This window comes from Prinia subflava, chromosome 9, assembly GCF_021018805.1.
Source record: "Prinia subflava isolate CZ2003 ecotype Zambia chromosome 9, Cam_Psub_1.2, whole genome shotgun sequence".
Lineage (NCBI taxonomy): Eukaryota > Metazoa > Chordata > Aves > Passeriformes > Cisticolidae > Prinia > Prinia subflava.
Genome location: NC_086255.1, coordinates 17629187 through 17917544, shown reverse-complemented (window position 1 = coordinate 17917544; position 288358 = coordinate 17629187). Strand labels below are relative to the sequence as shown.

At 40.2% G+C, this 288358-nt stretch overlaps 3 protein-coding genes and 1 long non-coding RNA gene across 14 annotated transcripts; 2 read left to right on the top strand and 2 right to left on the bottom strand.

The window, feature by feature from the left end:
- The first annotated feature begins 24242 nt into the window (after positions 1-24242).
- LOC134555065 (uncharacterized) lies at positions 24243-30730 on the top strand. The gene is made up of 3 exons (XR_010081368.1): positions 24243-24651; positions 30018-30188; positions 30612-30730. It is a non-coding gene; the product is annotated as an uncharacterized LOC134555065 (long non-coding RNA).
- A 5663-nt stretch (positions 30731-36393) lies between these two features.
- FRMPD2 (FERM and PDZ domain containing 2) lies at positions 36394-102867 on the bottom strand. Of its 8 annotated transcripts, none has more exons than XM_063405707.1 (48): positions 101840-102867; positions 93753-93848; positions 92275-92403; positions 90761-90918; positions 89344-89409; positions 87959-88144; positions 86956-87082; positions 85097-85228; positions 82660-82744; positions 79620-79770; positions 77932-78003; positions 77081-77255; positions 76219-76369; positions 75984-76122; positions 74951-75103; positions 73429-73614; positions 72373-72529; positions 71007-71217; positions 70057-70160; positions 68976-69074; positions 67747-67854; positions 67514-67630; positions 66811-67046; positions 66035-66139; positions 65020-65113; positions 64476-64561; positions 64137-64284; positions 63527-63741; positions 62580-62678; positions 61066-61430; positions 58360-58660; positions 57310-57468; positions 56490-56664; positions 55210-55420; positions 53975-54012; positions 51405-51491; positions 50929-50993; positions 49344-49505; positions 48320-48470; positions 46988-47064; positions 46430-46515; positions 45775-45890; positions 43742-43890; positions 41895-41985; positions 41037-41371; positions 39358-39573; positions 39027-39089; positions 36394-38489 (listed from the first exon to the last, which is right to left on the bottom strand). In XM_063405707.1, exons 2-48 carry the CDS (start codon positions 93814-93816, stop codon positions 38418-38420), a joined length of 6672 nt encoding a protein of 2223 aa, XP_063261777.1. In that variant the 5' UTR covers positions 93817-93848; positions 101840-102867; the 3' UTR covers positions 36394-38417. The 8 variants fall into 8 exon arrangements, with proteins under 8 accessions (XP_063261777.1, XP_063261781.1, XP_063261782.1 ...); XM_063405711.1 differs by having other exon boundaries at positions 58360-58561; XM_063405712.1 differs by lacking the exon at positions 53975-54012 and having other exon boundaries at positions 55382-55420.
- Positions 102868-109594: 6727 nt separating this feature from the next.
- On the top strand, positions 109595-153056 carry MAPK8 (mitogen-activated protein kinase 8). 2 transcript variants are annotated; one of them, XM_063405705.1, is made up of 12 exons: positions 109595-109712; positions 129336-129502; positions 132018-132147; positions 133380-133438; positions 133564-133702; positions 138328-138493; positions 142979-143050; positions 144852-145034; positions 145821-145945; positions 146894-146957; positions 147603-147680; positions 148112-153056. In XM_063405705.1, the coding sequence occupies exons 2-12, from the start codon at positions 129381-129383 to the stop codon at positions 148255-148257; spliced, it is 1284 nt and encodes a 427-aa protein (XP_063261775.1). In that variant the 5' UTR covers positions 109595-109712; positions 129336-129380; the 3' UTR covers positions 148258-153056. The 2 variants fall into 2 exon arrangements, with proteins under 2 accessions (XP_063261775.1, XP_063261776.1); XM_063405706.1 differs by having other exon boundaries at positions 148107-148261.
- A 3544-nt stretch (positions 153057-156600) lies between these two features.
- ARHGAP22 (Rho GTPase activating protein 22) lies at positions 156601-263281 on the bottom strand. Of its 3 annotated transcripts, XM_063405702.1 has the most exons (9): positions 261334-263281; positions 257301-257388; positions 191678-191806; positions 173891-174098; positions 170365-170497; positions 165387-165460; positions 164309-164430; positions 161189-162089; positions 156601-157320 (listed from the first exon to the last, which is right to left on the bottom strand). In XM_063405702.1, the coding sequence occupies exons 1-9, from the start codon at positions 261511-261513 to the stop codon at positions 157092-157094; spliced, it is 2064 nt and encodes a 687-aa protein (XP_063261772.1). In that variant the 5' UTR covers positions 261514-263281; the 3' UTR covers positions 156601-157091. The 3 variants fall into 3 exon arrangements, with proteins under 3 accessions (XP_063261772.1, XP_063261773.1, XP_063261774.1); XM_063405703.1 differs by lacking the exons at positions 257301-257388; positions 261334-263281 and adding an exon at positions 209553-210559 and having other exon boundaries at positions 191630-191806; XM_063405704.1 differs by lacking the exons at positions 191678-191806; positions 257301-257388; positions 261334-263281 and adding an exon at positions 179559-179848.
- Between the last annotated feature and the right edge of the window lie 25077 nt (positions 263282-288358).

Sequence of the window (288358 nt, the reverse complement as noted above, 5' to 3'; positions counted from 1 at the left end):
CAGTTCATTCACTTCTCAAAAGGATTCAACAGGAAATGTGAGAAATACTTGCAACTTTTGAATAATCTGCATGTAATGCTTTCTACCCTTTGATAAATCTATGCTTCCAGTGTAACATAGGAATATGTTTTTACTTTGCCAACTTTTTCATCCAGAGATCTCAAATTGCTGTAGCTCAGATGTTGACTAATGTGAAGGAAAAGATTACAAATAGACACAAATGAGCAGACAACGCTCAGTCACAAGGTTAAATATATCTGAGTTTAATTCCATTCCTTCAGTGACAATGGATGATTCACTTGGTTTTCCTGTGCCTGGATGCAAAATGAAGTGGATACAGGTTTCCTCTGTGCATCTTGTGTACTTGTACTGCAGGAACTTGGAAGCAGAAACAACCACTTGCTATGTCTTCAGAAGAGAAGTTGGTAGAACTGGGTGCATTTTCTGATTTTTATTTGTTATGGAAGATATAGTGATGATTCAGAATTAAGTGAATGCCACTCTGTAAGTCTAACTCACAATCTTACTCTTTATATAAGGGCAACATTTGCTTTCTTCTATAAATCCAGTTTTTACTGGCATCTCTACTAAAGGACTTTCCGTTCTTACTCTGCTAAGTTTCAAATGTGACATGGGTGGGCTGAAGGCAGTTGAGAATTTTACTGAATTTGAAGTTATTTGAATAAGCTGTTTAAAAGTTGCAATACTTGGTGAGGGAAAGAAAAGGGTATTTTATGATGTTTCTTCAGTGCTTCCCTCCCCACCCCCCCCCCCCCAGCCCCCAAATTTGCCCTGGCCTACCAATCAGTCAGACTGAGCTAAGATGTTAGAGTTCTATGTAAAATCTGGTAAACTCCCCTACATGTCCTCTAAAAGGCTATTGAACCAAATAGAGTCCTCAGGCTGTTGGAAAACATGTTTGAAAAGTGATTTAGCTATCACTATTTAGCTAAATTTTGGAAAAGCATTCCAGTCTCCAGCATATTCCTGGGGGAAGCAACCTATTCTGATGTTTTGTTGCAGTTCAGTAAGCAGCTGGCTCAGACATAGAGGTTACAGGGAGCAGTCGGGTGGAGCAGAGAGTACACTGTGGCAGGAATGGTGAGGATGTCATCTCTAAGGCACACAAAGGTTTAGTGAGCAAAAGGGATCTTTACTTGAATTTCCTTTCCATTCCTTACTGGGAGAATACATATAGTGTTGTCAAATCCTCAAATTAGAAATCAAACTCCACAAAATCATGAAATCGGCTTTTCACGATAGTGGGAAGAACCACAGTGCTTTTGAACATAAGTTTGGCATTTATTTTCTTTGCATCTTGGTCTTCTGAAAATAATGGGTTTTCATCCTGCAAGTCACGAAAGCCACTCAGATTTGTAAGTCCTGTGTTAGATATACTTTTGCTGTTCTTGTTTTATGGCCCATTATGAAATGCAGCAATTGATGGCATTCACCTGAAATTACAGTCTGCTTTTGAAGGCACCTTATCTTATTCTCACTGCCACGTTGAAATAAAAAGGCTTTTAGGGGTTGCTTGTGATTGTAGGCAGATACAGAACAGAGGAAGCCATTGCCCAGATTTCTCTTTCTGAAACTGGGAGAGGTGAGATGTGCATTGTGTAAGAGCTTAGCTCCAGGGTGGTTTGTGTGTCTTTTATAAGGTAAGGAAGAGAGATGAGGATGGAATTTTAGATCCAAACAATTCTGTGCCTAAAGGTGGTATGAATGAAAATCCTTAAAAGGTGCTGTTTGCTTTGCTCTGCAGTGGCTCGTATTAAAAGAATGGTAAAATGCATCTTTTCCTATCTCAGAGTAATCAGTGCCTTAAATCACATTTTTCCTGTATATCTGAATCAAAAGCAATTCAATATATGGGAAATAATTTTAGTATCAGCAACTATTCAGTAGTTTGCTATTGAATACTTTTTCCAACTTCATAAAGACATTAAGTTTTAGGGGGTGAGATATCCTAATTAAGTGTCTGGTTTTGAAATTTACCCATCAAATGTGGAATCAATGAGCTGGTACTTCATTGAGCTGCATTAATCTTAACTATAAGCTTAACAAAAGCCCATTTAATAAAGAGTGTGTGAGAACAGAAGCAGGGTGCCTCCATCTCCAGACAACCGTGTACAAAGCCTCTGCACAGCTCTGGGTATACTGAGCTGCTTGGCACTGCTGCAGGTTTACCCTGGCCATCACACTCCCTGGCCTCTATTCTGCACCTCCTGCCCATAAGCCATTTCATAAGCCTCATGAAAAGGGCTTAAGTTTTCCTGTCAGCCTAGGGGTGAGTGAGCCATTGTGGGAATGATCAGATTCTTCTCCTCTCTTTCTGGGGGAGATGTGAGCCCAGTGATTTAGTGCAGGGTGACCTAGACAAAAACAGTGCATTTGATTTTTGGAAAGAAACATAGAAAGGACATTTTTCTTGGGAAAATCTTTAACTGGAAAGAGTTGTTTTAAACTTTCTGTTTGAATCTCTGCTTGCTGCCCAAATATAGTCACAGAAATGGCAAGCAGGATAAGGGAAGCTTATTGCTTCTGTTCTTCTTTATTACTACCTAATGAAATATTCACCAAAACACCTGGGGCTGATTGGCAAATAAGAATTCCGTTTTTTAAAATAGATATTTCAAATTCTTTTTTTGGCTATGCAAATGAAACATTACAAAATAGTCTATCAAAAAACCTTTACCAAGGGCTTGGGACACCCAAGTTCACATCACTGGTATGGTTTTCCTAGTGCAGAAACTTCAGTGTCATTTTCCTTTATGCATTGACTGCTCCATTACAGACTGCTCCCTGTGCTAAAGACTGCTTTTGCAATTTGATCAGAAATTCCATCCTGGACCTGAACTTCCTGCTTGGTTGAACCTCAACCACTGCGCTGTGTGAGGGTGAATCAGTAACACCCAACACAACATTTTTAGCTGGAAAAGAAAGTAAATGTATTGATGAGCTCAAAGTGTGCCTAGTTCTTGTGCTGATTTGTTCAATACTGTTGTGTCTCTTTTTCCACTCCTTTACAGTTTGAAAAGAATGATTGAAAATCTTAAGCATCTGCCTTAGATCAAAAGGCTTTAAGAAGCTGAAAATATTAATCTTATTGAAGTTAAAACAAAACACCTACAGAGGGAGAGATTTCTGTTTAATCTGTTGATAAAAAATATTTTAACAGTTTTTAGAACAGAATATAATTCCCTAATGCAATAATTTGCCAAAAGTATGCTGGATTCTCTGTCACTGACAACTATTTGAAAAGACACCCATCATCACTTTAAAGTAACACTACAGATTAACCGTGTACTGTAAGGTTATTGCAGGAATAACTGTGTTGTCTTGTATAAATTATTATGGGGGCCCCATACGACTTTAAAGTTTTCGTATCTTTGAACCAAAATATGCTTCACATAATGCTAGATTATATATCCTTCAGGACTCTTTCTCCATATTTACCACACATCTTGGAACTTCCCTTAGAATTCATATTCATGAGATGAATTATTTGAGATCATTCCTGCTGACATTTTTTTCCTGGCAGTTATACATACACTGTGGCTGTCATGTGGAAGTGCATAATGTGCCTTGTTACAGCTCTGGGTGCAGGCAATCCCAGATCTGCTGCTCTTTTGTCATTGGCCTTCAATCACTCAAGGAACAGAAAGCTTAAAGATAGAATTTCTCTCACTGTTAATATAACAGGACACTTGATAAACATAGAGCCCCAGGCAGAATTTGCATTTAATGGCTCCAAAATTCAGGTGTGCTATCAAGAGGGTTTGGTATTAATTTCCTCCGGGGTCTTGCCTCTCTTTCTTTATTGTATTTTTATGTGCTCACTGGAATCTCTGATGTTTGAGTGAGGTGGGTTTACTGAGCACCTGGAAACTGGTTTATGATTTCTGATGCCTTGTATCCTTGTTTATTGACAGTCCATGGCCTTCAGCCCTTCTGGTACCGTGTAGTTCTGCCAAGCCACATCAGCTCAGCCTCACATCTCCTGGCCCGTGCCTCCCCTGGGGCACAGAGCGACCTGTTCAGCTCCCAGCACTGACAGATGAAGGTAAACATTTTGGGATAAGCAAATCTAATACTCTATTTGCACACCTAGGAAAAAAATCAAAGTCAGCCATTCATCTCTCCTGTTTGATAAACACAGAAGCTGACCAGGCTGCATTGCATGTGGTTCCCCTGGGGATTGTTTTCATAAGACTTCGTGTGAGGAATTTTGTTGCTGTTTTTGAAAACATTTTGAGGTTGAATTGCAAATGTGATGTCCTCATTTACAGCCTTTCCTGAACCATAAATCAAGGCATATGTAATTAAATGAAACAGATAGTCAAAACCTTGACTAAGCTGTTTATTGAGCCTGGAAGGGAAAGAGATGCTGTGGTTTTATGAAAATAAAATATAAAGATCCACTTATGAAATGTAGTTGTCAGGGTTCAGGTACGGTGGCAGTGATGCATGATAGCAGGTAGCCTTGTATAGTGTCTACTGAAGAAACTCATTTACTAAGGCAAAAAACTGGACTGGAGGACACTTTGCGGTAAGAAATGAGAACTGTTCAACTAGACTTGTTTAGGCCTGTGCATTTTTTTTTGGGGGGGGGGGACAGTGTTTTCTATGACAAAAAGCCAAAATATATCTTGCCTCCCCCCACCTCCAGCATTTTTTCTACTATTAATTATTAAAAAGTGGAGATTTTTTTTGAATCAAATGATGTCTTGTCTCCAAGCTTCTTTAAACTTGACTTTTATGAAATAAAGTTACCTTTCAAGAAGATTGTTGTTTCTAGTTGAAAAAAGTTTGCATGGGAGGAGAACGAACATTTCAATCTTCTTGCTGTAAAAAAACTTGAAATAGATGTTTGTGAAATGTTTTCACCATACATTCATGTGAATACATAGATATATGCGTACATGTTTGTTATATTTATTATACAACCATTGATGCAAGTAAATTTGGCTTCCTGAGCTCGTTTCTTCTTTGCAGTATGTTTTAACTTTAACCAGTCCAGCTTCATCTAGTCCATATTGTGTTCTTTGCAGGTTCTTGCAGTCCTATTTTGCAAATATACCATGAACAAATATCTTAAAATCATGGCAGTGCTTCCCAGGATGGGCATCTCTCCCTTTCCTTGATCTGCTTCTATGCTTGGACCATGCACACCTCATTACTGTTTGTTGGAATCTGCATCTAAGCATTAGCACTAAGTCCTTTTCTTCACTACTGCCTTCTACTTGCTGCTTTTTACCTGGCAAATGAAAAAGGACCATTCATGGCAGCTGATCCATTCTGGATTGCTCCTGCTGTGGACATTTCCCCATGTCTTGGCCATCTGTGCTTGTCAGCTGCAAACGTTTGAAAAGTCAAGGTAACCCTGGTGCCTGGTGCTGTGCTCTCTTCTAAGGAAAGAGCATCTAAGGAAATCCATACCTTTGTAGCTACTGGTGCCACTAAGCCCCTCTTTTCTAAAGCTGATCAAGCCTCTCTGTAGCTATGGATCTTAGGATTTCTTTAAGGTTGTGAAGAAGTTTTGAGCAACTGCAACTTTTAGTAGGGTGACCAATCCAAAATCCTATGTGGATTTGGGGTTGTTTAAGGGTTAGTTGGTTCAGTTGCAAGAATTTCCAAATGCAGGATAGACTCTGAAGTGGTACCACCTCTCAAGGTAATGGAGCTAATGTCTCCAGACTAGCTTTTCCAGAAACCACTGCAGGGATGTAATTGGTGCTGGGGGTAGAAAGATGGGAAGTGCACACACAGCAATTCCTCTTTCAAAGAGATGGCAGCAATGAAAGCCAACTCTGACTCTGTGTCTCTGGGAGTGCCAGCAGTCAGCAGTTGCTACTATCAGTGAACTCAAGGTATGTTTGGAGAGGTTATATTTTATCATCAGTTCCTTCCACAACAGTGATGTGTAGCTGGAGGCTGATGAATGGAAGTTGTCATGGTAAAGATTGTATGGGAGGGTGTGGGACAACTGGGGACTTAGCTTGGAAGTGGCAAGTGAGTTGGAATGACCAACTGTATAGGAAATTTTCCACTGGTGTTTATATTACATCTGATTATAATCTGGTTTTTACATTTGCAATGGATTATAAAATGTATCTTTAAAAAGAGACAGTGCTTAAACCCTCTTCTTAATAATCAATAGAATTTTATAAAATTTATCTGGTTACTAATGTTACCAGTTCTCTTTTTTCAGAATTCTTGCCTGAAATGCATGTAAGAATCATAAAGTTAAAATTTTGCACACAAAATTTGTCTAGTTGGTAGCAAGCAGAATTACACACAAGTTAAAACTTGGGGCAGAGGTGTTTTCTAAGTACTGGTTAAAGATGAGATACTGTCAGATTTTTTTTTTCTTAAACTGAGTGCAGCAAAAAGTTTGTTCTAAGATGGAAATTTTGCAGTGATTCTATCCTACTTATCTGTTGCTCTGTGATTAACCAGTAGGCTACATGCTGCCTGACAGAATACACTACTTATCTTTGGATACAAGCAGAATTCTAGGCCAGATAATAACTGATATTTAAAATACAGATATTATTTGGTTTGATTAAAGGTTTTTTATTAAGTTTAATTTCTTAGAGATTCAGGCTCAAGTATGAGATACTTAGATTAGCAGAACCTATGGGTCTTTATGGGAATCATACAAGCAGATTATTCCTTAGAAATGAAGGAAGTTAAATTTCATTCTCCCAGTGATGCAATTTTATAAGGAAGGAAATTGCATATACATTTTTTTTTCACATACAAGTGACAAAGGCTAGTATCAAATCTGAGTACTACACAGAAGACTGGCTTGAGGCTTTTTCTTCCAGTTCCAGAAAAGTATATTAAAGTATATTTTGTGTTCACCTTTCTAAAGAGAAAAGTATGGTTGTGAATCAGGAGCACCACTTGCTCAAAGGCTCAAGGCTTTGCTAGGACAAAATACCATCTCAAGCTGTGAGGGGGGAGTTAAAACACCAGGAAGCCCCCAAGCCCTGCACTTCATGAGGTAGCAGATATCAGACTGTGCACGTCACAGATCTCTGTGTACATGTCTGGCTAGGGGTGAGTTGTTTCTCTTTACGTGTTTACAGTGTGTGCGTAGCACCCTGAAGTGCCAGGGGCTTTAATGTCCTTCCTGTGATGACAGGTAGGCAAAAGGGCAGCATTCACTGAGGCCATGCCTCAGGGCAGCTGAAAATCCAGCCAAGACTAAAATACTTAGAACTAAGCATATGTTGATATGTTTTGCTGAACAAAGATTGATTTAAATAATGCTTATTAATGTTTTGTGAAACTTGAGCCTCTGTTCCAAGCTGAAAATGATCAAAATAGCAATAATTTTTTAAAAATAGAAGATATCTTTAAAGAGTTGTGAATAGAACTGGCTAGTGATTTTTTACCTATGAACAGCATCCTAACAATAGAGGTAACTGCTAAGAAACAGCGTGCAGTCTACCCAGCTTTTCTGTTTTAGCTCCCAGGAGAGGAGGTGTCAGGCTGCCCACAGCCAAAAGTGCATCACTATACCTCACCAGCTGTTTATGTGTAGCGTCCCTGAAGCAGGTGCCTGGACTCCACTGGACTCCTTCCATATCTACACTGATCTAGGAATCAGGCTGTACAGCCCAGTAATTAGTCATTTCAGCTTGGGTCTGTCCTTTTTGTTTCATAATTCTGCTCTAACAACTAAGCCAAAATGCTATTAGAAAAATATGTAATCTATTAAATTTGTTTCTTATTATTTTTGTGTATGTGAGGGTTTCTATAATTTATCATTTTGTCGGTGGCAATTAGCAGGAAGCATGTGGAATTCTGGCACCATGATCACATCCAGGAAGGGAAATGCCATAGGTGGAGGGAGGAGGTCAGGAAGGGTGGAGAGACAACCAAACCACATTCTGAACATCCACTGCTCAGAGGCCATACAGTAAACTGGTCCAAATGATATTTGTTTGTTTGAAATACCTTAATTTTGCTGCAAGAATGGAACCCTTGAGGTAATTTTGAAAAGTAACACTTTCAAAAGTGAAAAATAAGATTTTTCTTTTCAGTTAAATCTAAAGTATTTGAAATGTCTTTTTCCCTGTTTATATCTCTTTCAGACTAAACGTACTGCTGAATTTAATTTGAATTGCCAGTTTTGTTCTTGTGAACAGAAGTCTCTTCAGATATCAATTCTTAGTAGTTAGTAGGATACCCGACATAAAATTTTCATGTGATTCCAGTTCATCACAGATCAGAGCATAACATCTTTGGACCCTCCTGACCTCTAAAAGAAAGCCATTCGATAAACTCTACATTGGTGGCTTACCTCTATTTTCCCCTGCAGAGCCTGAACATTTTCGCTGATAGCTGTCATCCTTAGCTGGCAATAAGTAGCTTACTTACTGACCCCTTGAAGATTAATGGCAGGACCTTTAAGTGGGTCCATGTTGTACCAGTATATAACAAGAAGCCCCAGTGCAATGTGTTCTCATCTCTTTTTCCTTACTCTGAAAGAGGTAACTTGCTGTGCGTTGTTGATTCAGCTGGAGCTCCTGGGTGGCCCATGTGCAGTTGGTCACAGGTAGATGTATTGCAGCAGTGCAGACAAAATCCTGGATTATTGTGGTATGGCTGGTTCCAGGAAAAAAGGTATATCCTACCAGCCAGCACATGATATATAGAGAGTACTCTTGGCCATTGGTACTACTTTGATGCCCAGAAATGGGAGAGGACATGGCAAGGATGCAATGTGGCAATATTTCAACAAAGAGGAATGTCTCTCCAGCTATTTTCCAAGGCTTTTTCTGTTTCATTTCTATCCTGGATGATCCCTCTGCATTTTATCCTAGAACAGATTTTTATCAGTTTATGACGTGACAGTTTAATAGTATCAAATGTGCTGCATACAAGCACAGTATCAGAATAGAACTATTACTATTCTTAATACACTGCTTCCAACAAAATCCACTGACCTCTGACTTCGTGAATACAGTACACCCAAATGGTGGATTAAAATCGCCACCTATCAAGGCACATTATACACTTTACTTTTCTTGTACCTTGTCTGCTCTGTCTTACCCCATCACTGTTGGACTTTCTTCACAGTACTACGTATACACCTGCAGAATCTGTCCCATTGTTTGGCAGTCTCATTGTGAAGATGTTCCATCCTTTTGAAGTGATGAGCAGCTCTAGGTTGATACTTGAAAGCTACTATCTAGCATATCAGGCCCTTGGATGTTATGGGATTCATGTGTAGGGTAGAGCACTCTAGATAAAAACCTCATTATTTCTTACTCTGTTATCTTATTGTACATATTTGTACTGCTGAAAGAGTAGAGAATTAATACTCAACAGAAACCAGTGCTTAATTACAGCCTTTGGATACTACTAATTCAAATAGTCTAGAACAATAGAATAATGCAGCTGTCAAAGGAAATAACTGATGTACTTCAGTCTGAAAATTCTCCTTAGTACCTAGCAAGAGAGGAATCCCAACCTGCTCTCTCTGCCTTAGCCGGTAAAACAGCTCCCTCTACTGCAGCCACGTCAGAAGTCCTGTCTGTAACAGCCTGTGGTTCTTTGCCATCAGTACATATATGAGCTATTTTCAAGGAGCAAAATAGATGTATTCATTCCAGCTGAGATATTGAACCATCCAGCTGAACAGATTTTGTTTTACACTTGTACCTTATACCATTTTTTTGACAGGAATCATTCTTTTATACAAGAAAATCTCTGTATCTCAATGCTTTGATGACAGTAGTTGCCAAAAAGCAGACAAATGTTTTCATCAACACATTGGAGATGTATCTAAACTTTGTTTATAATATGGGTAAAATTATGTGAGATAAGGAGTTTGAAATATGAAACGTGTTCAAAACAGAAAGGAAATAATTATGAATGAAATCTGGCCTTGCAGTCTAGACAACAGAAATTCAATTTATGACCATTGGCTGATTGCTTCATGTCTTATGCATTCAGCATTCCCTTGGAAAACAGGGGTAGTTTGAGAATAATTCCTAGTGATTGTAGAAGGCTCAGAAGCATTAGAGAATGTGATTTTGAAAAACAGCAGGCCCACAACAACCTGATCTTGTGCCTTAGTGGTAAAATGTTGATGACAATTACTGATCGGTCCATTATAAAAAGCTCAAAACCTATTGTTGCTTTAATACAATTGGACTTTCAAGAGCATTCCCTGAAAAATATGCACACAAGAATTTTCACTTTACCTAATGAACATGCTAATTCTCTGCAATGTAAAAACAGACATTAGTTTTCAAACTGTCTTTAACCTATAATGTGAATCTCCTTGGTCAAATTGGTTTTTCTCTTCTTGATCTTACCTGAAATACTTCATTGAAATGGCACAGGGAATGGGATTTGGAACACAGAGATACACATAACCCTATTGTGGCAGATAAATGCTTTGAAATGTTTTGAGACATTTCCACAAAATGAGCTAGTCTGTACTTTTTGCAGAACAAATTCAGAAAGATAATTTTAAAGATTTTTCCAAAATACTCTTATGGAGAAGACCTTGCCTTAAGCTTCCTGGCTGTGTCTCAGGCAAGCAGAGAAGGCAGATCATTCTCTTCCTTCTCCCCCACCACAGCTGTGACCAGATGAGTTCTGATGCCAGAGTTGTGATAGGCTTAGACTTGAGCAGACTGGCAGCTGACCCAGGGGAACCTTCATCTGCTGTGGATGTGCTGGAAGGTGTTGAGAGAGCAGAGCCTTTGAAAAGAAGGGATGGAAAGCATTAGATGAAATTCTGATACTTCAATTGTTTGTGGGGTGGGAGAGGTTCATGACAGAGACTGATAAAAGAGAACTAAACAGAAACCATGTGGCTGTTTTGCTATGTCCCTTTCAGTCAGCAGAGATTCTGTGAGGATGCAGAACTAAGCATGATGCAAGCTCCTTGTCAGTTCTGGAAGGAGCTGGGAACAGATGTGTGTCTATGAGTGGGCACACCTTATATTTCTTCACTTTTTAGTCTGTCTAAGAGAAAAGTCTTGCATTCTGGGCCTCATTTACAAATAGTTCCAAATGAATTTTTCAGGAAATGGCCCCTCAAATGCAGAGTGTAGAGGCAGAAGGGGTGTAAGAAGGGAACCTATAAATGTTCCTCTTCCATCCTGGCAACTGGTTATTAGCTATCTCTTTTCATACACAAATTCTGAGGAAGAAATTGGATGCAGCAGCATCACTCTTCATTGCTCAAGCAGGATCACTGGGCCAAAGAAGAAAAGACCCAAGATGAGGAGAAAAATACAGAGATTTCACCAAGGATTCTTAGAGCTAGACACGTACAGTGTTATGTGACTGTGTGTGGGGGGAAATGGAAAAGGTGGTTGCAATCCCAGGAACTGGAAAGACCAGATATAGCTGTCAGTGCTGAGCAGGGATGGGGTGACAAGAAAAAGGCTGCTGCTGAATAAGTTTGGGATATAAAACAGACAATGAGAGTAGAAAGTCTTTAAGTGGGAGGAAGGAAACAGAGACAAGAAATAAAAGATTCTGCATGGGAAGGGAGTGAATGGGGAGTCTGAAAGGTTGGGAGAGATTAAAAAGGGGATTCCATGCAAAAAGAGCTGTGCAATCCACTGATTTTTTTTTCTCCAGAGCAACTGAGTTTCCATACCAATTTCAACTAGCTGACTAAATGCAAATTACGTGCAGATAGCACACAAGATCCCCTCCAGGACCTGCCTTATCAATCAAGGACCCTCAGTTAGGCCTGTTAGCTTAAACTGGTAACTCCACAATATTGCTGCACAGACACAAGTCCAGTGTGGAGCAGCTGTGAATAAAAGTCTGAGTTAAGTGTACAGTGAAGATTTAATAAGTGCATTTACAGACCATCTGTTGCAATGTGACAATGCTCTCAATTGGAGCTATGGGCTACTAATGTATTACAGATAATATTTAAGTGAGAAAAAATGAGGTTAGATTGGTATTGTAGAGGGAGGAGGAATGAAGTGATATTTTTGTGGTCCTTACAGTAAATAAATGGGAAATAAGCCTTGCACATCTTGTGCTACTGGCTTTGATATGAAGAGTGGCGAGTGAGGCCTCATTTTCTGCTTCAATGCAAGGAACAGATTTGCTGTTGGACTTGCAGAGGGTCATACGGTGATGTTCGTGATTCATAGTAGCAGGACAGTGGTCTCCTGAGAGCAGCCATGAAATCTGAATTTGCTAACTGGAAATAATGATATTGTGGTGGAAGGCTCTCATCTGTTGCCAAAGACTCTTAGTGGAAGCTTGTTCCAAACCATGTTTACCACAGTTGTCTCTTTTCCTTTTGCTCACCATGGTCCTTTCCTGGCACATAAAGATGAGAAGGATCATGCAATTTGCCCCTTTTCTTGTCCAAACAACAAAAATTTTGGAAATTCTGACTTTACCCAGAAGAGGCTTTGGAAGAAACAAATTAGCTTTGTTCACCTCAGTAGTGATTAAATGTCAGTAAAACTTTTATTTATGTGAAATAAAACTTACTGACAGACCCTTGTGCTCCTCTGCTGGTGCACATGAGAATTGGACTGGGGCTCCCTGTTCCTGCAGAGGCTGGGAGGTTGTGGAGACATTGTTTGTGATAGGCCCGTGGAGACAGAACACAATTAGGGACTTGGAGGGTATTGTAGCACAGGCTTCTCTTCTATACAGCTTTTACAAGATGTTTTACCATTTTATGAGATTTACTTAAGTAGAATCAAATTCGGGGTGCAAAACCTTCAAATGTTTTGAAATGGGAGCTGTTCACAATGTCCCATTTAGTTTGTTTTGATCATTGTTGAAACCTAGCAAGTTGTTACTGCCTCTGAAGTTCAATGTGATTCAGAACAGATAAATATACTCGATACTCGATAAATATTTGAAATGTTAAAAACAACCTCCTTTTGTTTCTCTGGTGCTTAATAATGCTTGCCATGGAAATGCCTGCAAGCCTCACTCTGACATCTTTATGACAGTCCAGTTCTTATAAAAAAATCCCTTACTACTTCTTATCTCCTTTAGCAGTTATATGGACTTTGAGAGATTTATTTCTGTTGTGGTTTGGGTTTTGGGGCACTGATATTTTTTGTGTTTGATTATTTGGGTTTTCTGATTTCTTTTTCCCATGAAAAATGAGAGAATAAAAAAAGCTGAGAATTTTATTTACTGGAATGAAAAAGTGAAATCTAGAAAGTTGCTAATCAAAATTAAAAAAAATAGATTGAATTTCTTGAAATGTTTTTTCAGTAGTTTAAAAACATTGCTTCACTTTGATCTTTTAAAATGCCTGCACTTTGTACACAGAAATTAAATTTTCAAAACAAAATTTCACATTGAGAAGAAAAACAAAATTAGAAAAGCTTAGTCACACTTGCACATATTTTGAGGTTTTCCCCCTCCACAAGCTGTTGTGTGCCTGCAAAGTTAACTTCATTAGAAAAGTAAGAACAACCTTTAGAACAAGATGCCTGTTTTGTCCTCACGATTGGAAGAGAGTGCCAAGGCTCATCACAATGTATTCTCCTCCTTCTTTGTACTTTAGTCTCCTTTTCAACTATAGTCTTGGAAAATCAGACTGAAGTCTGCCTAAGGTACCCAGCAGAAGGCTGTGTGCTGTAGAGGGTGTGTTAGTCTGCAGGGTTCAGAAATAATCAGCTCATGTCCTGAAGTATGAAATTTGTTAGCTGTGCCTCCTGCAGTAGTGAATCTGCTACCGTGCTGTCCTCTGACTGTGCATTGCATACAATAATCTCTCTGCAGATTTATGGCACAAGAGAGTTTATCAGTTAAATTTCAACTGGACCAATGCACCACTGGCATAATGGGCAGTCAGTATCCATCTTTTTCCCTGCTCTGATATTCCATCACACAGGTTGGAGAATGCCTAAGCTGTGAATCCTACAGCTGTGTCAGATTGTACAACAGTACCATACAACATTCACTTCAGTGACACAAAAGCTGTATCATGCTGTTTGAAAAACTTGTTCAAATTTTAATTCATACTTTCCATGTTATTTTACCATTTCCCTTTTTTTATTAGTGTTTTAAAATTTTATTTTAAAAAAACTGTGAAATTCTCAAACGTCACCTAGACAGACTGTGGAGTTTCCTTGCCTGGAGATACTCAAAAGCCATCTAGACACAATTGTGAGTAAAGTGCTCTGGGAGACCATGCTTAAGCAAGGAGGTTGGACTAGATAAGCTCCAGTGATCCTTCCCAACCTTACCCATTTTGTGAATCTGTGAAATATAGCTACAGGTATTTGTTTTTTAATTTTAGTCTTTCAAAGGTAGAAAAGGCTTCAAAAGCTCTTTTAGTACAATATACATGTATAGATTGACATAATTCAGGAGAGTAATTAAAATATTTTACTGAGCTGTAAAAGTGTCCATGATACAGGAATAGATCCGGTCAGGACTTTGACTGGCAGACTGATATATAGTCTGTACCACCTTTCTGCATTGAACAAAGATTAAGAGAAAGATCAGGTTTGGATTTCTCAAGGGATACACGTTAATACTCTTTAGCAGCATGGAAAAGAATCACTTTTGCTCTTACTGCAGTGGAAGTTAAACATAAATGGATTCAGAAAAGACAGACATCGTGTATCACTTCAGCACTGGTTCTGATCGATTGACTTGGACAACTTGCTCATGGCCTGCTTTTATCCAATGCTCAGATTTCTGAAAACAACACAAAAGAAGAGGAAGAGTATTATTTTTAAATGGATCAGCCCTCCTTGAGTTTTTAAACCATTTTAGGTGTTGATTACAATGTAATGTTAAAGTATATATGGAGGTATGGGGCAAGTTAGTAAATACTATAGTGATAATAACTCTTTTTAAAATTTATCTAAAGATCCACAGCAGGTGGGTCCTGTCACTGCCCCCACAGATATGTAAAAGGAGTTGTGTGTGTTCTGAAGCAAATAAAAAAGATGTCAGAAAAAAAGGATCCTGAAAGAGGAGTCAGTTCCTGTTGGAATTCTGAGTTTGTTCTTATAAAATCAAAAGTAAAGCAAAGAGCTGTGGAGGTATAAACTGGGTTATGTAAAGGATGTGTGCTGTAGTGGAGCAGCATTGGCAAACTGTTCTCTCATGCTTTGCTCTCTTATGACCTGTCATGAGACATGAACTGTATCACATGTAACTATATTACTTGGGAAGAAAAAGTCTCTTCACACTTCTGTTTCACCAGCACAAGATTCTGGATTAGGTGCTGTGTGTGGGACTGTAAAATCAGGCTTCAGCAGTAGCATGTGTGTGTCTTATGACAAAGAACAAACTTGGCTATGATGTTGTTCATCATGATCAGTGAACAAGAAATTTCTTGTTGAGAAATTGCTTACCAGAATCAAAGCAGCACTGTAAATTTCAAGGCAATCTTTTGCCACATCAGCTTGACTTTTTCTAGGCTTTATGGGGTTAGGCTGCAAGCATGGAAACTCATGCACTGAGTATGCAATGGGAGAACTTTCTTATTGTTCCTGGAACACAGCAGAAAAGCATGCTGAGAACTGGAAGAACAACTTAGCAATAAAAAGGTGAATATGAGAAGCAGCTCCCAGGGTATGAGCTTTCAGACAAGGCTAATGAATTCCTCACCCCATCTGATCTGCAAGTAATGGGTGAACCTCTAAATAACCAGAGTTTGGTTAAGACTTCAACAGCTGGAATCTCCCAGCCATTAGAATCATATGTCTATGTTTTATTTCCAAAATGCCTATCCTCAAAAAACTTGAGAAGCAGAGGTTCTATTCCTTAGAATATTGTATTAGATTAATTCCTGAAACTAGAAATACAGCAATGAAAAAAAAAAAAAAAGGCACCATCTGCTGCAGTCTTCAGGTTGTTTTGAACATTTCCTGTAGCATGCTGAACAAGGTCATGATGATCTTTGCTCCTGAGGTTCAGTTGGACTTCATTCCAGCATGGAAGGCTGTCTTGGCACAGGTATGATGTTTAGACTTGAACCTGGAGTTACATCTCAGAATACACCACTGGCAGAAATTATTGGCTGCAGAAGGCAGAACATCCTGGTATAAGCAGATCCTAAGCAAAAAGATCCTGGTATAAGCAAGTGAAAAATCAGTATTACTGCTAGAATTACATTTATGAGTTAGTAGGCTACAAAAGCCTGACATTTCTCTGGGTATGTCTAAGTGGCATGTTTGCTGTAGATAACCTAAGTTGCCACTGATTTGGCCAGAAAATGCCAACTAGTGTTTTCCTTGTATAAGCTGTTCCTGAGCTTTCCCCTCAAAGTATTGGACATGCTTTCCATCAGTTTACGTTGACATGACTTCTTTTTCCATCTCCTTGGAGGAGGGGGGCAGGATGGAGTCAATATTTTAGTTTCTAAAAATAAGCATCCTAGTTCTGCTGCCAAAATGTTGGAAACTGTCACTTGACAATAGTATTGAATGTTTCCATTTGCTTTGGCTTTCTCCTCTAGATGCCAGTGTTGTGGAAGGATATTACCTATGTGAACAGTACAGGTTTATGTGAATGAAAGCTTTTCATGCCACTCCATCCAGCCAGCAGAGTGTGACACCCTGAGGAGAACAAGGTGCAGGAGTTTAAAGAACAGAGTGGGATAGGAGGGGATACTCTTCTTAAGGCATTGACAATTCAAGGTCAAAAATTCAAAGAGAAGCAGTTTCCCTGTAGATCATCACAGATGCCTGCTCATTGCTTGTGCTTGCTTTTTTCAAAGGCTGCTGCTCTGGCAAGTGCATGGATTTGGATGATTGTGGCATAATGACAATTGTAGTTGTGAGGACTATCATCTGCCACCAACTGAATAGTAATTAATAAGGTCTGCCCTGAACAATTCCACTGGCTTGTTGTATGCTGACATGTGCAACGAATTCTAAAGGGAAGAGACACTCGGTCTGGGGTCCCACCCATCCATTCCCTCTCTTCTCCTTTATCTTCTCACCCTACTTGGAAGCATTTTTTTTCTTTTCTTTGTCTTTTTTTTTTTTTTTTCCTTCCCCAGAAAGGTTACAGTGTATAAAGAAGACTGCAAAATATTATTCTCTTTGGTCTATGTTTCCAACAATGTTATGGACTTCTTTGGTGTGGTATAGAGCTCCATTAGGAATTAGGAATTCCCAGCAAATGGGATTTATTTGTTTATGTTGATGCTTTGCAGCTATAAGAGTTCTGTGTGTTGCTGAAAATCACTGGTTGCTTTGCTTTGTAAGTGCAGCTCTCTTTTCTTAATAATCACCTTCTTGTATTTTGTTACTTAGTTTTCAAGTCTCATTTTACTACAGATCAAAAGATGATGTACCATAAATAAAGGAAAATATTTATTTACTTTAATCTGAGGGATTCCTTGTACTGCTTCTGGGTCAAAACATTCAGAGACACATATTTTTTGTTTAAGTAGTGATCCATTAAATTGCCACATTTTCAAGGTAATTTCAAGGTATGACAGTGCCAGATCTATATGCAGTATAATTAATGCTCATCACACAGAGGGCTAAATCAGATGGAGAACCCTGGAGCTTGGTGTGGTTATCATTTTCAGAGAGCCTTAACTGATGTTCTCTACAATTAAACATGATACTCAAATTCTGAATTCTGCTATAGTATGTATATCTAGATTAATTAAGCAACCAATTATCATTTAATGTCCCAAGTAGACAATTTTATATCTCTACAGATGTGAAACTCAGAACAGTGTTATGCATATTTCTCTCACACCCTTCTGTGTTGCTTTTCTATGCCCAAAGCTAGCAACATTTGAGCCAGCTTCAGGAAGCAATAAACCCATGGAAAAGTGGCACTTAGTTAAAATAATTAAAAGTGAGTGTGAATGGAATTAAATTTACAACTGTTCTTAATCATGCTGCAGTCATTGTTTTGCATTGATTTTATCAGATTTATCAGGTGTAATTTTATCAGATGAGTCCCATGAAATAGCAGATAATGGATTATTCTATGGCTACTTTGGAGCATTTGGAAACAGGTGTTATTGACCCACTTCTGTGGAATACAAAACTGAATGAGAAGGAAGAGACTAACCCCTTCTCCCATCAGAAAATTTAGGCAGGAATTAACAGTCCTGAATTTGGCTACTTTGAGTAGAAGTAAGAAAGTACACAGTATCAGTGAGAACGTGCAGAATATGTTTTATATGCATGCACACATACACGTATATGAGTGCGCATTTTCTTTTTTAGCAGTAGTGACTCATGACAACTGGAAACTTGGCACCTTCCCTTATTCCAGGTCTGGCATTGTGCCCACTCTGTACATAGAAGGACTGAAAAGCTTTTCAATTTCTTCAATCCAATCTGTAATGCAGCAGTTGCACAAGTTGCCACATGTGTGCTATTAGGAAGTCTCAGTGCAAATGGAAATAGACCTTGTCACGAAATACAGACATTCATCATTGGTGATGCTGAGCTTCCCTACTTGGAGAATGGTTAGCTGTCTTGAAGTTCATTTACAAACTGATCAAAGCTTCAAAATGGGGCTGACTGGCTAATCCTGTTTATTCCCTCATGCCATTTGAAATTAATTGGAGGAAGATCAAAGGATGAAGATTGTTGATTACTATAGGTGATAAAAAGGCCTCCTGGTCTGGTATTTGTAAATCCCCTTTTCAATAGAATAAATGAAAACTTTATACAATTATTTTGGATTCTCATGGTGTATGGATTCAGCATAAAAAAACCCCCCACCAAAACCTGAGGTTAAATAATATATGATCAGGCACTACTCAGAACAGCCACTGACTGTATAAAATGTGGAAAACCCTTAGAAGTCCATTATTTCTCAGGAGATGTAGCATAGTGCAAATTGCTGGACTGGCTTTTTGTTTCTCTTTCGGATCTGGACAGTGCTGGACACTTGGAACTTCACCTGAGTCCCCTGAAGTGCTGATGAAATATAAGCAGGGTTGTAATCTCTGGTTTGAACTTAAGAGGTTTGAGGCTTAGAATAATTCACCTTTTAAGATTGCCATGAGAATAGGAAATGGTGAAATTGAAACCTCCACAAAAAATACCTGGTTCCAATGTCACTTAGACTGCTAGCTGCAAATTCTTCTTTTAGCAACAGAAAGGGTTATGCTGAATGAAGACATCTCATCTCATATGAATTAAATGTTACTGGGTTTTTTGCTACATCTCTTTTGGTTTTGGTCATTCTTAGAGTCAAAGAAAGTGGAAGATAATTTTATTATAAACTAAATAAATGTTTGGAGCAGGGGTTTTAGTATTGGATATATCTCCAGACCAAACATACATAAGATATCCTGTTTTACAGATTAATTTTAGAAGGCAAGGACTCCACAGCACCCATTACAATGAAGTTTCAATGCTGGTGAAGATAATTTTCACAGTGAAATCAAGCACTTGTTTTGTGATAGCAGGCAGAATAATACATACAACGGAGATTCCAGAAATCTAGTCATATTAAGAAGATGTGCCTTATTCTATATTGCCATGAGATAGCAATATTCCACCTGCCTTCATTGTACCCAAATGGATGCAGCCTCGTCTTTCCAGTTCTGTTCTGCTTGAAACACTGACTGCTCAAATGGCTTCTGTGGCTCGTCTTGGCAGCTTGGAAAAGCTTGGTTCAAGGGCTCCCCTTTTTGTTAAGAGTGATTCTTTTCATGGATGTCTCTATGGTCCCTAGTTCCAGCTGGAGTCTGAACCAGAAGTTGCTATGTTCCACAGTATAGGCTGGGGGCTTCCAGCCCAGCCAGATGCTGGAAGTTTTGGAGATCTTGCTGAAGAGCCTTCACCTATCTGGCAGCTCAGTTGTTGCTTGGTTGTCTACAGCTGTGGAGAACTGGCTTTGATGGCCTGGATGCCCCCTGCTAGGCCTCTGTTCACAGTTAGATTCAGATGATTTACTGAGGATCTAGAAAGAAAGACATAACTTTTTGAGATACTTCCCCAATTTTTACTCTGCCCTCTCCACTTAAGATTAGTACTGTGGCAGGTTGCAGTTTGTCATGAGAGTGGAATAGCACAAAGCTGTAAAGGCCAAGGCTGAAAACGGATTGTCACTTGAGTGGGAAACACTGTGCTTCTTCTCTTTTAACCTACAATTTTATTTAACTTTAGCAACCCTTTTTCTCTGGATAGCTTTTTCTTGTGCCAGATACTTTATGCTGGTCAATGCACTGAGAAAACAGAACTCATTTTTTCCATGCCTGGCCTTTTACTCTTATTAGGAGAGGGCTAATGATTACTGCATTCAGAGTTTAAGAAACTTTAATTACTTAATTTTTCTCCACTGCTCCAAACAATTGCATAGATAGTACACTGGATTGTGATATTAGCTTGTTACAGAACATGCTGCTCTTATTTCTTCATTCCAACATTTCTTGCATCTTCTATCCAGCAGTATGCCTAGTGTTAGGCTGCTGCTGCCTGTAAGGTTAGGAGTGTAAGTGCTGATTTCTCGTATAACACCAGGGATAAGTGAGTATGCACTAACAGCCACCGATATCAGTAGAACTAAATTCTGTGACATGTCAGGTGTACATCTTAGAGGAAAAAATAAATAAAGAAAGCAAACATCTTTCCATAACCCAAGTCTAGATGGGAATAGGGAAAAATTGTTTGTGCCAACCTTTCTTCTCTCTCCCCACTTTCATCCCACAGTTTTAGTACCAAACATAACTGAAAGCTTTGGAGTGTCTAAACTATTGGAATAAGATGTTCTTTTATGTTTGGTTTCCATCTGGGTCTGGAGGCAGAAATGCCAGAATACCACAAGACAAGCCTCTTGCATGCTATTTCTGATCATGGACAGGAATCTGGCCTGCCCCCCAGAAGGGCCTAGATGTGTTACAGCATTAGCAGGCATCCCCCAGAGCTCTGGGAAGTAAAGCAGTGTCAGACCATCACCTCCCTAGACTGTATTTTCTTGGTTACTGGGTACATGCAGACTTTCCCATGTAAATGTAGGCAGCACTTGAGGACTTTCAAACACAGCACTTGTGCTAACTTCTGTAAGCAGATCATTAAAAGTATTGCCCAAAGTGCCCAACAAAGGTGTGTAGATCTCAGCTGTTCTCAATTGTCATTCAGTTTATAGGTCTCCTTCTATGCTGTTGTTAAGGCAAATAAATATATGAATAAATGGAAGAGGATCCTTCCATGAAAATAAAAACAGCATTTCTGAAAACATGTGCAAATGAGTACAAGTTTCATGGACTATGAAGATAGTAAGTAAAAACGTGTTGTGATGTTGATTATGTTTGTTTGCTTAAGAGCATTCTTTGGGCTTCTGTGTACAGCAGCAAAATGCCTCAGTCTATCTTCCCTTACCCAAACAAAGTACCCTCATTAAGAGATTAAAGATGTTATTCCAATACTATTCATAATGTATACACTTTTCAGCCCCTCACATCTGTTTTCTGCACTATTTATCCAATCATCGAGACCTTATTCATATTTGCCTTGAAGATAACAGGACAGGATACCAAAGGATTCCTGAGCTGAGAGGAAATGGCAGAGGGCTGGTGTAATGGACTAATTAAAGACTTCAAACTCAGACTAGAGAAATCCAGAATGCTGTGGTGTGGAGAGAATCACAGGATACACAGAACTACCCCATTTTTAATGACACAGGCGTGATCAAAACCTCCGGAACATTACATTCCTCATGCCTCTGCCAGATCAACCAGCTTCTGATAAGTGGCTGATGTTCTCAGCCACACATTAAGAGAGATGACAGGTTTTACTCGCATGTGAGGAGTGATGAGGAATCCAGGCTGCTTATGAGAGCAGAGAGCTTTGTCTCAGTAAGGCACTGACAGGCCACATGTGAGTCCATCACACTTTGCTCTCTTCCTGACCTCTCAGTTGTTTGACTGTCTTGGTTCAAAGAGCTCTGATGGCAAGGTAAAATACAGTATGAAGGTGAAGTCTGTTCTTTTCAGTGTGTACTTTTAGATAAAATGCCTTCTCATATCACTTCTACTGCTAGTAAATGGAACTGCAGAATACTCATATGCATGATTTATTATAGAAGTGAGCTCAACAGCCTGGATCCCTAGGTGTTACTTAGGTTTCATTTCAAAAATTCCAAGAGAAAGAGAATTATACAAAATTTCACTGCAGAACAATAAGCATACTTTATAAGACAACTCTTGTAAATTATTTCACATATCTGTTCACCTAGAGATGTGTATGTGTCGTATAAGATGGATGAACTTAAAACAAATTTTCAAGTCCAAACCTAATTAATTTAAACGTTGGAATTATGAAATAAGGTTTTCTGGGTACTTTTCAGGTGTTACTTTGATGAGGTCAGTAGATAACAATGAAACTTCCACAGGAAATGCTGCAAATATCACTTATGAAGCGTGAGTTAAGTGAAACACCAGGAAAGATGTACAAGGCAAGAGGTAAAGAATAAGGATATGTGTGGTGAAAGGAGTTACAAAGTGCTGGCTATTTCTGTGGCCAATGTCACAGGGAATTTGATCATAAAAATTAAAAGCTTCTGAGCTGCTAGGCTTAATGAATTAGAGCCATACTCAGAATGGATGGCTGTAGCAAACTCAGACTCTTTGTGGCCTGACAGTTGGGTACTTAAAACAAGTGTGAGGACATTTCAATGGTCTAAACATTACCCAGTGTTTGGTACAGATCTTTATGGAAGAGAGTTTTAAAGAGACATTTGAAGAATGTTAGGGTCACATGCTCTGCTTCTTTGTCTGGCTATGGTAACTAGTAAATCAGTTCTAAACAAATGACTGTTTAAGTGTGTATTTGAAGAAATGAGAAGGCTTGCCAAAACAAGAAATTCAAAGTTTAGAAAGAAGATGAAGCTTCAATCTGCAAGAATAGTTTACCAGCCTCCAGGCTAATGAAACTTCTCCCTGGCCACTTTTCAGCTGTGCAGACAGTCTAAATTGTTTTGGCAACCAAGTGCTTTCTCCTACAACAGACTAAAAGACTATTTTACAGAAGGGCATACCATGGGTGCCCTTGGCTCTCACACCGTGTGGCAGATTATGGCCTAATGTGAGCCTGGGTGTGCTTTCTGCATGATCTGAGCTCTTGCACGGCCTGCAGTGCTGCTGGCTCTGCTCCTCTGGGGAGAATTGGCCTCTGCTCACTCCATGGTCATGGCTGCAGTGGCCTGACAGCCCTTGCCACCATAACATCATAAGGCCATGGAGCCTTTCTGCTTGGGAAGTTCCTGTTTCTGCTTTAAAGTACTCAGAGTACAAATCCATTTTCTGTCACTGTATCAAAAGCTCAGTTTGGTTGTGAATTTAGGGAGTACTGTGACCCCAGGGTTCTCTGACCTGGACATACACTAGAAGCAACTGGAACTGGCTATACCCTGAAGCATCAGTGGAAAATGCCTTTTGAGTTTGCTCTTAAATTCTGCTTTCTTTCATCTTCTTCCCACACTGTGTCTCTTTCATTTGTAGAGGACTGACTCAAATGTTCCTATTTGAATACTGCTGAACAGAAGTTTGATAGCACAGATGAGAACAGATCTTTAGGCACATTCCTTTTTTCTGACCTGGACACTGTGAAGTGCTTGTCTGACGCAGTTTTCTCATGGGAAGTGAACCCCAGCATAGCGACCTGATGATAATTACCCAAAGGCCAGGGAATGGAGAAAGCTCAGTTTAGCCAAAATTCACTATTGTAGCAAACTATAAGCTCTAAATTTCTGGGGGGTGCACAAAAGAGACTCAGGGCTGAACCCAGGAACTGGCTACCAAACACTCTCACTGCAGTAGGAATTGCAGCTATTTAGCTACTTCTAGGTCTTCTGCAAGATTCCTGTCAACTGTGCACAGGACCTCTGGAGAAGATTTACTTATGGTGTCATTGTGGAAGAACAGTGATTCTAGTTTGATTTTGATTGTCACAAAAGAACAGTGTGTTAAGATTTGTACAGTTTTCAATGTGCCAAATGGCATAGTTAGTTGTTTAATAACATGAATTCTGTGCCTGCGTTTTTTTTCCTGGCTTCTCAGGTGATCGATCATGAGAAAGTTTTGAATTTCCATTTTTTCCCTTTCCTCACAACTGAAGTTAGACCTCCTTTGTAACATACTCGAAACTCCGTGGATGAGAAGCATAAGACACTGCTTTGAATGTGTACTATTATAGTCATATTAATATCAAAGGTGTTGACGTTTGTGTAGTCTTCTGCATCTAGACTGAAGATTAGGACCTGATCAAAGATGTGATTAGTTGGGTTTACACAGTCTGGCTAGGGCTTTGTCCATCAGTCTCTGATGGACCTTAGGCATCACTGAAGGGCAGGAGGCCCTCCTTATGTGCTTTTATCACTTGGTGATCTCAGGAGAGACTGGCCAGCATGAATGGCCGTGATGAGCAGCACACCCTGCTGCCTGTCACAGTCACAGGTTAATCAGGGTATGGGAATTTGTGAGAACATTAATAAATACAGATCACTCTCTAGAGGGCTGCAATACATTATTTTAGCTCTCAACAATAACAGACCTTATTATCTTTCAGGGAGAAGCTCCTGTCAGGGCAATCAAGGATGGACACTTTTAATGAAGACAAATGATCTCCTTCAAAGGAGCGGTGAGCCTTGATTTGGCTTAATGGCTCACTAGTACGAAGCATGGATTTAATCAGCGCTCCAGCTTCTGTCACGCATGGGCCTTGAAGTCAGGTAATTGGAGGCAGGTGCTAAGTACAATTTAAATGAAATATCTAGTTAATAAGGACAGTTTGAAACATGCCATTTATACCCCTCCCCTAAGCCCTACTCCTCTCAGGGACATGAAGACAGCCAGCTGTGCTTGGGAACCAAATGACTTAATTTCTCAGCATTGCCTTTCACACTCAAAATACTGTGCTGCTAAGTTTAGCTTGCCAGATGCCCCAGCTGGAGTGACCTTCTTTCAGACAAGATGGGCAACTGAGGGACTGTTAGAGCTCATTATGCTTTGTTTTGTGCTGGAAGAGGCAGCACAAAACCAAAATGTGGACAGAGATAAGGTCCAAAAGATTCTGGCCCTTAAATATCTCAGAGTCCAATGAGGGAATGAGAGGGATCAGAGTAGTTTCCCTAAATGTGCATTGCCCCTAACTGTGGATCTCAACGTGACTTTCCAGGCTGTGCTGTGCATTTTAGAAGGTCACAACTGCTTTGTTGATATTAGAGTTTGTATGACACCCAGTGCCACTTATACTGGAAACTGAGGAACTTTCTGGAGAACACCAAGGCTCTTTTCCGGCATGCCAGCCTGATATGTTTTCTTCCAGGAACACAATCACAGTTTGTGTTTATATGCATATCTTTTTCCTTTTTGGTGCTAATGGGGCATGAAGGAAAGCATATGCTCTGAACTTTTGAGTGCCAGCAAGAAACTTCTTACTACTTGTGGCCTATGTGCAGTTTCATTTGGAAGCATGTAGGAATTGTCAGCATCACTAAGTCCTTTGCTTTAAAGAGAAGTATTTTGCCTTCTTTTTCCTTTTTTCCCATTGAAGAACTTGGTCATGGAGTCATCTACTTATGAAGTAAAAAGTGCTTGTGGCTGAGGAAGAAAATCTGACCATAAAACTGTGAACAATTGGAACACTACTGAACAAAAAAATGAATGCTTATGTTTTTAATGTATTTCCAATCTTTGAAGAATGGCCTCTCTTATTTTCAGGCATTTGATGTCAGCAATGCTGAGCCTTATAGGGTGTAAAGGGAATTATAGAAAGTTCAGTGAATATCACTAATATATTTTTCATGCTCTAGGTTTGCAGACATGAATCAACACAAATCTGGCTTTTAAATCCTAATTATCAGTTATTTAAAAGTAGGGTTTGGAAGGCAAAAGCATAAGAGCAATACTGTAGGTACTACAGGATCTCCTTTGGCCCTTTGAGGCCTTTCTGCTATCCCTTGAAACTAACAGTTAAGAATAGTGAATTCATAACAAACCCAAGATTTTACTTCTGTGGGAGAAAATAATTAGCCACTGGGTGTGGAAGTATTTTCCATTAGCCATTTTTTAAACCCAGACTGGAATTCAACTAAGCCTGAAGGGACTACATGACTGGGAGAAACCACAAATCTTCACTACAAGGAGATTTCTATGATCAACTGCTGTGAGGCTCATTTCTTTGTCAAGGAAGTGCACACAGGCAAACAAGGACCATCGATGCAACTAAGGAGTCAGATATTTCTGTGTGCTCTCTTGGGATGTCATGTGCTGTTCTGCTTTGCAGTAGGGCAAGGCAACAGGTAGGGCTGCCTCTCTACAGCAGGACTAAAGCAACCTGAGCCACGGTAGGTAGGTGCACTTATTTCTGTCAGCATGATATGACAGTGATGTTGGCAATTGACTTCTCTCTATTAATACTTCATTACAGCAGGAACATTCAAGGAATCTTTTTTTAACAAAGAATTAAAGTAATCTCTGGCTCAAATTGCTTATTGAAAGTCCTTGGAAACAGGAATTGTTCCTGGGGGCCTCTACAGTCTAGATTGTCTAGATTTCAGGAAACCAAATAAGTTTTGGCTTTTCAGATACATTTTGAAATTCATTGTTGCTCTTTTTTTTTTCATTCTTTTCCCTTCATCTGTTTTTTTTTTTTTTTTCAATTGGGAAAATGATGAGCTATAATTAAGAGATGAGAAATAGAACAATATTGAGAAGGCAAATGGGTCAAGAAAAGAGTCAGAAGTAAAATACAGGCCTTTTAGATTGAAAGTTAGTATTCAGCTGACCAGAGTCCTGCTACCTTTCTGCTTTATGGCTTGAATTCCTTACAATAGCCTCAAAGGAGAAACATTTCCCATCAGTGACAAAACAAATAAGAAGCAAAATATGCAGATGGCCTTGCAAGTTCATAACAACATTGTGACCATGGATGCAAAAAAAGCTGCAAAAAGCTGCCAGCTATTAGAATTACTGTGTAGCTGCACTGGGTACCAAAAATCAATGGACAATGAATAGCATAGGCTGCACCACAAACTAAACAAGGCTGGCTGCTGTGTGAGCAAAGGCATTGTGTCAGTTGTGATCATGTCTGCATGTAGTGAAGGAGAAAAGCAATGTTCTGTAAACGGCAGTGGTTTGTGCTTCTAATCCCAGAGTCACATCTGTGTAAGTAGAATTTGTCATGACAATGAATGCTGATGGGAGGGAGAAAAGAAGGGTAATTTGATTCTGGATTGTGTACTAGATAACAATGTGTTACAATGTCTACCTTGCCTTTTAAATGTTGATTGTATCTGTGTATTCGTCAAAGTGAGATGTTTATGGCAGAAAGAGAAATTAGTATTCCGTCAGAAAAGAAAGCATTGGAAATACAATGATATTGGTTTTAGTCATTGTCCCAAAAGAGGAAAAAGTTCCCAGAAGAAGAGGTGTTTGTGATAACTAAGTAGATCACTTTAGTTGATGTAGGAAAAAAAGGTGGAGAGAAAGACTAGACTGGAATTGTATTTCCCCTCTCCTCAAGAATAAGAATTGGGTCCACATGTAATCATGAAGTGATGAGTAATCATGAGTTGTGGTGTGTTCCATCTGCAGTCATGAACTTCTCAAAAGATATACACAGCTCCTAGAGACAACTCACACCTTAATACGAGGATATTCCAGTTTAGATTGGAAGCTATTTGGATAGGCCAGGGAGAGAACATAACACTGATAGCTGCAGTGGGCAGGACACAAGATTAACTAGGCTTAGCTGCTGACTCACAGGAATAACTCGTGAGACTATCTCCTGAGCTGAATCACCCTGAGACTCTTGTTAGTTTGTCAGGGCACCAACAAGTGTGCCCAAACTGTGTGTGTTCTTCTGCATGGCCTTGGTTGCTGTGTACCCTGTAAGGAGAAATGTGCAATCTATTCCCAGCTACAAACGACAGACAGGCTCTGCTGTTCTTATGGACAGTGACTGCTTCAGCACAATGTCATCTGTGAGAGCTGGTGCAAAAAAACCCCAACTTCCAAGTTTGCCTATGTGCAAGATTGCAGAAATAAGGCAATAGGGCAGAGGTTCATTGATCCTGATCAGGATTCACTTTCCCAGAGCTGCCTATGGGAGCTGTTCACTGTAAGGCCAAGTCATTTTGTCTCAATGTGTACTTTAATGTTTGTAAAAAGCCCATAAATAATGCTCTCAGAAGTGAAATGATTTGAAGCCCTCCATGAAAAGTTCTATCCAAGCCCAAGCTGCCATAATCAAGCCAGCCCCAACAATACCTCGTGGAATATGTTCCTTTCATGTTTGTTCTGGGGCCATGGGGAACAATGTCCTTTCAGGACAATAGATGTCTGCAATTCGTGGTGAATTTCCTTTCCTTCTCTCATTAAAGTCCATTCATTTTGAACTCAGCCTCATCATTCTCAAAAATACATCTTGGATATTTGTCAACTTCTATTCATCTTACTTAGTCTTTGCATCTAATCTCTTTGAGTCTGAATATTTCCTTTGATGGCAGAGCCTTGAGAGTGCTGTTCTGCCAATTGGGATGCATTGAGGAGAGCCTCTTGGCAAGCTTGCTCATTCTTGGGAAATAGACATATTTGAGTAGTGAGACCTCAGGCATTTATACTGTGCAGGACACCACAATGCTCAGCACTCAGGAAAATTCAGAAGAGAGCCACTGCCTAGAAAAGCAAAATGCTTACTGGCAGATGTTTTTCAAAATGGAAAGCTGGCTTTAAGTTCAGTACTCCCTGTGAAGTCTCAGGCAGGCCACTTCATCTGAGTATGTAGCCTGGAAGGCAGTAACACAAGCTCACTTCTTGTACATGTCATTGTATCTTTTTCCTACTCTGACTTGTTTCAGGTAGAGGAGAGCAGAACTGTGATGGTGTTATTCCCTGGTAGTAAGTGAAAAGAGATTGACTCCTTTCAGATAAAACTGTTCAACAGCAGTGAAATCATAACAGCTTTGGCCTGCTGATGATTCAGCAGCATTTCATACACTAACAAGCAAAGACTGTCCTCAGCTCCTTACCCTGTTCTCTTTAAAAGGGAAAGGCACTGTACGTGATTGGCACTCAAGAAAGAGGCTTCTACTGCCCTAACTCCAGAGATCCTTGAGAGCTTGGTGACATCTGGTGGGAACTGGAAGGATCACAGGCCTTTTGTAATGACTGCAAAATAATTTATAAAAAATAAATTTTAAAAATAGTCCCCCTGAAACAAGCAGCAAACATTTATAGATTATATGCTCTGAATCACAAGAGTAAAAAATCTAAACATGATGTTATAATGATACGTGCTGAAAGCTGTATAGTTCAGAGATCAAAGGGCTTGAAATGCTGATGGGACATAACAGAGCTGAAATAGAAGGAATTTGTCATTGGATTTTTGCAGGAATGTAAATGCCATCTTTTTATCAGTCTGGTCAGAATATAAGTATAAAACCCAAATTATGCAGGTTGCAACTGCTCATCATGCAGCTCTAGGCCCCTAACATATGATCAGTCTCCATCATGTTGAAATATGCAAAAAGCACATATAGTAATATGGAATTTTATGGCCTGGAATGTACCCTTGTGGATTTGTTCAGTGACCCACTAGTGAGCAGTTAGGTATGCGTGTCCAGAGCTAGGATGAGGTGTGGGTCTTCCAATAGGCACTAAACTTCAGTGAAGGGAAAGATAGTGAAGTTAAAGTTCTATTCAGGACTATTCTGGTAAGGAAAGAGGAAAGGTGTTGCATGAAGTTCAAATTAACTATCTTTTTGATCTGCATGAATATGTGTGTGAATAGGTTTTCCCTTTTTTTTTTCTGGATCTTTTAAATCCCATAAACATAAGCACTATTGCCATGCCTTTCATTTTTGCAACTGCTTGTTTTGAATCTGGCTGTGTACAGCATTTCTGCACCTTCCTTCACAAGATGGAGCAAGTAATACCAGCAAGATTTTCTCCCAGTGCATTTTAGATATTGGAACAGTATGTTCCAAAGAGAATATTCCTTGCATTTGCCAGAGGTTTTGTGAGGTCTTTGATAAAGGCAGAAAAGTCTGAAATATTATTAATCAATCTCCTTTTTTTCTTCCTCCTTTTTTAGGATTTCGAATGGGAAAGAATGAATTTAGGAGCAAATCAGTAAAATGATGGTCAAACTTTTCAGGAGCAATTAATAAAGCTACACCATAGATCTGGCTACAACTGAGAGTCCAGAATGTGGATACATATTGAAGGATGCTGAAAAGGGACCTTTCAGACTTTGCAGCCACTGGTAAGTTTAAACAATTGCAGCCTGTTGCTGCAGCTTATTTTTCATCATCTGGTAAGAAAGAGTTAGGTTAGAGGACAAAGCAGGGTGGATTTTCAGCCTATCAAGTCGAAAGCAGATGCCCTCTTAGCTACTTAAGAGAGAATTTTTATTCTATTCACACAACTATTCTGGTTGTGTGCCTTGAGCTGAGCAGACCTCTGCCTCCCTTCACATGCCAGTTCATCTCTGCAGTGATGTCATGATGTGCAGTGTCACTGCTGATAACCTTTTTAGCAGAGGCAATTGTCTGCAGACCTTCATATATGAGGCTGCTTGCCGTTGTATGAGCTTTGTCCCTATTGTTTCTGACAGCATGAGGTGACCTAATTCACTCCAGTGGGTCCATCACACATGTTCTCACTGGGTGATTTCCCCCTCTGACAGGCCATTGTCAGCACCCATCGTGCTAGGACTCTGCAAGCCCTTGCCTCATGTTCATGCAAGCACAGAACTACGCACAGAAGGGCCCTTGCTGAGAGCTGGTCTGGTGAGTGGGTGTTTGCATGGGCATAGTGAGCACAGGGCATGATCCTAAAGCTAGCTGGTTAGACCTTAGGCCTTTAACATGGCAGACTATATGAAATCTTTGGAGATTAGAGTTTGGTTAGACCATTATTTCAGCTTCCCTGACAGCGCTGGAGCTGGATGCAGTTCTGCTGACAATGAGGAGTTTGTTTATGGAGCTATCATGACACATTGGTAAGCTGTTAAGTCCATGCACAGAAAGTCTTGTTCAATGCTCTGCTATACACATGACATCTTTTGGATCAGAAAGATTCTCCTGCCCAGACAGGAATGAAGGTAAAATCCACACTTACTAGGTCTCTACTAGCTGTAAAAGGTTGAGTATTAAATTAATACTCATTAATAATTAATATTATTGTAAACCTGGTTGAATTTTTTTGATTCTGTTCTGTAGAAAGAAATGTCACATACAGGCACTCACAGGCAAACACACACATTACTGTGTCTTGAGGATTGAACTGATGTCTGATTTTAGTGTAGATTATTCTGTGATTTAGCAGAAGGTGAGAACAAAGCAAAAAAGAACAGTTCTACAAAAAGTTAAAGAAAGGTGGAAATCCTCCCAGCTAGCCCCATTTCCTGCATAATTTGTTGGCAATCTGTTTCCATTATCAGCCTGCTCCCATGGCAGGTAAATGCATCCACACTAATGCAGATGCCCTTCCTAATCTTGCCAGCTTCCTCACATACCAGTACACATCATATGTGTTTGTGACATGAGATGAATTTGGAAAGAGTATAGTCTGCTTCCAGAGTATATTCTAATTCCAGAAGTTAAGGCAATAGCAATATGCAGGCTTGGTGCCCTCAGCGTTATAGGAGTGACAGAGTTAAAAGCAGATCATTCACATCCCAATCCCAAAGAACAGCCAGACAGGAAGAGAAGTGCTGGCATTTTGGATGGCAACTGTGAATGGAATTGAACATCTGTAAAGTCTCTAGCTGAAGGCTATGGAGAGGACATAGCTCCTCTATGGGGATATAAACATGGGAGTAATGGGCACATTACCCCCATCTGTGCCATGTAATGATTTTGAGGCAAGATGGACTGAAGCTACAGAGAGCAGCACCTTTGGTAAGAATTCTTCTTTTCTGCCCAAGGTTGTAATCACTTCAGCAGCTACAGGCTATTGATCAGTGAAGCCTTGACCACCTGGAGGTAGCCTAGCTGCACTTTGAATTCCTCAAGGACTTCACAAAATACTGGGAGCCAAGGTGCTGGGAGCCAGAAGTGAGATGTGTAAACCTTTTGCCCTATTAATGAAACTACTGAGAGGGGAGGAATAGGTGGAGAAATCTCTAGGTCATTGAAAATCTCAGCAGGAGCTGGCATGGAGTGCTCTGGAAGAAGATGCTCTTGCCTGGAGCAATGTTGCTCTGAAGGAGCTGGGTATTTGTATTGAGCTGAGAGGTGTGGTCATCCCAGTGCTGATGGCATTCCAGGCTTTGTCTGGATTCTGTCTACGGGAACAGTTTTAGGTCTTTTGATCTAAAATTGCAGTCAAGCAAAAGGAAGGATGCTGAGACCATGCTAAGTGACTCAAGTTAGGTGATACTAGCAGAATTTCTAGCTATGAAATACCACTTTGTTCCTATTCAGTTTTCAAATAAGACCTTAGCAGAATCCTACTCTTTCCCTTGGTTAATTTTTTTCCCTTAATGATTCAGTGCTAATTTCCTAATAGTAGACATACATATATGCTCCATGAGTCCTAACTCACACACAGAGGTGAAGGGGAATGTGTGGTAACTGGAAAGTGCAAGCATGAAGAATATTTCATGTATTATCTTTTACTTGGGTACTCACTCGGCACTTCCTAAGCATTACCTGTGACTCATGCATCTTCTTTAACATAGCAGTAGACAAAGAAAATGAGGCATGATACTGTTAAGGAACTTGTCTTAAAATGAATTATAGATATGATGAAGAGAGGAACCCCATGAGTTCTGGAGGAATATGTGTAATGCTATTCCAAGTTAAATAAACTAACTTTTTATTTCTTATATCAAGTGAAAGTCAAAATTCCCTGAGGGTTATTCAATTGTTTCAATTTAGGATTAAAAAAAAAGTCAGAAAGTGTTGTCTGTGTTCCTTTGAGTACTCAGCTACAAGTTTTGTCTGCTTCAAGTGGATAAAAAAAGGATGGAATCAGCATAGGTTAATGAGAGACCAAGGTTCAGTTCCTGCTTCTGGAACAGTGTCAGCCTCCTGATCAGCATGAGAATGTCATCAGGATGGTTCCTTCGATGACATGGTGCTAAATCTGCAATAAAATAAAGAGCTGGGGGAAGTTTGGGATTTTCTTACAAAGACTCAGATTTGGATTTGTTGTTTCATCCAACATTTCAGAAAGTGTGTGAGCTAAGTTTCTGTCTGCTACAGGGGTGCTTTTGCATGTGTTACCATTTGTGGCAAGACTGCAGGCCAGGCATGCTTTCTCCTGAAGTTGTATCCCGAGCTCCTGCTTTATCAGCACTTTTATGAATACAATAACAGCAGTTTCCTTGTGCTCATGGTGGGGATTTGCTTTGTGAATACTTGTGTTGCTATAGCTACCTTTCCCTAATGTTCATTATTTCTCATAGTGTCCTTGTCACTTATCCAAAGGTGCTGGCATTAAGCAAGCTCACAGCATGTTGTTTCTGCCTTGGGAACTATTGGTAGGTGTACTGAATGAGCCAAGAGGTACTACAGCTGGTGCTTTGCCTGGAATAAATCTGCTTCAGCCATGAAGGAAGTGGTAATGGAAGTAGTTAGAGGCTTTTTACAGCAGTGCAATGGGAAAGGAAAGCCTACAGTCATTGGCATGTCTTTCCAAGAGTGCTGAACGGGAAGGAGAAGAAGGGATTGTCATCTCTCAAGAGAACAAATGCAGGGAGGGGAGGGAGCACAGGCAACCTCAGTTAATTGCTAGGTTGTGTAATGAGCTGGGGTGCTGGACAGCTACTGTATAGTCCCCATTGTGTCTGTCGCCTGGTTGGGGGTGTACTGCTCTCAGGCATTTTAACTGCTTTTTGGGGTTTTGTTTTTGAATGGTTTAATGAGAAAGCTAAATAGCTGTATAATTCAGAACAGGATTGCAAAAAGTTCACTGTCCCTCAGGCGTGAATGTGTAACTGGTGCTGTGCAGAAAAGGCAGTGAATTCTGAATAGCCACCTACTTCATAGGAGAGGACACTGAACAGTTAAGGCTATGTAAAAAAGTAGAGATGATCGCTGGCAGATATTTCAGACTGACATCCAGGATATGCTCTATACTCTTCATCTTTTCTTAGTCTCCCATATTGTTTTCTCAGGCCCTGATCAGTCCTTAAGTGGTATTAAAACAACAACTATCATTTGTTAATAGGCACCACAAACTCTACCTCCTAATGTCAGTAGGCTGTTGGATGTAGCTGTTGCATGGAGTCTTAAAACCAGTACTTGCATATTAAGGCCGCTGTGATGATTAAGAAATTGGAATTAAGAAATGTCTGTTGTGTAAGGAGAAGCTGACAGAGTTTGGGCTGTTTAGAAAGGAGAAGAGAATGCTCAGGGGGATCTTATCAGTATGTACAAATCCTGAATGGGAGGGAATAAAGAGGTAAGGAAGCAGAAACAGATTCCTCTTAGTGGTATTCAAAGACAGGACAAGACACTATGGACACAAACTACAATCCAGGAAATTTCATTTAAGCATCAGAAAAAACCGTTTTTACTCTCAGGATGGTCAAATAGCAGAATTGCCTTGCAATGTCAAGGAGTGTCCATCGTGGATATACCCAAACCCCATGTGAATGGAGTCCTGAGCTCAAACTGACACTGCTGGGCATTGGAGGATTTAGACTGGATGGTTCCCACACCTTCCTTCCAATCTCAGCTATTCTGAGCTGTGGTTCTGGGATCCAGTTTTAGTTGTTTCATGATGTTGAGCCTGGAGAAGCATGACTGAAGTATGAGGTTCTGTTATTCCTGGTGTGCACAAAGTCAGTAACCAAGACAAAACAATTATATCAGTCTGGCAATACAGAGTACTTTTCTAGTTTCACAACCTTATTTCCAACCCTACAAATCTACACCAGTGCAAGATTATGTGCAAGCCACACTTCAGTGTTACGCATATCTTTATAAGTGCTGTGTCCTTCCATCACACACATTGCTGGACATTTAAAAGCTTCATCTAGTAGTGGAGTCTAACTCTCAATCTGCTTAGCCTGCAAGGATGAGCTCTCCTTTCTGTGTAAGGAGCTCAACCAACTTGTATTTTTTTGTTGTATTACACTAATATTTAGTCAGCTTTGCAAGCACTAGGCAGGTAATCATACTGAGCCCAGCTTTGTGATTTAATAGCTCGAGAAATACCATTGTCCTTCACTAGTAACTGAGTGTTTTGCAGCTGAAGTTGCTGTTCCTATGTAATTCCAATAAGTACGGCACTCAGATTATACAAAGTATCATTTAAATTACTATTTATAACTGCTAAAACTGTAAAGGGATGGAGAATAGTATAGATAAATGTTGGGAACCCTGACTTGTGCAGCAGCAAACAAGCATCCAGTTTGGGTGCAACACACCCTGCAGACCCTCTCTGTGGAACGGGTGCCCCATTTTGGTCATTTGAATGATTGTATTATTTTTTCACAAGAAGACAATTCCATTTGGTATTTCTATTACCCAATAGAAAGAATGTTCCTGTGAGAGCTCCTTGCTGCACTTGTAGGTATTGGCAAAAACTCACAGTGGCATAATATCAGTCAGCAAGTGGAGTGTGCCCACCAGCCCTGTGTTACGTTTGTCTGGCTGTGTTTATTCTACAGCTGGGACACGGAGTGCGCCCGTGCCACGGGCAGGAGCGGCCGCTTGCGATTCGCGCTGTCGCAGTCGCGATTTGCCCCTAGATGGCAGCGATTGCTGCTCTTTGGCACGACTGTGCTGTGGCTGGATGGGTTTCGTCACAGAAGGGGCTGTTCTGCGAGGTCATAAACTTCAGCTGGAAAGACAGGAAAAAATATTGACTCATCTAAGAAAATTAGACTAATTTTCTGGCTTTCTAAGAAAATTTAAAAGAAACATGATTATATTAGGATAAGTTTCTACTTTTTAGAGTCAATTATTTTAACCTGACAATGCTCTTGTAGACAGTAGCAGAGCAGTATGATTCTCTTTTCTAACTGAGGAAAGATAATTTTGTCTGTAGGCAAAGAATCAGAGATTTTATCATCTGTGTTTAGTTCCCAAGTTTTCCAAAACTCTGTGGACCTTGGACAGATCACCATCCACTGCCTCACTTCCCTGTGAATGAAATGGGACAATAGATTTTCCTTTCTTTTCAGTTTATCCTGACTTGTCAAGTAGTGTGAGCTCTTTAAAGAGGGGCTTATCTTTTGTTCCATTTGAATGCATATCAGTGAGCCTCGATCTCCAGGGAGTTTTGCATGAATAAACACAGAAGCGTGACACTCAGTTGTGCTGTGTGTGGAGGGAAATGCTTATCAGCTGCTGGATGTGGCCAGATTCCACTATACATCATCACAAAATCTGCCTTTAGAGGAAGTTTAAAGATAAACCCCTATCAATAAAGTATTTTCCCTAGAGCTCATATTGGTAAATAGTTAAGTATTGCAGCTTCTTTTTTATAAAAATAAGTTGAAATTAAGCAGATTGTTTTCAGAAATCTTTTTAATATCTCTATAAAACAGGAAAAATTGATGTCAAACAGCAAATACATCTGTCAAACAGCTGCACAGATGATGTACAAATAATGACCTATGATTTTCTTCTAAGCCCAGAATACTTGTTCTAAGCCACAGAAAAAACCACCTTTGCATAAGATACAGGAATATTGTCACAAAGAAGCTTATTAAATTATTGTAGTACAAAAGATGACTGTGCATTCATTACAGTGTAATGCATTGATTGCCTAATAGTACATGTGCATTAATTAAAGTCCAAGTGAAAGGCCAAATACCAAATGAAGGTAACAAAGTTATGGAGAAAATTGGCTGGTGATATTTGACAAAATTGTGCGAACAATCCTTTGTATGCAATGTAAAGATAATAAATGCAGAATATATGGAGACTAATGCGTCAAGGAAGGACCAAATACAATGAATTTAAGACAAAACATTGAATTCTGTAAATGTTTATATCAATGTAAATCCAGGGTTACTCCTGGATTTATTTAGCATTGCTCTGTAACTTTATTAATATGTTTGAAATTAGCATCTGACTTACATAATTTATTGCATTTCTGTATTTTCCTGCCTCCAGACTATTGGAGAGCGGAAAGTAAAAATGGGCTATGGCCTTGATTATAATTGCATTACAGAGGCTTTTTCTAAAAGCCATACTTTAAATTATTATTTAATACCCCATTCTTTCTGAATTATAAACCTCTAATTTGTAATAGGTAATAAAATAAATAGGTATTTTATTTTCTTGCTTCAACTGCAGTTTTATACTCAATGCCTCTTAATATTTTCTCTTTTGCAGAAACCAAATAAGTTTTAAAAACATGTACAATTTAGTTAGATTGTTTCAGTTTCCTATGTTTACAAGTTACTCTTCTAATGCACATCCAATCCTTCCATTTGTCACCTTCTAGGTAAGGACTTAGAAGTACTACTATGGAGACAAATACATTTTTACACCTTGAACAGCATATTTATGCTCAAATCCACTCATGCAAAGAGAAACACTTTTTACAAGAAAAATAAAATGTACAGAGAGTTCTTTAATTTGGGGGCTGATTCAGGCCCTACTGAAACCAGCAGGACATCCCATATTTCAGATCCTAGGTAAGAATGAGAAGATATATAATGTAAAGGATTAGGGAAAGATGAAATGTATGTGTGTACCACAATGCACACACAGTTGTTTCACCTGGCTTAGTATTACATTCATTTTTCTATGGATGTAGAATGAGAATACTGATGCTATCTACATCTGTTCATATTGCTATGATTAGCAAATTGACAAATTTAATTTAAAAATTAATTAAATTAATAATTTAATATAAAATTAATATTCCATCCAATTACTAGAATGCTCTTCCTTTGAAGAGAAGCAGGGTTTAAAGGCATCCTATTTTTTCTGCCATTTTTTATTGGTTTAAGTTTTCTAGTGATAGTGGTATAAACTCATGGGCTGGAGTAATGACTGGAAATGGTTCTGCATTGTTCAAGCAGCCAAAGGTCACCAAATGGAGCCCTCCCATGCAAAAGCATAACTGCTGGAGTAAACACTTGATTTGCAGTCCAGAAGCCAATAGTGCACAACAACTGAGGGACATCTAACCTTCCACCAACATCAACACCAACAGAATCTTAGATCTTTATAGCTGCCCTCTGGATAGAAAGCTAAATCCAAAGGCCTTGCTACAGTCCCAACATATATTCTTAACAATTAATATGCTATTACACAGAATGGAAAAAGTGTCCATAGCAATTTAACACAGCAGTGTTGCAGTGCTGGGTGGCTGTTTCTTCATACTTTGAGCCAAGAAATAAGTGATTTACACAGGACATGTTAACCAGGCTTTGAAATTACTTTGAAATCAGGTTATCTAAAAAAGCTCATAATAGAACACTTGTCTGTGCTGGCTTGACACTTTAAAGTTGTTGCTGAGCAGTCCCTGGACTCCAAGTGGAATAGCAACAGGAAGAGTCATATTGCAGAAATCATATTCAGTAGGAATCCATTGCTCGGAGGATCTGAAGGACTTCCAGCACAACTTCATAGCAGAATAAATATTCATCCTGTGTGTGGAGACACCAGTGTGAAACACCTGGTTACATTCTACATAAATTTTAGACAAAGGATGGACTAGCTGAAGTTATATGTTTATACAAAGCATCTTTGTCATATGGGTACAAAACTTACATATTTAAGATTATCCTTGTTCTTTTTGTTCCATCACTGGTAAAAGTACAGGAATTCTGTAGTTTAAGCATGTGCTCAGCTCTCATTTACAACAGTGAAGGTTACATATTTGCCTAATTTTAGTCACATGCTCAATATTTCTGTGATACTTGCTTTTCTTCTTGCTTTAGAAAAAGAAAGTGATGTGTGGTATCTGTCCTATATTGCTGCTTTGCTGTTATTTCACTTATTTAGTAAGGGACAGACTTTCATATTTAAAACTAGATACCACTTACCTAGAAGGCTGTTACTTTCCTCAAATGAGAGCACTAAAATTATATTTTAAGCCAAAGATTTATCAAAGCATGGAGAGGTGTACAACTGATTGAGGCTTTAAAAAATAATAATATGCTAGTTGCATGTTTAGAACTTACCTTAGTTTGGATCATGCCAAAACGCTGGTCTCGCAAATCTCTCACGATCTGCTTGATGTTGAACTATCAGAAGAGAACAGTTTTTGTTGTGTTGACATGCAAATTATAAAGAAAGATTTAAGTATATTCAGATGGGGAAGCTGTGACCATTCTTTTAGAAATAGTATATTTGTAGTTACTATCTTTGTTGTTTAAAAACAATAAAAGCTGGGTTTATTCCATTTTGTTAGGGTGAATTCTTGCAGGATTTATTCTGTTCTAAGATGCTCCCACCATCTTGTTGACATCCATACCAGTTTGTAATATTAACAATGACCTGTTTGATACTTACACATAAATCTTTCTCTATATGGCTGAGAAGAATTTCCACACATAGCAAAACTCCACTTCTTCCAATGCCAGTGCTGCAGTGAGCAATAATAGGTCCTGTCCTGTGAGCTTTTCTCATGTGACAAATAAATTTTACGAGCTGCTCAGCCAGTTTGGAAGTATTGTGGCCTGGCCAAGTGGTAAATTGCAAATGACTTATAATGCGCTTTTCTTCTGTCTGGAAGAGACCAGAAAGGTTAAAAATCATCAGTCCCAAAACCAATTTTCAAGGAATTCCACTATTTTTTTTCCCTTCAGCTTTATTCTTAAAATTGTTAGTTTCATCTACAATTCTTTAGCTTTTCATACTTGAATCCATTCAAACTTCTCTAGGTTTCAAGAAATGCACTCAGAAACACAGGCCTAGGAAATTTGCTTCATATGACTTTGATGAGACACTGAAGTTACTCTATGGCCCTGAAAGAATGTAGTTATGTCATTTGTTGGTTAGAAAGGAAAAGAAAAGCATTTTTAAAATTAGAACATTGCAGTACCATTTAGCTTAAGCTGTTTCTCTAGCTGAACTAAGCTTTACTAATAGAAGAGTAGTAACATGAAAGCCACAATAGTAAAATTGTAAGTATCTGATGGCTATCAGGTATAAAAAATAACTTGTGATTAGATACTCTATATGCAAACCAACTAAAAATGCTTACAAGAATAAATAAAATGTAGATTAAAAAAGAGTACTATTAACTGAATTTTCCTAGGTCAGTACTGTAGCCAGTTCACAAAGCCACATTAAAATCTGAATGCTAACTACCTGGATTTTTAATATCAGAAGAATTTGAATGTAAGTATGGGTTTCTGCTGAAGTAGACCTGTGGCTTTCTGTAGTAGTTTGCTACTAGTTCAGTACAAATATAGCAATCTTAACACATTTGTTGAAACAATCAGATATGGTGTTCCATCTTGCCATTTTAATAGTCCTTTGGAAAGACTTATATCAAATGTTTTACAGTGCTTCACACTCAGTGACATAAGGTGAATTTCGTCAAATACACAAATTGTTATCTTGATGGAAAAGGCACCACAAGTCTGGCAGAGTTTTTTTATTATGTCACTAAATAATATGTCCTGCAGAAATTTTTGCAAAGCTTTACTCAATATTGAGAGAAGACTGGTGGACTTATACCTGCCCTGTTTTCCATGTTCTTCTACCTGGATTCTCTATTTGTTAAGTTTCTAAAAAATTGCTGCTAGATTTGTAGTTTTATCTGTGTTTGTGCCTTTTCTTGAACAAAACAGTATCATTTGTCCTAAATTCTAGGATAAAAGCCACCTTCTTCCCTTCTTTCCATCCAACCACATTACAGAATATAAATCCACTCTGGAGTGGATGTGATTTGATAAGAACCATTAGCAATTCTGCGAAACACTGAACATACCAGTTCTATGACTATTAGAGATCTCATTTTTGGAAGTTCTTCTCGAAACATATATAATATTAGATTCATTGCTTATACAATGAGAAAAAAGAAGCACCTCATTAACCCCAATTTCATGACTGTTATTCAGATCTTTACATCCATAAAAAATATTGACCACATCTTATGGAAGAAGCAAACAATACTACTTGTATCCACTCACGTAAACGACATAATCAATTTCATCATATATGAAAGTATTGAGTCAACTTACCTGCTTGTTGATAATTTCTATTTTTCTAATTATGAAGTATTCCAGAATCTGGTAATTGTGCAGCCTGAGATAGAAATCAGCCAGGTCTTTGGAGCTATAGGGAGATTCAGGCCAGTATCGATGACATTTGACTTGCCCTAGCTCCACTTCTTTTGTCATCATGGCAATCACATCTGATTCACTCTCCCAGACCATTTGCCAGAAATCGGCCATAGTGGATGGCAGAGGCCCTTGGGTTATGATATAAAAGTGTTCCTCTTCTCCAACATTCATTCTAATGTAACTTGCATTAATGTAGCCATTCTTTTCTCCCAGAGGAACTCGTGTCTTATCATCTGTACAGAAACAGAAACGTGCTATTTCAGCTGTGGATCTGAAACAGTTCTACCATCTCCAGCACTCAGGATGTAGGAAACCTCAGTCTCTCCAGAAAAGTATGACTCTGGATCTTAGAATACATTTGACTAGTAGCACTAATATTAATCATTGCAAGTAGGAATTCCCACAGATAAATTGTATGGTTCATTGCAGCTTTACTTCTCTTAAGGTACTTGTGTAACACTGTGAAAAGCCTTCTAATTACTACAGAATTGTTTGCCAGTGTTCCAAAATAGTGTATCCAGTGCTGCTTTTCATGTATTGCATAGGAATGTTGTCACTGGATATTGGTGTTATAAACCAGGAAAACATCTAAGAATATATCTACTGCATCACTGATATGTAGAGATGCTACAACTTTTTGCATGTGTTGTCCTATTGCTGCAGTTTAGAAGGATATTAAGGGTCAAGAAAGTTTTCTTGTGTTTCTCTGATGACTTTGTTCACCAAATGTATGTTCTCACTTATGTGCATACTTACATGGAAGGATATCTTGGTATCTGTTTTTGTCCTGGTTTTCTGGTGCTTTGCCAGTTCTGCAGTCATCTATTGGTTTCACATGTTCTAAAGCCTAGATCAAAAAGAAATAGTCAGTCCATGTTGTTGACTCATCAACAACATCCATGTTGTTGACTCATCAACATCCATCCTCAACACACACCTTTTACAGTGTCAGTGTGAACAAACTTTCCTGCTGTATATAACCCAAGACTGGGCAAATAGACTTCTTACAGAAAAGAATCAGTACATCATTCTCTAAACTTCCAGGCAAGGAATTCAATTTGCTTTGTATTTTCTTTGCCTTGCACAATATTTCATTTTCAAGTAATATTTCCAACCCTCATCATTGCAAGTCCGTGTTGTATATTGCTGAATTATAGATGTTTGAAATACTGTCTTGGCCAAATGTCAGCATTTGTGATTGATAACACAATGACTAAAGCACTATCTATTCCAATATTAACAGTGCAATAACGACAGGGAATATTTTTCAGTGATGGAGAAAATGATGAATATGGGGCACAGCACCAATGATATTAAGTGCAAATCATACAGTCATTAAGAACTTCACAGCAAATTTAGGGGAATTGAATGCAGAAGCAGGAATGTGCAAGTTTATTTCATTTACATTTTTGTGTTACCTCGATTTTTTTTTATTCTTCTACCTATTTGCTATGCATTGCACAATGCTCAGCCATCACACTCTGCCACTATACATTTATATGAACTGAAGTACATGTGGCAGTTCTTGAACTTAATTCAAATTTCTGTGACAGAAACTTGAATTTCATCAGTTACTATGGCTTTTACTCAGATAAAATATCCACTGGCTTTGGTAACCAGCACTTTACTTATTAGATTTTTATGTATTCTGTGCAGATATGTGACTCAAAGTAAGCTATACCTACATCAGTACTGGAAAACAATGAATTGAAATTAATACGTGCCCTTGAGCCTTTAGGGAATGTCAGCAAATCCTATACACTTGAGCCTGTGGGATTTTGTACCCAGAAAGTCAGATATATAAAGGCAAGTGAAAGAAACTGATAACATTGCAATTACTATGGAAAAGTGGCAGCAACCCATTTCATTGGTAATGAGCATGTCCTTTAAAGAAAAATACAGTACTATGTTGAAGAAAAATTAAATAACTTGTTCTTTGGGAATTTGATGATAACTGCATACTGTGTTTATGTTCTGAAACAAGACATTTTACAAGCCTTGCTTATTTTACTTTTTTTTTTCATGATTTATATGCAATCAGATGTAATTATGTGTTTTATTATCTGTGGAGGTACATTGATTTTTCTTTGTAATTTCACTAAGTCCCTGACCATAACAGCATCTTATGACAATGAGTTCCATGGATAACTGAAGTGTCCATTGTGTGGAACATTTTCTTTTCAACTGTTTCTACACCAGTGAATCCTTAGCAGTATGGATTTCTTGCTTAGGTCCAGCCCCCAGGGTAGTTCTTAGGCAGATGTTCGGCAGAGCTGAGGGGGTAATAGGAAGAAGTCAGTCTAGGAAAAGGTGATTCCCAATCTACATTATGAATGTTACGTTATTTGTTTTCATTCTACATGGGCAGTATCTTTGAACAGGCAATGGTATAAGGTTGATGTGTGGAAAGAGAGAGATGCAAATGCTGTTCTGTCACCCAAACAACAGAGCAGAAACCCCATTCTGGCAGGAATAATTGTCAGAAAAAAAGGATTCAGTAAAGATATACAAGCTGAACTCCCATACAGTATGCAGAAGGCTTTTAAAAGTCACTTTCATAGCTGTGCTGAACTGTTAGTTCTTAAAAAGTAATCACAGTTTACCATAAACTCCTTTAGCACCTCTTGATTCTCAATCCGCAGCTGAAGGCCTTGAATAAGACCTGTTATGCCAGTCCTTGGATCTACTCCACTCTGTGATGGTTTCAAGTTAATTAACTGAGTCAGTTCATCTCCAGAAGCAAAGGTTCTGTCTATGTATCAACAACAACAAGAAAAAGCAAACACAAAACCAAAACGTAACAACAAAAAAACAACTTTTTAATTATTATTGTTCACAGTGCAGAATCTTGGCTTTAAAAACTAGGGAGCTGCAGTATGTATATATATTTTGCTGCTTATATTTTGGAAGTGAAGTGTGAGAAAATGGAAGAAAATATTTTCAACTTACTTATCGTCATAGCAGAAAGAAGAAAAAGTCAACATCGTGGATACAACTAGCACCACATTTCATGTTATTTGGAAGCAGATCCAACTATTGCAAGTTATTTCCTCCCAGAGTTTCTAAATACAGTCTGTTCTAAATAAACTGTTCTTGCAGAATTGGAAACTTTAATGCTAGTTTATACTGGTATAAGAGACTCTGGCCACATCTTCACAGAGAATCATCTTCATGTTTCCAACACTTCCATGACAATTAGTATTGCCACACTCCACTGCTAGGAATAAACATGGCAAATTCTTCCTTCCTAAAGTAAGCAAATATATTTTTCTTCTCATCTTAACTCACATTGCCCTTCAAGAACAAGATATGAACTATCTTCGATGCACCAAAGTCAGGATTCAGTTTTACTGTTTAGCTCATCCTGAAATATATATTCTGATCAATACTTGACAAATTGAGAAAATGGATAAACCTTTCATCTCCAGAAATATCACTACTCTACCAGAGTGATAGAAAAACTTTTGTTCCCATGTTGAGTAAAACCAGTAGCTAGTTATTTAAAAAATAATTGTTTGAGGCAGAGGAATTATGGAATTTGGGTTTTTTAGTCATAGGCTACTGTTTGCAAGGATAACATACCAATTGTCTCAAAGAAAAGCTGATAATATGTTCCAGGGGTTTGTTGCAGGTGAGAAGACAAGAAGAAATGCTCTGCTTTCCTCTTGAAATGTATCATTGCTACTCTAATTTCTGTTACAATAGAGTTGTGCTTGCTGTGTTTTTGTCTGGGCTACAACTTGCTCCTGCCTTCCCTGAGCTTCTATGGCACTTTCTGTTTGCATCCTATTCTTCAACCCTCAAGGGGGCTCCTATTATCTAGTTGAGAGTGTCAGTGAAGACAGGTCCCCACTCCAGACAGAGCACACTATTTCCCAGACACCTCTCCTTCCAGACCAAGGGGAGTTAAAATACCCAAACTCTGAGCAGGTAGTAGATGGTAGATTGGTATAATTTTCTGTTTGCTGGCCAGCAAGGCTTGGTTGTGTGAGGGAGTTACCTGTGTTTTACTTCTAATAAGATCATCAGCAACTCATTGCTTCCACCAGGTGAGAAGAAGCAAGGAGAGGGAGCAATCTGTATTTCACAGAATTTGTGAGACACTGCAGCATCCTCAGTAGGATTCCTTTTGCAAATTACTCTCATTTGGAGCAGAAGTAGCTTAATTTTCATAAAGGAACTATTAGGCAGATTGTTTCTGTAAACTCTTCTGGTGTCAGAGAGGCTTTGGTATCTGAGCTGTGAAAGTGCTTCAGTACATGCTTAAGCACAGTTCTAGAGTTTTAAATTACAGTATCATTGAGGGTGAAATTCAGTGATTCTGGGAAAAAAGTATTGAGAGAAAATTTGACCCTTCATTCTGCATTTTTAAGTGTTTAATTTACATTTTTTGTGAAGTTGCATGGGTAAGGGAGAGGGGAGAGACCTCATGACACGTCTACTTCTAGAGTTACAAAAGTTTGGTTGGCCTATATATACATCAGTGCTAAAAATTGTGTATTGAGTGCCCTGGTCTTGTAGACTGAAAGAGCAAATCCTTAGACTGTATACAAGGGACTGTGTTGTTCTCAATGTACAGATATGGAGGTGCTGGGCTATGCTGTTGAAGATACAAGAGAAGTTTTTGCATGATTACTTCTAGGTAGAACAGGAATCCTGTGGGGCATAGCATCATCATCTTTGTTCCAGCAGCCTGGCTCAGACTGTTGATTTTCTCTTCTGCAGCTTTCACATTCTGCACATTTCTGTGACCTGTAAAACAACGTCAGTTGAAGTGACAGAAGCTTTGATAACCTGAACCATGCAAAGATTTTTTTGCTTAATCTATTTGTGCTCCCTGTTAACTTTCTTGAGTAACTATTTTTAAGAATAAGTCAGAACTCTGAAGGTCATAAGGAGTTGTAGTAGCATTTTGTCTGGAGAATTGTTTGCAAATATAGCTACTGAAGAATACTATTATTGGTATGATTGCTGTTGGTTTTATTCAGAGGTAAGAACATACTCTGAATAAAAAGCTGCTCAACAATGACTGGAAGCAAGGTTTCTCACAGCTAGAGATGATTTCATGTATGACATTTTTCAGCTGTTATCCCTTACACGTGGAAGCTTCAATTCTCTTGTCGTGATAGTTGTGTGGAACCTGTTTAGCAGCTCTTCCTGCAGGTGGAGCTGCATTCCAATAGACCCGTGCTTCTGTCATTTTCATACCTTATTAGGACTGAGCTGGAAATATAAGAATAATTTATCCATACCATTTATTTTAATAGTTTGACTTCATTTGAAAGACTTACCTGTCTGAACTATTACTAATGATATCTTGATAGTCTTGCCCAGCCAGCTGACCTTGCAGAGGAGGTTTGACTGTCCTTTCTGCATCCTGTAGATTTCAAATAAGACAAAAGGTGTGAAAAATCAGTACACAGAAACATCAAGAATATAGTTACTTTCATCAACACTCTTTCTTATTTCTGACAGAAACATGACCTTTGCTCAATAAGGAAAGGGAAAATATAATAGTTTCCACTTTCAGAAGAAAGTGAGTATTGCAGTAACTAGTCGGAGTAAAAAGCCTTATCAGCTGCATTTGGAAGTTGTACAAGACTTGCATATGCAACCTTTCTTCCCTCCACCCTTTTAGCATATATATTATACCTATCATATGCTCTTATCTCAGTGGAATTCTGACTCACTCAAATGTCAGCAGCTCCGGTCATGGCAGCACACTTCCCTCACATTAAACTTTTTTCATTAAGAAGGTGTGGTTCTTGCCCACATTGCAGTAAACCCATGTTGTAAACAAACAGATGAGTACATTGCCTGATAACTTCTGAAAACTTCCCCAATATTACCTTGTTACACATTTGGTTGGAGCCTTCTTCCTTGAAACTGGAAACAGGCTGAGCTTGCAGGCTTTCCCCACCACTTGCTGAATACCAGAAAACAAAACCAAAATCAAATGCATGAAAATATAAGTCCATTTTTTCTCTGCTGCTTAGACCAAAGGACTTCGACCTCAAATGGGGCACTGAGATATGGTGTCTTAAACTGGCATCTCCCTCTTGTGACTGCCTGGGAGGGTTAATAGAGCACAAATGCCATATGTCACCACCGCAGAAGCCAGCATAATTCAGACTGCCAGAAGAAAAGCTCTGTATCAACAGCAGCAATAAAAAAACCTGGAACATTATAAATCTGCCCTCCCTAACCCAGCTCATTCCTTCACAGTGCTAAGGGGAAAATACCATAGATCAACTTTGTGGCCAGTACTTCTATAACACCATTGTGTTTTGCAGGAAAACAGTTTAAACTTCCCAAAACCTATGTAATTCACCAGTCATGTAAGAAGAAAATGGCAATGGCAGTGTCTTCTTCACTAAGAATACTTGAAACGAGGCCTTCAATTTGTAACCAGCAGGCCAGAAGGAGGAATTCTATATCCTTCCCACTTAAGTTTCTCCACATTATAGAAAATGTTTCAGTATTCAAAGAAATAGAAAGTTGAAGACTATAACTGTGTAATCTGTTGTTGATTTTATATCCTTGCTTCCACTTCCAGCTTTAATTACTATTTAATTTTTGAGTATTCAGTAGAACAGAGCATAGATCACAAAAGTCTTCCAGAGAGTGTCATGCCTCTAAGTACTGTCCTATCAAAGATGTATGTGCTCTCAAATGAGTAACAATAGACCTGGGAGCAGAGGCTTCTGCATCTGAGCATGAACAAGCACAGAAGAGAGAGGATCTGTCTGCCAGACAGAACAGGAGGTGTGGTGCTTCCAGGAGATAAGTAGGAGTGATGGGATGAGAAGTTTGTGAGAGAAGTATTTTAGCAACTGAGCCAAAACCAGGCTGTGATTCCATCAGTGAGTTGCATAAAATGGGGTTAAATCAGACCAACATTCATGACTTAAAAACTTAACATCTTTGAGGGTCTTACAGCTTTGTTCCCAGAGTTAAAAATCACACTTGGGTGCTCCTTCCCTGTGGTCCTATGTCCCTATGGTCCCTATGTCTTGAGCAGCTTAGCCAGAGCTGCAAATCAGGGTGAAGAATGTAGTTCGTACCTACAGCAATGAAACAAGACTAGCTGTAAATTTGACTTGTTTTGCTAATACCAAAGTTGAATTCAGGCAACACATAATCCCACTTGTGTCATATGGTGAGTGGATGTAGCTGCTTACCAGGCTCTGCTTTTGTGTTGCTCTGGTTGGCTGAATAAGCCCAGTGCAAAGCCACGCTTCGGCAGACAGTGAGCTGAACAGTGCCTTGGGCCTTGCGCAGCAAATCCGTAACTGTTTGGCGTGGCAAACCAGACACAAACGTCTCATTCACCTGAAAAATACAATGACGTGTATTTCCAGATTCCTGTAACACAAAGCCTTTTTAAAATCACATATCCTAGCACTGGGCTAACTGTCCTAGCAGTTCGTATAACTTCTTTGAACTTCATGTGTCACAATTTTCTCCCATTTGTGGGAGAGAATTCTCATTCTCTCCTAACCTGCTTGATCCTTCATCTCTATGTCTTTATATCATGACTGCCAGCAGGACACTACAAAATTATAGTCTGAGATATGGCTTTCCCCAATTATTCAGTGAGAATATGAAGGAGAGATGGAAGTAAATGAAAACCAGAAAATCACACAATTTTGAAACTCATGGAGGGGGAAGAAAAAATAATTTGGGGTAACAAAAAGGATGATTTATATTAAAAGGTAGCAGGGTGGCTAGGATAGCAAGATTTTAAACAAAGACTCAAAAGCCCTAATTCCTGTGCTTTTTGTTTGACTTGATAATACCTAACTGGCACCATGACAGGGTCTTCCCTGCAGCCTCCTGGTTAGCTGTGACCTGCATGCTTGGCCAGTTAACTCTGGTTTCCTTCAGCTTTCTCTGGAATCCTCGCTGGGCACAATTACAGTCCTGAGTAGGTGCAGTGGGCTGCTTGCTCTGTTATTCTGGGTCTGCCTCTGGAGTGTCCAGTACCACCTCTGGGGAGGCCCAGTCCCACAGGAGGCTGAACTCCAGAGAAAACACAGGACCCCAGGACAGCCCTCTGACCAGCAGAAGCCAAGGGACACCGCCTTCTACATGTTACTGTGCAAAGCAGCACCAGATTCCCAATCTGCACCACCTTTATATGGAACAGATGCTCATTGCAAAGTATAGAAAATGTAAGGCAAAGCAATGAAGAGCAAACATTACCTTAAGTAAGATGTCACCAACTTGAAGCCTCCCGTCTAGATCTGCACTGCTGTCCGGGCTGATGGCTTTTATTAGGATAGCCCTGCCATTTTTTCCACCTACCAGCGCAAATCCTAGGCTTCCATTTTCTGCTTTTTCCAGCTCAATCTTAATAATGAAGTCCTGCAATAGACAAGGATCCAGTCTAAAGTGGAGTTTATTCAGGGTTGTATTTTCTTTGCATTTTTATTACCAAAGATTCCCATTATTCCCACAGTTCTCACTGTCTGATGTGGATTATGGGATACATCCTACTCTTGAATAGATCTATAGAGCTTCCAGAGATCAAGATAACAGCTGCATGTGTGTATCAGAATGAAAATAATACATACTTATTTTCATACTCTTTTTAAAAATTGCTGCTGGGGAAAATAACCCCTTAAGAGCAAAGAAATGTGTACTTCTGTAATCCTTTTGTAATATATTAAATAAATCACCTCAACTGACAAATAAGACATTCTTATTTCCAGCATGACAGTAATGCAGTACATAGTTTATTCTCTTATTTTTCTATAATTTAGATCTTAATCTTGTAATCCCAACAGTCCCATCTCTTTTACTTTAGCACTTCATTTGCTTTTAAAATCAGCTGCTTTTTTAGGGTCAAGTACTATGTCAGAAATAGCAGCATGCTAGAAATGTTTATCACTTGCAGCATGACTAGTTCCAATGCCACATATATCAGCCTTGGAAGTTATTTTTGCAAGTTGAACAGATAAACCATCATGGATTAAATCATGCAGAAGAAGCAGTAACAGTGATGACATAATCAAAAGCGAGTAAATTGTTCCAATTTTTTTTTTGCCAGGTTGGAGGTCTATTTTTAACAAGAGACAACTTTTTTTTTTTTTCCAAACCACAGTCAAGAGAAAACTAGTTATCTATTTACATGAAATATCAGTCCCAATTTGGATAATTTCAATTAACATTACTTTCCATGTGTCTGCACCAACAGAAATCGTGTTTGCACTTGAAAGACTTTTCAAACATTGTATACTGAACATGGAAATAACTTTTTTCCCCAAAAAACAACATTCCTGTGTATTCAGGAATTCATAATAAATAATAAATAACTTAAAAAATGCATTATTCTTGCCAAATTCAATCCGTATTGGTCTATATCAGTGCTGCATAATACTGCAAAGATTTGGGCTAATTTTACTGTCTTTTCAAATGTCCATCTGAAAATTGCAGAATGAAACATACTAATCTCAGTTTTCAAAGATTGTTGTGGAAAATGTTTCACAATTGCACATATCTTCCCCAGAATCCCATGCTGTGACATTCTGAGTCTTTTTCCTGTGCTACTTTCCTTCTAAGCATTGAAAAACAGCAACAGAAGAGTCTGTCCCCAGGAAGTGTCCAGTGCTTTCTACTCTGTGAATGCTGAATACAATTCAACACTTACAGGACACTCTTCAAGTGCATTATAGTCACATTTTCAAAGAGAGGAGGAAAATACAATGAATACCACTATTGAAAAAGCCTAGCTCCATATAGCTCACTTCACTTGATGAACCACCTCACACCTCAGAGTGTCACTTACTTTACATTCTGGAGAATCGGGAGTGTTCTGCTGAGCATCACAGCTTGTTTCCTCCAAATGTTTCTCTGTGAAAAAGCAACAACAATTTTTAAATAGTTGTCCTGGTAAAATATTCTGCATTTAACACTCAAAATCTCATTCAGAGACATAATAAAACATTTTATATTTTATATGTGAAATACAAAATAAATCCTATGGATTTATATGCCCTGAAACTCCTGAAATGTGAACCCCACTGTGACTTTTTACCTCCCTGTGAGCAGGTCCAAACCAAGCTTTCAGAACTGCATGCTACAGAGACACCAGATGGACAACACTAATGTATAAATGTTCTCTGAAAGTCTGAGAGAGGCAGGCTTTTGTATGAAGAGTTCATCTTTCCCAGGCAATGCCATTATCACCTATAGACTTATTTTCTTTCAAAGCAAAGACACACAATTTTACAAATCCTATTTGAAAAATGTGAAGTTCCTTACCATGTTGATGCAGCAGATGCTGTTCCTGGGAGTTCAGGTTTTCATTTGACAAAGAAATATTGGCTTTTTCTGTTTCTGCCGGTGGCCCTAAAAATATACAGGTATGTTTGTTCTGACAGGCCTCCTGCTAAACTTCGTGTACACATGGAATGTAAACTCTGTTCTTAGGTTATTAAACAAAGCATCAATATCCAGTATTGATAAAATATGAAGCAGTATGAGACCACTGCATGATTAACTTTGCCAGTTTGCACAGAGAAATAAACATTTCAGTCATGAATTGCAGAGATACTGCATTTTAGCCATTGCTATTTTAAAAATTGTAAGAACAATCAGAGACCAGACTGAGTCACTCCAGACATGTGGCAAAGATCAGGCAGATGAAAGAGCACTCCCACCTCTACCCCCCCCTCCCCCCTCCTCCCAGTTTTGTGGGTTTGCTTTATCATATTTTGGTGATATCTTAGCTGTCTTCCACAAAGTACTCTTAATGTGTGAATTATGGAAAATAATGAATCTCCTGTAGTTTAAGAAAAAAGCTACCTGTTGCAATTGCAATTTTAATATGTATTCTTGTAGCTAAGCCTGTAAAAATGAAGGCTTGCTTTCTTAACAACAAAGTATTACAGATATATCTATAAATCTATCAGTGATGATAGCAAATGGAAGACCAAATACAAAATTACTATTTTTCAAAGTACCTATAAAAGGGAAGAATCACAGAATCATAGAGCAATTTGGGTTGGAAAGGACCAACTAGTTCCCACCCTCTGCCATCAGCAGGGACACCTTTCACTAGACCAGGTTTCTCAAAGCCCCATCCAGCCTGGATCTGAAGATTTTCAAGAACGAGGTGTCCACAACTTCTGGCCAACCTGTTCCAGTGTTGCACCACCCTCACAGTAAAGAATTTCTCCCTACTATCTAATCTAAACCTGCCCTCTCTCATTTTGATGCCATTCCCCCTTGTCCTGTCACTACATGCCTTTGTCAAAAGTCCCTCTCCAGTACCCCTTTAGGAACTGGAAGATGCTGTAAGGTCTCCTCAGAGTCTTCTCTTGTCCAGGTTAAACAACTTGAACTGTCCCAGCCTGTTTTCATAGGAGAGGTGCTTCAGCCTCTGACCATCTTTATGGCCTCCTCTTTAAATTGCTCCAACAAGTCCATGTGCTTCTTATGCTGGGACCACAGAGCTGCGTGCAGCACTCCAGGTGGGGTCTCACAGAGTAGTGGGGCACAATCCCCTGCCTCAGCCTGATGGCCACACTGCTTTTGGTACAGCCAAGGATGTGATTTCTGGGCTGTAATTGCACATTGCTCAGTCATGTTTAGCTTCTCATCAACCCACACTCTCAAATCCTTCTCAGGGCTGCTCTCAACCCATTCTCTGCCCAGCCTGTGTTTCTCCTTGGGACTGCTCAGACCCATGTGCAGGACCTTACACATCTTGTTTTATAGGAGAGGTAACTGTATATAACTCTGTCAGGGGTGGATCAGGCCTGGTTACCTATCTGAAGGTGTCTTGAGAAATCTTGGAATCTGCAAGGCTCACACAAGGCTGTGTAAGCAAGGTCCTACCAGGATATACATTTGCCATGCTTTAGTTCTATCATTTTAACTGAGAGTACACATAACTTTATCCATATCTGGTAGAAAGTTGCTTCAGTTTATAGAAACAAACACATAGCTACGTGTGGTAAAGTAGGAAATCTGTAACTAACGTGACTTGGAATAAGTTCTTCAAGTAACCATATGCCAGCATTCAGATGAGTGTAGGCATGTGAACAGTTGTGGTCCAGGGTTACTTTTTAAGGTCATCTTTGCATGAGTTTAAAAAAACCCAAAACATTGAGGTATCCAGTCAGGTAAATGAAACTGGGCTTAGGCCTGAATTAATGCTGCAGCCAAGTGTGCATTGGGAAGTACTACTTGCATAACTAACACCCTTTGTATGTGCTGGCCTAGATGTGATAACTCTCCTTCCACCCGAGGGTGCAGCTGCAGCCTGTGCTTGCTGGGACTCCTCCTGCTGCTCGAGCAATACTGGTCAAGTCTTTGTAGTGCAGATGATTACTGAAGTTTTGTATCAGTTAGAGTACCAAATATCTCCCCTGACAGGAGTGCTTTTATATTAACTAACAGATATTAGTGCTGCCTACTGATTTTATATAGTTTATTAATAATAGTTTTAAAAGGTGGTCTAGATGATGAAATAGTAGCTCATATTAAATAGTGGCTCAAGAAGTGCTGTAAAACTCCTTAGAGAGTAGTTTCAGTCAAAACAGATGTTGAAATATGACCACATAAAATTCCTATTTAGTAAGACATTTAAGAAATAGAAACTGACTGTGTAACAAATTACTTTTTTTACAGAGAACTGTACATTTTATTTCTGTTTTAAACTGCTACCAAATTTTCTTCAGACCCTTAACATGGCCATAACAGAAATACTGAATGCTAAGTTGCAATTTGTTAATAACTTTTAAATGCAATGGATCAATACCTTATGCTTATTTTCAAAATCAGAAGCAAGCTTTGAACTAAAATCCAAAAACGTTAGCCTTACTTACTATTTTCCTGCTCTATAGGAATCACTGGGTTGCCATTTCTGGGGGCAGAAAAAGTGAAATATGTGAGCCATTAAGCGCTGCATGCTTTGTAAAGCACATGTGAAAATTATTTTTACAAATTCAATTGTCTAAATAGTAGTTGTCCTTCTATGATTTTGTTAGTGGTTCTTTTCTAAAGAGAATTGATATCAGTATATGAAAATATTTGACTATAGTGAAAATTTTATTGAATTGTGTTGGGGAAAAAAATAAGCATGTTAAATCACCTGGCCCAATGCAGAATTGCTTTCTGGTCCATTTTGAATTGAGCTTTGGTTACACCCTCTATAAAGTGGGAATGCTCTTTTGTAAGTTCCTTTACCTTTTCTCTGTTTACCTCCTTAGTTTGTAAATTCTGACAATCAGGAGGTGCTGCTTGCTAACTTGTTGTACAGTAAGATGTATAATGAAGTAGAAGTTTCTTCTGTTAGAGAAGCACAAGTTAATAAAACAGATGAAAGTTTGAACTATGTTGAGACAGCTGTGACAGCCATTCTGTCACATGCTCTGGTTATGTAACTCAGTTCTCACATGCTTTGGGTTAATATTTTACCATTCCTCTGAGATCTTCGGAAGCTATTTCTGCATCAGTCCAGAACCTGAGCTGGTGGGATATCAGACTGTGGAACACAATGAATCTAAAGTGCAGCCATGAACCGATGAGCAGAATCCTTTACAGCCAATTATTTTTCAGGCCTGGAAAGACTTCCTGGTCATGCTGCAGGTTAAAAGTACCTACTGCATTTTTAGTACCTTTCTAAAAAGGTACTAAACTAAACTAACAAAATGTTTGGCTGTTGGAATTATCTCAGAATTTCTGATCAGGGGTAGTTTCTTGCTTGTAGTTTTGAATCTGAGATTGTAAGGGGAAAGTTGACACTAGTGATGGAAATACAAAAGATTTTTCCTAGGGAAGAAGACATATGAAAATGGTGCTCAGCCTCACAGTTACCGGCTTCACATTTGGTTTTGGATGATGAAATTTGAAGAGTTCTCATTTGTGTTGTATGAGTCTACTTTTACTTGCTGTGTTAGTTGTAATTACAAGGAGGTAAGATATCTTATGAATGATATTTATCAGGTTGCATCATTCAGAGCTTTGAGATAAAGCATTTTTCTGTATTGTGTTGTCTGACTTGTTGATGTAAAATTTAGAAACTTGTTTCAGCATTAGGATCAAGTATGCTCAGATTTACCTTGTAGCTTTGATTTGAACATTCTGGGTGGCAGCTTCACACACTCTCACTGCATCATCCAGGCTAATGCCCTCAGTGCACAGTCCACAGATGTAAACAATCTGATCTTGTGGCTGCAAACTGCCTTCCACACTGGCAGGAGAGCCAGGCACTATCTCTAGCACATAAATACCTTGTAAGTTGCTTCCAGCTCCTCCTGTCAGCTTCAAGCCTAGAATAATGCAGAGAAAGCATCTTTTGTGGCAGAGTTTTGAATTTCACTGTCAGTGACTTAAAGTGGAATAAATGTGAGTCATGGAAAGATAGGCTGAAGAAATCACTGACAGTATAAATAACAGTCTTACCCCAATAAGATGGGGTGTATAAGCTTGACTGAAAGAGTGAAATGCCATTAGATATTAAAAAAAGTACGGAAAAACTTAAATGATGGTGTCCATCTCTGTTTCAGTGCTGCCATAGTGCTTTATTTCACCTGAAGTTCAATAGTCGTTTCAGTAGGACTGAGCTGCATAGCAGCAGCTCCCTCATTACCAGCACATTTAAATAACCCTGCAGTCTTCAGGGTGCCACTGGGAAGGGAGGCCTATGACAGCTGAGGAGGTGCCTACACAGTGCAACCGACATTCAAGGAATCTCTAAACAAACTAGTTCCTACCTGGAGACAGGTTGTACATGAGCAAATATAACCATACTGTTTCCTGAGTCTGCAGTTTTATCTGTGTGCAGTACTCATAACATGCTGCAGAAATATCAAGATATATTGTGGGGATTTCTTTTATCCTTTTTATTGCACAAAAAATAAAGCCTTGTGTCTGTGGTGAATCAAGGACTCAAGAGGAGACTTTTTGAATAGCAAACTGTAGTCTCAACCTGTGGCTCATCCTTCTTAATTTTACCTTTAATTTAATTTTTTTCTTCCCCTCCAAATAAATCTTTATGTGTCTCTGCAGGTAGTAGATATTATTATCCAACTACCCAAAACTTATGTATATCAGTAACATAAAATATGAGACTGGACATCTCCCAGAAACTTCAGTTAATAGGGTGATAATGCAAAGATCATTTTTCCAGCTATCTTCACCAGTCTAATAAGAGACATTAGTCTTCCCTCTTAGATGTTGCCCAAAATAAAACTCTCATTCTTTGGTCACGGGTGATCATGAAGAGTATAAAGGTGTCAAGGTCAGTTTGGATCATACTGATTCGAGGTCACATTTGTTTATGATTATCTTATGCTGTCATTCCTGTCCAAAGTAGCAAATGCAGCATTTACTACACACCTAGCTGTCCATCGGCACCCTTTGTGAGAGTAATGTCAGGAATCTCATCTGGCCTAATTGAGGGACGTGGCTCACTGTCAGCACGGCCAACCACAAGGTGCAGATCTGGAGGAGAGCTTTGCAGTAAAGTCAGGACTTCATTGCATGGTAGAGATGTGACATCAATTCCGTTCACCTAAATGACAAACCAGTAAAATCATGTCATAGATCTCATTGATCATCATTTCCTTCTCTCTCTACTCTGAATTTTGCATATAAACTTAACTTAGTTTTTACATCCTTGTTAATGCTTTGCCCTGGTATTTAGTGTCAATAAATTAAACAGTTAAGATTGCAGTAATATTTATTTTCTGAACTTTTATTTTTCTGAATGCAGAGTTTTAATAAAATTAGCTTTTTTCCCCATTGAAACTCAAGATCTTCTTGCAAAAAACAAGGAAGAGAGTCTTATGCAAAAAAATGAACATGAACCAGGCTGAAAAAAAGGCTTTATTCTTACATTACAAAGACCATAATTCCTGCATTCTTTGTGTGTCACCTATCACCTTATTACATTAATTCAGTTTATGTCGTTTAATTGGAAGGGCATTTAATGTCTCACTGGTCTTGAATTGCTCCTAGATTCATGTTATTTGCCTGGTCCTACAATCTATTCAGTCTGAAATTCATCTAACTGTGGTCAGCAGAATTAGATTTATTATATTATCTATTTACAAACCTAAATACATGATAAATTGGTGATTCCAAATGAAGAATGCCAAAGCTAAATGACATTGATCTGCAAATATTTTCTCTGCATAAACTCAAAGAATTACTGTACCATAATGATTCTGTCTCCCCTTCTCAATCTTCCATCAGAAAGGGCAGGATCATTCAAGATTTCATCCACGTACAGGCAGGTGTCAATTTTGTTAAGAACTACAGAGAATCCATAACCACTGTTCTCTGACTTTGTCAAAGTCACAAAGATCTCCATTTCCTATTAAAACAAGCACAGGGTATGTTTGATGTGGGCTTTTCTGTTGCTCCAGTAACATCTTCCATAGTTTTCATATGCAAGTAGGAATCAGATCCTCAGATGGTACAAGAGTATGCAAAGGGTGTTGTGCCATATCCCAGAATTGTGGAGGTTGATGTTGATTGATTTATAGGGCCTAATAAAGCAGAGAATGCCACCAGGATGTGGGATTAGGCATCTGGAATGTGTAAAGAAAGGCTTGGAGTCCTCTGAGCTGACAAGCATTGCGATAGCAGGGTGCAAAGATTACTGTTGTTACTGCTATTGCTGTCCCACTGAAGGAAATGCCTGGAGCTAAATTTTGTCCACAGTGCTCTCAAATTAGTAGGAATTCAGAGCTCATTAGTGTTGTAGGAATGCAAGATGTTCAGCATTTGGCAGGACTGAGCCTTACAATTTGAATAGTAATTAGCACAAGGATCATACTTTCTTATCAGGGCATTACAGCAGTATCACTGTAACAAAGTGATTTTCTGCATGGCCTTGAAACATGGCAGAAAAAACCCAAGCAGCTGACTCCAATTAATTTTAGAAGATACCGGAGAGCTTTTAGGCCTTCGTATGCTGAGAATAATAATGCAGAATTTTGGAAGATTGGAGAAATAGTAAGATGTCGAGAAAAAAGAAATAGCCTTAAGGCAAATTGTTAAGAATTCTGGAGAGCCAGCATAGTGGAAGGTCTGCTTTATTTGAAGACTGTGGATATTCAGGAAAGTAAGAGAGAAAAAAGAAAAATCACATGGAAATGGCATAGAAAATGAGTTAAAATTAATGTTTAAGGCTGTAACATTCTTAAAATTGTTTATTTTCCCTTGTATTCTACCTGTCGATAATTTGGTGCCCATCACATACCTGAGTGCAGTCTTCATTTTCTTCCCTCTCTTCCTCTGGTTCCTCCAGGTCTTCCCATTCGTTGTCACTGTCATGTGTCTCTCTAGCAGGCAGGGATGATGATGATGATGATGGACCACAGACGTGTGGCTGTGGGGTTGCATTGGTTGCAGAGACTGCCTCGAAGCTTCCTCCTCGTGGAAGTGAGGTCACAGGCATTGAGCTGACAGTGAGATACTCTTCATCAATAGGGGTTAGAGAGAGAGTTTCAGGCATACAATTTGTGTTCAATAGGGCATCACGACTCTTATTAAATACGCGGCTGGAAAATAAAAAGATTGCAGTGCTGGGGTTTTCCTCCAAATTTATTTGGCTTTATTAGATGGCCACTGAAAAGTCTACTGCTTATGCATTACCTTATTTTCATTTTAATGAGAATTACTGAATTACTAGTTATGGTATTGAATTGCTGTCTGAATCCTCCAATGGTAGTATAAAAACAAGGAAGCAATCAATATTTTGCAAAGCTACTTGAAAGATTAAAAAGCTTTCATTATTTACCTTGGCAAAGTCTTGCACTCTTTTAATTTTTTTAAGGTATTAATTAGTTTTTTGGTTGCTTCTCGAAAAGAAGAATTGGACAAAGCCCAGACCATTAATTATTTCATCTTCCATAAACAAATTAATTAAATTCTCTGGTAAGCAGTATGGACATTAAAATACTACTACAATTTTTATATTAGCATTTTTCTGGAAAAAGGAATGTCAGCCACATTTCTGTCTTCTAAAGGTTTTTCCTTGGTAACTGGGCACAGACCAAAACATGAAATATAAAGTGCTTCCTGTTTCTTCATGCAAAGTAGAGGCCCTTACTCCTCTTCGTAAGCCTGCCTTTATTCTTATGCTTGCCTTGAAGCATATGAGTTGTCCAAAAAACTTCAATGGACTTACTAAATTAATTGAATTAAAATTATAATTGATTCTATTCCACTATATTGCAGACAAAGTATTCAGCATTTTTGATGTTCAAGCCCAAACTGTAATGATACATGCTGTGTTTAATAGTTTTGACTGTTGTCCTTCATGAACCCCAGTAACAACTGTGGCATTGTCTCCCAGAAATTTACCAATAAAACTCATAAAAATGGTGGAAACACATTTCTTTTAAAGTATGTTTTCTTCATATCAATCCTTATTGAAATATTGCTAAACCTCATTCATCTTTAAAAACACCTAAAATGGCATATTCATATATGACCAGCCAGGATCTTTTGCTCTTTGATAGAAGTGAACTGTCTGTCATCTCCCAAACAAACATAGACAACTAAAATGAAAAAAAATTGCACGTCCTATATGAAATCACAGAAGATCTTGATAAAATTCATATCAGAAAATTTATACATTTGTATTCAATGTTTTGAGCAGTCTGGTGAAATTTCTTCATTAATCAAAAGGAAGTCCTTTATGAATACCTATTTCCTTCTGGGGATTTTGTGTGGGCTTAGCTGGAAGGATTTAAATTGAAATTATGTTTAAAATGCATGGCATCTTAAACTTCTCTGGCTGCCTTTTAAAAATGCAAAAGTTGATACTAAATGATACTGAAAACGTATCAAACAAAAACATTTATTTCAGAGCTTCCTTCTTGGGAAGAATCCAAAACTTTTCTTGGAATTGATATTTTCCAACAATAAACTTAGTTTTGTTGGATCTATATTATCTCTTGCCAAATATGTTTGCTGCAGACATATTTCTGCTGGTTTTGCTCTCAGACTTAGAGAAGCAGATAATTAAGCACAAGCTTCATTCATTAATTGAGTGAAACTTCTCTCAACAAAAAGCAACTATGATCCCACTTGACTTGCAGCGTCAGGTAGTGCTGTCACTCCCCAGAGACTGTCTGGAGCTGTGCTTGATGAATGTTAAAAGAAACAAAATAATTTCAAGTGACTCTGTGGAGAAATAGTAATTTTATTAGTTTCTCAATAAAATTACTAAAGCTGTAAGTTAAAGGCCTCTGGAAGCCTTTCAATTTGTCTTTGCATCAATCCTTTCTGCTCTGATAATTTATACTTTTTTGCACTGGGAAAGATGATGAAAATGGAATAGATTGTCTTCTGTATGACAGTGTCTGATATATCCAAAGGAATATAAAAGGACACTGAGTCCATTTGCACAGTATTTTATTGCATAATCCCTCTGGCTCAGGGGTTCTCTTGGCTTCTGAAGACCAGAAAACAGAAAATAACTTTTTTTTTTCCTTGATCACAGTTTGTCTTCTGAGGTGTTTTTATTTCCTATGAAAAAATTTGAAATTAAGAGATCACACAATAAGAAAAGATTTTTGGTTCCTATTCAAGTCAACTCTGAAAAAAAATGGAAGTAAAAAATCATATAATCAATAAAAAAGTGTTTCCTATTTAGGTGAACAGGAGTTTTTCCACTGATTTCAAATGGCAACCACCTTCAGCTGAACACCATAAGTGGTGTATGACATTCAGTGGTGCAGAAGCCTTACAAGTATCTTGCAATGCAGACTTATGCAAAATTCTGATAAGAGGAGAGTAATCGGGAAAGCAGATTAGGCAAGTCAGAATAAGATGATAAAATCTTGGGTAATCAGGAGTGGTTAGAAGCAGAGGGCCCTGTACTTGAACCATAGCAATTAACTTTCAAATTTCTAAGAGTCGAAGGAAGGGCTGCAGAACAGATTTCAGTATTTCCTACCTTTTGGCCTGTCCAAATTCACATGGTGAGTAGCAGTTCTGCTTCACTTCCTCCTCTAGAGAGTGGAAGACTTTAGAACTGGGAGCTTCTTGATGAATCTTCCAAAGATGCTTATAGAAACTCTCTCTGGAAGTTGGGAGTTTCTGTATGGGCTTCTCTTGAAACTCAGCTTCCTGCTCTTCATAAGCTGAGCTGTCATCCTCAGGAGGCTCACTGAAATCTTCTCCCACTGGAGAATCGAGGCAGTCTTCGAGGTCTGGAGAGGTGCTACCTCCATCACTAGTGGACTGATCCATACTGTTTCCTGCCTCTGTGCTGCCTGGCATTTCTGCCACAAAATCCTTAATTGGAGATGGTGCTGGAGTCTATCAAAGAAACAGAAAGGTTAGTGTAACTCCTTTTTAAACTCCCATCTTCTTTTTCTTCAAGAGCAAAATATTTTGAAAAGGCAATATTAACAAGCTTCTAAATGGGAAAATACAAAATGATAGCAGGAAGGAAGGAGAAAAAATAGAAGGAAGTACTCCCTCACCAAATATCTCTTTTGTCTTAATGCTTATTTTTCATGTTCAACAAGAATTCCAATCAAAACTACTACACCAGATTACTTTTCCCAATGAATTATTTGCTAGAGATTCCTTTTTTAATATTTCTGTTCATATCATGTCTCAATGTTGTGTCTATATTCTCTTCATTCCATGGAAGTAGCTGTCAGACTTGACTCTGGACTGTAGAAATCGACTGCAGCAGAGCAGCAGGAGTCAGTCTGTTATCTGGAGATGGTTCTAACTCTCATTTCTGTCTGCCCATGGGAGGCTATAAATCCTAGTGGGTTGGGAACTGTGAGTGGGCCATTCTGAATGGAGCAAGAGTAGTGCAAATGAGTATTCCTTACAAGAGTATTTACTATGTGTCCATGAGTCGTGTTCAAGAAGCAGGAATAATAATGCTAGCACATCTAATGGTTTTAGTCTCTGCAGTGTCTATGGTTTGGGAGTATTTTCTGTTTGTTTGTGTTTTGTTTTTCCCCCTGCAGATTCTGATTCAGATCGATAAGAACCCTAATGGCTTGAAACCATTATTTCATTTATTTAACTTCATTAAGAGATGGTCTGTATAGAAAAAGTTCTTTATTTTCTTGTCACTTTGGGGAGTTAAAATAGCTTCATTTGAGAATATCTGCGGTTTCTGGCTGAGGATCTGGTAGAGTATTTTTAGAAGCATCACTAGAAGACCTGCTTGGATACGTGCTGTTTCACTCCATTGATAGTACAGCAACACAAAAGTTGTTGGACTGGGAGAAATATATTTCATATTTGCCAGATTTGTATTATTTTGGTTGCTAAGAAAATATCAGTTGAACTCTGCAGGTTGAGTTGAAATCAGGAAGGGAAAGAAATGGAATAGAGGGCCTTGGAGAAAAGGGGAAGTTGCCTTGTTAAAGACTGGATAGAAATGTAGTAGTGTCTTTCCAGGTTTACAGAAGCAAGTTTCTGTCAGAAGCTTTGCCTTACCAGAGCAATCTGCTCTATTTCTGGAAGAACACCTTTTGGTGGTCTGCAAAGTAGCAGTGTAACTTCTCGAGGAGCTCCTCTTAACAAATGCAGGACATCCTAAAAAAAAAGAAGGAATGTTATATTTCCTATGGAACACAGTATATTGTACATGTCATTTTACCAGCTGAGATGGAGAAAGTTTTTATTGTGAATGTTACATTTCAGCAGTGTCTGAGGGCCAGTATTCATCACTGAAGGACTGTCATACAAATGGACCATAGTTTATATGTGAACGTGTATCTAAAGTCAAGTCAGTTCTGTTTACAAACTTCTGTTTCACCATCAGGCACATAGGTTTAGGTTAATTAATTTTCTTTTAGAGAACAGAATTTTCAGGCAAATTTTTTCAAACCACATGTGGCAGTAACACACCTTTGGTCAGTTATTTCAGCATAGCTCCCCAAACTGCCATATTCCAATGAAAAAAATAAATCCACATGTAGGCCGTTACCAGGCCATTACCATTTAATTTCTTCATTGAGTATAGAATTTCTCATTCCAGGTTAAAAACTTACACAGGACTTACCACTCTTGGTAGAAATTTGAATCTGGGGCATTATATTTAGCATGACATTACAAAGCACAAATGACCACAGGGGTAAAATTATTCCAATCATGCATAACAAAGCAACAAAGATTCCAACTAATTAACAGCTGGTGTGCATCTAACAATAGCATTCATAGATTAGTGGTAGAAACTTAGGAATTAAATAGCAGAAGAAATTCGCTGTCAGAATTCATTTAGAAAGGAAATTCTACATAGGAGTTCTAGAGAGGTATCCTACATAAAAATCAGATTATTTATATGCAAATTCTGCCTCCCTCTGGTGATAATTAAGTTTAAATACATGGTCTTTATTAACCTGTTACCCAGATGGAGCCCCAGTAATAATACTTTCTGCTACCTGGTACAGGAGCCCTTTCAGAGGTTTCCCATTCACAGCTAAAATGACGTCTCCAACTTCAATTTCTCCATTCTCTTCAGCTGGCTGCCCTGGAAAGAGCCTTTTGATCCTGACGATAGCTCCTCCGAGGTGTTTGCAAGCATCTCCTTCCATCTGCAGAACACTAAATCCAAGGCCTCCCGAATTCTTGGTTAATTTCACTTCAAATGTGTTATCTGCTCAAATCAGAGATTGGAAAAGAAGTGGGAACCATGGGATGTGTACCCCGTGAGGAGCCAGTAGAACTCCTCATACTCTCAGAAGACATTTTCCTTGTGTGCTGCTTGTACAGACAGGAGTGTCTCCTTGCTAGCCCAGTCTCACAAAGGCTGAGAGCTACAGTATTTATGCCTAGGAAAAATTCAGCTACATCTAGCCACTATGACTCTATGAACATCAGAAATATTTTGTCCAGAATTGATTTTTGATAATGTCACTAATATTGAATATTATCATTATATTCAGTATACAGTTTTCCTTCCAACCCACAGAAATTTCATAGATTTATTTTCATTCATTCCTTTCCTGTACACTGTAGGAAGTCACCCTGAGTTCCTTCTTTATCACTTACCATCTGTCAAAAAGCAGCAGTCCTTGGTACCATCTGTGGGGGATGTTGCCACAGAAACAACTGCACATTGGTCCTCCTTTCTGTCATTAGCACTCGGACATGGCTCTGCCAGTTGGTAGTTTCCTCTTTCTAGGACCAGTTTGGCAATCTGAAACAGTGATGAACAGGTTCCAGTTACACAGGACACAGTGAGCCCTAAGTATTTTTACTTTTCTGTTCAGAGGAATGGGGTTGGAGCAGAGCGGGGGTGGTTTGTTCGGCCGAGCTTGGCTGCTGTGCTTCACACTAAGTCCAGTTTAGTCTGCTGGGTATCTTGTTGATCTCTGCTGTAGTACAAACCTGGCCAGATTTCTTAAGGTGTTCCACAGCCTGTTTGTGGGTGATGCCACAGAGGCTGATGCCATCTACTTCCAGCAGACGATCACCTGAGGTAAAAAAAATGAAACAACATCAAGTTGCTTTGATGTTCAGGTTCAGGGGGTGTAAAACTTGAGGCTGCCCATGTTTCAATAAATCTTCATGTTTACATGTATCAAATTATTATTAATTCATAGGAAGGAAATATTGCTTGCTGTGCAGCATTCTATAACTAGCAGCTAAAATATTGCAGGGTATTCTGTAAGTGCAGTGATAGCGTCTGGTTATCACAGTAACAATGATGTCAGAGTCACTACAGATAGCAGCTACAGAGGGTAACTCTACCCTGTTGCTGTGAGGTTCTGTTTTTTCAGTGGGATCCCTACATGTAGTACAGGGACAGGCTGAGGAATGATGGACCATATATTACATTCTGCAGTTGAAACACCTCCAATCCCAAATGTGTTTCATTGTCCACACTAACAGTGAGTTCTGCAGCCCAGGGTTTTATTGCCAGACATGTTACCTATCTTTATTTGTCCGTCCTTATCTGCTGGTCCCCTGGGAATGATTGACTTCACATATATCCCACCATGACGCACACTGGTGTTAATTCCACCCTGCAAAACAGCCACAGTTTAGAGCCTTCACATATTCTTTGTGTGGTAAAAATCAAGGCAATTTACACATGTATTGCAAAGTAACTGCTTCAGGAATTAATTTCTTCTTTAAATATTGGAAAAAAGGGAAAGAGGATATTACTCCATCAAGTTGTAATATACTTCCATAGGCAGTAATCTTGTTTTATTTTCTCAGGAAAATGCAATGTATTTCTATGTGACTATATAAAAATATTTACTAAATGTTCATAAAGTTTTCCCTATGCTCACATAAAATGGTCTTGCATCCTTCAGTTATTCTCTAGCCCAGCTTCTAAGCTATGCACTATTCATTCTTCAATTATTCGTCTTTCAGACAATATATCAAGCATGGACCTGAACCTGGGCACTCAGAGAAATTCCAGATTAACCTAAGAGTCATGTTCTGTCCATCTACCTGGCCAAGTTCAGATAAAAAAAAAGACCTTTAATTTCCTCTGCAGGCAATGAAATGGGTGTTGCTTCACATTCCATTTCAGCAAAGACTGTAAGGACATCTCAGCCTGGAGGGATAAATTCAACTTAAATAGCTAGGACAAGGACTTGTTATCCAAATATGGCAGACAATTTTCACTGTTGCCTTCTCTAGTCCTCCCTGACCAAACTCTGCTTTCAGTGGTAGATTTTGTTCTCAAATTGAGTGAGGACAAAAAGGATTTGTACTGCCACATGCTTCATGCCAGGACACTCCTTTCACACATGGTGTAGGTAAGAACCACAGAATTAGCAGAGACAGTATTTCATGCATTCTGTGTCAGACAGTTGGACACTTAGGTTTAAAATGTGCCATGCTAGCAGTTTCTGTTATCAGCCTATCTTCTGTCTTTGTTCTCAGTCAGGTAACAATGTGACAGACAATTAAAGATTAACAGTAACACTTGCAGTCACACTGATTCCAAAAGTCCCATCTTCTTTAACAAGCTCCAGCGTGTAGATTTCCTTGGAGTTGGTTTCTGATGGAGATGGTAAGTGGGAAGCATCAGCTGCCTGTCTCAAAAATAAAACCTTCAATGAGATTACAGCATCTTGGTTTAAAAAGAAAGGGGGGGAAAGAAATTAAAAATAAAATAAAATAAAATAAAATAAAATAAAATAAAATAAAATAAAATAAAATAAAATAAAATAAAATAAAATAAAATAAAATAAAATAAAATAAAATAAAATAAAATAAAATAAAAAGCAAGAGTGTATATCCAGAAGATATAAAAGGTTTGGTCCTGCTGTCACTGTAAACCTGGAGCGATACCATTTATATCCCTGATGTTACTGGAAGCTTATGCTAATGCAGCTCAAAATACAATCTGTCTAAATGCACATAACCTGAGTATATATATGGAGGATGTCTAAAAGTAGGAAATTAGACATGGCATGTTCTGTGACTGGTTTGAAAACTTAAATCATTGTCAGAAAATAATCAAAATTTTGTCCCTCCACTGGAAAAGGAAAGAGAATTTTTAAAACATTTTGTAGAACAGTTTCCCCATTTATTCACATATTCCAGACAAGTCTATCATTTTGATATTTCCAGTGTAATTTATTTCAAGGTTTTCTGTCTCCTTTCCTTCACAATTACTTTCTCTTCTACACATATCTGATATGTTATTATATGTTGTGTACTGGGTGTAAACATTACTGAGCAGCATCAAAATCTCAATTACCTCTCTTTCCAGGCTATCAGCTGAAGGGACTGGAGTCCTAGAGCCCAATTTTGATGCTAAATTCCAAGAGAGAGTCTTCTCAAGTTCATCTATATTTGTGTCCTGTTCCTTGGGGAGAGCTGTATGACAATCCTGAATCTTTTTTCTCCCACTGTCTGCACAAGAGATCTCAGATCCACTAGTGCTGTTTCCTCTTGATAGATTCTTTTCTTCATTTAATCCTTCTTCATATATGTCTGTAAAGCCACACCAAAATAAGACATTGTTGAATGCAAATAGCAAGTAAATGTAAAGAAAAATATTGTTATAACCTAGCACAAGAGGACAAAGTAACTTCCTATTTCATCTGATTGTGAAATCAGATCTACAGAATGAGTTAGTCCATGTAAAATGGAGCACTGCTATTGTAAGTGTTCAGAAATGTGTGTGCTTCCTCACTGCAGAGGACTACCACTCTCTGGCAGAGAAAGAAATGCCAAAATTCCTTTAGTGTTCAGCAAGGCAGCCCATAAGAGATTTTTTCACACTGATGTAGCAGAGACATCACATGGTACCTCCTAGAAGTCGACTGTTTTAGTGAATGTTTGTTCTAACTGGCAGTCAGTAGCAGGAACATAGTACTACATCCCAGTGCCTAATAAATATGACTGTCCTGTGTTAACTGTTAGCATCCCAGAGCCAGCAGAAGCATTTGCCTTTATACCTTTGGGTTGAGAGATGATGAGCTCCACTTCTTCAGGACAGTTCTGTATGATTTTAACTGCAGTGTTAAATGAAACACCCTCAAGACTGATATTATTCACAGAGATGAGTCGTCCTCCTTAAAAAAAAAATACAAGCAAGAGAAAGTATGTCTCAATAAGGAAATAAATCCAGAGTAGCTAATTTTAAACTATGCAAATATTTTAACTCTAATTAAAAACTACAGAAAATGACCTGGTTTGATATTTCCAGCTCTGTCTGCAGGTCCCCCAGGGATAATTGAAGCGATAAAGATACCAAGGTCTAATTTTCCTACATTTTCTCCTCCAATAATCACAAAACCTGCAAAAACGAGATAGCATGAGAATGCAAACACTGGCAGTATTAAAAAAGATTAATCTTAGGAGCACAAAAGGCTCTTACTCCAATGGTATAAGTTTTGTACATGATCTGAAGGATGGAGAGCTTTGATTTACAGGGCATCAAGGTCTTGACTTGGGAGAGCTTCAAACTTACATTATAATTGAAGTGTGTTGGTGACTTTGGTCAGTATTTAGATATAATGTATACAATAAAAACAATGTTTTCCTGGCTTGGTACTTTTGAAGACTCTACTTTCTTGCATGAGTCATGAATTTGGTGGACCTGCAGCATTTAACATCTGCAGGAGGCAAATTACATAAAAGCTCATTAGATAAATTTGAACGTCAGTCTACATCATGCAACCAGGAAACCTGAGGTGGGACAAGTGAACTTCTAATGTAAGAGATTACATTACATGTAAGAGATGTAAGAGATACATCTTCTAATGTAAGAGATAAGAAAATTAAATCTATTGTTAAGTAGTTCAGTTTCACTATTCCTACTCTTGACTATTGAAATATATTCTTCTCACTGCTATAATAGTTAGGTTTGGGATTAGGATATTACACACAGACCTTCATCATCTATAAATTTGATTTTTAATTGTATTAATGGTAATTTGTGCAACCTGATGATCTGGACTCGTCCACAAGAACTGGAAACAGTGTGATTAAGGTATTAGATAACAAAAATATTATCCAAATAACAATCCAGAAGTTAAGAAATGTTCATGTTAAGTTTGTGTAAACATTTTGCACCCCCACAGACACCACCTCTAAGGTCTAAGATAAATAAAATCAGTACATATGTATTTCAGATACAAAACTAAACCTATATTTCTTTCATTCTGCTCTTAGCACTTGGTTCCTTTGGTCTCCGTGGCCTTAGTTAAAATATAATGGTCTTGATTTATGTACTTAGTCCTTTTCAGTCCTGGAAATTATGAGTCCATCACAAAGATTCATACTCTTACTCTATAAGAAGAATAAATGGACTAAAGGAGTTTACAGTCTTGCCCAGCCTGAGTCAGCAAGCATCAGTGTTAGCACCAGGATCTGATAGTCCCAGTAAAGAACATAACATTTCTGTTCCCTACTTACCAAATCCATTCTTAGGGTCACGTTTTAGGCTGACACAAATAATTTCTCTTTCTAGACCACTTAGCAAAACTTCCTTTTGGGTGGCTGGTGATCCAGGTGCTGTAGAAACAGAACAGCTAGAATAAATGTAGATTAATGCAGGGAGACAGTATATTTGTGAATTAGGTGAAAGTGGAGCTTCAAAAATTAATATGTATTTTATCCTTGATTTCAACATTACTGTTACTTTTGAATCAATATAATTCTGGAAGGAAGCTCAAACAAGTCTTCAGAAGTTTTCATTCTTTCAAAAAACCTCTGTACAGAGCTATGCAAGGTCTTCCTACAGTGTTCTTTTCTCAGAGACTATATATTTTTCTGCAACGTTTTTATTAAGATTAGAATATTTAAAGAGTCAGGCATGTAGTGCCCATTGAACCTGAGGGTGATTTGGACACAAAATCTTCTGTGGGCTCCAGCCTTAGGCCCTGTGGGCCCTTTTGGCTCTGAAAGTGCAATCCATCCAACACCAATTCCAATGGTGACTACTTAACATTGAGCAATTGCCACAATGTGTTTAATGTACTGTTCTAATTTGTAAATAGACTAACCAGATAAGCATAGCTTCATATTCCATGGATTGGCTCCCCATGTGCATGCAGTCTGGCTTCTGATAGAAACTTAGATGTCTGGTCCTTATTCTAGGAAGTATCATGCAAGTGCAAGAGGAGAGGAAAAACCTGGAGCCTATGCTGCCTCATGCAATATTTATTGAGTTGTAGATCTGTTTCAAACCAAACAATAACCTCTGAGCACAGGGATTTTGCCCCATGAGTCTCTGGGTGTACTGAACTACATCTCTGCAGAGCATTAGGCACCATTATAGAACCATTTTATCACAAAGTCCCTTACCACTGAACCTGATGCAAAGTGGCAGTTAGGGGGAAGAAAACAGCTTGTCTTGCTAAAATGTGGATTAGTTTCCAGCACTAGAAGTAAAAAAGGAGAGTCTTTAATCTGTCAGTAAACTATATGTTGGTCTCCTTCTATTGAAACAATAAAACAATAAACATGGAAGGATACTCTCTCTCTTTATACTCACCACTGATTGTGTTCTGAGTTGAGTGGATAGAGAGGAAGTCATAACTCCTTTGCTTTCCATTCAAATTGATGTGCATTTCCGACTGGGATAGCCCTGATAAAGATCTGCATGGCAGGAAGGGAAGACTGTTGCAATAAAAAATCAGCAATGGTATTTAGCACTCTTCATTGTCATTAGTCTGTCAGAGCCAAGTTGGGAATGCACAGGTTTATAGCCTTTCAATGAGTATTCTTATTTCTGGGACATATTTCATTTTAGAGGAGAAGTAATAACAGCTGCCATTAGACCACTCTTGTCATGACTGATTCCTCCTGTGTTTTGGTCTAAGCTGACTGCAGGTATCAGGAACACAGCAAGCTTCACCATCATTCATTTAGCCCTGCTGCCCATTTAGACAGAACCATGTCTGAAAGTTTTTCTGGTAATTCATGTTCTCCTTGACTCTATTCTAACTCTTAGTATTCTAAAAGACACTAGAATTCATCAAAGGCCTTGAGGCTGTGCAGCTATAGTAACCACCTACACGGGTGAATGTACCAAAACAAAGAGGGAGTTCTTGCACTGTTCTCTAAGATTTACACATTTGGACGTGGAGAAATCAACTAAGTAATGATCTCTGCATTCCTGATCTAAACCAGCTTCTGATGGTTTAGTTCACATACTGTAATTTCCAGTGAAGATACATAGACATGAAAGATTTGCATTTATCCTCTCTCATTTTTATACTTCCCCATAACCCTATTAGTAGTTTCTTCTTGAGTCTGGTACAAATTTAAATGTCATTCTTTTTCAAGTTCTTCTCTGTTGGTCTATTAACTTCCTGCCTGCATTTGCATTACTGCCAGCACCGTGGAGCCCCACACCTTTTGGTGTGAGCACAAAAACTTAAAAAAAAAATTGTTTATGTCTGAGTCTTCTTACACATGTTCAGAGAGATAAAGCAAGCCTACCTGCCAAGATTGCTTTTGTCTCTAGTCCTGTTGTTGGTTTCCACACTGAGGTTATCACAAGATTTGCTCATCATCCCAGCAGAAAGGTTTTCCAGGTTTGCTCCATAGAGCACATTCTCTGAGCGAGATAGTCTCTGAATAAGGGCAAGGTGCTCACGCTGAGCCGCATAAGCAGAATTTGATTTGTCTATTTCCACAAATTTACTGTCCTCTGAATGAGAAGCAAGAGAAGGGAAGAAGCAAAGACAAATCCCCTGATATTATCACATCTTTTTAAGCTCAAAGGAACTTTAAATAAAATCTTTTAAATGTGCCAGAAAAAATATTGACATATACAGATATAATTGTTCTTTTATCCTTGAGAATACCTAGGCCTTGGGGTGAGTAGGAGTTTTCTTTCATAAAATGTATATGCTGCATTTAGGTTTAATTTCTGTGAATTATATTTCAAATTCACTTTCCAAAAAGACAGGTGAAATGTACAACCCTTTATAATTTAGACCTGAATATATCTATAAAGTGTGTTTTGTAAATGATTAATGTACAAGAAACATCTATCTTATGAATTATATGGTTGGGAGTTTCTCATCCTTCACAGGCCTTCCACTCCAGCATATTTATATCTCAGGAACTCTAGGAACACATGCTCTCCAAAGTTCAGAGAGACACCAAGGAACTGAGTCATTTGCACAGGTGAAGTCAAATGGGGACCATCTTGGTGGCAACACGTCCTGTCCAGTTGTCTACTTTTCTGTGAGATCTACTGCTTGCTTAATGACACCTGGGCTCTGCTCTATACAAATCTGTCCTCTCAAAAGATTTCATTTTTCTGAAACAAGGTGGTGCTGAAGGAGACATTAATTTATTTAGGTTCTCAATGGGTGGGCTTGAGAGGTGACTTGGAGGACAGAGAGAGAGCAGGCAATTGGAGACACATTGGAAAGCAAAACAAAAGCTCAACTTGAAACAGGCTAGCATAAACATAAGCTTAAATACTGCTTGTACATGACAGCTAAACTCCCGTGTGTTTTCCTAAAAAATGGTAGCCTGAATACAGCTTTCTAGAACACTACTCTGCAGCATTAAATCTAGGTTCCCTCTTTCCTCAGTGGCTTTGATCAGAGGCATTTCTCAAGGCATCAGAAGGCTTAACTGCCCAGAGTATATGTGCAGCCTGGGTGTTGCCACGGCGATTCTGAAGTAGTGGTTTGCTTCAACTTTTGAAGTGATGGTGACTTATACACCTGAACAGTGCATCAGAAGCAGAAGCATGCAGAAAGAGCCTCATAGTCTCTTACAGCCTCACTGTGGTGGCAAAGGCCATGTCCTATGGTCCCAGTAACAAAAAAGAGCATTTATACCTCACCTGGTGAAGTTTGCCGAAGTTGCCTAGAATTCATCTGTGCATTGAATTTGTGCTGGGCAGAGCAGAGGTCCAGTAGGTATTTACACGTCTTCGTTGTATCAGTAATGAAGGTGTGTTTCTTGCCACTGAAGCTGCTTTCAATCATGAATTTTTTTCTCTGAGGGGGAAAAAACCCTACAGGTTGCTTCATATATCAGTCATTACACTGAGGCACTGACAGTTCATTTATATAATCCTGTTGGTTTGTTCAGTTGTATTTATGCCTGACTGCATCCCTTTTGGAGGCTGTCAATGTCTGTTGTAAATTCAGCACTTGTAAGCCAGGTGTCTGTCATTGGGATCATAATTCTTCTATGTCGGAATTCAAGAGCCTTAGGACATTGAATGCATTGATAGCATGTTGCTAAAACTGCAAAATTTGGCCCTACAGATGCTAAAATTATTAAACAAATTTAATATGAAAAGGAACATATCTTCAAGGGGGAGAAGGACCATTTTTGGAGAACAAACAAGCCAGGAAATGTGTGATTCAGTTTGACACCTAAACTGTACAATAGTACATTAATATACCTCTAATGTTAAAATCCCATTTAGGAATGGGTCACAGTCTTTTCACCAATACTGGTTTGTTAGCAGACATCAATATACTAATAGATGAGGATGGGGATAATGAGATCTGGGAGGTGGAAGATATGATCCCATGACCTGATGTAGGCAGAAAAACTGAAGAAAAGAGCAGTAAAGACAAAAGAGGAATGAATATGGGATATGCTGTAGAGAAATTTGTTAAAGTCTCTGTAACAGTGAGCACCAGATTGTTGAGTTTTACAGTAATTTGTTTTTGGCCTCAGATAAATACTGCAGAACTATACCTTGGTAAAAAACCTCAGTATCTTTGTATCCACATCCAGATCCAGCTTTGATTTTAAACTCTTTTCAGAAAGGACTTGCCCATATAGTGTGACTCTAATTCTCTCTCTGAATGCAATAAATTTATCAAAGCAACAGGCAGTCAAGTAGTAGAGTAGTAAAGAGATTCAGTTAATTCAAACTCACATGAGCAGAAATTCTCTCTGTTTCACGCCACTGGAATCTTAAACTGGCAATTCTTGTGTGATTTTTGTTCTCATAGACAATGATGCCTTTGGCACAGATTCCCAGGATGATGTCCCCTTCTGTTCCTTTCTTCTCTTGGGATACACGATAGAATAACACTCCATATTCAGGAAGTTGCTGTGTCACCTTGTAGAGAAAAAGTGCTTTTACCATGCCTTACTTAAAACTTTCATGGGAATAAAAGTTAGGTAGATGAAGGAGAAAATGCTTTTGAGCGTCTGAGGAGCCAGTGTCTGCCCCTGCCATCTAACCATGCAGGGAATATTCTGAGGAGCTCACCCAGGGGTTCTGGGGGTTCATCCTTGTCTTTCTACCTCCTGTACTTGGCCACAAAAGTGTTAAAATGTGACTCAGACACTTCACAGGACTATGGAATATGATCAGGATTAACTGTCTGGTCTGCAGACCAATATGAGTTTATCCTAAAACCTTTTATTTTCTTTCTGGAAAGCTACTGTAGAATCCTCAAATGACTTTTCAATTGTGATCAGAGATTTTCAGTGACCAAAATAAAACACTTTAAGAAGATCTGTTTTTTCAAAAAGTAACCATAGTACAAATGTTCAGGTCCTGAAAACTGGGGCATCTATAATCACTAGCTGAATCTGGGTTTTAATTTTTAATCCCTTTTATATTTGGAATTTACATGTTCTTGCCATGGGGTCTATCTTTCTCACTTTGTATGAAGTGTTGTCTCCTTCTACAGACTTATTCATTGAAACAGATACTAACAAAGCTGCTTTTCTTCATTGGATTTGCCATGCATGATGGGACTGTCATTAAGGCTAAGCTTCAATCTATTTCTTCAATTGCACTGACAGTGTTAGATGAGGAACTAATATAATTAAATAGCAACTGAACTAAAATGATGCTATAAATAACAGCATGTGGCACTGAAGCAAAATGACTACTGGTATTTATCCATTATCTAATCCCTGATATTTTTCATTTGATGTAAAGCAGAGAGGTTTGGGCAGAAAGAGATATTAGCAGGGAAAAGTTAAATCCCATATCATCATGACACTTTAGAGCACTAGAGAAACAGTCAAGTAAGAAAATACTTCAGATAATTCCTTCCTCACTTCCAAGGTTCACAGATACTTTTAAGCAAACAATCACTACATGTTTAGAAAGTGGGTGAACAGCTGCTGTAATTTCAGAAGTCAAAAAAGTGCTTATTCTCATATTTTATAAACTTCTGGAGCTCAGACATGTTGGCAATGTGCCAAAATTTTACATCAAACCTCAGAATGCTTGCTGTAAATACACCAAAATGTGTTATAAAAACTCTCAGTGATGAGTGACAGTATCTACAGCAGAATGAAATTCTGAGGTTTTGTTGACTATTCAAATTTTTTCACCATATCTAAAATCCACTGTATCAGGCAAGAAAAAAGACAATGGTAGAGACTGGCTTTCTACCTCAAAATTAATGAATAGTGTTAGGAGTATGGCAAATTACCTTTAAAAATTCTAGCTCAGCTTCATCCTCAAACAGGGAGCGATTCATGCGGTGTAATTTAGCAAGCTCTCGCTGTACATATGCCAGGGTCATTTTCTCTATTCGACTTACTGGAACGTAGTCTTCAACACGAAAATAGCTCTTTCCATGCATCTGTGGGGGGGAAAATTGAAAAAACAAAGGGACAGGAGCCTTTTGTTCTTTCTTGACTTTTCTTCTCCAATTCATTTCATTTTCAGGGTAACCCATCTGCAGAAGTCACCCTGCTGCTGTTTTCCAAAGGAAAGTGGGAACAGCACCTAGTGCCCTGACAGCCAAATTGCCTCTTTTCCCCTGTGCTCAAAGCACACACACTTCTTTGGGCAGAGAGGAGAAAGGAGCTGGGCCTACAGGAATGTCCTGCACTTGGAGCTGACAGCTACAGCTGCATCTGTACAACCCACAGTGGGGGATCCATTGCCATGATAGATCTGACCACATGGATCAGACCACTCAAGAGGTCAATTAACAGAGCTACACTGATTTACATAGCTGAAGGTATGAAAGACAACATAAATGGGTGTTTTCTATACACTTGAAAACTAGGACAGCCTGTTCAGATATACAGAGACTTCCCTGCCTTTGCAGCTTGTGGATCTGAGCCTACACATGAAATAGCTGTGAAGTCTGAAGTGTTCATTTGCTTTTCTCTTCCCTATTTACTAACCTCTTTAAACCCCTCTGCATGTCCAAGCTGGGCCAGTGTTGGAAACTTTCTACAGATTTTCTGGGGTTTTAGGATATATTATCAATTATGAAGGACCTAGACTCTCTCATCATTCTGCCATATTTCCTGGCAAATTCATCTGGCTTATTACTACTCCATAATCAGGAAAGTTTGTAATTTTAAAAATGAAGTCTGAAGGATTTATCTGCAGGACTTAACTGAAGTTCTCTGCCATTCATATTTCTTCTTTATATGCTATGTGACAAAAAAAAGCTGCAAAAGTTGTAGAGAGAGACCTCTGAGAAATACTGTATTATTTCTCCACACCTCAGAAGCATAATTGCCAAGCTCTGCCTGTAGAGCCAAAGCACCGAGTTTCAGGGCAGTCTCATCACTGCAATATAATCGCTCCTCCAAAATATCTTTACGAAGCTGCAGGTAAAACTGATGCCTTGTCAAGCCGTGCCTGGAATAGAAAGGGGTTTAGAAAGTCAGGAGGAGCTTTGAATGGTATCCCTAAATGCTACTGCTTTTCCTTCAGTCAGCAGAATTGTGCACTTACTGAATAACATTGAAGTGGTTGACAAAGAATTTTATCCTTAGAAAGAGTGTGAAATTAATGATGGACATTTTCTTCTTGGGTTGGTCATTCCAGCCATCTGGGGCCACTTTGTAGAGTTTGGTCTCCTCATCCAAAAAGAAGAATTCTTTACCTGAAATGAGAATTTTGGGCGATGTGATAAACCTGGATATACTTAAGCAGCTTAAAGTTCTGCTGTCTTCATAGAGTGCATCACTAGCAATAAAAAATAAAATGGATTGGGGATGTCAGCTGAGATTTACATCTCTGTGTCATGATTTAACTTATTGCTCCTTTGATGGAGAAGTTAGGACAGTATGTAATTTTGGATTACAAATGTTAGATGCTGGATTAGTATGGTGTCTGTGAAGTCACTTGAGGATTCATGGGGCTTGCATTACACACAAGGTGTGTACTCTTTTCCAGTGCCTCAGCTGTGCCTGCCATCAGAAGGGGACTAGGGAGATGTGGGTCTGGTAGATGACATAGCTGAACCTGAACTCCCACTTATATCGAGGAATAAACACAGGCAGCCTTTCCCAGTGCAGTGCTTCTTGGAATTTCTACTGGAGCAGCATGGCTCAATACTATTTGAGTGCAAGGCTGAGACACAGCCTTTTCTGCCTGAGAATATCAGCCAGTAAATCTTGTATGGCTGTGCTGATGCACAGTCCTAGGGCAGACATCAGTGCAGTGCAGTTTAAATCAACATACCTTACTTTTTCACAAGCTTTGTACTTGCTTCCACCTAAGGATCTTAAAGGATCTTACTGGAACTCATTGATAAAGTGACTACAGAGGCACTGAGGGACAGAGCTGTCACTGTACTTAGCTGTCTCATTACCTTTCAGGTAAGCCAAGCCAAAGTAGAAATGTTCCACCAAGTTTGCATACGCCACCACGGTGTTGAAAACATCTCTTGCCTTAGTCTTGATGTCACATTGCACCTCAAGGCACTGGCCATTTAGTAGAATTACATTGAGATCCCTTTGGGACAAATAGGATTTCCCTTTTTTAGTCTAAGGACATACAAGAAAGAATGAAGAATGAGTGACATGTACAAGCAATGCAAGTTCCACAGCATTTTATTACTGAGGCCCACTGGTAGCCTGTCTCTATACAACCTGATGGAATTGGTCACCACACCAAGCTACTCTCTACCTCCCTTCTCATAAATTAATATCACAAACATTTCTATTTTTAAAAAAACCTAGAGAATCACAACAAAACAGCTGGGCTTACTCAAATTCTCCAGTCACCAGTGTTAGTCTAGATTTGGGGCTAATTCCAAATTCACTTTGCCCTTATTTTTAACGCTGTCTGCTGTCAACTTTCTACCTTATCTTAATGAAACATAAAGTATGTTCTTGCAAGCTGGATAAGTCCCATACATTGGAACTAGACATCATATTGCAGACTTGCTGTACAGTTTTTGTCTCAAAAGTCTAGGGCTAAAGTGAGCACTCTTAGCTGAGAAGGATAAATTAAGCTTTTTTTTTGTACCAACAGAAATAACTAAATAGCACTAAGAATTAAAGCACATCCTTTCAAGTCTCAATACCTCTGCAGGAACCCTAACTTGTTTTGAGAGAGGAACATGGAAAGAATACTGGATTGAGACTCAGGTGCAAATTACAAAGAGCCCTGACTAAAATGTCACTGGATTATTTCTAAATTTGTAATGTTCATACTTACTACAATTGATCCAGGCAGCTGTAAGGTCACTGGTGGCTCACTAGACAAAATAATAAATTCTGGACCTGAAAACTGCAAGGAGGCAATTTAGAAGTTTAGTAAGTCTTAATGGACTGTAGATCCCAAACATAAGTGTCAATGAAACCCATTTCTATTGATCTCTATGCTGGACCTAATTGACCTCAGTGTCTAATAAGGTGCAAATGCTGACTGATGATTTCTCTCTGCTTGGGGTCTCTCCTTTGTTGAGCCTCCAGGGTCTAAGTAGGGGTGAGCTCATGATGAAGCCTTTTCTTCTGTAAAGGCACTTAATCAAGATCTGTTTCATTTGCAGGGCACCTATTTTCATGACACTTATAGAAACTTAATTTATTCTGAGACCTTTTCTCATTTGATTCCCAAATTACTCTGAGGACAATCACGGATTCGTAAACACATACATACACACTCGCTGTGATTGAATAAACCCAGCTTCCCCAGGAACTAGCCTGAAATGCAGAGCTTTCTTCCCCATAATAAAGGCTGACTGATGGTTCTTAGTAGTAGACATTGTATTCTTTTGTTTTAACTTCAAATACCTTCAACATTTTTTTACTATCTTTTTTTCTTGCTCAGCATGCATCTCACCTAATTTTATATACTGGGTTTTCATCAGATACATCTATGCTTTTAGATCCATTAAACAGGCAGAAATAATTAAATGTCTTCAAGTAATAAGATGTGAATCCTTCCAGCCATTCACCATGGCTTAGTAACTTGACCCATTTAGATACTTTAAAAAAAATAGTATTTGTTCAATAATAATAGTATGGTCCTATCCACAGACAATGCACTCTTGTATCACATTAAAAAGGGACTAGCACTGTGTTGTAACAGTTGCTGAACTCCTTCTGTGAAAGGCTGTTATCATTCTCACAAAAATCATAATAATAAAATTTAAAACAAAATTTATATGAGAAAAGGTAATTTTCCAAAGTGTCTAATTGAAACTCTTGACCAAACATTTGTCATTGGTCCCCGTTGATCATCTGAACTGGGAAGAGGTGAAACCATCAGCCTACAACCTGTCCCTTCTTGTTCCTCAACAGAAAAACTCCATATGAAGGGTCATGGTGGAGATTTCTGTGATTCAGTTATTTCTGAATTTTTGCAATCCAACTTGTAAAGAAACATTATCCTTTGCATTTAACAGAGTCCTACCACAACTTAGGAACTAGAAATAGTCAATTAGGAGAACGACTATCCAGGCACATTTACTGCCAGCCTATGCTTTCTGTCCAGACATGCACTGTAAAAAAAAAATTTAGGTCCTTTGAGTACCATTGGCTGGCAAATGTTTGGGTTAAGTGTCTGTAAATTTTTTTGCTCTTCTGAAGCTGCTGTCAAAGTGGTTGGTGAAAACAGTCCATATGGTGTTTGATGCTTGCAGAAATCACATATGTAGGTCAGAGAGGGTTCAATTATCAGCTTTTGTATAGTCTTTATGGACAATTGCTTTTACTGCTTTCAGTTCTGACAGCACAACTGGATCATACCTAATTTGGAGTGTGTCAATTTAGAATACTCATCTAATAAGATGACTCGATAGCTAATATGCATATCACTGTCAAAAAAAAAAAATAGATGAGAGGTTTCTCTTTAGTGATATTCACATTTTAAAATCAGCTTATATGTTTTTCATCATTCACCTTTTCCTTCCTCTGGAACAAACATTTCTGTGGTGCAGCAGCTGCTGAGTAGTCCTTTGTAGACACAGAGAAGGTGGAGCCCAGGCTTAGCAGGTTCTGTCGGCCGTTCTTCTGAGTTCCATTCGGGATCTCTTCTACAGCGCTCACCGACCTTTAAAGGAAATGTCATAGTGAGAAAAATATATAACAATCAACACAACACCAGCTTGGGGACAGAGAGCATAAATATTGTGAAGTCCAGGGCAATGTCTGTTATAAGCTCTTAATTGTTTCTTTACAAAAAAAAAAAAAAAAAAAAAAAAAAAAAAAAAAAAAAGAATTTAACATGAGTAATATTACTGGGCCCTTTGTAAATAAATCTAAACTCTGCTTTGATTCAATAGAGTCAAGTTTGTTTCTTTTTTTTCATTTGGTGAGCCAGATCAAGCTGGTTTAAGTTTAGTGAAGCCAACAGGCAAAGAGTGTAGCCGCATTCCCTTCTGGAATTCTACAGGATGAAGCAAATTACTCATTTATTATTTTCTCAAGAAAAAAATTTCAGAAAGCCTTAACATTTGTTGTTACGTTATTCAGAATTTTCCAGGAATGGGAATTAAATTATTTGAATACTAATGCATTAGGATAAATTAATGTTCTAGGGAACTGAGGGAATTAATTTTCAATTTAATTAAGAAAAACGTGTGTGAAATCTCAGATCAGAAAGCTGTCCTTGTATTATAGTTTTAATGCAGAAAGTAATGATGTTGTCCATGTGAGCAGATGTGTTTCCTTAGAATAAACTTCAAATATACTATGTACTCAATGAACAAATAATGATTAGGTAGTTCAGAAGGTGGGGTTTCATTGAGGTGGATTTTTGTTAATTACATTTTTTCAACAAATGCCGAAGACACATGGAAGCTTTTCCATTATGCCAAAGTTTCATCCTTTTCTTTTGCACATTGCAGACTTACTTCAGGAAACTATTCAAGGAATTTCTAAAAATTTTTAACAAATTAACTGGAGTAGTTTCTCATCTCTTCTACATAGTATCCAATAATGGTGAATGTGGGAGTAGTTCAAAGCTACAGTAGGTGGGGTTCAGAGATTCTTTGTTAAGAAGACTTTCTTTTCCTGTGGAAAACACATCCTGTTAGGTGAGAGATGCCAGATTTGACAGTTACGTCTTCTTTAGATATAGACCAGAGCCTTGCTTGCAAGATTCCCTTTGTGAGATGTAAATTATGTTAATTGGGCTGCCTACAGAATAAGCAGGATGATTACTAAGTGTTATAGATAGTAAACCCATCACTAATTTTTGTGTTGGTTGTACTCCTACATGGGAAACTGGTGAATTCCAAAGTAATTTCAACTCCACTGCTGTCATGGTACTTGTAATAGGATGATGACTGTGGTAGAAATTCAGTTGCAGGTGCTTACAACCAGGAGTGGGGTTTACAGTCCTTGAAGTTCTATGGGAAACAGCTTGCTGGGAGTTTGGAGAACAGAGTTTGTCTTTGAGCAGAAGAGGGGAACTTATTCTTGGCAGCATGATTTTAGATCAAGCATATTAAGATCATACCCAGGTTGTTAGTCAGAGGCATTGCAATTGCTCTGAAGTACTCGGTAAATAAATCCTCTGTTACTCATATAACTGCTAGATATATGATGCATATATAAATGTCTGTGAACACACATATAAATGTGTGTATGTGTAGTTAGACAAGTAGACAGAGACCTCTTTCTTGACAAAAGCAGCCACTATCCTTCAATCTGCTTGTACATCTCTCTGGTTGCAATTTTACAGGTGTACTGGGATATCACATATTGCCCAGATTATCATGAAGTTCAAACTGTTTACTCAGGACACATTTAATTGGGAGTTGATCTAAATTGAGCATTTCCTGTGGGCCTCAATTATTTGTGTCATGGTTAAAAGAAGAAACTCCTGTTTAACTGGGTCAAGAACCCAATTTAAATGGGATGTCTGTAGGGATTACATGGTGCTTAACTATGGGATTCTGGTCTTTGTGGTGCCTTGAGACTGACAGTACTTACATCTCTTTTTCGTTTGGATGATTATAGCTGCACTGTGTAAACACCCAGTCTAGAAAACTCTTATTTGGCAGCAGTGGTGTTTTCCTGGCTTTTGAAAAGGAGTCAGTATCACTGGTACAATTCTCAATTTTCTTTGTCAATGTCTGCAGGGGCTGCTGTGCATGCCATGGCTGAAACGAGGCTAATCCTCATGGCAGAGCAGAGGTCTTTATGCTCGTGTCCCTGGGTTACTTGTAACTCTCCAGTAAAGTGGCAATGCAGGGCTGGATATGACTGACACAAGTGAGAAAAATCAGTCTAAGGACTGAGGTGGAAATGCAAATGAAAACTATGCATGATGTACATGGTCTGACATAACCACTCCAGAACACATAAGGTGTGACAGCACTTTAATGTGACAGCAAGGCAAAATCTGAATGTGGAGAAATAAGGACTCTGACAGAATGCCTTGATGGGGAAAATGATGACTAGTCATACCTTTTCAACAGAATTTTTTCCTTCATGAAATTACATAATTATTAAGGTTAGAAAAAGACCTCTAAGATCATCAAGTCCATCCTTTCACAGTCTCTGTGGAGCAGCTTCTCAGTTGTTTCAGTCACAGAGGGCTAGTGCTGTGTCCCTGCCTGGTGGAGACACAGCTGGGGACAGCTGTTCTGGGAGGCCTGTGGCATCTGGCAGGACACAGGGGTACAGAGTCAAGGTGGAAATCCTGAATTTGCTTGTTTTGCATGGATTGTTCAGGGCCCAAGTTCCATTTCACTAGAACTTTTGGACTATTCCACTTGGAACCAAACCAAATCTAGATGAACATTATTTATTTATAGTACATAATAGAATATTATGTGTTTATTAAGTTATTTATTATATAGAAATATCTATTATCAAAACAGGCTCAGATGGCAATTCAGGCATTTTCTGATACTGACATTGCCACACTAGTTGCTAGCTTCACTTGGTTATAAAACAGCTTCCATCTTGTAAAAATCTGAATTGAGTTTACCTGTTTATGAAGAGCTTGTAGCTACTTTGTGTCCTTGACCCACTAAGTGTGGTGTCACATGACCTGTGTGTCTCTGGAACTCTCCCTGAAATAAATAAAAGAAACTTCAAAATTCAAGTGATAGTAGCAGCACTCAGCATCAGATGTTGGGACAATTACAACAGGGAAGAAATCTAGACTGGCAACTTCCTCTCTTGTGTCCTCACTTGGACATGATAAATGGCTATTTAATAAGGTTAATGAATACTACACCAGCAGTATTCCCAGTTCCATAGTTATTGTTACTTCCTCTCCATAACCCTTTATGTGAATGTAATTTGGAAAACAGCTATGTAAGTACAATGGCTGCCATTTCCATCTGTATGGGGGTAATTTGTGAAATAGCTTTTTCTCTTCAGAAATTATGCCGAATTTTTGTTCTTCTATTTTCAGACATAAAATGGGCGGAAAAGACCATGAAACTTTTCTGACTTAATAAGAGTAGACTATAAAATCAATTAAATGAAAATTATTATATCTATTCTATGGGTTACTTGCTATGTTAAATATATTGCAAATGTTTTTTACATTGTAAAAACATGGTGGGAGTAGTGGATGGTTTGTGGGTCCTTAGCAAATATAGATTGCATTGTTTTTCACCTTCAATCATCTTTGTTGCTACAGAATGGACAGATTTTGCTTTTTCCAAATACCTGAAGGTTGAAATTTAGAGGCAGAACCAGAGAGGGTTATGCAAGTTCTATGAATATTTCTTGTATCAGCAGAGATGTTTCAAATCTTTAGAGAATCTTTAGGGAAGAGTGAGAAGGTTAAATTTTCCTTCACTCCACTGATCTTTCTTCATTTCACTGATCTTATATGAAGAATTGCATATTACACTATTACATAAGCAGGATGATAGAGGTGGTAAGACAAGCTGTGTGGAAGCAATCATTTAGATCAAATATTCATGCACTACACCCTAAGATTTCAGTCTGAATTCCAATATGAAAACGTGACACTGAATTCTGGTGTACCAACCAACCGCAATTTTAAAACCTAGAAAATCTACAGTCGCATTGCTAAAATAAGCATAAACATGTGGGGTTTTGTCAAGCTGCAGATGGTAGTGACAAAATGTGAGATTTGAGATAAGCTAGTTAGCAAAGTTAAGATTCAATCCTGTGTTCTCAAACTACATGCTTTTTAATGAGAAAACCTTACAAAATTCTCTGCTTGCCCTGTGTTTTTCACATAATTGGATACATATATTTTGACAAGCACAAAAAATTCCCCTTAGTCTTTCTATTTCAGCTGTTACAGCAGTGGGACAACTTGGCTACTTTCAGTGGCCATACTGCCATGCTTTGATCACAAATCCAGCCCACACCTGGCATTAAATTAACATGAATCTTCAAAGAAGTTGATCTGTAGATTTACCATATGTTAAATGAGCTTCTAAAGTACAGGCTTGATAGAGATATTGATCTCCTTTGATAATGGTGCTATACTAGATGGTAGCATTTCTTTCCAGAGAAGAATGTGGCTTTTTTAAATATTTTATGAAAGAATGTTTGTAACAAACAAGCTCTCACATTCTGTGTTTACTCATGTATTTTTAGAATCTTGTCTTACAAAATCCTGTGTATGAACAGCTATCAGTGTTTCAGTGGAGACTGAGACATGCACAAAGTCACTGGAATGAGCCTTTGTCAAGTTTATGACCAAAATATTTTTAAGTGCTTATAAAACGGCTTCTGTTCCGAGTTTACCTTCACTATGTGTGACTGCATATGTGACTGACATGTATTTGTCAGTCAGGGAGCAGCTACCGTCTCAGGTTTTATTGCTGCTGGTTTTGATTGAAATTCTGGAGCTTCAAAAAAGTACCTTGCAGGAGGAGAGCAGTAACATGAGTAACCTCACTTTCCTCATCCTTGGCCTGAGGGCTTGGAGTGAGAGGCTATGACATGATGGGTTTTTTCCCAGGGTGTGCCCAATTTCTCTCTGAGTTATGTCCTCACAGAAAATTGACTCTTAGATATTATTTATAGATTCAACTGATTTCAAAGCTGACAGATTGACATTGCCCACCATATACATTTATGGGGTGGCCCCACCTTTTCTGTGTCATGACCCCATGTGCCAAAAAGATAATGTCAGGCTTTGTGATCTGCTGAACAGCTTTACCTGGCAAAGGGGACATGAAACAAGAAAGAGGTGATGCAGCTACATGGTAACCAGGGAATATATAGCTTTACAGTAGGACACAAGTGAAAAAGAATCTAATACAAAAGTATCTTTCTTTTCTACATCTTAGCACAAATACACTTCCTAAGTCACATAACCATAAATTGCACGGGAGTATCTATCACCTGGTACATGGTCAGTCCCACACTTTGAAGACAGAAGAGATGAACACATAATTCAAAACCATAATCTTTTATAAAAATCTTACCTCTCCTGTGTCCTCGGTTAGACAGTATCAAAGATGTACTTTCAGAAATACTATTAGAGTCACTGTAATCCACAGAAAGTTGTCTGTAATCTTCTGTTGACTGACTATAGTTCATTAATCTAGACCCTTTGTCTGGAAACAGAAAGGAAACGTGGTAAATCATATACTTTGATTTTAAATCATTGTATTTGCATGTTAATGTAAATAACATCTGGACGGGCTAATTTTTATATAGTCCACATCCTTCTGTCTTCTAATCCTGACTCAGATTCCTTAAAGGCTGAGGAAAGCTTGGTAACTTCTTTCTATTTCTTGCATAATCTTATTCTGATCAAAACTGGTTTTCATAGTTCTCAGCTGTTCCATATAAAACAAATCTAACATTAATTCTGTTCTACATGGTTAACCGAAAGGTTTCAAAGTGCAGATAATCTGCAGAATTCTTATTCCTTGTACTGAGGTACAAAACCTTGAGCTATAACTTTTTCTTTCTGTGTGCAGGGTGGACAATTCCCAGACAGAATCCAGAATCCAGCTTTCAGAATCAGATGCAGAAAATCCATTAAGGGGTCATCCTGATTCACTAGGATGTACATATTTTTCTTGCACACTGACTTTACTTGGTTTGCATTCTCTCTGGTCCTTTTACAGACTCTCTGAAGCATAATTTTTAATTAAGAACAAAGGAAGAAATGGAATGCTGTCTTGCAAAGTGCACCTCACTCATTTTCAGTGTAACTGACGCCCTAACTCGCTGAAGTCCTTTGGCAAGTGTAATGAACTAAATTACTGGCAAACACAGAGATCACACCAGATAAATAATCCCTAGAACCAGTGTAAGGAAACTGGCAGGAGTTTGTGGCTAATACGGGGTTAAAGATGGGGCCATCCCTTTTGGCAGCAGCAAGTGGGAATCTACAAGCTCAGTTCCTGAGTAAGTGAACTGATATGGCTTGAGGGGTAGTTTGTCTGTATGTTTACAAAAGGATCCCCTTTTCTGATAACCAGTAATACCTAATAGAAGTGTTCCAGATGTATTTACATCTGTGTTTGATTCTAGCTGATTTCATGGATCATATGTGTGATTAGCTGAATAGGAATTGTATTGCTCATATGCCTAATGCTGAGCATATCAAAAAAGAATCCTGTGTAGCTTGGGCCAGCTTTTCCCTTGCCCCAAAATCGGAGATCTCTGTGAAAGTGAACAGTACAGTGTAGATACTAGAAAAAGGTACAGTTAGAGAATTACACTGAGGCATAATAAATCTTGATCTTAGTAAAATGAAGTAAAAAAATTGGTATATACTGGCTTATTTATATAGTGAACAGTATTTGGTCTTGTCTTGAAATCACTCCAGCAATTCATTTATAAAACATCTTTTGAATAGGAAATTAAACTAAAATCAAAAAAGAAACCACAAATCTTTGCTTGAGCAATCAAATAGGAAAGATGGATATATATTCCTTAATGGCAGGAGGATAACCTCAGAGAATCCCACCTTCAAAAATACACTGGAGTATACAAAGTACAAAAGTAGTTCTGAAAGTAGAGGAGTTTTATATGCACAGGTTTTATGCAAAGTGCTTTAAGAGTCAAATCTGTGCAAGCTGATTTGTTATCATTGCTTCACAGCCCTGAGACAATTGTGCTTTGTGGAAATAAGGAAAAGAAACCTCACTGACTTGCCTCAGAGTCTTTCCATTGTGAAGTAATTTATATGTAAAGCAATAACTGTCCTATCCAACACTACATGTAATCACTACAGCTTGAAATTAAACTATCCATCTGCCTTGGGAAAGACACAGAAAAGGCTGTCTGTATCCTTATTAGAGAGTTCAGATTATAAATCTTTCTTTACCTTGGTGAAAATTCATCTGGGATGACAGTGTTGAGGTGTCCAATATTTTTTCATGCAGTCTTTTCCTTATCACATGACTTCTATTCAGCTGAGAGGCTGTGCTGTCTTCTGTGACCACCTGCTCTGTCTAGAGTGCAGTAATATTGAAAGTCAATGTCATGTGAATATGTGAACTTCAGACTCTCATAATGAAGTGATCCTTGCCCTCTGGCTGTCAGAGGCTGCTTATTTGCTTTGTATAAGCAGCTTATTTTTCTCAGATGAACACAAAGCGGGGCTGAGTATGTTGGCTCCATGCTCTCATGCTAGCTAAGTTTAAGAGGGGACACCCTCTGTTACAATAGCAAAGAGAGTAAGAAGGAGTGCAAGGGAAAAGTTATTCTCAGAATCTTAATGAATACTGATTGAGAACAAAAAAAATCTGGTATATTTTCTTCCATTGTCATTCAGCTTATCAACAAAAATGGGGTTTGATATTTTAAATTTTGAAAAAACTTATGTTCTTGATTATTAAGACCTCATGTGGCCAGGCTTGATTGCACAGCAGACATTCATTTCCACTCTAGGACAATGAATTAATTTCCTAACATGATGTAAATGAGATTTCTTTGAATTTCATGAAGAAAGTCTGAAACTAGAGTGCCAATGGAGAAATCTTTACTGTTGTGTAAAGTCCTTTACTTTGACTAATATGGGGTCTCTTTACAATCTTGTAAACCAATCATAAGATTGCTTCAGTACTAACCAAAGAAATTAAGATACTGTAAGTACAAAAGCTCAGTCACTTCCCATGAGTGTAGAAATGGTGTGTGAGAGAGCTTCATTGCTTTATTTGCTTATACACGTGCTCACAGAGTTCCCTGCCTACAAGTTTAGAATCAAGTCTCACTTCCTTAATCCACACAAGCATTAATTTCAACAATCACTCACCCGTGCCCCGTGTTGCTGTGTACCTGTCTCACCACAGAAGAGGAGATGACTGGAGTATGAGACTAATACCCACCTCACTGACACTTCCCACTGCAAACTGAACCATTTTCTTTATGTAGAATTTTGCTGGTAAGGAAGCAGATTCCTTCTGATGTGCTTCGTATGCTTCCAGAATGGATTCAGGAGGAAGTCTTCTGTGTGGCAGATCTTCACACAGTGTCAGGAGGAGGGTATGTAGCTGGTCACTCAGCTGGAGGGACTGAGTCAAAACAGAGGTACTGTTAAATGACATCTCCCAGGGGACTGAAATCCTGTGTAAACTGGGACCAGGAATTTCTGTAAGCCTTTCACTCTGGGTGAGAAACATGCACTGAATTCCTTTAGACTTTGGGAGAATTCCAGACAAGCAGCATAACAGCACTGAATGAACCTTTAGTGGGATCCAGGATAGCCTTGGAGGGGATTGACATCTCCAAGAATGATCGTTGGCCCAAGCAGGGGCTTCTTGTTGACAGACAGTTCAGTTTGCTCCAGAGCTTTGTTAATTAGACTGTGAATCAAAGATTCATGGAAGTAACATATGTGGTAGCATTAGCTTCAAAAAGGTGAAGAGTTATACCAACCCAAATTATTGTCATGGAGACCAGATACTTATATTTTAAGGCCATTTAGTGTATAAAGCTTTTTCTCTTAGAATGTGAAAAGGAGGTTAAATCTACTAGAAGCCTGGGCTCTCCAAATTGAGAACAAACAACCAAAAGCATTAGTATAGAAATGAAACAAAATGTATGTTACAAGTCTTTGAAAGGATTCTGGGTAAGCAAGAAATTTACCATTTCAGCTAGCAGAGATACTGATGGAATTTGCTCAGAAATAAGGGGAGTTATTTAGTTTTATTCTTCCATCCCATTTTTGAAAAAGCACATAAATGTGCACAGCACCACAGTCATGCCAAAATTATCTTTGTTTAAGTCCTGTCTATCTTAGAATAATAGAATCAGAGAATAATTTAGGTTGAAAAAGACCTTTAACATTATTGAGTGCAATCATAAACCTAACACCGGCAAGTCCATCACTAAATGATGACCCGAAGTGCCACAACTATAAATCTTTTAAATATCTCCAGGGATGAGATTCACCCACTTCCCTGGGTAGCTTGTTCCTAATTGTCTTGGAATAAATAATCTTCATCATTAAAAACAAGGTACAATTCATCTTAAGAAGAGAAATTCTGGTTTTTGAAGAAATAGAAGGAAAAAAAGGGAAAGGAAAGATGAGCTTCAACTAAATTCCCTGATTTGCATGAACTGGTGTTTTTAGTGAACCTTAGACCTTAACACAAGCTCTTCAATTTGTTTCTAGATCCAAAACACTAAGCCCCTCTTAGTGATACTTCAGACTATGCCTGTCATTCTTTGAACCTACCAGAATAAAAGAAAACAAAAATGTGTTACTGGCCTGGTTTGGAGGAACCTGGTAATCTGCTGACCAATAGAGGGTCATTCCTAAGGAATACACCAGCATCTATCAAAACAGAAAAGGAAACCCTGTAAGAAATCAATTCTTAGTACAGAAAAACCTCATACTAGACACACCATCTTTTTGTGTCTTTGGTCACAAAATGGCAGAAATGACACAGATGATTTTTTAAAAAACTAGATTAAATCTAGTTTTTTAAATCTAGTATCTAAAAGCAAAATATTGACTCTTAGCTTATGGACTAGGTTACATGCAATTAGTGATGCCTTTTTCTGGTCTTAAAAAATTGAGAGCTAGACACAGTTAAAGGATAAGGGTTTTTTACCTCAGTGTTTTAATAAGGATCCTTATGGTGCACTGTTTTGCCAAAGTGGGATGCGCTGCAGTGCGCCCACACAACAGATCGCATCTACAATTTATAAACCTTACAAATTAGCATATCTAACAAGGATGCCCCAGTGGGAGGCCTGGATGAATGGTGTGATATCCCCCCATGCAAGGAATTCCCCCCTGGATGGGCCAAATCTCTAGTTTACAGGGTATGTTCTAGACAAGACCTTGGTTTCCCAAGATAGTAAAAAATCATCTAAGATGACAGAAAAAATCATCTTGGCATCATTACCACTGTACAGCTTGAGGGGCTGAGCCAGGCTGCCCTCTGTTCAATGATGCCAGGAGTAGGGAAAGAAATTTGAACTCCTTTCTGAATTTTGAAGCTCTCCCATTGCTGATTAAAACTCTCCCCTCCCTGTGGGACTGACTAGCTGTTATATGCAGGAAAATAATTACTGGAATAAGGCTGCCTATTCCACAGCTTCCTTTTTCTGCCTAGTGTCTAAGTGGTCAATTATGTGGGAATCTGAAAATACTGTGTTCTGCCTGAAGGGAGCATGTGGTCTGAGTGGCGTTTAAAACTTTTAGGTGCCTGAATGTTGTATCTTACTGTCTTACCAGAGAGACTCATTTGTCAAAGAGAAGAAAAATAAATTGTTAACAAAGCTGAACATATTTCTGACTTCCTGGGACTGCTTCCACCCTCTGATTGTACAGATACTGCAGTCCTGCTGCTTCTGGGATTACAATTACCATATCTTCTTGAACACCATTTTATAGAAATATTCTTCCTTTCTGTGGGCCTTTGCAAATAACACATTTCTGCAGGCCTGTGGGACTGATGTTCAGAACTGATTTTCATGTTGACATGCATCCAATCCAATGGCAAGCTGCAAGATACATGTAAATCTTTCTAACTACAGCCTAATTTGATTAAAATGGGGTCTAAAAAAAAGTTTTATTAGAAATGGGGTGTGACAGTAGGTGCGTGGTATGTTGCATTAAAACCCACAAGCTTGTCTTCATGAGGTGCTGTGAAGATGCACTTTGCAATATGCCTCACCTTTGTTAGTCCAAAGTGCTGGTTTTTATTTGGGCGATGGAGCAATTCTGGTGGACTGAAAGGGGCAGCTTCTATCTGGGATGCATTGTTTTGGAAGAACAAATTTCCTTCAGCAGACAGAAGTACTGACCATGGGCAAATCACACAGATGGCAGGGTCTGAAAAATGTTGTAGTAGATAATGGAGATCTTAGTGTTGAATTCACTGCACTCAGAAAATCATATTTCTGGCATCTCCCCTGTATAACCAGACTCATCACTGGAGTTGTACCCACAATGACTTGCCTGACCTTCCTTACTCAACTGGCATGATGCTATTCAGAGGCAGGTAACCTTCCCTGTGCTCCAGGAAACTGGATTCAGCTTCAGAATGACTCCAGCTTGGCATCACTTCTGGACCTGAGCTCTCTAAATACAAGTTTTAGCAGCCTTACACCTGGCCTATAGTCCAGCTTGGTCAGACCTACTTATTCTTGGTTTAGTTTTCATGTTCAGATACTCTAAATTGATCTGGCACAGCATAGGGAACATAGGCTGATTATCTTCTTTTTTTTTTCTTTTTTTTTCCCCCCCCGTTAAATTTTATTTTGTTTAGTCAGCAATCAAAAGAGCACAGTGTCAGCTTAGTGTCTGGCACAGTGTCAGTAGATGGACCTGTGCTGAACCTATCCAGGTGGGTATCTGTGTGCTTCCCTTCTTTGCACATTTCTGGTGCTTGTGTTTCCTGGGCTGCTATATCCCCTTGGTACACCAGTTAATAGAGAACGGATGCTATAGTCAACCTGCTGTAGTGTTCCAGCCCATTAAAAACTAGTTGGTAGTTAATTTGCACTCCTCCAGCTATAGTAGAAGTTACACATCACTTATTTTTGTCTTTTGTATTTTGATTCTACATGCTTATGTGGTAAGAACTCGTCCATTCTCCCCTCAAAAGGAATACTCATTCACATAAACAGTTCTCAAAATGTGACAGGTTGCTCAGCTGTGCTCTCTTGCTCAGTTGTGCTCTGTGCTCTCTCAAGCTGGCCTGCTTGGCAAGCAATCATCATAATGATAAGTCACATTATTATCATCAAGGATAAAAGTCTCTTACCAGCTGAATGGAGAGCCATGTGGACTTGCCTGTCCTTCTCTATCCATCCATGAAGGACATGAGCCTAGCTGGCACTGCACTTTCTCTGGGTGCAAGTTATTCAGACTTTAGGAAGGACTCCTCTGTCTGCATATAATTGCACTTAGATTAATTACTACCTGATGTTTAATTTGAAGAAAAAAAAACCCAACCAAAACCCAAACTGTGTGAAGACCTTCTATGTCAGTACAGCAATCTGCACATAATCCCAGCAGCACTGAAAGATTTCTCACTTTTGTTAGCAATATGCTGTTTGTACCATTAGGTTATTTCTCTCAACCAACCTCCACAAACAAACAAACAAACAAACTCAAAAGAATTAAAATAACTCAAGAATTAATTTCCAAGGGTAAGAACCCTAGAAAGGATACCTGTCACCTCACCTTTGTGAAGATCCTCCAGAAGTTGCATTGTGGACAGGTACAGGAGTGCCCATATTTCCTCTTCCTCCAGAGGGCTTCCTTTTGCCCACAGGACCTCGGCCAATGTCACACAGGAACTGCTCATGCCTGCTGCAGTAGATACTGGGTTTTGGACACACTAAAGTGGACTCAATTGCTCAAGAGAAACCCTACGGATTATAGCTGCACCATTCTCTCACAGTAAGAAATACTTTGTGAACCACTCTGCTTTTTTTTTTTTTGTTCAGAATAGGTAGGTATTGTTTATCCCTTTGTTAATCTGCATAAACAAAGGGGACTGAATTAAGTGACTTCCTGCAATTTTTGAGCCCTTTTACTCATCATTTGAAATCACTCATAAGATTCTGTGGAGCAAATAGTTTTTACTCAGGTCCTTCATGAATATGTACTGTTCAGATTTTGTGAGTGGTTATTTGAATGACAGGTGATTGATTTTGCTGCTTAATTGGACGTTCCTGTCTACAAAAACATGAAACAGTTTATTTAAGAAAAAAGATGACAATGCAAAAGATATGCCCTGTAACATAAAAGGTTTATAAACAATGCTGCAGAGCAATTAAATTTCATTCATTGCTCAGCAGATTGATCAGTAAAAGCTGGTAAATTCTCTTACTAAATTCATTGATGAGAGATTTTCTTGCTCACATATCTTAGACTCAGTGCTTGTAGTTTATCCCTTCCAATATACGTATAAACTTGCTTTGTTTCACTAAACCAAATTAAAAGATGACTCTTTTTGAACTGCTGAATTTAGTGGCTCCCAGCACACTGTCCTATCTGACAAATACATAACACCTGGTCCATTACAGAAGGATATGGGTCCACACACTCACCCTGTTTTTTCTCAGTTGCGACACAGCATCAGATCATTTAGACAAAGGCACTCTATAATGTATCCTAATTTCATGCCCTACCTACAGGAAAAGTATTTTCGTAATCCCAGCCAACCAGAAACTGACTTGTGACTTGAAGCATCATGGCTGCTTTTCCTTCAAATGTTTTGTCATGCTAAATATTTTCAAAGAAGGCTTTGCTCTTCATAAATGCATCTGATCTTTCCATCTAATGAGTTTTACATTTCTGTAATTTACTAATCTAGTCAGAGCTGCTCTAGGTCTACCCATCAGTAAGGAAAACTGAATCCAAACTTCAAATTTCCTAAAAATTTTTGAGCAGCTTTTTCTGTTACTCTCTTATAACAGCCCCACAGGTTCATTTGATGCTGTCTAAATAGGGAAATAATGAGAAAAGTTAGAAGTGATCCATTTACTGATTTGAAGTTTTAACGTTGTCTGTAGACCAGCAAGTGAGGAAACTATAGCCTGGAATGCTATTGTCTTGTATAGGATTGTAAACACCACCATAAAATGAATTCACTCACAGCCTGAGGACAGATCTTTCCCCCCAAAACTTCTTCACTCTGTACACAGCCCACTTACTGCCATGGTTTGTTCTCTGCCTGCAACAGAGCTCCCGGTGTCTTACAGCAGATTGCTTTGCCATTTCCCGTTCATTATGGAGTCTTCAGGAGGTCACTGGAAGAGCATTACAGTGTCCTGTAGGACCAACTTGTTGCTGATTAATAGACTGCTCAGACTTTGCTTCATGGGGTCTTGTCCTGGCTCACTAGCTTGCAAACAAGGAATCACAACACAGGAAGAATGATCCCTTGTTGCAACCACTACAGGATTATAGACCAACCTAGTGACATTTTAAACGAACCAGAGTCCTAATTTTAGTCTCTGTAGCTTCAAAGGGCCGTAAAGCTTCTTACAAACCTAACCTTAATTAGAAGAGACAGACAAATCTTCTTAATCTAAGCCATCACCATTTCTCTTAATAATAAATTACTGTGATAGCATTTCACTTAACCCTGTGGTACTGGGACTAAGCAATCAATTCACGTCCCCAGAGCCAGAATCTGGGTGACTTCTCCATACAGGTAATCCTTCAGACTGCACTTAGTGCTGTTTTATTTGAGACTGTGCTGGGGGAAGGAGCACTGCATCCTCTGTTTTAGAGACAAGTGCTTATACCAAGTGATCTCAGTGCTGATATTTCTAACTATCTTAAGCTACTCAGTAAGCAACTATCCAAAGTGCAGGTGTTACAGCTTTATAGAACCAAAGTGAAATCAGCAGTTATACCAGAGATACTCAGGTTTTGTAGTGAATGTTTTTTTATAAGTAAAAGTAATGTCTTGGATCAATACTAAGTATGAATTAAATGAATTATGCTTTCAATTATGTGCAAACTTCTTGAAAAAATATTAGATTGTATGGCCATGGAAATCATCATTTCTTTAAAAAAATTATTGCTTTAAATCAGTGTGGAGTTAAGCAATATGCTATTTTACAAGCCAATTGGCAACTGGTTTTTAGACACACTCAGAATGCCCTGTATCTTTACACTGTATTTTTGACTTCTGGTTTTCAAGACCAACATGATGGTCTTTTTTCCACAAGCACTGATGCAGTTAGATTTTAACAAAAATCTAACTGCATCAGTACTTGTGGAAAAAATTACAGCCAGGCTATACTATGTGTATTATAAGAGAGTAAAAGTAATGGAGATATACTGTTACCATTGTAGCACTGGCCATATTCATTGTCCCTCAGTTTAGTAAAATCTGTGATCCAGAACCAAACAATTCTGGCCTTCAAACAGCCTACAACTCCTAAAACAAGGAAGACTAATGAGGAGGCAGGAAGGAAAAACTGACAGCAACTTTGCAAAAAGGGAATTTTTTCAGTAACACTGCATATCAGGAAATTATGCTGGTTGAGCCTGCAGGGGAAAATTAGAGCAGCAGAATGTAATCACCCACTTTGGAGTCTGGCCAGGATATAGAGGTTAATGTTTTTGTGACTGGAAAAAGTAGCAAAGAGCTTCCAGTGCCAATTTGTGTTGTGAGGTCAAAGGCTGATTTTGCTGATGTCTATGGAAGAAGATAGTACCATCCAAATTAGCCTAAAATATCCCACCTGTTATAATCTTCACAACACATTTATTCATTATGTGGGCTCTCTCAAGTCAACAGATTTTTCCCTATTCTTCTTGCATAGATATGAAAGGTTGCATTGGGATGAGGCTAAGCCATTATTTTGCCAGCAACATCCACCTATTTAATCACATTTTTTTTCTAAAAATACAATTTTGATACATTTTGTTTTATCATATGTGCAAGTTTTCGCCCATTGAAAGCTGGAGTCAATGAAAGAAATTAAATTTATCATGAAAGTAAATTTACATCTGAATTTGACACTTAGCAACAATTGTGCATTAGTAATTTCATATGCCAAGGTCACTTTATTGTATTTGGCAGTCGTATTTAGTAAAATGTAAAGGAGCAACGTGGCTTTGGTCAATCTTCATCGTTACTTTTGATATTTTGCTTACCGTGTAAAGAAAGCAAAAGAGCTAAGAACTATTACTTTTGTAGGAAAACTGACCTTCCCTTATCAAACACAGTCAGGTGCATTAAATATCCTCAAGAGGAATTGGTCAGCTGGATTTCCAACTACATGACAGCCCTTTTCATTCCCACTTATCAGAGGGAATTTACTGGGGAGTTGATTCAGCTGTACAATAAGTTTTATGGCATGAAAGTCAATCCATTATCTGGATGGTGGTGAAAAAAGATGAAAGGAGATCATAGGACACACCAGTGAAGAAGATGATGAAGAAGGAGAAGTCACATTTAGTCTTTGAGTAAAATATGGAGTCAAATTTGTTTCTGGTCTACTTGTAAAGGCATAAAGCAAGAACAGATTTGTCCCATCTGGACATCCTGAAGAACAACTGGAAATGAGAACTTTGGCAAAATAGTTTGCGTATAAACACAACAACAGCAATTAAAACAACAACAAAGGAATAATCTTGGTAGGAATCAAGCATTCTGTGAACTGGAAAGGCTTCTGTCAAATCAGAAAGGCCTTTCAATTTTTACTGGAAGCTGTTCATGCAGAGGTCTCGTCTTTTTGTGCGACTGAACTTCCAGTTCTGCTTCATTGGTCTGTGTGTATATATTGCAAAATATCTATCTGGAAAGTTAACCAACTCTTAATTTGCTGGAAGATGTAAACAAATCTTAATTTTGTAAACAATTATTTCTGGAAAGGCCTATTTATGGTTTGAACATATATGCCCATAACAGCCCCTCTGTTAGAGGTGACTAATTTATTTTGACGAGAGAGAGCCACTTAAGTAGGTGCTCTGAAAGACCTGAGAGATTGCTGACTTTGGCCACTAACCTCATTAAAAGAGTGTAGATGTGTACTTAAAGAAAAGTGAGAGGGACTTGGAGTGTGACTTCTTCCATTTGCACCATGAAAAGTTCTCTGCTTATAACAGTCTGTGGAAGCTGGCAAAACCCCCACTACACTTGAACGTGTGTGCAGTTGGTTAATATTGATTTTGCTTAATTTACCTGCAGTGCCTGAGTATCCATCAGTCATTTTCAAGGGCAGCTTTAGAGACATGGAATTGCTTCCTGTAGTGTGTCATTAAAGGACACACTGATAAACCTACACACAAGTCTATAAAGAGATGGTCTTTAGGCATCTTTCTCTAGACACAGCATTTTCCTTAGCCTTCCATCCCTTTTATCTGTTGTCCTCCAATTTCTTAGCTATGTTAGCAGTCCATTTTAGGACTCAGGTGCTACCTGCTAGTCTAAAAGCACCTTCTGTAAACAAATGACCAAACCAAAGGGAGCTCAGTCCTCAGGATAACCAAAGGCAGAACTTGTATTAGTGGCAGCAAGATGCAGTGGGGGAAAAGAAAACTTTCTGAAAGAAGGGAATTAGCCACAGGACCTCAGGTCGGCAAGACTTCAAGGAATCTGCTTTAAAGACCAGGAAATATGGGAGCTTGAAGTGACACTTTGCTAGGATGTTGGAGGGTTAATAGACTGATTTTAAGTACTGAAAATGGGTCCATAGAGACAGATTAAGAAGACAGACTTACTAATTCTGAAAGATCTTTTAAAATGAAATGTTATAAGGAAAATGTGTTTTTAGTTGGCATCCTTTTACTTGACCTGAGTGCTGGACAGTGGGTTAATTACATATCAAGTAATGTAATTTCTGACCATACTCAGATGAAGAGCTCCACCAAGATGAAATCAGATTGGCTACCCTATCTCTTGTTTTTTCTCTATGATTCTCCTCATCAAAGATTAATAACTGACAGTGACACATTGTTTTGAAGTGCCTTATATTTAAGAGCAGGGATAAATTTATATCTTTACATCTTTACGACACAAAGGTTCAGAAACTTCATCAAAAGGGGCTGAAAATTCATGGAGGAATAGATGTAAATTAAAACACAATATCTCACTAAAGAAGAAAAAACATTGTTTAATATCAAATATTCCAAACACAGAAAGAAAAGTTCTTGCAGCTTATCTCAAGACTGGCTGCATAATAAATCAAATTTGGAATAAAAATTTAGGGGAACTAAAAATAGGAAAAAAAGGGATTGATCTATATTTTTGAAATAATCTGTGTTAATTTCAAAGTAAATTTACAGAATTTGTTAACAACTCGTCTTGAATCTTTTCTGTAGTCACCAATAGAGAAGGAATGATGCATCAATCTCACTGCCTCTGACTCCTCTGAGTCATGGTGGGAGCAACAACATTTGGCATGAATGTGCATTCAGTAGGAGACATCTCCAGGAAAAAACTTAACTGATTTTCTTTGTGCCCTTAAAAATCACATAGTTATAAAAATGAATGAAGAGACAAATTTTAAATTTAAAATTATCCTAGTGTGCATACAGATTAAATGTTTGATATAGATAATAATTTCTGAATTAAAATGGGAAGATATGACTTGCTTTTTATAAAGGCACTAGATTATTCCATAGCACATATGTATTAATCTGATTCTGGGTTTCCACAGACAGTTTGGGATCAGTGAAATAATTTTGCCGCACTCCAGTGTCTGCACTGAAATATTCTTAAGTGAACAGTTCTCACATGAAGATCACAATTCTTTGTTGCTCAAAGCTTTGTGTTTTGCTTCTTAAAAAAACTCCAAACACCAAAAAAATCAACCCAAATCCTGTAAATTTGAATACTGTATTGAGATTTTGAGAGATATTGGTCTCCAAAATGTTTAGGACTAGGCAGTTGGAAGATCCTGATGAATCAACGAAAGCTGTGACAAGACGGTAAGGGACAACTCTAAATCTTTTTTTGTTTTTCATCTAATTCTTAACAACCACAAAACTGTAACAAGAAAGAGGAAAGAAGATGATCACATCAGCCTGTAACAGTGAGCTTTGAATAGGATCTGATAACATCTATTGTGTTGATGATTGTTCTGATTTAATACTTAAGATTGTATTCTGTTCTTGAAGAACAGCATTTTTCCATAAGAAAAATCAAAGTTACAAAAATATAGTATAGAAATAATTTACTAAGAAATGACAACCAAATGTATTTATTGTACAGGTAGTATTCATCTAGAGCTCGTAAAATTGAAAACCCAAGTAAATTCTTAAATTATATTTAAATATAGTTCAAATTGAATTAAGATAATTCAGTTGGTTGCTGCTATCACCAAATTGTTACTGATAATCTTAGGGGAAACACAGCAAAAAAATGTACTGAAAATAAATATAATATCTTAAGTATCTCAATCATAAATGTATGCATATTTTAGAGAAATTAAAAGGGACAGAAGGTGCCCACCTTGTGTACTTTAGACTTTCTTAAATGCCTACATTAAAGTCTGAGCCTCTTCTGTATATGTTGGACCAAATCTAGTAACCCTTTTATATATTTAAAGGGTTCTGGATAGATGCTATCATTCATAATATTATGTTTTTTATCTGAATACATAAGCATAGTAATTGGATAAAAAACCCTGAATGTTTTCTAATTCTTTTACTTAAGAACAACCTACTGCTTCTCCATCAAATAAAAACAAATTTTAACTATGTTAAAATTTTGAAGACTGAAAGGAGCACATTTTTTTAAAATTTTAGTTTGAAATTAATTCACATCATAACCTCATTTATTCACATATAGTCCACATACAAATTTTATACTCTGAGTCACTGTAAACTTGTTGTTATAATTTTGGAGAGAGTACCCTATATTCCTTATGACAGAGAGATGAATCTCATTAAATATGAAATTTAACTTTCTGAAATATGGGCTGGAAATGTGTGGGTTTATAATTGGAATAAACACTTAAAAGGTTGTTAAAAACTTCTGTTCGAATAAAGTACAGGCAGAGCCAAATCTGCAAACAATGACAAGTCAATAAGGGAGTTGCCTTGTTGCTAAAGCATGACCTTGCCTTAGGAAGATTGTGTCCCAGAAATTATAGCTGAAATGAAACTATCTTAGTTATATGGCATTTTTTCACTCTCTATTGTAAATTATTTTATTTCCTTTCTAGAAACATGTACTTAAATCAATAGGAGAATTAACCAGACTGTTGCAATTTATTCAGCACTGAAGGGGGATAAAATTTCACTGCTACAGAGAGATGAATTTCTTTTCTAGGAAATCATAAATTTCACATGAGGTGGGCCAGTCTCTAAACAGTCTAATCTTTGAAGGAGAGAGCTGAAATCTAGTTCCTGAATAGTGTAGTTTTGTGCCTCTCTGTCGGGAATTTCATGAGCTGGGTGGTAAGGGTGCTAAAAGTTTGACTTTATTACAAGGCCTATGGACATTGTTCCTTAAAGGCACAAAATGTTACTGATACCAAAAGAAAATTTAGAAAAACTCAGCATCCTACAAATTCAGACTTACAGGGTCAAATTCCTATTTCCTCTGTACTTCAAAAGGAACCTACCAGTGAATTTCAGAGGAAAATATTACACTGTCTGCAGTCAGTTGGCAAGTAGGTATTCTTTCAATAAAAGTACCTAAAAACATCTCCCTGGATAACTGCAATCAAAAGAAAGTGGTGCTATGTTCATTCTTGGTAAGTTTATATGCCCTTTCTCCTCTGCCCTGGCTGATGCCAAATGCCAAGAATCTCATAGAATATCTGTGTATGATAGACAGCTGCTGCCTCTAAAGGAGCTAGTGCTACTTTTTTTTGCTTTTTCTCATGTACCCTTCATAAAAGCTTGTTCTGCATGAGAGTAGACCAGACTGGTGACCCAGAACTAAATCTAATACATCTAATACGTTATCTACATTATTCTAGAACTTCAAAGATTGAAGCTTCAAAGCCATGCTCTCTGCTGCTGCAGCGCCAGAAATAGTAGGACAGTGGAACTCAAGCACCACAGTAATGTTTCTCTTTTTATTTATTGATTTATGTCCTTTTTAAGGCCTTATGTAATTCTCTGAAATGAGGCAGCCTTGTGCCAGACATAGGAACAGGGAATGAAGGGTCAAGTGATACGGTGATGCTGAGGTTAATAGGTAGCACCACAACACATGTAAAAGAACTTGAGCAGGCTGTACATCAGCTTCTTCAGGTCCCAAAGAAGAATGTAGTCCTAAATGAAAGATGAAGAGCTAAGATTTTGGCTTAAATTGTCCAGTCTTCCCAAAGTCTTTCCATAGCCTTTCACAGCTAATCCTATTGTAGTCAATGTTGCTGTGGTTTGCTTATTGTTAAACCTGTTCTTGAGTTCTGACAGTGCCACAGTTACACCTTTGCTTGCAGAAGAGAGATATTCAAAGCTTCTGATTTTGATTCTGATGCTGGCTGGTTCTGTTACTTGAGAAAGACTCAGTCTCTTATTTTACCACATCATTGAGGATGATGCGGTTTCCCACCATTAATAAAACACTTCTGATGTAAATAGTTAATTATCAGTATTTGTATTCCTCTGGAATCTACATCTATAAATTTCTAGATCAGTAATGATTATGAAGCCTGTGCCAAAACTTCCATAAAATGAAGCTGCTTTTATTTTAGAAAATGCAAACTGTAATGTAGGGACTTGCTAAAAACAAGGAGAGCAGTAGAGAAGAAATTAGGAAAGCAGTTTCTCAATTGAGAGTCTTGAGTCACAGGTTGTAATCACTGGAAGTCTTTCTGCTGTTTGGAGTTCAGTGCTCTTTCCAAAATAATAGTACTGAGTACAGATCCATGAAAAAACAATGTACTTAAACATGTTTTCCAGAATCATATCAACCGTGTTATGCAAACAAAAACTTATCCCTGCCATAAGAGCAGAAACACTTTAGTGCCTTCTACCTATTTGCCTTCAGTAGACAACTAGACTATGCTGAGGTGCCCTGTTTTTTAACAGAGCAATTCTGTTGTAGGTGAATGTTTCTAACTCCCAAAGAAGGCAGGAGAAACTGAGCATTAACATTCTGGATGACAATCCAGCTAGCTCTGCATTATTATTTCTCATACAAACAAGAAGCCTTCTAATCAGAATTAGCTAATGATTTAAGAGAAATGAAATGAGGTTTAATGTAAAAAACCCAAACAACAAGGTAAATATTAGATACTGCTGTACAAAGCCAAGATGATGAGTGATTTAATACTTATTTAATTGATAATGAGATTAAGAGAAATACGTAAGAACCTACCTGTACAAGTTGGACAGATGCTGCATCCAGAATAGTCTGTAATCTTCTATATTTTTGCCCAATAATGATTGTTTAGACCATAGTAGTTGTAAATATAACATTAAACATATTCATCTCTTGATTGGACTTCTGTTTCTTGTTTTTTCTCTCTTTCTCTTTCTTGCCTTCTGTCTTCTCTCTTTCTTTCCCCCTTTCTTGCTTTCTCTCTACTGCTTTGTTTGTGTCTTGTAACTAAGCACTGTGTGGTCTGGCAAGTGGCTTAGCAAGTAAACAGTGAGTTTCCTTCTCTTGCTTGCAAGGCAAACCTAGCAGCTCCTGGTTTGAAGTTGAGGGCAACGTCAGGTCTGCTAAGGCTCTTTACACTCCTTTTTTTTTTTTCTTTTTTTTTTTTCTTTTTTTTTTTTTTTCCTTTTTTTTCTGGTTGTTCACTTGCCAGGTAATGAGAGTCAGCTTTTAGGAAGTGGCTCAGTATAAATCTCTGGGTCCGTCGACTTACAGGGACTCAATTGGATTACCTGACGCACACGGGAGCATTAGACCTAAACCCCGCAGGCTGATGTCACTTTCAGCCCCCGGCCAGCCCCGGCAGCGACAGCACAACCAGAGCACAGCCTGAGGGTCCGAGGGGTGAGCGGGTCTTGTATGAGCAGCAAAATCCTTCAGACTCAATAAACAATGCAGATAAGATTTTGATGGGTCTACCTGGCGGGAAAATAAACTCACCCAAAACTGAGGGAAGGAAATTTAATCATTTTGTAACATTGTCTAGTCTGATTTTTTTTTTAAATTACAGTAGAGTGAAGATATGCTCACAGCAGGGCAGAGGGAGCTCTTGAGATGCTGCAGGGCAACTGTGAGCTGGGTGTAAGAAAGTGAAGGAAATAAAACCTTAGTAAAACAGAAGAGAGTTCTATTGGACTTATTCACTAAGCTCTTCACATTAGGTATTCCTCCATTTTTCCCAGCTCTATTTCTCTTCAATTTTTTAAATTTTTTTTTAGGTTTTTTTTTTTTTTTAAGTTGGTTTTTGGGGTTTTTTTGTTTGTTTGTTTTGTTTTGTTTTGTTTTTTTAGTTTTTGTATAAGTCCACAGATCTTCATTTGTTTAATCATTCTCCCTATATTTTGTCCCTGAACAATGGGATTTGCAAATGCAATTTTTTTCTACAATCCTTATGGCAGTACCTGACAGATGACTGTATTGTAGATCTCTCTACTCATGTCAAAATGAAAATCTTGGATTTCTTTCATTGTCTAACTTTATGCAACTACTCATTTAAGTTCATCATAAAAAAAAAAAAAAAAACAACAACAAAAAAGAACAAACCAGCCTCATATTTCCTTTTTTCTTTCTCAATCACTCTGAGTATTGCCACTGTTGTCCCTAGCCCACACTCTGGATTTCACATTCAGTTTGGTCAACCCTTCAAGTGTATGAGTTTTGACATATGCTTTTGAGGAAAATACACAAGCTATGGTCTTCTTTATTTATCCTTAAAGAAAATTTATTCAGGTTTTCATCATCTCAATGGCTGTAAATCCCTCTCTTTTGACGCTTGGAAGTGCAATATTGCCTTATCCAAAATGTCACTGAAAACATATATTTTGCTGAATTCTCCCACTGGGTACATTACCCATCCTTTCATATCCTTCTCTGATCCCTTGAGTTTGTAGGAGCAAAATAAAACCATTTTTTATAAATTCTGGCTTGGTCCACAAGTCATAAATCTGATCTGACAGGCAGTGTGACAGGACTAGAACTAAACAGAAAGGTCTCACGTCAGAGATGTCCCAAGCAGAACATGCTGGAGTTGGCAAACCAACATTTATTGATAAACCTTACCAACTGTGCAAAAGAAACTATTTGTTGCCTTCTCCTGTGATCATTAGACTGATACTGCTCTTCATTTTTTGAATTTGTGGAGGCAGATACCAACAGATCAGCCAAGAGGCTATTAATGATAAAAATAAAATCTGAGCATTGATGCAGCTCAGAAAGCCTTTTGCTTATTGTTCAATACAGTCACACTAGCAGGACAAAAGCAACACAGAAGTCTGTGACTGCTCCTTCCTCAGGTAATGAGTGGGGAGGAGATGGAAAGCTATTTTTAGTGGTGCATTTGTAGCTACCAGATTTGATTTAAGTAGGTGTGTGTATAAGGCTGTTTGTGGAGTTAACAGGGTGTGTGTGGCTTGTTGAATCATTTTGCTAGAAATAATGTGTTAAGTGAACATGCTCCCATTAAATCAGGTAGAAATGCTGATTTGATTAACTAATAAAAGTTCATAAAGACTTTATGTTCTATTGCTTTAAGAAAAGACTCAATGATTCTTGTCATGAAAACATGCACTTGCAAACTTGTGGTAGTTCTGTTGGCATAAGCAGCAGTTCCAGATCTGTCAGATCAAATTCTCACCCATGGTTCCTTCTTTATTCTAAATAGTCATTGAAAGCAGCCGTTTTAGAAACTCACTCACAACCTACTGAATTGAACCAAAGCAGTATTTCAGACTCAAACTCAAATATACAGTATGAGAGCTTCAGTTTAATTCCTTCTGTTCATCTGTTGAATCCTCACTGTGTACAGGTGACATGTATGTAATTGCAGCAAAGTTTATGTAACTAGATCACTATGAAAGAAGGTTAACAAGATGAAAGACTATTTATCCCAGTGAGGGAACTGCTGGATGGAGGCTTAGGATCTCCCTTATGTTCCTCCCAGCTTTCTGAGAACCGGCAATGGCCAGAATCCAATTATTCTCTGACATTAATGCCTTTTTATCCCACAGAAGCTGAAGTGTGGGAAGCTCTTAAAGTTTACATAAAGGTGAAGAACTATTTACTTCTCAGATGATGGTGGTACAGGCAGGCTGTCAAAATGACATCTACAGCTCAGGTCTGTGGTTTCTGTTTAACAGAGAAGACTTCTAGTGCTTCTGTTAAGTTTTAACTAGTTTTAATTTGGAGTCCCATGGAGTGGATCATAGACTGCTTGAGCTTTCAGAAAAATCAGAGAATCCCCCTTTTTGTTTTGGATCTTCTCACGTCATACAACAGGATCTAACCACTTCTGATAGTGTACTTCCATGCATCATCTCTATGTCTACTAGATGTGCAAATTAAAGTTTAATTTCCATCATGGTTTCTAAGCAGATTGGAATTTGTCCAGTCATCTATATTTAGCTTAGCAAAGTAATACAGGGAGGTGAGTCTGTGCTCTTGTTCTGGTCTTTGCTGTCAGGGGTGTTTCACAGCAGTATCTTCAGGGGAATCACATCAGATTTATGTAACCTTCAGCTCAGTTTAAAAAAAAAAAAAAAAAAAAAAAAAAAAAAAAAAAAAAAAAAAGGGTATCTGAACACCCTGATTCCCTTTAAGAAATAATTCCTAAGGTAATTTTTAAAATATTACTAAACTGGGAGTGGAAGTGTATTGGAGTTTGTTTCTAAGTTTGTGTTTGAAGAGTGCAGAAAGGCAGCATAACTCTTATTGGCACTCACACCAGTTTTCTTTAAGAAAAATAGCTGGCAAAGTCTGGTTTAAACCTCTGGGAGTTTCTAAATCTTTAGAAAGTTCTATGAATGGATGAGACCCAATTAAAATACCACTTTTAGTTCAGTATGTTTAATTTGCTTTTGCTTCTTACACTGCTTTTGAGATATGATGTGAAGTAAGAAAACATTGTTGAACAAGTAGCTCCTGTTTGTGACACCTGATTGCAGCTCTGCTGATCCCAAAAATAATTCAATGGGAGGCCAGTATCCTATGATACATCCTCCAATGCATCCATCTAGGATACAGGACAAGAGGATGTGGAGTGGTTACTATTTAATGTCAAATGCTCTCAAACTGTAATTGCAACCACTTTCTAAATTGCAAAAGTAAGTTCAGGCCATTATTTGAGGAAAGAAAAACTGAAGCTTTAAAGGTTTCTGAGATATGGGCTGAAATTCCATTTATATTCTCAGTGCATAGGTTTATGAAAAATAGCCATTTTACCCAGCAAGGACATGGACACTGGTTGTAAGGGAAAAAAAATCTTTTCTTTCTTTTGGAATAGACATTTTCTATGTGTTATGCTCTTTGTCACCCCAGTGAAACCTGTGTACATTAACTTGTGTATATCAGATCAACACTTTACTTATAGAGTGAAAATAATTTTTCTTTACAATAGCTGAAGTGATCAAAATATATCTTCATTTCATAGTCCTAGAATGAGTGAGCATAAGTCGTCACAGGGTACTATTCCATAAGGCAGAGATGTGTGCAGGCACCAAACTAGCACAAAGAGGTACAGTTTCATCTACAGGGGATTATTTGCTATTGAAGTTATCTCCTTATTCTGCCTAATGGGGTTCACTGAGTGCTAAGTAAGGTTTTGTGCAGTATAGACTTAACACCACTATTAAGTGCCTTCAAAATGCTTTGGTAAAATCATAAGATTTACCAAGTCAAAAGAGATTAAATTGTCTGTATTCCTCCTCTACCATTTAGCTCACTATCACTTGTTTTTCAAAACTACTTTCTGAAGTTATCAGGTTTTGTATTGGAATCATATGCAGTGCTAGATTCAGCTAGCATTTAAACGGGATGTAAGGTAACTGGTGTTGGCCAGCTTCATTTTCCAGCTCTTGTCAGAGATATTGTATGACATATTATCTAACCTAGAATAGGTGTTTACATTTAGGAGCTGAAATTTAAAAACTTTGACAAGAATTGGTGCACTCCTGGGAAATATTTTTTTTTAACCAGAAGGGCAAGGTCAGGGATGAAGAACACTGAATGCTGGTTGGAGAGACCTTTACTGAGAGTTTGCCTTAAGTATCCCCTGTGTTCAGTGCCAGAGTCATGAGTGGTGTGTTCTGTGTAAGGTCACTAAATATTTGGTCAACTTTGGATGGTCTCATGTAGCAGAAACCATGAAGAGAGGATGGTATAGGAGCTTTTCCAATTATGATCACTTTGTCATAAAAAGGAAGAAGCAGCCGACATAAAATTCCCTATGGTCTTGTTTTGAAAATGCCCTTTATTTTTAGAAAATAAAATTATTTTTAGAATAATTTTTAGAAAGCCAAATACTAAGTCTTTATTGATAAGGGTGCAAAAAGGGAATGCCAGTATGTAATTTAGAAAGGTAATGCCAAAACCCAAGAACTTTTCTTGAATTGCCTATGAAAAATTATTATTGAATAGCAGTATAAATAAAGAACACCCTATGCTGTGTTAATATCAGTGTGTAGAAATATGAGGTATGTGACCCCATAAACACTGCTTTCTAACAGTTAACCTACACATCCCTCCACAAACAATTTCCAGTTGGCTGAATATGTCTAATGATTGCACATACTTTGCTGCCTATTTACTCAGTGTGACAATTAATATAAATTGGCTGTACATGGAATTATGGCAGTTGACGAAGAACCTTTCAGGAACAACAACGAGGGGGTTAATAGCATTAATGATATTTGAGAGAACAAAGTTTCTTGCGTAGATGTGCGGAAATGTCTGAGCTTCAGTGTCGGCGGGAGCACGGCCCCACCTCCCCGTCTGTAACCTGTCGCATGGTGCCCCGCGGTGGCTGCTTGCCTCCTCTGACATTTGCTCAAGCCAGCAAGAGCTCCATTCAGTTGGGTTACTACTAAGCAAAAATATTTGCTCCAGTTCATCATTATTTGCCAATAGTCAGAATTCAAATGTATAAATGCATTTTTCAACTGAGGTCTGTTTCTAGTCCCATTTATAGAGGGAATACAACAAATACAATACAACCCTCTAGGTGGTTACTTGGAGTTGATTTCATAGGGCTTTGCAAGATGCAATTAATTTTAAAATCTAGCTGTTACAATGTTTCTTTCATTAGCTATTTTTTGTTATTAAAAGGAAACATTCTAACATCATCTGTATTCATCATCAATTAGTATGTGTGATTTTTTGGTACACCTTTCTAGGCTGTAATATGTCTATTAATTTGGCGTTTGCTAGCAAATTTCCATTTCACTTTCTTATGTGAAATCCAGCTTCTTTGCCACAACCAATGGTGAAAAAAAATGTTTCAGAAAGATATTATTACCAAAAATGCTTTATTTATTTCTATTTGTATTACTTCCAGGATTTTGTAAAAACTGTCATAGTTGGCATTGTCTTTCTACATATATCTGTCTTCCTCAGCAAACAATATTCATCAATCTGTTTGCACAGGAGGATATGGATGTTGATCCTGGCTGTGGCTTCTCAAGTCCTAGCTTGAGGAAAGTCCTAGGAAAAACTGGGCCCCCTATTATACCCACAGTTCCTGTGGATCTCTTCTTGATGAAGTGGCTCTTTCAAACACCTTCCCTTTGACCGAGAGGACTGATGAAAAAACTTGCTTGTGCTCCAACTTGCTTGTCCCTTAACACTGCTCCCAGGGCCCTGTAAAGCCTCTCCACACTCCTCAGCCTGTTCCTAGCTGTACCAGAGATGCTCACATGAAAAGCAGCAGCAGATAACAGCCAGTGGGCAGCACAAGGCTCGGCAGTCTCTGTCACATTCCTGGGAAGCAGCACACCCCTCTGGAGAGCATGTCAGCTCAGCAAACCAGTGCCTCCAGAAGAGTCATCTACTGCTGACACCCATCACTTTTCTTGGGAGCACTGCTTGTTGTTCAGGGAGCAGATGGGGCTGCCTCACCCAGCTCCAGCACCTCTCCTGATGTGACAAGGTCTTTCCTCCTCAGTGAAGCAATTCCGCAAGGGCACACGCCTAGGATATCTTGTTTCTATTTTCAGCTTGTCTAAAAGTGACTATGGACATAATCAGGCATTTACTTGCAAAATAGCTATTGTGGTTTAAGCCACCTTTTGTCCGATCACTACAGTCCCACTCAGCTGAGTTACTATGTGTATTATGCTAATCCATTTTGGTGTTAAAATAAATCACTGTTCATTACTATGGATGCTTTGTGAACAAAAATGACTACTCCTATCTTTTTATGTATTTTTAAATACTGCTCCTAGGGCGTTTTTTTGCAGTAAAAATATACAAAGGCTTGCTGCAGCTGGCTGAGTGACCTTCTTTTGTCTCTAAGCAGGGACCTTCCTATAGAAGAGAAAAAAAGAAGAACGAAAAACAAACAAACCAAAAAACCCAACCAAGCAAAAAAACCCCTCACAATGATATACTAAGGAAAATATTTAAAGTCTAAGGAGAGAGTACTCATGTAAAGTGCCAGGAACTAAAGGCATAGCTGCACTAAAAGAGACACAGAAAAAGAAAAGGTTTCACCACTCCAGGTGCCCAGCAGTGAGATAAAGCACTGCCATGCCAGGCGTGCAGCGGGAGGCCTGGAGCTGCCAAGGCCGTGAAAGATGTCTGGGAGCAGCACCGACGCCAGGGTGCGAGGGAAGGTGCCAGCGCATTGGCACAGAGCGCCAGGGCAAAGGCCTGGAAACATGCAAATATTTCATGAAAGCCCCAGCAGGAAGAGAGGTCTGGCTACCGGGCGTAATCCAGGAAAGGAACTGCTCCAGGGGAAAGGGCGCGGAGGAGGCAGAGCGATGCCGGTTCTCAGCGGGGATGCGCGGGCCCGGGGCAGCCGGGGCGCCAAAGCCCCCGCAGGGCCGCGGTGGGAGCCTGGCGGGCCGGGGGCGGTGAGGACCGGGGGCAGCGGGAACCGGGCGGGCCGGGGGCAGCGGGGGCCGGGGGCGGCGGGGGCCGGCCCCGGGCGGGCGGGCGGGCGGGCGGGCGGCGGAGCGGAGCAGCGCCAGCCGGGCGGGGCGGGGCGAGCGCAGGGGGCGGTGCAGCCGCAGCCGCAGCCGCGGCGGGCGGAGCGCGGTGCGAGTGCGCGGCCCGGGCCCGCTCATTACTCAGCGGCCGAGGCCGGAGGCGGTGGTCGGTGAGCGGAGCCGGGGCCGCGGCCCCCGGGAGCGGCGGTGGGCGGGGGGGAGCGGGGCTGCGGCGCGGTCCCGGGGCGGGCGGGGAGCGGCCGCGCCGCGGGGCCCGGGCCGGGCAGGGCAGGCCGGTTTTGTTTACGTTCGGCGGGCGGGAAGGGGGCCGGGGCCGGCTGTGCCCTTGCCCGGGGGCGGGCGGCGGTGCGGGGCACGCCGGCACGGTGACCTTCCGTGCTGCTGGCGCGGGGGCTCGGGGGAGGTGCGGGCGGATAATGGCGGGGACCTCTTTGTTGGTGTGGCAGGAGGGGCAGGAGGCTCGGCGCGGGGCTCCTCCTCCTCCTCCGGGAGCGGGGGCACCGGGCAGGCCGGGCCGGCCGCCCTGTCCTCGGGGAACGAGGGCTACAGGGCGGGGTGGTGTGAAAGCAGCCCTCCCTGGCCAGCTACCATGACCTTGCTTTTAAAAATGCCTCTTAAAACAAAACAAAACAAAAATACTTCTCTGGGATAATGTAACTGCTCTAGATACACGGGCTGCGGGTGACCGGCGGTGGCTTTGATTCTTTTGCCTTTTAATTCTTAAATGTCTTTCAAACGGAGTGAGCTGTCTCTTTGCAGAATTGCTTTTGCTTTTGATTTCTGTGTCGTTACATCCAGCTTTCCTTCCAAAGTCTGGGTTTTTTTATGCCTTTCTCCCTGGAGCAGTACCATCAATGAAGTTTGACCTGAGCTCCTTTAATAACCTACATAAACAAATTCCACTTGATTATTTATTCCACTCCCTAGCTACAATAATGTTTTTGCACGTACGGTGTGGTTTTGAATCTCACTGTTACACAGACGGGGCTCGCTGAAGGCTTTCAGGCAACGTACAGATCCTACACGCTTTGGCCTATCTGATAATACAAACACAAAGGGTGTTGTGCCTATTCGGGGATGGAAAGTATTACCTGCCCTAGGGCATGTGCATGTGGAATTGAGCAAGTTTACTCCTTGCAGCTGGGTTCTGCTTACAGGTGTGGAGACTGAAGCAGTGATGGCGTTGCAGGTCCCGTGAGACCTGGTCTCAGTTCTAGAGGTGCCAACAAATGCACTTCCAGGGCAGAACAGTAACAGACGTGCTTCAGTACGTGTCTGCGAGTATATCCGTGTATGGTTTAAACTATAACATGAAATGAATCTGGGCCAAACTTACTTAAGGGTGCTGTCAGAGTGATTTCACTGACTTACTTGAGTGTTCCTTGTATATAATGAAGGGAAGCTCTTGATTCTTCTAATAATAGCTAATAAAAATGTTGAATTTCAAATAGTCCCCTGCTTTGATCTTGGTCTCTTTTTCGCCACTTAATTCAAAGATATGTAACACAGCGACAGTAGGATGCATAACATGGGATGCCAAGGCAGGGACCAGACACATTGCAGGCCGGCAGATGTTGGTGGTTTTCAAGACCAGCCAGGCAAAAGTGTCATAGGAGAATAGAGAGAGAAGTATCTGCTGAACCAAAACTGATTTGGAGTTGCAGAGGATGTACAAAGTTGTACTCTGAAATAAGGAATTTTAATGTCTTCAATTTCAAAAGTTCCCAAGGTTTTTAGACCGCTGGCCTGTGTAAGCATTCAGAGTAATCTTGCGGGCTATCATATACTTCATGGAGACTTCTAAATCAGAAATATTAGTAAGGTGCTCTAAGAGGGTTCCAGGTCCTATAGTTTTTGGACTGTGTGTTCTGGGTAGAAATAGGGTTGTCTTTTGTGTGTGGTTTTTGTATTTTAACTTTTAACCCTGTTCTTTAAGGACCAAGGATTTTGATGGCTTATTAGATGTGCAGATGTAACCTTCCTTGCAAATGCTTTAGGTAGAATTGTTATGCAAATATTAAGGAATAAATGTTTCAAGATGGTAACAACTGAATTTATTTTCTGCCTGTTATTTACCTGAATTGGCTGTTTACTTTATACGTGTTTTGGTTTCTTTTTCATCCTTGCTCAACTGCCTAAATTACTTGGATGCTTATTGTTTAAAAGATGCATGGAAGGTACACATGTAGCTCCTCATTTCTGGAGATTGATCCAGCATTCTGGACAAATACAAATGCCCTTCTTAATAGTTTCCTGAAAAGCATGGTATACTGTTTCTTAACCTTTATTTCCCACCCTCCCAATCTCTCCCCTTGGCAAAAAAAATGCTCTGTATGTGTAGAGTTTTACTGTATCTGTTATTTTCAATATATAGAGTGTTTCATTTTGGAAATTATACCAATCCTCTATTGAGTCTGTTATTTTTAATAAAGGCTAAATGTTTATTGCTGTAAATACTTCCTTTAAAAAACTCCTTAGTCTTTCATTCAAAACCTGCAGAAACAGGCTTCCATTTATGTTATGGAAGGATCTCTTGGCATTTGGAAGCTCTTTAAAATCCAGTTGAGGCTACTTAGGATGCTAGTCTGCTGTGAAATTCACCACAGTTTTGCCATGGATTCTGAAATATTTTAAGGTATTCTTTTGTGTGAAGAGATAACAATCTTGGTGTTCCAAGCTTATAATTAACAGCTGCACATTCCTCCTTAACTTTAAATGAGTTTTTCTTTTAAGTTATTAAAGACTAATTCTTGATTCTTTTTCTGTTCAAATTGATTGCCTGTAAGCTTGATACTAAAATTGTTACTGCCCATGCTGTCATTTTTATTGTTGGATAAATGCTGCTTGATATGTGAACAGATGGGATGCTTATTAATCATTCTTAGCTGAATATTGCAGACTAATGGTAAAATGAGGACTGACAGAAAAATATACTTCAGCTCAGTGGTCAGTTGTGTTGCAAACAAAGCAAATACTGTATACAAGCTCATTTGTGTGTACACTTAAAATAAACCGAAAGGGTGAACTTTGATTCTGTTGTGCTACTGGACAGCCGTTTGCTGTAATTATTGATTTTTGAATATTAAAGAAAAAAAAAAAAGACAAACACACAACTCTGACAACCTTCTATTACTTTATTGATGCTATACCAAGCATTTTTTGATTATATATATATAAAATGTGTATAAAAGTGTGCAGGACAACGTCTTAACCCAGTATTTATTCTTCTAACTCTGTGGCTAAAGTGTCCCATCATTGTAGTCTGTATCCATTCAAACATTTACCTTTCCCCTTATCTGCTGAACAAAAGCTGAAATGTCTCAAGTCTGGTGTTTTGATTTTTGTGAAATAAGAATGATGAACAGTGGGTATCCTGTTTCTCACTGGAATCTCTAAGGCCATGGAAATGCCCCGGTTTATAGGATGAAACTGATTTGTTCAGCTGTTGGTTGCTGGCAGAAGAGGAGCCGGGGCTCCTGCCGAGCAGGGGTCAGCGCTGTGGCCCTGAGGGGTCATTGCAGACTAGGCTGCATCGGGCAGGGCCTGACCCGCGGGGACTGGGAGGGAGCTGTTCCCAGCTGGAGCTGCCCTGCAGAGCTGCTGGGGTCACACACAGCGGCACTGTGGGGGACTGACCGGGAATGCAGCACTGCAGGTACTGGGAGGGAGCTGTTCCCAGCTGGAGCTGCCCTGCAGAGCTGCCCTGCAGAGCTGCTGGGGTCACACACAGCTCCACTGTGGGGGACTGACCGGGAATGCAGCACTGCAGGTGTGTGTGGGCTCCAGTACCTGAGGGTGCACAAAGGACTGGGTTTGCAACCCGAGGGAGAGCATAATTGCTGCATTTAATCAGCTTTAAGCAAGGGGTTGTAGAGGTGATGGAGCCACTTGTCCCTCTGAATGAGTCAATGGCTGCAAGACAAGAAATGGAAATTTCAGTAGGTCACGAGGGAATGAATGTCTTGGTGTAGCAGTCACCCCCTCTTACGGATCAAGAGCTCAGAAGGGCCATGGAGTCTTCATCAATAGAGACTTCAGACTTGACAAGGTCCAGAGCAGCCTGAGGGGAATACACATTTGAAGTTCTACTTGTTTTGTGGATGATCTGGCAAGGTTGCTTCCACACAATATTATAAATCTACTGTTTATAGATTTTAAAACTTCTGTTTTCCAAGTAGCTTGAGGAAGTTGGCAAAACAAAGACACAGGGATTTAGGTAAACCAAGCTGCTTGGAACTGTGTTAAAAGTTGTGAAGGGAAAGGTAATGAGATGTGATAAGCATCTTAGTTAAGCAGACTTGTCTGCTGGTGGCAATACAGATTTTTCTGCCCTGCATTGAACTTTAGAGCTGACTTTGCCAGAAGTGCTTCCAGGCTAGCATAAAGGCCAAAAAAAAGGGTTATGGTACCTGTCATGCCTGTGATCACTCTGATGAACTTAGAAACCCATCTCTAAAGAAACAGCTGGCAGTCAACAGCCTGGTAGCCAGCTGAAGTTAGTCCAGGTCTTGCTTTCCTTATTGGAGGAATAAATTGGCAGCTGCTGCTGCAGGGCTTTGATCTGCTGGGTGGGCGATGGTTCCTTATGCTTAGCTGGAGTGTGGTTATCCCAGCAAGCAGCTTCATGGAGCAAACCAGCTGAGTTCCAGCTGCTCACAACAGCAGTCCATTTCTGCAGAGGGGTGGCAGGACTAGTGGCAGCTGGAAGAAGGAAAGGGCCATGGTAGATCCATGAATCTCTTTTTAATGCTTGTACTGCCTTGAGAAGATGGCCTGCGTTGGATTTGTTTCTGCAAGTTCTTACACCTTGTCTATTTAGCAAAACTGACCAAAGGTCTTAGTGAAAGTGAGGTGAGCAGTGCAGACAGTTACAACCCAGAGTAAGTGTTTTGTATCTTAACAAAGCAGCTGTCCTGGTACGAACCTGTAGTATTTTAATGTGTGAATACAGCTACTCATGTGCGACGCTTCAGAGAATTGTGTAGGAAATCTGGTGTTAGGGATGGCACATCACTGAGAATTCTAGATGTATTCTTCAGTAGCTTTAACACCTAAGATGATGTTGGAGTAAGTACGAGTCACAATGCTTACTTGCAGTACTGTGTAAAAATACGTAGTTTTGAAGATGTAATCCTAATGCTAAGTTTTACTGTGGAAACAGTAAAAGTGAATGCCATGGTTGACATGCCAACCAGCATAAATCTTGATAAATTCTGGGTTGTTCGTTGTGTTTTGGATGGTGACAAACATCCTGGCCACTTTCACAGAAAGAAGAGTAGTAACATGAACATGATGCACTTCACAAAGCAGTGAATACTCAGGACAGACAGTAACAGGAAGGTCCTTGTGCGTGGCAGTGGCTCATTTAATGACCAGCAGAGTCTTCCAGCAGTGGGTGATTTTCATTTGCACAGTTGCAGCAGTGCAAAACTCATCCTTGTTGAACAATAGACTTTCTTTTGCTGTTTTTTTAAAAAGCATTACAAGGTTCTTGTGCCACTTTAGTGTCAAGATGGTGGAAGAAAAAAAACAGTTCAATTTATAATAAGGTTATATTGGACATAAACAGGTTTTGTTAATACTAGCATGACATTAATACTAGCATTCTGATTAAAAATCAGAAAACCTTGATGTGATGAGGGCTATTATATTTATTCTCCCCATGTTTATTTTATTTGAATTCTTAGTTTTCTTTAGAAGATTTCTCATTGCAGCTCTTTGTAGGCATATCCACCAGTGCTAGTGTACAGTGCACAGCAGTGCTTCTGAAGCTAATATTCTTATTTAAAGAATAGGAATTCTCAAACTCTTCCTATTTTTGTAAACTTTTTTTCATGTGGTAAGGAATATTTCTTTTTAATGTGGGTCGGCTGGCCTGGCTGTGTGCCCTCCCAAGATGGGAGCTCGTTGATGGTGAATGTTGGAGAGCTAGCACTGATGTTGGCTCTGCTCAGTAATGCCACAGCTCTGGTGTGCTACCAGCTCCTGTGCAGCTCCCAGTGCAAAGCCCAGCACTGTGGGGGCTGCTGTGGGAAAATGAGCTCCAGCCCAGCCAGAGGCAGGACAGGCTGTTAGCACAGGGGTGTTCCCATCGTTCCTGACCGGGACAGCCGTGGCCAGCGGTGTGTCTGTCTGGGCACGGCTGACCTGGGCTCTGCTGGACATGGAGGAAGCTTCTGGCAGCTTCTCACAGAAGCCACCCCTGGTGACCAAGACCTGGCTGTGCAAACCCCTTACAGTGGGTCAGAGCATCAGGCATTACTGAAGTCTTAAGAGAAATGGGACAACAGAACAGACTATTGCTAATAATTATTAGTATAGTTTCCTACAAATTACCCAGAAAGTAGTTGCTTTCTTTTGAAATGTGCTGCCTTCCTTCCCACCCCACCCCCAAGAAATTTTTGTGCAAAATATTGTATTATGTTACAAGAGGTATCTGAAGGAATTCTTAGTGCTGAAATTGTCATGTGTTGGAGTTTTTTGTTCCATTCTAAAGCTCTTATTACAGAGGTATTTTATGCCAAATACTTTAGACAGGATTTCATAGCACATTAATCTGCTTGTATTTCACAGATAAATGCATGAATTAACAGAAGTAGCACATTCATAATTGGATTCTAAGTTTTGGTAGCTGGGATTAAAAGTTAAAATTAATGTAGTTTTAAAGCATTCTGAAAACTTTTTTCCCAGCTGTTATCCAAATCCTTCCTTCCTCTAATGTTCTACAGCTATTGTCCTCTTGATCACTGATATTTAATTACTATTTTAGGTCACTTGGTATCTTTGTTTGCTGTTGTCCTTTGAAACAATTAAAGGACTATTTAATTTGTTTTTTTGGCTGAAACATTTAGCTTTTATATGCTTTTTTTTTCCCCCTAAGAAGAGGTTAAAGAACAAGCATTTCCTCTACACTGAGAGTAATCATGGAGTGATTTTGCATCTAAGATTGTGTGCAGATCTCATTGAAGCACTCTGAGTTATAGTCACTGCTTTATTTTGCTGATGCTTTGCCTCTGTTGCTTTGCCAGTGGTCAGTGGATGGGCAGAGAGCTACCATATGCAGGCAGGCCTTTGTGGAGTGGTGGGATTTAGTGGTCCCTTAGGTGGTCAGCTGAAACAGTGTTGTGCCCAGATTAGTAATTTACTCTTTTCTTGTCAATGTCAAGTTAGATATGGTTAAGCTTTGTGTCAAGTACCTGAGTAACTTGAATGGGCCATGACATGATTCTGCCAAAAGGGAGCTACATAAAGCAATATGGAATGGCATTCCCTAGAATGCAGTAGTTTCAGTCATGGTTTAGGTATGATTATGATTAAATGTGTTTTCTGGGTCCAGCAGCAGGCACTCAGATTGCATTTCTGACAGTTAAATTGGATGCTTAAAATAGAACAGCTTGTTGAACTGTTGCTTTACTGAATTTTTACTGATACCAGATTTTAAGAGCATTATTTAAGAAAAAAACAAAAGAAATTAACAAATAGTGTCCTGCAATAAACCTGAATTTTTTAAGCTTTTTAAAAAATTCATACCTTGGTTTTTTCCCTGTTCGCCATTCTTTTCTATAATCTTTTATTTGAAAAAGGATTAAGGAATTGGAAGATCCTTGTTTTATCCTATTATTTCTGAAAAGGAGAGTTTTGCTAAGAATAGTCTTTAATCTGTTGTCATAACAGCTTCTTTGCCAAAATGTAGAGTTACACAAGTTTTCTTTTGTTGAAGCTATTGTGGTTTATGATTTCAGTGACAAAACTGACCTGGAAGACACAAGGGGTTACTTCATATATTGTGATAATAGGATTCATCATGGAACCAATCTATAGTGGAGCTTCATAGGACATTACACAGAAGGAGCTGTAGAGATGTTCTCTTATCAAATGCAACACAGCAGAATTTGCAGTCATATTTTTTCTGTAGATGTAGCATTACTCATTCTGATAATTCTTGTTGTAGAAGAATGCTACCTAGTAATTTTTTTCATGGTTAATTAAAGTCACAGTTCAGGAGTACATAAAAACATCGAGAGGAAAGGTAGGATTAGAATCTTCATCATTAAAAAAGACAGTTTACAGAGGGCTTAATACTGCATACTGCAGTCTCATTTACAGCCTCCTGGCATTCGAATCTAACCCTATTTTAAAGGGAATGGAAGATACTTTTCTGAAAGAAACTCTGCTGATGTCTAGTGACTTAATAAAACAAGAATATTTAAGAATAGAGGAACTTTGCTGTGTACTCCATTGCAAATACAACATTTTACTGTACAACTTCCTGTGTTAAGCTTTGTGTCACATGTAGCCTTATCACAAAATACAGCTCCCTGGAAAACATGTAATTCAGAATACCATATTGCAGCAGAGTGACACTGTAGAAAACTAGATTAGCAGTGATCTGTAACTTCGTAAGAATAGTTAAGTGCTGTTGGCCACAGGTGAGGGTTTTCCAGAGAGGGTGCCCTGGTATTCCAGAGCAGCTGTGTTGTAGGAGTTGGCTGTGAGAAATGCTGGGAACTTGTATGTGTTGCTGTCTTACTTGCTGCTGATTTGGATTACCAGGACTGTGTCCATCACCAAAATCAACTTGAAAGCCTCAGATAAAGGTTGGGGTAATCTTAAGCTTTGTAACTCTTAGTGCAGCTTTCAGGATTTTAAGTGTTTTATGTTGGTGTCTTTCTCTAGAGATAGCTTCATGTTTAGATTATGTACCTTTAAAGATACTGTATTTCAGAAACCTGGAAATCTGGATAGCACCTGGTGTGTAATAATCACAGATGATGAGGAAGTGTGAGGTTTCATTTCCCTGTCACAAACTGGCAGACTCTCCTGCTTGCTTAGAGGAGAGGGACATGGCTGAAGGAATGGTAGATAAGCAAGCACAAATTGCCACCTTTTCATGGAGCTGATAGCATGCATTCACTTATGCATCCTCCTTTCCTTGCCTTCGGGCTGCTGGATGTCCCTGTATTTTGACTTGTCTTCTCATTTTTCTGTTTTCTGAATCTTAATTTTGTTTAACTTCCCATGTGGTGAAGTTAGAGCTGCTGGTGGCTGTAATGTGTGTTTTACCTAATTGGCAGGCAGGCCTGAATCAAAAGTCTGGATAAGTTCTTCTGTGACCAACTGCTTTAGTCACAGTTGTAAATGAGAGATAAAACTGAGTAGCTCGAAGTGCCAGAACTGAATCAGTTACCTGACTGGTTTAGGTAATATGTGTGTGTGTAAGATAAACAGAAACACAGCCCATGTGGCTTTTTTCCTATGCTTTATGGCAGTCTCTTTAATTGTCCTGTGCCATTAACAAACAATGCCTTAACTCTTCACAAAGGACTATTATATGCTTTTTTTTTTTAGTATTTTTTGTAGTAGAAGGGATGTAATTTATAGACTAATGGAATTATGGGACAATGTCTTATATGCAGAGAAATGTAGGTGCAATAGGAAGACAGTTGATTAAGTGAAATCCTCTCAATAGGTTTACTCATAAAAAGCAAAAAACACGTCTATTTTGTAAGGAGAATCACTGCAAAACTTAGATTGCAAGTGATTTACTGTGAGTGCCTTTGTTACTTGGTTCTTTATTATCCTGCATGTGCAAGGTGTGTGGTGAGTTTTATCTGACTAAAGAATTCAGTTCTCACACAAATTGAATTTGATATTAAACAAAGCTAATGTTTTAGTGGTACCAGAAATGATTGTCTTATTTTGGATGTTTTGCAAGAGATGAGAATTTTCACAATATGAGAATTTGCTTTAGAAATGCACGGCAATACTGATTTTTATATAGAGGGTACTCAGAAGCTGTGAATGCAGGTTCTGTGGTTGGAGTTGATGCTGCTGACCCTTGTTCATCAGGCAGGATGAGAAAATAGTGGTATGTTGTACTTGGTTTGCAAAAATGCTTGCTTTGAGCTTCTGAGGGAGGTGTGATGTGGAGGTGCTGACGTTGCCTGTGCCCCTCGAGGAGTGTGTGAAATCGCTGGTGGTGCTTTGGTGGTTCTGGCTGTTCTAGCTGCCCCAGCAGTGCTAGGAAATGGCTCACCTGGAGCAGTGGTTAACAACAGGAGTTGTGTCTTGTGGTTTTCTGCATGTTGGCATGTGCTCTTATACTACCTGTATATAGACAGTATCAGTATTCTGCTAGTTATAGTCTCAATTTTATTGCTGCCAGTCAGAGGTCTTTCCTTACAGCTAAGCAGCCTCTGGATCATTTGTTACTTGTGACAGTGTATCAGACTGCTTGAATGTACTTGGGACATAGAAGCAGAAAAGCTCAAGTTCCAGTTGCCTAATACAGAAATCCTGTCTCCAACTCCAGGTTTCCCTAATTTCAGGTTCAGCTGTTGGTATTTTGGCACTGGTGCCTGCACCTGTGAGTGATTGCTATTTCAGGCTGACTAGTATTGGAATGTAATTTGATGCAGAGAGTTTCAGCACTGGTGTAAAAAACATAATGTTGAAAGTGAGCTGTTTGAGCTCATTCCTGATTTTGTTAACCTTTTATTGTGAGTTTTGAAACCGTTTGGGGTGAGGTTCCCAAAACAGCACAATCTTTGGTGGAAACATTTACTTTTGATTAGCTGCTATAGTATTGATTAGAGAAGTCTGACACGGGAAGTGCTGGAGAACATGCCAGCTTCAAGTTCCTATCTGTATGACTAACTCTGCAAATATAATCCCTGGGGCGCCCCTGCTTCAGTGACACCACAGAACATGTCTGTCCTCAGTGTCAGTGAAATTGGCTTTTTCAAGAGAGGATGAGTAACAGCATGAACAGGGAAAACTGAAGGGACTGCATTTGCCAGCAGCTGCTCCTGGAAGCTCTGCTTGGGAAATAAGGATGTTCCTCTTTCCTGGAGAGATTCTTGCCTGGATGCCAGTAATAATTCCCCACTCCTGTCCCTCCCTTCAAAGCAAACAAGGAAGCTCCCAGTGTTGGTGGTGGTTGGAGATCAGGTTGTTTACCTGTGCTCTACCCAGGTGCTGGAGCTGCTGGCCCAGCCCCTTCCTGGGCTGACTGAAGTGACTGAAAGAAGCAGCAGGTCAGTTTAATGAAGATGAAAAACAAAACATGCATTTTTTGCATGGATAAGAAGGGATAGCTCCTTTTTTGCATGTATGTATATTTTAATGACTCCTAGTCTGTTTCTAAGCTGGAAGCTGGTTTTCAGTAGATATGGAATTTTATGGACTCATTTTGCCCCCTTTTATTGTAGTTTATAAAGTACATAAATATTAGGGTGGGGAGGATTTAAAATGCAGGAAGCTTGCTAAGTGTAATTTAAATAAAAAAAGAAAAAGTTGCTGGTTGTTTTTTCTATGAAGAAGTTTTCTCCTTTCCTGCCCCTCAAATTCTTAAAAATTCACCTTTTTTTTATAAGAGGGAAAACTAGAGGGCTGAGCATGGAGTCTATTGAAGAATTTTTGATAAATTGAGTAGCATTTATCAGTAGCTCTGGTGTTACCCTAGAACATCCTCAGTTCATCCCAGGGCACCTGGATTTTGATCTCCTGCATTGTCCTCATTGTGTGTTTTTACAGATGGGGTTAAAAACCACCCAAATGTTCTCTCCTAATTCAGGCTCTGCTTTGTTATTTTTGTCTTCGTGTTCTCCTTGGTAAATTTTAAATACTTATTTCTGTTTTGATTCATGATCTGGAAGAACTCTTCAATCACTACTAATCAGGGTGAAAATTCTTAGCACCTTGTGGCTCTTGAGGCCCTTTATGCTTTTTATATACTTATACCTGGAGCTGAGCACTGCAAGAAAGCTCCCTCTGTGTAAGGTAATAGGATTACTTATCTGTTCCAAACAGAGCTGATATTTGGGGAAAGACATCAGTTGTGAAGATTAAAATCAGATTGCCGGACACTGTGAACCTGTGCTGTTTAAATGGTAGGCACCTCCTTGTTGTTAAAAGGCCTCCAGATGACTTTTGGAATGCATAATTAAGTTCAGTCCATCAAATAGATGAACTTTTATGGTGACTGTGCTATGGTGACTACTGGCCAAGAGAAGACTGCTGGAGTGGAGAAGGGGGTGGTTTATTTCCCTGCATGTCCTCACCTTCTAGGAGACTCCTCAAATTACTGTAGCTGTCTTAATAAAGTGAGATGGCAGATACATATGAAGAAAACTGTATCTACTCTCCTAGATGACTAGAAAAAGTCATCATGTGATCCAGCTGGAGCATGCTGTTAGTCACTAATGAACCTGTAAACTGCAAGGTTAAATTATGGCAAAGGTGGCGTTCATATTAATGGATTTTGTTCATTGTTAATTAATTTAGGACTCTACATAGTTGTTCCTGTTAAATTTTACCGAGCACAGAGGTAGATTAACACGGAGGGCTCTAAGTCTGTGCAAGAGATTTATCAATCTGGCAAGAATGTTTGCCAAACCAGTAAAGTAATTCATTGATTTAAACAGCCCGTATTACATTTTAAGTTTCATTTGCTGTTGTGTACTCAGGAATATTTTGCTTTATAGCCAAATAGATTTTTCTATACCAAACCTGTCATCTTTTCTGAAATTGCCATCTTTAGTGGAGAAAGCCATCTGTGTATTGTTAAGTACTCAACAGGTTCTGAAAAATCGAGTAATTGGCTTTGAATTTTACATATAAAAATGGCTATTAAAAAATGTAATGGTCCTAAAGTTAAAAAAAAAAAAAATAAATGAGCCTTAAATTTCTTGTCATTGAGCAAACTGGAGTGATATTACCCTTTTCTATTTGAACTTGGAAGCAGTAGGCAAGAAATAACATAGAAATGTAAACGTGGCCTTGTGTTTATACGAGTTTCCCCAGCTTCAGTACTTTTCATGGTGAACACTGAGATCTAGTGTTCACCTTAGCTTTAGTGAATCTCTAACTAGTGAAGCTTAACTTCTTGGAGGACAAAAAGATACATTAAAATGTAGTTGTGTTAAGAAATGTGTCTGTGCTGTGCTTCAGATCTGAGCTGTTCAAGAATCACTCCACGTGTGGTTTTGTTTAACAGCTGAAAGCAGAAGAAAGCTGCTGGGATCAGAGCTGTGGACGCTCAGTCTGTGCTGTGCCTGTCCTGTGGGTGCTGTGAGCAGAGTTCTGTGAGGTGCAGGTGTGCAGTGGCTGAGGGCAGGGGCGCTGCCACGGCCAGTGCGCATCGCTGGAGGCCTCATTAAACACACGGCAGCGTTGGGAGTAATTCAGTCTTCTGTGAAAGCATAATTTGAAAGCCATGCAAATCCTAGAGTCATCAGTGAGAATATTCCATTTTAGAATAAACTTCAGGTTTTTAGACATCTTTGGCATTTGTAATGGTTTAGAAGTGTCTTGCTGCAGTTTTCACCCAGCTAATGTTAACTCCTTTTTCCAAATGCTCTATCTGCATTAACATTTAACAGCTGGAAGTATTGCAAAATACAACATTCAGTTTTGAGGGCAGCATGGACAAACAAAACATTAAAGCCATAATTACTTCTGAGACTAACTGAATGAGCTATGAAGTTACCTTTAGAAACAATTCTTTTGTTTCCTAAATTTGAGCCTTTGAAGCATATCTGAAAACTAGGCTGTGTTTGCACTATCCATTTAGCAGCTGTCCAGAAACCTTTAAACATGACAGCTGAAAATTAGACAAGCATTCAAAAACACATGATGCATACAAATCAGCTATGTGTGAACTGTATTCTCACAAAGAAATTAAATAAAATTCATTAATGCAAGAACTTTACTGTCCATTTGTTTTGCATTCGGTAGCTAAGTAGCATGTATTTGAAGAACTGTTGGATTTTTCTAGGTCAACCACAGATTCCTACAGAACATTCATTTTCACAGTGTTAGATGCCTTCTAAATGGAGTTACTGAATCATCAATAGATAGCTTATGTTGTTATGTTGATTATATTACTGTTTAAAGTGTTAATATATGTAATTGTTGTATTTTAAAATTGCCTTCCATTTCTGCACCTCTTTGACTGTCGTGGTCTTCATTTTCTGTCAGTCCTACCTCTGAGCAGCTCCTGTAGTAATCTTTCACGTAGAAGAGTTTTCCCAGCACATGCAGGCAGGTTGTTGTTAGTTGGTTTTTGTGTTGTACCTCAGATGTGTCTTGCCCCAAAGACTGTTTGCTGCCTTAGCATCCAAAGTTTCTTCCAAGACTTAGCCCACTTGTTGCTTGCTTGTTTGGGAGAGGATTGCTTTAGAAATCCTGAACGTGAAAACCAAGTCTGATTTAATGCAAAACTTGTAATTAATGATGGTTGTTCCTATCTCTGTTTTTTCTCATTTCTTATGTTTTATTGTATTTTTGGGTACTGGAGTATGAAAATATCTTCTCAGCTGTACTTCTTCACTGCAGTAGAAATAAGCTGAGTGTGTATAGTTTCTTACATAAAAGGATACTCATACAGTAGGGAATCTGCATTATAGCATAGGATGTGTCCTGGATTTTCATGCTGTATTGTCTAATGAAGATATAAACCAGCACTTCAGGGCAGTCTTAGAGACTGAGCTGTACAGAGCAAATGTTTCTCCACCCTTTAAGCTGGCAGTATTCTGGCCTATTCTATTTCTGTGTCCCTAGTGGGAAAATTATCACTGGGGTTCCATTTCTTTGTCTGAACCGAAGAGATGCCTCTCAAATAATGTGGTTTTTGTCAGTTTTTAATGCAAACTTTGAAGCTTTCCTGTTCGTTGTCAGTATCTCTAGTGATGGCAAAGTGCAGAAGAGGTTGTAAAATATTTTATGCTCTTATTTAAAGTGAGGGAGGCTTTCTTTCTCAAGATGTGTTCCATTTCCATTCCTCTGCATGCCTGGAATGCAAGCATTCAGGTCACTGCCTAGGCAAAGTAACCTTGCGCATAAATATGTGTTGTTTTCATAGTGATCTCCGATTTCAAAAGTACTCTCTTGCTCTGTATTTTATGTGAAGGCTGGCAGGTGTCATAGTCAAGAAAATATTGTTTCATGGTGGTTCTGTGCAGAAGGTAAATATCCAGATGTCTTGCGGAAAGCATGTGGTTTTCCCATTAATTTCTAATTGTGGATACATAAAGTTGCTGTGCTTAATCAGGGGCATGAACTGAGAAAAATTTTAATTGTCTGCTGTTTCAGCTAAACTTCTTGGGAGTCCTAGTGCAGATGAGCCTGGACTGATTTTTAAAAGTTGAGGTAGCCCAAGTGCAGCCAGAATGACACGGTGAGGACAGGCCTGGTAACCATCCATCTGTCCCAGGAGCTGTGCACAGCCGTGACCCTCGATGGACCGCGCTGGTGCCGCTCTGGTCCAGACACGTTCTGTTCACTCTGCAGAGTCAAACTCTGCCTCTGGAGGCCCCTTCAGAGCACTGACCAGGGGTGTCATATGTGTAAAACACAGTAAATGAAACAGGCCTGGAATGAGTATCAAACCATCTCTCTCTGCCTTCTAAAGAAATCAATTTACACATTCTGCAAAGACAAGTTTACCAAATGTATTTCTATTGTTTATATAATTTCCCACTGCAAGTTTTTGTGATTTGTTGTTTGTTTGTTTGTTTTTTAAATCTGGCAATTTCTAAGGTTTTTAATGCACCTGCAGTAGGGCTTTTAAATTGAAAGATGTATGAGCAAAGAATTAGCTTCTCCCTTTCCCATGGTACCTTTCTATCCCAAACCCATCTGTTTCTCCAATATATTATGCTGGAAAAACATTTTAACATCTAGTGTCCATACACTGTCCTGTATTTTGATTATAAATTGAATATTTTCTGTATTAGAGACAAAATTTAGTGTTGAAATACAGCATTATGCTGTCTTCCAGATATCTTGAAGTCAGCAAGTTTATGAGGAACAGTCTTGTTGAGACATGCTAAAGGTACATGCCTTTCTTTAAGCAGAAGCAAATGGCAAATGTGTGCACATTTGGGTATGGACAATGCTATACATGATTTCTTTACTGTTTTAAAAATGCGTATTTTCAAGTTGGATGAAGACTTTTGGTCAAACTTCATTGTTAGTATAATTCACTTGCGGAGGAGGAGGTGTCAGTGAAACAGTTTATAAATTCCATGCTTTTTAAGGTTAGCCATGATACTGTCATAGATAAATGCTGCTTGCATTTTCGTGGAGCTGTATGTTTCATGCATCCATGTTTGTTTTTACAATGTATCAGGCTGTACAGAACTGAGAAGTGGACGATGTTGACCATCTGAATTCTCCGGAAGAACTGTAGAACTGTAGTTGCTATTAGTGAATTCAGAATAAAGCTTCCACCCAGCCTTGCAGGTCCCCTAGGGAATTTAGCTCTGAATATAGCGTTACTTTCAATTCCTACATTTTTGTTGTGCTTCCTTGGGTAAATAGTACTTAATGCAATATGAAGAAGTAGTAACCACACAGGAATATCTTAGAATTCAGTTTTGAAATATCCTTATTTTGACTGACTGCAGGCTGCCAGTAAAAGATTGCCATAATTTGCTTAGGCACAGGGGCTGATGTGTGAGAGGAAATTGAAGTTTTCTGTGGGATTCTTTCCGTGCTGAGAGCTGACAGCATTCCAGCAAATTGACAGTTAATGGGACAAATGCATTATTAGTTTCTTCATTAATAATAGAAATCTGGAATCTCCGTCCTCCTGTTCTGTCCATATGTGCTTCTGCAAAATTGCTAGAAAATGAAACAAAATGTCAAATTTCAGGCGAATTTATCTGATATAGTTTAATCGTGTTTTAATGAAGGACACAGCACGCATACGTTGTGTAAGAATCTTAAAAGCCTGACAATTTCTGAATCTAGACTTGCTTTAATATTTAAAGATAGCATTTTTGGTGTTGTGGATCTTTGAAGCTAAGCTTCATAAGACTAGCACTAGTAAATTAACAGATAGGGAAAAAAAAGTATTTGGCCTTCTTCTGTGAGCTGTGTTCACAGAGCTGGGCAGGACCATTCTATTCTCACCATTTCTGAGGAGGCTTCCACTGAGATGAAGAAAGGGAGATTACAGTGGGTTCTGAGCTGAGTGGAAGTGAGCTTGATTATAAAATGAGAAGCTGACACTGTCCATGGTTGATGGACAAAACTGTGCAGAAGTTATCAGACATTGAGGCAAGGGGTGAGAGGAGATGGATGTCAGGGCTGGTTCAGTCTGAGGAAGTTGTAATTAATGGCCAGATGAAGTGCCAGAGGGTTGGAGGCAGGGGTAATGCATATGTAATTTCTCAGACCTCTTTGCTGATCTGAATGCATTACATCCAAGTGGCTTGGTTACATCCCACACTCACCACACAAAGTGTGCAAGAAGAAATGGCTTTTCTGAGTACTGGCTCCATGTCTTCTGAAGCAATGAGTAAATCTGTGTTGTGCTAGGAGAGCATGCATTTAAAATGAAGGGACAGACTTTACCTCTTGCTGTCACAGGACAGACTTGATAATTTTTGATAAATGCCATGTAGGGCTGCAGAAAATGAATGATAATGTAACAGCATGTGGAGACACTCCTTCCTCACTTAGGGATACCTCTCCCTCTTCCTCATATTATTAGTAAAAATATACAATGAGTTCTTTTATATGCTGCCATATATTAAAACACTATTATGAATTATAAAATGGTTACTAAATACAAGTTTCCTTGTGCGTATTGGCAAGCATATTTTACAGTGTTGAACGTGTAGCAAATTACAAGGTTTCAAGGCAGTAAAATTTGCTTGGTTATAATACTATGTATGGTGTATGTGTTACATATCAGTTATTTTCTCAGAGAACGCTGTCTCTCAAGATCCTTTTCTTAAACTATACTTTCTTTGTTTCACTCTTTGATTCTATGAAGTTTACCAAAATGAAAGAAAATGCAATTAAACCCTTGGCTTTGGCTATTCAAAATACTTACTGTCTTTTAATGGAAAGGTGTCAACATTCACCTGGAAACCTTGGAAGGAGGAGAGCAATCCTTCCTGCATTTGTTTCTGAGGAGTTACCCAAAGTGAAGTTAATTAAGCTTTCATTATCTTGATGCTGATACCAAACAACTGAGCTCTGTCTGCTAAGCTGTTCCAGCTGATCCTCTGCATTGTTCAATGTCACTAGATCTTAATACAGTTTTAGTTGATAAACTCAAGGTACTGTTTTTTTTTCTAAGCTGACGATGAATAAATGTAAGATTACATGAATTAGTGTCTTGGTTCTTTGTTTTCTGATTTTCAAAAATGTGTTTGGCTGATTCCATACTGTCCACAACAAATTTTCTCTTTTCTAATTCACAGGGGGGTTTGACATTTCATGTTGTTGGACATTTTTGAGCAGAGTGTTGAGAAAGGGGCAGAATCCAAAGATGTAGTGGTGAGATGGGCAGGGAGGAAAGAGCTGGAGTTGGTGTCATGTATTGCTAAGAAATGAGGCTTTTGGTCTCCCTGCAGTGAGCTGACCTGCACCCTACCAGTACAGTCTGGACACAGATTCTTCCTTGTGTTAAGGAACAGTTGCCCAGTTATCAACTAGGGAAGGAAACCTTTAACAAAACTGCCAAAATAATGAAAGAAGCTGCTTTGGTATTTAGTTAACTCTTTGTAACAGAGGTTTGGTTTTTTGACAGCATTTTGGAAAAGGGGTCTTTAAATTGACATTTCTTTTGAGATAAATGCCAATTTAGGTAGCACATTTTTAATTAGTAGTGTATCAAATAGTTAAAAATGTCTCCTTTAAAGAACGTCAGAATGTTTTGATTGTACCTCTTGCTGTGAAATGAATGTGGGTGAGCTAGTGAGAGGTGGAATACATAGATTCTCCTAAGAATACTATTTGTGCAGTATTTGTTATTATTTGTGGAGGCAATGTTTGCATTGTCTGTTCTTGAGGCTTGCTTAAAATGTAACAGTAGTGTGGTGTTGTGGCATATGGAAGGCAAGAATCTCTTTGGGACTGTTTAATATGGGAAAATGTTCCTTAAGTTAATAACAATGGAAGACAGCATGCTGTCACTCTTAAAGAAACAAAGACAATTCTTCTAGTCAAATACTTGCACTACTAGGCATCTCTTATAGCTACACTCAAAACCTGTGTAAAGACAAAGCTGAAAGTGCACAGTTAGCATCAAAGAAAGGAGAAATATTACTCTAAACGCCACAATGCAGTTCTTTTTTTTTCTCCTGTGGACGTCTGCATTGAGGTATTTCCTTTCTTTTTTCTTTGGTGGAATATACATCCTTTTTTCTTACATTTGTTCTCTCTGTGATTATTACTTTTCCTCATGAAAGATGTCTGACAAGGCCAGTTTTCCTTTTCTGGCTTTGATTGCCTGTACGTGTTTCCATATCAGTGTCAGGTATTCCTGGTGGTTGTGACCAAGAGTATTTTAATGATTTCTGTGTCTGGAAGACTTGTTCATGTTCTGTTGCTCTTTTATTTATGGAATTATGCAACAATTCAGGTTGAATGGGACCTCTGGAGAGTGTCTGGCCCAAGCCCTGCTCCCTTGCTGCATGTGTGTGTATGAAGGGATGATAGGACTCTTGGAGCTCTCTGGATGATGTGGAGCTTCCTGCCTTTTGATCTTCTGTCATTTCTCTCTAAGGTTTTTGCTACCATATGTTAACTTACAGTTTTCTATTATTTTTGACCTTCTAGAATCTTTCCTTAGGAACACTCCTAAAAATACATTTCAAACACGTGCCATCTTATTGCTGCAGACATCAAAAATAACTTATATGTGCACTTGGGACTTACTTGGGAAGTGTCTTGTGTGTCTTAAAAGGAGTTTTGCCTTATGTCAGGTAACATAGCTGTAAAACCTTAGTTTTTCAAATTTTATTTCTTCATAGGCCAGAAGCAAAATTTGGATGAAGTGAACTAACCAAGTCGCCGTCATGAGCAGGAGCAAGCGTGACAACAATTTCTACAGCGTTGAAATTGGAGACTCAACTTTCACCGTATTGAAACGGTATCAGAATTTGAAGCCAATAGGATCAGGAGCACAAGGGATAGTATGGTAAGGTTTCTTGAAAATTTAAATGTGTAAAAAAGGTTTTTCGAGGTGTTGTACGTTACAGAGCAGGAGTGTGGAGAATCACCTTTTACAGGCAAAACAGCAGTGGTGACTGATGGGCATTTTCCTCAGCAAGGGCTGTTGCTATTGCTTTTTGACCTGCTCAGCTTTAGAACTGATGCCCTCCTGTGCAAGTTCAGCCAGTTGTTCTGAGTCCTGTAAATTAATGGGGGAAAAATAAACTGTATAAAGAAACTAATCCTAATCCTAAACCACACTGCTTGCAGTGAAACAAAAGCCAGAAATACTCTGTATAATATTTGCTGCATGTAAATGTTTGCACTTCTTGAGATGGTTTGTTAGGAGTCGGTTTCACTTAGTTTCATAATCTGAGCAGTCCTTGATAGCAGTGAGTGAGCGTTTGGGATGCTGGCTGTCATATGTCAATGCCTGATGCAGTTTGGGAAAGTATGGCTTGACAAAACCTTTCTTTGAGTAAGAGCTTGGCTGTGTGGACTGGAAAGTGTCCAGGTTAAGTTGCTGACAACTATCTGCTTGTAGACACTGTTTCCCGTACAGTGGCATTGCCTCAAAGAGAAATGTTGGTTTGACTTTCCTGGAAGCTTTTTTGAATGTTTGACAAGGATGTAAATATCACAGGACTTTGCAGATTTTTCAATTTATTGTAACTCTTAAGATGTTAACCAGGTACATAAAAAACCACAAGAACATCAAGTAAGAGAAAGTTAGGAGAATACATAATCTCAATTCTGTCACCTCTTGTCTTGATCAGTGTAAAGAGAATGTGGTATAGGTGAGTTTTTAATGAATATTTGTGTTTTAGCAGGATTAATAAAACAGTGTAATAAGTGCAAATGGAAACTTGAAAAAAGAACTCTAGAAAGTGTTTTTGAAATGGTAACTTCTGGCATTAAGATTACTGGTATTAACTAGCAGCAACAAAAGAACCTGATCTGAATTTTGTTTGCATGTGTATTAGTATACTGAGGATGTAGACAGTTGCTTGGCTAGCTTGTTTAGTTGTTATAGAAATGCTAATAAAAGCTTTAGATATTATTACTGTCCTTCTGATGGCCAGTCATCTGTTACTATTGCCTGTTTTCCAAATTTATTGCCCTTCCTAGAGCTGAGAACCCAAAGCTGACCATGTAATTACTCTAGTGCCATTCTGTAATTGCTGCTAGTGGTAATTGAAACCTTTTTAGTTAAATCACAGCTTACCCTGATGAGGACTGGAGTTAAATCTTGCCCACATATCTCCATACAGTGCAATTCTTTGGATTTGAGTTTTTCTTGTCAGTGGTGATGGTTTGTATTTGTTTCCTTATTTTTTTTTATTTGGTAACTGTTCCATATTGATTTGGAGGAATATTAAGTAGATGGCCTGATACTGAAACAGGCTCTAGGCTGCTGTTATATTCAGGGAATGCAGAAGTTTAAATACTAGAACAGGAGTCCCATGTTGGCAGCATTTCCTAAAATAATCCTTATCTTTGGGGCAGGTGGGGGGATTCCAGATATAGTGGAAGATGTACGTCAAAGAACATTACCAGTACATGTTGTTCCTGTGTATTTTCTTTTGTAGTGTCTAGAGGTTTTTTTGATGATAAATTACAAATCATTCAAGCCTGCATACTACATAGACAATCCATTTCTTTAAGCAGTGAGTTGGATTTAATAGATGCTACTCTTTACTGGCAGATAATCTTCATTAGATTTGAGTAGTATTCTTGAGAAGAGACAAGAAAATAATATTTTCCCTGCTGAGACTTTTTTAGTAACTGATAAATATTTCCTGAGTTTGCATGGCAGTCAGCTATTGTATTAGCTCTTACAGGAAAAACAAGCCATGCCTTCCTGTCATGGAAATGTGATATGTGAGGGAGTTGTCTCCAAGAACAGTCTTCATCAGTTCATCAACAACCAGTGTCACTGAATTGTATGACAATCTTGGCATTAGTCTGCAAACAAAATAGTATTTTTTTTTTCACCAAGTTAAAGCCAGTGACATCTAGAGGTTAAAGCTTTCTTAACATTTTTTTGTCTTGACTTTGATGCTGTCATTGTCATCAGGAGGTTTAGCAACTACATAAATTAAAGCCTTTTTATAACCTACTTTTCCTGCCTTTTCCCTTTTAGTGTGAAGATTTCATGTAAAATTGATGTGCTTTTTATGTTTGAAGTGTTTTGGATCTTTTTAGGTGGTCTGTTCTTGAGTGCCAGTGAGGGGCAGAAAGTCAGTATCTTTGGAAGCAGAAACACTGCATTCTATTGTAGAGATTGTCATGTGTTAATGCTCTGAAGCTGGGAAATATTTTTGAATTTTGAATCACTCATCATTCAAGAGCACTTTGTTCTATCACATTCCTAAAGCTGGATAACACTGGAGATTTAGGGTTTCTGCAGACACGATACAAATTAGCTTAAAATGTTTGCAACTACCACAGCTTTAAGGACCTTGACACTAGAGATGCAATAATGTTATTTTTAATTACAGTGCAGCTTATGATGCCATCCTTGAGCGGAACGTTGCTATCAAGAAGTTAAGCCGACCGTTTCAGAACCAAACGCACGCCAAAAGAGCCTACAGAGAGCTTGTTCTTATGAAGTGTGTTAATCACAAAAATGTGAGTGCACTGTCCTGCTTCACATGTTGAAGAATTAACTGGAAGGTTATCCTCTGTAGAAGTCAGGAAAGTGACTTCAGAGGAGATTTCCATTACATGCTTGTATCTCCATGATAAGTACAGAAGGGTCTTGCAGAAGAGCTGTTATTGAGTAGTTTCAATGCCTGCCCAGTCTTTAAATATCCACTTCAAACTCAGCAAGGGAGTCAGTGTTACACTGCTAAAATTTACAAGCAGCTGTCAAATAATAGTACCATGGCTGGTAAGTGCATCCTGCTGCTAGACACAGAGGAGAAAGAAGAAATGGGCTGTAATAGCATCTTTTCCCCTGGTGCATGAATGAGTTTACAATCTTGTGTGGTGACAGTAGTGGCTGTCCGGTGTTTATGAAACTGTGCAGTAGACAAGATTACAGAAATGGGGAGCAAATAGGTGATAAATTTATTGGAGTTGAACTGCAGAAGGCTGATGTTGGCCATTTTCTTCCTTCAGAGTCAGATGTGTGCATCTGACCTTTGCTTTTAATCCCCCATCAGGAAGATAAAATTTCTCCTGGCTGTTAGGGAGGGAGAAAGTCATAGGAAACTTACTCTGTCTTCTAGATTTTTGGGAAAGTTCTGTAATTTTTCTCAGACAGAGATGGTTTATATGTGGATTCTCTGAAGGATGTTCCACCTAACAGTATACTTTGTATGATGATAAACTATTACAAGCCTGCCTGATTCTTGATGAGTAGTAGATTGGCCTCTTTCTGTACATCCCATCCATTCTTAATGCAGAATGTCCTAAAGCATCTGTAAGAACCTGTTCTTCTCTTTGGATGAAGTTGTTTCTTCACGGCTGTCAGTTCCAAAGTGGTATCTTTTAGGGAGTCTTTGTCAAGTTTTGATTTTATTACTCCTCATGTACAAAAAAAACCTTACCAGGTCTTCAGACTGAAAGTAGGAGGAAGGGGAAGAGTGACTAAGCTCCTTAGGTTTTAAGATTTGAATATCATCTTGTTAACACAGAGAGTGTCTTTGAATTACATGATTTGTGGAGGAAAAACAGTCCTTCCAGAATCATTTGTATCTGTTTACATCATGTTAGGCCTGGTTGAGGTGCGAGCATCTTGAGCTTCAGTGTATACCAGGAGGTTCATACCAGAATAATAGTTACCAGTTTAGAAATGTTGACTCTACAACTTTGCTATTGCTGTGGTACAATTACCCTTCCTCTCCCCCTCCCTGCAGATAATCGGCCTACTGAATGTGTTCACACCACAAAAATCCCTGGAAGAATTTCAAGATGTGTAAGTCAGATTTGAGCTAAAGCTGAGAATTTATTTTTAAAGTGTTCATATGAAAAGATGAGCAAGAGAAAGAATACAGTAAAATGGCAATATTATCTGATTCTTCTTTTTTTTTTCTTCGTAAGCTACATAGTGATGGAGCTCATGGATGCAAATCTCTGCCAAGTGATTCAGATGGAGCTAGACCATGAAAGAATGTCCTATCTTCTTTATCAAATGCTATGTGGTATCAAACATCTTCATTCAGCTGGGATTATTCATAGGGTAAGTGAACTAAAGTGTGCAATTTGCATTGCACCTGGTTTTGTCTTGAGTATTTAAAAGAGAAAAGAAGTTAGAAATAGGAGCATGAAGGGTGTTTCCTAGCCTGTCCCATAGGCAGGGAGAAAAAGCTGAAAGGAAATCATCACAGCTTTCTCCAGGGTAATTCTGGAATGAGCCTTTTGAATGTTTAAATGATTTAATAATGATCTGCACAGAGCAAACTGAAGATTTTTGCAGTGAGTTGCATTACCTCCTCTAATTCTCTATAATGTTTGACTTCAGTAGTCATGGCAGGAAAGCATATCTGGAAACGTCTCTGCCTTTATTGTTTTGGTAACCAAACCTGAAATCCCATCTTTTGAAAGAACTGCCCATTTTATTTCTGCTCTCTTACTAGCAGAGTAATGAATAACAATCTGAAATCTCCAGATAAGAAGATGACGATAAAGACTTGAAATTGGAACTTGAGTAACACCTGTGTGTCACAAATCATTTACACAGATCATTAACAGGCAAAACTGACTACAGCTTTTTTAATGTCATGTGTGTTGCAATCTAGTCAAGAGATTTTGAATTGAAGTTCTGTTCAAGTTGAGCATCTTGTATGTAATGGTATCTAGATTAAAGATTACTTGAGATTGGTTATAACTTTTCAAATATAATCTTGTCAGTTTGGGAAATGGTAAGCTTGTATTTTTATAGTACTACATTTTTCACTGTAACTTTTTAAAAGAGTTTGAGAAGTTTTCATTTCTGAAGCAATAGAAAAGATTTAATTAACTTTAGTGATGTGAGATGGTTTCAGTCCTTACTACACAGTCTTCCTCATGATGTGCACAGGAAAGCAGATCACAAATGGCAGTTCTGTGCACTACCACAGGAATTGCTGTGTTGGGATGCTTGTCCAGGTCAGTGGTCCACCACATTGTGACTGGGGTGTTGAAAGGTCTGCAAGGTGGATCTGCAGTCTGACACTCCTGTTCAGTGTGCCACCTTTTCCCCAGGGACACAGGGACAATTATTTGAACAGAAAATAGAGTGGGCAAACGCTGCTTCCTTTTGCTCAGCTAGTTCTAGTACTCATCAGCTGCTTCATTCCAGTGAGGAGCTTGGGGAATGGAGGTGAAGCCTTCCTTCTTGCCTGCAGTTTCCCTGAACTGCTGTGTTGGAAGAGATGGGCAAGGGAGGGAGAAGCATTGCCTGCAGCCAGGCATCATACTTGATGCTGCTGGGTCTTCTTGTGGGCATTTGAGATAGGTCATTTGGGCTTTCTGCGTTATTCTGGGAATGCTCAGCAAAACTAGATTGTTTCACTTACTTTTGTGGTGCTGTATTGCCTGTGACTGAAATTATGCACCTCATGGTCTTCTAATGTATATGCCTGTGGGTCTCAGATAATGGTTTGCATGCAGTTCCACATTTCCTCTCCAATATTACGTATGCAATTTTAATGCTGTGGATTTTCCTAGGTCTTTCTTAGTTTCAGAAAACAGTATATTGTCTGGGAATGCTAGAGTAGGTAATGTAAGAATGTCTCTCTGTGGATCTTAGCACAAGCTTAAGGGAGCTTCTAAAAGTGGGCTTGCCTCAGGGTGTTTTGTACTCCTCTGAAGTGGGCATTGATCCTGTAGAAGTTGTGGATAAATTTAAGTATTTTTACATCTACAGAAAAGAAGTAACTACTTAGGTAGTTGGGCAAGAGTAAAGACAGCTTTGAGGATAGAATTTCTGCCTCTGTGAAGAGGGGTTAAGTCTTTGAAATGCTTCCTATCATACAGGGGTAAACTATCCTAAAGAGCCTAAATACAATTGCCATGTAGATAGCACCATATGTATGCCTGAATGCTTTTAAAGGACATGTTAGATGCTTTTAAAGGACATTTCACTTGCATGTCTTCCTGGTAGATTTTCAGCTGACAACTGCTTCTTAGGCTTTGTTAGAAGATTGGGTATATTGAGGCCCAGTATTACCTGTTGTGTGCATTGTGCCTTTTCTCTCAAGTGCAAAGTATCAAAGTTTTGTTTCTCTGTGGAGGAAGCCGAACAAAACCTTGGAGTACAAGGCAGACACCTTGCAAAGGGACTTGTATCACACAGACCGTGTGACTGCAGTAGTAACTCTTTGTACCTCTCATCTGGGCTCTCAGCACCATTTGCATCCACATTAATGTCCAAAGCTAATTACTTCAATGAAACTTCTTAAACACTACTTCAGCTGCCCAAGAAGCATTCTGGCTATGATTCCAAAGTTTTTTTGATGTTGGTAGTTTCACATGTTTTTTAACTGGGTTCTTCAGCTTCTAACATAGTTGTGATAGTGTGTCAGCATTTCAGTAACTTTTTCAAAGTTTGTTGAATGACTGAAATCACAAAAATCTGTATATGTGCCTTATAGCACTGGATACTACTTGCCATAGAAATAAGTTGTTTTTTTAATAGTAAGCTAGGGGCAGAACAAAGCAGAGATCAAACACAAAGAGTTTCAGTCAACTTCACCTTCAAGTTGTAGGGGCAAACTTAGTTGCCACATCAGTGGGTAAAGATGTGGCCATAACTTTGCATGACTTTAACAGATGTTGGCAAATCAACATTACTGTGTTCCAGACATTTTGCAGGGATGCAATTTCCAGCCAATATAGAAGTACATGTTCATTTATATTTCATAAGCTGAGGATGAATGATCAGCATTGTGGAGTTGTGCCTCACTGACTTTCTGAGGGACACAGAGTGTCTCATTAGTCTCACATGGAGGCTCTGAAACACTGAATTCTGCCCTATTTTGAATACTTTACAAAGGGGCCTGATTACAGAGGCCCATCACAGATCTTCTGTTAGAAAGAGAAAAGCCCACAGAAGCCATGAATTAGCCTCCAGAGATGTCCCTGTCTCCTGGTCTGGCTAATGGGGACATGGTCATACAGGAATCTGTTTCTTAAGCACTGACATTTTACATTTTCCAGGTTCAGTGAGAGATTTTCTGCTATAGGTTCTGGTTATATTTATCCATCCTAATTAATTAGATCACTCCCAAAGGAGCTTTTGAGTTTCTGTTTATTTAGCAGAAAACATATATGAGATGCAGCTTTGCATCTCTGCATGAATTTGAATGTAGTGTAAGTCAATTCATCATTTTGATCCTAGACTTTATGACAGCTACATGGTGTTCAGAAATAAGGATGGACAGCATTGGTAAGCAAAGAGAAGGTCTCTTTAACATTTTGAGTGTTAATCCTGCAGCTTTTGGGAGGATGAGTGTAGTTAATACCATGAGCATGCGCCTGGCATTCTGCAGTGAACATCTTGACAATAATAAAAGTGTGCAGAAATAAAGCTGATAATGAAAAGGACCATAGCAGAATCTGAAACATGCATATTAAATAGCCAGAAGGCCTTATAGAACTTAAATCAATTTGTGGTGTTTGAGGATGTTTTAAACTAAAGTTGTCTGCAGAGTCTTTGTGTGGAAATGCATGTACGAATATGTATGTATGCAAGACTTTTACCTAGTCATTAAAATTCTGTTGTTCTGGCACTCTTTTTGTTGTTTCCTCTCCATCTTTAATGCAGTTTTTTTGGCGTTATGAGGAAAGTGCTGAAAGCCATCCAAATACAAATGAAAACTTCATAAATCTTGCAGATATCTGCCTTTAAGAAACAGTGACAGATAGGGCTCCTTATCAAATGCTTGCAGCTCAAGTGCTGGAGTTCCTCTGTCACATCTCAGGTTTTTCTCTCATTAATCTCAGTATGAGTGTGGGCAGGAATTATCTTAGTCTTATCTGTGTTGTCCCATGTGCTGTGAATGATTTTACCATTGCAAAGTTATTCTGAAGTTACTGTTTAATATTTACTCTGAGCCATTCAGGTGTGTTGATGACAGAGAAAGCCTGTGTAGTGTTTGCATAAATAAATGTTGCAAAGCCAGTACTGGCGATGGGTTTCAAGTGTAGAGCATGGTTACCACGTTGTGAACCAAAATGATCTATAGCTGTGTCAACATTTTCCACTCCAATATAATGATTGGGTTAATTTTTGGCAGTTCTTCAGTGGTGCCTTTTTGGGTTTGGTTGCCAAACTTAGTATAAAACCAAGTCCTAAACTGGAAACTAAAACCATGTGCACATGGAGATTTCCTTTCTGTTCAGAGAAATATATTGGTTCGAAAGAGGTAATGTGACCTCAACTAGCAAATAAACCTTTTACATTCATTATAATTCTAATAATTTTTGTATCAAGATGATTATTGAATCAAATTATTGTCATGTTACTTGTGTTCTGCACTGTAGTAATAGTTATTGTTCCACTGAGTAGTTTCTAGACCTTTCCTCAGAGCTAACACTTCTTACTAACCTCAATTTATTTCAGACATTGCTAACATATCTTGTAATGCTGGTTGTATTTTCCTTCTTTAATTGCTATATAAATCTACAAGCACAATAAAAGGAATTAATTCTGTAATCTGCTGAATGCACATAAATTAATGCAAGGGGAGAAAAGCTGCAGTTATACCAGTAACCTAGTTGTGTGCGTGGGATTTAATTTTAGCAATATTATCTTTTTAAAATGTGAACCACAGACTACTTTGTGCTTGTCTTAGCAGTCATATATGATGTTTCTTTTTAAAGGATTTAAAGCCCAGTAATATAGTAGTAAAGTCAGACTGCACTTTGAAGATTCTTGACTTTGGACTGGCCAGAACTGCAGGAACTAGTTTTATGATGACGCCTTATGTAGTGACTCGTTACTACAGAGCACCAGAGGTCATCCTAGGGATGGGATACAAAGAAAACGGTCAGCAAATATAGTCTTTCTTTGGCATAGCTTTATTTTTTTTTTGTTTGGCACACCACCTTTTACATGTTAATGTTTTTTTTTTTCAAGCTGTAGAAATTTTATAAATTAGTTTTGTGACCAAAATGCAGATTCTGGATACACCAATTTGTTTATTCAACTCAACCCATTAGAAAATGTTTGCATTTAATAGGAGAAGAAATAGAGGGCCTTGTTTGTTTAAAAATTTAAATAACTTCCTTGGTAGATTACATGACATCCAGCAAGAACTGGAAATATCTTTTCTTAAAATGTGGTATGTACTTTGATATACCTTCATACCTTTATTCCTGGTGAAGATGTAAATTGTAATTCATCAGTAGATATGTGTACTAAATTCAGTGCTAAATAACTGTATTGGGTATGGCCTTTCAGGAGGTAGGGAGCATAAAGTCTACTGAGGAACAAAGAAGCTAAGATAACCTACTGTGGCATTGCTTTTTATTAAAACCAGCCTTCTTTAAGCCTTTTGCACTAAGTTCTTAATGTTGCTGAAGAAAAACTCAGTAACATACTTGAGGCAAGCATGCAGAGAGTACTGTCATGATGCATCATAGATTCTTTGAGTCCATGACAAATTGCAAGGGAATTTTAGGTTGCATACACTTCCTCCTCATTCACTCTGTTACCAGTCTGCCTCTCAGCATCTTCTACAGGAAAATAAAAAGAGATCTGTCATTTGAGGGAAGCACATCACCAAGTGCATTGCACCTTCAAGGAGGCAGCCAGTGGTACCCATTAGGAGAACAGAGCGCTGTGTTGTTGTGACGCTCTGTTGGAGCAGCCTCATGTGCTTATTTTTAATAAATTTAATAAATTGCACTGCTGCGCTGTCCCCGTGCTCAGGCAGCTCCCTGCTTTCCCTTGCCAACACCTCAGGCTGGGATGCCACAGGTCACCCTGGGTGTCTCAAACTCTGCTGGCTGGGCCTCCAGGGAGGCCCTGAGCTGTCTCCTGGGGGTGTGAGGTGTGGCTCCTCACCTCCTGCCTTTCAGCATTCCTAGTGCAGTGCGCAAACCTGCCTGGATACTGCATACACACCATTGCAGCAAGTGACTTCAGGCTGTGTGTGAACGGTGCTGGCAATGAAGGAAGCCACCTCAAAGGAGTGAGAGTGCATCTTTAGTGCAAGACTGGGATTTTTATTTGTTTGGATTGTTCGTGTGTATGAGAGGACGTAGTACATTTCTTCAAATGTCCTCCATGGTTGAATGTTTTTCCTGTAATTTTGGAGTCACAGGCTGAGTAGAACAAGTTAGTTATTTCTTTTAATTCCTAAAGTTTTCTAGATTTTCAAATTTAGGTTTGTCTTTTTTTTCCCTTAAGACTTTATATTGTCTATTTAAGGGACATTAAAGAAAAGTATCTAAAGCTGTGGTAGTGAGTCATGCAGCTGCCTTACAGAAGGAATTGATAGAAAAGTCACAAGTTTTCTGACTCAGCTTGCCCAGTTTAAATTTTTCTTTTAAATAGTTAGTAATTTTGGGTTGCAGAAACATGAGACTTTCTTTCCACTACTGGAGTTAGATAGATTGTGTTCTGGAGTATCCTGTCAAGCTTGTGACAGTCCTGTTCCTTACGGAAGCATGACTTGTGTTGTGCATCATAAATAATAATTTACTTTCATTTGAAAAGCAGTCACGTCTTCCCAAAGCCAAATACCTGGTCATTGAAATGAGAGTGGCACTCGTGGAGAATGTAAGTGTATGGAGTGAGTCCAAAGAGAATTGCATTTCCATATGTACTGCTCTCATTAAAAGGCAGTTCAGGTGAGCTGTTAGGAGTTTGTGGAGCTGCCGTGACAGGGAGATGGGTATCAAGGATGCACTTACAGTAAGAACCATGGGCTGTCCAGGAGCCTCACCTGTTAGTGTTGATGCCTGTTATAGCCCATTGCACCCTTAGTTAAATTAACTGTGAACTTACTTAATGCAGAGTTAAATAGTGAAAACTGGCATACGGGGTTGTCTGGCAGTTTCCTGCAGTTTGTGCCCTGCTGAACTAGTGGGAGGATTGCAGTATATACTTCGATGACTGAGATGATGTACTGTAAGTAACATTTTTTTGGTGCTATACTGCACAGATACAAAATCTTCAATTGTTTAAAACTAGCAAGGAGTCTAAATAAATACATAGAGTTAACTTTTATGTAGGGTTTGTTACTGAGGGATGTTTGGGGGTGTCACATTAAGAAACCAGCTAAACGACAGCAGAACTGTTTGTGCACGTGCTCTTTAACAGATTTATGCACTGTTAGTTCCATGATTATCAGTAAGGAAACACTGAAAAACACAGAAAGCCCTAAACACTCTGAAACAACTACTTTTACGTTTCCTACTAGGTAGATTTGGTGTAAACTTCATTTTCACATGGTATTTTTTCTCCCAGAGTTATAAAAATCAGTAAGCTCACTTCACGGGCTTGTTAAGAATAAAATGGACTCTGTGACAGCAATAGATTTTTTTAAGTATTTTTCAAATATGTAATGGGATTTTAGTCTTCTGTAAAAATATTCACAGTAGCATTAGTTCAACTCAGTATGAAAGTTAGAGAACTTAGTTAGACAGGTTTGTGTTTGATTTAATGAAGGCAGCAAATCAAAACACCTCAAAACATCTCAAGTTTGGTTTTGTAGGGATACCAGAAGAATAGCAACTTTATCATGTTAAGACACAAGCTAAGTACAAGAGATTTGGATGTATTTTGGGTTGTGAGAGCAGCAGGTTGTTTAGCAGATCAAAAAGTCAACATTCACAATTTTATTTAAAAAGTCAAATGCGAAACTTGTCTTCTTTAGGTCTCTAAGCCAAAGAATATGTACTTAAGTATTCGAAAAAGAAGTTTTTAAAGGAAAAAGAGCACTAAGGTGTTGACAGTATTTTTTTAAATGAGCAAGGCCCTTAATTTTGACCTATTAATATGCACAACTATAATTTCCTATCACATTATCTAGATACTATTTTAGAGGAACTTATAAACAAAGGAGAAGGAATATTGAAAAATAAGAAGCAATATTGTTTGCTTGACATTGTTGAGCTCCTTCAGAACATTTACATATAATTCTTACTATACAATTGTTATCACTTAAATTCCCCTCTCATCTGCTTAATTGAAATTCCAGTGTCACATTTGACAGAAGTATTTATAATAATAAAATTTAATTGTTATGAATTCAAGAAAACTTTTGCATGTGGAATTAACAATACCTCTGAAAGTAACTGCAAAAGAAATTGGCTTACCCTGTACAAAGTAAACTTGTTCATCTTTATATCTTCTGAGTGATTTATTTTAAGGTAATGTAGAAAATGCATATTTCATTCTTAAAAAATGGCTTTTGAGTTTTTCTTATGTATAAAATGTTATTTCAGTGTAACTGGAGAAATATTTTAAAAGAAATCATTTGAACTGAAAATCTAGGAGCATACTAACATTGTCATTAACTGATCCTCTAAAATTCTAAGTGATCTTTTACTGATTCTGTTTGCTTTTTATTTAAAGCGAGAGAGAGATGCATGGTAATCTGACTTGTAGGAAATACTTGATGTGAAATCGTAATTCCTATGAATACCTAATTAATTTTCCTAAAAAGCATGAACTGTTTCAATAGGCAATATGTTTACAGGTCAGTTTACTTAGTTACTTTTAGAATTATTCCTACAATGACAGTGGAATTACTTCCAAGGAATCAATTTGTCTTTGGTGCTTGAGTCTGTTCTCTTGGCAAAGGTGGCTTCGAAGCCTCCAAAGTGGGAGAAGCGCTTTACTCTGCTTCTTTGTGTCTCTCTCTCTGCTCAAGCTCTCGCTCCAGCACTATATTAAACAAAAGGATGTTTTTCTGCCTTGTATTTGAGACAGTGAAAAGCTAATCCTCACACATGGTGTATGTTAAACTGTTTTTGTTGATTAATACAAAGACTTGCTCTTCTTCCTGTGCTGTCTCTGCAGTTTATAGGATGCAATCATGTTATGCTTCTTTTAATTTTAAATGACCGTTTGCTTTGCTTTTCCTTCTTTTTGTGCTACAAACATAGTGGATTTATGGTCTGTGGGGTGCATTATGGGCGAAATGGTTTGCCACAAAATCCTCTTTCCAGGAAGGGACTGTATCCTTGTGCTGCTGCAGCAGGTTGAATTAGTTAGGAAGTGATTAACCTTTTTATTGATGTTGTGTCATGAAGATGCATATTGTACAAGTTTTTGTTTTTTATTAAATGAACATGGATTTTTCTTGTGATACAGTTAAAAAAAATCATTTATATTCAGGCTGCACCTAGCAGTAGGACATAGTCTCTGCTGGTCCTGTAGTTAGCATACATTCACCTTCACTCATCTTCATTGCACATGCTTTTTATAGTCACTTCACGTGTATGTGTGTGTCTAGATATTTTTATTTATTTTATTTTAATAACTATCTTTTATGTTAATATCATTGCATTTTGTTTTCAGTTGACATTTGGTCAGTTGGGTGCATCATGGGAGAAATGATCAAAGGTGGTGTTTTATTTCCTGGTACAGATCGTATCCTTACCCTTGGCCTAGGATGTAGTTGTAAAAGGTCAAAAGGTACTGCAGTGATATAGTTCCAGATTAAGGTGGTGATAATTTTTAAAGTACTGGTTTTGAACTGCCTTTTTAAATTGCAATTTGCAAGTTCATTATATACCACTTGGGGAAACAGACTTATTTTTTTCGTTTTCCTTTTTTTCTCTTATTTTCTTTTTCCAGTGTAATATAGTTCCTATCCATACTTGTAAATGTTGTCACACTTAAGACAGAATTCTTTTGGTTTAAGTGGTGCATTCTTGGTTCACATGCATTGGGTTTTACTTTCAAGTTCATTTTTATGTAGTAATTTACTAATCTTGTTTAGTACCTGAGCATGTTAGTAGTTACTCTTTGCATTTTATAGAAAATGTTTACAAAAATTCGTAACCATCTTCATTAGTTACACTCTGGAGATTTATTTTTTGTATGCAGAAATGATCCTGCAAGTAGCTTTCAGAAATATCTGACATTTCTGTCTTTCTATTCCATGAATGGTTGGTGGTATCTATATGGGTTGTCCTGTAAACTCTATTTTAGACTGAGTCTGTTCCAAACAAGCAGAACTGAAACCTCTAGATCATTGCTAAAATTAGTGAAAATAATTGGACTTTGATATCCTGTTTTTACTATCACTTAGAGTGTTTTTTAGATGCCATCAGAAATGTTTCCTGCTTTTGCTGCAGGTTACTGTTTAAAAATTGGTATAGTACCATTTAGGGCTGGAAATGGGTTGGAGTTTTTTGAGCTTGGTAAAGAAGTCCAGAGCATCCTTACTCTCACACAGCTCTGTCATTGCATGAGCTGCACCATGCTTTGCTTTATGCATCTCGTTTGCTGGCATGGCTTTTCAATTTAAACTCAGTGCTGTACAACATAAATAGTTCCTTTTGTCAAGGCCTGCACTAAAGCTCAGCAGAGCTTGAGAATCCTTATAGAGAGATCTGCTCTTAAGTTATACCAATATAAGAGGGAGTCTGCTTCAACCCACTGAAGGTTTGGTATCCAGTCTGATGGCAGCCAAAAAGAAAAAGTTGGGGAGAATGTGAATTAATGTATATAAAATTTTGTCTGAGCTCGCCCATAGTATTAGGTCATCTGCAACTAGGAATTCCTGACCCAAACTTTACTTCTTTTTTTTCAGTAAAATATGCTAAATTCTTCTGCCCTGAAATAGTCAGACTCCCCTTTACAGTGTGTAAACTTCTCAGTTAAGGTGCTCCTTATGCATCCATGCAACTCTTTACCTTCACTGAGGTCCATGACAATATTGTCACTGAGCTGTGTGGGCCAAGCCTTGCTCCTGTGTGTGCTCAGTGCTGCACGTCCCTGGGAGAGGCTGCCCAGGACTGGGCTGAGGTTCCAAGACAAGAAGGACAAAGCTCCTACTTGGGGTCATTCTCAGGAGAGCCTTGGTGATGTGTAGTAGCTGTGAATGTGTGTTCAGATCAGGGATTGAGTTCTCCAGAACCCAGACAAGAACTTAAGTTACATTTGCTGTATTTAAATATTTTGTGAGTCTTCTAATATTCTGTTTCTCAGAATTATATCCTTTTCTAGCCAGTAATGATTTTGAGTGAAATACATGTTGCCTTGACTACGCTATCATAGTCTTGCTTTGTTTCACTGTTTAAGAAAGTAGTCCTAAGTAATGATGATGAACTTGATACTTTATTATAATTTTCTGTGTTTTCTCTGTTGGTTATTTCATGTGGTTTTAACATAACTTTCTAGCTGAAAACCAGACACAGTGTTTTTCTTAGCTGCATAACCTTAGATATTGATCAATGGAATAAAGTTATAGAGCAGCTAGGAACACCATGCCCTGAATTTATGAAGAAATTACAGCCTACAGTTCGAACTTATGTGGAGAACAGACCTAAATATGCTGGATATAGCTTTGAAAAACTGTTTCCAGATGTCCTTTTCCCAGCTGACTCCGAACACAATAAACTTAAAGGTAAGGCCTTCTGTGTGTTTTAGGTTTTAAAAGTTTTAAAACTGTGATAGATCGAACAGAAATGTAGCTTGGTTTTGTTCGCTGTAAAATCATCCTGCTAAGGTTCTAAATATTTATATCATGAGAGTGGATGAATGTGCTGGCATGTGCTTCCCTCCACTTTCATATCTTCATGAGACAGCTCCTATTCTGGGAGCTGTCTTTATTGAGACAAGTAAACATCCATATTCTCCTCAATGACAGATGCCAACACAGTTTAGAGAAAACTGGGGGGAGGTTGGAATAGAAGTTGTGTAGGCAGAACAGATCTTTGTTCTCTAAGGATGAGAAAAAGGGATTTATGTTCATAATAGACAGATACCCTGTAGTTACTTCAGTGAGTTACTGGTTCTGAGGGCCACCCACCTGCTCAGTGGAGTCACTCACGCTGTTTTCTGTGACTAAAAGCACTGGTAGGACAGAAGGGGGCAGTAGGTGCTTGCCTGCTGCTGTTGGAGACAAGGCTGCGCTGCCACCTGAGCTGTTCCACATAAGGATGTCACACCAAGGGCCACTGTATGCTGAAAATGAATAGTGGAACATGTTTGACCCCTTTCCCACCTCTTTCATCCTCTTCAGGTTATTTTGCCATCAAATGCACCACTCTCCTAAACCTCAAATTATGTGAGGGTTGCATAGGCATTCAATAAGAATTTGATTACTCTGACTCTTCTCTTTAAAAGTTTGAAACACTGTTATGTGTTCTGTATATGGAAGTAATCTAAACAGAAAATTTTATTTTTGCAGCTAGTCAAGCAAGAGATTTGTTATCAAAAATGCTGGTTATAGATGCTTCTAAAAGAATCTCTGTGGATGAAGCCCTGCAGCACCCATACATCAATGTTTGGTATGATCCATCAGAAGCAGAAGCTGTAAGTTTTTCTTCTGGGTGTCTGCTTAGGAAGCTCCTGTACAAAGCCATCTTACTGTGATGCTTGGTACAGCTGCTTGACAGAAGATTGTTGCACATTTCATTAAAGGCTTAACTGAGCCGTGATTGTTTTTATTGATGTTGATAGATGTGCTGATTAGAAATAGCATCAGGAATGGGCTGAATGAAGTACCTGTGTTCATGTATCTCATGTATATCTGTATTGGTGTATATTTGCATATCATCTCCTGAACAGGTAGTCATGCATCTGGAATCTTTTATACAGGGTTCTAATGTATCAAAATTCTGTTGTTTCAGTGTGATTTGATTGCCCTTGATGGGGTTCTGAGGTATTTATTCCTGGGGAAGCAAAATACTTTCACTAGTTGCAGGAATTGATACTGTTCTTCAACTAGAAATAAGTGTTTCAGCAAGAGCTTGAGCTTTCAGTTGTTAAAACTAATGAACAAAGGGATTAATATATTTTTTTTCCTTGAAAAATTAGTTCCAAGATAAATTTCAGCTTATGAGAAAAGTGTTTTTTTTAAAAGAGAAAAGTTTGGTAATGGCCACTAAGAATAGAAAAAGCTACTTGATGTAAATGGAGCAACTATAATTCTGCTGCTCTCTGTAATAGCTAGATGGGAAATTTAGCAATTAACAGTAAGTAGCTAAGAGTGCTGGAGACTGCTGCACTTAGGAGCTCTTCTACCAGACTGATCAGTTTCTCTGTTAATTATTACAGTAATGTAAGCAACTTTATTAATCAGAAGAACTTTAAAGTCAGCACCTAAAAATAGGCTAAGTCCAAGCATGAACATATATAAAATCATGTAAATGTTATTTTAAAATCAGGTTCAAATGTTCTGAATGGCTAATTTCACTTTTAATTTATAGTGGTTTTGTATCTCTTTTGATTGGTCTGTGATGAGTTAATTTTGTTTTTCAGCCTCCACCAAAGATACCAGATAAGCAGTTAGATGAGAGGGAGCACACGATAGAAGAGTGGAAAGGTAAGAAAGGCATTTAAAGTACAATAAGGCTTTTGGGATTATGCTGGGCCCCAGTAGTTTTTGTTATTAAAGTTCTTCTGAGCAACCTAATAGTATTTACTTCATATGCTTGGATGTCAGGGGAACAGACCTTTCCTGCAAAGGAGATGAACCTTTGAAATGAACTAAAGACCTGCTCATCTCAGTCACCTTTAGCAATCCATAGCACAGCATTTGTAGGGAGGGTAACTCTTTTGGACAAACTGCCACAATTGAAAAAGGTGCAGGACCTTGAGCAATGTAATGCTGAATTAGAAGGACAAATGTTCCTAGGTCTTCCTTTGAGGACTGCTGATGGAGTTTACCAAAGATGCCATTGATAAAAGCTGAGTGGGCCTTAAGACTCAGCTTAGCCTCAGGTCTCCAAGCAGCCTGAATAAAAGAGCCTTAGAGCAGTGCCAGGCCTCTGTAGCTCCAACAGAAAAGAATGTACATTTTTTATATCACTTGCCAGTTGTTGTGTAGCCTACAACTTCTTGTTCAAAACTAATTCTGAACAGTAATAAACCTACGAAATTTAAATGGACATTTTAATGGGAGATGTATTACTGATCTAGTCTTTGAGTTGCAAATTCATTTTTTGCCTTCCCTTCTCTGCATTTTCAGAGTTGATATACAAGGAAGTCATGGACCTGGAAGAGAGAACCAAGAATGGGGTTATACGTGGCCAGCCAGCCCCTTTAGGTTGGTTACAATAAAAGCACAGTCCAAGGCTCCACTGAGTTGTAGGTCAGGAGGGAGTAAAGCTGATCAACACGTCCAAAAGTAACCTAACTCAAAAACATGGCTCTTAAATGACCTAACCTCTTGAACTGAGACATTGTATATTTGGGTGGAATATAGAGGGCTGACATCTTTTTATTGATCTGTTCAATCCCCCTGTCGTTGTCCCTGTGTAATTGATACTTCATTTCAGTTCTTGACACACCATCTGTTCAGCCCCACATTGAAAACTTGTGGGTTTTCTTTATTTTGACCGTGGATTGAGACACATCTCTTCAAACTTGCCAAAACAGGGAAAAGTAACAGCCATTAGGAAGAGACAGACTAATGCAAGTACTGAACTGTGCAACTGTATCTGCAACTGATTTGCTGTTTTGTTTCTCATAGCACAGGTGCAGCAGTGATCAATGGCTCTCAACACCCATCTTCGTCGTCATCTGTCAATGATGTGTCTTCAATGTCAACAGATCCAACATTGGCCTCTGATACAGACAGCAGTCTAGAAACCTCAGCTGGACCTCTGGGTTGCTGTAGATGACTACTTGGTCTTTTGGGGGGTGGGAGGGGGGTCCTTTTAGTCATTAATAGGGCACTTTTAAAATATGGTGGTATTTTTGAGTGTTTTTTCAAAAATAATCATGGAATTCATCATAAAGTGCTGTAATTTCAACCTGTAAGTTGTGTTATAAGCAGCCACTTTTTTGCTGTAATTAACTGTAAAATATTAAACCTGGTAATTTTTATTGTGGTTTTAAAATCTGCATATTTGCTTTACTATTATGCTGCTGATCTTTTTTTACTGAATTTGTAAGATTTTTTTTATCAAAGCACATATTAATGTTGTGGTCATTACCATATGATGAATTATTTAAGATTTTATAGGTTTTCAATTTTTTAATTAGAATTTATTCCAGATGTTTTGTTCATGATATCCTTCAAAGTTTTATGCTTGGTCATACATCTGTGTCCAGTTGGAGGGGGAGAGAATTCAGTGCAGCCAGCTGTAGTTTCAGGCATACTACTGTGGCACTGGGTAGTGAACAAAATCCTCTTTTATTTTGGCCACTTGCCTATAATACTTCAGCAAAAGCAACAGTCATTGGGGTTTTTTTAGAGAAACAGAAAAAGGCTTTGCAAAGTTACATAGTCTCAATGGGTTTATGAACTTAAGAAGGCAAAGCATATCTTCAAAGATGCAGAAATATCCAGCCTAGCAGAGTAATGTGATGTTTTCTGCAGAGTTGTGGCATGCCAAATCTTGTGATCACCATAAAACATGAGGATACTTCATGAATAATACATTGCAATGCCAATAAACTGTTTACTTCTAGCTCGTAGCCTCTTTTTGTACACACAAAATGAAGTGTATCCAGGATGTTTAGACTGACAAGAGGGAAAATGAATATGCTGTAGCTGTACTTTCATGTGAGATGTGATTCTTGCGAGTTCTGGTTCGTACTAGTTTTGTCTGCTAAGGCAACTGCTTTTGAGTGCTTTTTGGGTAAAGAGGGAATGACATGAATGCAATAGGGGCACAACCTCAGCTACTCTTTCTCCACCAAAAGTAACTGCTGAAAACCATGAAGTGGTAGGAGAACCTCAGGATTTCTGTAGCTAATACATTAATTGAGCAATATATGCCATCCAAAGGAGGGAGAAGTAGTGCTGTATAAATTAATATTTATCTCTTTCATTTCACCATGAGATCAGTGTAACAGAAATCTTAGCAGTGGTTCATTTTAAGTCATAAATATTCAGTAGTTTTCATCAGCAAAGCTTCAGGTTTCAATACACTTTTTAAACAAAAGATATATTGAGATATATAGAACAGTTACTAAATAGTCATGTAAGATGGTGCTGCTCCTCACAGAAGTATTTTAACTGTTTACATTTTATATTTACAGAATGATTTATGTATAACTGACTTAAGTTTTATGTATGAGTTAAACAATCATTCAGAATTTATTTCTTTGGAAAATGCAGATTTTTAGTGAAGCTAGGCTGTATAATTGCCTTGTGTAGATGCATATTTTGTGTAGTGAATTAGAATGTGAAGAGGAGTTTAAATTAGTAAAGCTCACAAAAATGGGCATAAAAGATACAGAAGTCTTGCCAGGCGCTGAGCATAAGCAAATAATGTAACTGCCTACAGAGGTCACCCAGGAGTTACTGGTGGTCTTCAGTGTGGTTCCTTCCGCTTGTTGGGTTAAATAAGCATCTTTTTGAAGTTTTAACTGAAAGAGGAAAATTAGTCTTTGCAGCAAGTTTCAGAAAAACAGAAGTGATAGTAATGTCAATATTATTACGTCTTTTTAAAAAACATGCACAGTTTCATGGAATGGTAATGTCTCAAAGAGAACTAAACTGATAAACTGCACAGTTGATTTCCTGGCCTGGCTAGACTGCTGGTAAGTGCTGAGTGCATGTGATTTTACTTTCCTCACGTGTGTCTAATATGTCAATATTGCCTTCGTAAGCCACATTGTTAAGGCAATTATTTTTGCAGAATCCTGCTGAATTGTGTATTACCCCAGAATAGACAGGACAAGTTTGGATTCATCTAGCACTGGAATGTAGAAAATATTGAACAGAGACCAACAGAACAGTCTGTTTTGTAACTTTTTTATCAAAGTTTAAGCTGTGAATTAAGCCAAAATTTTTGGTCAAACAACAGTACTCCATTGTCATATGGGGTCAAATGATGGTGTGGCCAGCACAGTGTAATGAAGTTAAGACTGACAGAAGTAACTTCTGATGCCTCTCAGTGCTGTTAAAAACAAATTGGTAAATATAGTTCCTATTAAAATTTATTTTAGACCCCATTGTATTGCAGTGATGATTGAAATATTTTGAAACTTAAAAAAATGTTTTGCTATCACTTTCCAGTGTCCTAAATACACAGTAACTGAACTGAGCTCAGAAGCACTAAGGAGAATCGAGCTTTTCTTCTTTCAAGGCAAGGTTAGTGCATATGTGGAGCTGCCCACTGGAGCCCATTGCAGTGTGAGCACGCTGTGCTTAAAGGGGTTGTTTCAGTAGGGTCAGAGCTTGCCTGTGGAAGCTGAGAGTTCCATTTTGGCGCCATCTTCACAGGACTGTTGCTTTTTCTTTTTTGCAGTTGCTCGCATTTTAGGCAAATTAAAGTGATGGCAAATTTCAAACATAAAATCATATTCAGTAATCAAATTATCACAACGGCATCCTTGTCTTAACTTCCCTTTTTATTTGTTGAAATATAAATTTTTTTCAGATAGGTGTACACTGCCACAGATAGCAAACAGTGGGTAACTGGAATTCAGCTGTCTTTGTCTATTGTTAGGTTATATGCTATCTAACACAATGTACAGTTTTAAAGTATTGTTAAGTTTTCTTTTAGACTTTGATTTGGAATCTTCTCAAGACAGCAGGCTTCACTAAAGTGCATGCAGCTTTCTAAGGCATTCCAATCCACTGGGAGTTGATATGGACTGAATTACCATGAACTGTGTGATTTTTTTACCTCAGGTGAGGTTCAAAGTTGGGCAGTAATAGTGAGATTGATTTCTGCCTTCTCTGGGCAGAAGTGTGCATGCAGCAAGGGTAAACTACTTCCTTTATCCTTTATGCTTCCTTTTGTAAAAGTAGGTTGTTCAAGAATTTGAAATAGAGATGGGGGTTTATTAATACCCTTAGGGTGTACTGAGATGTTGTGCTGGCAGTGTTTTGTTGTGGCAGGGGTCAGAGCTGATGTGTTTGTGTGTGAGCAGCTGTGCTGCCCAAGCACAGCTCCCTGCTGGAGCACGCTCAGCCCTGGGTCACTGCTCAGCTGAGCAGACCTGGAACCTTGCCCTGCCCAGCTTGGGCTTTTAGCTTTGGAGACCTTTTACTGTGTGAGATGCAGCAGCTTCTTTCTGGGCAGGAATTCCATCTCGACACAGCATCAGCACCAGTGGTGTGGTGGGGGTGTCCCCAGCATGAGCTGTGCCATAGGGCCCTGCTGCTGGGGTTGGTGGGGCCAGCACTGAGCACCGGGCCAGGGCTCGGGGATGGATGGATGGATGGATGGATGGATGGAGCACTCAGCTCAGCAGTGGATGAAGAAAAATGTCACAAACCTCCTACAGGAGGATGGTCCTACCCAGCCAATAATCCAAAGTGTATGATAGCAAATCTTTCTTGATAAAGGGCAAAAGGGTAGAAGAAGGTTCAGCTTATACTTGGGTTTACTCTTTCAAGTTACTGAAGGCAGTAAATTACAATTTCTAGATCTGTTTTTATTTGCTGTTGGCAGCAGCTTGTCCATCCTGTTACATTTTATTTTGCTGTGGTTTGGTGCAGTTGAAGGAGAGCCTGTCTGTATTTTTCAGTAGGATTGGGAAGAGGTTTTTATTGCATCATGTGATAAAACTGTACTGCCTACCCAACTTTTCAATGAATTTAATTTATTCTTAGTTAAGGGCACTGGATAAAAGTTGTATTTTAAGTGGTCTCTCTCACTCCCTTCTCTTTGTATGTCTATACAGAAACGTGTTATGAATCAGATCACACTGTGTTTCTACTTCTGCAGTTCAAAATTTAAGCTAGGTTTTCTTGAACTACCTCACACAAACTTTCTACGTTTCGTAAGTAAGCAAAGCTAACCCTTGCTATTGGAACTACACTGAATGTGAATAGAAAATACACCTCCTTTAGAAAAACAAACCTACTGGCCAATGTTGAGACAATATCAGTATGTTTCTTATCTATTTCACGTAAGATGTTCATGTGTAATATATAGCTTGTGTACAGTAATGTACATCTAGATTATTGTGTTAGCTGTAAATTGGTGATTTTATTATTGTAGTCTGGTTTTGTAGGGTAAAAATAGCTTACTAGTAATGTCAGCTCATCCTTTACATTTTACAAAAGGAATAATTCTTGGTAAGCTTTGCATACAGATGAATTACTTTTGTAGGCCCAATATCTAGTCTATTTTTGAGAGTTCTTTAAATTTTATTACTAAAGTTGAGAAAAAAAATCCCACACCAATTATTGTGATCATTCCTTCTGCCCTTTTTGAAGTATATTCTTAATTTTATTCTGTCCCAAGAAATATGAAGGGGAAGATACACCATTAAAAACACTGGGGAAAGCTAATTCTTTTTTCTTCCCCACATTTGATACCTTTCCCTGCTTTTCTTTTATTCCCTCCAAATAAGCTGTTGGTGGGCATTACTGAGAACATTGTGGGGTTTTTTAAACTCATTCATGCCATAGGTCATTACATGTGCACCACTGGAATGTATACATTGTTATCTAGTATGTCAGTTGGTTATAATGATATTTTAAATAAAAAAGAAAAAAAAAGTGTGACCACCATGCATTTAGTGTTTCTTCATTGCCAGGCTGCGATGGATTTCATAAGGATTGCTTAATAGGGCTGCACGTGAAATCTCATTAGTGAGAGCCCTTCCTGGGAATGCATCTGTTCTGTAATGTAGTGTCCTGTCTTGTGTGTGGGCTCACCTGTGGGCAGAGTGACATGTGGCATGTGAGTGACATGTGACATGTTTTTTCCATTTCTCCATTCCCACGGACTTTGGGAGTGCCACAGACTGTAAACAACCACACGTTCAGTGTCTTTGCGAGCAGTGGGAATCCATTCTTGCTTCCTTGCTGCCAGCTCCAGCCACCTGAATTCCTGGAAGTACAGCTGCTGAGAGCCTGTGCTGCTGGAAGAGGTAATGGGAGAATCTCCCAAAACTGCATCTGGCAGAAGCCTGAAGGATCTGTCTTAGGAAGAGCTGGCTTGGATGCCTGGACCACTCACTGCCCTTCTCCCACAGGTAAGTGCCAACATGATGCATTTGATTGCCTTCACCTCCAGCAGGGTTTCAGTGCTTCCTGAACAACTCCAGCTGCCCTTGAGCCGTGCTGGTGGTGCCCTTGTGTCCAAGGGAAGGCACTGTGACCACAGTGCAGCCAGCTTTCTTTATCTGGGCCAGCAGATTGTGGGATGCTCTTCTGGGAATGTGGTGGGGCCCAGGAATGCTCTTCTTTATCTGCGTATGTCAGCATGAAGTGCAGGCAGTTTCCAGTGATACGTTATTACAGAGCCAGGCCAGAGAGAGTTGTAGATCTGCCCAGGATTTGTCTGGTGGCCCAGGACTGAAGCACTCCATAATGGTGCTGGCTTCAGTGGAACTCTCTTGTGAATGTAGATGAGTCATTAAGCTGTGCTTTTTGTGTTAGAAATGCCATGACCTACCAAAGTTTTCTTTGTTATTCTGAAGTGTTGCTGTTTTGCTTTTTTTTAAAGCGCATGCTTGTGGAGGTTTTTTCTACTTAAAAGATTTTACTGGGGTTTTTTTGCCTGCATAATACTGGAAGGGATATTCCAGGCTGGGAAGATGGCACAGGTGAAGCTGTGGTAAAATTTTATCTATTCCAGGAACCCTCTGTCATGTTTAATTAATAACCAAATCTGTATCTTGTAAACACTTGCTAAGAAAGGTGACATTTAAATCAGGGACTGTAATGAGTGAAAGATCTGCAAAACAAGGACTAGTCTCCAGTGCTTGCTTTAGGGAAGTGCATTGGTGGGCAAGAGTATGGAAATAGGAGTTGAAGCTAAGAAAGGGTGTATCATCCTCATAAGGGCATAGTGTTCTTTGAAGCTGTGTACAAGTGGATCTCATTTCCTGCATGGTTGCCCAGATCAGGAATTTGGCATTATGGTCCTGTTGCCACACTTGAGGTTAACATCCCACTGTGGTGCATTTTAGTGTGAACCGGGTTGTTTGCAGCTTTTTGCCAGGTTTATTTACTGCAGTTGCTCATCTTCAAAAGCAGCTGAAACTTATTCCTCATGAACAAGAGCCATAGATGTTGCTGGAGCACAACAGCCAGTCTGGAACTGGTTTGTTTCACTCCTCATTTTGAATAGAGTTTCTTTGTATATTAATAAGAATGAATGTTATCTTGTATACCAGATTATGTAGTGTTACAGATCTCATGATCCTATCCTGGGTTTGGGATAGGTGGGTTTGGTAGCAGTTACCTAAGGGTAAATACTTAAGAGAGTTAACCAGCAGTCCTGTTCACTGCTTGCCTGGTGTGTTTGGTGTTTAGTCTCCCAGTCAGCAGGCCTCAGTTCTTGAGTTTGTAGTGTGTGCTAAAGGCAGCAGTCTGCACTCGATGCATACAGGAGATAATGCAATATAAATAGTGTGAGGGAGGTGTGGGCTGTCAGGATGGATACAGGGAAATGTTTGGGGTAGAAATAACAGAAGGCATTAAAAATACCCTGCTTGCTACTAGTGCTTGGATTGAATGTTGCTTTTTATCACTCCTGGTGTTCTACTCACAGCCTTGTTCAGACCACCCTCCACTGTTAAGGTTTGTAATGACTGACCTGGTACTTCCAGCTACCTGCCACCCTGAGTCTTCCAGCTCAGTCACTGTTACTGCTTCTCTCACATTATCATCTGATGCTGCTGTTTTAAATGGCCATCTTGTTCCTTAAAGGATCACTTGTGACTATTGGTAATGGATCCAAGGCAGAGGTGGGAAAAAAAGATGGGGATGATGCTCATGCCTGCAGGTGGCAGGCAGCTGCTGCTGAACATGCAGGTACCTGCCTCATGCCAGGGCAGTAAGGAATCCAGGGCAGCTGGAGAGCCTGGGAAGTAGGAAAAAGGTTTTGAAATTAATTAATTAACCTATCCACATGGCTTACTGTACCACTTTGCTTGCTGTTTCTTATCCAGGAAAGATTAGGTTAAAATTCTGCTTTTTGCTCGCTTTTAATTTCTATAGGAAGGAGAAGTGTTACAGTGCAGTAGAAACCAATTAACACCCAGATGTTTAAAATACTGAAATACTTGGATATCTGTGAGATGATGAGGAGAAAGTGTATCTTTCAGTATTGACTATCTCCTGGTAGGTAAAAAACCCATTCTAAGGTTATTTCCAGACAGTGAGTCATTGTCTTCTCTAGTAAGAAATGAGATTCAGATTCACTCAAAATACTTAAAATAAAGCAATCTTCTTTGTTACAGTCTATACTTTCCCTTTAGCCAGTTCATGTTGTAGCACTTTTTTCTTAAAATTCTTTCTCTTTAGAGACTCCCGAGCTACCTCAGGGTGTCAAAGACAGAGTGCCAAGGCAGAGTGAAATGGTGCTGGGTGAAATTCAATCTGGTGAAGCAATTTTCTGTGTGCAGGCTCTGCATGGCTCAGGGTGTTACAAATGCTATGCAGAACTTCTTGAAATCACTTGGAAGGGAAGTCAGCCCTGGCAGCAAATTACCAGAACTTACAGCTTAGTTCTAATGATTTTTCCTTAGTGGAAGTAAGGAACTTTGGATGCTGGGTTGTTTGCAGTGTTCTTCCTGTCCCCTCATCTCCCTGTGAAAACTAACAACAGAAATATCAGCTGGTATCACAAGAAATGTTACAAGGCAGGTAAGTGCACACTGTCCAGGAATTGTTAAGGATAGAGCCCCACTCTCCCCCCTTTACCACCCTGACACCCCCCAGCCCAGTTGCACTAATTCCTCTTACCATAAGTTTTGCTACTAAAGTTTGGATGTGTTTTGATGATAAGAATCTTCCATCTTCTACCTTCACACACATATCAACTCAGGAGATTTTTTTTTCTTCCAGCTAATGCTGCTCTGTTTTTGGCTCAGAAAACCCTTAGATACCTAGGGCAAAATGTGCATATTTAAAGTTCCACAGAGTTTGTGTAGCCAACCTGATTATTAATCACAGTTTAATTTAAAGCTGCATTTTTGTGAAACACTGAAACCATTTGGTGGGTAAGGGACAATTTTAGTGAATTATCAAGATTTCGGTATCTTTAGTGTGTTTGCAGACCTTGTTTTCACAGTATCTTTATAAAATAATAGCACTCCAGGAATGAGAAATTTGAACAAACTTTATGGAGGGAGTGAGGTGAAAACCACCTCATTAATCTGACTGGCAAACCTCCTGGCTGTGGTGACAGACTGGACCTGCCACCTTCCCCAGCACAAGTCTGGGAATCCCTCAGGCTCAGCTTTATTGGTTCTGGCCATCCACCCACCCTGCAGGACCTTCCACTGTCCTTCAGCCAGCAAAAGCATGGCACAGTTGAGTCCAAAGATGGCAGCAGGACACTCTGGAGAAGATTATCTTGTGTTCTGTGGATACAGAGGGGGACCCATTCTTTCTTGGCAATCTGCCACTAAATTTTCAAGCTTTATGGTCAGCAGTCTTTCCCAGCTGGCCCAAACACTATAGCACATGTAACAACAACAGGGCAAGTGTCACTGAGAGCACAATCACTATAGCATTACTCATGATACATGAGCATACCAGAACAAAATATGCATTTTCACTCATTTTGTCAGCAACAGGATTTTCTATGTTCTACTTGGGGACTGTAGCACTTTGACTCCCAACAGTTAAACATCCTAATGTTGAAAAAAATTCTTCCATTTCCTTCTGCAGGAGGCAATTCCTCTTCTCAGCATCTTCACGAGCACGTTCAGAATTCCTCAGCTTGATCTCCAGCATTGTGTATTTCTTTCGTTCTTGGTCCAGTTCTTCTTCTAACCTAACCACTTGGTTCCTCAGGTCTGCACTTGTTTCTTCAATTCTTAAAACCAACAGAGAGAGGGGAAAAAAAAGGCTTTTTAGAGTGGCTAGATAAATACAGCTGATAACTACAAAAACTCTAAGAGGAACAACTTAAATTTAACTTATTCGAAGAGGAAGTTTTAAAGAAGAGAACTTTCCTTTCCATAACCAGACTGCCTGCCTAAGGAGATGTATTAACTTTTCACTTAGGCAGATTTCAAGTATATAGTTCTAAAATAATCTTTTAACCTCTGTTTTCATCCTGTGTTTCCCTGTATGGATATCCAGTACAGAGGAATAGCATTAGGGATCAGACAGTCTCCTCACCATCCATTTGATGGTATTTTCTGTAAAGGTTATCACTGACACTGGGGGGGTATGAGATTTTATGAAACCAAACCTTTCAGATGAGGAAGAATCAGAAGAACAGTATAAATGTATCTGGGCAAAAAGGTTTTGAAGCAAAATTTGAGCTTTTCACTCAGGAGATCAAAGAACAAGGTTCATGGTTTTGTGATTTCAAAGAAGCACAGAAGGCACAGCACTTGCTCTTCTCCCCCTTGTGTTTCCCAATCACAAGACCAGGTAGTGGTGTTAATGCTGAGGAAGGAATATTTCAGATAAGAATTGCTGATTACTAGAATATGAATTTAAAAATTAGGCTTTTACAATGAAAAATGCACCTCCTCTGAATAAAATAAAACCTTTAAAAATAATTCCCAACACAAAACCATCCCTAGCTCTCCTTGAACATTCTAATACTCAACTTTGAAGCTGGGGTGTGGCATCCCAGCGGAACTGTGAATGGGCTATTTTTAGTCAGGGTAACTGATGATCAAGGCCACACTACTGCCTCCCTAACAAAACAAAAACGAAAAAAGGGAGCCTTGGGCAGTCCCTGAAGGGTCCTGAATTCTACTTTATGACCAAAAGACAGTGCAATGCATCACCTTTAAACTTTCTGTTCCTTTACACACAGCTAAAGATGGCAGTTTGATCACTGTCACAGTTTTCACAACGAATCAAAGTCACAGGTGACCTGCACCAAGTCCAGCAAAAAGCAGTCCCCGTGGATGGAAGCAGACCATTATCTCCAGCCAGCTGTCAGCTGGAACACAACACTTCTGAAGCTGGGACGCTTCCCCACACACACGTAACAGCTCTGAGCTGCCAATCACATTTTCTGCCACTAAGTTTAGGGGTCAGCTACAGCAGCCTGGACTGAATTACACAGGGTCACAGTACTTAGTGCATTTCTGCATTCGTAACAGTCCTCTCCAAATACTTACACTTTCTAAAGAGTCCCAGGTGGTAAACATGAATTACTGAGAATGTCTGATAATTATATTTACCTTGAGGGAGAAATGCTCTGGAAGAGAGTGGTTACAGGAAGGCCATAAAACTTGCCTCCCTCTAAGAGAGAGAAAATGGGCAGTTGATGAGAAATAACAGCTTTTCCATCAGCAAGTGTTCCTTACCTCTGCCCCAGGCAGGTACTCACTCTGCTTTCCCTTCACTTATGTATGTGCCAACAAAAAAAGCTCATATTCTTTCATTAAAACACGTCCTGCTAGAAACACGTAGTTCTGCAAACCACACAAGCACATGTACAATTTTGGGGATCTAAATTATCCTCAGTAAAATAAAGCTGCTGAGGCAGCCTAGATCTTTTATGCTAAGCAGCCTCTCTTTGCTAGTTAGCTCCTGTCTTTCCATAGCAGCAGACTTCCATGCAGTCTGAAAAGGAACATACTTTTGCACCTATAAATTGCTGCAGATATAGTAAAAATATTGCAAAATTTTTGAGAGCTGAAAAACTTGGCTTGAAATTCTTAGACTTGACAGCACAGTCCTGTAACCCCGAACAGCTGGAGTCATCCTGTTTAATAGCAAAGGCAATGATTGCATCTTGCCTGGTTTTATGAAGCTCCTTAGTTCATTAGGTGTTTTCCTCTCAGCTACTTTGCCCTGTGAGACCTGGCCACTCTAGAGTCCTCCCCTTGAGCCACGGTGCTCTCTGTCCTGTCCAGCTGCAGGTGAAAGGCAGTGTTGGAGCTGAAGCAGCTCAACAGCTGGAATGAAGAACAGGTCTTCCTGGACGCCCCTGATGGCAGCAGCTTAAGGCCCCATTGGAATAGTTTTACTGATAAGAGGTGGGAAACCATTTCTTCCCCCAGGCAGCAGGCAAGAATGTGCAGCTACACGTTTGCAGGTTCTGCAGCTTGCTATTTCTGTTTATGAACCTGTATCCCTGCAACAAGGCTTGCCAGGACAGCTCTGCACAATTAAATGTAAGGCACATATCCTCACCTCCCTCCCATTCTGCATCAATAGGGCAACTACAAAAACAAACCCTGTAAGCCATGAACTTCCACCCTCGCTCACAGACCCTTCCCAGCATCCCAACTGCTGGTGTTTCACAAGCTCCTGCAGCTGGAACACAACATGGTGTGGAACACAACTTTTCTCCCACCCGGGGATGTTAGGTGGGAACTGAAACTGCTGCACAGCCTGATCCTCGCAGCGCCACACACCAAGGCAGGGCAGTGCAAGAGGCAGAAATGCAGCAGAGGCTGGCAAGCCACCACCACAGGAAATCATAAAATAAAGCAGGAAGATAACAAGAGTAATTCCAACCTTAACAACTGGCCCATGGGAAGAGATCACAGTTCAGATACGTTTTTGAGAAACTACCGTAACAAGAAAAAGTGCCAAAAACCGCAGCCTAAAGGTGTGCTATGCAATCCAACAGTCTTCTGTGCTTTTGGTACCATGTCTGGGAGACTGGCAGCATTTTCATACCTCAGTTTCCAATCTGAGTTTTAATAATTGAAGGAATATAACAGTAACACCTTAAGACAAAAAAACCCCAAGTCCCAAGAACTCAACTCTTTGTAAGAGGTGGGACTACAGCCCTTCTTCAGTGCAAAGTACTGGTGCTGCAGAGCAGCACGTATTATAATATGGTGTGCAATTTTGCACATGGCTGTGTATTAAAATATATCTAACTCCTTTAAGCATCAATATTTCATGTGCCTGTTTCCCTGAATGCTTTCCTAAAAGTCTTTCTGTTATCACATACACTCATAAAACCTAATATACTCACATAAATTAATGACTCCCTTGTTATTAATGCTTTCTACTTCCTACAGCCCCAGCCCTACATACAGCTCTCTTGAAAACTGAAAGAAATTTTTCTGAGCTCAGATGAAAAGTACACACCAGCAGTTGTTCAAGGAAACACCACCTGGCAAATGACACAGTTCATGCTGCTCCCCCAACCTAGGCTACCCCATCAGCTAAGGACCACTCTCTATATGAGAAACAAAAGGTGAAGTTTTTAGAAGTTCAACACAAAAGGGCTGCTGAAAACATTACAGCTGAGATGCAGTCCCAATACCACCAACCCCAAAAATAGCCAAGAGCAGTTTCCTCAAGAATGCTGCTGTTGGGAAAAGAACAAGAATCCCTCAGTTTCATACTGATCTGGTATAAGTACCAGCACCTGCACAGATCATCCTTGTTGACACCTGACCATCCTGGGTCCCAGTTCCTGCCTACAAGATGTGTGCTTTGCTATTTCTCTGAGGACAGTAAGAGCAGACTTTGGCATTACCTGTGCAGTTCTCATTTACAATGAAAACAAAGAATATGAAGTACTGGATTTCCCTGTGTTATTTCCCTTTGTCTTCTTTTTGATGCTCTCTTAAATCAGAGAAAGAAAACCTGGATTCAGAGAGTAGCAAGGAAAAAGTAGAACCAAATCTGCTGCCACCCAACCCCAAACTTCAGGGCTGAGAACTTGCTACCCTTGGTAGCCCACACCCATGTTCAGACAGGGAGAATGTTGACAGATGACTTCCTTGTGCCCCTGCAGATGACATTACCTTTTGATACTAGTCTCATACTCAGTCCTCTGTTTGCTCAGTTCTGTCTTTAGCTCCACCACCAAGCTCTGTAAGGCCCTGGAGCACTGGGCAGAGTCTCGGGAAGCTGCAGCCGGGTCACTCTGCTCACTGCTGCTGCTGCAGGCTTCAAACCTGTCCATGCTGTCGTCCAGATCGGCTGTCTTGACCTCGCTCTGGGACAGCGAGCCCTGAGTGGCCCACTCGGTTTTTAGGGAGCTTAAAGCAGAGGAGTCACTGGCCCGGCAGGCTGGGCAGCTGCTCACAGAGTCCATCACGGAGATCTCACAGGACGACGTAGACCAGGTGGTGCTGGCCATGCTGTGTGTGCTGAGGGACAGGCTGGATGAAGGGACATTGTCGTAAGTGGAGAGTCTCTGGGAGGAGCACGAGTCCTTCACTCTCTCCCCAGAGGCCGTCCGGCGATGGCCTCGGAGGGAGTACAGGCCGTTCATCAGCCAGTTCCCGCTGGAGGACAGGTTGGGAATGTCTAAGGATGAGCTGCCCAGCTTTGGGCTCACAGACCGTGCTCCCTGCTGGCGGAAGGAGTATTTCCATGGAGGCAGTGTCTGCACTCTTTTACTGGGGCTTGTTGCAGGCTGACTGGATTTGCCACTGTGCTCTGGAGGAGTGATTTTCACCGCAGGTCCCGCAGTGGCCTCTAGAGCCACAGCATTGCCAGCAGGCAGCTCGGCAGGGCTGGCAGCGCTGCTCCGTGACCTGCTGTCCTCCCCGTCCTCCTCGGAGATCCACTCGACCGTGCTGCGCTGGCGCAGGGGCCGGATTTCCAGCTGGCTCCCCGGCACATCCGTCTGAGGAACAGCAAAGATCCGCCCCTGCTCACTTATCAGCACCGTCATCAGGTGCTGAACCAGCGACGTGCCTGTGGATGGACAACAAAGGCAGGCAGCTGAGGAAACGTGGAATACCTCTGCCACTCACCCCAGCCTGCTGGGGGCTGCACCCAGTTTCTTGGTCTGAACAGACCCAGAGCTACTGCTTATTGAAAAACCACAAATTTCAGCTCAGGCCTTCTGGTGCACTCAGTGTCTAGAGAAACTTGCAGGAAGTACCACATCTGCATTATACATGCACTTGCAGAAGGGTGCACAGCAAGCACAGAAAGTGCTCACAATTATTTAAATCCACAGAAATGCGCTGCCACTGTTTTCCAGGACTGGAGCAGACCATTATGAACTAATAGAGAACACCACTTACCAAATCTAATACAAAGCACTTCCTAAAAAAGAGGAAAACCTTTAGAAGGATGAATAAGCAATTCTATTTTTAAGTATTACCTGAAACAGAGAATTAGGCAAACATACTCGGGGTTCAAAGAAAGAACCTGATTTTATTGATGAGTTTTTGACCTAATAGCAAGATGTACTGAGCTTACCTACCACTTCTATTTTACGTCTGTGAATGCAGGATGAGAACTAAATGTCTTGAAGATAAGGGCATTTTAGCTGTCAAATTTCGAGTATTTCTATTTGAAATGCATGGCTTAAATTTGAAGAGGGACATGATTAGAGTGCTTTGTTAAGAACTCATTATTGGTTTATTTAGGAGATTTAAATTACCCTGAAGGTAAAAAAAAGAGTCTTTCCACTTCTCTGTTACTTTTATCTTACCAGCCTCAACTAAATAAAACTCTCAACTAAACTAAAACATTGCCAATCCTGTTATGAGTATGATTAAGTCTAAAAATCCAGTCTAGATATCCCAATTTTCTACAGTTCAGATCTGTGGCAATACAGAATTCCAGGTCAGATCACTGTAGTGTTTTATATATGATGATTAGGAGAGACCCCGGCACCTACACACAGTACAGGCACCTCTGCCATCGGCTGAGCTGCAGAATGGAATTCCTGAGGTGATGTGACCCCAGACTTGTCCCCTGTGCCAGCTGGGCAGAGAGCACGCTGCTGGCCAGGCTGAGAGCCGTACCAGCGCCGGCCCGGTGGCCACTAGGGGAAGTCCCAGCATCGCACACGGGCTGATTCCAGCTGTCCCCACCTCCAACACGGAGTAACAAGATGCTCCCGCACTCCATTCTCCTCCCGATTTTTGTACCTTCCGCTCCTCCAGGGGAAGGTATCAAATTTATCCTTAATAATATGGCCCACACCTCTGTGGTAGGCTTCGAGTCCCTAAACTACCACAGCAGTCAGGGCGTGCTCTGAAGTTGTCCTGTTGCCTCACAGAGAGTTGCCATCGTGGGGGACACACCTGCACATCTCCTGCGAAGAGCTGAAGGCACAGCTGCTGCTGAGGCATGACAATACTGGCCTTCTGCTAAGGATTTGGATCACAAAACACCATGTCAGCTGTTGCCTGCAGCTAAGGAGCAGAATCAGAGCCAAGTTCAGGCATCCTGGGCACAGCATCTCCATCTATGCCTAATTAATTCATCAATTCCTTTTGCAGGCTTGCCAAAATCCTACAAAACTTTATGCAAAAGCCTTGCTAAAACTTTCTCCGCAGTAGTTGTGTTTCAATACAGTCTGGGAGAGAAGCTGTATCCTAGCCTTTATGTCAGCCTGCTTGATTCATGTGGAAGCAAATAATTTTAAAGTTTCATATTTTTTTATCTTTTAAATTTAAATTAACTGATTTCCAACTCTATTTTTTTAAATTATTCTGTGAAGTCTTGATCTATTACAGTCTTCTTAGAAGACAACACTTCTAAGACACTTCTAGTAACAATCACTATGGCACAGCCAGAAGTGCAGTCCTCTCCTCATGGCCCAGATGTTCTCTACAGGGAGCTGTATAACCACTGAAATGCACCAATACTGAATGATTGCAGTTTGATACTTGAGAACAGTTCTGAAAAAACAGCGGAGCTTTCATTTCAGCAGTCAGTCCAAAAAGTGTGAGGGGTGAGGAGGCATCTCCACATGGTGGAGAGGAGAGACACTCCCAGTCCAGTGGTGAGTGGGATCAGATGCCAACTGGAATACCCCTCACAGGCTGAGATGAAAGGCATGGCTTGACTTGTTCTAACTGTGCAGGCAATGATACAGCTACCAAGGAATGTATGGCTTTCATTTACAGCTCCAAATCACAGCTGCTGTGCCATCCCACCAGAACAGCACCCACCTTCCATCATGGTCACCGGATCCTCCATTTTGGGCCGCAGTATGTTTGGTCCAAATACTGTAGCCAGGTTCTGGACACTCATCTTGTTAATGCTGGAGTGAGCCTGAACTTCATCAAGGAACCTTGAAAAGCAGCCCCAGAAAAATCAAAGGACAAGGAAATTCATAAGTCACTTTTCAGACTACAAACATTCAGTTTTATCCTGTTTTCATACCACCCTGACACCTGAAATGATTTGAGGAACTCCTGTAGCTAAGATTTTCAGTATGACCCTAGATCCCTCCTAGTGTATGAACCAGAGAAGACAGGATGTTTTCTGCCAGAACTACCTACGTAGCAGGGACCCAGCCATCTACTGGGTCTGGAAGGACAGATTTTTGCATCTTTATAGGAATTCTCAAATTAAATAGATTGACTTTGGTGAATTTTCACTTACAGATATAATGGAAGTAATAAGTCATCTCCTTGTCTGAGAACTAGCAGTCCGTGGAAAGAGCTTTGTGGCTTGGCTTGAGTCTAACAAAATACAGATCACAGAATCATAGAGTGGTTGGAGTTGGAAGTGACCTTTAAACATCATCTCCTTCTAATCCCCAGATAAAGAGGCAGTACAAAAACTGGGAAAATCAGCAGAGATTAAAGGAGACAAGGCTGTGGGGTCCCTGGTAATCCAAAAGGAAGCCACTACTAACCCGACTACCAAGCAAGAGCAAATGCCAGACTGGCTATTCTGACTGCATCTGCTACTCAGCTTGTGCAATAAATCTTCCAAGTGTGCAGTATCTGGAATAAGTGTCTCTCTTTAGTGGTCTATAGGTGCTTCTTAAATAAACAATACAATATATCATTCATGCCTGCAGCCAAGGCTGCAGGTGGCAGCAATTTGCTTAGCTGATCCTCTTGGATACACCAAGCGCTTCCTTCAGGCAGGCTGCATTCACCTCCACGTTTTTGAAAGGAGTTGTAACTTACACTTAAGTGGTTTTTGAATATTCATACTTTCAGAGCATATTATTTGCATATAAGACAGCCTCACAAAACTTAGAGACTTTTCCAAGTGTTAATTAATTTCACTTACTTGCATATGTATTTGAGGAGGTTGTAGTTGGCTTGAGGCAAATTCTTCACCTGTTTAACCAGTTCCTGGGTACCCTGAGGGACAGGAAAAAGAAGCAGCAGAGCTATTAATGTAAATGCTGGGAAGCAGACGTGACTTTCCTTTAGGACTACAAAGTCCCCTTTCAACAGCCAAATGCTGAACAACAGACAATAGCACAAAGAGGCTTTGCTTTCGAGGAGGTGTCATCCAGGGTGCTGTGCCTTACCAAAAACCCAATGTCCAGAACTCAATTCAGTTCTCAGTGAAATCCTCCTGTAAAGTTTATTGGCTAATATAGAAGCATTAATTTAGTGAGGCCTGCCAGCCTTTAAAGCCTGCCCACTGGCATTGGTATCAGTGTACCAGCAGATGTGCCTTTGCCTATTTGAAACTTGGAGGCACTGAATGTGATGCCTTAAATTTTAGCTTTCATATTTTCCAGATTCTGTACTGCATTGGTATATAACTCTGAACTTCATGTAAAGTGTTAGCAAGTTCTCCTCACAGTTTATTTAGACAAAACAAGCCTTTTCCAGCTGGAGAACCAAGGACACTGTTACAGCTTCATGACCAAAATGTATAAAAAACAGGGAATTGAAGAGAGCAATCTGGGAGGGTGGGACTTCATAACCTGAAGCTATAATTGGGCAGTTAATGTCATTAACCCCAATATGTAAAAGGACCAAAACTTATCAAAGTGTGAAAATGTGTGATCCATCAAGCATCTTGGGTGTAGCCTCGGCCAGGCACTCGTACTGCCCAAGGTGTATCCTTTGAAGGTCTTTTAAAAAAATACCTACTTTATTCCTTTAACTCTGTCTAGCCTCTGTTCCAGGAAGCCTCACAAGGCATCAAGTGCAGTATGAATACATTGTGGTAATGCTCAGTTGAGCAGAGAAAAGGTTTTTTCTTAAAAAAGCTAAATGAGTCCAATTCAGCTGCACCCTTTTTAATGATGTACTTCCATTTGCAGTCACTCTGACCTGGGACATACTTCCTCACAAAATTTCTGTCTTTACAATAAATTGTAAGATGACATATCAGCTGAAGGAATGACTTAAACCCCTGAAGCTACTTAAATCATCAAATGAAAACCTCTGACTCAGGAGGCTATTGTCCTACCACAATCCCAAGCATCATTTGCTTGTTCCTGTCAAGCTGCTGTTGCCCTGGAGATTTGCTTATTTTTGGAGACAACTAAACCTTTCGTGGAAAAACAGATACCAAAGCACATTTAAGGAAGAGTGATGGCTGCTACCTAATGATGGAGAAATTCCAGAAGCAAATGTTTCCAAAAAAGTGCAGCTGAACATTCATTTCAAACTCTCCTTGAATTTTTAAGGACTGTTAGGAAGGGAATTCTGTTGGCCAAACTCTTGCAATGTATTCGTGGTTTCTCTGATCCCAACAAGTCAGAAAGATCTATAGAGCAGTGCCTATTCCTATCTTCCTCCTTATTTAAATATAAAGGTACTTTTTTATTCTGTACATCCCAGCATAAAAAAAGGTTCTCCAATAAAAACCTGAAACTTAAATTCTTAGAAGCAGTAATCTCTTTGTAATTCCTTAACTTAAACACTATGCTGGTTTAATGGTGACAGCGATGGAGATATCATTAAAAGACCAGTCTCTTCTGAAAATCTCAATCCTCTTTTAAACTTCTAAAAATGTTTCCATCAGGGACAGCTCCTACTGATGTGAAGGTTAAGGTCAGCTGTTCAGGTCAACCAGCTTTCAAGAGACAAGTTTGAACTGGGTGAGCTAACAGACCTAATTCCACCTTGAATTTTGCTCTGTAGCCCAATTTATTTCAAAGAGGGAAATCAGAATGGTATTTGGCACTATATTTCAAGTTCTCTGAATTGAAATGCCATTGGCTCCACTGGATGTATGAGAAAACTTTGGAACAGAAACTTAGGCAGGTGTGAACAGCAGGAAACATGACCTAAGTGTAAAAGATGCTACCTGAAAGAAAAAAGGGTTCTAAAAATTTCTAATCCATGCTTTGTCACAAGGAATCTCAGGCATGGCCTCACACAGACAGTATCTTTATATTCATCAAAGTACAAACACCTGACAGGTAAAAAAAAAAAAAAGCTTTCTCCCCTACTGCAGCATTTATCAGCTCTGCTAGATTTGTCCTTACCAAGGCCTGGCCAACAGAAGGCAAAGGCTTAGCCTAGGAACACCACAGTGACAGCACAGAGGGGAACACCAGCTTGAAACCTGTGTGGCAACAAACAGCATTGATCATTGCCAAAGGCTGCAGCCCAGTGAGCAACAGAAGCACTGGACTGTTATTTACCATGGGATTTTGCAAAAATAACTCTTACCACCTTTCCAATGAACGACCCCAAACCCAAGGATTTTTGCAATGTGTGTAACAGATCAGCACCAATTCAGAGCTTCTAGTTTGGCTGGAAAACTAGCAACACTGTAAATGTTCATAAAAAATTCAGCTGCCTCTTTAAAAAACACTTGAAACCTTGTGTTCAATCCGCTGAACTGCTGTGTGCATGTCTAGAGTACAGGTAGCAGTGAAGGTGAAAATACCACCATGTCAAGGCAGCTCTGACTCAAATGAGTTTTTAGGCTTTTGAAGATCTCTCTTGCTGTAAATTTTCAAACCCTCCTCCCAATCAGCTGGGATCAGAATCAAATCTTTTTTAATGCTGCAGTCCTACTGAAATACCTGGAGACCTCAGCACCACCCTAGGTCTCTGTTAATGACCCTGTGTGCAGTTGAACACCAGAGATTGCCTGAGTGCAGAATGAAGATGAAAAGCAATTTGAATAAAAACTTAGGGCTGTACTGGAGCTAGGCCAGGTTAATAATCACCACAATAATTCCTATCCATAGTCACAGTGTGGCAGCATGAGGTGCCAGTAATTTTATCTGAAAGGCTATTTTGCTGTAAGCAATTCTGGGGTTTTGGGGTGTGAGGTGAGGGTGGCCATACAACATGAAAATTATATTAAGAGTCCAAAAGTCTCATTCAAAACTTTCAAGTGAAAAATTAAAAGAAAACAGATCTCCAAATTAAACCAGTACTATTACATTTTGTTTCAAAATACTTTTACAAAATAAAACATTTGATTTTTAAATTCCCTGCTTACCACTACGTGTTAAAAGTCATGGTTTCAATGAAACTACGTTTCTGAGGGGGATTTTCCATGTGGGAGGCGAGTCAGGCCCCACAGGCTAGGTATGACCTTGTGCTGCATTCTGCTCCACGTGCTACCGTGCACGTACAGCCTCTCCACCCTGGTGTGTGCACTCCCTTTCTGAAAAGGTAAACAGCCCACGTTGAGGTTCCAGGTTTCCCTGTCTAAACCAAAATTGCTCATGTTTACAACAGCACCTAAACAAAACAACTCTGTGCTATGAGCAGTGCTATATTTTTTAAGTGTTCATTTTGGCTACCTAGTTATCCTCATTGCCTTTCTAATCTGAAGAGAATTCTGCTCTACAAGACATTTAAGTCTGACCTTGCTCACACAGATGTTGCTTCCCAAACTGCTGCAGCCTGTGCAGACAAAATCAGGCAAACGACGTAGTTAATAAGATGAGCAGTGATGTACAATTATGTTTGCCCAATTTGGCAGTGTCTCTACTCTTGTGCAATAGTGCTTAATGGATCCAAAACTTCCCAGTCTGCACATCTTATGATCAAAATCAAACCAGCTCCACCGCCTTAGAAATGCTGTTTCTTGTGTCATAGCCACTGTGGGGTCTGTAGCATGGCACCCTGCAGAGGTGCCTGAGTTCACTAAGGATAAGGCAGAAAATGAGTGAGTTTTGGAGGCAGCAGACACACACCTCTACCTACTAAAATAATAACACTGGTGGCACTGGCCCCATGATGGGGCTGTGTCCAGAATGCAAGAATCCAAGTGTGGCAATTTGCCTTCTCACAGTTGACTGGAGGTTACATTATTTGCGTGTTCCTTGCCTTTTAACCATAAAAAACTTATAATACCACATATGATACATTTGATGCATGCAAACAAGCTTCTTCCTGTGGGCATCATAAAGGGCCATCTCCACAGAGCCTTCTGCCACTTGAACTGAAAGTGAACCCCAGACTCACAGTGAGGAAAAGTTTTTACAAATCCCGCCAGAGACAAAGACAAGACCACACACAGAAAAGGGACAGAACTGTGGACCACAACTTAGAAGCCCTCAGGCTTTTGCTTCTTTAGCAAAGAAAAGACACAAGTAACAGCCCTTGCAGCTTCTTTTAATTTCTGTTCTAGAAGCTGGCACCCACATCAGACCAGACCTAACGTGCCTTTGCAATCTGCAAAGGACTTAGGGAGCACCACAATACGGATGAAAGACATCAATCAAACATATTGTAATTTATCCTGTTCCATGACTGCCACAGACTTCATAGTTTTTGTCGGCCCTTTCCCTTGCTGGAAACCAAAGAGAAGAACATTGTAAGAAGGTTCTGGCAAAGTATTCATAGCATTATGTCCCCCCATTCTAGGATAATATCATAGCCTGCCTTCTCATAGTGCCTTTCCTCTAAGAAATACAAAGACCATTGCACTGATCAATGTCTCATCCACCAAAATCTTTGGGAAGTACAATATACTGTTCTGATATATGAAATGGAAAACACAAAGGGAGTGACTCCATACAGCTTATTAGTGAGTGAACAGCAAAGCTGGGAAAGGAACCCAGATTTTCTCCTGCCTTGCATCTCTTGCCAATTATGCTACAGAAGAGCTTTGCTCAGAAGAAAGAAGCACCAGGCTACAAGACTGACTTTTTTAGCAGCAGTCTGTGATAACAGGACCCAATTTACAGCTTCTGGAAATTTCAGGGCAAGGTTCCCAGGGACTTAATGTAAGACTTGATTTAAATCAAATGAAGAGATGAGAAAAAAACCTGTACTACATTGAGTCTTGGGAATATCCTCTGACTAGGCAGATTAGAAGGAACACTGACCTCTCCCTCATCTTTTGAGAGTAGCTGTCCACAAGAAAGAAAGTCTTCGTATTTGGCAAAGGGGATGACAGGCTCTGGCAGCTCTCGAAGGTAAAGCTTCAGGAGGGACGCCACAGTGTGAACATCTGTGTTGCTGCAATAGAGAAGAGGGAAGGAAGTTTAGAAACCCACAGCACCTCAAACTTGATGCCTTTCGTTGGGGGTGCACCAAGGTCCCTCTTAGGGCCAGAGACAAAGTTGGCACATGGGAGGAAGCTTTTCTGCCAGTCACTGGTCTTGGGCAGGAAGGCCTGCCCGGGAACAAGGGAAATCTCCATTCTGTGAAGACAGAAATGCACCTCAGGTAACACAGGCAGTAAAAGGGATATACACATGATACTGCGTGAGGTAGGGTGGCACTGTTGTTCCTCTGCCAGTGTGGACCAGGAATGTGAGGAAGAGTCCAGGCAAGTGCAGTGATCATACAGCACTGACAACAGAGCTCTGCATCCCTGTTCCATGAAACATAAACCTCTGAGCCTCTCACTGATCCTTCCTGATACTCTCCCCAGCCAGCACACACATACAGCTGGGCTCTCCCATGCTCTGGTCAATCATTCAGAAAAAATGGAAGAAGCTGTATTTCCTCCAGGTCCTCTGTTGCCCTTTGGTATGGCTGCCTGGCTTGTGGTATCTGGAAATTCCTAGTCCATCTGTTATGATAGGATATCAGCTTTTATTTTCTCTCCCAATCAAATAACTTTTTTTCCTCTTCTTTCTCCTTTGCTCTAAAGTTCGGGTTGAGGTGTCAGATCCTATGATGAAGATGAAGCCTTTCCAGCTACCCAGCCTCTGGTGTATGGTGATAAACTCAATCCAATTCCAATCCTTCATTCCAATTTTCCTGTGGTACAATTTTTTAATCATTGGAGATGACCGCCTCAAAGTTTTAGACTGTTGGTAGTCTAAACAGATTCTGTCACCAGCTCCTTCCTACCCACCATTGTCCTGACAGTCTTGAAATAATTCTGAGAAAAATGTATCAGTGAACACTGGGCAAGAGAGCTTCAAATCCTCTCTTCTCTCCAAAAGCTGAATCTCTTCTACTTAGTATGTTTCTTTTTTGGAACACACGGCTGAAAGAAAACTGGAAAACCACAACAGGAAACTGTCAGCAGATACAACTTACTCCTAATCCTGCTAATGCCATTCCTATTAAATAGCTCCATCATATTTGAGAATATCACAGTTTGACACAGTGGTTTTCTTCAGTTGATTACAGTGTTTTACAAATGAGATCAGTACTCTTATTTTTCTTCCTTTAGTGTGGAGTTTCAGGCATGGATGGTGGATCTGATTATAACTGAGAAGCAGAGCCCAGAACAGAGCTTCAGGGCCACTGGCTGCAGTAACAGTTTCATCCACGATGCCATATGAAATACAGCCAGACTTTCATGCCCCATGAAAATGCAACAGGAACAGACTGCTATAAGTGCTTCCAAAGCATCAACACCCGGCCTTTCATAAGAACACTGGAAAAGAAAGCCTTTTGAAAATAAATATTTTAATTGCCAGTCATCACAAAGGTTTGATCCACCATGGGGCAGGCAGGCTATAAGCACCTGGGATATCACTGTAGTTACAAAAGACATCTAAAAGCACTGACTGCAGCTGGGAAATAGGAAAGGATATTCCTTTCACTGCACCTGATTTGGAAAGAAGCATAAGGATTTCACACTTCTGCTGCCAAGCTATCCCAGGCCATACAGAGATAAGTTACAGTTACACACAGAGAAAATTATGGTTGCTAGGAGGAGAAGCATTTCATTTAGCCAGAGTGGAATTCCCTCTCCCTTACCACTGTCTGTGACTACAAATACGTAACACAGACTGTAGGTATACATGGGGACATGGTGGAAAGAGCAAAAGAGAATAACTGGGACACCCTCAACTTTCCACTGCTCAGGTACTCCAGGCTTGCTTCCTTTGATTCTGCACTGAACCTTTCATTACTGCATTACACACTGGCTACCCAAAAGGCAGGCATTCCTTCCTAGAGGTCCTTAGCGCCTCTTGGTTTATCTACATAACAATGAAGTTAGATAAGGCTAAAGTAAAACATGAAACTGAAACTTCCACTCCTAATTAATTCCTTCCATAGATACTACTGTTTCAGAGTGTAAGCAGTGAACAAAGATAATTCTAAATCTGAACTAGAACATCCAGACATCCAGTTAAAAATACAACAGTTTTGTTTAAGAGAAGATTAACTGAGACAATTTGATGATTTCAAACTTATTTTTGCATGAAAATAATTCTAAATGTTTGACACTTCCATTTAGGGAGCAAATAGTGTTTGTGGTTAGGAATCAAAGAGAGGAGGATGGGTGGTCTGGGAAGCTGAGGAAAGGGAAGAATTGCAAGAATGTTCCAAATAAACTCTGAAGATATACTTCCCAAGATGAGACCAAACACTGTTTCTGCCCACGCAGGAGACAGTGCTAGCTCTTCCTGCAGTGGTAGGCAGGGAAGGTACTGGCAATGCTGAGACTGGCTGCAGGTCCAGGGGAAGCTATCCCCCCAGGTTAATGTGCTGGCAATCCACCAGATGCCACCGGCATCACCTGGAAAAACGGCGCTAGTGTGTTCCAGCGAGAAATGGTGCCAGGCCTCCAAGACAAGATCCCGGATCCGACCTCATTTATGGACCTGTGGCAAGAGATCAGACCAGATCTACACAATACCCTTGGATCCAAACATCCCCTGAGTTAAAGGTCTTGGTTAGGGTCAAGCCTTATTTCACAAAGGGCTGTAAAGCTTTGCACTATGCTGACCCTCACTCCAGGCAGGATGTACATATGACAGAGTGGATGAAATGTTAGTTACAGGGTAAGGACAGCATTCGGCTGGAAGGGCCTTGACAGCATCCACATTTCTGATCACCTGACTGCCTGAGGGCCAACATAGAGACAGCACAGCTGAGAGCAGCCCCTTCCCTTGCTGCCCTTGGATGGAGCGCTCAGAGACTGGGCTGACACTCTTCCCATGGGAATCAATATTAATCTGAGCATCTACAAAACAGCTGCTGGCATAACGGCCAGGTAAAACATGTCAGATGGTGGTGACCATTCTGAAACCTGGTGACAAAGGAAGAGTCAAGATATTGCTCCAGGCAGATCTGCTGGGAGAATGCAACATCTGAAAGCAGGACATCACCTAGTTCACCTGTGTCATACCCATTCCTGTGATGGATCCCACCAACTGCTCAGTTTGCTGCACCCAAACCTGGCAATACTTTTTGTTCTACATGTGTTTAAGTTGAAACACTGAAGGAGCTCCACACAGACCAATGAGCTCTGCTCCACCTCTGAGCTGAATAAAGGCCTCCACACCACCACCATGAGGGAGAAAGCTCCATCAGTGCTTTCAACAGACAGAATGATGGTGTGGAAAGAACATGTGAGCTAGGATTGCCAGTGCATGGACATTCCTGGCAGATTTTATATGTCACACATACACCAGCCTGAATTTGGCGATGCCCACTCACCTGTCAAAAAGGGGTTTCTCTCCACAGTCAAAAGAATCCTGCAGATCTTTGACAAGGTTGGCTTGTCCAGGCATCCGAAAGAGCCCCTCCTCTGTAAGACCTCGCTCCCGAATAAAATCCACACACTGTTCCACCAGCAGTGGGGCCAAGCGCTGGCCATACTTCCTCTCGTACTGTACGGTGTCCTCCAAGCGCTGTCCAAAGATCCCTGACAGCAGAGAGCAAGAGAGACATCTGGGTGTCAGCTTAAACTCTTCCTGAGCTGTTGCTTGGGGCACACAAGGAGGGAAGCTTTCACATGGAGGGGGCAGCCTTTGTGAAGGTCCAGTTCTAACAGACTCTGAAGAATAAAGCTATTTTAAAAAACAAAAATTACATGATGAATATATTTTTCTGCTTAACACTGCTTCAAACTGTCCTCTGTCCTAAGCTGATTTATATCTCATACACAAGGAGGATGGGCCTAAGGTTATGTTTATGGTTATCCATGACTGTACTGGATTTAGATTAAGTAACTATACTGTCAATGCATCTTCCACCCCAAGAAGACCAAAACAAAGGCTACACTGACTTTATGGGACACATTTCCTTTCTGCATCCACTGCTTAGGCTGTCACATAGCTCTCCTCCACTAGTTTGCAGCTGGCCAGCCCAACAGGCAGCAATCCCACTAGGAGGGGACTGCTAACACAGCAGAGTACAGCTGTCAACATTAAAACTGGATATTGTGAGAATCTTCCACCATCCTGGAGACACTTACTATTTCTTTTTCTTTAATTAAACTTGCTGAATGAAAACTAAAAATAAATAAAAACAGTAGAATGCATGCAAAATCCATTGCCTTTCCTACTAAAAAGAGTGTGCTGTACTTCTTGCATCTTAAGAATATCAGAAGTACCATATTATGTAACGCCAGACTGGCCTAGGTTAATTCTTTAGTCAGATCTACTGTAGACATGTATCATTAAGTACAAAGCACTGTCCCCCACTTTCTTGGTGGAGTATGGAGTTCCTGATCAATACCAGCTGCTGAATGCCACCACTGGCATCAGATCTTTTAGCAATGCAGAAGGGGCTCAGGCTGTAAGAGCCAGAGGTCTTAGTTTAATCCCTACCCCTAGGAGACTGCTCCATCTAAAAGGACTACCATTGAGTTAAGTTCTGAAACTCTCATTCTAGCACCTTACAATGTTTGTTGGAGTTAGGAAGGATGATATCCAAGTTAATCATGTTTCGGCAATAAAAATTCAGTGAGGGAATCCCAGATTCTACTCCCAGAATTTCAGAATCTACTCCCAGAATTTCAGATTACACCAGAGCAGGAAGGAAATTCTATTCACGTATTTTTTAAAGCTACAAGAAGTTTTCTACAGATATCAAGGATCTTTAGATCATTCATTCAGCTCTCAGTTAAATCTACAGGTCTAAAAAAACAGAAAAAAAGGCAGCATGCAATATTGGGGTCACACTGTTTCACACCCAATAGCTAGAAGCATTGTTTAATACTTGCACATATGGGCTCATACCAGGCCAGGGAATTTCTGAAGGCTCTACTTACCTTCCCCCACTAAAGACTATGTCTTCCTTTATTCTTTTTTTAGTGCCACATTCATGAGAGGCTGATAACTCCTGGTAGGACATTCCCTAACCACTTATCACTGTTCTTCATAGGAGACACCATGTCAAACCATACCTGCTTTCTATGTTCAGTCCAACCCTGCAGAATCCTCAGTGAAACAAACCTCTCATTATCAGTTTCAACTCACTGAATGGGAGCTACAAGAAGAATCCTGAAGTCCAATTTCCTTTCCCTGCCTGTTTGTTACACATCAGAAGACAGAAACTTTCTTTACACCACAGCCTACACAACTGCATTACAGTATCAAAGCCGGAGGGCCATGAAAGTCTCAAAGGAAATTCCCTCATCCTGGCAGGAGAGCATGCCCTGCAGCATGGGAGTGACTTATCTTTATCACTGTATATATTTGGTTTATTGCAGAGTAAAGGTTTTACTAGTTCTTATTTCTAATCTCTTTGAATTTTCACTGAGTTGAGTGTCTCTGAAGTCAGTTTCTAGGATAGGGAATCTCTTTCTGCTTTTGCACCAATTGCTTTATAATCCCATCATGTAGTCCCTGCTGTCACGACCGGGCATAGCTATTTCCTTAAAATGATACATGTTGTCCACTTTTCTAGATGCAAGACATGTAAATTCAGGGAGGTCAGGATGTGGCACGTGTCAGGGCAAGAGCAGCCCTCTTCTCAAATCCCTGCTTGCTGAATCTGTTTCCTAACGGGTCTATCTAGGGAAAACTCTGGGAATGAGGCTCTGCATTCCCCAGGCATAAAGCACATATACAATGTTCTTCTATAAGCTCATGTTCCGATGTTCTACACTTAGATCAAGGACAAAGTCAGTGTCAGACCCACTCATAAGCAAGCACACACACAGCAACCATATGCACAATTTCCACTGAAGAGAATCTACTTTTCCCCAGCCTTGCCTGGTCTGTGCTCAGCAACATCATGAATACATTTCAGGTAACATCAGCCCTTGCCTTCACTGCCAACTTGAATCACAAAATCAGCAGCTTTCTCTAGGTGCAATCTACCTGTGAGTGACTTCTGGAGACAAGTGGACTACAGTCAAATAGAGCCCACTCACACAGAGATTAAGGAATGTGATGCTAAGGTAACAGAGATAGAAGGGTGATCTCCTTTGAGACTCAGTGGAGCAGCAGATGGACCTTTCACAAACACAGTATCACCATTACTGTGGGTGTCTCCTGCACAGCCACATGCTGGGGGATCCCATCTTTCATCCTCCTCACACACTGAGGTCAGTAACATTTTTCTCCTTGATGAAAACAATAATCTTTGGAGGAAATAAAGGCACTGAAATATTCATATACTGCAATATCCTTTACCTCCCTCCAGACCATTTCAAATAAGTGTCAAGAAACACCAGGCATGAAAGCAAACATGACTGAGGAAGAAGATGATCTGCCTATCACAGGATGAGTGAAAGGAGCAGGCACAAGCGTGGGTTTCTTCTTGTGTGACAGTGCCTGCTGAAGGGCTGTGCTAGCGAGATCAGTCTGCATAAGTCATTTGTTGATAGAAGAGGACTCAAGCCATTGCCAGGGTGAAAGACTTCTAGTAGCCCAGCTCTCTGAGCTGCCTCCCACTCTGGTTTGGCAGCCCCACTCTGACCCAACTCCAGTTGCAGATCTATGCTTTTCTCTCTCCCTTGAACTCGAACCCTAATTTTCCAGGGAAGCATTAGTAGGGATCAACAAACATTGCTCAGATAAAATATTTCACCCAAGCTAAGCCTGTTGCTAACTGCATCCTTCCCTTTGTTACATTTTTCAGTTACACCGCAGCTCCATGCTTTTTCTTTCTCTCTATACTACTTTTTATTGCTGAGCCATAGACAAGGGCCACCACAGATGCTGCTCAGAAGACAGACTGCATCCAGGCCAAGCCTTTTGGCAATAAGAGAATTATGGTTGGTGTTAAGAGAGAAAAAGAACAGAGTTGCAGTTAGTGGGACTGGAAAGTTGGCCTTGGAGAAATTGTTCATCTGTGCAGTGGCTGCAGAACTTGTCCATGGCTTAGAAAAGAAAAATAGTTTTAAGATTCATAGAAAGAGCAAGCTAAGAGCTATGTATGGAGTGGGGCTGCAAAGGGACTGTCAAAGGGAAATTTGAGATGCTGACAGTTCCAGGCTTGCAGAAATCTTTCAGCTGGGCATCTGCTGGGAGACCTTGATGAAGTTCAGGAGAATTATCACTTGGACCCTCTCCGTCTCACTGGCAATAGACTTAGCAGATGTGCCTAGCTCAGTCTCCCAGCGCCACACAGGGCAAACTGAGGAACTGGTGTCCTGTGGCTCTGTGTCATTTGTCTCATTTCTGTCACGTCTCAGCGCTTATAAAAGTGATGTGGTAAAAGGTCCCTGAAGCTCCCAGTATACGACAGCATCTCCGGTTTGGACAGGGACTGCCCTGCCTTGCAAGGAGAAGCAATGTGGAGCCAGTCACACACAGCCTCATCCGCCAGCTCCTCAAGGCACAGGCCTGTTTTTAATCACTGGGCCCTGCAGCTCAGACTGAACTTGGCAGTGCTTCACTCCATTTGATGATCCCGCTGGAAGACATTAAAGTCTTTTTCCTCATTCTAAAGAAGGGGAGCCAGTGCCATCCAGTCACACTCCAGACAGAGTTAAGCTGGAAATAAAGCCAAAAGTTTCCCAGCAACCTAAGGGTTAACTTTCCTTGTCATACCCTTATCTATAGCTAGGTCCTTTTGTTTGGTTTCAAAGCAGAAAAAAAAAACTCCAGCATGCCTGGAACCACATCCTTAATCTCAGAAAGATTCAAGAGATACTAAAAAAATGAGCTAGCAGAGCTACAGAATTTCCTTCCTCTACTCCAACAAGCCGCCTCTGTTCTTATAGAGATTTAGGTGACTCTTTGTGGAAAAAGCAAGCCAGGAATGATGTACTGACTAAGACACAGACAGGCTCTCTGTCCTGGCCTGAACAGCTCACCAACCAGCTCCAGGCATACAAAGCCTATACATTCAGCTATGCTGTCCAGACATGCAGTGGGCAGGAAAATATATGCTCTCTGCTACATTTTTCCTCATCAGAGGCTCTGATTTCAACCAAAATAAACTAAAGACAGAGATAAAGTCAGTTTTTGCGTAGATTGTCTTCATACAGAGGACTAAGGACTCTGCATCTGCTTAAAGTGTGCAAAGTCCAGGCACAGCTACGTCAGCTGTATGTGCAGCTTATTCCACACAAGTTGAAAGATGTGTGGGAAGATAATCAGGCTTACACCTGGATGCTGCCATACCACAGCACATACACCCATGCACGCATGTGGTGCCTCACACACAGGCAGCTTATGGATACAGAGATTGTCTACGTGCTCACCTGCACAGGTAAGCGCCTGCTTTTACCTTCCCACTCTCATGCCTAAGTTCCCATTTACCTGTCCCACTCACACATGAAAGCACTGAGAAAAAATCATGGGCAGACATTCAGAAATGCATATGCTTCCACAGCACAAAAAACACACAAATCTTTAATTTGTTTCCCCTCCCCTAGCCCACCCAAGCACACACTACGTGAATTACTGCAGCAGCAACAGAAAAAGGAGTTTATGGTAGGAGCCATATGTAGCTTTAAAAAGATAGTCCTGAACAACGAAACAATCCAGCCAACAAAAGAATGCAAGAATGGGGAGGGGGGGGGGAGGAAGCAAAAGACAACCAGGAATCAAGAAAAATTGACAAAATTACTTGCTCAGAATCACACAATGGGTCTGTGGCACAACTTGATGTCTTCTGACCCTGTTCCCAGAAAGAGCAGTGTCCATATACTAGAAGCTGATTGCTCTCATCCACACACATCCATTTAAATATTCTGTGTATATGCAAAGAGAAACACCTCTCCCCAGAACAATCTCCACATGCTAGCTTGGTATCCAGTAGTATTTTTGGCCATAGATTGTGTCCTTCCCACTCTTTCTCCCTTTGTAAAGTCAACTCCTATTTTAGATTCTTAGCCTCCGTCTAGGGCTACACTTAAATATCTGCTTTTCCTCTAGCAAAAGAAAACCATAACAAATCTAAACTCTGGAAAATCATCTCATACCTCTCGTTCTTGTGCAGCACTCAGCTACATGACAGGCGCTGAGCTTCAAGCAGAAACCAGGCAGTGTCAGACAGCAGGAGCGGCAGAGAAAGAAAGTCCTGACTTCAGGCATCAGACACATTCTGAGTCCCAGCACTGGCAGCCTTCCATTCACCCAGCGCTACAGAGCACAGAGCAGCCGATCTGCCCTGGGAGATAATCTCGGCAGCACATCTGGTTTTAGCTCCGCGACTCGGCATTAATTATGACTTGTGCAGAAAGCATTTGAAATATCCAATGAGCTGCAGAGCTGCCCGGCTCGCTCCGCACGGGGAAGGAGAGAGCAGAAAGACAGGCAGGTAGGGTCTTGCCCACCCTCGGAGCAGCCGCCAATGTAAACAGCAGCTAAGTATGGGTCACAAGTTTTAACAAAGGCATCCCCCATCGGCTCTGTAATATATTCATGCTCTAATTGCTTGTCAGATCTATTCTAGATAGCTGGAAAAGCTGAGCAACTGTTGCTGTCTGCATGCCACACTTTGGATCCTTCCTGATACAGGCAATATGACTGTGCTGCAGGCAACCTGGTGCCCCGGTCTGGCCTCCCATCTGCTTTCAAAGCACCAGAAGCAGAAACCTAGTTTTGGAGGGGAACATTCCCCCACAGTAGCCTTAGCGTGCTCTGAGTACCTCCACAGTTCTGGGACATGTTGAAAAGTCTAACAAAGCTTAGGAAAAGCTGCACTCCTCAACCTGTGCAGGTTTTTTGGTGCTTATTGCCTCTGCTTTAGCTCTTCACAGAGAAGTTGCTTGAATTAATAGCTCAGCTGAATAGCTGGTAGAGGAAGGCACTACAACCCCTTACATGTGAACCAATACCCAGGCACTTGCAGCACCCCTGGGCTCCTGCTCTCAGGGTAAGAAGCATGCCATTAACAAAAACGCTTACTATGCAGTGCCCTGTGCAGTTCTACAGAGGTCAGGCCTGCATCCCATTCACAAAATGCACTCATGTGACTGCAGATTTACAGCAGTTACCACGCAAAACCCTTGCACCAGGCTTCTGGCTAATTTTATCACTATTAGCTAAGTTTTCTCCCTCTGCAGGAAAAAAACCAAAACCAACCAAACAAACCAACAAAAACCCCCTGTCTGGAGCTGCTCATCTGCTTCAACTGTTAAAATGTCTATGGTCACTATATAGAGCACGTTCACCTGAATTTAGTAGCCCACCCCTTGCTTAGCTACCCTGTGGCCCAGTTTGAACACAGGTCTAAGAAGATACTGACACAGCAGACAAGCTGTGAGATTGTAGTCAGTGAGAAAGTGCTGTCCCACAACAAACCTCTCTATATTCTGTGTTTTGACCAAAAGCTCCCAAGGAAAGAACGCTTCTCACCATAAGCAAAGGCAGTACTGGGATCAAAAGCTTCAGTTCTTGAACATGGTGCGATTCTTAGAGCTGTTGTGAGCAGGGCCAGAAACTGGGACTTGGATGGTCTCTTCCAAACTAAAATATTCTATGACTGGCAAGAGAGTAAGGTATTCCTTATCTATTTAGGGTATACCCTCAGTAGCATGGTAGTGCACAGCTAGACACCAGAAGCCCAGTCAATACACTGGACAGTATTTAAAGCACACTAAAGATTATACAGAAAGTTATGGAAATCCTTAAACCAAAGGTACAAATTAGGTCCTGAGTATTCTTCACCCTTTTATTATCCTCTCTTCCCTTGTGGTGAACACAGCAGGCTGCAGGTTAGGGAGAGCTTGCCCGCAATGCCAACTGGTGAGCAGGACAGATTTACTTTTAAATGGCTGTGACACCACCAGAATTTCTGGCACTACTGGAACAATACCTCGAATTGTGTCACATCTGCTAATAACATCTGGAGCCTCGGGCTCAGAGTTTGGGATGGGAGCACAGGAGATAGCAAATGCAGACTTTTATTCTTCCATTCACTTCTCCATTTCTGTTTTCCATCTCTCAAAACACAGGAATGAGGAGGTATCCAATGAAATAGAAAGTCGTGCTGTTTAACATGGGTATTGCTATACCCAGAGTATAATTAACCTGTGAAATTCACAGCCTCTCTGTGCCCAGGGACACAGAATGACTCAGAGCATGATCAGCAGAACCTATGAGATGGTGAAGCTGATGCAAACTCTTCTCCAAAGAGCAAACACAGCTCTCTGGTGAGAGAAAAAAGCTGGAGCACATGCTTGCTCACATATGCATCAGAATTAAAACAGAAAACGGCAGCTATTTCAGTTGCTCCCTTTGCAGTTCTAGGTGTCCTGTGACAGCAGCACTGTGCTACACACCCGCCATGAAACTCTCAATCCTTTTAAAAACATGGGATTAAAATTCATGACTTAGGCTATGGGATATGATGAGACTGGAATAAAATCACTATATATATATATATATATATATATATATATATATATATATATATAAAGTTTTTCTTCTGTGTTTTGAATTTGCATGGCACACTTGGATCCTGTTTCTCTGCTAACCACATTTGTCAAAAATGAAATCCAAGGTTCATACATAATCACTGGATTGCAGGAGCTGCAGACTCCAGAAGTGTACTTGATACTGCAAGAAAGCAATATAAAACAAATAATTTGCCACACTGAAAATATAAAATGTCATCCAAGTTTTCACCTGGAGATCTCCCTATACATATGTGCCAAGGATAGAATGAGTAATGGAGACTGAACTCCCTCTTTCCCCACTGGTGTGAAGCTGTTTAACCGTAGAAAAGTTTAGCAGCTCTTATTTTCTAGAAAACAATTTAGGATTATAAAATTGTTCAAACATTACACCTCCCATGAACTTGCTGCTGGGGAGGTGGAAGCATTTTCTTTCCCAGGGCCATTGCATGGAGAGAGCCCCAGCACTGCTCTCATGAGCTAGCACCACTGCAGTTCTTCTGCTGCAGGTACCAGAACAGGTAGAAAGCATCCTGCCTTTACACAGCACTACAAGCCTGGTTTGGCTGGAAAGTTCACTACAGCTCACACCACCTCTGAGAATCCAGGCATGTTTCAGGCTTGGCATCTAACTCAGGTGAAATTCAGTCTTCAGTCTGGTTGCAACAGACAGGAATGGTGAACCTGCATGAACTCAGAGTATTTCTGCTCATCTCTGACTGTGAGCAAACTTGTTGGCTTGCACAGCTCTAGCAAGTGCCCATGGGGTGTGTGTATTTTTAGACACTGGCTTAGAGGATTAGCTAATATACAGGTACACTCCAGCAGATCAGAGGGAGCTCAGATCTAGGAAATTGCTCCATTTGTACAGAAAGGGCCTAGTATCAACATTAGAACCATAGCTGAAGTTCCCTATTTTTCAAGAAGGTTGAACCTTGTATAGACACATTTTTTAACACAGGCATACCTGGTTACTTGATCATCTAATGTGCTGAAAGCTGGCAGTGAACTGGCTAGAGGTGATCAGCCACACAGCTGAACCCAGTAGGAGAAATTTCAGCACTAATGTCTTCTGTACAGAAATTTCCCATTTCCTCCCTCTCCAAACACTTTGGTCAGATCCTTCTCTGAACAAAATTATGTCCCCATACCCCTCCCCTGCTCTGGACTGGGGTCTTAACCCTTACTGGTGAAATTTAAACTTTTAAGGGTAAACAGGCTTCTGTTTACTGACTGATAAAACAGTTCACTCTGGGTTAAAGATTTGCAAATAGCTATGCTCACCTTTCTACCACAGTAGATTCTTCTTAACCTGTGTGATGTGTCTTCCTATCTCTCTAAAATATGCCAGGAAAGGAACTGACTAAGCAGCACTGTAAAATTACCCAGTGATGGACTGACCAGTTTATGCTCCAAACTGAGACTGTAACTGTGCTCATAGAGAAAAGATGATAAACAGACCTAAACACCACTTAACCACAGCATTCTGAATCCACAGCCAACCCCCTGTGTTTATTGCTCTATTTCTCTCTAAACAAAGGCAAGAGTGTTTAGAGAACAAAACATAAAGAGCAGCAAAAAATGTCTTTTAGCAAGCAGTGATTGGGACCTACATGCCCAGGACAACTTTTTTCTCCTCACAGCCTAAGATCACATTTTACAGAATTTTTTACTTACTTACCCTTGCATATGTCTCTCTATGTTTAAAAGACAGCTTCCATAAAGTTGTCTGAAGCTATGTCTGTAGAAAGCACTCAGCAGGTCACCTCTTTCAAGTGGTGCTGCTTGTTGATGCCCTCACTGTACAGAAAAGCTTTACAAAGATTCTGGGTGTTGGTAAGTAAAAAATAGTTATGACAGTGTAATGGTTGCCACCAGTGTTTTATCACTAGAGATGGATGAGAATTCCAGCTGTGGGTTCAAATGAAAGAATCACAGAGTCTGAAACCTCTAGTATGGAATAAAATTATTCACCTGATTTCTGGCCATCCAGGAACCTGGCAGGAACAGTGATCCAGACTCACAGCCAACATTCAGCACATTAGGCACTTTTATCCATTCAGAAAGCCAAACAAGCTTATGTCCTGAGGCTTTTCCATCTCCCAAGCCTTCTCATATCCCGGGGCTGATAAGTTAAGAACAATCATTCACTGAGACACAGACAGGATCAACACTGAGCACATGGATGCTTATTTAAATTAAACTTCATCATAAATACCTCTATCAGTCTCTCAATTGTAAAACTCACTACCAGGTCAATTGTATATGGTTTCACTTTGTTGCATCCTCAAACTCAATCAATTATGAAAATCTGTTACCTAATTCACATGTATTTATCTTTATCCTCTACGTCCAGCTAAAATCCTCCTCAACTAACAGCTTCACCACCCAGGCAATAAGGTCATTGTCTAAGTTCCAGCAACATCTGAACCTGACCAGCTGTGCTTGGGAAAGAGGAAGCATTTAGTTCCTATTTATAAAATAGGTAAAACACTTCAGTAAATTTGTGAGCCTTTAAAGAACATTTCCAGAAGCGGTAAAGAGCTGAATGTTCCCTTCTCTAATTTGCAGCTGAGAAGACATGAAGGGGAAATTGCAAGTCCAATTACATGATGATAAAGTAGAAGAAAAAAGGAGCAACTGTGGATGAGAGATGGGTAACATTAGAAAGAAAATAGAAAAAGAGAGACAGGGTGAATTTATTTCTTCTCAATTCCTAAATGGTTAAAATTGAAATTTGCAAGGAGCCAGCGACCATTCCCTTTCATTCAGTAATTACATACTCTCATAATAGTCATCAAAGGACTAATACACAGAAATTAAAGTACTTGCCTGCAAGCTGAGAAACACCACAGGAACACGTTTGTCCCATTAACACGCTGCCAGGTCGTGCAGGGAGAACCACCAGTGTTTTTAAGACTGTCAGCTCTCAAATGTCAAACATGAATCTACTGATTACAGGAATAGTCCCTGAGACACCACCAGTGTAGGGGGTGGTACTGGGCAAACTGTGTGCTACAGGCATAGTCACCAACAACATAAAAATGTATAGCCACTCTCAACCCTCCATGGCACATCATAGCTGAAGAGAAGAGGAAAGCAAACACAAGCACCATAACATCTTATCTAAAGCTGAACTGCTCTTTGTAAAATGGGCATATTAAGCTAGTGGCTACCTCCAGAAATCAGTCTTTGACTGCCCAGGCAGATTTATCTTCTATGAACACAACTAATTTTATTTTTAATCCATTCATTCTTTTTATTTCTGCTTGTGACCTTTCACTTGGCTCACTCCAGTAATCCCATGGCCTTCTTGTTCCAGGCAGATCAGAAGTGGACAAAGAACAAAAGACATTGGATTACTGGTGCTGAGGTGAAGGCTCACCTCCCCGAACCTGCTGGCAATGCTCTTCCCAAAGCAGCCCAAGAATTTGCTGGCCACAAGGGTGCATTGCTGGCTCCTGTTCAATTTGTCCAAGAGCATCCCAGCTGTTCTCTGCAAAGATGCTCTCCAGTCAGTCAGCTCCCTATGTGTGCTGTTCCTTATGCTCATCATCTGCAGGTGCAGGACTTCGCATTACTCCCTGCTGAACTTCATGAGGTTCCTATTCACCCCTTCCTTCAGCCTGTTGAGACCCTTCTAAATGATGACACACCAGTCATCTGATGCACAAATGAGTCCTCCCAATATCATCTGCAAGCTTGCTGAGGCTGTCCTCTGTCCCACTCACCAGGTCATTAACAAAGTTGTTAAACAGTACTGGCCCCAGCACTGCCCTTCTCATCCCTTGCCAGATTCAATCCCAGATTGCTTTAGCCTAAGTCCACTCCTGCATGCTCAGAAATGTCTCTGTATCCCTTCTCTCAGGTCACCTGTCTCTGCTTTCACTTCTGTGCTTCTTTTTTAGCTAATGAGCTTTGTCACAAGCATCTTGTTCATCCATGCAACCTCCACCACCTTCACTCGGTTTCCTGCACAAAGAAGAGGACAGTTCTTGAGACTGAAGGATGTAATCTTTGAAAATCCACAAGATCTCCTGGTCCTCTCCTCTCTCATATCATATCCCATGGAATTCTTCCAAACACATGCCTGCAGTCAAGGTCCATGGGTGTAATCCTTCTATGTGCCTTACAGAACAGTGCATTCAGAGTGGTTCTTCTACAGATAGTCACTGTCACCTCAGGCAAGTCATAATGATTGCTCAATATTTCAGATCCCTCTTTAAAAAAAATGAGGACAATTGCCTTCCCTACCTCCAGGCTGTAATGTGATGGTAAAAAGTTGGTCATACAGCAGATATAGAAGCTCCAGGTATATCTGACAGAGATACATTAGGAAAAAAAGAACTTAATCAGGTCTCAGAAACAGACCTTAGAACATTCTCTGCTGTAAACAGTTCTAGCAGCAAGATCCACTCCCATCTTACTTTAGTTACTGTATCTTAGTTTCCATATCTATAGGTGCACCATTTGCGACACTTTTGCCTGGGGGCAAGGCTGACCCAGCACCTCCTGGCCTCTGAGATGACTCAGGCCTCCCCAGTCCTGGGCAGATACCTGACCTCACAGCCCCCATCATCTTTCTCTTCCTGTTCCCCGGGCTGGGGCCATCTCCCAGCATTTGACAACAGCTACAGCAAACACTGATAAGCTGCATCAGGCGCCAGCTATCTGGGTGCAGAGATAAGAGCAGGTATCAGCACAACAAACACCCAGCGCCACTCCCACACACCTGGGGGAGCCGGCACAAGGGAAGCCCATCCTGACACCTCCTGAAGGGGCTCCTCCTGACCCAGTCAGGAATCCTACTTGAGGCTGTCACTCTGCAGGAGCTCACAAACAAGAAAGAGAGTAGAAACCACCTCTCTGTCTCCAGACTGGGCAAATAACAGAAGCCACCTCTCTCCTCCTCTCCATTACCTCTTCAGTGGAAGCTTAGAATCTTAAATTCACTGACATGGCTCTAGGTTTATGCCGCTCTTACTGGAAAATTCCCATCTTACAGGTGGAAAAATTAAAATTCAAGACTCCCCAAAACTGAATGTCGTATCCTAGCTCCTAAATAGTTTGGTAACCTGGCAGATATGCATCTAATATCAATATCTAACCCTTCAAAACAGTTGTGTTTGTTCTCATGCAGATGTTATCTCAAAGACATTTACTCATCTGAAGCAGGATCCCTAATGAGCCCTACGCAGGGCTAGTCTTCCAGTACCCATAAGGACATTGAGCCAGGAATTAAATTACACCTCAGATACCTTGTCCCACATCTTTCACCTCTCCCCTAATACAAGACATAATTTCACAGGGTTCTGGTTCCCAAAAATCCCCATTCTCTGCACTGTTTTCTGGCAGAAGAATAAAGAATGCACACATCATGCTTTATCTATATGGGAAAGATGTCTGGAATTAGTAACAGTAGAACAGCTTCCTCAGTGGACATTTCTTCAGACCCCACCAATTTAATAGTGACTATTCCTCCTGAGTAGAAAAACTATTCATGAAGCTCTGGCAACACAATTACTTTGTCACAGGGTAAAGCTGTTCATGATTGCCTAAGGGAAACACATCCCTTCCAATTGCTTCACCTCCCCTCCATCACAAGTAACTGATGAAAGCTTGGGATGAAGAGGAGGAGAAACCAGGATAAAGTAAAGGGGAAAGAAAGGGGCTGAGACACGTATTTCTGGCAGAGAAGCAAGGAACTGCTCATGGCAAGACAGAATATGTAAACAGTAGAAAACAAACACAAACATAAATAAAGATTAACACAGAGTGATTCTGTCCCCATGCTGTGCTGGTTGTGTGCTGAGCTCTCAGAGAATTATGCCACCTGACATTCAACTCGGGCACCAAAAAGCTGAGGTCTTATATCTCAAGCCCAGAAACTCAGTCCTAGACAGACTTTGTTTTACAGCTGATGTTAGACAGAAATGAGGAAGGCACACAAAAAGGAACTTCCTTTTCAGTGGCTATACCTCCTCAGACTAGAAGCACAGTCCTGCCACACACTTGTACAGGACCTCCTCTCTCCCCCAACTACTTTGAATGCATCCAGCTTGGGAGGGCAAGAGCAAGGTCACTCTCACCCAAACCTACAGCCACAACCCCTTTGATTTAGCACTGTGGAACTTCTACAAACACTTCACATTAATGAGCACCCACTAAACAGCATGACTAGGACACCTCCAGAGGAGCTTTCCAGATAAGCTTTTAGTGCTGTAAATTTGGAGCAAAACGTCACAGAGGTAAGAAGGATCACAGAAAATAGTTTCAATCACCCTCTTTCAGAACATCCTCCAAAAGTCACTTTTATCAAGTCACTGTGACAAACTTCTTTATTAAAATGTGTGGAGTACTCTCAAATCTCAGTTTACAGAATCTTCTGCTCTAAATGAGATGTACTAGACTCAAGAATTCAGAAGCCTGGAACTCAAGAAAACTTGTTAGAGATTATTTTCCCTATAAACAAGACAGCTCTTCTTCAAAAGACTTAGGAACTCTAAGATTTTATTTTAAGGTCACATTTGAAGCGTATTTCAAAGAACACATTCCATACAGCTTTTAAACCTGACTGTGTCTTCTATCAGTAACTTGTGATCCTCAGCAGCTTTGGGGAGTTTTCTGTTTTATTTTAAGAAGCCTTTGCAGTTCACCTTTAAGCACAGTTCATATGCCGGCAATAACACATAAGAAGGTACCCTGAACCTTTTTTTATTTATGTTTTTTCAATACATCAGCAAAGATTAAAGTGTGGTTAAGCCTTCCTTTTTATCTTGGCATAATTAATTTTTACACCATATCAACCTTCTCCAGGGCTGCCTATTTACATATAAAGCCTGCTTTTTAACTCCTCCCTTTAGCTTAATATATTAAAAAGTGTTGATAGATAAGACTTGGCTCTCAAATTAGTGGTGGTGGTAAAGCAGAGTTCAAATTATTCCATTAAAACAGAGACAGCTATGTTTATTGTCCTCCCACATTTGAGTTAAGCTGGAATTTCACTCAGAGAAACTGTCCTGCTCTGATTATGATGGAGAAGGTGCAAGTTTGATCATTTCCTCAAATTAGCTGAAAAACATTTGGGAACAACAGTTTGATTATCTTTACTGTTTCCCAGTTATTGGCATTCCTATACATTTTTTCTGAAGTGCAAAGGAACTGAGGATGCAGCTCCACGGTTTCTTTAAGACAGTTTAGGTGTGGGTGCAGCCAGAATAAAGAAGCCTGCCCCTCTCCATGCCATCAAGTCTCTCCATTGCCCACGTTGTGCTGGAATTACTGGTGTTGCAGCTGCATGGTTAGCAGGGCCAAGGAATCAATCTACCTACAAACTAATCCTCCCCCTCTTTTATTTCCTGCCAGGTCGTTCCCTACTGCACAACTCCAAACTCCCAGTATCAGCAGAATGCAGTGTGGTGGAACACATGGTTGCTGGGGGTAGAAGACCACTCCTGCCCTTCACCAGCTCAGGGAAGTGGCCACAACCTGAGAATCAGCTCTTGCAGCTTGGACCACAAGGCAGGCATAGTCAAGATGGCTTTAGGCTAATGCCTTTGAGTATTAGGGCAGAGAGCTCAGGCTAGAGTGACTGCCCAACATGTACCCATGTCCTTGGCCTGTTTTTATTCACAGATGGAGAAAAAACATTGATACACAACTGCAATTCTTTCCAACCCTGCAAACGCCAGTGCTTCTCTTCTACAGTGCTTAAGCTGGCTCTTACCAACAGCCAAAGCAGCCTTTACTGACTTTGATCACTGAGCCAGATCAAGCCTGCAGGATGTGAAAATAGCAACAAACAGAAGCTGCTCTATTCCCCCCTGCACTGCTCTAATCTCCCCTGTGCTGCCTTGCTTCCACATCCTCATTATTGTTTTTTGATGCTTCATAAAGCTCCAGTTCCTGGAATCAATGTAAGAGTATCTGCCCCATTTAAAGACCAGAATATTATCTGACTGCTTTGCAGAGAAATTCAAAGGTAAAGAAACTTAGCCAATTTATTAGGACAATACCAGCCCCAGAAAGAAACAAACAAAAAGGGAAATCCATCACTATCTTTATGCCATTCTCATGCTTTTGTTTTTAAAATATTTGGATTTTTAATTATTTATTATTTTAATACTTAAAGATGTTTGTTTTGTTCTACTACTTCAAGAGACTGACAAGACACAAGCAAAACATGAAGCCAAATTTGCACTAATACCAGCAGTGCTGGCAATATCATGCCCTAAAGATGGCTATTGCTAGACAGTGCATCATTTATCATGACTGAATGTCACTTTTTTACTCACAGTATTTCTTGCATGTACATTGCAAAGTTATAAAATACACACCATAAAGTCAACTACGAGTGTCTACAGAAATACCAGCTTTGAGATTCTAAGACTTCTGATGGAGGACCTGCACTGACCCCAGTCTAAAAGACTGTGGACTGGAATTCAGAAGGGAAGCAAAAGAAGCACATACTCATGTTTGAGGAGAAATTCTGGTTGAATAGTTTTCTACTAGCAAAGAGGGCTTTTTCTGCCCACAGCACAACAGCATCACAGTGTGATGATCACACAGGTGTAACAGATCAGACACAAGCTAACTTTTGTACCTAGACCCTCTCTGCTAAGTGAAAGAAGTACCTTGGAAAAAATTGCATCAGTAGAGATTGTATTTCCTCCAGACAAACCAAGTGCTGCTACCCAGAGACTCCAAATTTCAAGAGTCACTTGAACAAACAAAACCCCTGGACATAAATGACTAACAAACACTGGATCTTCCTAGTATCAAGGTCACTTTTTCCTTTGTAGACCCAGGAAAACTAGTGCCTTCATTTCAGCAAGAGTAATTGTATTACTTAACCCTTATCTGGCACTTTTTTATCTGTACCTCTCAAAAGTGGTCGACAGCACTATCTGCATACGATACCACTGTTTGCATGAACTCCATCAGTAATACCCAAGTCACTTCAAAGCACAGTGCCCAGTACCAGGCCAGTAGCTGCTGTCACCAACACCAAACCCAGAAGAAAAATCTGTGAGTCCTTGTTCTATGCTAAACCAGGAAAACAACTCCTATCTAATCTACTGACTTGAGAATTCAAAGATTGTGGTATAATGTCAACAGTGAAAGTCTGTATGTTTGGTCATTTTAACTACAGGGATTGTCAGTGGCTGTGTTACCCTACAGGTGTTCACTCAGCCTGACCCTGTTCTTCCTCAGGCTGCACCCCACTGAAGCCAGTGGATGCTTTGCCTGCTCAACTGGGCCCTATATTAACTTAATCAAAGTTTTGCTGTTTCTGGCTGTGTAGATGTTCAAGATGGGCATCTGCCCTTAAGGAAGAAAATTGAGATAACTGAACAGAACCCTTCATTCCCATAAGGTCCACAGAGTATTTTGCTGTAAAGAACTGAATACTGACAATAGTGGTATGTGTGTTACTACCACAAATTTCTGACTAAGACAGACTTACACACTGTGGATGTGCAGTCCCCTTTCATTTCTGTCCATTTGCTAGCAAAAAAAAAAAAAAAAAAAGAAAAAAAAAAATCAACCTCATCCCTTGCTTCAAAACACTTCAGACAATCAAGAGCTTATCTAGACATCTCAGTGATTTTACAGTGTTATACATATCCTAGTATCACAAGAATATGTTTTACCTTGAGGCAAATGTTTTAATTTATGTGCATGTGAGCTATTTGCAATACCTCCACCAAATGGAGCCCATATAACCCGTCGGATGGCTTTCACCCAATCTTCCATTTCATTCTGGGAATTAGCCATGAGCAGGAAAGCCTCATGATTGACAGGCATCTTTTCCCGGTCTCCTGTACCACCTGAAAGACAGAATACAAATCTCTTTTAGTATCCAGTTCAGAGGAGAGCAACCAAAGCTTAACACTGTCAAAAATCTCAGTCAAAATAATCAAATTACTATTTTAATTGAGCAGCTTTACAGACAATTCCTGCTGATGTGCTGTGGCACCCACAGAGCACACATTGATAGAGGATCAAAGCAGAAGTGCAAAATATGCATTTCCAGTGTGGGGAACCTGGAGATGTTGTATCTGCTGTCTCAGCAATAAGAAAAGCAAAAGCACAGGCTGTAAGACTCTGTAGCAAAAGTAAGAAATTAATTCCACATACCTGTGCTAAGGTATTGAGAGATTTTTAACCAAAAGGGAGACCAAGTGAAGTGTAAGACATTTTAAAATGCTTCAGATGTAGAAGTCACAAGATCATCCACTGTCTCCGAGTCTCTGGGATATTTATAGTCTCAATACAGAGAAAGAGATCCATTCTGGTTTTGGATCCAAGTCAGAAGAAATTTAAGAACTGGGGATATGATTCTGAGTCTTCCACTTAATGTAAAAACTTTAGGAGCTATTAATGTTAGTGTGCAACATCTGGAAAAATCACTGACAAGAATATGAAATTCCCTCAGGATATCACAAAAAACTGTCCCTTGTGGATATTCCAATACTTGAAACACTTTGACCCTGCTTTTCCTGTTTCATTTTTAGGTCAGCGCTCACTCCAACAATTTAAGTCTTCCCCTCACCCTTCATTCTATGTTCCAGAGCTGGAACCTAGTGAGTGCCACATAAACACATAAAAGCCTTATTAGAATAGCCTCTGTATGAAAAGGCTACTGATGCTGTCCAATTCAGCAGCTGCATCCCCGGAGCCTGGAGCTTCTCCATCACCATGGAAACTGCCTCTGCCTTTGCTAGGGAGATAACATCTGAGCTGTGTGTCACTGCCATTTCCACGCTCACAGGGCTTTCAGCACCTACTGCCAAGCCAAAGCTGCCAGCCCGTGCTGAGCAGCTGAGATTGCCTGCCCGTGGAATTCAGAGATAAGGGCAGGATGATGGTATGCTGTGGTTTCTGCAGAGCTGATTTAGCATACACAGAACATGAGCTGCTTAAATCCTTGCTAATCTGGGGAAAGAAGCAAGCTGGGAGCTGCCTGCAAGCCAAGGATCTAGTTTTTCTTGCTATTAATTGTTTTCCTGCCTTGACACACTCATGGAACATTTATTGATTTGCAAAGCAGAAGTGGTAAAATGAGATGCACTGGGAAGTATTTTGTGGTTCTCCGAGAAGTAATTCTCTAAACTGGGAAACTGAGGCAGTCTTTCAGTAAAGAGGAGAAACAACAGCCACCAGGGACTACTCGTGCAGCTTAAGAAAGAAAAACTTTTTCCCCACATGTGCCCAAATCCTCTTGGACAGTCTCCCGTTTTTTGATTTACTGAATTATTCATATTCCTTAAGGTATATAAAGAGAACAGCTCTCCAGCTCAAGGCTAGGATGCAAGCATCTGAACTGATCAATGTCCCAGCATATTGCACTGCAAGGAAGACATACTTAATGCTTTGTATACAAAACTGCACAGGAAACTGCAGTCCGGGAAATTCCTGGCACTGCCCAAATCCTTTTTACCAACGTACTCAGCCTCATGGTGAAAGCAGAGGCTGTGAAGTCTAATTCTTGCACCTTACCCAGCAGACCTACTGACATGCCCTTTTTCACTATCAAAAGTTTCATAAGAGATGCAATTGAAAGAGGCTTTCCACAGCCCTCAATACACATCAGAAAAGGGTTTCAGGATGTGGCATTTGGCAGATAGATGGCCTCAAGCTAGGCCATCATCCTTCAAAGAAACGAAACAGCCTCAAAAAGACATTTATTGTATGGGTCCCACCACCAGCAAACAACTGAATTTGGTCAAGGTAAAAATACATCCTGTTCTGAAGTTTAAAGAGATCAGCTGATATCTCGCCCACCCAAGCTATGAAGGGCAAGAAAAGACCAGAAGCTTGCCTTAGAATGAATCACAAACTAAATTTTGTGCACTAATCCTTACAAAGATTGCCATAACAAACAAAATGAGCAGAGGATGAAGATGACTTACTGGACTTCTGCAAAACTGGCATCAGAATCTTCCCAAGGAATCACTGTACCAGAGGGACCTGACTACAAATCTCCTTCCCCTAAGATGTCACTTTGGACCAGCCAGCTGCTTTCTGTACCTTCATAAACAGATTTTATGCAAGCATTTGGGGAAATAAAAAAACCCCCCCAAACATTTGTACTTCTATTTGAGTCTGTAAAAAGCAAAAACTGCATGGGAAAAAAAAGATTTCTGTACACACCAGACCTGAGATTCTGCCAAAGACTACATACAGTTCCTCCATGTTTGGCTTTCCTCACTGAAACTTGAAATAGGAGCAAGGTCATGACCCCACAATCTGCCTGTGGGAGAGTCAGGAGTGACTAGACATGTAAGTACAAGCAAATGAAGGCAACTCCACACATGAAGGCCAGCTTAGAAATAAGAATGCACTTCAGAATTGTTTCTTACGTTAGCATGATGTGACTGTGCAGTGGCAGAGCATGGAGACCCAGCTGTAAACATTTTCTTTTTTTATTAACGTTTTACTTGAATTTCTTTGTACACTTAGGTGGTTCCTTCCACTACATCCTTGAGGCATCAAGCAGAAAAATTAGGGGTTACTAAAAGGCAGGGCCCAGACACATCTCTCTACATTCAACAGTTTTCCAATCTTGGTAGTAACAAGAATGAGAAACAGACAAATTCAAACACCTAGATCTTCTTAAAACAAAAAAACAAAACCCCCAACAACCTCCACAAACAAACGAATAAACAAACAGTCCAAGGAAACAATGTCACAATAAACTTCTTAGAAGTCTAGAATTTTGCCTGAAATTCCCAGATGATTTCTTTTATGGGCTCAGACACAAAGCAGGATCCTATCATGAGTATCAGGTTTGAAGTGGAAACACAACACTATATCAATTCAAACACACCAGACTTTAGGAATTGCTTTAGGAAAATAATATCAAAGCTTCCTGCCCAGAAACACTTGGTGACAGAATTTTAGTTTTGCCTCTCACAGCAGGATGACATTCATATTCAGCTACTGAAGTCACACCTTTCCTCTGCCACTAAGGGAGCTCCAGCCCTTACTATGGCTGATGTTTAACCCTGAAGCACACAAGTTCTACTTCTATTGTATGAATCAAACAGGATGTCTGGCCACTCAGCATCATGATGGGGAAGAACACTCTTAATGATTTTAAACATAGACAAGGATTTTTTATACCCTTGAACAGAATTTCTCACTCATCTTTAATCAAGCTTCCAATCAAGCCCAAGACTGGGCCTCAGAGACAAACCCTGTGTAGCTCAGGATTGCCATGGGCAGACATTCCAGTCCTTTTGCTCAAAACTACTTTCATATCCTAAACAGAGACAAAATAAAACTGCAAACACAAACAGTGTGCAAGTGTCTCAACAGATGTGGCAGGAACAGAGGGCTTAACTCTGGGGATCAATCTGCTTTAACATTAGCCTATGACCAGGGGATCCTGTATTCAGTTGCTGCTGCAGACTTCTTGTGTATGCTGGACAAGATGCACTGGATTTCATCCTTATCTACGAAGCAAGTTGGCAGCTCTATTTGCCTCTCATCCAGCCATACAGAAACTGAACAACTTGAAGGGTGGGTAAGGAAGGTGATGGCAACCATGTCATCATACACAGTAAATGTAAGAGCCTAGAAGGAAAAAGAGATTTGTTTGATTGTTGCTCCTCACCAAAAGGGCTGCAGGTCCCAGCTGACTTGAATGCTTTGCTGCCCCTGTCCCAAGCACTTTGTCGAAGTGCTTTACATACCCTGCTAGGTGTCTTTGCCTGTGGGGAACAGTTTAGCTCCAGGTCCCCAGCTGCAGTGCAAAAATGCTCTCTCCAAGACCAGACTAACTCAAGCTGGCAGAACTGCTCTCCTGTGCCTCCACTCAGTTTCTTCATTTGATATGGCCTGGGAGCCATGACCTGCTAATGGCAGCAGCCACCTCAGAGCAATCCACCTCCCAGTCCTTGGAAATGATCCTCCTTTCAGCTTCCCCCCATGCCCCTCAAAAGGGAAGATTAAATGCAAAAACCCTGGGACTAAATCTTGCTAAAGGTGAGATGTGGTGCTGCAACAGCAGCAGGAGTCAGTCACAATCTACTCTTCAAGGCCCTTTTTAATGAAAATTCTTTTTTTGACCATCCTTAGACAGGTAAGCACTCACTGGAACATGCAAAACATAAGGTATAATTTTGTGACATTTACTTGTCCTGCCCTGTGTTCCTGTTCAAAGAACCTGCAAGAGACAGGCTGCATCACTGCCTTTATACAGCTCTTTCCAATACAGAAAAGCTTGAAGTTTTGGGTTGCCTTGAACCTCATTCAGTCAAGCTTAACTTCCTTAAGATCACTTGTGAAGCCACGCCTTAGATCCCCTTTGTCTGTACAGAACAGAAATTCACGGGGAACAGGACTGGACTTCTGCATAGAAGATGAGACTGCCTCATTGTATATAAAAAGAGGAACTTTTATATTCAACAGCAAAGCTGCTGTTGGGTTCTGAAGCTGGCTGCTTCTTCCTTTGCTTAGGGAACTTCTTTTACTTCCACCTCCCCCCTCTGATTTGCCTTTGACCCATTTCTTACATCATTCTTCTTACTGATGTGCTTGTGTATTGACCTCATATGAGCCTCCTGAGAAGTTCCACCATGACAGCAGCCTGTGTATGTGTATACACAGAGGTGTTTGTGTAGGTGTCAGCCCTGCTTTGGTGTGGGTAGCAGCTGCAGCCCTTGCAGTGAGGCTGAGCTGCAGCCGGCCGTGCGCGGTGCGGCTGCAGGCGGGGAAGGGTGGCTGGTGGGAAACACACGGCCCAGCTGACGTGGCTGCCCTCAGTGCCACAGCAAGCAGTGGCAGGAAGCCTTTGACTGCAGACAAGCAGCAACAAAGACCTTGACAAATGGTCAAAAACTAGCACTCACTGCTGCAAAGAACAATTGCAATGATTCATCTTCCCTGACCTGGCCCTTTACGATTGGCTTTAAGGTGAGTATCAGAATTCAGGGCCCAAATCCCTGGTAATGAAAGGTGAAAGAAGGTGAAAAATGAGGAGATGAATTCTGACAATAATAAGGATCGCTCTGTTCGACGGAATCTTTCTTTGCATAGCAGAAAAAAAAAAAAAACCAAAGAAAACCAGTCTTGATCTTTGGATCAAGAGACAAAAGAAGTATCAATGAGTAAGCAGAAGTTCATTAAGAATGCTTTGAACAGACAATTGAAACTTGATTCCATTTCTTCAGTCTTTTTACCTTTGATTCTAGCTAATGTTGAACTTCTACCCTGAGCACTTTCCACCCCAAACAAAGGTTTTCAAGAACCTAAATGCTGGAGATAGACCCTGTCTATTACAGCTGAATCCTGGGTTAACCTGCCATAGCATCACTTGAAACTTATCTGCCTTTTTTTCTGAATTATTTTTAATAGAATGGGAAATTTACTGTGAATACGAAACTCATCTTGAAAGGGTCCATTTAGGCTGGCTGAGAACAGAAAAAACATCAAGCAAAATCTGAAGCAGTCAAGGAGTGAGATAAAAACAAGGAAAACTGGGGGTTTCCCAGTATGGGTATCATCTGTGAGGAATTAAACAGTACAGTAAACAGTGATGTGTGCTTGCCATGATTTTTTTGGTTTATATCCTCACCCACCCATCTATTTATATATGGAATATATGAGTTGGAAGTTGATGTGGAGCTGAGTAAATCGTATTTTAAAAGGCATACAAAACTAAGAAAAAACAAGGCACAAGAATTTAGTATCATGTAGAATGGAAATGAAAGAAACAAGCTTTGAATCAAAATACAGTCACTGTGTCACAGTTCCAGTGGACAACATAATGGCATTTTTTCCTAAAGAAACAGTCACATCTCTAGGTGAAAGGTGTTTCATTTCCACGGTTTAGAAGAAGCTTAGGGGGATTTTAACATTCTTTATTAATTTAGTTGTGTCAATGGGAAAAATGAAATCTTAAATAACCATTATTGTAATGAGGAAGTTCAGCTTGAACTGACACAGTTCAGATTTTCTTAGGGCAGGATTTACAAGCATGCACTAAAAATTTATTGACTTCTCAGTCAAATATTAGATGTCTAATTTCCTTAAGCACTTTCTATTTCATCAAGTTCCATGGTAGCTACAAGTAGAAGTTGATCAAATTTTCCAAGTCAAAAAACAGGGCAGAGGATTTTGATGAGTCTGTAAATGGTTTTTCAATACCATATCCTAGAATTCATCCCAGAGAATAAAGCAAAAGCAGGCAAACACTCTGAAGCCACTACCATCTATTAAGCAATCCAAAAGCCCTGTGATCTCTTTTCCCCTCCTATGCCTTCTGTGGTTTCAGAAGCCATTAAAATGCTTTAAAAATGCACCAACAAAGAGATGAGACCTCAGAACTGTGGTTTCTTATGCAAAAACATCAGACAAGATTTAACATGAACAGAGTCACTAATAAAGCTTCTCTGTACTGGTACGTGGACTACAGAAAACCCTTATAAACCTAAGGTTAGTGATCTGTGTCAGTTGTCAGGATCAAGCGTAGGATTCTTAAAACTCTATGAAAGAAATGAAGATTAAACTAGATCTTTAGCCTGTTATACATAAACCTGTGTCTGGCTAGCTTGACTGCAATGCCTGGAGATGTCTTTCTTGGTAATGCATATGTCCTTATTACTCTCAACTTTTATCTTTTAATTAAAGTCAAGTACTGTTTAAGACTACTAACCACTTCAAATAAAGCAATGCCTCAGAAATAAAAAAACAAACAAACAAAACAACCATATTGCAAGTAGACAAATGCTAGTAAGTGATGTCACATGCCAGGAACCATGGCAAGCAGAAAAAAAAAAGATGCAAGATAAGAGGAAAGGAGAAATATAACTTCAAGTACTCTTCATGGAAAACTAAGTAGAATTGAAGCCAAACTTCACCTTGAACTTCTGCTTGTAAAACCTGCTTACATGAGTTCAGTGCTGTGTAATGTTTGAGTCTAATTGAGCTGACTTTTCCTTAAGGTGCTTTATGTGCCTTTGTCTGAACTTCTCAAAGTTTCAGTAAAAAAGGCTCAGTTATTTTTAAGCTATACTTCTGGCATCAAAAACATATTCATGGTACTAGTACAGCCATGCTCTTGAGTCTCCCTATTTTCAGTTATTTGCAATTTTAGAGAAGAGACTACTACTATGCTGCCTGGGATGTGCTGCTCACTGAGGCCATAAAGTACAGCTTAGGTTGGCTGAAGTGACTTCACAATGGAGGAAAGACCCCTCCTACAGCAGCAGGCCAATATTTAGAGTTCAAACGAGCCCAGGTATAACATGCAGGTAAGTGCATTTCTGTTCAAGGATGCAGCATCTCCTTTGTACCAGCACAGCTCAGGCACCAATCTCTCCACCTTCTGCCCACAATTACTTTGCTCCATAAAAGGAACAGACACGAACAATGATCACACTGCCTCCCCAAACACTGAGGTTTGAGGAGCTTGTGAAAAGTGCCCCCAACGCCATACAGAATCCCTATAAACAAGCTGTATTATAACTGCTTTGTTATCAGCTTTTACTAGCTAGCAGCAAGGGATGAAAACTTTCCAACGTGGTCACAGCTTGTTTGGGAGGCCAGCAAGGAGGATTGCAAAGAGGAGTCAATAATTAACATGAGGAACAACTACTACACCAGCAGTTTCTAGGAGCTGCACGACACCACTTCATCTTTGTTGTGGCTTACATGTTTCGTCCCAAGTGTGAATTCCAGAGCACCAGTATTCTAGTAGGTCTGAAAATGCCAGGAGTTAGACTACTTTAGACCCTTTTTGCTCTTGACTCAAATAATATTTCCTGATAGGAGGTTACTGTGAAAATTGAGCATGTTCAATTCAAAGCCTGCATCATAACAGAGGCTTCTTAGGTGGAGCTCTCACAGTACAATGGCACACTCACTGCCTCTTACAGCAGTATCTACTGACAAAGGAGACAAATTTAGGGTACAGTGTTGCCTCTGCCAATGCTAACATTGTTTTCCTCACCAGAGCTCCTAATGGAAAAGAATCTGAAACTGTTGGGAGCCTGGGTATAGTTGCAGTTCAGCTTCTGCTATTTACATACACTTGTGCTCCAGAACTCGCAAACCTTTCCTTTAGAATCTGTCTGATATGTCACCAGCTCTCAGGGAGCTGGTCACATCATGATGTGTCTGTCTTAGAATGACAAAAGGACAACTTCTACCCCTCTCTGCAGGTGTGCTGGGGGAGCAAAGAAGTAATTTTATCCCCTCATGGAAGAAGACCTGGTGATGGCAAGTGCAGATGCAAGGGGGAGCAAGAAATTCTTTTTCCCCTGTCACACTCCACAGATAGCCTCGTAACAACAGCAGGCTCTTTCCCTTACCCTCCTTCCCTCCACTCCTTAAAGCTAACCCTGGCTGTCTTTCCTCAGCATATTTCAGATCTAGAGAGCTACAATGAGCCCAGTTCTTTATGGTGATGGAGTGGAAGTGCCTGGACTGTGTGACTACAGTCATTTTGCTAACCTCTGATTTGAAAGGAGAGGAAATGAATTTTTTCTCAGGCCAGCAGAAGCCACACACTCACAAGAAAGCAATTTAGGCCAGCTGGCAGGAGCTGTGTGTCTGTCCCTATAAGGCACATTTCAGGAGACATCTAAATTAAGGCAACCTAATTTGAGGTACAAAAAATAAGTTAAAAATGTATGTATGAAAGACCCAGAAAATATAGTAGCACAGCTGTGCAAAACAGGCCATATGGTTCCATGTGGTTCTCCAAAGCAGCAAGTGCTCAACACTTCTGAAGAATGTATCAAATTATATATTCCAACTGTGGTTATGTTTACATTCTATTATAAGGGAGGAAATTCCTTCCTGACCAAAGATGATACTTCATGCTTTGAAAAATCTGAATGAAAATGACTGGATAATTTTTATGCATTACCATGCAACCACAAGTAATTTTCTAATTCTCATAAATTTCTTCAAATCTTTCACACCAAAAACAAAAGTTGAGGAAAATTTTATATTCTGACAAGAAACTACTTACCATAATATCAGAATAGTGAATGCTTATCTTTTTTTTTTAATAATTTCACATTGGAAAGATAATATCCAATCTGTGCACTATTTCTGAACTGTTATGATGACATCTTCCAGGTCTGCTCCATGACAGGAATGAAGTGGTTCATGCCTTCTGGATACATCTCTCTACAACCACCTTCTCCCTCCACCTTGCCCCTCAGAAACCTATCTTTTCTTTCTCCTGCACTTAATCCACCATGAAACCAAAGACATCATCACTGTAATTTTTACTAGACTACATGTGTCTCATATTAGCTAGTATTCTGAACCTTGAACTAAGGAGAATGGAAAAGAAGCCATCCACTGGTAAAGCTCAGGCTGCAGATACCAGAGCTTTCAGCTGAGCCTCTAAAGACTCTGATTCTCTGTAGACTGAATACAGAGTACTGCAGAAATTCAAGCCAACCAATTACTAACATTATTATCTTCTTTAGTAAAGTAACTGAAGCTTTACAAGCACAGTTTTGGCAGCAGCAAATTAATGGACTATCATTAAGGACTCAACAGTTACAGACTTTGTTTTTACAAAAAACGAAGCTATTTGTCACATTAATACAGAAAAAGGACTGAAATGTGAAAGCATATATACTCTAGGCTTTTGGCAAAACGTTGACAAGTCTGAGGAAACCCTTGCCAATACTAATGATGAGACAATACAGATGGAAGTCCTGCTGATCCACATCCAAACTTAAGAGCTCAGGGACATTCTGATCCAAGTCTAGCCTTGTTACAGTTTGCACAGACTAACAATTTGACAGCAGTCTCCTCCTGTATCTGGCTATGCATTGAGTGATCAATAAATCTTCTAAACATGACTGTGTAGCACGCAGCATTCTTCACCATCACAACAAAGCTCCTTGAGAAAAAATGGGAAGTACATACTTGTCACTGGGGCCCAGCACTGCACTGCTCCTCCAAACAACAGCCTCTGAGCTGGTACAGCATTCCTATCTGGACATCTCAGTACTCGTGGGCTAGGGCAAACCCCAGTCAAGTGGCATCCTTCCCACAGAAATCCTGGAACTTTTGCTGATCTTCCTGGATCTGCAAGGCACTGTAGTCTACATGATCTGTCCTGATAGACTTCATCCAGAACAGTTAGCTGGCAAAAGGGAAATCCTTGTATGTGAAAACCTGGGTCAGCAGCCTCCTCTCCACTATACCAGCATTCAGAGTCTCTTAGCAAAGCACACTGACACCCACTGAGGGCTACACTATGTGTTCAAAGTGTCCTCTAAACAATTACATGTTATTTGAAAGTTTACAGGTCTGTCATGATTCAAGCAAAATCTACTGAACAAAGCTACTCACAGTCCTGGAAAGACAGAATGTCTTTATTGGCAAGGGAAACTAAAAACTTCCACAAAGGAATACAGAAAGGAAACAAATGCTCAGGAGACATTACAACTCACAGAAACCTGCTCCAAAAATCCTGAAGGATAACACAGGTATGTACAGCCACCAAGTGTAACAGAGCAACAACTTTCTCCTGGTGCAAGAACATATTTGCTGCATGGATGACCACACTGGGCAGCCAAACTCTGTAAATACTCAGTTATCTCTAGAGCAAGAAACATTGCACATGCAGTTTACACGTGGCCATTTTAAGACCCACACCTTCTGGGGAAACCCAGCCATCAATATATTTTATGATGTTCAAATACAGAAGATGAGGTTCTTATCCCAAAGAACTAAAAAGCCTTGCTTAATGCTTGTGATATACTACCTGAATGGAAATGCCAGCATTGCCATTTGAGCTGATTCTGCCAGTGGTATGAACAACATAAATTATATCTAATTACACAGATTTAGGCCACAGAGAACTAGAACTTGCATGAGACCAGCAGAATATCACCCTCACTATCTGGAATGCCCTCCATAGGCAATATATTTGTGTATTTTTATGCTTATATAAGCAAAACAGCCTATTCTGAAAATGTTGACATAAATTGGGCTGCTGCACAGATTCACTAAGGCCAGCTGGTCCACTAAGAAAAAGGAGGAAACAGGGCACACGTATCTGCCTTGTGAGCCTCCTCTCTCTCCTCACCCTGCTCCTTTCTCAAGAGCACAGAACTGTATGCAGCCATTGCAGGCAGAATATGTTATAAGAATTTGTCTTTGTAGTCAAAGGCAGGATAACAGCCAGAAACCAGGATCTGCTCAGCCAATGACAGGGCACATATTAAAAAGCCTTCCAGTTTCTGTTTCAAAACAAAGAAATCTTGATAAGCCTAAAGGCAGCAGCTGCTGCCAGCAGCATGCTGCCTTCCTTACCTTGGGGACACCTGCTGAGCTGCTGCCTGTTTAATATTACATTAAAACAGCAGCTTTGCAAATAATTAATTATGTATCTATAGTGAAGCTGTGGTACCCAGGGGGCTGGGAGGACATGGTTCAGAAATCGAAGAACTATTTGGGTTAATGGTCTGCAAGGCTGGAAAAAAAAATTATTGATGGCTTCATGATTTGTCAGAGCCCCAGTCAGGTAACAGAGGGAATGAGGGGAGCATAGCAAGTTCCCCCTACTCTTCCCTTCAACATTTTTTAAATTAAGAGCAATCAGATGAGTTTGAAAGTCCCTAAAAGGGGATACAAATCTAAAACATAGGAAAAAGTAACAGGGCTATAGCTTGTATGGCTTGTGACTGCAGCTAGTTTCAGTGCTCCAGCATTAAAGACACAGAAGGTTCCATTGTATCATGTTCTTCATTTAAATGGTTCATACTGTGAAAGCCAAAACCCAAGACAGCAGTAAACTATTGTCTCCAAAGTCTGGTCTCTGCCACTAACCTCTCAGTGAAAACTCAATCCATGGTCTCTGAAGCAAATCTGCAAACAGCTGTCAAACAGACACAGCTTCTCCAGCCCTCGAGAGAGGTTTCAATTCTCTTGCCTTGTTTAATTTAAGATCACCAGTTAAGTGATCTGGATACCTAATCATGAAGGCATTACATGCTTGTAATGGTTATAATGAAGAAGTATATTTCTAAATGCACAGTCAAACACTTGTAAGCCTCAAATGCTCCTGTTTGCAGATATTCTAGTCCTGGAAGAAGGAAGGCTGAAGCCAACAGGAAAACGAACTCTTATACCATACTCCTTATTCCAAGATCAGCTTCATCTAGTCCAGCTCTGTTACTGCTCCATCCAATTAAAAACATCCAACACAGCTTGGATGGCCTTTTTCAAACATGGAATAGTCACACAACAGCAACTGCAAACCAATCTTATGACAAGTATGTGAACACAAAAATGATTTTGCTGTATGCTTTAGCTATTAACAAACAAATGAAAAGAAGTTAAAAAATATATTCTCCATGGCTGGAACATGCTTTTCACATAGTGTTTTGGGAGAACAGGCACAGAGAGTGAAATTACTTTCTAAAGTTATATGGCACATCAGTGGAGAAATGTCTTCTCTGTATTTAAACCCCCCCCCCAAAAAACCCCAAAAACCCTTTGAATGCCACAATGAGAAATTCCTACGTATCAGTGGAGAACTGAGATACAGAGACACCCAATGATTTCCAGTATGATGCTGGAAAGTCAGAAATAGTCAGAGTCAGAAAGAAAAACACAACTACCACATCCAGACAACCTGGATTAATCAAAGATTGATTCTCACAAAGCAAGGAATACTGTTTAGCGTGTTGGTTGTGTGGAACTGCAAAGGTAGTGCCAGCCCTAGAAAGCAGAAAGCAAAGAATGAAAGAAAAAAAGCTGAACAGCATGAAGATTGCTCTCCCAGCACAGGATGGGAGGGGAAAGGAGGCCATTTTCTCGCCAAAGCAGTGCTCTCAAAACAGGAAAGCCACATCAGAAATTTGGAGTGTACTGTGTCTCACAAAGATGCTCCCTTGCTCAGCAGCTCCAGAGCTTGCCTGGCACCTCCTGTCTTTGGAGAGCTTTAACTGGTGAGCTGATGTCACCACTCCCAGCAGTGTGTTCTTGGGTCACTGAGAGGCAGCACTGTGTTGGCCAACTCTGCCTCTAGAGCACTGATTCTTGGCAGCACTGGCCTCTCTGGCTGCTGAATCCCAGAGCCTGTGGAGACAATGGCCCAGATCCCACAAAAGCCTCAATACTGATTGGATAAAGCCCCAGTTCCACTCAGATTTTAATACTGATGAGGGAGATTTGCACCAGAGCCACATGGCTTTGCAAGTCATTTACCGAACAACAGACATGTCTCTGTGGTGTCCTGCCAGCTCCTTTCATATCTCCCGGCCCATGGAGTCCCACACACCTTTTCCTGGGGGCTCCAGCAACTCAAAACAGTCAAGTGTACAGTCAGGATCCAGACTGTCTGTGGACTCATCCTCCACAGCTCAGCGCCTCGCTTTTATCTCAGATACCATGGGGTATCACCATTGCACGCCTGCACCTTGCTGCATCCCAAACCTGTGGAATGAATTTATTTGTAGGAATTTTTAAGACTGATTTCTAGTCAAGGAAACAGTCGTAGTAAATAACACACCAGTTTAAGACGTAAGAATTATCCAGACCCTTTTCTGCCCCATCATGAGGCTTTTGTTCTACTTTCTGAACTGGAGCATCCACCAGCTAAGTGCAATAAAGAGTTTTATTAAACACAACGGGTTAGGTCACATTGCTTAGGCTTCAGAGTTGAAAGAAAAGCCACACACCACCACAGTTTCCACAATTCCTCTAATGATGAAACAATCTAGCTCCTTTTTTGTCTCTGCTATCCCTGCTGTATTGAACTGGAGATGTGTAGTTGGGTTAACTGCAAGAAGAATGAACAGAAGAGCAAAATCACAGGGGCCCCTTTTCCACATGACTGCCATAGATGCAGAGCAGCCTCATATCCAGTCCTGTACCTTATTACCCTGAAATCATAGTGTTGTATGGATTGAATGTTTCCTTTAGCCAGGATAGTCTTTCTCAACTTTCATAATGTGTATATAATCATCCACCCTGTGAACACATCAAAAGAGGAAAACAATCAGGCACAGACAGAATGAAGGAGGAGAGGTAACAGAGCTCAGGCTCAAATCCTGCCTTTATCATGACCAGACTTGGAGGTCCCCAGAGACAGAAGCTTTAAGAACACTAAAAGCAAAGCTGAAAGTCTTGTAGATCGACATCATACAAAAATGACCTATTTGTCAGTCATCAGATATCCTGAGGTTGCTGGGCGTGCTGCTCCTCTCAGGCAGCAGCCAGCAGACCCCCTCCCAGGAGTGGCAGCCACATCACTTGTCTGCTGCACATGGCATTTTCCCCAGCAGTTCCATTTGCTGAACACAAAGGGTGAGCCCACAACATTAAAGAACACTCCCCTCCTTTGAAGTTTAGATTGTTTGGCTTGCTTGGCTACAAACTAACACTGCACCTTAACCATCCAGCTTTGAAGTTCTGTAAAATCTACAGCTGTAGAAAAGTAAGGACCACTTGGCAATAAGACATTAGTTATTAAATTCTTTTGAATTAAAGTGGAAAAGACTTTTCTGGAGCTGAAACTTCTTTTTGCCCACTAGAAATGAAGACATAAGTGAAAAATTGACAATGACTTGCCAGATCAGAGACAATTACGACTATATGATATTTTATAACCCAGTTTTGAATAACATTGAGCCAGTGCTCAGGGAATGGCCAAAGAAAACAAAACAATCATTGGAAAAAGACATGAGAAAAATAAAGGTTTTAACAACAGGCTGCAGAAGTTAATAAATGGTTTCATTTCTTTGATGCCTTTTTTAAGATATCTGTGTGGATGTAATTGACAGGAGTTTGATGGAGGTTAAAACTGATAATAGGAAAACAGGAAAAATAAAGAAAGTTTAGAATCCAGAATCTGTCATTGCTGCATGTTTAACAGAGGATATGAGTAGGGTAAGGCTGTTTGACCAAATAAGACCTACAGCAAGTCTCCATGGGCCCAACAGTCTGCATAGCAAAGGATATACAGCAAGACAGAACACTGTACTTTGGCTTGGCTGTTTCATTTCAGGCATGTCTGGAAACTCTTGCAGCCTCCACAAAAACAAATACAGAATTAATTCAAAACACAGTGTGGGCTGGCCTGGAATACTAGTGAGGAGATAAAATGGCATGTTGTGAGAATAAATCTCACTGGGAAAGAAACAGGCTTCAGCTACAACCTGGTACAAAAGAGCTAAGACATAAAATCCTGCACTTCCTGAGATTTCAGGTTATAACTTTGGAAATTCAGTTTCCAGTTCTCATCTCTGCTGACTGCTTCCTATATTAATCTGAGCAAGTTCCCTTTCAAGGCTGAACGAGGAGCATTTACCTGAGAGTTTTGTTTCCCATTCAACCAGTATTTCTGGCCATGAACTTGTCCATAGCCCAGCTTCTGTCCCTAGACCATCTGAAGCTGTGGTAAAGAGACCACAGATCATGTGCTAATCTCACTGCTCCTGCTGGTTTGCTCCTTCCCTGTTCAGAGAGACAGAGAACAGCAAGGTCAGATCCACTGGAGCTTGTGGCTGCTACAGCTTTTATGCAACCACATTTTTGATGCTATGCCTAGGGCTCTCTAATCATTTAACGCCTTTGAACAACCACATTTACTTACTGGGAAGGATGTCCTTATTCAGATGACAGTAAAACCCTCTACAAATTAAGTGCTTTCTGAAAGGGAGTTACAGGGGATTGCCTTAAGTAACTGTATGGGAAGTGGCTCAAAAGCTATTGGGAGTCCAGCTGCTTCAAAGCAAGATTAGTGACAGACTGATACTGAACAGCTCCTGGAAAAGCTCAGCTACCTCAGCATTTCCCACTCAGACACTCACTGCTCCAGCTCTGCCCTTCCTAGACTGCCCTGGAAGCAAGAAGAGAAAGGACAGCACACAGCAGAAAGGGCACCAGAAGGACTCAGGATCCCTACCCTGCCAGCAGGTCTGATTCAGGAGGTGTTCTGGACAGTTTGATGGATTTCACAGGTCAGACAGATTTTGGCAGAAACAAGCTCCGGGAGGAAACACCCTCAGTTCAGCCAACTGACAATTTTCCTGTTGGTAGTGACTCACTAAGAGTACAACTGGCTGCTGCTCCCTGATCATCCTCAGTAGTGCCTTAATGGCTCAGCCTTACCTCTCCTGGCTGTACCACCAGCCCCTCCCTGCACTGCAGACACAGGTAAGGCAGGACCCTTTCCTCAGCCCCTGTGCACACACACATTGCTACTGTGGCACACACGATGAGGGAATGAAGCACTGGACAGATGGATGTCCCCAGGAGATGAGCAAAAATCGTCCTATGCCACTTTGTAAAGTGGCATTTATATGTACAAGAAAACTCTAAAAAAAAACTTAGCACAATCAAATTAATAATGCAGTTATAATATTTTTCCTTCTTTCTAATAAAAGCTTTACTGAGACAGTTCTATCCTTAGGAATTTCTGAATTATTGTCTAAATTTGTGTACATGTGTATACATTTCACTCAACAAAATACCAAATAGCTGGAACCATCATCTACAGGTCAGCTTAACTAAATTATTACATCTCAACTGCTAGTTCTTGTGCAATCACACTTTAAAATAGGAACCCAGAAGAAAATACAATGGTAATGCGAATTTGTTTTCTTTAACTTCTTTCCAAAACATTTTCCCTCAGCTTCACACTAGTGATGAAAACATAAAATTCCCATTTGCATATATCCCTTACAAAAAAATCATATTCAAATCAGGAATCATATTCAAATAAGGAATTAGAGAAATGCACATATTAAGTAAACACATATATACATAAATGCCAAGTAATATATATAAAATTAGTCAAGTTAGCAAGACAGATTCCTCAGATCCTCTGGTACTAATGCATGCAAACCCCATAGCTGGAGTACTGGCTAAACAACAAATGTCACAATGAAGACAATGCGAAGGAAGAAAAGAATTTACAGCCAATGTGTGTGTTGAGAGTTTACTACACTATCAATTTCTACAATACTAGAGGCAGATTGCTCTCATGAAGAGTTTAGTATGTACCTGGAGAAAAATTAATGTTTCCTGAAAAAGCCCGCACAGCAATTTACAAAGTGAACATCACAAAAGCAAGCTGAAAATCTCTGTGGAGTCATGCACTCAGGCACCTCTACACAGGAAAGATACTAAGAAGAAATATATTGTTTCTTCACTAGATATAATTTATTTTATTAATTCAGCGTAGATTGAAAATAAAATGCTCCTTTTGTACAAAAGAAACAAAAAAATAGTGGACCATACTCAGCTGCCTACCTAAACCTATCTGTAAAAACAAACACACATATTCTCTGTTACTGTTTTGTTCTGCATCAGGGATTCCATCCCTGTGCAAAACACATGCTTCGTGTTTAAAGAGTTAAACATCCTCTCGCTCAGTCAGCTTTTCTGAATGTAAAATGCAAGATAATAACATACACTGTATCTTCAACCAGAACTGCACACAGCCTAACAAAACCCCCAGTGCTAAACAACAGGCAGTATGAATAGATTCATTTCCACTGCTTGTTAATTCAAAATAAATCCTTCACTGTGATTTAAAACAGAACAGACAACACTAAATACACCAAAAATATCATGACTTACCCTTTCGGAGACACTTGCTTTTCTTAAGATATTTGGCAGTGAAAAACGGCATGGCTGCAACACTAAGGTTTCAGCCAAAGCTGACCTTCTATTATCAAGTGCTAGGAGTGAAATGAACAGACCAAAGAGAGAAAGCAAATTATTATACCAAATCTTTAAAATGCTCAGAGATGAGCAAAGGGAATTCAGAGTGGGATAAAGTATGTCAAGTTGCACGGTGGGGATTGCAGATATCTTTCTGCTCATTAGCACTGCTGTTCGAGTTATTTAAAGTGTGCTCGGGGGAAATGAGGACAATTTCCATGACAATATGTACAGTATCATATAAGGAGGAAGCATTTTTTCAGGCAGAACTTCTGCATTACTCAGCTGTTACCGCAACATATGTTGAGAAGAAAAAGAAAAACACAACAGGTTTAGATAACATAAAAAAATCTGATTCTATTAACCAGTTCTTGTCATGAGTAGAAAATGTAGCATTATAAATCTCCTGTCATGTCACTGGGTTCTCTCTTCATTTCTTCCTTAGGCACTTCTGGCTATCTCTTCTGTTCCACTTAGGCACAAGAAAACTTGCTTCAGGATGTTTTGGTTCCAGACAGTCATCCCACTACCCCATGCCTCAGTTTCCCTGTTTTTCAAATGGGGCAACAGCATGACAGTACTTTTATTTAAAAAAAAAAAAAAATCTTTCAGACTCTTGGGCAGTAAGTGATAAGAGAAGAACCAGGGCTTAAACCCATTGCTTTGTCCTACATGATTAAAGCTGTTTATTTCCCCTTAGTGCACCATGATGCTTTTATGTCTCCTAGAAATCTTTTGCTTTTATTCAACCAAGATGACCTGATTTTGAAATTCAGTCTTACTCCTGTTGTTTCTGCTGCCTCTCTGGATAGTTTAAAGCAGTTTGGTACTGACTTCCTATCTTTTCAAATTCCATGTAGTTGGGACAGTACATTTAACAGCAGTGACATTTATCACTGTTTGCCTCCTTCCAGTCACCTCCCTCTGATTCACTCAACCACAGCCTATTGGATGTGCAGGCAACATCTCATTCCTTGGAATATAAAGGACAATGCCAGAAACTTGACTATCCAGTCTTGGGCATACTAATGTTTCTATGCTTTAAGTCCTTCTGTGTGTAATGACCCAAGGATGGAACTCCCCCTTTTAAAGATTCATGGATTTATGGAAAATGCATAAATGCAAATAATACATACTTCCAGTAGTGCTTTAGCTCTTGCCTTTTACTGATTCCAGCCTTTGGGGTACTGCCAAGGCATCAGTGCACTAAGATACAAGAAAGCAGCTACTTGTCAACAAGGGAAAACATTGATAACCTATAACCATTAACCCACTGACTGGATTTGAAGTCAGCTTTCTAGACTGGCAAAGGAACTGATCCAAAGGAAACCAGTACTATTCTTATAAGGTAAAAGAATATACAACGCTGTAATGAAGACTGTAAAAACCAGAGCTGCACTTCACAAGATAGGAAGACCATAGCTGTACCTTTTCTTGAACCATTTGTTGTCAGTATGGAAATAAATATTAAGTTTTTTTGGGAAAGACAAGTTTTATGCTCAAGAAAAATCCATTCAGCATGCCATCTGAAAAAATTCACCACAGTTTAGAATTCATAAATCCCATGAAATTCAATAGGATGTCATTGTTCTTGTATCTGTACTATCATACAAAAAACACCTGAACCAAACAACCCAACAACTGTCTGCTCTTTCATTAGATAGTTTTGAAATCATCTGACAAGCTTGCAGGCATAAATAATTCTTCCACAGCACACCTCAAGCTAAGGTCAGGTTAACCTGATATTGTAAAATCCTATTTGGTTCTTCAGCATGTATGGAACAAAGGGGAACAGTAGAAAGGAAGGAGCTGAGAAGACTCCCCATGAGTCAGTGACACAGGCAACTGCCATCTGTGAACCACTGCAGGCTGTGGGTTGGTCTTGGGGACTGTACAGCATCATATAAGGAGGAAACTTTTTTTCAGGTAGAACTTCTGCAGTACTCAGCTGCTATAGCAACACACCACCTTGGAATGGGGCCCAAGCTTGCTGCTGATCTGCCTTAGAGATGGCCCAATCTACACCATATTTAATCTGGAAACATTGCCTGATCTTGTGTCATCAAAAAAAATCCTCACCCATTCTCTCAGATTTATAATTTAGCACAATTTATGACCTCACAAAGCTTTCCATGGATATCTGGAAATATTTGGTGGGGGGTGGGCCCTTTCCATCACTCCTAATTCCTTTCAGCAGACCCTAAACAAAGATTTGCTCTAGAATCTGGTTATTTTGAAGGAGAAGTTCAGCAGCAGGATGAACTCTGAGTTCATCCCTGAACTTCACGACACTTCCTCATGCTGTCATTGTGTGGTACATGGCAAAAGATGTCATGCCCAAACAGCCCTCAAAACACCAGCTTCTTCTTTGCCAGCAGACATGTCCCACACTCAGTGACACACCAGGCTGCAGTTCCTGATGAGCTAAGTCTGCCTTTTTGCACTCAGTAAATTTAAAAGAAAGAAAAAAACCCAGTAAAAACCACAGCACAACCACAAGGGAACTCCCTTCTCTGCCAGTTTAACACAGGGTCAAATACAGACTAATGCAGTAATCCCTCCCGCTGCCTAAAATTGTGGCCCTTCAATGACCTTGCACAAAACCCTAGTGCTTTTAACTCCAGTACCATATATTTTGCCTCATTTCCAGCTCACTCTGCCCTTGGAGCTAAAAACAGAGATTGCCCTCCTGTTAGACTTGCAATTTCCAGAGAGAACTTTGAACTTATGTAAACAAACATTTGTATCTCTCATCCAGGGCAATGAAACACAGATCTCTCTCTATCCCTCCCCACCTCCTACCACCACAGCCTACTTTGAGAAATCCTAAGGTTTTGTATCTTCACGATGAGAGAACTGTTTATCCTCTAGTAGTCTTCTGTTGCTCAGGCATAGCTTTCCTTAATCAGCTCTCCAACCAGACTGAGATCAGGTAAAAATTTCCATCCTGACAAAAATCTGCAGACACCAAGAATAGAATGAACTGTACCCAAACCATGAAATATTTCACCCACTGCTAAGACTGCTTCCTTTTGTAATGCTTTTAGAAAGGGCTAGATATAACTGGGACAGCAACAAAATTATTTTTTTTAAATGTATCATCATACCAGAACCACATTTACATACAATTAGTGGATTTCTCCTCTTTCATTCACCCTCCTTTCTCCAGCTTCAAATCACAACTCAGAGAGACTGACTTGGGAGTGCATAGAGCTCAGCCTTTGCTATTAGCAGCAGATTTAGTAGTGTTGAGAAAAGCACTCATGACTATTCATTACTGCATTTCTGTAACAAATGTCAGTATCAGGTTTCAAAATACTTTACTGAAAGACAGCATCATCTTCTCCATCTGACAGATGGGAACTGGAGAAAGGGATTGTGACTTCTGTATAATCACCACACACTTAAAAAAGGGAACAACAGGGAGATTTTTCTGATATGCAAGTGAGCAGCACATAACTTTTTGGTTCCTCTTCTCTGTCCTGTGGCCCAAGAGGGTTTTACCATCTTAGATGAAAAATGAAATGACTGACAACAAACATGAAAACTCCTGATTTCTATTAAAGGTCATTCGTTGTTTGCACATGTTGCAATTTTCCACTGGATTACAGCCTTGGGGGATTTTCTGCTGTTATTTCCCACCTGGGCCCAGTTAACATGAAACTCAGAGAGAAAGGCAGTAAGACACTACCTTATTGTTACAGGATCTGATCACAGACTACGTGATAAGACTGTGTGGCTCTGGCAGCCCTTGAATGCCAGCGAGTGGTGGGCAGGAGGGGTTGGAGGTGCCCTCCATCACTCAGTAACCTGATGCTCCAGAATGGCAGCTGATAGAGAAGCTGCTCCCTCCCTGAGTCCAGCACTGAGTCCAGGCTGGAGAGGGACCAAGGCTCTGCAGCCCAGCATGGTCAATGAGCAGGCAGGTGGCTGTCAGAGGATGGCATTGCTGTGTGCCAGGCAAAAGCTGCTGTGCTATGCAAGCCCAGACACAGGAGTGATACCAGATGACTGCAATAATACCCACCACAGCCTGCTTCCATAGCCCCAGCTCCTATTTTATCAGATGAAAAGAGCATGCACTCAGGGTACCAATTTAAAAAGATTTCTACCCCCTACAAAGTGACCAGGAGAGATTTCTATCTGTTGCTGATTGGGCTGATAAAAGCAGTCTTTTTTTCCTTTCAGCAGTTTAGAACTAAGCCTGCCCTAGAACAAGTAGGGTCATTTTAGTCTATGACCACATACACAAATTGTATCTGCAGAACAAAGGAATCTCAGGTCAATTAAAAAGATCCTGTGGCTATAATATTCTTCTGGGAAGATGCCATCTACATATGTTTATTACAGCCACATAAATCCCACCCCCTCATTTGCCTCAAGCGAAGTAATTGTCTTTAAAAGCAAGCAAAATAATTATTTTTCCAACATACTTGTCATCATTAATTATGGCCAGAATAGCCAAGCAGGAGCTCATGCCCAGGCTTTTAAATGCTTGTAGCTAGTTAGCATGGCTGCCTGTAACTTTTCAGCTTTTTCTGCAGTGTTAACATTAACATACTGTGGCTTCATTAAATCAAGGCACCCACTGATAAGCTAAGCATGATTCATCTGAGAACACTGAGACCCTTCATGCTTATCTGTCCCTTACCAAGGATGGGGTTTAATTTATGCCAACGTATAAGTATATTTGAGCACTGCTGGCTGTATTCCTAACGTCACATTCAGGCAAACACTTTCCAATGAAGAATAGATTTTTTTAAAACATAGTGACTGGAGGTTGAGGAATTAAATGGCAGAAGTCCACTGAGTTGAAAGCATTTCATAGGCCACGTTTGCAAAGCTATGTGGCATTAATCTATGAACATGGAATACTAGCTTCTGAAAAACCAGAATGAAAACCTTGGCCTGGTTCCTGTACTTCTCCCTGAGCCAAGTCTCCCACTGAAGCTGATGGGACTTTCCCTGCATAAAGGCTACAGAGTTTGCCCTACTTTTCTGTTTTTTTTTTTTTTTCTAGTTTAACAGGACAGGCAGTGGTAGGGAAAGAGATGCTGTTTCCCTGCTACCCCAGTGGAGGGTAGATTGATGTGCTGGGTAGATGTGATGTGATGAAAACCTACCTGGTTCAGAAGATTACAGTGTAGTGGGAAGTCCACAGATAGCTTCCAAAAGGCATTTTTATCTTAATTGATTTTTGAATGACATGCTTTTAAAGTAACAGTGACTTTTGTTGGTCAACCAGCCTGAACACAATCTGACTTCTGAATCATTGCCACTCCAGGCATTCATAAATACCAGGTCAGAACATCAAAATCAGGAGATGGACTTCCAACCAATGGGAATTTTTCATTATTATTTATCTTCTGGTTTCTGAGCCTTTGCAGATTCTATTTGGTATCTTTATTTTAAATCCATAAGCATTAAGAGACTTGTTCTTTATTGATGAAAGCTGCAAGTTTTACATAATCATAGTATTTAGAATTAGGGTTTTCAAGGGAAAACACATACAAAATGAGACAGCATATGACTTCAGGCCTATGTACTCTAAACAGGAAATCCCAGAGCCTTGTCACATTTGTCTTAATTCATTTTGGAAATGAAATAATTTAAATTATTCAGGTACTTAGAACAAGATGAGGACAAACATATCTACAGCACCTACGAAGCGGAACAACACAAAATGGTAAGCCAATAGAGCTTAGTTAAGAGATATTGATACAAAAAACTGATTGGTAACACATTTTTACTGCTTACTGTAAAAGCATGCAAAGCATGGCTTTTAGTGACAAGTAAGTACATCACAACAGAATAAATCACTAAACCTGTAAGTGTTGTGAGAGTGGGGAAGGAGCCTTTGCTTACAGCCTCAGCCCGGAAAATAGATGCAATTCTGTTCCTAGTCCTACTAGCAAGAAGTTTAACACAGACATGTACTCTCCACCCTGAACAGAATAATGAAAATTAAGACAAAGCAGAGCTGCTGGTCAGAAGCCCAGACAAGGCCCCCAAGCACCACAGTCTCTTGCTGGATTCTCCAGCACAGCCACACAGAGCACCACAACTTTGAGACAAGGAAAGGCCCCAGGCACAAGTTAAGAGGGTTTTTCTCTTCAGAGTAAGCTCTGATTTTCATCCTCATTACACAGTTGCCACCCCCCAGTCCCTCAAGCATAGATAATGCACCACAGCAATGCCAGCCTCACCATGTAAACCTCCCCAGGCTTTTACAGGAGAAGGGGATAAATAAAATAGTAAAATGGAAATCAGTCACACACTGAATTTCAAAGCTGCCTTTAATTACAATTTCTTCCTGTTTCCCTGGATGTTTGGAGCACTGCTCTAAGCAAGCCAAACTGATAAACAGAATTCTGATCATCTTATTAAACTCATTCAAGCATATAACATCTGCCTTGGCAAGTCACTGGCTTTGAAGAGAATCTGAATTCTATACTACAGTCAGGCAGAAGAATCAAGGTACTATACTCACTCCAGTATTTCTATTTTCACATCCCTCCATTGGGCAGAGACTGAGACAGAACTTCTCTTTGATGCACAAATGTGAGGAAATAGGGACAGTGAAGGTTCCTATAAGACTCCTAAACAAGAATGCATCTTCTTTAAGGGTTACACCACTGCTCTCCTGGAACCTGCATGCAGCCTTTAGTCGTGGCACAGGCCAGGATTCCTTCTTGGATGATGCCTCCCCAGGGCAGCAACTTGACAGCAACTTTGCCTCACCAGAGATGACAGCGGGCAAACATCTTCTCTTCAGAACTGACAATTACAACAGTAATTATCCCAGCTAGAAAACAGGTTTATTCAATGCAGAAAAAGGTGCCTGTATTTCAAGTTACAGCAGGAGAAATGAATACAGGCGTGACACTGGGCCAAATTCTCAATTGACAATGATGATGTCAGCATAGCCTGATTTATCCTCGGCTGGAGGACCATACCCCACTTCTTTCCAGCAAAACCACAGCTGAGAGCTTTAGGCCTGTTCACTGAGCTCCAGGGCTAAATTTATCTTGGGAGCTTTTCCAGTGGTGCTAGAGGAGTAGAAGGCTGAAGCATCATTCTAGTACACCATCAGCTTAGAACGATGGAGCTGCAGATCTGCTACCATAATGCATCCTGTAGTCCACGCTGAAAACACCCTCATGTAAAGACAGATAATAGATATTTAACTGCACTGGCAATATCTGCTAAGGCAGATGTGCTCATCAGACAAGGCATCTATTTTCACCTTTGACAAATAAAGAAAGTATAATGTATATTCCGCTAGACCTAGAGTAATTTAAGTACCTTTATTCAGAGAAGCATCTTCACAACAGAACAGAGACAGAATAAATAAAAGCATATTTCAAGGGGATCAGAACAGTTTTTTAATTCACTGTAAATGGGTTTGGCTAAATTAAAACCTCTCAAGATATTACATTTTGCAGAAAGTCTTTAAATGTCTTCACTGATAAATATGTTTCTCATCTAAAAGCTGATCTACAACAGAAGAAAAGCTCAGGCAAAAGCAATCAATGCAAAAATGAACTAAAAACATTTGAAAGACTAAAAACATTTGCTGTCTTGGGATAACACAAAATTAGTATTTTGCTTTTCTGAAAAGTAATTTCAACATCTCTTCATCTGATTTTCCCCAGGATGCTTTAACTGTTATCTTTTTCCAGATTTCTTACCCTGAGATCATCACTTTCACAGGAAAAAAGAAAAAGGCAAGTAATAAATAAAAAATAAAGAAAAATGGAACCCCACAACGAAGCCCAAAAGCCCCAAAAAACAAAACTCGAACAACCAAAATCACAACCCTCTCCCCTAAAAAAACCAAACACTTTTACTTTTCTCCAGTGGTCTCTAGATTAAGCCCTAAAAGCTCATCTTTGTTCAGAAAAGGCCCTGCAGGTGAGAGTGTTACAGGGGCTCAGACAGCTCCCTTCCCAGTTGCAGGAGACATTTGCATGCTCTGTGCTCAAACTGCTTTGATCCATCAACACCACCCGCTAAACACTTTGCACCAGCAGCCTCACTGATAAGGGCTGTCAGCATCTTCATCACTCTTCTGCTGCACACAGGTCCACAGCCCACAGGTGTCACTTCTGAGTCTGCATTACTTTGCTTTACTCATTTGTCCTTATGGAGTGAAAGAGTCTCTCCACCTTTCACACAGAATATGCAGATGTGAGGCTCGATGCATTATGCAAATTCACCACCATTCTGCTTTAAATTGCGCTCTGGCTCCTTCCCTCCACTGCACAGCAGAGAAATATCCCAACACACTTGAAGCCAATGCAGTGATACACACTTCAACAACTGAAGAGCCAGGAACTGAGTTGATAACTCTAAAACCCACTAGTGGTGATGCAAATATGCTCAAGGTTAAGATGATTTACTGCTAATCACTTGCACACAAACACCCAGATAACACACTTAGCCCCCCCACCCCATCACCACCTGCACAATGATAACTTCAATTTTACAGCTGGGGACAACTGCTCCCTAAAGCTGACAAAAATTACGTTTTTCCATCTTGGTACTACTTCAAAAGACTGAGAATTAAATATTTAGACAGTGAAATTATTATTGATTAGATTTGATAATAAGGGATCAATGACTTATGTCAAGTACATAACATCACAACATATACATACCCCTTGCCTGTTTATAACAAAAATTAATCTCAAAGGCTGAATTGCTACAATATTAACAAACCAACATGGTGCAACAAACAAAACTGGTTTTTCTAGTATTATCAAGATAGTCTTTTGAGTCACAGTTGAAGAGACTGACTCACCATCTCACTGCTGGTTTAAGATTAAATCTACTCTGATCTCATATTTCAGTGGTCTTACTCTATCTATACACCTCACTTCTTGAGAATGGATTCTGCTCTCCTAATATTCTTGTACAGTAAACACGAAGTAAATAAAATAATTGAATACTGATGTCAATAGCTTCATCGAATGAGGGGTTTTTAACTTCTCCATCCATCAAAACCTTCTTTAATAGCATTTACCCCCAACCTTATGTGGCTGCTATTATGTCTAATTTCAATCAAATACCCTTGCAATTCAATTCTTTTCATCCTTCTCACTTATGTGTTTTTATATAAATGAAGATGTGTATTTTCAACTCTATATAGAAATATATTTTTGTTTTAAGAGCTGTGTTGAATGCTGTACTATACTGAGGCATGAAGGAGTGGTTCTTCTAAGGATGACAACAAATATGTTTATGAGTTAGTGGTAACTACATGCTACCTATTCGCTGGTGGATGACAGCCCATAAGCCAACACTTTCACAGAAGCCATGGGGCAGTTAACATTTCTGCCCAAATTACACTGAAACTGAATGTGTTGTGAAGTTACAAATAGCAGGGAGTCTCTGGAGCTTCTTAAAAACTATTTAAATATAGGTGGATGAATGGTAGTATCTTTTGAGAAGTAAATACATTCTTTTACCCTTATGTCTCTTTAGTGCTCAGATACTTTTGAGATGAGCTGACAAACCACCATGCCCACTCTGTGATTTTGTAAAAAATGACCCATAGCATTCACATCCATTCAAAGAGATGCAAAAATAACATTTTAAAAGAAAGTTTTTCTAACTTTTTTCTAACACAAACAAATCTCTGAATATGCAGCAATCTACAATATTATCTCTTAATCTAACTCTGATTATAAAATTCTTGTTGATGACAAGCTGAACCTATTTGGATACATGGGGGAAAACCTAGCAATGAGATTTCACATATCTTGGATATCTCCTTATCCCAACTCCCACACCCAAAGGAATAGCTGCATGAAAAAGAACACTGGTTACATGGGCTGAGAATTTCAAACTGATACCCAAAGAATAACAGCCTGAGCCATCACAAACCACAATTTTTGCAAGCAAGTCCCTAAAAGCTCCCCAAAGACGTGGCAGGAGGGTTAGTGTTATAACCTGGCAGGTAAATATCTCTCAGAGACTAAACCTGATTTCTCTATTCAGCCCAGCTTCCTCACTTCCATCTCAGCTGCCTGAACTTCCTAATGAATTGAAAGTGGAGTGGAAATAGCTGAAAGAAGGAGAATGAAAAATTAACTAAATGATCTCTATTAATAATAGCTGAGAGGAATCAGTGAGAGACTGGGAGAATGATACTCCCAGGAGAGTGAGGAAGAACAGGCCAGACCTCAGCGTGCCATGTTCTGAGAAAGAAGCTTGGAATTAAGTATGCTTTGAAAAAAAAATCCCAATATTTCTGAGTCTCTCTCATGGCTGCAGTTGTAATACTGAATATCTGCTCACAATGTTTCTGGCTTTCAGCCAAATATTTGAAAGTTGCTGTGATCTTTTTTCCCCTCCTCCCTAGCCATCCATAATTTTTAAGTATTCCCACAGCTGTGAAAGAAATGATAGCTGGGAGGGAACAGTGCTTGGGTATCCAGAGGCTGCTCTCTCACATTTGCTCACAGCTGGAATTCTTCATGGTCTTTGGCACAAACCCTTGCTACTGCCTTGGCTGCTAGGCTGCCCTTTGTATGGGTGCAGCTATCTGAACAGTTTCAGAATTATTTTTAATTGGAGAAATACTGGATTTTCCCATAAGCTCACATAAAAATAGGCAGCTGTTACCATATGAAAATAAAAGAAAGTAGCAAGCCTATCTGGAGCAGAGGTTAACAATTCAAATAGATTCATATTACAAACTATATGTATGAAGCACAGGCTGCATCTTAAGCATCTCAAAGACATGACACCATTTCCCTTACTCACATGCTCCTGTTCCTTGCAAAACCAACTCCATCAAGAAATTCATTTTGCAGCACTGGAGTTGCTAAACATGAGTGAGTTTCTGGAGAGCGGGCAGCAGGCAGGAGTCAGCCTCCTGTCTGCCCAGTTCTTCAGCACAGGAGCTGCCTCAGTCTCTCAATTTCCTGCCATTACTGTCTATCATTATTAAGTGTAAACAGGAAAAAAACACAGGAAATGGAAGCAGGGTCAGGCCACTTGGGTGGATGTGGAGAGGTTGTCAGAATAAGTAGAAATGAAACAGGGAAGGCCAAGACCCATCTGGAATTCAATCTGGCCAAGGATGTTACAGACAACAAGAAGGGCTTTTTCAAGTGCATCAACAACAAAAGGAAAATAAAGGATAACTTTACTAAAGCAGGGGGTGCAGAGAAAGAAGGATTACTGAACACCTTCTTGCATCAGTCTTCACTGACAAGACCAGCTTCAGGCATCTCTGACCCAAGAGAAGGTAAAGGAATGTTGGAAAGAAGACTTCCCCTTGGTCAAGGAGGACTGGGTTAGAGAACATCTAAACAGATTTTACATCTGCAAGTCCATGGGCCCTGATGAGATGCAGACATGAGTGCTCAGAGCTGGTGGACACCAAGGCAAGATGGCTCATGAGCATCTTTCAAAATCTATGGTGATCAAGAAAGATGCCTGAGGACTGGAAGAAACCAAATGTTATCCTGGTGTTCAAAAAAGGCAAGGAGGGCCTGGGGAACTACCAGCCAATCAGCCTCAACTCATTCCCTGGGAAGGTGACAGAATACCTCCTTTGGGAGGCCATCTCTTTCCATATGATGCTAAGAAGGTGATCAGGAGAAGTCAGCGTGGATTCACTAAAGGTAAATCGTGCTCGACCAGCCTGACTGCCTTCTGTGATGAAACAGCTCCCTTGCTGGATGAGGCAAGAGCAGTGGGCATTGTTTACCTAGACTTCAGCGTGGCTTTCAACCCTGCCTCTCACAACATCCTCATGGGCAAAATCAGGAAGCATAGGCTGGATGAGTGGTCAAGGAGGCAGACTGGGAACAAGCTGAACAGCAGATTCCAGGGAATTGTAATCAGGGCCTAGTTGGAAGTCTGCCATTTAAGGTGTCCCAAAAGGTTCAATAACTCCAGATCATGGGGCAAATCAACTCTTCTAGAGGCTCTTAAGAATTAAGAGGCACTCTATTATGTCGTTAGAGAAATCACATGACAGGTAAGTGTCAGACAACAGAGACATGGGACATCTTGTAATGGGATGTGCACACACAGAGTCAAATGCAGACGTTCCTGGCATTTTCTAACACATCACCAGATGTGTTCTTATTGCATGCATAGGAGCTGTCAGAATTTGATTCATGTGAAAAATTTACTTTTTCATGTGCTAGGAAAAATCTATGGAGCCTCTGGGTAGGAGCACAGTAGGGACAGGACTAGAAGAATAAGCTCTCCAGTCCTCAAACCATTTCCTGCCCACAACTGAAGAACCACCTACAAACAGGACAGGAATGGTAATGTTCTGGTCTGTGCTGGTGTATGCTTGGCATCCTTGGATTAATGTTTTTGAAACCTCAGGTGCCCCTGACAGTTTTGAAAAGCTGTAAATGCAGGATGAAATGTCCTAAATTAACATGCCTGCCTAAACTGTGAAGATTTTACTTTGGCTAAAGAGAGTTGATTTTCTTCTCCCTCAGTTTTCAAGAAATTGAAGTCAATGTGCTCATTTACATACCACTGCTACTATGCAATTTGGCCCTTCAGTTTATGCCTCAATCTGCCTCTCTCAGTTTATGAACTTGATGCCTGAGATGCACTGAAATATGCCTGATAACACCAGCACTGAAGCAGCTGTGACAAGTGCCACAGCTAAAATTCAGATGGTACCAGAAATCCTTTGTGTCATACCACTAAAATATAGAGCAGTGGTGGAAAGAGAGTGACAGTAGTGACTAAAGATGCTCACCAAGTCTGGGCTGCCAAGTGCTGGGTGCTGTCTAAGCATGCAGCTGGCAGTCTCTGTGTCTTCAAGACAGAAGTAACAACTGGTTGAGACAAACAATGACTAAAAATAGTCTAAGGAGGGAGCAGTATCTAATGAGGATGTGCCTGGCTTTTTCAGACCACAACAAGAGCTGGTCCATGCCCTGCAGAGTTTATCATCATAACAGACTAGAGAACAGACAGGCAGAGAATTGCAGGCAGACAAAGGGAGCAGTGTGTGTTCACAGCCTCACAGCAGGCATCAGCAGAGCAGGAGCTCCTACTGCTCTGTTCTGTGTAATGCCTGATCCACCATCCACAACAGGAACCTGTCACACACATACACGCATTCCCAGCACATCTGCCTTCTGCTCTGTATTCCACTCACCTGAGCTGAGCAGCGTGTGTGCAATTAACTTTTACAGACACCTTTCACGGACTCTGCAAGTTAATCACAATACTGTAGGATTGGAAACTATCTCAAAGCTATTATCAAAGGGGAAAGAAAAAAGAATTATATGGGACAAAATGACTGAATGAGATATCTATTATTACAGCAAGGAGAAGGAAGCAAAAGAAAAGACAGATGTAGGCTATTTCTTGACTTGGAAGTGCTGATTCTTTGAGTGTTAGTATTCAATTACTCTTGTGATGGATTTTATAAAATAAAATAAAAGATAAACCTAGAAAATGTAATCACCAAAGACCAAATGAAAAACAGAAGATGGGGTTAAACCTGACCCCAATGGAAAATGAGCTTACAATGCAAAATTCCATTAGGAAACACTTCAAGCTTGTCAATACTCACTTTTATACAGATTTAACTAAATTGACACAAACGTCAACACAGTTAAAACAGATGTAGCCCTTCAGCATAACTGAAGTCAGAGTACATTAAAAGTGTATCAGCATGACTTGGTTGGAGAGTGAATTAACTAAAAATCAATATCCATTTAGTTAAATGGGTTCAGTAATAGAGTGCCAACCAGACACGGGCAATGATGAATTCTAACAAGTGCTGTTATTTCTTCTCTAGATTCCAAGTCCCAGCTCCACTACTATGACTGACGTGCTGAATAAATTAGTCTGCAGGTTGATTCATAAAACCATAGTGATATACATCTCAAGCTAAGGTATAATCACAATTAATGCAAGAACCTCTAGGCAACACTGATTAGGCAAGGCTTTGCTAGATTCTGACCATCTCTAGCACCTTCCTTTTCTAGTGAGTCTGGGCATAATGATGGAGGAATTCAGCTCCAGAAACCTCCCTATCCTGTTGTGGGGTCTAAAACAAAGACATGAGCAGAACTGTCACAGTGCAGTTTGCTCTCTCTGGCATTTCTCATGCTCTCCCTCTTGTGGCAAAGAGACTCACTTTTTTCTCTCAAAAAAGCAAAACCTTTAATTCATTCAACAAACAACTTCGTGCATGAGCCAGCAAATATTGCTGAGTCTACACAGAAAAAAAACCCCAACGACTGTTATGAAAAAAACCCCAGAGGCTCTCTCCTACCTTGTCTTTTCGTTTTTAATGGTGGCACTTGCATCAGTCAAAGTGCTGATACCAGAAATCTGAGATCCCATCATGCCACCTCCTTTCTTTATAGCTGTGGTTTTAAACCACCTCCTATGATTCTCATATTTGACCTGTTGTGACTGTGTTGTAAACTGTACTCTCTATCATATAAAATTCATTCTCTTACAAGCTTTCATCTCTTTAGAAGGAGTGAGATTTGCTTTTGTGGAAAAACAGCAGCAGATCAGTAGAGTTGTTAGGAAGGTGGCGGAAACAGAGACCAAAGGCCATTCTCTGTATGCAGATGCAAAGTACAAACATCACTCCTGCTCACTCTGTTGCCAAGCAATTCAAAATGAGGATCAATGAGGCAAATCCAGCTTTAGTATCCATGAAGTCTCAGAGAATGGGATATTAAGAACCACAGCATGTCCACACCTGTAATAATGGTCTTTCATGACATACATTTCCCAAGAAAAATTAGTATGCCCTCTCAAATGTTACATTATAACCACTCTGTTTCCAACCCTATTTTGTATTAGCTACATCCAATGTCAACTCCCCTCAATTAGACACATTCATTATTCAAGCTAATCCAACATGCCCTTGAGAACTGGGATGAGGAAACAAGGGTATCACTGCAGGGATAGATATATCTTCAAACGACTGCAGCTTTAAACAGTCTACAGATGGTGGAGTCAGGCCAAAGGACTGAAAATAAAATTCACTCCCCAGATCCCAGATACAGAGTAATCTTAGTGTATCACATTTTTAGACTCAAGAACAGGCCAATGACATATTACTTCAAATTACAACCATTTTATTCTACTGCCCACAGTTAACAGGCTCCATGCTATGTGTGAACCTTTTTCTCCTAATATTATATGAGCCAATTTCCTTAAAATGTATTTCAAATGAGTATCAAAGTGATAGCAAGCAAGCAGACATAAGTAACCCAGAGAGAACCATTAGTTGAGTAGAAAATTTTGATTTAGCCATAAAGGTTTGCCGTAGGAATTAAATAAAGCAGACAAAAATTAGAATACCAGGCATGAATACTTCATGTTTTCCTTCCTTTATTAAATGTTTAGGGACTAAATATTAAAATTGTTACTCTAGAAGCCTCCCCATGAGATTGGAATGTCATTACAGTAGTAGACCCTATAATCTGACACAGCATGTAAGAAAGCTTCAGTTGAAGCCTAGGAAGATTTTAAACCAGTGCAGAAGGGAACCTCAGTGAAAACAGGAATTTAACACCACAGGAACCATAATCAGCTCTTCTTCCGTTATATAAAGACCGGCTAATTTGCTACTTTGAATTTATTAAATCTAGCCTTCAGAATATTTTTTTTTCTCTTTGATTAGTTTAACCAATTTGATCTTGAGGTTCTAGTCAGTTTGGATACAGAGTGAGAAGTTAATTCCTATATACAATATACTTTTCCTTTCCCATGTGTCTTTTCTTCAGCACTTCTTTTTGGTCTAACTTCAGCTAGAAACGTTAAATCCTAAGCAGAGTTTATAAAGTATTTTAGAGTCTGAAGAGGAATTCCTTCATTTTTCTCCAGTATGTAAAGATTTTTATTAATTTACACAGTCATTTACACAGTCACAGTATTTACTTTATAAACTGCATGTTTCCTTGGCATCTGTGCTGAGAATAATGAGGCTGTGAATAATGTCTGGAGTCCTTGAGTAATGCTACATCTACCTTCTCCAAAAGTCATCGTGATGAAGGTTCACTGGATTTGTAGCAAACCTTGGAAAGTCATTCTTCACAAATGGTGCACAGTGTGCTGGTCTGATCTACCCACAAGCCCAGAGCAGGAAAATGCATAGCCATTGACAAGTATTGCTAAGAAAAGTTTCCCTGATATAAGGCTCCAAATAGGCCTTCAACTTGTACTTCAACAATTAATGCTTTCAATAAATTCCTTTCAACCCAACTTGATAACACTATGATAGACTTCAACTGCTTGAACTTTTTCTAGGCAATAATGGGAACTAGAGTTTCAGCACCAAAGTTCCACCTCCTCACCATGGATACTAAATTAAAGGAAATAGAAAAATCACTGTCAAAATCAGTAGCCTCATCTCTCTGATTATGAAGCACTACCTGTCCTCAACGATTAATCATGACAATAGCTACTTGTGTGTACACAATTTAGCCAGTCCATTGGGATAACACCACCAACATGACTATTAGTGAGCACTCACATGGCACTTTAAATCACCCAAATACTACAGCTGATTAAGAAGTTAGAGAAACTACAAAGTGGGAGCTCTCCATACATTTTAGATGGCCAGATACTAGGAACTGAGAATTTGTTGGTTTTGGTCCTGCCCCTCCCAAACCCAAGTGTGAAGGCAAATTAGCAGTGTGCAGCAGAAAGTGACACACCTCTCCCCTAACAGGATAAGGTAAAAGCTGCCTCCTTTAGCACACTGTGAGCAGGCTGATACCACCAAGGACCACCTTACAGCACCAGTCTGACTCCTCTGAAAGTGCTTTACAGCACTGTCAGTATTGCCAAGGGCAAAACATTCTTTTAGTGCAAAACAACTTGTCCTGCGCCTTGCAATACTCCCCATCCTTGGGGGACACTCTGGATGACAGCATTTATGTACCCTCCTTAAACAGAGTCTCATTTCAATAAACAGCAGTTCTAAAGGAGCATCTGGGTAATGACCTTGGCTTCCCTGGAAACAAGGCAGTAAAAGCATAAAAAAAAAAAATCCCAAACAGACTAACCCTAGTCAAAGCAATCTAAACAGGCTCTCTACTTGAAAATTACTTACAAAAAAAACCCCATAATACAGATTAGCACTAAGGACAGTGAACCTATTCAAAAGCAGTGTCTACTTTTTTGGAATACCTCCTGCATGTTTAGATTAGTCTGGAAAAATAGATTAATTACTTTTATTTCCACTGGGATAATAACTGTTCCTTCATGTCAGACAAATTACTATAAAATTACTATAACACCAAGGCAAAGGTCTTTGCCTCAAAGATACAGACAAGAACAGAGGCAGCTCTTGCAGTGCACACAAAATAAGTAAGTAAAAATACTAAAATTATGGTCAGACCATCTACTCAGCACATCTTCAGAATTTACCAGCCCTCATATCTAGCACTGTCCATTTTTAAGGGAGGTGCACAAACACTGCATATTCTTCAGCTAAGCATTTTACTTTGCATTTCCAACATAAGAGAGGTATACCTGTAAATTATCATACCTCTGAGAAGGATGAAAGTTTAAGATGCATTAACTTTCTAGCCAGTGATCACAGAGCTACATCCTCATACTAAGAGCAGAACAGTAAGCTTAGCTGGAAAGAGAATAATAGAGATTATTATAACAGAACTCAGGAGGGATTACAGTTAATCACCTCACTTTCCTCTTATTTTTAAGAGAGCTCATTACATCAAGAGAAGGAAACAGAGGTGCAGCAAGCTTTGGCAGAAGAGCTTGAACTATGCATAAGGAGTAAAGAAGTAGAAAGTTGCATCTGATTCACTGCAGAAAGAATGCCAGAGGGAGAATGGAAGTAACCAAACAGCAGAAGACAAGTCTCCACAGCTCCAAGAGCAAGGAACCATGAGATTTGGATTCCACATTTTCAACAAACACATTGATTCTTGATCAAACACTTTGATGCTTGAAGACAGCAAAGAGACTTGTTGAAAATAGCCTATGTAAGTCTTCATCCTCTCTTCTCTGGGGCTCTGCACTCCTTCCACAACTGGACAGAAACAAAGCTGCACCATCACACAGCAAAGCATAAGGTTAAGACATCTATCAACATTGCACTTAAGCGTGTGTTTTCTTGGACAGACTATTGAATGCTAATCTGTGCTGAGAGACCAGAATCCCAAGTTTTCTCCTGTGGTCTGCCAGGACTTGTTTTTCAGAGCTGCCATGCCCTCCTATCTCCCACTGCCTTCAGTGGGTGTTCTGCACTGCATTTCTGAAGGTCAGTCCCTCAACTCCTCAGTGTCTCAGTAATCTCATCAGTAAAACAGGAATAGATTAGACCTGTACTCCAGCTGAATTACTCCCAAGCACTGTAGTAATGTGTGGCATCATTTATTTTTTGCCTTTATTTTGTTCTGAATCAATGGAGCACTCAACAAGTGCAGATTTACAGCCACTGCAGTGATGCCTAGAGAGACCTCTTCAAGCAATACAGCTCTGAAAATTCAAGTTATTGTTCTAGCTGTCTGTGCCAGGATATTCACAAGCAGCTTTAGGGTAATAACCACTGTTAAAATTTGCAACAAAATAAATCCTGCTGGGTCCTGAATCTGAACTACACTAGATGGTGATATTTGGGTGGTGCTCAGTGTTACTGAGGCTATTCCATTCTCAGAATTCACAGTTCTCAGGTCATACCTATCTTATTTAGCTGAACTAACAGATCAATGTCTCAAGCACAAACTTCTCCTTTAAGAAATAGTGCCCATTAGTGAACTTGAGATACCACATTCCCTGGCTCAAATTCCAGCTGATAAAAGAGCATTCTTGGTCACTGCCTCAGTTTTCCTTTCTATAACAGACAGAAAATACATCATCAGAAATGGAGCTATTTTTACTGAAGTGAACTCTAGCTAACAAAAGACCAGGGCAGGTAATGTTGATTATGATTCCACAGGTGGCCAGATGGCATCTAGGCAACAACAGGTTAACACTGCTCAGCAGAGCAGTCTCTGAGAGTACTAGACAGCAAAAAGCGCTTTTACCACCACTGCAGCTGAGCTGGCTTCAACAAAGAAAACTCCTTTCCTAAGAAAAAAGTTAACAACTTCACTGAGAAGCTATGAAGAAAAAGTACAAAATGACCAGTTCGGTAAACAGGAGCAGTACCCACAGCTTAAAAGCAACAGATATTCTGAGGTGTCAACCCTAAAAGAAAAGGAGAAAAAAAAAAAAGAAAAAGACAAAGGAAAACGCCACAAAATTTATAATTCAAAAATATTGTATACTCCCTGTGCTAGGCAGGACTCTCCAGAAGGATCACTTCACTACAACAGCCAACATTTAGTTGAAATATTGAGATGTCTTTTCCAGAGCGTAAGTTATTGCTACCTGTTAAAGACATGATAGAACCTAGTGTAGAGGTAGATTAGCTCCCACCTGCTGCTCCAGAGCCAAATCACTTCAGAGACATCTGGTGCTAGCCACTGCCAGAGACAGAATACCAGGCCCTGGGTTAGACCCAGTCTAGCAACTGCTGCTTTCTCCAAAAAAGAAAACAACAGATTAATAATTTGTTATTTACAGCACAGCAAGAGTTCTATCCAGGGAAATGGAACTGTCAGTGAAAACAGACCTTGAGCATGTTTTGGTTTAGCTATTATCAGAAAAAGGCTACTGCTGCAGAGATTTCCTCAAATATGATATTACTCCTGCTTTAGGTGATTCAGAAAGGAGTGTTGAGAGCAGATAAGAGATAGGTAAAACAGCTTCAAAACTCATGAAATCAGAGTACACGTTACTTTTGTTGAGAAAAAACCACAAACTTCTAAAGGTTCCTTGACTCAAAATGTTCATGGCTCAGTTATACACAAACAGCCACTTAACCTACAGAATCAGAGAAACAAACAGAGAATGATTCTTCAACCCTCCCAGAACTAGCCAAATCTGTCAGTAACACCAGCTTGTGTCTCTAACAGATTGAGGTACTCAGTATGGATAAATCATTGGGATATTGTGAGTGAAAGGAATGACCTGATTAATTAAGACTACCATGAATTCATGTGGGAGGCTCAGTAGTGTAGGACTAAAAAGATACAGAGTTGTGGGAAACAAACTAGAAAGGTTACTGTTCTGTGAGGCAATACAGCAAGATTTAGGGCATTTTCCATAACACCAGAAAACATCTCAGCTGTGCAGTACAAAACAAGGGTGCAAATTCTGTCTGCCTTATTCAGATGTACTAAAATTCTATGGAAGGATAAATTTCTTTATGTCAAATCAGGCATAGTCTGCTTCCACAGGCATAAAGTACCACCATGAAACTCTACTATATGCTCTGCCTTATCCAATATAAATGCTGATAAATTGATCACATGGATAAAATGATATTTATACTGTTAGGTGATCTAGCAATACACATTATGTATTAACAAGCAAGGAACCAGGATGTTTAAAGGCACTGATTCACAAATCTCACCATCAGTGTGCTCAGGGACCCTTTCCCCTAAACAGCCTATGAAGCCTCTCAACTAGTCTAATCTCCTTTGCCTCAAAAGATTAACTCAAGTCACACACTCCATTGTGTGTTTCTCCTATACTGAAGTCTCTCATTTAATATATGGCAATATTAAATATTCAGAATCAGAAGAAAATTACAACTTAATATAGAAACATACAGTAAGGTCCTAAGTCATTGCCACCATCAGCAGGTACAAAACTGCTCAAGTCTGTCTCTGGCTGAGACTGGGTAAATCCCTGACAGCAAAGCGTAAGAGCCCCTTTACACTGCTGCTGTTTTCAAGCAGATTCCCCTCATTTCCTTGCAATCTCATTCTCCTTCCTATAGTGATGACTGAACTATATTTTGCCTCCCAAGGGAGAGCTGGATGCCTGTCACTTGAATTGCTTACAGCCAAGCTACTCAAAGTACATGAGAATATGCCGGGGGGAACAATACTGCATATGGTTTCTCAGCATTCCTGAGAGCTACAGACAGAAAGGGATTGATGGAGTCAAAGCCCTCCCTCCCACCACCCTTCAGTCCCACTCTCTGCTCTGGAGGGGTGTCTGACCCGGTGGGCTAATCAGCAAGGCACACACATTGGCGCACACAGATTTTCCCACACAGAAAGCCAAAACACTGGTTTTTCAAAGCATTTCTTCGAGAGCTAGACACAAAAGGCCTACATGCTTTGGGCAATGGGAGCAAAGTCCCAGATTCCACCTTTTTAGAGGTGCTTAAGTGGTTTAAATTTCAGGAAGATGCTGCACTCCATATGGAAAAGAAGCCAGCGCTCAGGGTATGAGGAGACAGCAGTAAAGTAGAAGGTTCATCCAAGAGTTTTCCTTTAAGGGACTGACTGCTCTCTCTCCTACCCTAGGCACTTGCCTTTGTATCCAGAGCAGCTCTAGGCAGCAGACTGCAGTGGGAAACAAACTGGACATTCCCTGGTCCCTACTTAGGTGCTAATGGTGCCCTGGAGTACCTTGCTGAGTGTCGCTGGAGGCAGGCAGGGCTCTGTGGGACAGCAGCTGCTGCAGGACAAGGAAGGCTTCATCCCAAAAGCAAGAGCAGTTAGTGCTGACAGTACACTTGACAAGTATAAAGGAAAAAAAGACCATTTTCCTGAAAGTCAGGGGACAAATATCAGAGTTCAAAGGCTACATACAAATTACATCATGCTAAAAAGTGTAAGAACAATACCATAAAACTAAATAGGCAGACCTGAGCCTAGCAGTAAGACAAAGTGTTTTCACCAATTATACAGGTGTGGTATTGGATATTGGCAGCAGGCTGCATGCACTGGGTGCTCAAGGAATGGGGATTATGAGCAAGAGCACAGAGACAGCTTCTTGAGTGTGAAACATCCTAGAGTGAGAGATGCAGAACACTTCAGGGCAGAAAACAGTCCTTCTATTGTCCATTTTCACCATATTTAAAAAAAAAATACTTGAGAAGTTTTGGTTGTTGTTGTTTTTTTGTTTTTTTTTTTTTTTTTTTTTTTTTTTTTTTTTTTTTTCTTCCCAAAGAACACAAACAATTACTTACAACAAACTCAATTTACATAATCAAAACTACCTTCCTAAGTCTTGGCTTTTGGGCTAGAAACTTTTCTAAATTAAGGATTTTAATTTCCTGCCATTATAAGATATTCAAAATTTCACAAAACTATTGGTACTATTGGTAAGGAAAATAAAGTTTTTATTCTTATTCTGTTCTCAGTGTTTAGTCTGAGTTTTTGGGGTTTTTTTTGCCAAAACCTTCCAATACTTAGTCCAAATTTCCCTTGGAAAAGTTGCTAAAAAGCTTCCATCTCCACAGCAAACTTCACAGAGAATCACAAATGGTTGAAGAGGGGGAGTAAAATAGTGTGACTACATTTACAACACAACATTTTTGCAACAAAGAGTAAAACAATATACATCCTGGATTGCCTGCCACTGCTAGAGCGATCAGTTACTGCTATGTTAATGTATTTCATGGGTTACTTGACTGGTATGCTGTGTCCTGGTTTCATCTGGGATGGAGTTCGTTTTCTTCTTAGTAGCTGGTACAGTGCTATGTTTTTCTGGATGTAGTGTGAGAATAACATTGATAACACACTGATGTTTTGGCTCACCTGAGTAGTGTTTGTCTTAAGAACTTTTCAGTATGTCATGCTCTGCAAGTGAGAATCTGCACAGAAAGCTGTGAGGGAGCATAGCCAGGATAGGTGACCCAAACTGTCCAAAGGGATATTTCACATCACAGAACATCATGCTCAGAGGAAATTACTTTGAAAGGGCCAACTGCTGCTCAGGGACAGGTTAAATATTGTTCTGTGGGTGGAGAACAATTGTACTGTGCACCACTGGTTTCTCTTGAATCCTGTTCTCTCTCCCATTCCTTTTTATTAAAACTTATAAATATTATTGGTGTATTTAGGATTACTATAATAATACTGTGTTACAATTACTAAATTGTTCTATCTCAACCCATAAGGTTTACCTTTTCTTTCAGATTGTCCCATAACACATTTACTCATACAAACAACATACGATATCCAACTCGTGACAATAATGTAGCTCCCATTAGAAAAGCAAAAATCACAATCCTTAGTGTTCCATATCAATCCCCATCCATCATTGGACATCTTTCACAAATTAGAAGTGAGAACTTAAAGGACTAAGAAACTGGCTGGGGGGTCACAAAAAACACTAAGGCAGAGCCATGTACTAATTCACATCTCCCAAACCAGTGCTCTTATCACTGGATGTTGTTAGATTCTCTTACCCTCCACAGATGAGACTTTATCCACACCATCCCAACAGGAAGAGCACAGGTGAAAACACCATGGTGACACATAAGCCTTTTTCATTTCTCACTCTGATGGTAGCAGTTTACTGCATATCTCAAACCTCATAAAAACAGGATACCCAGTAGAAAAGACTTTACAATCTGCAGAGATAATGACTTCCTCTACCAACTGCACTTCTGATTTGATAAACAAAAGGTACTGGGGAGATAAGGCTATCCTGTCACAGGTAGAGCTAGGATCCTGCTGTAACCACTAAAACTGGAGAAGTGTGTATGCCCATTTGACAACAAAATATTAAACAAGATTTTGGAGGAAAAAAAATCATAGAGGATTTTTCCTCCCCCTCTCATACCAGTAGCATAGACCAATTCATTTGATTGGTAATAGCCAATGGTAAATGACTGAGTCACAGCTGGTCCTGCAAAACATGGCCAAGAGAAGCTGTATCTGAAGTCAGTGGGAAGCAAAGGTGGTACCTCATACTCCCTGGTACAGCCAGGGCCTCAATTACTAGCTCAGTGTCACAGGTTATTAATGAACTGGCTGGCACATGCTTACACTTCCAAGCTGAAAGGTAATGGCCTTTTCATAGATGTTAAAAGTGAGTTAATTTAAAAGGATAATTTCAAATAGTTCATTTCATTAATTTCTCAACTCCCCACCAGATTCACTTGCACAATTCATTAGATCTGGCATCATGGCATACCCAAATATCCATTTCCACTCACAGATGTTATGAAAGCTCAAGGCTTTCGATAACATAATTCCTTAAAAATGTTATTGCCTGCTTTTATTGCTAGGTTTATAGTTACTAATAATGCTAACATTATACTTACTGAGAATAAATTAAAAATCAACAAAATAATGTTGTTTATTACTCCAGTAAACGTTTAACAAACAGAGTTTGGGCTTTTTTTTTTTTGTTAAAATAGTCACATCCCTAAGTACCATCAGTAACTCAGCTGAAAAAACCCTTCATTTATAGCAGATGCTCACAGCACTGTGCTCACTTAAAACAGATGCAAGGCACCCAGTGTTGACATCTGAGCAAAGCATCAAATATTAATTACAGTAAAACCACTTGATAACAACATGCACAGTTATTTTCACATGTGAAATGGAAGCATTAACTCTCCTTCAAGTCAGCAAGCACGCCCCAGATGTTTTGACAAGACTGTCATTCCCAGCTGCATCCTACAATCCCCTCTGATGATCAGGACTGCAGCAAGCCCAGAGGGTACATCCCGGGATGTCTGGAGAGAGGCAGCAGGTGGGACACCACCAATACACCTTCAGCAACGTTCTGAGTTGCACAGGCTGATTCCCACTGTTTCCAGAAACACTCAGGGTTCTCTCGTTTGGGTAAGAAGAGATTGGATTTTCCAAGTTCCTCCAGAAGGCAGTGGGGGATCCAGCAGTGCTGAACCTTGCTCAGGTAGCTGCTCCACAAGCAGGTTGAGGTACCCAGACATAGGCTCCATTGCTGCCATTTCAGTCGGAGTATTGTGCCTAGCATAAAGATTATGTTTTGTGGCACTGTTATTCAATTGTTATTTAGGAAAAATAAAGAAAGGAAAAAGAAACCCTGGCACACCAGCTTCTAACCACCAAGTTTCCTGAACACCACCTCTTTGCTCAGTTCTGTCATGCCACAGTAGAGGGTTCCTCTCCACATTACCCTCTGGTTAAAACACCTAGACACCTCATTTGATTCATTTATGTGAACTGAACAAGTTTTGTACCATGCCAATCAACAACAGCTAATTATTTGCCTTTATTTGCTTTCAAGAACATTGTTACTTATCCAGATAGCAACATAAATGCTCCAGACCAAACTAAACGTGTGGGCTAGAAAAGAGAATGGAAATCAAATATCCATCTTGCTCTGACCTCCAATTAGAGACTCATTCTTAACAGAGCAGCAAAGACGGCAGACTTGCTGTGCTCTTCACACAAAACCTTTTGTTTCCAATGACACTTTAAACCTCAAAAGTACTGTCTGGCAGATCTTTTAGCACTACAGGCCAGGGGTAGAGTGACTGGAAAGTGGCCCAGGGGAAAAGGGCCTGGTGGTATTGGTCAACAGCAGCTGAAAATGATCCAGCATGTGCCCAGGGGGAAGAGAAGGCCAATGGCATCCTGATTTCTACCAAGAATAGCGTGGCCAGCAGGACTACGGAAGGGTTTGTCCTCTCTGTACTCATGACTGGTGAGGCTGCAACCCAAGTCCTGTGTGTACTTCTGGGCCCCTCACTTCAAAAAGGACACTGAGGTGCTGGAGCATGTCTGGAGAAGGGCAACAGAGCTGGAGAAGGGTCTAAAACTGGAGTCCTATGAAGAGTAGCAAGAGGGAGGTTGTTCATCAGGGAAAACGTCAGGTTATTCCCCAGGTTGTTCATCCTGGGGAAAAGGAAATTCAGGGGAGACCTTATTGCTCTCTACCTGCAAGGAAGCTGTGGCAAGGGTCAGCCTCTTCTCTCAAGGCAACCAGTGACAACACAAGAAGAAAAGTTATGTCAGGGGAGGTTCAGGGTGGATATTACTCAAAGAGTAGTTAAGCTTTGGAAGAGACTGCTGAGGGAGGTGGAAAAGTCATTGTCCCTGGAAGATGTCCCCAGGAACAATGAATGCAAGTTCTGCCTGTGGTAAGATGCCAGGCTGAAAGCCCTTCTGTAGAGATGAACACTGTATTTAGGAAGAAAGAGAACAGAGGCTATGGAGAGCATTCCGTTCTGTGCAGTTTAGAAAGCTGTCCTGTTACTAGTGAGTGATAAGGTAACAGAGCAGAAGCAATGTCACTGCAGGGGTTCATGCTGCATTTATGAGCTCTCTCACTGTGGAAGCCTGAATTCAGATCAACAAGTAACAAGACTGTTGACAGTAAACACAAGCCAGAGGTTATATATACAGCAGATGTTAACAAATCTTCAGGTGTTAGTTCAGTTGTGTACAGATAAAACACAGCAGGCAGTTTAACCTATAAATGGCAGTTCATTGAAGGGGCACAGCCTAAGGATGGAATTGCTTCAGCTTCTCAGCTTATGTGGTTGTTACACATTAAAAACGCCTGTGTGACTGCCCTCAACATAGCAGTATTCCATTGTTCCCCTGTTTCATATACAAGTAGTGATCCACTGCTTTGCTTTTCTGGTTTTGAACCCGTATCTCCTGTCCTGCAAAGTTGTATCCCACTCCACTTAATATGCCATATGTGCTCACTTTTGAGGAACATAGTCCAACACTGCACAAAGTAACACCTTTTTGGATAAAAATGACAATAGAAAACATTTTGCACTTCTGCTAAATTATTAATAATGTGGGAAGAAATAAACCTTTTTAACTGAAACTGATATTTTCAAGTTACAGCAATCACGAACTGTACAAATAAAACTTTTTATTTAAAAATCTTTTCAATAAAGTGTCTCAACAAAAGAATTGCAATTAGTTCTGCTTAGCAACTAGCCAACATCAAAAAACAGATGGTGAATTGGACAAGAGACCAAACATATGATCAAGCCTTTGAAATGCTATCAGTTAATTCCTTTCCTCTTTAGAGCATAAGTAGTAGAGACCATAAAGGTATATAGTAGTTTTCCACCAACTAACATAGCAACAACTCTGCCATGTTAGGTCAAAGGTTACTCCTTGTTTTCATTGACAAAACCAGTCACAGAGAAGTTTTCCAGATAAGTAATAATTGACCAGATAACTTCAGGATAATATTTCTTCCTAAAATAAATCTCCCACATTTTCAAATTTCTAGTTAATTTTTGAATTTCAGCAGAAATAATTAATTAGTCTCTCACATGCCCCAAATGTACCTTCCAAATGCCACCCTTAGTAGCTATAGGCACATGGAAAAAGGAGAGGAAGCACATTTGGGTGCACACAGGGAATGCCAGATGAAAAACCACGCAGGTGGCATACTCTGCTGTACTCACTAAGAAAATCCACACACTTCATTTATGTTTTGGAAAAGATTGAATTCCTCCTTTATCTCCTTTGTTATGTCTTCGGTTTTCAAAAAAAAAAAATACAGAATGCAGAAGATCCTGAAGCCCTTTTTGCTACTCTAGTTATAATGTAAACTGACCACCCTGTTGAAATGAGGAATGAGTTCACATCCTAACTTAATATACATTCCCACCCAACACAGGCTGTTTTTGCAGTGCTTAGGTCACATCACAGAGAACTGTTTCTCACAGGAAGGAAAGTGTGCAAAATAATAAGCACAGAAGTTTATTCATACACAAGTTGGGGACTTCGTAATAAAATACTCAAACATGCTACTGTGTGCTTCACATGACTGCACAGCCAATCACACCGTCCCTGGGAGAGCCAAATGTATAAGATTATGGTCAACAACTACTCAGTACTTCTAGTGAGAATTCATTCTGGACTTCTGTTAGAAGCTATATGTAGTTACTGTGAAGGCTCAAAAAGAATCTAGAAAAAGAAGATAGAGGAAACAATTTAGCCTTTTTTTTTTAATTAATTCCTTAGCTCTGAGGTAGTATTAAGAATCCTAAGGCCACATTTCTACACTATTTCAGACTGGAAGACACTGAACAGCTTTTATTTGCATTAAGAATTGCAGACTTCCAAACTATAGTCTTCTCCTAAATCCTCACCCCTTTTGCTTCTACACAGGAAAGTATTAAGGTCATCCAACAGATGCAACTGACTTTTCCCAAACTTCCTCTTCTATTCATTTTACACAAAGCACAACCATTATCAAATGTCTAGCAAGTTTTGGCATCTCAGGTAAGCCCCATTTTTCCAGTTTCCCTGTATTACAAACCCTATGTAAACACTGCACCTTCTTAAACACAAAGTTGTCACAGAAAGCACACCTTGGCAGCAGACACCAGACAAGACTGAAAGGGCAAACACCATTTGGCTGAGAGCTAGAGTACTCCTTCACCCTTTGTGCTTGCACTAATTTGAAACTTGTTTTCATAGTGAACACAAGGTGGATCTCCCCTGGAGACCTAAACTGAGCAGGGCCAATTGATGACCAGATTAAAGCAAGTAAAGGCAAAAGTACAATCTTGGTTACATTGCATCACTGGAGAGCAACCAGAAATCTTTGTAACACTAGAGTGCAAGATTTTTTTGGATCATCTGATGAGGAACAGCTCTCAGTATAAAAAAATGCCAAGAAAAAATATACAATCACACTGAAACGAGCAGCCCAGGAAACAGTGAGGGGTAAGCCATCAACCACAGCACATGGAAGCACTGTCCAACAGCTTCAGGGTCTAGGCTAGTGGGAGCCAACAGTACTACAGGGTGAGGTGGAAGGAGGATTTTATTTCTAGTGCCCTTCTAATTCCTACCAGCAGTCACATCCTTCCCCCACATTCTGATTTCAGTGCACAGCAATCAACTGAACCTAACGGATAGGGTAAAGGGACAATTCAGTATTCCTGCCCAATAATCTGTTACTTTCCAGCCAGTAGGATAGGGGGACAGAAGGGGAGATGAGTGGAGAAAGATGACAACTGAAGTTTTCCATTCTAGCCTTAAACAAATGCAAATATCCTTAAACATTCACAACCCCCCCTTAAGCTTGTCTCTCTGCTATCTGCAGATAACCTGCTGCCTTCAGCCTGCAACTTCCAAGGAGTGCAATCTGCTCATCAGTTAGTTAGCCCTATCAGTGCCTAATGTGCTAAAAGGCTATCAGAAAAAGTTGATAGGGCAAATGCAATAACACAAAACATGGTTATCAGTACCCAGGTCCCCAGCCACACTCCTCCCACATCTGCTGAAAGTATTTTTACAGCAAAGCACGACTTCTGAAGCTCATGATCAAAAGGCCAGTGCACCCATAGCCTAAACCAGTCCTTAGAGCCAAAAAAGCAAAGCAGCAGGGGCAATCTGTATCAGTGGCTTCTCTACATATCTTTAACTTAGAGACATCTGAAAAGCACTAGAAAATAAGTTGACTGCTTTAAAGGGGCCCATGCCAAGCACCAAGAAACAAGCGAATTTCAGCAGCATCACACAAAGCCAAATTTGGTCCCCAATTAAGAATACAAATGACAGACTGGCGCTTCAGGTCTTCCCTCACAGTGAATGATCAGCAAGACAGGGCACGGACTTCTTACCTCACTGACCACATTAGTATCAACAGCATAGTTCTATTAAACTTGAGACTTTTTAAGTTTCATGCACACAACCCTTGTGCAATCTTCAGCCTCCTACATAGGTTAAGAGAATTAACTAAGATTTATCCTGTTACACAGGAGTTACTTAAAACAGATTTTCTAAATAAGACAAAAGAATCCTGCAGAACCTTTAATGGGCTAGCCTTGAAAGAAATCCTCAAAATATTTGTTAGTGTTACATACTCAATAGGATTCCACAGGTAAAGTATGATTTAACACAAACATATATCTCAGCTGCACCAGTTCTCAGAGGGTGGTGTGGCTTCATTGATGTCTGCAGGTTTACACAAATGTGCAATTCTGACACAAACATACTTTGTTCTTTCACGCCTGAATGCAATATGCTAGCTGAAACACTCATTGTTTGTAGAAGCTCTTCCTGAAAAAGATAAATACAATTTCACTCAAGTGAATGAGGTGACTGGATTCAAGCCAGAACTAGGACAAATGTTTTTTGATAACACCCAATTTAAGTCTCCTCTTCCTCAACAGATTAAAACCAGAAGCATATGAAAAATCCCACAGTGATCCCAATACAAAACGGAGGGGTTTTTTGCTCAATTTATTTTCCCTCATCATGTCTTTAGAGGGAAATTCATATCCATTCACCAGGTGCCACTGACAATCTGGGCATAGTCAACTCAATAATAACTGAAAGACTAGATATACCTTTACCTGGTCTTCTCTGCTCCTGACAGGGAAAATTTATTTCAGTGTTTATACTTCTAATATAACTGACAGTTACTGATATTACTTCAGATCAGCATCCTTTTCCTTTAGTTTTATACTGCCATCTTTAGCTTCATGAAACTTGCCTTCGTTTATAAGCCTCACCATGATGCAGCTGTGATGAAGACAGCAGCTCATACTCACCAAATTTCCACCAATGTGTTTATTTTTCCCTTTGTTTCAAAACTAGAGCATGTGTGCTAAATTTCTACCATTTTCTGAATCATACTTCCAGCATAGTGTGTTTCTAAGGGCGTTTCTTCCAAAGTTTTGCACAGGAAGCTATTTCTCCCCCTATTTTCTCAAGAATCCAACTTCAGAGGATTTTGATTATTAAAAGAGAATTATTTTCAGCTGTCAAAAATTCAAAGCAGTCAAGCATTTACTTTACAAATGCCAAGCACTGTAACGTTTTTGAACACTATTCTCATGTGACTGCTCTCTACTTTGGAAAGTTACACTTCTCTTCGGGCTCACAAAACATCTCTTCTTAAAGCTCCTGAATATCAACTACAAACTGTTCTCAAAACAGACAGGATGTCAGAGGCTGGTCCCAACACAAAGCCATGCAGGAGCCACCCTGGAAGTAACTGAAAATCCTTCGGGGAACTGCAGTAGCTTTAAGTGGGTTGGAGACACTGTCTCTGCCCCCTAAAGCAGAGTTTTCTAGACTACTGGGAGCTCGCTATTTCAGAAAATATCGAAGTCCTTCACTACAAAGAACAGATAAGGAAAGATTGTCAGCTAATGCTATTGCCACGTTAACAGCCTTTCTGAAAAGAAACAACCAGTTTCTCTCCCATCAAATTTGACTTGTTAGTGGAGAAAAAGAAGAACCAAGGATTGCGTTTAAAGCATAAGACCCCATCGAGACAGTTTTTAAGGGTTTAGTTTAAGGGTTTTCAAGGGTTAGTTTGCCGAGTTTTTTTGAACCACAGCAGAAGTGGTGGCACCTCCCGAAGGGCTAGACACCGAATGGTGCACAGAGAGGGAAAGGGCCTCGTTTGGCCCCGCTGTCCCGCTGCCGCAGAAGCGCCCGAGCCCACCGCTCCCAGCCGCGCTGTCCCAGCCGGGCTGCGCGCCCCGCCGCCGCCCGCGGGGGAAGGAGAACGTCCCCGCCACATCTCGGGGGAAGTTAGTTACCTCTGGGCTGCTCACGGCAGCCTTTGCAGGAACATAGCCCCATGGCAGGTGGCAGCGTCCCTCGCGGCCCCGGACAGCCCGCTCCCTGCCAGGCGGGGCCGCCTCCAGCATCCCTCCAGCGGGGCGGGCAGCCGGGCAAGGGCTCCCGAGAGGCTACGCAGGGGCAGCGGCAGGTTGGTGCCCTGGAGCCCCCCCGCCTTTGTCGCCCGTATTTCCAGCCGGCCTCGAGGCAGAACTCAGCGCTTCACGGCTCCCTGCCCCTTAAACAGCACCGGCTTATTAATTATAGTCGCCCCTTTGAAGGGGTGAGAGCCACCGGAGCCTGCTTTATGCGAGAGGCTCTCAGATGGCCAGAGGGCAACAGACACCCAACGAAACCTTCAGCAGGCACAAAAAGATACCAGAAAGACTACTTCACGTCTTGCAAAATTCTCTCAGGACAGGGTCATATGGTATCCTCCCCACATCACACACCCCCACAAGAGCAAACACTTCAACCGTATATCTGAGTCTCCACAAAGATACTGAGTGTTACAGGGACCTTGCATTCTTGCAAAGGTCAGCACCGCTCTAGCAATATTCAGAAGGCTTGTTTACACACTCACTTTTAATTGCATTAACCTAACTGAGTCACCAGACACAAAGACAAGATAAGCATTTGGTTTTGGGATAAGGAAAGAACAACATCCCTAGAAGAGAGGTTTGCTGGATCTCTGATCACTCTGTGCTTGTTCTCTAGACCCTGCAGCACTTCACTTAATGCAGCAGAGACCCTGCTTACTGAATCCCCACAGCCCAGGTGCAGCCGTGCCCTAAGCCCTGCTGCAGAGTCACAGTGTGTTTTATACACCAACTCACAGGCAAACTGGCTGCCTTTGCAAAGCTTGGATCAAGCTTAAGAGTTGGATGTCACAAGAAAGCAACTGAATGATGAAGTTTTTTCCAGGCTGGACACTGCAGAAGATTTGACTCTTTGATAGCAGTGTGCAATGCACAAAAAATTACAGTTTGGGAGTGAGGGGAGAAAGCTAGACAAATAGAAGTTTGAGGGCGGGGGAGGGAACAAGGACCTACATCTTTCAATACCCTTAAAATACCAGAAATCGCCTAAACCCATGACCTGATAACAATTTGCAGCTCCAGCTCCCAGTACATATCAGCCTCTTGAGCTTGAACTAAAGCTCTTCAGAAAGGACTTCTAGGAGGGAAAATTAATAACTTAAAGGGTAGATGTCTACCAGGTCTCCCATAAAAAAAAGAAAAAAAAAAAAAAGAAAAAAAAAAGACTACAATGTTCTACAGAGAGGTCCTTCTGCAGAGTATTCAGCTGTTAACTGCACACTTGAGCAATCCCAGAGTATGAGCATTCATTAGTTAGCACAAAAAAACCAAAACAAAACCAAATCCCACACAGGACAGAAGATGGACAGGGCAGGAAAACTTTCCCACCACCACCAAACATACTAGAAGAAATTCAAGATATTCCTGCAAGAGAACTGAAGGAAATCCAGTATTCTGGCTTGGCTGGTATCAACTTGTTCCTCTTGGATAGATGTGTGAAAATTCATCTCAGTAGTTTTGTTGAGCCTCTAAATTCGTCAGACAGTGCCAATAGCTGACAGCTGCTTGGAAATCCATCTCCTGTGCAAAGCGCTCCCTCACCCTTGTAAAGCAGCAGATACTTCCCTTTCTTCTTGGCTAGATGGTGATCTGATCTCAGGGAAGAGGCACGCAAACCACCTGCTTGAGGGGCTGGACAAATCTCCTGGCAACACTCCTCCATTTCATTTTAAAGCAAACTCCAGGCAGCCACCAGCAGGGGGAGATTTTCCAAGTTCTGGAAAAACCAGTGTGTTTCCTAATGGCACTGTCAGAGCAGTGATAGATAAAACAGATGGAGAAAGCACCCTCCTCTCCAACTGTTCCAGCCTGGCAGCCAAGTCAGCTCCGTGGGGAAAGGTACTAGATGCTGCATGTCAGAGAACTCCTCCAGACTACCCAGAAGTTACTGAAATTTGAGTATTTAAGAAGCTTCAGGACTATTATGTACACCATTTCATATGGACAGGTAGAGGCTGATAAAGAGCCCCTCACAAATGCTTGGTTCAGACAACCAATCTGACAGCTTCAACAAAGCATTTAAAGAATTTTTTCATTTCTATTACTGAAATATTACAGTTTTAAACTCTCCTTATTTTCACAAAATATTTGGAAAATTGACAAAAACTTCATCTTATCTTTTGATTGTGTGACATTACCTAAAGGAATTAAATGGTCCAAGATGAAAATAGTTGAGAGTCATTTACTGCAATAACCATCACCATGTATTTAAAATAACAATCTTCAGATGCATTCATTGCAAGAGGAAGGCAGAGCCTCTGATACCCTTACCATGTGGAGAGTGTGACATGACCCAGAAGCACCGCTGTACAAAATGGAGCTCAAGAACACTTAATCCTATCACAGTACAGCTAGTCATGACCCCACGTAACAAATCCTGCCCTCACTTTTGCTCCAGATGGCAAAAAATTACACTGAAGGTCAGCAATAAAGTAAGCCAATATTGACAGCTTTCAGAAAGCCATCCAAAGCTCACATATAAATGAACCATGCATGCTTTGAGTTTCACAGCAAAATACAAATTTTACCCAAAACAAAGCAGTTCTTCAACACTAGCTCATTAAAAAAAGATTAATTTAACAAAAATCTTCAATGTATTGGTGACTTTGATATATATTTGTGTCAATCATGAAAGTGAAAAAAATTGAAAAAAATACACTCAGAGAAGCCAAAACCCTCGGGAAAAAAATATAGCTAAAGAGTTGTTCATTAAAAAGCCAACCAAAAAAGTGTGAGTGAAAATGTGATTAAATAAAGACCCCTAATATCTAGTAAACTAAAATACAACAACCATTACCACCTCTTTTATAACCTGAAAAATCCATCTAAATAATATAAAGCAGGACATGCATGCTCTACATACCTTCAGTGCACTTTGCAGATCATTTGTCATTTTAACTTCAGAGGGCACTCATTAAGTTCCCTAAAATTTAAGCCAATATGTGTCTGTGGTCAAACATACTGCCAGTCCAAATCCTGCCAGCCAGAATGAGCTAGCAGGGGATCAGGCCAGCAGAGAACATGCATACAAACCAGAAACCATTTTGGGGGGGGGAGAGGAGTGGTACAGTCAAGATTAAAACAAAACAAAAATATTTTGAGATAACTGAGCAATGTTTGGGAGATGCAGAAGTCAGATGTCTAGATCTGTCATCCCATAGGAAATTCAAGATTCTTTAATGTCTAAACCACACTTAGTTTCTGCTTTGAATGCAGTCAGGCCCAGGCAGATCATCTCAACAGTCAGCTAATGAAGGTAAGAGTGCAGAACTGCCACTCAAATATTTTGCCTAAATAAAGGCAAACCCCAGAAACTCTCATGCTAGACCCTAACATGTTGATTGATTGCTACAAGTATAAGATCTGACACAACTTGAAGGGTTGGAAGGCTCAACACAATATCATATATTAAGGATAGCCAAATCTGTCTGGGTCAAATAAAATTGAGATTTTATATGTAATTTTTAATATTATATAAAGTTCATTTACATTTACACACAGCAAAAATTTCAAGTAGATATTTGTGCAATAAGAAAGGTAGATATGCTTGCACTTTTCCAGCAACAAAACCCACTTACTCTGCAGTGTGGTTCTTTGGAGACTAATTTCTGTTAATACATGTAAGTCCATCTATATAGCAGGAGCTGTTCAGGGTGGGAGTCCTGTAATTCTTAACAATTTGACCTTTTAGACCTAGAGTTAACCATGCGCATCTTCTCTTGAAACAGCCCACACCAACTTTAGACTAGGGTAACAAAATCAGTAGCCCAGAGTTCAATGTCTAAATTTGGGGTTCAAGTACTAAACCATCAGGCTGATTTTTCAAAAACTCCAAGGACTTAACATGTCCCTGTAAAATGAACTGGTGCAGACTAAGTGTCCTAAGATTTTTTGAATAACGCATCTACTTGGCACTTTTTTTCTCCAACCATAGCTCTTGCTTCCACCATTTGAAATTCTTGATTTAAAGTTTACATTCTCTCTCATTTTTTGAGAAATGCAGTAGAGTATTACCTGCCACTGAAAGGGAAAGCCAGCTGCTAAACATTGCTGTGTGAATAATGAACTTTTATATTTCTGGACAATGCTAAGTATCTGGAAGTCAGAGGTAAAGACTTCAGTTTTAGTTAAGCCAAACACTTATATTCGGGGGGGAAAAGACTCTAACCAAGAAAATTTTAAAATATTGCAGGATGGCAGAGGAATATGTTATTCTATTTCAATGATTCATTACAGACATGACAGAGTTGTAGTGGCTGAAGGTATTTATTAATCATTGCATTGTAACTACTAAACAGGTTTGTAGAGCTTTGTAGAAAATGGACCTAAGACAGCCGGTATGAAACGTGCACTTGTGAAAAGCTCACAACTGATACTAATACCCATGCTCAAAGTTCAGCAGAATGTGTTAGAATTTTCAAGCTTGGCCAATAAAAGCTTGTTTTTTTTTGATGTGTAAAATTATTTCTACTATGTTCTTCTCCATATGAATCAAATCATCTGTAAGTCAGGGCAAATTACAGACTTCCTTTTCAAAAGTTAAAGCCTTTGTAAAATGAAAAGCTTACTTTCTAAGTCAGATTTAGCATAGATTATTTCCAGGATTTCCAAAATACATGGTGAAGCAAGTAGAAGTGGCTTGCCAGGCCATATGTGAACATTCTATGACTCTCCACAGATTTCCCAATAGCCATTGGACTCAGAAGAAATAAAAGACTATTCTGGCAATTTAGAACAGAGGTAGAAGAGTAGATTACAACCAGTCCTAGGTCATACATATCTAAATACTTTAACTCCCTTAAAGACCTACTACATTTCTTAAAAGAGCCTGAAATTACAAAGTGAATTTTCTAGCCTAGTATTTATTAATGAAGTGACATGCTACCTCCCCTCAGGCTTTTTTCCTGTGAGAGCAGAGCAATGTAAACCATCCTCACCCTTTCAAACCCCAGTCTTCATCGCCCCCTTCCCTCCAAATATACACTTCTAGTATGTTTAATATAAACTGCAAAGGAAATGTTTTTGAAAACTGCAGTTCTCTGGGCTCCTAAGACTATGAAAAATAACCTGCTGAGAGAAGAATTAGACCTGCATCATTTAAAGGAACAATTTATAGTTCATCTGTACTTCACAGAAGACATTAGCACAGAAAACATGAGTTCAAGGTAGATATATCACCAGACTGTATGAGAGAAGCATGAAAGCAAACATTTTGTATTCACAGGTTGCCTTGTCCCAAGTGTCTTAAAACACATTCCTGTTAACCAGGTTAGGCTGAGTTTACAATGGAGCACAGCTCTGTTAAGAAAAGCCTCACAGGCTTAAAAACGAAAAAAAGAAAGGATCAAAAGTCTCCTCTTTTACAGTTCACACCAGCTTGGAGTCCAAAAGGGAAGATCAGCTAAGCACACAGATTATAAGCAGTTTTACTGCAAATACCTGAAGGCATCTTGCTGCCCCTAGCACTTTAAACTGCTGTGAAAGGAACCCTTTCCTAACAGATTCCAGTGTACACAGAGAGGAGATAGTCTAGTATTAATGTATGCAAGCTTTTGCACTTACTAACTTCAAAGAATCCTTGCTTCTAGAAGAGAGAGGAGGATCTGCTTTGGCTCACAGAGAGACAACTGCTCACTGGCTGCAGAACTTAAAGCTAATGGCATAAAGGTCTGAACTTGATAAAAAATATCTGGACTCCTACAGCTGAGGATGTCTTGCTGAAGGTGATTAAGAAATAACTCCTTATATGTAGCTTAGTATTTTCATTGAAGTGACCAAGACCAAAGCAGAACCCTGTGCTGATGCTGGCATCAAAACTGAAGGCAAAACTGTGCTTTCCAAGAGGAAACAGCTGTAACCTCAAAACACTACTAAAAGAGAACTCTGAATTTCTTCTCACTTGTCCTCCTCAGTCCTTATGCATCTCCTTTAGTAAGACACTTTAGTCACCCTACAGGCCCACAGCCATAATTATGACACCTTTCACAGACCTCTACCAATTTTAGAACCAGGGCTGAGGGGATAATATTACTTCTCTTACCAAACATGATCACAAGCACATTATTTCCATTTTTATTAACTTCCTGTATTATCTGCTGCAATGTGTTTGGGTCACAGAGCTAACTAAAGGCAGGATGTCTACTTTTATGTTCTAGAGTATTAGCAACACATGACACTTATGATCTGTACCCGGGACCTATAAAGGACACAGGGACAGAAACAGGCAGCTGAAGCCTTGTCTGTCCACTCAAAGTGGACCAGAATTCATTTAATCTGGAAAATATCTTCTGCTGAACCCTTCCAGAAGGCATAATTTTGAGTCTCTGATTCATATACAAAAAGCATACTGTAAAAGCAGAAGGATTCTCACACAATAGTGATCTTGGCAGACACTTCTCTTTGTGTGAATAAAAGTAATTGTTTTCCTGATTACACTATTATGCCAGTACAGGCTTTCTTTTGACACAATTATACTGGGACAGAATTACTGATGTAGACAAGGCTCTTCATCTCTCAAGTTAGAAGTTGCCAGAGTGCTTATAAATCTTTGTAGTAAAATACATAACCCAAAATAACCAGTTTAGCACAATTATCCTTCAATGCAAATAGGACATGGTCAGTTGTATGGGTCAGTCTTTCCCCATTGTCTTACACACACTCCCTTTTAACACTGTATACTTTTGATTGCACAGCTCTTTTCTTTGTTATCTCAAATTCCTCCAGCCCCTTCCCCCAAATTTTCATGTCTGTCTGACAGCTGGTGGTTCAAAACAAATCCCAGAGCTAGTAACACTGTTTTAGGAGTCCAGGATGATACATAACATCCTTGATACCACATGGAAACATGGGTATCAACACCTTAAGAGCACTTAGATGAGCGATGGACTCTGGCTAAAATGTTTCTTTACAGGCTTGTGCACCTGCTAGAACAGAGATAGAAGACACAAACTTCGATAAAGTAAACATTTAAAGTCTGTCAAAAGAAAAAACTTTGTAATGACCAATGGCCTGAACTTTGGCTTCCTAATGGAAGAAATCCCATTCATTTCAAATAGAGTGCTTGAAAAAAATTAGAACTGTTAAGCTCATCAGTACTACACTAGACAGACCACAGGCCTGACCCCAGCTGCCTCACTGCCTTTAGAGAACAGTACCTTGAGCAGAGTCCCTGTGATGAGAACTGTAGAGACACTGTCAAGCTTACCATGAACTTCAGGGAATAAAGTTGCTGTAACGCTAGTAAAAGCAACACAGATTAGCCACACTGCCTTAGCATACTTAGCACTTATGCATTTCCCACAGTGAAACTATGTATGGATAACTAGCACAGGGAGTTAAATCCATTCCAATAAAAACAAACAAACAAACAAATCCCTCCCCCCCCCCCAAAAAAAACCACAAATCACAAAACCAGACAAACAAAAAACCAAAACAAACAAACAAACCCCCTGCATGTCCTTAAGCTGGGTGTAAGGCTTAAGTGTTACACTATAGGCAATACATCCTTGTCATATTTTCTCCTCCTTAAGAAGTTCAAAAAGCCCAGAGCAGGCAGGTTCTCACTGATAGCACACTAATTATCCCTAAAGCATTTCAGACAAATACAGAGGGGGTTTTGCCTGTGAACCGTCTCTCACAGGTGTTTGACAGTGGGCCAGCTGCCACTTCAAACTGGTTACTAGTGCATTTACAAACACCCCTGACAGCAGTTTCTCAGTTATATTCTCTTTTGGATCCTGGACCAGCACATTCCCAGCTGCAACTCCCTTTCCCCCACGCACTTTTTGTGGGCCTTGTAAAAAGGACCTGTGTTTTAATTTTCTGACCTTTGCTTTCCAGAATGACTCCCACATGGTATTTGTAAGTCAGTGTATTCTACTGAGCAGTTAAGGTACAGTGCTAACAGGTGCTAACCTCCAAAGTGTGAGTGGTGCTGCCTCACAGGATTGTCGATATCATAGAACAGAATCACAGAATCATTAGGGCTTGGTAAAGACCTCCAAGATTGAGTCCAGCCTTTGACTGAAGGTCATAATGTCAATTAAACCACAGCATGAAGTTCCATATCCAGTCTTTTCTTGAACAGTTCCAGGGACAGTGACTTCACCACCTCCCTGGGCACCCTGTTCCAAGGCTTGACAACATTTTCAGTGAATAAATTCTTCCTGATGTCTGCCCTAAACCTTCCCTGTCACAGCTTGAGGCCGCTTCCTTTTGTCTTTATTTCACTCCTGCTAGAATTTAGTGTGTTCTGTGACATTGCCATACATCATGTATCTTATTCTACCTCATCATGCTAACCTAACAGAGTACTTTATTAGCCTCAGGGATCCCAGACATTGCATAAGTCTTGTGGAGAATTCACCCATTGTTATTGCAAATGGGCACACAGCTCTTTCTGTGGCTGAACAAAACCCATAACAGCAGCAACAGAGCACACAAGCTGTAAAACATCACTGAATACTTGATTTCTGACAAACTATCAAGAAATAGAGAGATGGTACTACTTAACTGATCATGCTGACTGTTTGATAAGCATATCTCTACATAACAAAGCTGTACTTGCACCAGAATACGTTAAAAAATCCCTCCACTAATCACACATGTCTTAGGACTTAATATTTTATCCTCAAGGCATAATATTCAATATGAGAACTCATTCTGGAAGGTCTCAGCAGGAAGTATTCAAAATCTTACCTAATTTGCACTGAAAAATCAACCTGGGGGGATCAAATCATGCCTTATACATTTCTGCTACAATATGCCATCATGCTACAAAGCCATATTTCTATACCCAAAGGGCAACCTGTATAAAATGCTATATTTGTCTCTCAGGAATACAACGGGTTAAAGGAAGACTGCTCAAAACCAGTCAGAGGTTACATTTTAATGATCTTCACTAGGAGAAAGCTCTATTCATGAAACTTCTTAAGTCTCATGCTCCTTTCACAGCAGGCCTTACGCGATTGCAATTGAAGTTTTAAAACCATCATTCATGTTGAAAGCCAGCACATGCATTAAAGACAGCTAGGTGCTCCTGATCAGGGATCAAATGCAGATCTTCTCCTGGAATACAAATCCCAGGACAGCAGAACACATGTCTGCTGTTGCAGCCCATTTCCAGTCCTACTTTCACCTGCTCACAGCCCCAGAGCACTGAGGGATGGAGACTGTACAACTTGAAGTAGATCAAACACTTCTAATGAAACAAAGGCTAGATCTTGTTTATTTCATGAAGCAGCATCATTGGGTGCCAAATGCAAACATAAGCCTTGGGCATTGCATATGCTAGGGGAAAAAAGAAAACAAAGCAAAAAGCAATTTACAGGCTGCAGGTGCCTCCTGATGCCCTTCAAGATGTTTTAAACTGATAAGGTAAGGTGAGCCAAAACATTCTTAACTATCAGAGAGCCTCATAGCCCTCAGGGGAAAAGAAGAGCCTAATAACCTTTCTGCACAAAACTCTCCATGCAGTCCAAAGACCTTCACCTGCAATGAGTCATCACCTTAAGTAGGCAGAAGTGGATTGGTCAAGCTGTAGGGATACAGCGTTGGACTGAACACAACACTGTGGAAATCAGTAAGGTTACATGAATTGAGAGCAAAGTTCAGTCCTTTCTTTCCACATTCTCTTTTCATAAGAAGTCAGTGACATGATGCAGTCAAGCATTCAGGGAAAGTACAGATCAGAAAATCAGTAAGCAGAGAAGCCTTGCCCACAGAAGATTTGAGCTGCTAGCTTTTATCTGCACAAGAGAAATGAGGGTCTCTGTTACTCAAGTAACAGTTTGTCAACTTGAATCCATTTATAAAACAAGCCTAGAAATACCAGCAGCTGACTGATACTTCTGTGGATGCTAAAGGAAGTTATCAAGGTCTGAACAGGCCACAAAAGCTATTTTCTTCAGCTCAGTAAAAGAATCTCAGTAGAATTAGGAAAGTATTAATCCCAAGGAAGGCAGTTAGTACCTTTTGGAAAATGCCAATTCATTAAAATTGCAAAATTCTGAAGATACATATTTTGAAAAATAAGTTTAGCAGGTTCAGAATGGGAGAAAAGAAAAGCAGTCACACAGATGCCACTAAGTAGCCCATAAGCACTGGGTCAGTATGTTAACCTGAAACAATGGTGACCTACATCCAAGTGTCTTCCCCACATAGTCGTTACTGTACGTGTCTGTACAGAACATGTTCTGCTCTTATATAACTGTTTTAAGACCAAACCAAGATTCAAATAAACAATTTGAACTCAAATGTTTTCAAAGACTGTTGATTTTGGCATCTGAGACAGCAGCTGCATATTGTGAATACTTGGAGTGTGTTCAATATAGAATATTACAGAATCACAGAATATTCTGGAAGGGACCCACAAGGATCATCAAGCCCATCTCTTAAGTGAATGACCCCTACAGGCATCAAGCCCACAACCTTGGCATCATCAGTGCCACGCTCTAACCAACTGAGCAAATGTGCAGAAATGTGTTCAATACCGTATTCTGCCTACAGAGCACAGCATTGGCTTCACAGGCTGGGCAAAGACGTTGTTAGGGAACTTTTGCTTGCTGATTTGCCTTGAGGGGACACGAATGAACAAAACACAGTAGCTAGTTTCCTCTGAGAGGATGCACTCAGTCGCCAGGGATTCAAGACGTGTGCCATCACAGATAGCAAGAGCCCAAGCAGATGATGGAAAGAACCAGCACCATCTAGTGCTCAGGAGAGGCGGAGCAAGCAGAACAGAACAACGTATCAACAACACTTCTCCAGGAGTAGAAGGTCAGGATACACACTTTCAAGGAGACTCAAACTGCACTTAAGCATAAAAATATACTGCAGCTGGGAAGAGGCAAGCAGATATACCCATCATCATCTGAGTGTTAAAAAGTTATTACCTTAAAGGTCACTACCCAAGGTAAAAGATAATAATACAAAACAGTTTCCAGACTGACTGCAAAGAAAGCATACAATTTTATCATTCTGGGCACTCATTTGGAAAGACAAATTAGAAAAGACATTTATTATTTCTCACCTGTCAATAAATGAAAAAGTTTATCTCATGTTCCAAGAGGCAGTTATGTTTTCAGTGACATATATCAGCATGCTCTCAGCTATGCTCCAGACATCTAGAAGTAATAAACACAGCTCTGACAAGGGCCCTCCACAGCAAAACCAAGCCCACCAATATTCTTGCCCAGGTCAAGGAAATGCCATGGACATGGTAACATCTGCAGCTCTCTCTTGTTAAGTGTTTCCAGAGTGCACTGCTGCAACTACACAGTCTTAAACTTTCTAGTAGGAACCCAAATTACCTTATTTTGCTGCCATTTCCCTAGTCAATATGGTGGATGTCAAATCACAGAAATTTAAATATACTTCTCAAATATCAACATCATCACATATTCAGATATGCACAGTCAGTTTTCAGCTGTAGACTTCAGGAGAAAACTTAATTACCAATGGCAAACTCAGGATCCCACTGTTAATTAGAATTGCAATTTGCATTGAATAATAGAGAACATGGAATGATTTCCAATGTATGAATTTCTAATTTCTTCTCCAGTTATTTTAATTACACACCATCTCAACAGGAACTGAGATAAAAAGGCCATAAAAATAGCTTAATTGGTGTCAATCACCTGGGATGCAGAAGTATACCACAGCTCAGACTTCTCTGTGGGCATCATTCCACCTACTGCTACACGACAAACAAGCTGCCATTCCAGTTTCTCTGTCAGATACTGTCAACAACACAAATGGACCCCTACAGAACAAGTAGACAGCAATTACTGTTCCTGTAATAACTAGGACTCCTACCTTCTTATTTTGCCTTTCTTGATTTTCTTTCTTGTTATATAGCACAATCAAGGCAGTGAAGTACCTTCTACATAAACCCTACACAAAGTTTCTGCATGAGGCATTTTATTTTGCCCCAGCCTAGCCCCTGGCATAGTGCAACCACTACTGCATCTTTGAATAGTCCAGTATTCGATGCAAATCCCTTTTGTAAGGGCAAGTTGCCTATATTGAATTAAGCCTTTATAATTAACTAAAAGAGCACACCATAGAGAACTGACTTCTAAGATTTTGAAAATAACCTTTGACATGTAAATCGAGTATAGGCAGTGGTCCTTGCTCTGGTTAAGTCTGCAAAAAGATCAAGGTAACAGTTATGAAGAGGACTGAACTGCCTCACTAAAGAGAAGGCTGGTGTTAACTCAACTGGAGCACAAAATCAACGTGAACGTGCGATCACCTCAGTTGAATTGACTTGAAGTCCAGCTGCTTTAAGAATTTTTTTTCTGTCTTAAGAGCTGAAATGAAAGATAGGATTAAACATATGGAAACAAGATCAGCTCCTTCAGCAGCTGTTTCCAATGAAGAAATTAAACTCATGAAACTACACTCTGATTCTCACAGAAAGTCTCAGCTAAGAGCTGTCACTGTTCACCTTGGCAGAAAGCACTGCAGCAAGAAACAGGAACTAGCTATCATCAGTGATAAGGAGACATCAAGATGTGTACCATGAGTACCTCCTGACTTCTGAACCTTTTATCACTTCCTTCCCTGATTCTAAAAAACCTTACTATATCAGGAAGTTCTCTGTCTGCAGAAGAACTTGAGCATCTCATAGTCCTGCAGAGACTGGGGAATGAAACCAGGTAGACCATTTGCCACAAGACATTAAAACATCAGTTTCCTAAAAGGTGAGGCTTGAGGAGCACTAAAGGCATCAACATTCCTTAAGACTTTCTCAGAGCTTAATACCTGTGGCTTCTTACAAGCTGCATTACACCACTCCAAAATGCACTGTAAGCCCAGGTCAACAATAAGTAGTTCTGTTGCCCCTAGCAACAGCAGATGCTGTCTTTGCTGCCAGATTTGGACTCCTCTCCTGAGCAACATAGATCATTTCCATCCATAAGTACCAGCTGCTGTGGAATTATTATCCCAAACGGTACAAGATTTGCACCTGCCCTCATACTGCCCTCAATTTTACAAAAACGTGCCCCACCACCTGCCAATGTGCACTGGAGTATGAGAGCAACTTGCACCCACGGCTTACCCCACCATTCCACTTTGAACTTCCAGCTATGATGAAGGAAAGCATGGATAGATTCAAAAAAGTCCAGAATTTTACATATTTTCCCCAAAAAGGAATATATTTCAGAAGTCCTGTCACCAGATCTAACACTGCTTTGACTGTAGAACTGTTCTGCAGTCTCTCATGGCCCCACTTAACCCTTCTCCCAGATACCCTATACAGCTTAGAAATGAACTTGATGAAACATGAATAATACACAATGCCCATCATTAGTTCTTGTTACTCAGCAGAAAATCAATACATGCTCTGTTACAGCACAGGACATGCTGTTACTCTAGTCCCTGCACTCTGAGGGAACAGCTCCCACAGCCAAACTTAACACAGCCTGCAGCAGAGGAAAGGTGGCAAGATCTCAGCAGCAGTTTTACAACAAGGACACCAAGCACCTTAGCTATTAATCACAAAATAGAGTTTTGGAGTTAACTGGTACCACAGACTTTGGAACTCTTTGGACATTTCTCAGATCTCAGCCTCTTCTCTTTGCCAGATAAGCTGGTATCAGCTGTAGGTACATTTTAGGAATGTTACACTCCATTCTTAATTTTGTTAGGTAAAGCTTTGATGTTTACTAGCACAGTAAAACCCCAGTCTATACTTACAGCTATTGAATGTACCTGTGTTCACAAAATCCCTAACTTAGCTAAGACAAATTTAAAAAAGTCTTATCATCCCCATAGAAACTGTAGAGTCCTAGTTTATAGTGGGATAAACGAAACACAATTAGGCAGAAATGTGATCGTGTCCATACATCCAACACAGGGAAAGATGGGTAGTGATGGAAAATAATGGTCTGGGTCTTGCAAGATCATTTGTGGTGCCCTTCCTATCTGGCATCAGTTTCAGAGCTGTTCACTACGTGGGTGTTCTGCAGGCTGGCAACCAGACAGAACACGGTCATTTCAGAACACAAATGCAAAAAAAAGAAAAGGCATTTATGCCAAAACCAGCACAGAATAAATGTACTGTGAACAAAATGGGCAACTCTTCAGGCCACATTCTCCAGTGACGTCTGTGTCAATCACATTCTGTATTGACTGGCTATTTATAGTGTTTTTCAATATTTGTTATCTATGTAGCAACTAAGTTTGTTACAAATGGGATTTAGCTGCATAAGTTAGGGAAAACATCTTCATTTTGCAGACAAGTCAGTGGAACACTAAGACTGAATCATTTTTCCAGGGAACACAGAAAAGTGCGATGTCAAAAACCGAGACTGAACACAAATGTCCTGGGATCCAAAACCATGCTAAGCACTGTCATTTTTTTCCACCTTTCGGAATAGCCCCTTTCAACTAGCCACATAACCCTGCTGTACCAGCTCACCTGAAGCAAAAAGTGACTTCAAGTCAATTCAACTGAGGTGATGAAAACTGCACCTTCAAAACCTGCAGTTCAGGACAATTCTTTTGCAGGCTACAATAATATAACCTGATAGGCTGGACAAGTACTACAGAATTACTATTTTGCCATCTGGAATCAAAAGAAACTTAATCAAGCCAGTCTGTGGCCCAGTTAATTATTTCAGATCACTGCCAGAACACATAGGATCATTCAGAATCATAGCAACCCAAGTGCTTTCACATTGCATGTCCACAGTCCTTCTGCAACAGTATGGGGTTGCAGAGGTGTCACATTCAGACCAGCAATGAATGCCACTTCCTTGGAGATCCTCCATACAGGTAACACTGTGGGCCCAATGCCCTGCTGTTTGTGGGGCTCTGCTTATTCGAGCATGGTGCCATATAAGGGAAAAAAAAGGCATTAACAGTGCACAGTGATAAGCAAGCGGAAAAAAGAGAATCTCTTCTCCCCAGGTGGAATTCTGTGTCAGACAGAATTCTGTGACTAAGGTATTGCAGAACACTGCCTGATGGTGTAGTTGAAAGCCTTACAGCACCGCCTGCTCTTGCTCTGCCTGATACTGTCTCAAGAGGGGTGTGCAAAAATGGCATTTTAAGCCAGCCTAACAGGGAGGTAAGAAAAAGACCCCCAAAGAGTAAAAACACACCTGGCTCTACAGCAACAACATTCGAATACAGGGGCAAGTGTTTGTTTTTAAAAATTCCATTAAAACCCAAGAGGCAGCTTAAAGCAATTACTTTTACCTCACCCTACTGCAGCCCCAGTGCTGTGGGGACAGACAATGCTAAGCAGCACGGACAGGTAATCCATGCAGGACAAGCTGGCAGTAAAGTGAAGCGTGACTGAGTCAGAGTCAGTGCACTCACACAATTTTTAGCACATTCACATTTGTCTGCCCCTTCCTTTCTAGGAACTCAGTCTTCAGGTACTGGGAGATAGATGAACTGGCTCAGTCCCTCCCTCCCAGTAACACTTAAACAGTGCAAGAGGTTTTCTTTCCTCTGTGGATCCTGTCACCTTGGACTACCTCCAAAATATACAGCATTCAAACCCATGCACAGGGATCCTCTCCCAAAAACAATCAGAACTAAATCAACCGAATTCAATTGCTATACTGCAACGTGGAACTTAATTCTAAATCTGTCCTGGAGATACCAACTCTGTCCACAGGAAGCGTTTATACGGGAGCCAAAATGACTGCAAAGGTTTTACATTAACACAACAATGACAGATCATAAGATTTTCTAGCTGAAAAAAATTCAAACTCTCTTCCATGCTAGGTCATCCATTTTCTTAAAGCCTTTCATCCAAAAGGGAAGTTTTTGAAGCTTTTTGTCTGCCCTCCCACCTACTTCCCCAAATAGCTAGTATACATGAAAGAGATTGCATCCAGGGACTGCATGTCCCTTTTCCATAAGTCCTGGGCTGTGTTCTATGCCTGCTTCTCCTGTAACAACCAGAAGAATGCATCCACTTGAGAGACCGCACAACGCTCCAAGTAAAGAGCCCTCTCCAAACAGGAAAGCCAAGAAGCATGATGCATCTCAACCACTATAAAATGAAAATGAGATACCACAGCAGCATTTATATCCAGAACAAAGAACAGCATGTAGTCAAGTCCTATTTCTCAGTCTCACTAGATAATCTTACCAGTGTATCAGAACATTCAGGAGTGATCAATACAACTCAATCATCATTAGTGACAACTGATAGGAATGATGTGATGTTATAGTGAAAGCACAAAAAATTGCTGGCATACCTGGGGTAATTTCGAAGAGATGTTTCCCTGGTTCATCAGGATTAGGTGGTAACTCATTCACCTGACTGCCTTGCAGTAGTATCAAGCCCTGTAAAGGACACAAACATTAGTGAAAAGGGAGAGGCCACGATAAAATATAGTATAGTAAATTTAAGTCCTGCTTATCTACTGATCCCAACACCTTTCCACAGTTCTGAGCAAGAAAGGATTTGAGCTGGTCATTCTCATGCTTCACTGTCCTTTCTCTCACACTGGACATTGCTGGTTAAGGGCTGTTTCCTCTGTAATAACCCTACTCTGAGCATGCAGAAATGATTCTCCTTGGTTTCCATAACTAATTATCCCTTGCAAAAGTTTCATCTCCCATTACACCTACTCTTCCTACACCCTTGAATTTCTGATTGCAGCATGCATTTGAATAAAATGGCTGATGTTCCAGAGATCCTCAGTACACTGAAATTCCCAGGGAGATACTGGAAGAGAGCAAATAATTCAGGTTTGCAAGACAATGGACTACCTTTTAATCCAAAAGACTATAACTTCCCTAGAAAAAAATCCGAACCTCTTTACTTTCCAAGCTCAAATGCTGCCAGTATTCAGCTTCATTTCCACTTTGAGCCCAAGTATAATTAACACAATTTATTCCAGTTTGGGAATTCTGCATAGCTGGTGACATAGTATCTTCAAAGTGAACAAAATCCTCTTAATCTATGGAAAAACTGAAAAAGACATCACAGGAAGTTCTTGTCCAGCAATATGAGTGAAACAAGCATTTAATCACTGATATTTTATTTCTTTTATTTTAAAGGGTTTCCAGCTAACATTCTTCAGGACATATGCACAGTCAGACAGTAAGAACTGAAACTCTAAAGAGTTAAGACATGAAGAGGGTAACCAGCAGTTCCCAATCCTGCACTGAACTGCCCTGGAATGCAAACGGTGTCCAAAGCATCTTTTCTTGGTGAACAGAAAATGAAGGAAATTTTTTCAGTCAGGTTTTTCACATGTATCTCTGGTTGATGAGAACGTAGCTATACATACTTCTAATCTGGCAACAATCAAATCAAAGACACACTGGACCATCATAACATTGGTAATCAAAACTAATTTTAGTTATGCTATTTGGCAGCTTTCATATCCACATATAATGGAGTAATACAATTAGCATCTCATGAGACAGACAATCCAGAATTTCAACTAACAGAACACAACCCATCATAAGACTTTTGCAATCTTCTCTATAAAACAGTGAAACCAGATATGTTACTTTTCATTGCCACTAATCAGTATAGCTTCCATAGCATTGTTCCTCAGGAATATATCCTCCTACAAATGCTTTGTTCAACAGTGTCAAGGCTCAGCTCCCATCCCCTACCTAGTGTAAGGGTAAGGTTGTGGAAGGACACTGTATAAGAGAGCACTTAGGAAAGTCCATGCTGAGTGGTTTCTCAAGAATGGTAACATTTAAAATTGAGATAAAATAAGTCAACACAGCAGGATAAGCCTCCAGCACCCTTACGTCCCAATCCTGTCGCCCTGCAATTTGACTCTGAGGCTCACTGAAATTATAAGATAAACTGAAGACATTCCAGAGATAACAAGAAAACATAGGAAAGGCAACTTGACAAAAATGCAGATGCATCTGAAATTGTTCCAAATGGTATAGAAAAGTATTGTATAAAACATCATCTTTAGAGTCCAGTGGCCAGAACACATTCTAGAAAATTCTGCTGTTTTCTGAAGTGTAAAATTCAAGCCTACTGCGGATGCATTAAAGCCTTTTATCATGTCAAGTCAATACTGAAGGAAGGGTTAATGAATTAGTTGCACAGTGGCTTTTGTTCCCCTGGAAAATGGGGAGGGGTGCATGCTCTCTCTTTTCCTGGGAATAGAAATGAGCCCAAAGCTACTTTTAAAACCCACAACTATTGACAGAGTCAGTAGGAGCATCAAAAACACTTTGCAGGTCAGTCCTCTCTTCCCGCTGTCCTCATGGGGGCAAAAAACCCCAAAATTCTGCAGAAAAGCAATGGCTGCAAGTCCACCTTCTAACATTTAATCTCTGTTGGAATGGGCTCTACAACTGTCATGTGGCACACAAATATTCACACCTTCAACAGTACTCAATCCACTAAGACAACAGAATAATTCCTCTTCACTCCAGAAAGCCTGTGTGATTCTCCTGCCATTAGATTAAAGCTCCACCCTTTCAGCAATATTATAAAAGGAAGCATATCTACAGTTTCCTCTAAGAATCTGAAAGAACAAATTTTCATAAAAATAGGCAATGCAACATCCATGAATAAAAAGATGTGGTTTCATTTTTCTCTTTTGAAACATTATGTCATAAATCCCATTTGACTTTATCAGGAAAATGACAAAGACACAACTCTCTTTCACAGTATGTATAAATAATCAAGTAGATAGAAGATCAATGGAAATTTCAGTGAAACTATTGATTTCGTTTTTACACACAAGCTTAAAGGCCATATTTAATAAATAAAACAAAAATACTTAAATTAAACATGAGTACCTTTAGGACTGAAGGAAATTAGGGATTAATATCAATAACAACTAATGAGAATATTTCCATGGCCTATAAAAAGCTCTCCCTACAAAGGGTCTCAGTTGTTTTTCTAAGATGCATGGGCACACCTTTGCCATTGCCCCTTCATTCCAGAGAATCTCAAGCAACAGCTGTCTCTAAATCCCTAAAGTATATCTCACCTGTGGGATGCATACAGTCCCAAAGCCAGATGCAAATTCTAATTTGCAATTCCTACAAGAATAGTCAGGACATAGTCCTGTATCATTCTGTACAAAATGGCTTCCCACAGTGATAAATGTATGGCAAGCTGTGCCCTAAGAGGGTCAGGGTTAAAGAAACCCTTTACACTGTGACTACCTGAGGCCATTTCTTCCTTATCATGTTCACTGACATGGTTCAGAAGTGCCCAGCTCTCCCACATGCATTGCACATGAAGATGTGTTGCCTGGCTCGGAAGTGCAAAATCCAGCTGTTGCTGGCAGCATCCTGAGTAATCAAGTTACATCATCAAGTTGAAATCTCTTTAGCCTTTACACAGCAGACAATTGTGGATCAAATCCCTGATCAGGAGAGTGCAAGATGTAAGATGCAGTCAACATCCTCATTCATCTACTGTATTTTTGTCAGCCCCACAGAGGAATATTAATTTCCATTCTCACTCTGCAGTGAAATTTATATGTGACAGTCAAGCAGGCAGCTGCATCAAGCAGTTTAATAATTGTCTGTAATGAGCATGTGGGTGGTGATGATATTACACAGGCTGACTGTCACTCTGTAATGCCTGTACTGACTCATCAGGAGCCAGCAGTACAGGGACATTGTCTGGCTCATTCAATTATGTTCCCTCTGTTCAATGACTCTGGTTAAAGGCCTGACAGTCAAAACAATGACTATGTGAATTATGATGCATAATCTACTACAGCAACTAGGAAAGACCTTAGCTCAAATGCTCTGAGAGAATTTTACAGGCATTAGAAAAAAATAAGAAATTCTTCATCTCCTCTGTAAGCTTTAGCCCATAGCACAACACCCACTCCCTCTCCGCCCACACTAAAACACATATTAAAACCCATTCTCAGCATGTAACAAAACCTACACACTCCACACACACAGGGCAGCTCCGAGCAGCTGGTTCACCTCATGGCTAACAATGGATTAGTTGGAGATAATGAGTCCCAGCTGAGCAAGCAAGGTTAATCACTCCTGCCTCAGTAATCTGCAACTCCACAGCTCCTCCTGTCAAACTCCAGTCTCATCGCTGACCATACTAAGATTCGGAGGTCAGCATGCCCTAGTGAGTAAGTAAACACCTTCTAAGCTTTTTCCAAGCTCTACCATTTGTCTGGTAGTAGAAAAGCCTCCCTGCAGCATCTTGTGCCTTTGAACCTCCTTAGGTGTGTATGGTTGAAATGAGCTGACAATCAAAGCATAATTGTGATCACACAGAAGTCACAACCATTAACTCCTACAGTTCTCCAGTCATACCTGGGGCTTAGTTTCCTCTTCATCCTTATAATAGAAGAGCTGATCCCCACGCAGCACAAACCACCGCTGTTGCCAATTCTTCATGATGCTCCTTTGTTTCTTTAGCCAGCCACATTTCAGCACACGTTCTTGAGGATTTGGAGAAGATGGTCTGGAGGGAGGCCCAATCTGTTCACCCATCACCAGACTCCTTGACCGGGCTGAAGGCAATTACAAAGTGAAACAAAGAAATAGTAGTAAGAACACTCTGAGAGGCTAAATAACTGTTCTACACTTTCTTCTCAGATATGGACAGACATGTTTCCTTTTTGAACAGGTACTTGTTTTTCAGGGTGTACATTCCAGTTCTTGACAGTCAAACACAGGACAAACATCACCTTTTTGGTACTGCTCACTGCAGAGTGTCTAAAGAGACACAATACCTCCACTGGGGTTGCACTGCTCATACAACCATTCTTTGTGGCAAATCATGACTGCCTTCCAGTTCTACATGGGAATAATGATATTGCTCTCTCCTAACAGGATATTTGTCCAATAAAGATGTGCAAATGTGTGGTAAGGAGGCACAAAGAGAAGAAGGAGAGAGTATAAAAAATATTCTCACTCCCCACACTATCAGTTTGGGGTGATCAGCCGGTGAATACAGCTGCCATAGGAGAGAGAGAAAAAAATTAAAAACTGAGGAAGATTAATAGAGAGAATTGTCAATCAAACTAGTGACTGTGATCCACACAAAAGACAGAGATAACATAGCTATCCAGAATTATTAAAGTCATCTCATTCTTCAGGGCATTCTGACACTGAAGCCGAAAAACAAAATTGAAAAATAAAAAGACAAAATAGAGGAAAAAACCAACATGTAAATCTAAGCAAAGGTTTCAAAAACAGAAGTGAGGAAATGTTTAAGAAATGGAAGAGTCTACGATCGTTTCTTTCCTCCTCTCTTGCAATAAGAGTACTAAAGCTTGAGGCATTTAGAACTAGTCTGGAGTAGCAGACAACAATTATATATTGCAGGCAGCAAGCCAGTCCTCCAGAATAGATAGGTTAGGTGACCTCATAGGTCTTTTCCACCTCCAGTTCCTTTGGATTTATGAAGTATCTTATAATAATTGTTATTTAATATTTCATGCCATTCCTCCTTCATTAGCGCTAATATGATCCCACTCCTTCCATTTTCTGCATTTAAGCTAACTTAAAGCACAACTGATAACTACCCACTTGGAACCAGGCATGAGTTTACAGGCCAGGACCAGTAAATCTGCATCGATGATGTCTCACATTGACACTGTGAACTGTTGCAGCTAAAAAACAGGTAAGCTTTGTATCCAGGTATCCCTGATACACTGCAACTAATTCAAACCATCACAAGAAAAGGCAAAGCAATCCTCTGCCTCTCAGAGTACAGTCTAATTCCACCTCCTTTGGGTTCAGAGAATTAAACATGGCCTTGATGTTACCATGTGATTGGTTTCTGTTCCTGGTGCTCCACCACACAGTGATGAGACTGCCAGCACTAGCCAAAGAGAAAAATAATGTGGATGTCATAGTGTTTGGGGAACAAAACAAAAAAGAAAAAAAAAAATAAAAGAATTAATCACATTTGCAAAATTAAAATTTATCCTATTTCTTCACTTCCATGAAGCAAACTGCAGAATAAAGAGAGGCAGATAAGGGACTTAGGCCAGATTTTTAAAGAGCCTCCTCACTGTAATCCAGTGAGGGAAATCACATTGGTGTCTGTGATAAAATCTGCTTTGACCTTCCTCATGACCTGGCCATCAGGTCATCATGTTGTGTTTTCTAAAGAGCTATAAACCAGCACGTCTACACACTAAACACTTCCATCAGCAGAAGGCAGATCTGAACGGTATCGCATCCTCCCATTATCAAAAATCTCAGTGACACAATCTCCACTTTTACAGTTTCTATACTGTAAAAGTTTATACTTTCTCCTTCCACTCTGTCTGAAGGATCTACTCACCTCTCCTGTAACCATCCAGTAGGCTTTCATTCTGACCCCAACAACCTTCCAGTTTTATAGACAGAAGATGGCATCACTTTGTTAAATTTCAGACTCAATGAAAGCTCTGTCTGACATGCAGTATGGATTTTTTTTTCTATTTCTTTAAACTGCTAAAGTAAATCCTGCTGCTCTCAACAAAACTGTGAATAACAGGTTTTGTCTTATGGCTCAACCAAGAGAAGTTCCAAATTATAACTATTTCATGCTGTGAAAAATTAGATGGTTTTTTTTGTTTCTAGTTTCACTTCAAAATTAGTTAAAAATTTGAAATACTGTAAGAAGTGCTGCTGCAGCAGCATCATCATAACTTTTTCATAATTACTCTTCTCTTAATTTATGCCAAAACTACATTGCTGAATTTAATGTGAGCTAATATATATCATTAGCCCTGCATCAGTAAAATTTACCAGCAACTTTTGGATTCTCCTAAGTAACCCACTACTCCTTTATTCTCATTCATTTTACATGTCAAAACAATAGCAAAACAAACAAACAAACAACAAAACCTTAATACAGAGTTCACTTAAAATAAGGCTTTGATGTATCCAGGCATATTCTCTAAGCTCACTCACAGTAGTCTGAGCTCTGTCGGACAGGCATTTTCATTCATAATCAAAATAAGTATCAAGAACCACTTTCCCCCAAGCAGCCAACATCCTCAGGCTTTAGTATGAGCCCTTCTGGCAGCACAGCATCCTCTGGCAGATGGTTACAGAGGTACCACAACACCCGGCCCCTTCACCACCAGAATGTGGAGGACCCATTTCACACACAGGCATAAGAAAACTCACTGATCACATTCAAACATCTATTGCAGAGGCCCATGGGAATTGAGCTGAATAAAACTTCTCTGCCTCATCCCAGGCCACATTTTACAACTATGACCAAACTGTAATCTGGTTTAGACTGTCCAAATTCCAACCACATTCGTGTTACAAATTATGTCATTACAAAAATAAATATCTCAAAAATTTGCTTTTATCAAAGGCACTAAAATGGTTCTTAGGCAACATCTTGGCTATTAAAGTAACCAATTAGTCCAGTGATACCCAAATCCATCTTTCAGTAAGCACCTATAAATCATCTCTACATTGAAGCACTTTAACATTCTCCAATTTAAGCATGAAAATCCCATCAGCCCCAGTTTTCCTGACTTGTATGTAGTTATCTACACCCTCTGCTACTTTACCTTTTCCTCTAAAAAGAAGTGAGTTTTATTTAGCTGGAAACCTACCATCTACATTAACACAGACCTCACAAAAGACATCAAACATCTTGCTTTGAAATGTTACCAAATATGTTAACTTGTATGTTCCCTCAGTGCCCCTTTGATACTATTTGTACAGCTCATCTAGTAATTTTTTATTTTAGTCAAGAGTTAAGGCTTTCATGATCAGTCTCTGGAGAACATAGATCTTTTTCTTATTTTATTTTATGCAGCACCATGTCTCAGTCAATTGCTATGATTGTTAATTCTTCATGCTGTCTTAGCTTTCCATTTCCTTAGTTTCTGGTCGTGACTGTAATAGTTAATTTGATTAGGGAGATACTTAGCAACTTCATCTGCAAGTCAACAACATGGATCAGATAGAAATTTTTAGAAAGGGGAATTATTTATGGCTATTAACAGCATTGATGCTTATATTGCATGCTTCACAGAATACAATAATTGCATAGAGGTCAGAAGAAAACTTTTATGGATGAGCATAGCCTGCCTTTAAAGCAGCAGCTATCTCAGATTACTGGGCTGCTTTGATAATCTGATGCAGTACATCAAGTCCCTGATTCTTAATGGTAGAAATATATTATTTGTGCTTATCCATTTAACATAATTATGGAATCAGCAGAACATAAGGAAGAAAACAAATCAATAAATCAGACTCACAACTCAGCAAATACTTTACATGCTCTGGAGTTCTGACTCAGTAATGCATTTTCAATAACGCCACACAGGTTGGTTCCACTCTTCACCTTGTCATTAGTTGATTATTGATTTAGTCATATACCTAAGTTCTAAACAGACATCACTGTAGAAAGGATTCGAACTCTCCTTGGGTTTAGGATTCATTTGCACAGCAGGGCAGTACTGAAACGCCAACCACATACCCACACCATACCCACCCAGAAGCAGGGAAACAAGGCAACAGCAAGGTAACAACAGACTGGGCACACCCACAGGTGGCACTAACGAGTCAAGCCATTTCGAGATGGTAAATCACTATATAAGGCAAGAAACAGAATTACAGACCTCGAAATTACTTCTGTGACTGGAAGTGACACTGGCACATGGAAGTTCTTCATATCCAGATGAAGATGGAAGGAGGAATATGAGCCAAGGCAGTGAAGTGCTGCTCAACACTCACTGTGCAAATGCCTGTGACTACACTAATTAGACTCCCCTCTAAAAGCCTCCCCTCTTTGTCATGCCTCTAACAGTAAAATCAAAGATTATCCTAAGGAGTGAATGGGTTGAATTGGATGGAACCACACTGCTACTCCTTACAGAGGCAGCAATCCCTATCCAGAGGGCCATACACCACTAAAAGAGTTCCTCTGCAACTCAGACCTGCCCCTATGTAGTATCCACATTCCTGTTTTCTCATCACATCTATTTTCTACCCTGAAAATGCACGTAATAGGGACAACATCTTCCTTCCTTATCCATACCATCCCCCCTTTCTGAGTTCAATCGTGCCTGGCAATATTATACAATCTCTTCTGCTCTTCTCCCACTCCCAGCTCTGAACACTGCTAGAGATCTGAGCACTCAGTAAGTACTTACTTAAACCAGACATGGAAATCAATCAAGTCAATGCAATTCAATATCAATTAAAGATGTAATCTTTTGAAATGTCATAGGCAGTTAGCTAAAATCAATATAGTCATTATAATTGATTTTGGCCAACAAACTGTCCTACAATAGAGGCACTTTGCTCTGGTGTTCCTTCAGTCTGATGACACAGTGACACTACATATTATTGCTAATATAGTCTTTGTTTAAAGTTCTAGCCACAAAGGGAAGTGGCTTCCCATAGTATAAATGATATTCTCAGTTGGTTTATTTAATTCAAATTTATCTTATAAAAAGGATTTACTGGAAATGTAGGTAATATGCCTATAAAGAGATATCTGAATATCCTTTTACTGAATTGTAGGAAATAAAATACTTGGTTTAGATTTTTCTGTGTCCATCACAGACCCTTATTTGTCTGTGAATTTAATTGCTAAGATATCAGAGTCAGTAAGTACAAACAAAACCAAGGTACTTCCTCAGTACATTCTGAGAATTAAGCATCTTGAAACACAATAAACAAAGAATTAAAGGCAGAATATTTGAAGCAGTTGGTGACAAGATATTTTTAGGCATCTAGAATAACATCCGTTATAAGGAATTACAAAGGGCTTTTAGTTCCCTCAAGACAGAGTAGCAATCCCAACAGAAACAAAAAGGTGCTCCACAGTCACCTAGCTGCTCACATTTTGTGATCTGGATGACAATTGCCACATTCAGAAACACTGTCATAAGAGCCACCTTGTGCTTCATCACTTCTACTTGATAAAGCTGCACCTCTCTACTCAGAACATTTTATAGAGCAAAGTGACATGCTATGTTTACTTCCTTCCCTTTTGATTTCTTTCAGGGAAAATAAAAATAAGAAAAATAAATGGGTCTGGAAACTTTCTTTTCCCCCTCCCCCACAAGAAACCCCATAAACGCATTACACAGGAAGTTGTTCTATAACCTTATTGTCCAGCCAAAGGAAAAGCATGGAGACAGCTTTACATATGGTTGTCTGTTAACCTGTATTTTCTGCAGAGGTTGGGAAACCAGATAAAGTACCAAACCAAGATAAAAAACCACTAAAACTCAAGGTCTGAAGGAAGGATATGTTTGTATAACTACTTACTTGTTATTAAGTTCCTGCAAGAAAAACTACATTCCCAAAGACCAGTTCATAAATCTGAAATCCAACATGAACTAGTAAATTTTCTAGAGTATAAACTAGTGTAATTTCACTCCCAGACTAGGGATGACTGCTTTTACAAACTGGCTATATTTACAGTCTGAAATACCTTTCAACCCTTAACTGAAGAGCAGAAACTTTGGTTATAGATTATTTACCTATACATTCTGCTTGAAAACAAACCCACACCCAAATAAATAACAACAACAAAAACAAACAAACTCCCACCAAACCCACAAACACATAGACAAACTTTTGAGAAGAAAAATATCAAAGGGAGGGATAAAGGAAATATGAATAGCAAGGAAATGACCAAAAAACCATATTTCAGCTATGGCCAAAGAATCTGAGCTAGCCTGAAGGACTGTGACAAGGAAAGATGAATGCCCAAAAAGGAGCCCAAACGGCTTGGGAAAGTAGGCTTCTTCCTGAAGGAGCACCCTGTCTCTAGAACACAGTTTCATCTCTCAAAGTCCAAAAGCTGAAGGTTCCACTTTCAAGATATTTCTATTTTATAAAGGTTGTTCCCTCCTATCCCTTTTGCATTGCCAGATGAGTCAGTGCTTTTTCGCTGGCAAACTGCATGTGCACCAAGTTCTAAAGAATAACACTAGACTGATGAAACTCTTCATAACAGCATGTTTTAAGGGTGAACATGCTGACAGGACCTGGCAGAAAGGGAGGCAAGATTTCCTTCCAGTACACAGGTTAGGCACACCCAAACAACACTGCTGGAATACACGTGACTGCATCTGGTACTGAAAACTGTGTTGCCCAACTGTGCCACAAGCTCAGGCACAGCAACACACATTGAAAGTTGCCTACAGCCTTTTTTTAGAAAAAAAAATCAGAGCTGGCTCAGGTTTTCCATAAATATTCAACAAGCTCAGAGTATTTCTTATGTAGAATATGTAGAAAAACTATGAGTCTGTTCCACCAGGACAGCATTTATGGAACACAGCCAGAAATAAGGCAGACACATGGGTTCTAAGGAAGCTGCTTCCTGGCTGGCATGAAGAAATTAACCTTGGACTTCTTTGTAGTGTTCAACAGCCATGACCTTTCACCACCTTACAAACGGCATAGTCAGCTCTGTATAAGGCACATTCTAAATCAGAAAAATAATTTTATACTCCAGTGGCCTGGGTGATGTGACTATAAAAGCCACTTTACTGACCAGAGTCACTTTTAAAAGTATCCAGGTAGTTTATCTAAACATGGCAGCAGAGGGATAAGACTGAAGAAAGAAAAGAATCAGCTTCAATCACAGTTCTCTTTTCCAATGACACAAAGTTCAAGGCTTCCATGAGATATACTAACCAATAGCCCAGTGATGTCTTGTCTTTATCACATCAGAGAACACACATACAGTAGCACAAACTGATAGATATTAATGTAGGATCTTTCCACAAGTCAAGGAAAATCCAAGTATATTTGATAATCAATGCAATCCACTCCACACAATACAAAAAAATCCAACTCAGTCAGTGGGATAATTTAATCCTTTTCTCCTGAAAAACAATTGACATTCATCTTCAAACTATTGTTAAAAATTGATGGCATGTTGGACTTCCAGAAAAGTGAAGGATTTTGGCAATCCATATAGGTAAAGTGCTTTGTTGGTTTGTATTTCACACTGGAGACCTTTCAGCTATTGTACAAAGTAGTCCTGAACTTAATTTGCTGTCACTATCAGCAAGAAGGCCAGCAGGTCTCAACTCCACAGAATAATTATTTCAATGAGTTTAACCTTGCATTTGCAAAAGAATTTGAATTAATGCTTCAGGTTACAGGAATGTGTGGTGAAACACCTGTCAATGAACAAACCTTAAATACTGCAGGTAACCTGCCACCAGCTGTTCTTGAAACTGCCCTGCCAATCCACAAAACCATGCCAGTCTTTTCAAACCACTAGCATTAGACAGTGGATAAGTGCCAAGATGGAAGGATAATGACTTAATTCTTTCTGCGACAACAGATTGACCTACCAATTTACAATCTAGTAAAGTGAAATAGCCCATGTCCTTTATTATTGCAAAACCAGAGTTACAGACCATATTGATAGTATAAGAACAAGTACAGAAACTGCTCCCAGCCAAAGACCATATTTTAAAGTCTCTTTATCTCACTATTCTCTGAGATCTCCCATCTGGATCCACTGCAGACCATTCAGAGGACAGATCAGTACCTAGGTCACAGTTATTTGATGTTGCTTTAAAGCATATGCACCTGTTAGACACTGTGGACTACAATGCTATCTAGCAAACCAGAGCACCAGCTCTCCACTCCCACTGAACCCTGGCACAATCTCTAGAAAGCTGTACATTTTCTCTATCTGGCTGGTTAAAACTGCCTACCTGACAAGAGAACTGCATACCCTACACTGCTACACTGCTGAAGTGCTCTGTTGCTTGCAGAGCTCTTGTAATCCCATGGACAACCACACTGAGCTACAGGTCACCACTGCCAGAAGAAGAAGAATCTTATTCTTTTTTCTTACTTCCACTCTGCTCTTTCCATCTGCCGATACACTTAGCTGTACATTCCTATACTGACAAGGTGAGACTGTTTTATAAGAAAAGTTGTTCACTGGAATGGTAGAAAGCTCTAAGTAGTTTTTTCTTCCCGGTATTTTAGTGAGTCAAATCAGGTCAGAGAAGGAAGGCCAAATGAATATCTTGAACTCCCTCTGCAATCAGCAAAAGCCCCTTGTAATCCTCCCAATGGAAATGGCTATTAATTTTTAATAATCTTTCCAGTCATAGTAGATTAAGGAACAAACAAAAAAATGCTGACCTCAGTAACATTCAGTTTGGAGCTGGGATTGTGGCCTGAGCTTGTACAGCACCAAATACTGTGGAGCCTTTATCTAAATTGTAGCTCCACAGCACTACAGATGCAGCATAGGCATAGGTCCACTGCAGTGTAAAATCTCAGGCTCCTCAGAGGCACTCCCATCACCCACGTGCTTTGGTTAAACACTGTCTGTGCCATGCCAAGCACAGGGACCATATTCTTCAGACAGTGACTGCTAGCATCAGTAGTTCCTAAAATTGATGCTATGAGCACCAAAGATATTTGTCCACACCGCTCCACAGGATGTCACTTTCCAAAATTATTCTGGACTGAAAAACAGTACCGAAAACTCTCTCAAGTCCTTTTACCAGCAACTGGCTATAAGATGAAGTGATACCAGTACCCAGCCACTTTCAGTAATAAACTTTGCCAAATTCAGCCACAACATTGTATTTCTCTTCTTTCAGTCATCCAAAGATCAGGAGGGTATTCATTCCTATCCTACTTTTCAGGGCATAACATTGAACCAAGAGCTCAGTGTGCCTATTTCAACACTGTTGTACCTGTTTTTAACATGCAAACAAATTCTGCTTCCTACTGAGAAAAGCTCTGTGAAAGGAATACATGCTAGAAAGACTGTCAGCAGGCGCTTCCTTCCTCCATGTTAAATACTTAAATATGTACAGGCCTGGACAGAGTCTAGGCACAGATCCTTTCCTTTTCCAGCTCAGCAGACAGCTCACACTGCAGCCTCATAAAGGAGTTTCCCTTTCCCACCAGAGAACCCTTATCCTTGCATCAAACTGCCCCTGCCCATAGTGCAGGGAGCTGAAGAAAACAAGTTGTTTATGCTACTGTGCTTGCCTATCATTTACCATAAATGTAAGGGGAAAGCTAGCAAGAAAAGAAAGTCATTCTGTAGTCTTACAGTGTAAGATAATACATTTATAATTATTACATAAGGGAGTAATCTTACAATGAAGAGTAATAAATTTATACAGGTAGTAAAAGTGCAGGTGACTGTCCTCTCAGGAGAGAGATGCTAGCATTTGTAGCCCTTCCACTGTGCTATTTACACAGGGACTGCCAATTTCACCCTGTACTCCCTCAGTGATGTTCTATAGATAATTAGAAAGCCTTTGGCTTTGTAATTTTTTTAATATTTAATTCCCTCCCCACAAGTGCTCTCCACAGCAGTCCAGCTGCCCTTACAGTTGAATTACTGCTCTTTCTCAAAGCCCCTTTCCCTCCCCAGGACGTGAGGCTATGGTTCATTATTTCAAATTCAGATTGCCTGTGCTTAATAAGCTGGTGCCTGCCTACAAACTTTTCAGGGCTTTTTCTAAGGAGAATGACTGCCTGCCTGAGCCTTCAGGCAGGGACAGAAAGGTGCTGTTGCCAAGAGCAGCAATTACTCCAGCACACACCATGAATCCATTTGGAGAAGGGTATCTCTACAGAGATGAGAGGATTACACCTTTCAACAACTCATGTCCTTCTTCATAGGACATACCACAAAGTAAGAGTGAAAACCTGAACCTGTCTCTGAAGGAATCTCACAAGCATCACTTTCTTGAGCCTGTCTCTATATGCACAGGGCCACTGCCTCAGGACAACAGAGACAAAAAAAATTAGAGCCCAGAGCTTATAACACAGCTCATTGCCACACACCCCTGCACCAGAGCAGCACAGTGCTAGCAGCCTGACCCTGTACCAAGGGACAAAAGTAATTCCATGCTTCATTCACCTCTCTAGGGCTGCACACAGTGAGAAGGGACCCTTGTAGTTTACTTGTCCCCTACTCTGCCCCTTAGTCTGGTGCTATTTCTTCACACTGCCTTCAGAGCAGTTAATCCAATACTGAACCAAGTCCAGCCCAATGCCTCCCTCCACAGCCCCTGTACTCCTGCCTTAGGATTTTGAGTTTACCTCAGCAGTTTCATCTCAAGCTCCAAAGCAACACAACAAAACCCGGGCTCATGCTGCAGGTAGCCCTACTACCACCTCCTCCTGCTCCCCACGGTCTCAGAGATGTCTTCCTCCACCAAACTGAGCCATAAACCACATTATACTTACCAACACCTTAGCCTTGCCTCTCACCCACACACCTTCCCGAAGAAGAGCTCCCAGGCTTGCCTCTCCTGCCTCAAAGGACGGCCCGTGTGAGGCCGGGCCGCGGTGAACCGCCCCCTCCCAGGTGGGCTCCTCGTTACCGGGGGCTCTGCTCTGCCCGTGGAGTCACTCTGGCTTCTCCCACCCCCGGGCTCCTGTGCTCCCAGCATTGCTGGTGGGCTCCGAGGGCTGCAGGAAGTGTTTGGAGGAGTTCACACCTTCAGGGCTGTTTACCTTGGTTCCAGGAGCGAGAAACTGGGTGTTACCATTTGCCTGGCAGGCTGGAGATGCCAAGGCTCAGCCCCACACGCGCTCTGGGATAGCTGTGTACAGCACCAGTCCCTCAAACCAGAGCTGAGGGGGGCTCTGGGGGCACCAGCGCTGCCCTGTGCAGAGCCGAGGCTGCAGGTGCTGAGGCATTTGGTGAGGGGCACCGGACACTTGAGAGCTCTCCTCTTCCATCCTTCACTGGCTGGTGAAAGGATGGCTCTTCACACAGTGTGAGGGAAATAACTCTGTTCTACTACAGGCATGTGAAGGATATCAGGACATTTGCACCAGCTTAACTAACCAAAATGTCTCCCATCACTTTTTCCAGATTCTAAGTTCTAATTAAAACAGACAAAAAAGAGTTTTGTTATTATGACTGTAAGGAAAATTTTCAACATACTGTAACATATATATGAGCATGTCACAAACAGAAATAATAGGTCAGAGTGTCACCCAAAAGTACAAAATCCTAATAAGGGGAGAAGCATTATCTTAATGCCTCTACAACTGAGAAAGCCTGTGCTGAAGATAGGAAAGCTGTAAATTATATATCATGGCAGCAGGCTAACTCTCTTTCTATAGACGGCAATCAAATTACTCATCAAAATACAAATGCATAAGCCTGTAGTCAGTCCAGCTTCCATTTTTTAGCACATTCAAATGCAACTGGGCTGGCAACATTTTTGGGACTTTTCAAGCCAAAGATCAAGTGCTTTGTTTTATTTCTTAACCTCCTAAAAACAATGAAACAAAAATGCATTCCTTGAGACTGAAGGATGCAGTCTGAAAACTACCTTCCCTCCAATCTATACAGAAAGTTCTCTTGCCTCCACTCTGCAAGGGTATATTATCATGCCCTATCACATAAAAATGTGAAAATAGATGTTTTCCTTTGCAGTCACTTATTTTGGGATCCTGGACTCTGCCAATTGCTGTGCCTGAACCCTGTAGATGAAAAAATAATGCAAAATCCATTCAGACCTAGTCCAGATGAATGATTTCCCAGAAGGCCCATTTATGCACATTAAGATTTTCCATCTGTGAGATTCTACACCTTCATAGATCTTATGGAAAGAACATGCACCTCTGAATACAGAGTTACATATGCGAGGTTGCTGCTGGAACAGCAAGGACTGCCTTATACTTAATAGTTACTTTTAGTAAGGCAAATTATCTTCCTTCTCCACTGTTCCTTTCACAGACATTGGGAACTACACCCTGGATGTCAGGCTCAAGTCCATACTACTCATTTTCAAAAGCTTGAATATTTTTAAACCCAGGAGCTTTCTTAAGGATAATCTACAAGTCAAACAAAAATTATAGCATCAGATGCCACAATTCAATTTTTAAAGGTACATTCTCAGTGGAGAATTGGAAATAAGAGAAAAGTTGATGAAGCATTCCTGTTTGCACAAATGCAGGGAGCCTGAAGCAAAGAGCTAGCTAGCCACACACACATAGGGGTTTGAACCTCAAAACCTCTGCAAATACATGAACATCCATCCCTAGGTTCAGCCACATTGCTGCCTTCTGTCACACTCAAGGCTGTACCCTGTACCCACAGGAGCATCCCTCCTTGTCCCTTCCATCTGTCTGCTCAGAGGAGTCACATTGCCTCCCTTCCCCAACTCAGTCCTCAATGGCAGAGCTAACAGTCACTACTCTGAAAAGTCAGCCAGACTCGTGCAGCAGCTCACAGCAAATCAACTGCCCTTGTTGATGCTCACTGTACACAGAACATTCTTGCAGCCCTCTGAATATTTTGCTTGTCCACTGTTTATCACCTGAATCTTCATTAGCAGTCCTAGCTGAGACTCCAGGGAGCATGAGCTGCCATTTGCCATTCAGCTCAGTCTAGCAAGATGTGATACTTATCTTCAAGAAGCATTCAGCATCTCCAGCATGGCCAGTTTACAGTTCCTGTGAACAAGAGCTATAGAAGAACTTTTCTGGATTAGGTCCTACTTGGCAGATTTTGCACAAGGTTACCAGTGTTTTGCCACAGCATTGCAAAAGTAAGATAATTCCTGAAGTTTCCAAACCCAGCATCCCAGCTCTTTTCAGGAGTTCTAAATTAATTCAGAAATGAACTTACCTATGTACAGTTAATGAACCAAACAGAACAATCCCAGAGAGAATGACACATACTGCTATAAATTAAAATTGAATCACAAAGGTATGCTATAGTTTGTCCCCTAAGTATCAGTAGCCCCTAGGGATCTAGAATGTCTGTCCCATAACTGCAATATATATTAAACAGAAATTAGTCTCTTCCAGGTGTTTTGAAGAAAGTGGAAGAATGGCAGGCATGACACAGCCTTCCTGTACGACCTTAGTAGCATCATCTAGCTTATCTCATCAGAGATATAAGAGCTACCAGGAGTACTGGATAACACATATAGTAAAAGACTCCCACTAGAAGGGGGATGGCAAAGAGGCAGCATCTACAAAAGACTTGCTGAACTTCTACAACACTGTGTAACTAAAACATGAGTACTTATGACTTTACTGTGGGTGCAGCAGTACATATCTGATCCTGACACCTCCAGATGGCAGGAAGCTTCCTCTTTCCAAAGTGCTAACAGCTATTTAATGGGCTGTTGGTATTTTAAGGACAGTTCATCACGTAATACAGCTTTCAATATATGATGCAGTGACATTTGGCTGAAAGTACCTATCTTAGAATCACAGTAGCTAGAACCAGTGGTACTTTTCCTATTTGACAATGCCGGCATGGGTGAAGAAAACCCTAATCTTTCCATACTCTTCTGACTGTGTTTGCTTTAGCTCCTAAATGACATTAATCTAACCTGTTTCCGATGGGCAGGAAGATATCCCCCTGACACTGCCATTAGTTTGTGAGGGGCAATGACGATTTACCATGAATGCCATGTCAAACGAGTCACTGGTGTTGCCCCTGAAGATCACAGAATGCATCCCCTGCCGGTGCATCCCTTCCAGGTGAATTGACATCGAGACAACGGCCGTGCCCAGCCCCAGCTCTCTCCTTACAAACATGGCACACTACACCTTGCAGCTCCGAATGACTGCTCAAAGCATCTGTTGCAAACCCAGGGCAGGTTTTCCTTTCTTCCTTTTGTCTTGCCCACAGCTCACAGAACGAATATCTCCACCTCCTGCATCCAGCCCTGCAAGGATAATGGGCTACAGCAACCTGCCCTGGGTTTGCATCTCCAAGATGCTGCAGGTAAACTAGACACACCTGTCTGCAGCCGTTACAATGAACTCAGTGTTAGAAACACAGCATTAGCAAATAGCACCGGGGTGAAAAGGCTATGTCGAGTCCCAGAACAGAGTACATTTTTTTTTTTTAATTTATCCCTTCTGGTCAGCCCAGACATTGCAGACCACGCCTGTGAACACCAGCACAGGTCTCCTCCTCCTAGGCTTCATTCTCCTCGAGCAGTCACTCCACTGCCCTCCCCAGGACTGGCTTCGGCCGGCGGGGCAGCAGCCACTGCAGCCGAGGCGGGGGACACTCGGCGGGCAGCGGTGCAGGCTGTCCGCCACCGCCGCGAAGTTTCCCCTTCGCCAGCGGATGGTCTCGGTCCCCAGCCCGCGAGGCGCACGGGTCGCACACTCACCTCTCCTGGCCTGCCTGATCTTGGGGCTCAGCATGCTCCCGGCTGGGCGCTGCCCGCAGCCTCAGCGCCCGGCCCCGGCCACCGCCCCGCGCATCGCCGCCGCCGCCGCTGCCGCTCCAGCCCTGGCTCGGGGGCGACGCTTCACGCGGGGCTGAATAAATCCTGATGCATTATTTATCCGGCCTCGAATTAATTCCCATCCAAACTAGGCATTGAGTGTCTCGGTAATTACTGCCGATAGATCAGCAGCGCGCAGACACGAGGGCTGGCCCCGGCTCCTGCCGCTAATTGGCCACGCGGCCGTGTGATCAATGTGCCGCTCGCCCGGAGCCGCGGCTTCCTCCGGTGGCGTGCGCTCAACAGATGCTTTGGATCGACAAGGATCAGATCAGGAGCTGAACCTGATTTAGCGGGACTTCTTCTGCGCTGGAAGAAATACCGAGTGCGCTGGTCCCGAGGGCAGCGGCGTGCTAGGCCACCTGCTGCGCCCTGCATCCCTCCCGGGGAGGCATCACGGTGTGTGCTGGGGAGCCGAGGGAGAAACGACCCTCTGCTCGCTGCCAGAGAGAAAAACATCTCTCGCCTGCTCTGGCTGACTCGCAGGATGCGCACAAGGGAATGTCTTCATTACATTTTACATTACATTACATTTTAGCACCCATCATTTTTAATTGTACTGTTTGCTAAGCTCACCCTCACCCCTCCCCAGAAGGGAGGAAAGTCTGCAATTCTGCAGTCAGTAATGAAGAGGAGGAAAAAACAAACATTTGTTAAAATAGATAGAAACTATTAAATAGTATCTATAAAATATAAATAAATAATTGGATGATAATTGCCTCTGAGTAGTGGACATATCCTGACCCTGGACTGCTTGTAGCTCTATCCACCGAGCGGTTCCTTCTGTGAGTGCCAAAAAGGGGTAAATACTTCCCTAGCAGTGTATGTGCCCTGCAGTATCACCCTGCAGGTTTGTATTGCTGAGTTGTACTGACAAAAAGCCTCTGAGATTGGCAGTTTTCTCCTCTTCCAAGATCTATCATATCTTGGATATTGAATGCTGGCTATTAAGCTATATCTCCAATACTGGAAGCAGTTCTCTGGCTCTGGAAGGTTGTACTTATCTATGTGCAGGCTGCAGCAATGGCTAAGATGTTTTGGACCTTCAGCAGCACATAAGTGATTGTAAATCTTTGAGATCACGGTGGCATGAACTCAAACTTACACACCTGTAGGCAAGGAGAGAAGTGGGTCCTGAACTACTGTCTCAGTTTTGAACACACAGCCTCCTGCAGTTATCTCCCCACTACTCATCTGTTTTAGCTGGGTTTCAGCACAACGGAGAATAGCTAACTGGTGATCCCTTGGCCAGCAAACTTAGCAAGCGTCCTGATACTGTGGATAAGCAGGAGCATCAGCAGAGGGGTGTTACATTCCTGCTTTGCTGTCCAACCTGAGACTCTGTGTCAAGAAGTCATTCTGACCAACCATTTAATAGAACTCTTCTTCTCTCCATATTTTTAGCAATTCCGGTCTGTTTTGGTGCTCTACATTTTGCTGTTTGAGGAGGAAGTCAAAAGGTGTGTACAGTAAACATGACAAGGGATAAAATTGACTGAACTTTTAACCTCATGGGAAGCACAGAACACTTCATCCTGCTAAGTCACTTCCCATGAAAACTTGATTTCCCCTCTGGGGAAAAATTATATAACATTACCTATATAAATAATTATAATGTTTATGAGTAAAAGGAAATCATTCAAGCCAAATTCAACACTAAATGCTAACTTCTAAGTTTTCTTAAAAAATACTCAGTGCAAATAGAAACATTCAATTTGACCCCATTTTGCTCTGACTTAAACATTTTCAGCCCTTCTTAAAGTAATTTTCAAAGTATAAACATAACTTAAATGATTTTTTAAAGACTAGGAAAGTAGGGGGGTTCCCCCCATTTAAGTATCTGAAGTTCAGGTCTGAAATTCTCAGACACTATTTGGGGGAAGTAAACTGCTTGCCAAGGAAAGAAAAACAAACCAAAATAAAACAAACAAGCCGGCTGAGAGAAAAAGCAAAGCAAAACAAAACACAACAAAACAATCATGTCCAGCAAGTGGTTCCACACTAGCTGCAATGCTTTGGTCTGAAAATTTAGAGAAATAGCTCCTCAAAGAAACACTAAGAGTAGATCCAGTAGGAAGGTAGCACAAGTTTCTAGAAAGAACCAGACACTATGGGAATGTTAAATTCCTAAAGCTTATGAACTGAACTGCTTAAACTGAGCAAGATGACTGGGACAAGTTATCTCAATAGTTAATATTTTCCTTAATTCTTCTGTGTGAGTTTAACAGCTTCTTTCCCTCCCAGAAGCAGTGATGTTCTCCAAGGTAAACACACTGCAAAGACAGGATAAACCTGTGTTATGATTCCGAAATGCATTAAATAGCCTTAATGTCCCTAATACACCATCCATAGCTTCTGCCCGTAGGTTCAGGATCTCTATTTAAACCCAGGCTTGGGCTTCATATCTAGCTTAACCTATCTAGTAGGAACATTAGTTTTGCATGTGTCTGTAATGATGTTTTAATTTAGATTACAATCTATAGACGGTTTTTCAGCTAGACCTTACATATCCGTCAATGTTGTGGGTCTGCATAGTAATTAGAAGATTGTGTCTGGTATTGGCAATCTTTATTCTACATAACTCTTACTCTCTAGCTGTGGGGTGTTTTCCTAGCTTGGCCCTAGACCTGCTTCTTCACCATCATAAATGTGTTTGATGCACTTGAGTTCTGATTGAACCTGGCCATTTCTAAATCTTCCCTCCTAACTTCATTCAAGTACTATGGAATGTTGGCCTGCCCTGCTGTGCTCTCCCCTCTCTTTTCCTTAGGGAGAAGAGCAGGTTTCCTGGTTATTCTTTTCCAGAGCTGGCTCTAAGATTTGTCCCTTTTAGCGGCTTCTTATAGTGACTAAGGAAGCTGCTGGGCTTTAGGCAATAGGGATTTTATGACTGATCTGAGTAGAGAGGGCATCCCTGATGGCTTGGAATGCCAAAGTGACAGTGTGTACCAACTGCTGTGAACCACTGCTCCCACATTTATATCCCTCTGCTTGGTCTAATCCAGAATGAAAGTCTACTCTAGAGCACCAAGGATCTAGGAGGCTAGAAAATAGAAATAAGTTGGCTAACCACATACTGGAGAAGTGCTACTAGGTGACTCTTACATGAATCTAAAAATAAATGTGATCGGTAATTAGCTGCTGCCTTTTTGGGATGTGGAAAACTCCTCTGTTTATCACAAGTGTTCCCCATTGATGAGTAAGCACATAACATGGAGGGAGGTGATGTGACCTAGGGATTAAAAAGCTTAAGGAGAGTGAGGAGATGGGCTCTCTTGTCTTAATGACAGCTGATTTCCTATGGCTACAAGCAAGATATTAAATCCCAGGTGGTGCCCATATTAATGCAGTGTTCTGAGATCTGGGATTGGCGAGTGCTATCTAACTGCAGAGGATGATAATAAGTTACTGCAGCGGGGACACTCACAGAAGATATGATTCACGTGTTGGCGCCAAGGCTGATGACTGGAGGCTATGAAACACGGTGGGTGCTTGAGACGGAAGAGTGTGTGGGCCAGTGAAGTTGCTGAAGCTGTTATGAGGCGGATTGAATGGATCTCTGTTTCCCCAGGCTGCACACACAGCATGCTGTCACCTACCAATTATCACACCATATATCCTTTTTTCCTCCTCCTCATCTTCTGGTTCCATCTGCAGGCCAAGGACTTGTTGTAACGAGCTGACTGATAACATTTTCTTTGCTCATCAGCATGATGCACCTGGATCAAAGCCCAAGATCAAATCAGCCTGGACTTTGGCCCCACTGAATTTCAGATCCAGTTTATTTAGACTATAACCAAAACTGCAATCTGTTCTAGTATGTTATAAAATGGAGTTCATGGAAGAGGGTCCAGAGAAACAAGGAAAGACCATGGTGAACATTTTGAGATCAATAACTGCAGCAACATTTCTTCTGCAAGGCAAGTATGAATGGTTACGTACTCAGGAACTGTGGAATTCTGCTGAAGTAGTTTGTGCATAAATTAACAACTTTTCAAATATCTAATGACCAGAGGAAATTGCAAATTGATATAGGCCTTGCTTGCAGGCTAAGTGATCATCACTTGAAACCTGCTGATGCTGATGATGCCAGCTGTTTTTCTAAGTGAAAAAGGCTACTGGTCTTTCAGCTGCCAGTAATCAGTGATTCAACTGGCAGTCTTAGGGCTTAAAGCAAGAAACTCTCAAACGATGAAAAGAGAATTTTCCTGCTCTTCTTTAGAGATGGCCTCTTCAGTAGCACATAAACTGATAATGCAGAATGGTGAAAGCTGTGTAAATGTTATAGAGTAGGTTTGGGAACAACTGGAAGCTCAAAGGTATCTTTGAGGAAATAAAGGAAGTTCAGGAAAAACTTTAGTTCAGGGATTGTCTAATGCCAAGGCACAAAGAATGGAACAATTTCTTTAGGTTTGGCTGTAAAGTAAGGAAATGCATAAACCTAATGACATCTTGGGCTTCCAGAGGTAATGCTTACTGCAGGAGGCAGTCAATGTGCCAAACACATCCTGACTGCTAGGAAAGGACAGAACTATGATCTTACAGAATTACATTCAGGAATGAGGGCTAAGGGGGAGACTAAGCAAGAATCATTTCTAGTGTTTTTCAGAATGAAACTAGGGAATTTCTGTGTGTCTTTATTATTCTTTTGCAGTTGATGTTCCTTCCCATCCAGTCACGTTCCACAAATAGGTCAGGAGTAATTAATCTTTGATTTCAGGATGTAAGAGTGACTCTCTAGAGAGCAGCTGTAGCTTGAGAGAAGCCTATAACACAGCTGCCATGGACTTTAGTGGGACAAGAAACTACCCTGCAGAGATATTCCTGGCACACTTCAATTTTTTTTCTCCTCTGCAATGGTGAACATATACCAAGTGTACCTATACCCTTGCAACATCTCACCTACTACTATTGGAAATACCTTAATGTAATCCAAATTTATTCAAAAGAGTGCCCTGTAAGAAAAATAGATATTTTACATAGGTGGCCTGCAAAAACACCTTGAGATGTGTATGCTATTTTTCTTAACAGATTTAAAAAGCACAACTTGGACTTCTTTCCCATTTTGTTTTTGTTTATACTTGACAAACATCGGAGATGTTGATGTGCCCTTTCTGATTTTGGTATAAACAGTAATCTCTGGTGTGCTATTCTAATGAGAAAGGAAACCTTTGACAGAAATTTTCAGCTTTTGAGGAGCTATGAGGTAGTGCAATTGAAGAGGTGGTAAAAAAAAAAGGATAGATAATTCTGAATGATCTGATAAAGATTTCCCAATGTGTTTTGTGATGAACCTTCATATATTACAGGAAAGTAAGACTTAGATCATGAATAGGTATTTGAAGAACTTAAGAGCAGTAAGTGTCTTATAAATCCAGATATTCTAGATTTCGTAAACAGGGAGACAAAGTATGTTCCTAGTTTTTGATTTTTTAATATTTTGTTTTGTCTTTGTGATATTATCCTTATTATACCAGGATCAGAAATTAGATGTCCCTTTTAGTACTAGAAACTCCTGCTGTTGCCATATTCCTAAACATGCCTGCAAGCAAAGTTTCCTTTGGTAATGAAGGTGAACATAAGGGTACTGAGACAGCATAGCTCCAAGTATTGCATGGCATTTGCTTTTCACAGGACAAGGAGATAAATTTAGAGTGGATATTAGTTGTATGGACAACCAGTGCCCATCTTAATTTTGTGTCTAGATGAAGGCTTTATCAAGGAGGCAGAGGGAAGTCTTTCAACCATTGCAATATCTACTGGGGTGTTCCAAGAAGGCTGGACTAAGTAACCTCCATAGGTCCCTCCTGTCAACATTTTTGTGAGCCTGTCCAAAAGCCTCTTTTCTGCTGCTACATCCTTTGATCTAGCAAAATGCTACTTTTGTGTCTAGCCCTTCCCTCACTATCGCTTTCAGATCACCACAGATCTGAGAGGGCTGCTACTGCTATCAAATCAAGGAAATCACAGTTGAAGATCTTCCCTTCATCATTGCCTCTTTTAAATGGGTGATTCTTCTCACAGAAATTCTCTGTGAAATGTATTCTGATCTTTCTGTACTTAATTTCCTGATTCCAATACAGAAAAGCATTTGAAGATTAAATTTAAATCATGAGAGAGTGCTCACAAGCTTGACATCAAAACATATGTTTAACTGACCTGCTGGATCAGAATTTACTGGAGTAGTTCACATTGTTTGGATTTTGTATTATGTAAGCAAAGCATCTCAAACTTCAAAATGAAGTTTCTTAGCATGACCAAGGCCCAGTTAACTGTGCTGTTGTGCTGAGATCTCTGATTCTAACTGTATTACCTACTCAGTCATGCAGTCTGCTCCAAACACCTAACAAAATTTGTCAGACTGAGCCTCTTTGCTATTCCTGAGACAGGTAGGATGTGAAAACCTGGAGACATTAATAATTTCTCACTTGTTCGTCTGTTTCTGTACACCCCCAGACCTTCCCTGCACCTTTGAGAGCAGTGACAACAATATATCCTTTGGCAAGGAGCTGCAGGACCTCATGAATCAGCTGCATAAAACACCGTAACCTGGGCAATTGCTAATCCTATCTGTCACCTATGAGCCTGGAAGAAATGAGGTCCTTGGTTGGGGGAGAAGATAAAGAAGTGCATTATTTAAAACTTGAATGCTCTCTCTGCAGAATGAATGTTACTTTTTTTCTTTTAGTGGCAGGAATCACAGAGCAGTGCATGCATATTTTAGACACCAGGGACTGAAACCGGCATCTTCAGGAATGTATCTCCTCCTGCTGCCTCAGGGAAAAATATAGTCATTTAGGCAGATCTGATTCAAAATGAAACTAGGGTGAAAACTGGAGGCTAGGTGAAAAATGGAGGGAGCTAAAAATTTCAAATGTGCTATTATTTTAACACTGACCCATTTTTCCTCTGTTTCAAATCATTTGAAGCAGAGAAGAAGAAAATAATTAAATTAAAATAGAGTTGCTAATGACTTCCAGACTTTGGTTTTGGAGGCCCAGGTACTATTTGTGGCTCTGCTACTGGCTGGGTATGTCATTTCAATTCTTAATGTTACTATTACTGTAAAACTGACCTCACTGATAAGCTTTTCAAGATGTATGGAAGAAAAATTCCCAATCAAATGTGTTTAATATAAGAAATATTACTTATTATATAAAAGTGTTATCTGAAAATATGTTCCCATGAATGTTTTTGGATCAAAATGTTATGGAAAAAATGTGATATTATTTAAAAAGTATTTTCAACTTCTCTATGGGTGAAAAAAATTAGTAATCATAGTATCGTAAAGCATTATTCATTTTCGAGCAGATATTGCTTGGTTATCAGCATCTTGTTTACAAGGACATCAATTTCCTGAAAGATGACAAATGCTTCTTCCCTTTGCAAACCCCAATATACATATGTGGAGCAGACTCATTTGGATCATCCAACTGTTTGTACAAATATCTTCTCAGCTATGCCCTGGTGTGGAGGTTGTCTACTCGTAGCTGCAGTACAATGAGTCTGCACAGAGACTCATTTCATTTGAAAAGTCAGAAATCTGTAGGACCAAAAAAATCCCACAGTTCTAAATCTTTAACAAGATTTCTAAGCTTGTATTTCTGCAGGAAATTTCAACTTGGAAAAAATAAGATACTGAAAAGTTCTATATTACTGAATTTTCAGAGAGAACTGAACTGCTCATTAAAGTTTTATGAATGAGATTTTTTGTTTTGTTTAAAAACAACCAAGTAACCCTTTAAAAATCACCCACCTGCACTCCCCACCAATACAATTTGTCTCAGTATATTTTTGTTTGTTACCCTTTATCTAACCTTACTAATATTTCTGTTCAAAATGTAAAGGAAAAAACGCCTTTCCAAACATAACATAAACTAGGTTAATTTTGAAAGTATCAAACCCCATTTTTTTTAACTAAATATCCATTATGTTTTTTCTTTTGTCAATGCTGACACAATTTAAAAGCAATTTGCTCCCCCCAGGGTTCCATTCTTTATCCCAAATCTTTTACCTGCTCTGCTACATGCTGACACCTTTATAAGCTGTGTCCCTAAATTGAGAAGGTCAAAGTACACCACTGTTTTCTAAGTGGCTTCTCAGCTGGGTACCCAACTCAAACCTGTCCATTGCAGATTCTGAAGAGAGTGTGAAAATCTAATCCTATAAATGCTCAAGTAACTGAAAACACATAACAGGCAGGTGAGTGGTTATATTTTATGCTGTGACACTCTACTGTCTTGCTTTTTAAGATGGTCTCAGGATAAGAAATGGAAGCTGCAACTCTAAGATGAAAATGAACCGTGTACTGGAAGGTACGTGAGATTTTGCCTGCCTGATGGAAGAGCAGCCCTTGCAAGCCCTTCTGTTGTGCTGCCACCTGGTGACGCTCAGGGAGGATGGTGCCAGCACAAAAGATGCTCAGAATTAAGGCTGCCCATGTTACTGCTGAGGACCACAAAGCAAGTAATGCTCTCTGGAGCTCAGACAGAGGCTAAAAGGCTCTAAGGTACAGTTTCCAATTTAAGATCTATATGGACAAAATAGGCCTGTGGAAAGGGGAGAGCTCTGAATATCTCTGGCGGGAATGTCTATCGGGCAAAGGCTGGCTGAATTTTTCATCTTTATTCTTATCTCATTTGAGAAAAAAAAAGGAAATAAAAATAGAAAATAAAAGTTCAGTCGAAAAAGGATAAGCCATTAAATAGAAATAAAAATACCACTACAGCCTGGCCTATCTCACTAAGGGTTTAGTCATATGCTTATCATCTGTGCATTTCAGATGTCTTTTAAGATGGATTCCCCCTCTGAGCTAGTCTTTCACTTGTGCCAAACGAAGTACAAGCCATGTGCCTGATTTTGACTTTTTTTTTTTTTTTAGTAACTCTGTCAATGTTCTGAGCACAGGTTCTGGTACTAGTTTGTTCCTACATATTTGGATGAAGGGGGCAAACCTTGCAAACCTTGCAGGTTAAAGTTCTGAATGCATATAAGTCCCAGACTTTGACAAGGTAGGTTTCTGCTTCTTTCAAGTTAGAGGCATCTGTATTGTGACCGATGTACTGAGATACAAAACAATTATTTAAGTTTCATCTTATGACTGCCGTCTATTTTTCAGACAGCTTAGCAACTGAATAAGCCTTTGTGGACCTCCACATGAAGCCTGCTGTTCACATTTCCCTGCTTACAGCCAGGCAATTCTTGAAGGCAGTGATCCTAGAGACCCTGTGCCATCCTGCACGTCCTAACATGCAGCCTTGCAGAAAGAATTTGCTGCTTTGTCAGATCTGAGCCACTGCTCTGCAGCCCTGCAGTGGCACAGCAGCAAAAGGGACCCCCATCTGACCCGGAGCTGCTGAGGAGCCTGTTGCACTTCCCTCTTGTGGTGAGCCCCACTGCAAGGTAAGGACTGCATCCTTTTACCAGTTCCTCCTTTACTGCATATGGTAGCTGCCTCTGCTGTGACAGCTCTGCTTTCACGTTCTGCTGAATGCTCTGAACTCCAAATAATCACACAGCCAATGACTCGTTGCTCTAATTTGCTCCCTTAAAAAAAGTATTTTCTACTTGTGCAGTTCTTGGGTCTATTTTCAGGACTAAAATTACTTCTCTGATGAGCACCAGCAATTTTGTGTATTCTTATTGGTCCAGTTCCTAGCACAAAAGCAAACACTAATATAGAACCTGGCTACAAATTAAATAGAGATTAAGGAATTTTTTTTCTTATTATTTACCAGCTTAGAACAGGGTCATTTGAACACTCTAAAAGCAACAACAAGAAGTCCCAAGAGAAGCTATTCAGCTTCAAGAATTGGGTTTTTTAAAATCAGAACATACCAGATCACAAAACCACTGTTTTCATCTCCATTCCTTTTGTCCAGAATTTAGTATGACATGGCAAACCAAATGCAATTGGAGTATTGGTCCCATAAATAAAGAACTGAAGGAAAGGGAAGAGACATGAGTCTAGTTCACAGAGCTAGAAGCATGTCTATAGAATAAACAAGCTTATCCATGAATGGGGTGCGACAGCTTATTAAGCCTGGCTTATTTTAGGCACTTGCAGGTACCTGAGTAATTATGACTGTGGGAAAGCACCCTCCTGGATGTGTGCAGTCTCTCTGGGACAACAGCTTATTGAAGAGCCAGGTCACAAGAGCTTGAGTTTATCAGTAGTCTTGGGAGCTGCAAAAAACCCAAAAAGTCAAGCCAACATACCAAAAAAAAAAAAAATAGTAGTTAACAGGAGACATATCAGAACTGGAAAAATGTCTGCTCTCACACTCATGTTTGAAGGACCTTGTTTAATTAGTTTAGTCTGGACTTCAGACTCCCTGTTTGCTCTAAGATGATGATGAGTGTTGCTGTAGGCTGTGCAAGCTATGCAACATCTTTGCAGAAAACAAAGGGGGTGTAAAACAGGAACTAGGACCTATTTCTGAAACTTAAGAAAGTGATGTTGTCTGCAGAGATTTTGATGATCCTTCTGCAGGGCGAATAAGAAAGCATAAGAAAAGAAACTCTTGGTCAACATGTGTTTTGTAATTACATCTTGTACTTTTGTCTGCAGCTGTCTGAGTGCTGTTTTCTGATAAGCACTCTGTGTTAAATACTAACTTTGCTTTGTAAATATTTTTAAAAAATCTTGCAGAACTTCTGTACCATGACTGTTGAATTTAACAACTTTTGAGTTGATATGAAAACCATGAATTCCTCTGTATCGTGTAGTGGAGAGCTAATCTGAGGTCCAGGAGGGGGCATGCCATTGCTATGCCAATTATATTTTTTGCACCACCCTTTCAACTTCCTCAGTGTCCTTAAACTAACATGGGTTCTAGTGTGGAGATCATGCACTCAGTCAAGTTGCCTTAAAATTTTCCTGCACAACACTTTTCTAGTCAGTAGGTGACATTTAATCAAAATAGCAGCTTCCCAGAGTAACTTTCTTTTGGATACTTTTGCTCTTCTGGGGAAAAATATTCTACTTATTCAGTTCTGTTTGGCTTTGACAATTTCAAACAAAAATGTTTTCATTTTTGCTGCATACCCCTTTTTAAATGAGGCTTCTTTTTTCTTGTGTTTTTAATAGTTGATGTTATTTTTGCTGACTCTGGAATAATTTTGAGATTTGTTTATGCACTGAATTTTTTTAAAGTGTAGCTTAAAATTGTTGTGTACTTCTGTAGTTATATCACCCAGTGAGTCCTCGTGACTAATTTTAACAGAGGCAAAAAAAACAATGACCAAAGGGTGAAGCTATTCAGCAGCTGATTTACATGTGCTGCATAATAGTTTGTAGGAAACTACCTCAGGATTGCACAGATTTCGAAAGATCAAAAACCACTGTTGCAGCCCAACATGTAAGATGCAGGCCATTGGACACACTTCTGTTGGTTCCTGTTTAAACAAAAACATTGGGAAAAATTCATTTTGATTTACAGATTTGTGTTGATGGAGGGAATTTGTTTCCAGTGAAACACTTTGAAATAGCAAAATTCAAGTGACAAATTGTCCTTACTAACACAGCATTGCTACTGCTGAGGAAAGGGGTCGGCGGGGTGCCAGGAGGCGCAGAGCTGCAGAACTCCTGACCTTGCTCAGGTGGAAACATGGGGGAAGGAAACTTTCCTGAGACAAGACAGGAGCTTGGGCACTGGCCTGGCTGCAGACTGCCCTGTCCTTTTAAACCCACAGTCACGGTGCCAGAGTACAGGGGGATGTCTGGGGCTCCTGGGGCAGCTGAGAGTGCTCAGTGCAAGGGATGCTGGCAGGCAGCGGGTTGGAAATACTCTCCTCGTGGATACACTGAAAGTCCTCCCCAGCTACCCCTCATGGTTTCCTCAGCATGGGCTCCATTTGATTTAAACCTGCAGTGCAGTTGGCTGTGCAGGCACACAAACACGTGAGGTACCTGGCACTCCGCGCAGTGTGGCCGAGCTTTGGCACATGTGGCCACCCTCCCCTCAGGGTGGTGGCACTGCCCAAGGCCGGGCCTGGCTGGGAAGGGCCCTGGCTCTGCTGGGCTGCCTGGCAGCACCAACAGAACCTGCCTGTTCCCTTCATCTCCACAGGGCTTTGACCCCCAGAGAACACCCAGCCAAAGAGGTGGAGTGGCCTCTGTACCACTGCTGCCT

What these genes read in the sequence shown, in the direction of transcription:
- FRMPD2 (XM_063405707.1), bottom strand. Translation starts at nt 93,816, where the DNA reads ATGGCAAAGCAATCTGCTGTAAGACACCGGGAGCTCTGTTGCAGGCAG. An exon ending in TTGGCAATTATGCTTCTGAG is followed by an intron (nt 75,104 to 75,983) that starts GTGTGGAGAAAT and finishes TCCCCCCCACAG; the next exon opens with ATGCATGGAAAGAGCTATTT. An exon ending in ATACCAAGATATCCTTCCAT is followed by an intron (nt 41,372 to 41,894) that starts GTAAGTATGCAC and finishes GTTTCTGTACAG; the next exon opens with ATGATAAGACACGAGTTCCT.
- MAPK8 (XM_063405705.1), top strand. Translation starts at nt 129,381, where the DNA reads ATGAGCAGGAGCAAGCGTGACAACAATTTCTACAGCGTTGAAATTGGA. An exon ending in AGTGTGTTAATCACAAAAAT is followed by an intron (nt 132,148 to 133,379) that starts GTGAGTGCACTG and finishes CCCTCCCTGCAG; the next exon opens with ATAATCGGCCTACTGAATGT. An exon ending in GATGGGATACAAAGAAAACG is followed by an intron (nt 138,494 to 142,978) that starts GTCAGCAAATAT and finishes TTTTGTTTTCAG; the next exon opens with TTGACATTTGGTCAGTTGGG.
- ARHGAP22 (XM_063405702.1), bottom strand. Translation starts at nt 261,513, where the DNA reads ATGGGTGAACAGATTGGGCCTCCCTCCAGACCATCTTCTCCAAATCCT. An exon ending in CTCCTCAAATACATATGCAA is followed by an intron (nt 164,431 to 165,386) that starts GTAAGTGAAATT and finishes CTGCTTTTCAAG; the next exon opens with GTTCCTTGATGAAGTTCAGG. An exon ending in TATGAGACTAGTATCAAAAG is followed by an intron (nt 157,321 to 161,188) that starts GTAATGTCATCT and finishes GTTGGTTTTAAG; the next exon opens with AATTGAAGAAACAAGTGCAG.